Below are 288,358 nucleotides of genomic sequence, written 5' to 3' on the forward strand. Positions count from 1 at the left end.
GAGCATATCATTCCTTTTCTTTGCTAAACAATTAACTGTTAATAGAGGATGTAGAACTGATAGCACTCATTAAAAACATCTGGAGAATTTCGGTATCACTATAACTATTTCCATTTTTTTTCTGTCCAAGTACAAATCAAGATTATGTCCTTTATTTTTGTTTCTTTAATTATTTTCAGCAAGTCTATAATAATTTAAATGAAAACTGTTATACCACATAAATATTTAAATTTGTTTTTTATATTTCAGCAGGAAAAACTAGATTATTAATCTAGTTCAATAAGTAGCAAAATTATATTGACATAGCATCAATCAACTTGGGGAAAATAATACTGTTTTTATTTTTAGAAGTGAGGATGAAGGACTGCTAAATGCTAGCTGTTATCTTTTTCTTCAATACTAACAGAAAATGGCTAATTTTTCACTAACCCTGATTCATAAAAAAAGTTATCATTATTATTTCTGTAGAAAATTACTGAAATCTAATTTAGTAAATATACATATGAGGTAATCTTTTAAATTATACACACTATGGATATAGATATAGATAAATATAGATACAGATTATAGATAGATATACACACATACATATGGTCAGTTCAAAACTGCTTTATATATAATACCAACTGATTTGCTGGTTATATATTATTTTTGCCATGATTATTACAGGTATAGAAAGATACTCATTTCAATAAATGCTTGATATATTCTAAACAATCATAGGAAAATGCTCAAATATAAAAGAGGGATGCAAAAAACATATGTGGGGTAAGTAGTAAAGTTTTAGTTCTGATATCCTGGTGCTTTTTAGTAAAACTCTTAAATTATAATGAGCCTTCGTTATGTTTATTATAAAGAAAAAACTCTACTTCTTATTTTCTATTTAAAAACACTGTTTTGGATTCATTAGCTGCCTGAATTATAATTATTTCAACAATTTCATATATCTCCCTTTGCTTCAACATAATATGTAGAGCTTTTGTGCATTTTTCCAGAAGTCACACTAATTATGGAACTTGACCACATGTATTAATTATACTAGGGACAAACATGCTTTAAATTACTATAAGTTAAAAGAAGTATTTTCAAGCAGTAGCATTCAGTAAGCTACTTCTTTCTATGTGTCATTTCTCAGGGTTATTGTTTATCTTTATTTTTATATCTTTGGTCATAATCAATCAATAAATTTGCTATTTGATTAAACATATTACTTGCCTAACAAAATGAGATTAAGCAAAATAGCTTCTGATTCATTGAGAGACAGATTTTACATATGGAAAATCAATACATAATGACAAACAAGCAATATTATAATATATAAGCAGTTTTGTTGAAATATAATCCACATATCATATACTTCACCCATTTATAATAGATAATCCATTAGTTCCTGTTTGTTTTTAAAACATGCAACCAACACCATGATCAATTCTAGAATATTGTTATTGCTTCAGAAAGAAATTTCGAGACTGACAGTTTTGATACACTGTTATCTTCCTCCATCCCACCCACTTTTTCCTTTCTAAATATTCCCCTTTTCTGGATTTTAAAGAATTATCGGTTCAGACTGAAAAAGATGGCCGACTGCAGAGAGCTGGTGTAGGGTGGAGTAGGGAAGGAGGGGAGCCGATCCAGCAGAGAAACAGGCCAGGAGGCGAGAAACTGTAGGGAGAAGAGCGAGAAGGTCACTGGAGTTCACTAAAGCAAGAAGATCTACACAGCGTGAAGGAACAGCCGCAAAAAGTAGGAAAGAAAATACAGCACGCCGCGAGAAACCTGGTGAGTCACGATCCCAGGCAGGGGGAAGGCGGCAGAGGCTCAACCGCCCCAGGGAAAACAGAGGCGGCTGGAAGGATAGGCGCCCACACCGACAGGGGCACCAGTCCCCTGGAAGGCAGGAGCCCCCAGAGGAGGCTACTGGACTGATCATTGGGTGCATTATCCCTGCAGAAGTGGAGGAAAAGCTGGGGAGATTTCCCAGAGGCTTGCCTACCCGCTGCTCAGCGGCTCTGGGAGAGTGCAGAGGGAACAGGAGCAGCACTGTGGGACTGGGGCTCAGACATCCCCATATCGGCTCCGAGCTGTGGACTGGCTGCGGGAGAGTCAGTGGATCCTGTTGCTGGACTCGCCCTGAGCCCCAGAGGCTGGGCAACGCTCGACAGGGCCTCACGTCCTGGGCAGAGGAGCAGACTAGTGGGGGCACGTCTCACCTAAAGGGCTCTGTGCCTCTCAGAGATCCGCTTCCATCCTTGAGAGAGTGCAGCTGAGGAAGTGGCTTCTTCAGGGCGGAGTCCCCAGCTGGGCTCAGCTAGAGAGGCCAGACCAGAGCGGGCTCAGCTGAACTGGCCAGACAGGTTTTCCCAGCAGGAGCCCACTCGGAAAGACCTGCCTGTGGTGTTGCAGCCCTCGGCGGAGCAGCGCTTCCGAGTTTGGCACTGGGGCCGCGGAGATCTCCAGCCCAGCACAGGCCGGGGTTGGGGATTTTAGGCTCCGAGCAGCAGGAGCCCTTGCTGTGCTAACCTCAAGCCCTGAAGGAGAGTCTCGGCTCAGCACTGAGGCAGAGACCCCCGCTGTATTAGCCTTGTGACCCAAAGCCCAGGCGCGGCTCGGCAGAGTGAATCTGTAGGGCACTGCCTTTGAGAGGGAGCCACAGGGGAAAGGGCCTGGCACTAGGGCTGGCCCACAAAGCCTCCTGACCCAACTCGGGGCTGTGATCTACAGACCCTGAAAGCAGCTGGTGAGTCAGGCAGTAAGCCCTGCTAGGCTCAGCCGGAGACCCCAAACCAGAGCCGGCTCAGCTGAATCACCGCTAAAATCTCAAAACAACAAGAAGTAAAAACACAATGAGGAGAAGTATCAGAAAAAGCAATGACCTAGAGGAAAGATCAAGCACTCCCTCCCAATACAACCAAAAACTAATCCCAATATCTGAGATGCAAGATGAAGACATAGAGGAACTATCAGATAAGGACTTTAAGAAGCTAATGATGAAATTCGTCAGAGAGAGTAAAAAGCGCTGGGAAGAGTCTAAGGCATTCGAAAACCATATCACTGCAGAAATAAATCAAGTCAAAAAGGGAATCCTTGATATAGAGAACAAAATTGAAAGCCTAACCAACAGAATGAACACAGCAGAAGACAGAATATCAGAATTGGAAGACAATCAGAATGAAAGGCAGCAGCTCATCAAACAGTTGGAGACAAATCTAGAGAAAGCCAATAGGTCCATACAGGAAATGAAAGACAACCTCAAAAAATCAAATATTAGAATAATAGGCCTTCCCGAAGGTGTGGAAAAGGAGACAGGCTTGCAACGAGTGCTCAATGAGATAATACAGGAGAACTTCCAGAATACTGGAAATATAAATCTAGCACAAATCCAGGAAGGACAAAGAACCCCCAGTAGATACGACCCAAACAAATCGTCTCCCAGACATGTGGTCCTCAAGCTACCTTCAAGTGAATACAAGGAAACCATTCTAAGACAAGTAAGAAAAAAGGATAAGATTACTTTCAGGGGAAGGGAAATCAGGATCACAGCCGACCTATCAGAAGAAACGCTCCAAGCAAGGAGAGAATGGGGTAAAACCTATCAAATCCTGAAACAAAACAACTGCCAACCAAGAATAATGTACCCAGCAAAGCTCTCATTTATATTTGAGAATGAAATCAAATACTTCAACAGTAAAGAGAAACTCTAAGAATACATCAACACGAAACCAGCTCTGGAAAATCTCCTCAGGAAGGTGCTAAACCCAGAAAGAAAAAATACAAACCAAAATCAAAGATGGCAAATGGGAAGACCTCCCCACTAAAATCCATACAAGAAAAGTCAACCAATCAAAAACTCTAATAGTCGCAAATACACACTTGCACACTTACACTCATGGCAGCCCAAAACCAATTCCTCTCAATATTATCTCTAAACACAAATGGCTTAAACTCACCAATCAAAAGGCATAGATTAACGGAATGGATCATCAAACAGCACCCAACTATATGTTGCCTACAAGAGACACATCTAACCAGAAAATCCTGTAAGAAATTTAAAGTGAAAGGATGGAAAAAGACATTTCATGCCAATGGACGAGAAAAAAAGGCTGGGGTAGCTGTTCTAATCTCAGATGACCTAGACTTCAAGCTGACAGACATCAAAAAGGACAGAGAAGGACATTATATATTGGTGAAGGGACTGATCCATCAAGAAGTAATTACAATCGTGAACATATATGCACCTAATTCCAATGCGCCTAGCTTCGTGAAGCAACTACTTACAGACTTAAGGGGAGACATAGATACACACACAATAATAGTGGGCGATCTTAACACCCCGCTAACAACTATAGACAGATCAACAAAACAAAAACTCAACAAAGAAACAACAGAGCTCGTACAAACATTAGAACAACTGGACTTGGTAGACATTTATAGAATTTTCTATCCTAAGACCACAGATTATACATTTTTTTCAGCAGTACATGGCACCTTCTCCAGGATCGACCACATGATAGGACACAAAGCAAATCTAAATAACTTCAAAAAGATAGAAATCATACCATGTACCCTCTCAGACCACCACGGAATGAAACTGGAAATCAGCAATTCAAAATGCCCAAGGAAATATAGAAACTCTTGGAGGTTGAACAATATGCTATTGAACGAACAATGGGTCAGGGAAGAAATTAAAGATGAGATCAAAAAATTTATGGAAACCAATGAAAACTCTGATACAACATTCCAAAACTTGTGGGACACTGCCAAAGCAGTGCTACGGGGTAAACTCATCGCAATTGGAGCTCATGTCAAGGCCCAAGAGAGGCGCCAAATACAGGAACTAACCACACACCTCCAGGAATTGGAAAAGCAGCAGCAGATGAGCCCCACACACAACAGGAAACAAGAAATCATCAAAACAAGGGAGGAAATCAACCAGATAGAAATAAAAAAAACCATACACAAAATCAACAAATCAAAAAGCTGGTTTTTTGAAAAGATAAACAAAATAGACACCCCGCTGGCCCGACTGACAAAGAAAAAACAAGAGAAAGCAAGAATTAACAGCATCAAAGATGAAAAAGGCAACATAACAACAGACATTACAACCATTAAGAACATAATCAGAAATTACTACAAAGCACTGTACTCCAACAAATCAGAAGACCACCAAGAAATGGAAAAGTTCTTAGACTCACACAACCTGCCAAAACTTAGCCCAGAGGCAACAATCAACCTGAACAAACCCATAAATGAAGCAGAGATTGAATCAGTGATTAAAGACCTCCCAACAAAGAAAAGCCCAGGCCCAGACGGCTTCACTCCAGAATTCTACAAAACATTCCGAACAGAACTAACCCCAATCCTCTACAAACTCTTCAAAACTATAGAAAAGGAAGCAACCCTTCCAAACTCATTCTATGAAGCCAACATTACCTTAATCCCAAAACCGGGCAGAGATCCTACAGAGAAGGAAAACTACAGACCTATCTCTTTGATGAACATTGATGCTAAGATTCTCAACAAAATCCTAGCCAACAGAATTCAAAAACACATCAGACAGATCATTCATCCAGATCAAGTAGGATTCATCCCTGGAATGCAGGGATGGTTCAACATTCGGAAATCCATAAATGTGATACACCACATCCAAAAACTGAAAAACAAGAATCACATGATAGTATCAATAGATGCAGAAAAAGCTTTCGACAAAATCCAGCACAACTTCCTGCTAAAGACCCTAACCAAGGTAGGCATAGATGGAAAAATCCACAACATAATCAAAGCAATATATGCAAAACCCAATGCCAGCATCATACTGAATGGAGAAAAACTGGAACCCTTCCCACTGAGATCTGGAACAAGACAGGGATGTCCGCTTTCTCCGCTGCTATTCAACATAGTTCTAGAGGTACTCGCTGAGGCCATAAGACAAGAAAAAGAAATCAAAGGAATCCAAATGGGAAATGAAGAAGTCAAGCTTTCACTATATGCAGATGACATGATTCTTTATATGGAAGAGCCAAAAGGCTCAACACAGAGACTACTAGAACTTATACGAGAGTTCGGTAGAGTGGCAGGGTACAAAATTAATGAACAAAAATCAACAGCCATAGTGTATGCTAACAGCCCCAAGTTGGAAAAAGATCTAACCAGCAAGATACCATTCAAAGTAACAAAGGAAAGCATGAAGTATCTGGGAATTAACCTAACCAAAAATGTTGGAGACCTATTTGAGGAAAACTACAAACTACTTAAAAAAGAAATTGAACAAGATCTAGAAAGATGGAGTAACATCCCATGCTCCTGGATAGGTAAAATCAATATCATTAAAATGTCTATACTGCCAAAGGCAATATATACATTCAACGCAATCCCAATCAAATTGCCCAAAACATTCTTCACAGATCTGGAAACAATGATTCAAAGGTTCATCTGGAAACACAAAAAACCACGAGTAGCTAGAACCATTCTCAAGAACAGGAAGTTAGCAGGGGGAATCACAGTCCCAGACCTCTGGACATACTATAGGGCAGTGGTTATCAAAACAGCCTGGTACTGGCAAAAAAATAGAGAAGAAGATCAATGGAGCAGAATAGAAACACCAGATGGGAACCCACACAAATACAGCCAAATAATCTTTGACAAAAAGACAAACGACAACCCAGGCAAATGGGAAGGTCTGTTCAATAAATGCTGTTGGGACAACTGGTTGATAGCCTGCAGAAACAAAAAGATAGACCCACATCTCTCACCATATACTAAGATCAAATCCAAATGGATAAAAGATTTAAACCTACATCCAGAAACCTTCAAACTTTTGGAAGAAAATGTTGGAAACACACTGGAACACTTAGGGGTAGGCCCTCACTTCCTAAAAAGGACTCCAAATGCAGTAGAAATCAAGACCAAAATAAACAATTTGGGACCTCATCAAACTAAGAAGCTTCTGTACAGCTAGAGAAACAATCAACAAAGTAAAAAGGCAACCCACAGAATGGGAGAAGATCTTCGCACACGACTTAGGTGATAGAGGGCTGATCTCCAGAATATACAAAGAGCTACAAAACAACCAAAATGTCAAAACAAACAAGCCACTCAAGAAATGGGCACGGGAAATGGGCAAACACTTCACAAAGGAACAAACCCAAATGGCAAATAAACATATGAAAAAATGCTCAAGTTCCCTGGCAATAAGGGAAATCCAAATTAAAACATCAATGAGGTACCACCTAACGCCAGTAAGACTGGCCCACATGAATAAAAGCACCAACAACACTTGTTGGCGAGGTTGCGGGGAAAAGGGAACCCTACTCCACTGCTGGTGGGGCTGCAGGCTGGTACAGCCTCTATGGAAATCAGTATGGAGAACATTCAAACAACTCAAATACAACATACCGTATGACCCAGCAATAGCACTCCTAGGAATATATCCAGAACAATTGTTTTATGAGAAACCAACATGCACTCCTATGTTCATAGCAGCACAATCAGTAATTGCAAAAACATGGAAGCAGCCAAAATGCCCATCAACAGAGGATTGGATAAGAAAGCTATGGTTCATCTACTCCATGGAATACTACTCAGCTATTAAAAAAAACAAAATGCAGTTCTTTGTGGCCAAATGGGCCAAACTGGAAACCATAATGCTAAGGGAAATGAGCCAATCCCAAAAGGTTAAATACCACATGTTTGCCTTAATTTGATATGATGTTATGTATAACAAGTTATGTTATGAATGTTATATGTTGTGTATAAACCAAAATTGAAATGTCAATGAGGTGGTCACAGAAGGTGGATAAGAAATCGCATTTACTTTTACCATATTGGTTACTCATTACTATGTCAATTAATTCCATAATGATGTAAATTTTTGCTGATGGTATGTTGGAGCTTTTAATTGATCGGGATGATACTCTGCTGGCTCTGTCTTCAGACCAGAGAGAGTATACCTAAGAAGCCGTTGAACTTGACTGGACAATAAGATGCTGGACTCTATGTTTGGTATATGCTTGCAATGGGGGAATCTCAACTGAACTTGAACTGTGGTTATGCAACAAGGTGGAGGAATCCACCATGGTGGGAGGGTTTGGGGAGGGGTGGGGAGAATCCCAGTACCTATGAAACTGTGTCACATAATACAATGTAATTAATGAATTTAAAATAAAAAAAATAATAATAATAATAATAAAAAAAGAATTATCGGTTATGCTAACTATAAATATGTGCTTTTGATTTGCATCTCTCCATCTTTCCCTTCCTCAGAGAAAATTGTTTATGAATAATACACTTCATTCTATTACTGAGATTTTGTTTTTAAGAATCTAATATTCCAATTTTAAAGAATAGTTTCTTCTTTTTTAAAATTGGATTTAAGTAATAAATCTATAATCTCAGTCTTAGGATCAATAACACTATCTCTTTCTTAGACTTACAATGAAATATCCTTGAAATTACTTTTCTTTCTTAAGTATTATAACCACAAGTATTTTGATTGTGGGCAAATATTATTTCTCTCATCAGTTGCATATTAACCCAGCTATTAGATTAAAGTATGCTGCTATGGCAAATGATACTGTACATTAGTAGCAAATAGTGTAAGTTGTGTTTGGAAGAAAAATGCAGTTTTTTTTCCTTTTTCTTTTTTCTTTTTCTCCACATGTTACATATTATTATCAATATCATTTTTTAATACAGTTGCATAGGCTCCTGATATTTCCCTTATCCCAGCCCCAATCCATCCCCCTGCCACATAGTTCCTCTATATCATTACTAAAGTATAGTTCTTCATACACAGTCATATGTCCATCATTGTGGGCGTGGACAAGAGCAGAGAATCCAGCATCCTATTGTCAAGATATAGTAAAAAGTTTCATTGTAAGTCCATCTTTGGTCTGGAAGTAGAAATGCATACTACATTGTATCCTCACATCTGTATATGTTTGTCTCCATTTTGTAGCTACTGTACATCCCCTCAAATGAAAAGTCATAATACAAAATCAACAATAGAATGAAAAATAGAAATTTACAATGCCATGAAGTTAAATAACATGTTACTAGATATGACAGTCTCCATTACACAGCTACTATACATCACCTTAAATGGAGAGCCACAAAACAAAATCAACATCAGGAGGAAAAAAAGAAATTAACAACACCATGAAGTTAAATAACATGCTACTAAATGACTAACCTGTAGCTGAAGAAATGAAAATCAAGAACCTTCTTGCAGAAAATGGTGCTAATGTATGATCTATGAGTCATTGAAGAATTTAATCAGAAGAAAATGTTTTGAAAAGATGAAACTAATAGAAAACATCAAAACCCATGCGATATAGTTTCCGCTGATTTTTATTGGTGAAATGTGTCTCGAAAGACACTAGTAAGAGGCCTAATATAAGAGTTATGAGAGTCCCAGAAGGTACAGAAAGAGAAACTGTTTTTACAAATATATTTAATAAAATAATAAAGACAGTTTAAATTGTCTCTAGAATTTCATTAAGTATATCTTAGTTGTCTCAATTGTCTTTTTTCTTTAATTGGGGATGGGTGGTATATATTGCTCACAACAATATTTTGAGAACTAAAAATGTCAATCAAATTTCTATGTTTTGTAAGAGTGTTCACAGACCTGATAGATATATCAATCATTACGGACTGGTGTGACGGCTCAATGGCTAAATCCCTGCCTTGCAAATTCCAGGATCCTGTATGGGAGCAAGTTCCTGTCCAGGCTGCTCCACTTCCTATTCAGCTCCCTGCTTGTAGCCCAGGAAAGCTGTAGAGAATGGGCTAAAACCTTGGGACCCTGCACCCACAAAGTAAACCCCAAAGAAGCTCCTGGCTTCTGTTCAGCTCAGCTCTGACGATTGTAGCTACTTGTCAAGTAAACCAGCAGATGGAAGATCTCTCTGTATCTCCTTCTCTCTGTAAATCTCCCTTTTTCAGAAAAAAATAGGTGTCTATTTTGAAAAAATATATTAACTTTTAAAATCATGTTAATTATATTATAAATGAAAAATTAGAATTATTTAATGCCACTTAAAGCAACATCAAACCAAATCAGTAGAAAGGTTTGTCTGCATACACACATCTCAAGCACCTTATATTATTCCAAAAGAAAAAAAATTGACTTCTTACTGTGAAGAAGGATGTAGGAGGATGTAACATGAATAATGTAAAAATGTCATCCATCAATATACTCATACTAACCATGTGCTCAAGAAAATATTTCCAAAAATTTGTCACTTATTAAAGACTATCATGAAAAATGGTCTGCATCCATATGAAAATGCAGGACAAAAATAACTAATTCACAGAATCATTAACAATTGTGCATTTCCTTTAAGTAAAACTATAGTCAATAAAATATTAAAATGCAGCACATTACAAAATCACGTCACTTCAACACTTTTGTATGCATTGAAGGGTCATCGATACATCAACGTTTTTGTGGAACAGAGTGAATGAATTTTACAATGATGACCCTTTCATGGAATCAATGGGTAAGTTTGAACTTTGAATAGTTAGAAATAACTCTCAATATGCTGAGAGTTGTATAAGAACCTAAAAGTTTGACTACTTATTAAAACTCTGCAAACATCTTAGGTCTGCAAAATATTCCTAGAAAGCTAACCTTTTAAACATTAGTGTTATTATTAGATTGGAGATGATTGCTGTTTCCCTTCAGGCTAGGAACACACTTGGAACAACCTTGCTAACGATTTCACTTCTCTTTCAGATTCTAGAAAATGTAGATATATTTGAGCATGAAATACAAGAAGCTTTAAAATTCTAAAAGGTAACATGTGTCAAAGATTTCAAATTGCAGTAGGAGTTCAAGGAATATGTTAATAATCTAAAATTTTTCTCATTATGAAACTGTTCTTTTCAAGAATTATTAGAAGAAAATATATCCAATGTTGATTTTTAAAATATCTGATATATTTGAAATGTAAGAATGCTCTTCTAATTCAAAATTAAGAAATGCTCTTAATTGCAGTGTCTTGTTCAATTGATATAATTTAGAAAAGAAAAGCATAAACAGGTCATATTTATCTTTGTTTTTATTTTAAACATAATTTAACTTAGGTATAAACCTGAGACTTTTAAATTTACAGAGACTTATTGCCTGAGTGTTACAGGAATACTAATTTGGGGAATATTCATAGATTAATTTGCCAGTATTGAATTCAGTCTTTTTGAAAGCAAATATTCTGTACTGTATGTATGCCAAATTAGCTTGAATAAGCAATATAGAAAATGTAGACTCAAAATAGGTATCAAAACATTCAAGCCAGTTTTACAAAGATAACATTATGATGTAAAATATGACTAATAATAGATAAACTACATAACTTTCAACATGTAATTTGACAAATAAATTCAAAATTATTGTTATTTGCACTTATGCTTATCTTTCTAATTTTTAATGTTCATGATACAGTTCCTTACACCCAAGGGCTTCCCCCTTTTCCATTCCCCTTTTACCTCACTGATTTCTGCCATATTACAACGATAGTATAGGCTTCAACAATAATCACAAGTCCATCATCCTTCTGTTAAGTGTATCCTGACATCATAGATATGGACAAAGGTATAAAGTCCAGCATTCTATGGTCAAGATATATTTGACAGCTTCATTAGGAGTCTGCGTCCACTTGTAGAGTGACCCAGTATCTGTGAAGATACACATACAGATACTAGAGACACTGTACAGTATCTGTACAGATACTCCATCTGTACATGTGTGTGTAACTCTTAAATAAAGCTGTTTAAAATCAATAAATACTGAAATCTAGCAGGGCTATTAAGCAGTTAGAAAAAAGGATAGTAGCCCATGTTGGTGATATTTCTCTCTCTCTCTCTCTTTTTCTGGCAGGTATAAACCTGAAAAGCACAACTAAACAATTCCTTTTGTTTTACTTCTTGTTTCACCACACAAACCATGCAATCTTATTTTGAGTCCCCAAGAAGACATTTTATTCGGAAGAAGCATGTATTTGCTAGCAGATACAAATATTCTGTTGCATAGGGCAGTGTACTTTCTTCTGTGAGCAATTGTCTTATTTTTTCTAAATTTTAAAAACCATTCCTTGGAAGTTTAGCTAAAGAAATTCTTTCAGTCATAGCAAGAGTAAGGTATTATCTCATAATTATCTTTCATTTCAATAAAGTAGTTTGATAAGCCGTATCTAAGGTTTAATATCACCAAAACTAAAATAGTCTTCTGATATTTTAGGTTACTCATGGGAATTAAAAGTGTACTCCATAGAGAAAGCATTAAAATAAATGTTTACTCTCTTCAGAGATCTTAATGCTTTCCAAATTTTTTCAGATATTTTAAACTGATATTTGTTATTAGGAAATGCCACATCTTATAAAGTAACAGAGACAGAAGTACCTGTAATTTTCATTCTTGATTGATCCTGTCAGGAAATTGTCCCAGTGTCCAATTTTGTTAGATGTTTCATGTTGACTTTGTTTCTCATGTTGAGGACCTATTGACTACATTTACTTTTTCAACTCTGTCCATTTTTGCCATTATTTTCTATATAATACTGAAAGCATTACCAAGAGCATTTAGGAAGGAGCAAGGAAGGCTCTCAAGACGGGAAAGGAAGAATTTGAAGTATCTGTTTTTGGTTGACCTGATGTTGCACATTAATATACTGAACATTTCATCTAAAAGCTGTTAGCACTGACAATACAAATCAGGAGAGTTGAAGGGTACAAACGCTCATACAAAAAGAGTAGTTTTGTTTTAATGTACTAATAATGAAGCCATTAAAAGAGAAGTTTAAGAAAAAGAAATCTCATTCAAAACAGTCACAAAGAAAAATCAAATGTTTATTAATAACTTTAGCTAAGTATTGAAAGATATCTACAGAGAAAAATATAAAATATTGATCAAAACAAACTGCTAAAGACATGGAAAATTGAAAAAAATCCTTGCTCACAAATTGGAAGAATTGATATCATTAAAATGTGTTTGCTACCTAAAGTAATCTATGGCTTCAATGTAATCCTTATAAAAACAACAGAAAATTTTGTGAGATTTATTTTTTTGTTGCAAAGTCAGCTTTACAGAGAGAAGGAAAGACACAGAGAGGAAAGATCCGCTGGTTCTCGCCCCCAAATAGCCAGGAGCTTATTCTGTGTCTCCCACATGGGTGCAGCATTCCAAGCCTTTGGGCTGTCCTCTGCTCCTTTCCCAACTCATAAGCAGGCAGCTGGACAGGAAGTGGCAGGCCAGGATATTAACCGTTGCCCATATGGAATCCTAGCACTTATAAGGAGGAGGATTTAATCATTGAGCCATTGTGCTGGGCCAACAAAAAAAATTTTTAAAGAATTAGAAAAACAATTATAAAGCCAAAGTGAATAATAAAATTCCCTGAACAGTCAAAGTGATCCTGAAGGTAAAAGGAAATTAAGCTAGAGGCATCACAAAATCTGATTTCAAAGTAGAATACAGAACTTTGATAATCATATCCACATGTTACTGGCATAAAAATCGACAGATCAATGGAACAAAAAGACCAAAATTAATCCATATATACACAGCCAATTGATTTTTGACAAAATAATCTAGATCATACGTTGAGAAAAAAATTCTCTCTTCAATAAATGGTGCTTGAGAAGAATGAAATTAGATTTCTACCTCTCATTATGCAGGAATTCATCTCAGAATGGGTTAAAGGTGCTAGCATGGTGGCAGAACACAGTAAACATGTGCCTGTGAGGCCAGCATCCCATATAGATCGACAATAAGATCAAGCTATCTTACTACTGGAAATATATCCAAAGGAAAGGAAATCACCATATGAAAGAGTTACCTACATTCCATGTTTATAGCCACTCAAGTCATGGCAGTAAAGCTATGAAATCAACTCAGATGTCTAAAAACTGATGATTAGACAAAGAAAATTAGTGAATGTTGGGTATATACATGATGGGATGTTACTCAGTTATATAAAATAATGAAATTATGACATCTGAAACAAAATGGAGACAGAGATCATTACACCGAGTGAACCAAGCCAGATTAAGAGATAAATAACATGTTTCCTCTTAATTGTGGAAGTTATTATACACAGAGGATATAAGCTGAATGGATGTTCTGTCATTTGGATGTTCTTGCCTTGTATCATATGCAGTTATACATATTATTTTGCTAAATCATACCAAGTATATGACATTAGATTCTTCTTTCGCCAATGTCATGATCATTGTTATAAATCTTTCCCTTTGTAATATTAATACGTTTACAAGAAAAACTGATATATGTGTGGGTATACAGTATGTACAATTGGAATGAATGTGGCCAAATGTTAAAAATTGAGTGCTGGCGCATGTAGCACAATGCTCTGTGGTGGGTGTCAATTTGAATATTGACTGTTCCACACCTTATCCAGCTCCCTGCTTGTGATCTGGGAGAGCATCTGGGATTCATCCTCTATAAAGCTGGTCTCATTTGATCAGTTTACTTTTTAAAATTTTACTTATTTTATTTTTTAAAATATTCATTTATTTTTATGGAAAGTCAGATTTACAAAGAGAAGAAGAGACAGAAATATCTTCCATCTGTTGGATCGCTCCCCCAGTGTCCAAAATGGCTGAGCTTGAGCTGATCCAAAGCCAAGAGCAAGGAGCTTCTTCCACTTAGGCCATCCTCTACTGCTTTCCCAGTACACAAGCAGGGACCTGTATGGGAAGTCAAGAAGCTGGTATGCGAACCAGCACTTGTAAGGGATCACGGTGCATGTAAGGCAAGGATTCAGCCACTATGCTATCACTCTGGGCCCAAAATTTTATATACTGTATAATTTTAGATTATTGTAGATTTTATAATAATATAAATAAGGACGCAAATAAATTTCCACAAAAAATCCAAATGACTTGGGTGATTCTGTTGTTTAATCAATACTAGATTATATAAGCACAATTAATATAATTTTCTAGATACATTCATATGCTGGCACTCATTTATTCACTTAAGAGATACTTTCTTATTCATAATAATTTCTTCATTTATTTTAATCATTTACTCGAGTCATAATACTACCACCACCTAAGCAAATTTCAAGGGAATATAGTGGAAAAGAGTTTCAGAACAAAACATTCTTTAGAATTCTTGTTACTCTGGGTCTTAGCAAATGCATCAGTGATTACATTGTAGTTCCACATCAAATTCATCTTAATGTTCATTACTAAACAAGTATATTGCAAGTATATTTACAAGAACTGATAATACCTTCCCTAATCAGATAATCAAGCCTACTAAATTTTATTTTCTCTTCACTTGCTCATCTACCCCCCCATTTTACTTTCCTATATAAAGTATCCATCACATACTACCTAATCAAATCCATACTCTTTCAAGATGGTGTTTTCTTATTTAATACTTCCTTCAAATTAATTTTTTATTAAATGATCCAATTACCTTTTTGTGTTCATTTTGCTATGTGTTTTCTTTCGGTAAAGCACACGATACCACTGGATTAGGACACAATAAATGTGAAAATGATCCGTATGAACTGAAAAGCCTCCCAGGAACTGATTACCACCTGCTGTTCCAGCAGAATCTATTGTCACTTTCTGGTTTCTCATTTAAACTATGGAAGGAGCTGAAATATTATATTTCACAGGGAATGCTATCAATTTGCTGTTACCGCTGCTTTTCCCATTCTGTCCCACAGGCAAACATGATTTATGTTTTCCAGATGATTTACCCAGATAGCTACTACTTAATTTTTAAATCTCTGCTCTGTACTTTCCTTCCCAGGAAGATGATCTGACTGTATTATATATGATCTGTTATTCTTCATAATATTCTCTAGGATCAATTTATATGAATTTGTCACAATATTTTTAAATACATTGGTGTCTTCTAGAAGATGACATTCCACAAGATCAGGATGCATTTGTCATTCCACTTTTTTACCTGCAGTGTTTTTAGCACCTTGCCTTACACATGGTAGATTTTAAGTGATTTATTATTGAAAGAATATAGGATAGTTTTATAAAATTAATACTGCATAAGTATAATAGTATAATATACTTTATTCACTAATGAGAGTATTATAAATTGAAAAGATTTAGGGAGTGTTCAATAATAATTTCGTATCTTAGCAACCTTGTTAAAAGATTTATTATCAAAGAGACTTAAGACTTCAGTATTTTCTGTCTCCCATTTCATTTCAGCAATGGAACAATGCTAAAATAATGGAGACTAAATTTTAAAAGTTTCTTATTTTGAAAAGATGCTTAAAAACTCAGAAATACCAAACTAATTTATTATAATAAATATTAAAGTTATTATCCACAATTATTTGCATATAGGCAAACCATTGTTTAAAAATTAATTTCAGTATTAAAGTATGCTTCCTTTTTTAATATAAACATATACATATTTTAATTTTAGGAAAATTTTTATATAGGTAAATAATGATGGTATCTTAGATAACTTGTTAAATGTACTTAGTTTTCCATAGTATTGAGGAAAAGTCTGAATTCAGAACAATTATAAAGAAAAAATTGTTCATTAAACAAAATAGTGCACTGCTTTGTGAGACTGTTTTACATAATAAAGATTCTGCAATAAAGATACTTTTCAAGTTTTTCTACAATTTTATGCAAAGATCAGATTTGTTTTGTTAAAAAATCTTATAACAAAATCATTTTTAGACTTATTTCATTTATTTTTAAGCTATACAGATAATCAGAGCATGAACATAGAGAGACAGAAACTTTTGACCTTCTTTTCACTTTCCAAATATCTGCCATGGCTGAGGTTGGGCAAAGCTGAAGCCAAGAGCCAGGCTCTTCATCCAAGTCCACCATGTAGATGCAGGAACTCACACACATCCCAGGTTCAATAGCACCGAACTGAATAGGACATGGAGAAGCTGTGACTTAAACCAGCAAGCAATATAGGCTGCTGCCATAGCAGGGTTAACTGTAGTGCCAAAATGCTGATCACAACAAACATATTGTAAATGACCAGTTTGTAGAAAGAATTCTACATAAAGTGGAGGGACACCATGATGAAGGGTGGACAGTGTAACTGATACAGTAAGAGAATTAGCTTAATTCTCAGTATTCTGTTGATAACATTTAGCAGCCTCTATTTGTGGCTCAAATCTATTAAAATGGATTCATAAATCTTTTTTTCGTCACTTCCTTATTTGAAACCGTGATCTGTTTTGTTTACCTTACTAAACTAAACAGCTGTCTATATATTTAACTTGTGGGAATGATTGGTTAAGTTTTTTTGTTTGTTTTTAAAGATTCATGTACTTTTTATTGGTAAGTCAGATATATGGAACAAAGAGACAGAGAGGAAGATCTTCCATCCATTGATTCACTCCCCAAGTGGCGCAATGGCTGGAGCTGCACTAATCCAAAGCCCGGAGCCTGGAGCCTCTTCCCTCCAGAACAGGTATGCAGGGTCTGAATGCTTTGGGTCGTCCCTTGCTACTTTCCCAGGTCACAAACAGGGAGCTGGATAGAAAGCGAGCCTGCGAGGATTAGAACCGGTGCCCATATAGGATCCAGGTGCACGCAAGGTGAGAAGTTTAACCAATAGGTCACCGCACTGGGGCCTGGTTAAGTTTTAATTTAGAATGTTCAATTAAGCCAAGAGAAGCTTTAGTCAGTTTACCAATAATAGGAAAAATACAATCCTGATATTTCCATAGACCACACAAGGATAATTTAATGACAAGTTCTAGAGGAAGTGATGAAGGTTCAGCACCACTTTGACCTCACAGTTAATCTTTTTAAGATTTCAATTGAAATGGCAAATCCAGTTCCCCATTCAACTTTTTATTGTCTTAATTATTATTACCACAACTTGCAATTGCTTTAATTTTCAGGAAACACACTTCTAATCCTTATGATGACTTTACTGGATTGTATACTCACATCCAACAATATCAAAGCTTACTAGGGCCCAACAGGATGGCCTAGTGACTAGAGTCCTTGCTCTGAACGCACCGGGAACCCATATGAGCACCGGTTCTGGTCCCGGCAGCACTGCTTCCCATGCAGCTCCCTGCTTGTGGCCTGGGAAAGCAGTCGAGGACAGCCCAAAGTCTTGGGAACCTGAACCCATGTGGGAGACCTGAAGGAAGTTCCTGGCTCCTGGCTTCAGATTGGGATAGCACTGGCCCATTGCGGCTCACTTGGGGAGTGAATCATTGGACGGAAGATCTTCCTCTCTGTCTCTCCTCCTTTCTGTATATCTGACTTTTAAATAAAAATATAAATAAATCTTTTAAAAAGTTTACTAGAGTATGAATGATATAAAAATGCTCAAAGATTAGAAAAAACAAAAAAAGTAGACAGTTGAACTTAAAAGTGAGAGAGGCAAAAAATTTTAATTACACAATATGTACATTTCCAAGCTGATGCCAAAGATGTTAATGTTACTCGGCCTTCTTACTTTAGCTCTCATACTATTAATTGCCCTGTATTGGAGCTATTTAGTTCATGCTTTGTTGCATTTCTGAGAATTTGCTAGTGATTTTGCTATTTAAATTGGTTCCCCAGCATAATGCCAAAGGGCAATTTTGTGTTACTTCACAAAAGAAAACTGTTATAGTTTACATGTTTTAAGTAAGCTTCATTCAGGCATGTGTGCTCTTTAATATTAATTCAATGTAAATAAATCAACAGTCTGATACATTCAACAAAAGAAGAGTATTTCCCCTTGACCTGTAGATGCTCTGAGTCATTAAAATAATATCTATAATGTGTGAGGAAGCTAAAAGAAAGATAGGGGTAAAAACCACTAAATCATGACATGATTATTGGTTTAAAAATCATAACTAAAAGGTTAAAAGTCAAATAAATTTGCAGTCACTTTAACTTAGGTCAGGAAAATGTCAAACCCTTTTCAAGTACTGCAGGCTGACTCACACGTTTCAAAAGCAATACTGCATGACAAATGTTGAAATTGCAGGTATGACAGGTTCTGCAGCACAGGAAGCTGTGAACAATTTTTCAAAAATATCTTCTAAGTTTTGAGGGGAGAGCTGTTATGTGAAAGAGTCATGTTTCAGTGTTGTAAGACTGACTTATTTTATAACGATATTAACAAATGAGCCTACATAATGTCATTAGAGTTTTGGAAAACAAAAATATGGAAGCAGGTTCAAAAAGAATCTGATCTTATATTCCTCCTTGGAGTAATAGTTCTATATTTGCAATCTTACATGTCTTTGGTGATTTTGTAGAATTTAACTACCTTGATTAAGAAGCATCAACTGTATGTGCAGAGGGAGATTTAGTTGAGTTAAATACTCATTTGCTTCTATTGGTAGCTTTAAAGTTTTAGTGCTGCTAAAAATTGTCTGGAGCGTTTATTTACATCACAGTTTCTCAGCTCAGACTCTATTCTCAGATATCCTGATTTAATAGATCTGAAAGAAAAATAAGAATTTGTATATTTAGCTTGCAAAATAAGCAATCTAGATGCAGGAACAACACTCCTGAGAAACATCATGTAACCCAAAATGCTACTAGTTTCTGTGTTAAGAACGCTTCTGTTATAAATCAAACACTGGTTTACTTGCCCTAAATCACATACTTTTTTGTAATATAAAAAAATTTTATTGGAATGGATCGATTCTATTGTGTTTATACTGGAGCAGACATTGGTGCAGTGGGCTATGCCACCGTCATCAATGCCTGCATCCCATATGGGCACTTGTACACAACTCAGCTTCTCCACTTCCAACACAGCTCTTCAATAGTGTGGCTTTGGAGGTAGCACAAGAAGGCTTCCATACTTCAGTTGCTACAGCCACATGGGATATGTAGATGAAGTTCCTATGTCCTAGCTTCTGCCTGACCATGCCTGCTGTTTGGGAAGTGAACCAGAAGATGGAAAATGTCTCTGTTTCTCCTCTTTACCTACATAATAAATAAATGCCGCTCAAGGAATATAACCCTTCAGTGAGACTGCAGGTACAGTGTCTAATGATTTCTCGAGCTACATGGTGACCACAGTTGATAATAATGTGTCATATAATTCAAAAATGCTAATGGAATAGAGGTTGAACATTTTCACTACAAAAAATTAGTAGATGGTATATAAATTAGCATATTTTAATTATTTTTAAATGTATATATATATTTCAAAATGCCACATTCTTTTAAAGATTTATTTATTTTTATTTGCAAAGTCAGATATACAGAGAGGAGGAGAGACAGAGAGGAAGATCTTCCATCCTATGATTCACTCCCCAAGTGAATGCAATGGTCGGTGCTGCGCCGATCTGAAGCCAGGAGCAAGGAACCTCCTCCAGGTCTCCCACGCAGGTGCAGGATCCCAAGGCTTTGGGCTGTCCTCTACTGCTTTCCCAGGCCACAAGCAGGGAGCTGGATAGGAAGTGGAGCTGCCGGGCTTAGACTCGGCACCCATATGGGATCCCAGCGCATTCAGGGCAAGGACTTTAGCCACTGGGCCACATCGCCGGGCCCAAAATGCCACATTCTATCCCCAGAATGAGTGTTCTTCAGCAACTTCCTGAAAATCATATTAATGATAAAAATTCTGCATGGCTTTCAATCTTTTCTACCAATATGAACACTGTTTAGTTCCAGTTTCCACAAACTTCCTGAGAACCTCATCTGCAAAATTATTTTTTCATGCTAATTAAATTTTTTTTACGGTTTTATCATTATACAGCTATATTTTCTTCTAATTTTTTATGCAAGAAGCAATTTATCCAAGGGTGGTTGTTCGCTCTCTCTCTCTCTCTCTCTCTCTCTCTCTCTCTATATATATATATATATATATATATATATACACATATATATGCATATAGATATATACACATATGTATATAAATATAACAATATTGGGAAACTCAGAAGAAGCTCCTGATTTCCTGGCTTTGGAACTGCTCAGCTCTGTCCATTGCAGCCACTTGGGTAGTGAACCAACAGATGCAAGATCTTTCTCTTTGTCTCTCCTTCTCTCTGTTAAACTGACTTTTCAATAAAATAAATCTTAAAATAAATAAATAAATATATATATATTTAAATATAACACAGTGTAAATACATATATGAATATAGTACAGTATGCTGCTTTCTTTTCTAGGCTCAGAAGTAAGTAGGTATTTTCCACTGTCGTGTGTTTTGAATATATTTTCACATTTGTTGATTACACTTCTGTAAGGGCTTTCTACCATCTGAGGTTTATATTTGAAGAAAAATGCTAAACCCACAGGAGAGTAAATGACAGTAATCATTAACACGAGGCAAATATAAAGGATATAAATGTGCAAGCTTAGAATTTGCCTGCAATTTATGATTAATGAAGGCAAAAACCCACTGAGAGCTGATTGTGTGCTTCATTTTGTGTGACACCTAAGGGGCTACAGCTTAAGAAAAATAATATTGGAATCCCTCAAATCGCAGTACACGTTCAATTTGTTTTCCTACTTGCATTGATTTTTGATAGTACTTAATAAACTGAATCAGCAGTTATGAAACTCCTGCACTACAGCACATTTTAAGCAATCTGGATAGATTGCTTCATTTCCAAACTTCGCATTGTTTCACCCAGTAAAAGAATGACACTTATTCTTGGATTAGTAATCTTTCTACAGAATAAATAAAAATTGTGTGCCATGTAATTCTTTAGTATTTTTATAAGTCATTATGTAATTCGCTCCTTCTCTCTTCCTTTCTCTATTAAAGCTCTTATTCTCTTGAGTATTTCCCCTGGTTTTATCTATTAATGTTACCACAAAATTTGCTTTACTAAACATCTCAAGATTTCCTTTTCTGTGGTATATCTTCTCAATTACTCATCTAGTCAAAGACGTTTACTAATCAAAAAAAGCCATAACATTTTGAGTATATATTTAAGTTGATTTCCTGCTCTTTTTATATAACAAAATCTCAGGATGTACATACCAAATATTTATCCATAAATTCAAACATTTGGCTATACATTCTCAGATGATGTGCAAAATATTAAATATGCTCACAGGATTAATATCATTTATATTTTTCATCTTTTCAGAATCATTGTGCTAAACATATGTATGCCTTACTGAGCTCATGCATTCCAATAATTTTATTTTAATGATCTAAATGTTCAACTCCTGAACTTGTATGTTCTTGCAATCACATGATTTGACTTACCATTAAAAAAACTAAGAGTAATGCAAAGCACTATATATATTTTACCCAAATTTCTCAAATTTTAATTTTGCACCACTATATAAGTCTGTCATTTCCTCCTCCTCTTCCTTCTTCTACATATTGGGAGAGACAGAGAGGAAGAAGAGAAGGCAAAGGAAGATGATGAAATGATAGTTGTTCCTGTTTCAACTGTCAATGTTCAGTTTAAGTTAAATAATAAGACACTCAGTAAAACCAAATGTGAAGGGTAATTACAACTCCTAAGAAGTATCCCAACTATCTTTTACGTAAGTCACTATAAACTTGTCAAACCAACTTACTGGCTAGTAGGCAGCATGTATTTAGAATAGTAGCCAATTGACACATTCAGAATAAATATTATTAGTGAACAACAATGTGGTGATATCTAACCAATAATAAGTATTATTAATGATAACTTATTGGTGTGGTGATATCTTACTCAGCTGCTAGTGTGTTCCCAGCCTATGTTAGTATTTAATAATATCAGATTTTATATTAAATATAAATTGATATTGAATTTTTTACATTTGATTTAACAATCCATACAATAAATAACCCATTCCATAGGTGTATTTATGTAAAGTTCATGGACAAGAAATAAAAATCTGTGAAAGTCAAAAATCAATAGAGCTGTTAACTTGGAAAAGGTCCCTGGAAATGGAAAAAAGCCATGAAACAGCCTACTCTAACACTTGAGACATTTTATATATTGTTAAATAATATGGAAGAGCAACATATACAGAAACTTACTAATCTGAGTAAATTTAAGACTTGTGTAGACTTCATTGTCTACATATCTTCAAAAAATATATACAAAAATTGAGATCATAAAGAAGATTGTACATCAGTAAATATTTTTTTTACATTGTATAATATTTTCCTTTTTGGTAAAAGTTTAAAACAAATGGCACCAGAAATATTTACTCAAATGTCGTGTGTTCATTTAATATATAACAATTTAAAGGATACTCTGTGCTTCAACTTAGTATTTTAGCTTTTTATTTTTTAAACATTTATTTATTTTTATTTGAAATGTAGATTTTACAGAAAGAGAAAGACACAGAGAGAGAGACAGAGAGAATCAATTTCCTGATACAAATCTCAAATATCTGCTACAGCTTTACCTGGGCTGATCCAAATACAGCAGCCAGGAGCTTCTCCTGGGTCTCACTCTGAGGTTAGGGGCAAAGAACTTGGGACATCTCTCCCTGATTTCTAGCCCAGAAACAAACTGGTTGGGATTCAAACCACAGTCCATTTTAAGTTTAACCTACTATGCCATAGCTATTGCCCCTTAACTTAATATATAATATCAACTTATCTATACCCATAAGCATATAAGATTATCTTAATGAATTATAATTCTAACTTATGCAAAATTTATCATCTTTAAGTTGGTACAAATAGTCTAAGAATTTTTTTGAATGTCATTGACAAAATTATTGCTGGATACTTGATTTAGGTCTTTAAGAATTGCAAAAACTCCTGGTATTGGGATATTATTTTATTTTACATTACTTGTACACTTCATGTGCAGTAAGCCTTTTAATGTGCATTCACACTTTTGCAATAAAAATGCAGTATTATTACCCCAAACAAAACTACAAGTCACAGGGCCAACACCATGGTGCAGCAGCTTAAGCTCCCACTTCTGGCACCAGAGTCCCAAATGGGTATCAGTTCAAGTCACAATAGCTCCAGTTCTCACCCTGTTCCCTGGTAATTGCCTAGAATGGCATTAGAGAAGGGTCCAAACCCCTGGGCTCTTAAACCCATATGTGAGACCTGGAAGAAGCTCCTGGCTCCTACCATTGGACAGGCCCAGCAGGCCCAGCTCTAGCTGCTGTAGCCATTTGAGGAATGAATCAGATGGAAAATCTCTCTCTATGTCTCTCCTTCTCTCTGCAATTCTAGGGTCCAAATTAAAAATAAAATAAATCTTTAAAGAACACAAATCACAATGTGGAGAATTTTTGAGAATAATTTAGGCATCTCTAATTATTTTAAGAATCTTTTGTAGAAAGTAAGCACCATGTTATTCAAATCCTGAAGTGGTCCATTTGAATCATCATGTTACATACTCCTTCTTCAGCAGGCCAGGTATTAGAATAAAGACACTCAGAGAAGAAATTAACACACTATTTTACATTTGAAATTAAAACATATGCATGGTAGAAACTCATGGAAATACTCTTAGAGTACCTACTTTCTTTTTTTTTTTTTAGAGTACCTACATTTTGTTTGCACACACTGATGACAACTGTGCAGTGGCTAGATTTATAAAAGTGGACGTCAGATACCAGTGTAATACAGATAAACTAACATGGAGCAAAGTGTATCAAAAACTTTTACAAAGAAATATTGTTAGCTATTGTCTGCATTCATAGTTTTGGTCAATAAATTTAAAAATCAATTTTTACAAGAAGAAAGAGGAACATGAACAAGGAAGTATATGCTCAACTGAGGATCTCCCCACACTCCAATTTAAACAGCTATTCAGGTACTTAGTGAAAAGATCCACAGAAATCTGTAGCTCTAAAAGGATGCACCTAAGAAAGCAAGAAGAAAACCGAATCCACGGTCATCCCTCACCGAGATCCAAGTAGCAAAGCATGGACAGAGAGCAAGTTCTCACTTCCTTGAAATGGAAATCCATATCAGGCCTTACAAAATAAAAACTAGTGTTTTATAAAAGCTCAAGCAGTTTTTTCCCTGTCACTCATGTGTTAGTCCTAAACTATGCTCCAAAATGTTGGTTTCAACGCTGTTCGGCCTGGTCGTTTTAGGCAGAGCCAGATGACATTGAAACCCAGAGCTGACACAGGTATGGATCAGTTCAAGTGTCTGAGGGGCTTTACAATTAATGAAAAGAGAGCAAAGAGCCATAAGACTGTGGTTTGGGATTTAGTGCTGGGCTTGGCAAAATAGAACATAGCATAATCTGATTGTCCATGTGCCTAAGCAAGTGCCTGGAGCTTGAGCCTCTGGACGTGCACTGGGTCCAGGGCAAGTGTCAAAGCTCCAGAAGAATGAGCCTACATTCATCTTGTATCTAAGATCAAAACAGCAGTTATTATACTGATGAAACAATGATAAGACAACCTAGATATTATTCTGATGATACAATAATACAACCTACATCAATGGACAAGTTCTGGGATACACACTCCACACACGAACTGGATCATAAAGAAATGGAGTTTTTAACAGATATTTAGTGAGACTAAAAATTAGTAACAAATTCACAAATTCTCCCATCAAAAAAAGTTCAAGATGAATTTCTAAGTTCACACTTGGTTAAATTTTAAATCTATAATGTAGTCATGTTTACAATTATGCTTTATGAGATGTTGTATTTAATCTGATTTAAAAATCATAGAATATCATACATTATATCTCAATTGTCCATGCCTGTGAAGCAGCTTGTATCATATTCCACCACCCCCCCACCCCGTGGGTTAATTCCTGTCTGAATTAGTCTATATGCTGTTAAATGTCTTAGTAACTGTGTCTGGGGATGCTTTATCAACAGTTTACAGAGCACAGATACATGAATCAATACCACACTTATTGTTGCACTGCCAAGATGATTATACAATAGCCAAGAAATTCAGTGTCCCTGTGGTTGACTCATACTTTCCTATAATCATCATAACTCTCAAAATTCCCTGCATTTAGCCTTTAAAATCTATGGTCCAACCATTCAAAATCACTATGTACTATAAGATGAAATTAATAACAGTAACCCTTAAAACTGAGAGAACCCTTAAAACTGAGAGAAGTTGAAATAAGAAAAAAAGGAAAAGCCATGCGAAGAATAAAAGGTAGAAAGAAAGAGAAACGAGGGAGAGAGACGGGAGGAATGTGTTTCCTAAGAAATTCTTCCTTGCGACAAAGACCTGGAGAAAGGAAAAAGAGGCTGCTATGCAAGTTCCACAAAACATAAGTTGTCCTCTCTATGTCCCCAAAGGAACACATGTCTGTTGGGAGAACACATACAGTATTGCCTGTGAAGCATTTATGAAAAGCTGCCACAGAGGGAAGTGTTGAGCTTTCAAATTTTACAAAGTGCAATGTCTATTTAATTCCATGCAAAACTCCATTACAGTGCATAATGAGATATTTGAGGAATACATGTATTGAAATATTGCCCATCCTTTTTATGAAATTCAAATTTGACATCAGTTTTATATGTTTCCTGACAACCTTAAGAGTAAGGAGACACATAAAAAAGATAATCTGTCCCTGAAGAAAATGCTGGACTACACAAACAAGTTCAGAAACTGAAGCAGACAGAGCAGGGACACTGAGGTCTACAATGTAGAACAAGAAACACTACAAGTGTATAAGGCTCAGACTTGGTCAAGACAGACTAAGGAACTACAATCCCACAGGAGAGAGGGAAACACTGGGACAGGGTCAGAGCCTGGATCAGAAAATCCCGCAGGAGGTGAGGGACACACTGAGACAGGGTCACAGCCTGGAACAGAAACTCCTTCAGGAGGTGAGGGACACACTGAGACAGGGTCAGAGCCTGGAACAGAAAAAAGCAAACAAACAAAAAGAACTAGTGAAAAAGCATAAAATTCATTAAAGTCTGAAGTTATTTGAATTGTTCCACTGCTAATCCCTTTCTTTTAGTAATGTAAATCTAGTATGCAATATTTTTACAGTGAGGATTGTTATATAAAAAATTTTTAAAAAACCACAAGGTTTTCTGAATTATGTAAATAGGGTGTTCCAATCAAATTTTAAGTATATTTATATATTTTTATTTGAATTCATGATGTTATGTTGTATTCATTGTTTTAATTCCTTACTATTTTTGAGAGTTCATAGAGCAGTTGTTATACCTCTCAGAATTTTTGTGCAACTTTCCTATATTCTAATCAGCATGGATCAGGAATGGATCAAATGCATTTAAAGTAAGGAAGTATTAAATTGAGACAGCTTTCTGGAATTAACTTCATTATAGTTATTCTTTCTCAAAAAGTATCTATTTGTTCCTAGGTGTTTCAGTCTTGTATTATTGCCAAAGTTTCCTCTGATAATTCTGACTGTGCAGCATCACCTCTCTGCAGGGCTCCTGTTAGTCAATTTACCAAAGTTTGGTAAATAGCTTCAGGGAAGAATCCACGGGATAAAATCTACTTATTTTTGTACAATTCTCCTCTCTCTGATATGTAGATCCTATGTGGTTTCTCTCAGCCATCTTGTGCTCCATTCAAACAAATGTTCGTTATTTAGTGAATATATCCTGAAAGTTCTCAGCAGAGATATTCTTTTTCAATCCATATCATAAAAACCAAGAATATTTTTGGTTACAGAAGCTTTTCCTTTTTTCTTTCTTTTTTTAAAGATTTATTTATTTTTATTGCAAAAGTCAGATATACAGAGAGGAGGAGAGACAGAGAGGAAGATCTTCCATCCAGTGATTCTCCCACACAGGTGCAGGATCCCAAGGCTTTGGGCCATCCTCTACTGCTTTCCCAGGCCACAAGCAGGGAGCTGGATGGGAAGCGGGACTGCCAGGATTAGAACCAGCGCCTATTTGGGCTCCTGGTGCTTTCAAGGCGAGGACTTTAGCCACTAGGCCATCGCACCAGGCCCTATGGAAGCTTTTCATACATTGTCTACATTATGTATTCCATGGTGAGAAATTTAGGGGTTTTTTTTCAAATTTATTTTCATAAATGCAATGTTTCTCTATATATCTACAGGTATAAATATATGGCCTAATATAAATAAATGCTTATTCTTTTGCTTGATGGCTTTACATGTAAACTGGAGCAGGAGGAATTAACCAATGAAAGAATAGATTTTTCTTAGAAATAATATGTGTTTTACTTCCAGATATAAAAATGAATATTTTAGATTCCATAAATTTACAAGTCTTTAATATTTACCCATTAAAAGCATATGTGACTTAAATTTAAAGGAAGCACAAATAACACAACCTTACCAATAATTACCTTATTACATTTACTTTTCTCCACCCTTTAATCACATTTATTCAATTGTTACTACAATGGAAATTTCAGCAAAAAAGTTGTTTCCACAGACATATTGATCAAAACACATATAAATAAATGATAGTAACTAAAGCATAAAATAGCATTAAAGATAAATTTGAGCTAAAATTTAAAATAATGACCCTCAGCTTTTGATTATACATTTACTTGAATGTGGATTTATTTCTATATTTATATAATATTCAATTAAGAATTATTTATAAAATGTAGTAACCCAGCTTTTTGGCTGTATCAGGCAAAGGGTCTTAAACCTTATTATGTATAAAAGCACTTACAATTAGTGTAGACACAGTGCATTGACCAATCAGATACGGATAATCCAAAAAGTACTATCTTGTCTTAGTGTGGACAAAGCAATTGGAATTAGGTATGAAGTACAACTCCGACTTACAAAGTTTAAACAGCCACTACTACAAATGAGAATATATTTCAGGTTGGTAAAATAAATTTAAATAGTCTCATAAATAAAACTTAGGAAATATTTTTGTGAATAAAAAAATGAATACTAAAGTATACTAAAACACTTAAGAATACATAAAATCAGATGAATACATAATTCACATTTATTTTTATAATGAGAGCAGTATTAGTGTAAATAGAATAACTTGATTATGCAAAATGAGAAAACTATAATCACATAAGTTTTAAAAAATTTATTTCATAGAATTTTATTACGCATTTACCCAATAAAAAAGTATTAATAAGTTTACATTTAGCTTTACATATTCTTATAATTTCCAAGTAATTAACAAATTACATATTTATGCAATAACTTAAAAGGAGAAATAATTTATTAGTAAATATTGAATTGATAAATCATTGATTATTTAAAACATACATATAGTATAACAATTCAGAAGTATTATTTCAGTAATATTGCCATTCTGTATAATTCCTTTTTGATTCAACATCAGACATTCTTTGGCTATACCTGTATTCATTTTACTACACTGCATTTATTTTACTGTACAAATACTCACTTTTAGCTTCTTATTTTAGTTCCATAGAGGAAATCTAAGTACTATTATGTTTATTGATCTTGATTGCTTTTACTACCATGGTAAAAGAAGAAATTCAACTTCTAAGAAGTAAAATTCACTCTAGATATAAGCACCAAGATTAGTTTCAAGGTGAGAATCCATATTCAACTATGCTTGGGTTAATCTTTTGCTATTAAGAAAAAAATGCAATATTGTTTCAAAATATCTTCTGTCATCTGTCTTTGTTTGAATCCAGACAATAGAATATTTTAGGCTTCTCTGGATCATGAATGCTTTATTACATAATTACACTAGTTGAATTCAAATATGAAATAAATTCATCTACACACAAATGAATTATGAAAGAAGAAATTTGAAAATACTAAGAAGAAAGATGATAAGCAAAAATAGAGGAAAATATTCTTAAGCTTTGGTTTTGTACTTCCATTGTCTAAATCATGTTAAAAAGCTATAGCCAAAAAATCTTTTATAGTGCAAAGAGGTTCAAAATATATGTAAAGGAAAATATCAATACAAGTATATTTTTAAAATGCAATTATATTATTATTATTTTTAAAAACTCAGTTATAAATGGTAATAAGATAGGTAAAATTATTAATGCTCACTGAAATCTGCTATATAATGATAAAACTAAGCTGCCATGGAACAGAAAACAAACATCTATTTCCAGTGTCCACGGAACATACCAAAATAGACATACCCTAAGTCATTTAAACATAACTCAAAATATGCAAACAATGTAACTCAAGAAATCAATAACACAAATAAATCAAACTTTTAAGGAAAAGGTTACCAAACACTACTTATCTAAATTATCCATGGATCAAACAAAAGTTTGATGAAAAACTGTATATAAATGAAAATATAACATATTAATACTAAAAATGATGCAGTTTGTGCTGAAACAAACCAAACTCTGTATAACAAAACAAGTGAAGACAGACTAATGAATTGTTAGAAACATTTGTATGTGATATATAATAAATATGCAAAAACATACAAGAAACTCTAGAATTCAACATCAAAAAACAAAAATAAACTAACTTAAAATGAGCTACAGACCTAAATAAATATTTTTCCAAAGAGGACATGTAAAAAAAGTAGAAAATGAAAATATCAACGTCGCTAACCAACAGGAAAATGGTGATCAAAACCACACTAAGATATCACTCCCACTTATTAAAATAACAGTAAAGATATAACTAAATAAATAATGTCTGGCAAAAAATGTGGAGAATTTAAACTCTTGTACTTTATTAGTGGAGATGTGAAATCATATGTCACTATGGAAAATAGTAAGAGATTTTCTAACAACAACAAAAAATAGCATCTGATATCACAATACCACTGCTTGGTGTACATCTAAAAGAACTAAAAACAGGGACCTGTGTCGTGACATAGCTATTTAAGCCTTAAGCCTTTGTGTCAGCATCATATACAGGTGATGATTCAATTTCCAGCAGCTCCACTTCTGGAATGACTCCCTGCTAATGGCCAAATTCTTGGACCTGTTTACCCATGTAGGTGACCTGGAAGTAACTCCTGGCTCCTGCTTTGAACTGGCCCAGCTCTGGTCACGGGAGTTATTTGGAGAGTAAACCAGCAGGTGGAAAATCTCTCTTTCTCTCTCTCTCTCTCTGGCTCTCCTGTTTCTGTAACTCTCCTTCCAAATAAAAATAAAATAGATTTTAAAAAAACTTTTAAAAATAAAAAATAAAATAATTGTAATAAACTTTTCAAAAAATATTGGCACTTGCTTATTCATTGTAGAATTATTCATAGTAGCCAATATACATAAATAACCCTAATATTCTTGAAATCATAAACAGAAAAACAGACTTTCTAAAAATGTGGTACACATTCATAATATAATGTTATCCAACCTTCTAAAAAGCAGGAACATTTCCCTTTTTAAACAACATAGATAAATCTAGAAGATAATCTGTCCAATGAAATCAGGCAAATTCATAGAAGATAAGAACAGAATGGGGTTGAAGAGAACAGGAAATAGGAACTTGCCATTCAATTGATATTTAGTCAATTAAGAGGGCTATATTCCAGAGGTTGGCTATATGATCTGATACTAATGATTTTATCCATATTGTGCATTTTCAAAGTGTGTTAAAAGATATAATGCTCATGTTAACCCTTCTTATCACACATGCAAAATTAAGACTTGCTTGAATTCGAAGACTAATTAAAGGAACAGAAGTTAAAAGGATAGAAAATAAGCTGCAAAATATCACACGGAAAAATAGTTTTATTATAACTATACTTAGTTTTTCAATTGAAACATAATAATTATACATATATGTGGGGTATAATGTGATAATTTATCTATATAATGCTGATAATAATCAGATCGGTTTTATTACCATTTGTACTATTTCTTTTTAAAATAAAATATGCTAAAAATTCATTGCACATTTTATACAGAAATTGCTTTTATTATTTTGAGTATCAAAGATCAGCTCTGAATAAATAAACTAGCATGTGTATTAATAATACAAGTAAATGATATTAAAACGACTGCTAACAAGTAGCAAAATTAATGAAGAATTAGCATATCTTACGCTGTGTTGTTAAAGTCAATTCATATGTTTGCCACACATTTAATTTTGCTTAAACAAAACCATCTGCGTTGGGAAAATCCAGCAACCTCTCCTAGACACATTCACTATAATATGTACAAGGCAGTCACCTTCATTATTAGGGATTTCAGCAGATCAGTCAAGCTATTTAAGATTTAAGTCTTCAATGTTGCCTTTATCCCCTTATTGCCGAGAAAAGATATATTTATCTGTTCAATAGCAAATTACAATTGAGCAATTCTCGTTGAAGTAAAAATTCCTTTTCCTCAGTGCTGTGTAGAGCAGTATTATTGTCTGGTAATGATGTAAACCACTAACCTAAAAAGGATAAAAGCCAGCTTCTTTTACTAGGAAGATTTAAGTCATGTAAAATGTGTCCTTAATGTCATCGCTGATTTAAAACAAATATGTCAAGTCAGACTTCCTTAGAAGTCTCTAAAAATTTTCTGATTGTTTTCAAAAGATTATTTTCTTGCCAACTGAAAACATTAAATAAATATTTTGCACATTTATTTGTACTCAATATCATGACGCTAGGCATTGTCTTACAAAGGCAAATGCATACTTACAAAGTAGCACATAAAATATTGTGGGAAAATGCCCAGTTCAGATTTTTTAGGAAGGTAGTTGCTTAGAGAAAGCTTTCAGAATTTCATAGGAATAAGTAATGCAGGGGTGAGTAAAAACAAGAGGAAATGTACTTTAATGCAGTTGCAAAAAAGTCTTCAGCTTCTACCAAGGACTGTAAACAATGAATGGCCCTACACGCTGCCCCCAACTTGGAGTAGGCCACACCTTTATGCTCCTGCATCAACTAGTTCTTTTTTTTTTTTTTTAGTTTTTTTTTAATTTATTTATTATTTTTAATTCATTAATTACATTGTATTATGTAACACAGTTTCATAGGTACTTGGATTCTCCCCACCCCTCCCCAAACCCTCCCACCATGGTGGATTCCTCCACCTTGTTGCATAACCACAGTTCAAGTTCAGTTGAGATCCCCCCATTGCAAGCATATATCAAACATAGAGTCCATCGCTTGAGTCCAGGAGTTCTTGGCTGTAGTGCGCTATGCCGATCGGGTGTCCGCACTAAGTTCGGCATCAATATGGTGACCTCCCGGGAGCGGGGGACCACCAGGTTGCCTAAGGAGGGGTGAACCGGCCCAGGTCGGAAACGGAGCAGGTCAAAACTCCCGTGCTGATCAACTAGTTCTTAAAACAAGGTCGTTCTCAAGGATAAGGCAAGGCTTTAGGTGAGTTCAAACGTTTGGCAATGCCTTTAATTGATTCCAGAGAGTGTCAGAACTAAGTAATCAGTTAACTAATGGTCTCTAGCTGAGAAGGATGTTTTTGTTTTTAGTTTCATTTCTTCAAAATATTTTTCTCATGTTAATGTTTTCACAGATCATAGGTCATACACTAGCATCATTTTCTTCAAGACGGTTCTTGTTTTTCTTTTTCTCTTTGGAGACACATTTGTCATTCAGTACCATGTTATTTAAATTCATGGAGCTGTAAATTTATGTTTTTCTTTCTGTTGTTGATTTTGTTTTGTAGCTTTTCATTTACAGCAATATATAGTTACTGTGAAATGGAGACTATCATATTCAGATGTGAGGATTTGTGAGGATACAATACAGTATGCATGTGTACTTCCAAATCAAACATGGTCTGCTAATAAAGCTGTTAAATATCTTGACAATAGGATGCTGGGCTCTCTGCCATTGTCCATGGCCACAATGATGGACTTATGACTGTCTATGGGAAATCAGTGGGGGGAGGAGAGTGATTGGAGAGGGAGAAGGGAAATCCAAGAGCCTACGAAACTATAGCATAAAATGGCAATAATAATAATAATAATAAATAATAATAATATAGAAGATCTTGGGGCTAGTGCTGTGGTTCAGTGAGCTAAACTAACTGTAATCTGACGTGCTGACATCTATATTGTAATAGCAGTAACAGTCCTGAATGCTTTCCTTTCAATTCTGTTCCCACATAAAATCCTGGGAAAGCAGCAGAGGTTGCCCCAGGTGCTTAAGACCCTGCCATGCAAGTGCAAGATTCAGATGGGGTTCCAGAGTCTTTGGATTGCCTGGAACAGTATTAGACATTGCATCACTTCAAGAGTGAACCAGAAAAGGAAAAAGCTCGTGCGCTCGCTCGCTCTCTCTCTCTCTCTTTCTCTCTTTCTCTCTCTGTCCCTCGACTAAATAAAAGTAAATGTTAAAATAAAGTGTAGATCTCTGTTTCGATTCTAAAGAATAAAATATTGAACATTTAAGAGAAAAATGGGTCATTTCAGAAGATCCATATGATTGAGCAAAATATGGGAATTTAGTTTTTTAAGTACACAAATATCTACATCCAAAGTTCAAGAGAATTGTTCTTTTCCAATCAGAGATGATATGCTTAATATGACAGATTTACTCAGACTGACAGTTCAATCTTTATTAGAGCAATATTATAATTGGAATAAACCCTAGATCTTATTTTCAGATCTGTTTGCCATCCTTCACCTGAAGGAGATAAGAGTGTCCTCACAGACTGCACTGAAGCTATACTTTAGTTAAATTTAATTGCTTACCTTCCACATTCAATGTCTTCCTTTGATAAATCAATAAGATTCAGAAAGATTTTTTCTACTTATTATCATGTGACACTGACTATTCTGAATCTCTTAAAAATCTGAGATACTGTGCTTGCTAGTGAATTTCCTTCAATCAATATATCATAGAAATGCTAGTTCATCACTGGTGAAATATTTTAAAATTTCACTGTCACCTTCCATGATCTATTTGTGGAGAACTTTTAACCAAGACATGAAGGGTCATTGCTGCAGTAGGTTGTGACTATGGTGATGCTAAACCCTGGCGATTCCCAGGTACCAAAGGTTCACTGGAAAATTAAGGTACACACTATGTAGCATCATACTCATGAAATCTAGCTGCTGGGGACTTCTGCAGGTGTACGTATGGTCTGATCTGCAAATTTAGAAGCTGCAAAGGGCTTACAATTATTATCATGTCACTTTATAATGCTAGCAAAGACATAAAATGTGAAACTATCCAAAATAATTGCCAGTCTTTTTTTTCATTTGAGACTTTTTTCGATGTTTAATGGTTTTCTAAAGTGTTTATTTATTCAACAGAGTGAAAACAAAACAGACAAATAAGAGGTCTGCTATCCTCTGGCTTACTTCCCAACAACCGGGATGATTAGAGAAAGCAGGGGCCCATTCCTTGCCTCCCACATGTATGGCAGGAAGCAAGTTCTTTGAGCTACCATTGCTTCCTCCCAGGCTCTGCAACAACAGTGAGCTAGAGTCAGTAGTAAGTGAAATATCAAACTGAGACTAATACAGGGTACAAGTGTCTTTATACATGTTTTAACTACTAGGCTAATATCCTTCTCTTAGATTTATAAATATATTTATTTTGTTTAATTTTTTGCTTTTCTGCTTTTTTTTAACTTTATTACTTGGGTGCAGCACATCTATGGCATAAGGTGTTAGGACTCTACCTACAGTGCTGACATCCTTTATACATGCCAATTCAAGTTTTAGCTGTTCCAGTTTCCTGCTAATATCCCTGGAAAAGAAGCACAGAATGGCCCAAATGCATGAGCTCTTAGAATTACATGGGTGACCCAGAAGAAACTCCTGACCCTTGGCTTTGGACTGGCCCAGCTCCAGCTGTTACATCTCTGTGTGTAATTCTCTCAAGTAAATAAAAAATAAATCTTACAAAAAGTAACTCATACTCGTGTCTGTGGCATGTTTACTTTCGTTATTCAAGTGTGTCCCTTTTTATTGCTTATTTTTGGAAAGCAAAAATTGTAGGGTCTTTTGCCCTTTGAATAGGTTATCTTAATTTTAATGTATACCATTTTATCTTTATCAGTTTTTATCTAAAAATAACATTATTGTCCCATTCACATAATGAAGGTATATTCTATTTTCTCAAAAGTTTCATTTGTCGATCTTTCATATTTGAGTCAAACTTATACCATTTCAATTTCTTGTATTACTTATTTTGAAAAGAAAAAATTTTCATTATTGCTTCAAAGTTTTAACCCACATGAAAGTGACTACTGTGAGGTTTCAGAGGCATTATGGTACATCTTATATAGTTCTTGTCTTTATCTTTCTGGAATTTTGTAGAATTTCTTGATATCCTTGTAATGGAAATTACGCCTTTTCTCAAATGACAGTATCAGCCTTTCTCTCACTCTTACTTAGTCTCTGAAGCAACATATTTTTATATATTTCATACAGTTCTAATTTTTCTTTGAGTAGCAAATTTTACCAAAAAAAAACCCACTCCTTTTCTTCCTTGAGAACTGCATTTTTGATTCTTTATAACTTTTTTTTCTTTTTTTTTATTTTATTGTATTGTTGTTGACAAACTTTACATAGTTAATTGCGGTTAAAAAAAAAGGTTCAGGGGGTATAGGGAAGTGGGTAATACTATTATGTCCATATTGTTTCCATCATGTATCTGAGGTAAAGGGGGATATTGAGGGAGAAGCCCCACCCGGTTTCCCGCCCATCCCAAGTCCCGGATGTGGGGCATGCTCTGAGATATTTGCTCAAGTGGTTTTAATAGTTCTCCAGTTATGATTCGCTGCCAGTTTTGCTGGATGAGGTCGTCCACTGATTGATATGGTCCATCATAAAGTCTCCGTTTGCCCCATATTTCACTGCCAACATATAGCTGAGATGAATGATTGACCTGTTCTGTCTTCTGTCTTTTCTTGGTTAGAGTTCTGAGTCCAGCAGTTTGATTGGGGAGATCTCCAGAGAAACCTTGAGGTATTCCCAGACCAGACTCTTGTATGTTCTAGCAAGCACAGGGCCCGGCACAGTCCATCACCCCGATCAGCTGGTGGTTGCAATTGCTGGGTTGGTTCTGTTTTCAGCCCCGACTTCCACTGGAACCAATGGGTGTTGCAGTCCAGTCTGGTTCTGCCCAGCACATACTCGGCCCTTACATCAACCAGTGGGAGCTGAAGCCTAGTCGGGTGACCCACAATAACCCCCACCAAGCCCGCCCCCTACCCTGGTTTGCCAGTATGTGTAGCAGAAGACCAGTCTGTCCCCCATCCCATTGGGATCTTGTACTTGTCAATGGGTATTAAAGCTTAGTTCCATCTAACCAACTCAACCATCCAGCCCTCACGGATGTTGTTGAGTGCCTCTCTGTCTAGCCACCCCAACCCCTGTCCTAGTTTTCATGCCCTCCCACGGGACTAGTGACCCAGGAAGGGGGAACCCACTTTTTCCCTCCCAGGTCTCTCTCAGTCCCAGTTTAGGCACTCTTTAGGTGGTTCTGTAATTTGACTTGACAGAATTAGCCCCCAGTGCCAGCTTCTGCCAGCTGATGCTGCAGCCAAGCCCAAACATCCCTCACCCACTTAATTTATGCTTGCACCAGCAGGAATAATCAGCCCAGCCTGTCTTTTCCCTGCTCTAGTACACATGCGGCGCACAGGTGTTGCAGACTTGCTTAGTCTGTTCTATCCTCATCCCAGTCCATGCTCTCCAGTGGGAGTAGCTGTCCGGCGAGGGGACCAGCCCCTTAATCCCCCTGCCAGCTCTGTCCCTCCCTTCCTGGATCTCACGTGTGCTGGTTGGGTGCTGCAGTCAAATCCAGTACAGGCAACCTCACCCTGGCATTCCATAATGTGTACTGGTTTTGTCGCAACCAAACCCGGCTCAACCCACACTCTGTTCTGGCGTTCGGATTTGCCAGTGGATGACATGAACTGATTCAGCCTGGTCTGCCCCTGACCCATGCAGAATGTGTGCCAGTGGGAAACTTTCCATGGCCTATTCTGGGCTGTTTCCTATCATGCTTCATGCACTTACCTGCAGGGACTGTGTCCTGCCAGAGGAGTTGCCCAGGCTCCTCCATCAGAACCCCTTCCAATGCCAGATTTTGCGCATACCAGGGGGTCCTTGAGCCAACCCTACTCAGTTCACCTCCTGTCCTAGCAGGAACAGTGGCTTTTCCTGGCTGGCTTTCACCCCATTCTGGTTCTTGTTGGATGTTTCAGCCCAGCCATGGCTCGTCCATACCCACATACGGCTCACACATGGCTCAGCAGGGGGTTGAGACCCAGCCTAGTCAGTCCCACATCTACTCTGGTTCTCCATGACACCAGATGGTGTTGGGGTCTGAACTGGCCTGGTGCATCCAATCCCAGCCCACACTAGTGCCTCAGGTGACTGCAACTGTTTCCTAGATAGAACGCAGCCCCCATTCTAGCACACGCACCCTTTGGTGGGAACCTCAACCCTGTTACGGTGTCCAACTAGGGGAACTTGTATTTCCACAGGGTTGGGCCCACACAACCCCATAGAGTCTACCCCCAGACCAAGTTCTCTCGTGTGCTGGATACAGTCTTGAGCCTGCCAAATGTGACCACTCCACCACTCCACCAAACAGTTGGGTAATGGTACCCATCACTGCCAAAGAGGCCCCCATCCATAGTATTGGTGTGGGCTTGTGTGTGATGATTAGTGATGTTCTAGGCAAACAGGCCATTTCTGTATTCTGAATTGGGTTGGTGTATCTGACTAACCGTAATTGTCTCCTGGGTACTTCCCTCCAAACCACCAGGTCTCAGTCCCCACACATGCCTAAAACTTCCATGACCCTGTCACTGGGGATCACCCAAGATTCACTACTCACCTACACTAAAATTGGACTTAGTCCTGGGTGTCCCCAGGCAGCAAACATATCTTAAAAAACCCCAGAGCGGGCCACCGGGCGGCCAGCAGGCAAATTCTGGCACCACATGGTGCACTGGCCGCCCTGGGTGAGGCCGAGGACTCGTTCACTGCCTTGTGGCAGTGTCTTTGGCGTGAGCCCCCAGCATTGGGTCCGACCCAGCAGGGGCACCCCCCACAGCCGCCACACTGTGAGGAGTGGCACTTGCCTCCAAACCCAAGGCCCGAACTCTTTATAACTTTCTAATGAGTAGATAAACAAACACAATTTGAAGGTTAAAAATGAGTGGATTACAGTCATAGCTTTGAGACACCCCAAAATGTTTTCAGTTATGTAATAAGATATTTAGAATCACAGCTTATAAAGAATACTTTCTCAAAAGATTACAATAAACAAAGGTGGATAATTCACTGAAATTAGAGAAAATATTTAGAATTTTCCTCACTAGTCATAGAAATAGTGACAGTGTTCTAAATCTAAGGAGATAGATCAGGTAGAGAAAAAATATTAGCAGTTTAAATGTTGATCCAAATTCAAATAACACTTAATTAGCTATGATAAGTCTGCAGTTTCTTTATTCCTTACTAGGAATAAAATTTGTTTACAGAAAGGGTTTTAAATTGAAACCACTCTTGATGAAATTGTTACCATAGGCACACACAGTAGATAATTATTTATATAAGAATTTTTTGCAATAGCACAATTACACTGACTTTCCCATGTTATGGTCGCCTATGTTAAAATTGCAATGCTAATGTAATGATATTATATATTACACCTTTGTAATTACTGAGAAGTGTCACAATAGGTGGCAAATCTGTCAAAACATTGTAAAATAAAACCAAAAGTAATAAAAACCACAAAATCAAGACCACATATTCCAATCACTAAAAAAAAAAGCTGAGAGTGGAAAGTCTTTTTTTTTTTTTTTCAATGTATCATGACACACCACAGCAGGATTCTTTTCAGGAAATATTGCTAAGCACATCTCAATTGAAGCAGTGAACTTTAATAAGAAGTCAATTTTTACATAAATGTATACGCTGTGATAATCTCAAGTGTATTTATTCAACAGCTGGATCTCGACATTAGAATGAAGGTGACAGGAGCCTAGAGAATTGTATTCCTACAGAGTAAAAAAATCCTATTAACCTTTAATGGCTTATTTCCTTGGGCTTTTGGCTTAAAACTCTGGCATAACCTACTGCTTATTTTGTTCTATTTTATGGAATATACTAACAAAACTTCCATAGAATACAAAATGAAATGTATGTCTTATTGATATTTCTTAGTTTATAAAAGAGAGTGAATGGAAAACAAGGGTGATTTTTAACAGATTAATTTTGAAGTGACAGAACACAAAACAAAAGAAATGCAAAAATATCAATCTCAGATGTGATCAAAAGCGCACATCAGTATACTTGGAGAAGTTCAGTCTGAGTACTGCGGCACTTGCCATACCATTCACAACTATCTTGGCTTGTCTATCTGCATAGTTTTCCTATTACAGCAAGAACAAGGCCTTTCATGACTGACTAATGGTCTATGTTCTTTATTTAATTATTGTCTGACCACGTGGAGCCTCTAGTTATTGAAAAGCAAATGGTGATTGATCGTGATTAGTTTGGTCTTTTTCACGTTGGGTGGCCTATACATCCAAAATATTACAACAATCACTTGGATGAGGAAGCTTTCACAGAAGCCTAGATTTTATCAAATGAGAGTTATCAATAAGGTATGCTAAAAGAAGAAGAGGAATGAAGGAATACCAGAGAATGAGAAGAACTTTTGTGGACACCTTTCCATGAGCACAGGACGAAAGCTGATCAGTGCAAGTGAATCAGATAAGTGACAAACCTGAAGACTGAAGTGTCAGTAGGTGATATCACAGGGTGAACTGCTGAATCATATGCTAAATCCAGGTCAAGTGAAATTAGCAGAACTCACAATCAAGAGAGGGAGCATGGATGATCTGTAATAGAGTGAAATCTTAGCATAGGAGATTAAGGAGCAAGTCTGGCATGATAGCCTAGTGGAGAAATCCTCACCTTACATGCACAGATATCCCATGTGGACACCAGTTCTTATCCCAGCTGCTCCACTTACCATCTAGCTCCCTCCCCATGACCTGGGAAAGCAGTAGAGAATGGCCCAAAGCTTTAGCACTGCCATTCTCTTGTGGGAGACATGAAAGAAGTCCCAGGCTCCTGGCTTCAGATGGGCTCAGCTCCTGCTGTTGCTGCTACTTGGAGAGTGAAACTCTCTGTGTTTCTTTCTCTCTGTAAATCTGCATTTCCAGTAAAAAGGTTTTGTTTTAAAAAAGAGATTTAGGAGTGATTATAAAGTGGTCAACATCTATCTAACATGGTACATGTCTGTTTCATATGCTCACAATTATGAGTCACTATTGCCAGTCTATTATTGTTCTTAGTTTAGATATTAAACATTATCATAAGTATATATGGAGGAATATTTATGGGGACCAAGCCCCAAAGAGGGTTGGGCCACTGCCTGCATTGCTGCCATCCCAAATAAGTATGGGTCAGGCCCTAGTAACTCCGTTTCTTATCCAGCCTCATGCTAATGAGCTTGGAAGGGCAGTGGAGCATAGTCCAAGTTCTGGAACCTCTGTCTTTCATGTGGGAGACTAAAGGAAACTTCTCATTCCTGTCTTCAGTCTAACACAGTACTGACCATTGTGGCCATTTGGGAAGTGAGTCAGCAGATGGAAGATGTCTCTCTGTCAATCCCTCTGTCTTTCTCTCTGTAACTCCGATTTTCAAATAATTTAAATCATTTTAAAATAAACACATATGTGAATATAAGACTCAGGACTGTCTAGTTTCAGGCACACTCAAAGTGTCCTGGAATCTACATTCTGAGAATAAAGAGGAGTGAAAGGTGTGACTGTGTAAAGAAAGCAAGACTGCTATTCTATTGGGGGAGCCTAAGTGGAATGAGACAGAACTTCATTCATTAAAGTAGAATGACATAATATAATAAAAACCAGACCAGTACATTATGAATGAAGGAAGTATTATATCAGACTCTGAAAATGGGGAAGTATGATCATGCAACCAAACGTAAGAGTTATTAGAGAGAATAATCCTGAAACCTTGCAAGACATACAGGCTATCAATCTTGCTCACTTTTTGAGTAAAGCAAATACCATTACTATTTTGACATTGAGAAAGAAAAAATACTGATTTGTAAGAACACACATGTACTTGGGAGACATTCTATTAAGTGATACAAGCAAGTACAGAAAAAGAAATATCACATGATACCACTTATAACTAGGATTATAAAAAAGCTATCTCATAGAAGTAGAGAACAATTGTGGATTCAAAGGAGAGGAAGAGGGTAGAAGAGACAAGGGTCAAGCATTAGAACTGGCGTCCATATGGGATCCCGGCACGTTCAGGGAAGGACTTTAGCCACTAGGCCATCACACTGGGCCCAGAATTGTATGTTCTTATATCAGCCCTATCAGACTAAGAGTTTTCTGTTGTGTATTTACATGTCATTATGATTTCTTCTCATGATAATTTTTATGGTGCCATCAGTAACAATACTTTCTTCTTAAAAACAAAACAAAACAAAACAAAACAAAAAACAAATCAGGGACCCTGCATGGTGGCCTAGTGGCTGAAGTCCTTGCCTTGAATGTGCTGTGATCCCATATGGGCACACCAATTCTAATCTCAGCAGCCCCGCTTCTCATCCAGCTCCCTGCTTGTGGCCTGGGAAAGCATTGAGGACAGCCAAAAGCCTTGGGACCCTGACCCATGTGGGAGACCCAGAAGCTCCTGGCTTCGGATCAGATCAGTTCTGGCTGTTGCAGTCACTTGGGGAGCAAATCATCTGATAGATCTTCCTCTCTGTCTCTACACCCGTATATATATCTGACTTTACAATTAAAGCAAACAAACAAACAAACAAACAAACAAACAAAAACTTGGAAAAAATCAGTAACAATACTTTCTTCTATTAAAAAAAAAAAAAGATTGAGCCCAGAGTGGTAGTCCAGTGGATAAAATCCCCTGCTTGCATGCACTGGGATCCCATATGGGCACTGGTTCATATGCCGGCACTCTACTTCCCATCTAGCTCCCTGTTTGTGGTCTAAGAAAGCAGTAGAGGATGGCCCAAAGCCTTGGGACATGGCACCTATCTTAGAGACCTGGAAGAAGCTCTTGGGTCCTGCCTTCAGATTGGCTCAGTTTTTGCCATTGTGGTCAACTGGGGATGGAAACAGGGAACAGAAGATCTTTCTCCATCTCTCCTTCTCTCTGTAAATCTGACTTTCCAATAAAAATAAATAAATTAATAATAATAAAGAGTTATATATTTTACTTCATTTTACTTCAAAAGTCAGAGTTACAGAGAGAAAGAAAGACTTGGAGAAATCTTCCATCCTCTGGTTCACTCCCCAAAGGCTGCAACAGCCAGAGCTTTGCCAGTCTAGAGCTGGGAGCTAGGAGCTTCTTGATGGACCCAGACTTGGGCCATTCTCCACTGCCTTCCCAAGCTACAAGTAGGGAGCTGGTTAAAAAGTACAGCAGCCAGGACACAAATCTGCATTCATATGAGTTGCCAGGATGCTGGTGGGAGTAATTCACTTATTACACACCAACATGTCGGTCATAATGCTTTCTGTAAATTTTTTCCTATATTAAAGTTTTGTTAACAGAAGCAATAAAATTTAGTTACTAGAAATAGTAATGTTTTCACATTTTAGCAGGATTTTCCTGATTTTTCTTTTTTCATTCATTATACTTAGTTTTGTGTCATTTTGGTGTATATGAACCTCATGTAAACTGCAAAAATTAGATTTCTTTTTGAGTTTTGCTTGGTTTTCTTCATATCAAACTTTTTTATTTGATTTCAAAATATTTCTTTCATTCTGTATGGTTGATCTTCTCCACTTTTCTCCTGTAAAGATAGTTTTACCTCATATTTCTATAGATTCGGTAATCTACCTTTAATTTTGACTTACAGAATTTGATTACCATATTCCAATATTCATAAATTAATGCTTATATCATTATTCTTTTTTATTTTATTGCATTTCATTTTATGACATCGTTTCATAGGCTCTGAGGTCCCCCCAACCCCTCCCCTTGCCATCCCTCCATAGTGGATTACTCCACCTTGTTGCAGTATTACAGTTCAAATCCAGTCTTGTTTCTTTCATTGCAAGCATATATCATGCATAGAGTCCAGCATCTTATTGTCCAAATCAATTCAGCAGTTTCTTGGGGAGACCATGTCTGGTCTAAAGGCAGAGCTGGCAGAATATCGTTCTGACCAATTCATATCATTATTCTTACATGACACTATTCAATTAAAAATATAAATTCTGGGCCTGGCATGATAGCGTAGCAACTAAAGTCCTCAACTTGAACTTGCCAGGATCCCATATGGGTGCCAGTTCTAATCCCGGCAGCCCGGCTTCCTATACAGCTCCCTGCTTGTGGCATGAGAAAGCAGTCGAGGATGGCCCAAAGCCTTGGTACCCTGACCCGTGTGGGAGACTCAGAAGAAGCTCCTGGCTCCTGGCTTCGGATTGGCTCAGTTCCAGCTGTTGCAACTGCTTGGAGAGTGAACCATCGATGGAAGATGTTCCCTTCTGTCTCTCCTCCTCTCTGCAAATTTGCCTTTCCAATAAAAATAAATTTTTGAAATATAGGTATATATAAATTATAGTTTCTTCCTGCCTACCTGCCCTACAATTTTCAGATACTGTATTCTACAATTTGAATCCATTCTTTTCAAACAACCCTGATTTGTTCTAGTTATTGCTACAATGTGGTCACTCCATGTTTAGACTTAATGTCAGTTTTACTGTAATCTTGTATCAACTCCTTCCTGATAGTGTCCACATTTTTGTTCTGAAGTTTAGGATTCCATAGTGTTTTCCAGTTCAACTTTTACTATTTTTGTGTCTAAAAATGTTTTGTTTCACCTTCAATCTTTGATTTGGTTTATCTCTGCACAGACTGTGAGATTTCTTCAGTCATATATTTTGAGTGATGGAAAGTTTGCTGTAATTTTAAGTGTCATACCTTTAAAAGTACTCTTTTTCCTCTAGCAATTGCTTATGTTTTTTATTTATTCTGCATTCTGCAGTGGTGTTACAGTGTGGGAAGCTATAAAAATACTTGTTTGCTGCTTGAAACTGTAGGTTCTATGTATTGGAGGTCACATCCTCAACTATGCAAATACTTAAAAATATTAATTCCATGAGTACTGGATGCTTCCTTTATTCCCTTCCCTAAATCTGCCACTTTTTCTACTTTATTCTAGATTATTCTGGCTCTTCTTGCTTTAGCATCATGGTTTTTAGATCATCTGAGTTATTTATTTTCTTCCTCCATTTCATATTTCTTTCCTGCCTACTTGTCTTGTTTCCTTCTTTTATTCCTACCCAAGCCCTCAATTAATAGCCCAATAAATCCTTGCACAATAAATTCTAACATATGAATTATTTCATTAGCAATGCTAGTCAACCACCAATTAAACAATAAGATTTATCTATCTTTAATTCTCAGAAGTTATTTTCAATATACAGGTAGCTTTCTTTCATATTTTCTTTCTTTTAAATCTGAATTTTACTCTAAGCATTCATTCATATGTGTGAATAATATGCTTCATCTTCTCAGAAAATGTATGTTCTCATGCTATTTTCTGTACATTCATGTTTATTGGAAAGCCACTTAATTTACATTAGGAATTTCTTAAAAGAAAATTTTTTGCATAACCAAATAAACAATAGTACATTTTCTTGTGGGGGGATCCAGTTCATTTCACTGGTCATGAAATGAACTGATGATAAATTTTTAAAAAACATCCTGATACATGATTATTGCAAACTTCTATCTCAGCTGGCTTTTTATTTTTTTACAACTGATTGCTTTCTATCATACCATCCATTCACATAGTTCATGTGTTTTTTAATATCTTTGTTGCAATGTCCTTTGCGGAACAGACTTAATTCCCATTCTGTAAATGATTCAGTAGCATGTTATTTAACTTCATGATGTTTTTAATTTCTTTTTTTGCTTCCTGTTGTTGATTTTGTTTTGTGGCTTTTCATTTAAAGGGATGTATAGTAACTGAGTAATGGAGACTATCTAACAGCATGTTATTTAGCTTTCATGGCATTATAAATTTCCAGTTTTCTTCCTGTTGTTGCTTTTGTATTGTGGTTTTGCATTTACGGGGATGTATAGTAACTGTGTAATGGAGACTATCATATCCAGATGTGAGGATATAATGCAGTATGCACCTCTACTTCCAGACAAAGATGGACTCCTAATGAAACTGTTTACTATATCTTGACAATAGGCTGCTGGACTTTCATCCATTGTCCATGCTTGCAATAATGAACATATGACTGTGTATGAAGAACTATACTATAGTAATGATATAGGGGAACTCAGTGAGGGAGGAGAAATTGGAGAGGGGATAAGGGAAATCCCAGGGCCTATGGAAATGTGTCATAAAATGATTATAATACAAAGAGGTAAAATAAAAAATTAAAAATAAAAACAAAAAGCCTTAATGCCTATAATTTTTTTCAAAAATTTCACAGAATACATGATAATACACACTATGAAAGAATATTTAAAATATGAGGAAATATTAAGAAAAGGATCATAAAAGTGAAACAAAAGTTTATATAGGAAGTATTAGAAAATTCCTCACAGCCTGAAGAAATACATACTCAGGGTAAAGGGTTATCTGGCTGACACACAGATAAAAAAAAATTATGTTGACCTTAGAATTGTAATCTCACATAGGTTAAAAATCAATTGTGTCCATGGAACAAAGTTTGAAGGTTCACATATTCATGATATGTAACTTTTATTATGAGATTATATTTAATTGTACTACATAAAAACAAATATCAAAGTGGTAAGTGAAAAATAAGGAATTTAGAACAGCGTTATAACTGGCATTAAATGTGTACAGTATAAGTTTGTTTGGTTCCCTTGAGTGCAACACAATTATTCTCTGTCATTTTCTGCTTCATGGTGAAATGCTTCAGGCAGTATTAATCTAAGCTCCACTATTTGTACATTCCTTAATCAACATAACAAGTCAAGAATGGAGGGTAGTGTGGTGTGATGGGTAAAGCTGCAGCATTAGACAATGCTCATTTGGTCCCTGATTACTTTGCTTCCATATAACTTCTGGCTGATGCATCTCTGGAGGCTGCCGGTGATGGTGCTGGTGCTGGGCCTCCTGTCCATGAAAATGGCAGCCCTGAATGGAATGCCGGACTTCTAGCTTCAGTCTGTCCCCTCCCGGCTCTTGTGGGTATTGGGGGAATGAGCCAACATACGGGAGTGCATCCCTCTCTGTTGTGTCCCACTTTCCAAATAGATGAAAAATATGAGTAAATAAGCATTAAAATGAATAAAAACACAAAATCTACCCAACAAATGAATTCCAGTAATATAGCAATGAAGGTTAAAGGGCTTATAAATCTCTTCAAATGATTTTAGACTTATTATGTTAATAATACATAGCTTTTAGTTAAAAGTAAGCACACACGTATACTCAAAATAGGACCTAGAATAATTTGTCAATATAGTCATCATAGTTTTCTTTGATTTTTATTGTACTTTGTCATAAAGAGGAGAGTAATTGCAATTGTGGCTTTTCTTGGCATTTCCTTATCCAAGCATATCAAAATCAGAATATACAATTTTCTTTTTTCATTATCTCACGGGACAAGTGGCTGACAGTTTGGGGATCTGTGCAGTATTTTCTGCTAAATTTCATGATTGCAGCTAGTTTGACATAGTAAAGATTGTCACACTAGCATGCTGACAAACTGACAAACCCTGCTTCAGCTCTTACAACTATTTAGTCAGCATCAAGTCTAACATTTGTCTACCATCAAATATGTACCACAGGATGGCATACCACTCATTATTGATATTTGAGAAATCACTAGGATGATTCAGAGAAATGTTGCATGCAATGGGCTAGTGACTGTAACTTATGATTTGGTTAATACTTTTTAAAAATCTGTGATTTTCCAATTAGGCAGTGTGTGTGTAGCAAAAGGCACTTTGTCACAGTATTTCTCATTCCGTACTACTTTTCTGTTTTATTGGACTTCACTTAGCTCCCTTATAACTTTAAATATGTTTCTTCTGTAATTTCACATGAAAATATAATGAAAATTATACAAAATTCAGGTATAATACTTAGATGAAAAACATTAATTTTAAAATCACACATTTATTTAATACCAACAATTTAATCTATATAATTGGAGTAAAAATAATGAGGCAGTTAAATTTTCAAAATTTAGATATGATACATCCAAATCACCTAGCAAATTCTTAATAGTACTACTTTTTTGAAAAATTGACATTGTATTTTTGTGCTTTACAGAAAAATGGAAAAACTTAATGATTATAAACTTATAATAACTTCAAGAAAAAAACCTTTTGCCTTAACATGTTCAATTTTTATGAGCAATGTAAAATGGCAACAAAAAAAAAATCACCTTGACCTGCCACCAGCACAAACCTGCTGCTAAAAACAGAGAAGAAAGCCTTATTTGATCATTTATCCACATATAAGTATTCTTCAGATCTGAATTAATTTTATTAAATTTTAACATCAGAATTATCTTTGACAGTTTTGTGTCCAAAACTAAATTTCAGTTGAATTACAATGCTGTAGCCAAACATTGTTTAGCTGCAAGTTTTGTGGATAAAATTGTTAGCTTTATTTTGAAAATTTCAACTTGGTCTTTAAAAGATAAATTAAAAATTGGGAAGGATTAGGAAACAAAAAGCAAAACCCTCTAGTAAAATAACAGATGGATATTAAAGCATAGATGGATATCAAGGATAAAACTGAAAAAAATTAAATGTTCAGAATAATAGAAGATTTTCTCAGAATATTTTCATCTCTGTGAAAGTGCCATTTTAATATGTTGTTATGTAATTTGATGACTTATTTGCCTTTCCTTTTTTATAGCTATTTTTGTTATTCACATGTTCTTGAAGAATAGATTGTACTATGCTAACTGTAGGAACTAAATTCTCTTGAAGTCATTACGTCGCTTTCCAAGAAATTATAAGGTAATACATATATTAACATAAGAAAAAATGTAATGTTTCTGTCTTCAAGTTGATTGCAATCTAGTAGAAACATAATTATTTTTTGATTCTGTTCTTCATATTTGGCTAACAGCATCATTACAAATTCTCAGCATTTGCCAGATTCTATCTCAGTTCTTTTTTTTTTTTAAGGTTTATTTATTTTTAACTGAATTGCAGATTTAGAGAGAGAGAGATGGAGACAAAGTCTTCCATCCACTAGCTCACTCCCCAAGCAGCCACTACAGCTGGAGCTGAGCTCATCCAAAACCAGGAACTAGGAACTAGGAGCTTGTTCTGAATCTCCCTCACAGATGCAAAATCCCAAGGCTTTGGCCATTCTCTGCTGCTTTTCCAGGCCATAAGCACGGAGCAGCCCAGACATGAAATTAGCCCATATGAGATGCTGGAGCTTACAGGGGGGAAATTAGCCATTTGAGCCACCACCCTGTGCACCCCATCCCCATTTCAGTACTTTTAAACTGCGTAATCTCCAGGTTACATTTAAACCAGCAAAGACCTTTAAAATATATGTTCAGTAATATGATAGATGACTAATACAATTATTTAACACAGATTTTTTTTCCCTTTTGTAACAGCTGAATCATTCTGACCAACAGTTTTTAGACAGTCCACAAAAGAAATATCATTTGTCATAAGCAGTTAGAATTCAACAGAAAAAAGTTAAAGCTAAAAGAATGAAGCTGATTCTGTACGCTTAGTTATAGTGACAACACTTTCTTATTAAATATAGTTAATTGAGGCCATAATGGTGGCTGACAGGCTAATCCTTTACCTATAAGCACTGGCACACCATATGAGTGCTAGTTCATATTCCAGCTGCTCCACTTCCCATCCAGCTCCCTGTTTGTGGCCTGGGAAGGCAACAGAGGATGCCACAAGACCCAGGCTCCTGCACTCACATGGAAGACCTGGAGGAAATGCCTGCCTCCTGGCTTCAGATCACACAATTCTGGCTGCTGCAGCCATTTAGGGAGTGAACCAATGGATGGGAGATCTTTCTGTCTCTTGTGCTCTCAGTAAAACTGCTTTTCCAACAAAAGTAAATCATTACAATTTCAATAGCTAATTAACTAGATCTATCAGCTTCATTTCACATCTAGAAGGAAAACAGGTAAAATGCACTAGGAAAAGCCTGCTTTTCCATATATATTCATTTCTTTATGATCACTTGGAAAGACAAAATTTTCCCAGCCCAATTTCAGAATATCCATACACATTTTAAAAATATTTGGTAAACGTAATATGAGAAATAAATTGATAAGTCATTTTTGAGTCTTTACAATATTTCATTTTTTACAGATTTCTCTCACATTTTTGAGTGCCTAGTTTCTTTCTACTAAAATGTGTCAATGACATGTGCCAATTTGTCTATGTTCTATTTGTGCTGATCCTGGTCAACTTGGAACTTGAAACGGAAATACCTATTCATACATTGCATTCTTATATTCTCCAACCAGTATACCATTCCTTGCTTAAATCACATACAACTATAACAGACCTGTATAATTGGGCTACACTGAGAAATTTCAACACAAGTATACAATGTGTGCTGATGAAATTAAGGTAATCAACATTTCTCCCCATTTAACATTATTTTATGATTGGAGACTTGGAACATCTATTATTTCATGAATTGTGCTGTAAATTATTGTAAACTGTATCCTCCTCATTATGCTCTAAATCATGAGAAATGCATCCTATTGATCTGACATGGTATCCGTTACCCAACTCCCTCCATCCCCCTAACCCTTTCAGGCTTTAGCAACTACCATGCTGTGTTCAGATTGATTTTTTTCTTTTTTTTTCTAGTTTCCACATGTAAAGAACATGTTGTATTTGCCTTCATTTTACATACATGATGTCCCACAGTTCCATACATTTAACTGAAAAAGATTTTATTCTTTTTGATGATGCAATATTATTCATATCTATGACATATTCTTTACCCATCCAGGTGATATTGGACACTGATTCCATATATTGTCTATTTTATATAGTTCTGTAATATAAATATGGTAAATTAGATGCCTTTTTGATTTCATATTTTTGAGTACACATCCAGTAGTGGGACTGGTGAACTAAATGAGAGTTATATTTCTAGATTTTAATAAATATTCATAATATTTTTCTTATTTCCTGATTAAGCATCTGCTGTTAGCCTAATGCATTTTCTTATGTATATAGATATTTCTTTCTTACTGTGTTTAACATTGTGCCCCTGTCCTAATTACAATATGCCTTGTTTCTTCTGATGATAACATTTTCTCATATACTAAGATATTTTCTGCTTTTTTAAAGATTTATTTTATTTTTATTGGAAAGTCAGATATACAGAGAGGAGGAGAGACAGAGAGGAAGATCTTCAGTCCACTGATTTACTCCCCAAGTGGCTGCAATAGCCGGAGCTGTACCGATCAAAAGCCAGGAGCCTGGAGCTTCTGGGTCTCCCGCGTAGGTGCTGGGTCCCAAGGCTTTGAGCCATCCTTGACTGCTTTCCCAGGCTACAAACAGGGAGCTGTATGGGACAAGAACTGGTGCCAATATGGGATCCTGGTGTGTGCAAGGTGAGGACTTTAGCTGCTAGGTTACCATGCCAGACTTGATATTTTCTGCTTTTACTGCTCATGTTTCAGTTCTTAGATCTTATATACTCTCTTTTTTAGATTTAGTTATTATTACTTTAGTTGTAAATCAGAGTTACAGAGAGGAGAGACAGAAAGAAGTTTCATCTACTGATTCACTCCCCAAGTTGTCATAATGACTAAAGTTAAGCCAGGACAATGCTAAGAGCCAAAAGCTTCATCTGGTCTCCCACCAACATGACAAGAGCCTAAATATGAGAGTCATCTTCCAGTTTCTTTCCTAGGCTATTTAGCAGGGAGCTGGATCAGACAAGAAGCAGCCCAGACTCAAATCAGTGCCCATATGGGATGTAGGTGTCATAGGCAGTAGTTTTACCCATTATACCCATACAATCTTTTACATCCTTCTTTGAAGAAGTCTTCTCTGAACACAAACTTAACAAACATGGATGCATTTAGTTATTTATCCTTAGTGTTTAATGACATTTTTATATACATTGGTTTTTATATCCATAGTTTACATTAAACTGAAGATCCTACATTCTGATAAGAACAAGATCTGATTCTTACATATGTACATAGAATAGCCTACAGAAAATAAGTATAAATTTGTTATTGATAAGACCTGATTAACAATACTCTTCAGTAAATGATTTGCATGTAAGAGAGGACACTTAATATGTCTATAAACATTATTTTTCCCGAAATTACTTGATATAATTATCGCTGCATGTGTGGCCTGTTTTCTCTCCACTTCGCACCACTCATAATCATGCCCTCCTCAGATTTTGAAGTCAACAGATATCAAATAATTTTTTGACACTATGACAAATCACCACCTGAGTTAGACCTATACAATAGTCATGCACATATGTTTTAATTGATAAATACAAAAGATACTACACTGTTATCCCACCCTGTTTTTGAGAACAAAAACAATCTTGGTAATTTGCTCTGGCAACTGGGTTTTTACTGTATAGTTTCATAACTCAAATTTAAAATAATATGTATCATTTTAATTCAATCTTTCAATAATGTTAAATAAAACAGTGCTTTGTTTTCAAAAGAACTTAAAATATTGAAAGGACTACATTACCTATCCTTTTTAAAAAGTTATTTGAAAAACACAGAGCATGAGAGAGAGCTTACATTCCCTGGTTCACCCTCCAAATACCTACAACAGCCAGGATGGTCCAGCTCAAAGCTGGGAACTAGGGACTCAATCTGCATCTAATTGAGTGACAGGGACCCAAGGACTTGAGCCACAACTTGCTGCCTCCTTAGATGTGTATTAGCAGGATAATGGGAATTAGGAATGGAGCCAAGATCCTAAAATCAGCACCTCCAAATGGGATGAGGATGTTCCAAGCAGCATCTTAACAGCTGCTCTCAGCATCTGCTCCATGTTTTTTAAACCTTTAAAATCTGTTTGAAATGTGAAGAGGTAGAAAGTGACATAGACAATCTCTATCGTTAAATATATTAGGTAGTAATATTTTTATATAGAGCTCAAACAATTATTAACTTTGATGGGAATGGAAAACATTCTCTTAAACAAAATCTGTTTTCCTTGCATAATTATCTCCTAGAGTCATGATAAGCAAATTTGTATCTTTATTCCTTGGCAATTCTTCAAAAAAAGCTATTCTACACTATAGTCGCAAATAGTTTATATTAATTAATCTTGATTACTCAGGAATATACATATATATGTATGCATATATATAAATATATACAGGTTGATAAACAATACAATGATACAATTTATTATTGTAAATCAACAAAATTAAATAAAGCATTATTTCAGATTTTTTTATTACTGCCATACTGAATTTTAAAACATTTTTTTAGTTTTGAGTCTGTAAAACATTATGTGAATGCTCTTGATATTTAAACTTTTTGAACAAATGGCTTTAACTTTTGATTTGTTTTGATAAGTCAAATATCTTCAGAAAATACTTTGCTACTTTACCCAACTGAAACCTTAGAATCAAATTTTTATTTTCTTTACCTTTAGAGCCTTATTCTCCTGGGACCTAAGTAGTCATTTTATAAACTGATCACTACTATGGGTTTTAAACAGATGTCTCCTTTTATTTTAATATTAAACTCATTTGTAAATGTATCTGTATTAAAGTCCCATATAAGAAGCTTTGCATTCTTCTGTTTTCTACACAGTGCTAAGTAACTGGCATATAGAGAACAAGTAGTTTCAACTTCATAAGTAGCTGGTTAGCCAAACTTAGAATTAAAAAGGTCACTATAATCCATACAAAATAGCAGCTTTGATTCCAATCATTTTTGCCTTATACTAGCTTTGTATGAAACAAAAGGAAATATGATTTCTCATTATAAGGTTATTACCAAAGTCTGTATGCAGTACAATCATCAAGGTATTTTTGTTTCTTGGTGAATACAAATGAGTGATTTTTCAAGTACATATTCTCACTATGGTCTTAAGATTTTATGAACTTATGGATAGTCATGGAAACTAGACATTTTTCTCCATGTTTCTTCTATTCCACAACTAGAAACAAAGGCAGTATATTTGCATACCTTGGTCCCCATTTATGCTGCTCATGTCCTTTTTCTATCTGCTATATTATTGTAGTTATAAGTTAAATTAAAGCTTTTCTACACCTCATAAGGAAATAAATTAGTAAGTACCTACTCACAAGTTCATAGAGGTAGACAGTTGAATTTAATTTCATATTTATCTGATTTTAGGAAGAAAATTAATATGCATGTAGAGGGAAAGATCATTTCGGTATATAGGGTAGAGATCTTCTGAGATGAAACAGACTATTCATACTTTTACACTGAGAAAAGTAATAAAAACATGTCATATCCTCTAACTGCATATTGAATTCTTTATTTGGATTCACCAAGGATGAAGAGAAAAGTTGGCTAATGCATTCTTCACTCTACCAGATCAGTTCTTTGAGAATAGCTGCTAATTAGAGAGGAAATGTTGTGATGTGATAGATATATCCTTAGAAAAATTTTTTCATTGAGTATGGGTTAAAGGTAGTGAATACTAACAATTTAGACTTTACCAAAGGAGAAATTAATGGTATTTGTAAACCATTCTGAAAGTACAGTATGAAGAGAATCATAGAGAATCTGCTTTGGGTTTTTCCAAAAATTAGTATTTTTTGTATTTTTATCTGCTTGAAACCATATAAAAACAAGCAAACACACAAACAACAACAACAACAAAAAGATAGGCAGAGAAACAGAGAAAGAAAGATCCCCATCTATTGGTTCAATCTCCTAATACCTGAAACAGCAGAGCTGGGCCATGCTGAAGCCAGGAGGAGTTCTCACATGGAAAGCATGGACCCAAGGACTTAAATCACCACCAGAACAACAGTAGCAACAAATTGGATCAGAAGCTGAATAGCAAGGATTTGAACCACCATTCTGATACTGGATGCCGACTTCCCAAACTTGCTTAATCTGATATGCTACAACACTAAATCAAAAAATCTACTTTGTAAGTTGAGAAATGTTCCAACTAGGACTAGACTCCATTAATGTCAGTAACAACAACTGAAGAGGAAGTTAAGTCACAATTCAGTTGTGACTCTTAATTCAAAGTAACTTTGGATTTTGTGAATATATAGCAATAGTAATTAATAGAACATTATTAATTTGAGAGAGTTGTCACCTTTTGGGAATTGTTTTTCAACCAAGAGATCTAGATGTAATGATAATGGTTTTGAAGTCTTGAAATAAAAAAGAACAGTGACCACCTAGATACTGGGGAAACACACACACATACACACACAATAGAGTACACCTAATATTATCCCCACTTCATAGCTTAACAAAATTCCCAGGCTATAGAGTGATAAAGAGAAACCAAGGATTAAAACATAGGAACTAGTTACAAATTCACATGTGCAATTACTTGTAGTCTGATAAATTTTTTGTTTCCTTTCTTCTAAGATTTTGATGCTTAAAATTTGATCAAAATTAATATTCTGGGTAATTATAATAGTAAAAAAATCTGCTCTAGAAATCTTTTCATAAACAAATTACAAAAATTTAAACAAACGGTCATTCATTTTTAAAAACTCCAAATCACTTAAAAGTATTATAAGTCTACATTTATCAAACATTATACCAGGCTTTATAGAAACAATGGTGGATACATTTCCCTGCTTTTTAGAAATCAGTATCTTAGAAAAAATAGGATATTACAATTGGTTATATAATGTGAGAGATGATTTGACAAAGTAAGGGAAAGTGTTTCATGCAAATACACAGTATTCTGCAAAGTATGTAAAGATGATGTCCTTGTTTTTCATCAAACACATTTTGAATGACATTTAGGAACAATTCACTGAGAAATTCTCTGCAGCACAGGAATGATGGCAGGTAAGGGGAAAAATGGAGCTTCTCTGACTAAGTTGATGTTTTGACTGTAATAACAGAGGTTACTGGCACATGACAATTGGAGGGATTACTGGAGCAACATATTTTGGGATTATGCAAACTGACCAGGAAGAAATAAGTAATGTTTTAAATGACAAAGATGGCATTCTCATGTCAAAAAGTCATATTGAAAATTTGGAAAACTTAGTAAGAAACTAAAGATGGAATGCATTAAGTCTTTATTACATTAATTCAAGTAACAGATGGTTAATTCTTGAACTAAAATAGCATTCTTGAAAGTGAAGAGCTCATGAAATAGAAGCATATTTTGAGAAAAAAATAATCTTTGTTGTCTACAAATCAATGTTTATCAGAGAAAGTTAATTTAATGTTAGCTTATAGCAAACAGCAAGACATTAGAGCTGATGCTAAAAAAGAAAACAAAGAAGTAAGAAATCAGAATAAATGATAATGCAGCTATCCCTCTGTGAGTTTCACACGGATCCAACCAACAGGAGATCAAAAGCTTTTAGGACAGAAAAAAATTGTATCTGCAGTCAAAATGAACAGAATGTGTTGTTACTATTGCTAAACAACACAGTACAACTATTTACAAAGAATTTACATTGCCTTATCCAATGTCAAGTATTTACATGCAGAAGAGAGAGAGAGAAATAGGGACAATAATGTTATTTTTAAAGCAGTTAAACATAATTTTTTGAAATATTTAAGGGACCTACTCATTATACAGTGCTACTTGCTAGACATGCTTTTTCAACAACTCAGTGGGAGAATTACTCAGTTTCTATGAAAACTTTCAGTAAGTAACCTATGCATAGAAATGTTAATCATACCTACATTTAAAAATAACATTCACTTTCACCTCTTGATAAATTATAATAAAAATTTTGTTTTTCTTCCTACAGACATAGCATGAAATGACATGTTTCAAGACAGTGGACAGCTGACAACAAAGGTTGTTAATAATAGATTCATTAAAAATAATTTTTAAAAACCCTACTATTTCCTCAGACTGGTCCTTGAGAATAATATCTGGCAGTAAAACACTGTGAGTAACCCAGAAGAAGCCAAGCATGCTGTCAATATATAAGAAGAAGAAATGAGGCAACAAGATGTCATAAATTCATGAAACAGAATCTTGGAAAAGTTTTGGAGATATGAAATGAATCCTGTTTAATATTTAGGAGAATTATAAGTTGTATATAATAAAAAAAAATAAGAGGCAGAGGGAATTGTTAACTTCAAAGATTAGAGATAGCCTTGTCAAGCACTGCAACAGATATGCAGTGTCTGTTAAAATTGGGTCAGCTAGACAACTACATATGTGTCAGGGATTTTGATCTAGTACACCAAAGTATACTGCCTCAAAAATGAACAGTAATTAACCTTACATTGAATACTGCACCAATCCCCCATTAAAAACCCAAATCTTTTCCAAGTAAGTAACCCCATGCCAGAAAGATACAGAGTATCAGTAAGAATGCAAAAATACATAGCTTCCATTCAGGTAAAAGACAATACCTGGCATTCAGTTTAAATTATTAAGCACTCAAAGCATAAAACACTACTAGTAGTCCTATAAAGCTCCTGATACTGTCCCTGAATGACATAGAAGTTAGAATCAGCAGTCAAATTAATTAAAATATCTATTTTAACTGAATACCATATGCTAAAAGTATGAAATAAGGGTACAGAATTTATTTTGAGCAACAATTTTATAATTGTAGTATACAAGTATACAAATATAGAAAAAAGAAAGTAAAACTTACCGATATGGGCCTAGCACAATGGTTCAATTTGCTAATTTCTCCCCCTTTCAAGTACCAAGATCCTGTTTGGGCACCATTTCGTGTCCCAGATGTTCCACTTACCTTCCAGCTCCCTGCATGTGGCCTGGGGAGTCCTTGGGACAATGCACATGTGCGAGACCCAAAGGAAGCTCCTGGCTTAAGCTCAGCTCAGCTCAGCTCTGGCCATTATGGCCACTTGGAGAGTGATTCAGCAAACACAAGATCTTTCTCTCGGTCTCTCCTGTCTGTAAATTTGCCTTTCCAATAAAAATAAATAAATCATTTAAAAATATATTAGATTTAAATACAGTTACAAAAAAACTAAGAAGTTGCCAAAAAAAAAAAAAAAAAAAAAAAAGATGGGGGAATTTAGTGACCTTAGTCTGGACAATACATTTTTTATGTGACTTGCAATGGACAAATAAAAGAAGCATAAATAATATTAAGACATCAAACTGAAATGCTTTTACAGAACAAAGGAAAAAATTACCCAAGTTACAGAGAGACCAGATGAAAAAGAGAGAGAGAAATGTCTTCCATCCACTGGGTCACTCCCCAAATTTCTGCAGTAACCAGGTCTTGACCATGCCAAATTATTGCTTCCTGAGTCGATCTGAAGCAAGAAGCCAGGAGCTTCCTCCAGGTCTCCCATGCAGGTGCAGAGTCCCAAGTATTTAGGTTGCTCTCCATTGCTTTCCCAGCCCACAAGCAGGGAGCTGGATGGGAAGTGGGACTGTCAGGACAAGAACTAGCCACAACATGGCATCCTGGTGCGTACAAGGTGAGGACTTCAGCCACTGGGCTACCACGGCCAGGCCCAGTAGCCAGGACTTAAAAACCATCCAATATTTGATTTAGGTTTTCCAAGCAGCTGATCAACTCAGTGCCACATCTATCTGTGATATATTTTTCTTTCAAAGCAGCTATGCTATATTAAATCCTCACCAGCAGTATATGAGAGTTTCGATTTCTTTGTTTCTCTTAAAGCTTATTATTTGTCATTTTAATGACAACCATTTGGATAAGTATGAAGTAGTATTTCATCATGTTTATTTCAATTATCTAATCAATTTGCTAGCTATTTTTGCTTCTTATATAGCTGATGAATTAAGTAAATTAAATCTTTTTTATATCTTATTTATATCTTATGGAAAATTATTTAAAAGTAAGAGTCACATTCTGCACTCATTAGAACAATGACAATTGCTCTTTACACACATTGTATTCTCAGTACAAATACAGGTAAAATGAGAAATGCACACCTGCCACACAGGCAGATCTACTTGTCTGAGTATAGTGGCATCATGGCAAGTAAAACTTCTCTTATGCCAAATAATTCTAAATACTAGGTTAGATGGTTAATGGCTAATAGTCCTGCCTGATATAAAATTAGAGCACTCTTAGATTTAAATGTTTACCCTTGTATTTTCAATCCCATGATGAATACAATATTCCTATAAACACAGTCTAGCTTTATCTGATAGGCCGTCTTCCATCTACGGGTCACACTCCAGTAGAAACAAATGTGATTATACAGATGTGTTATATCATTTAACTTTCGACCAGAGGACAAATGTAAAACAGCTCAATTTTTTAAAAATTCTCATCAGCCATTTATAGTTACATTTATCTGAAAATAGGTGGCATTGTAGTCAAGCAAAACTTCCAGCATTTTGTATTAACTTGCAGAAATTTTATCATTAGAAAATGTAACCATAAATTCCGTATGATATTTATCACTGAACTATCACATACTCAAGTATCACTTTATCTCAATAAAACTGACTCCATCTTCTAACTATGTGACCACGTCCCCTGGAAAGAAGCACTTATTAAGTATTCAGTGGGTTTTCTTTGTCCAGGTAGAAACTACATGAACTGATTCTTTGAATAAACCCTGAAACTTGTGTTCTCAGTATTACTTTGCTTTCAACAACTTTGTTTGCTAATAGCTATACAAAAATCTTCCTGTCTATGAGATGTCTGCCACAATTAAGTAGAAACTTGCAGGATTTCATTTTGTAAGAATAAAAAGAAACCAATGGTAGCACTTACATGAAAAGTCCACATATTTAAAGATTTTCACATCATCCTATGGACCATCTTTACATTAAAAACTACATGGAGTATCTTTATATAAAATATTTTAATTCTTACAGAATAAAAATAATAAATTATAGCATATAATGTACAAATGAGTTAAAACTAAAAATACATATTTGTATCACAAAAGAGCCCAAGAAAGTATGTTTACTGGTTATATCTCCTATAACTAATATATAAAACATTGTACATATCTTAAAAAGATACTATTTTAAGGGATATAGAATATGCACCTCCATTAAAAGGTAATACCTCATGGCATCCCTCAATATTTCAGTGATATAAGTACAAATAATACAGGAAAAAAAAGAAAAAAATTTAAACAATATAGAAAAAATTCAATCTCTTCAGATAAAATAAGGCTTACAGAATCTTTTTTAGGCAACAACAACACCTTGACCATAATCAACATAAGCATAAAAAGTCTGTAACAGGTGAGATAACCCAGGAACGTCTGGACTTGATGAATGACAGGATAGTGAGTTCCTTAGGCTTACTTATTGGCTCCCATATATCCTGTTAGGATTTTGCAAGACCCAATACCTGCAACACAGCAGTTACAAGTTACACCCCTGGATGGTAATACAGAATAACTTTCCAAACATACAGTAGGCAAATACTGTTTCATCACAAAGAACATTAATGTTAGAGAAAACAAAATTAATAAAAGCTAAAAATGTTGATAGCTATAGGTCCTGTAACACATAAATAACTTCAGTTCAGATACATTTTATACATACATGCATATATACATTCAGTTTCAAAAAAATAGGTTCATATGAAAAATTGGCTTAAAACACTGAACACAAGAGTCAAGAAAGAATATAACTAAGTTACTAATAAACATATAATAGTTATAAACACATATTTATCATAGTACTTAGAAAAATATAAACTGAAATCTTTTTGAGTGTATTACTTATTATCATTTTATGATACAGTTGCATAGGCTCATGTCATTTCCCTTATCCCAGCCCCAATTCCCCCCACAACCTAGTTCTTCTATATCATTACTAAAGTATATTTCTACATACACAGTCATATGTCCACCATTGCGGGCATGGACAATGGCAGAGAGTCCAGCATCCTATTGTCAAGATATAGTAAACAGTTTCATTGCAGGTCCGTCTTTGTCTGGAATTAGAAATGCATACTACATTGTATCTTCACATCTGGATATGTTAGTCTCCATTTCACAGCTACTGTACATCCCCTCAAATGAAAAGTCATAATACAAAATCAACAATAGAAAGAAAAATAGAAATTTACAATGCCATGAAGTTAAATAACATGTTACCAGATATGACAGTCACCATTACACAGCTACTATACATCACCTTAAATGAAGAGCCACAAAACAAAATCAACATCAGGAAGAAAAAAAGAAATTAACGATTCCATGAAGTTAAATAACATGCTACTAAATGACTAACGTGTAACTGAAGAAATGAAAATCAAGAACCTTCTTGAAGAACATGATGCTACTGTATGATCTATGAGTCATTGAATGATTTAATCTGAAGGAAGTGTTTTGGCGACAAGAAACTAACCAAAAACATCAAATCCCATGCGATATAGTTTCCACTAATTTTTGTTGGTGTAATATGTCTCTTCCAGACAACAAACAGATGGGTTTTGCTTTCTAATCCAGTCTACTAATCTATGACATTTGATTGAGCTTAAGCCATTTACATTCAGAGTTTAATATACATAGATGTTACTTTGGTCCTGTCATTTTAGGACTGGATTGTTCATTAGTTTATTCTTCTGTTGTCATTTTACCGGGATGTTCTTCACATTTGCCTTTGGTTTTGGTAGGTGCTATTCCTCTTATCTCTCAAAAGAACATCTTGAAGTATAATTTGTAGAGCAGGTATGGACGAGGCAAATTCTTTTAACTTTTCTTTACTGTGGAAGAATTTCATTTCATTTTCAAAGACAAAAGAAAGCTTTGCTAGATATGATATCCTAGGCTGACAATTTTTTTCTTTTAGAATCTGGAATGTGTCACTCCATTCTCTTCTTGCCTGTAGAGTTTCCTGTGAGAGATCTCCTGTGAGCTTAATTGGCATTCCTTTATATGTCAATTGATTTTTTTCACGTGCACATTTAAGGATCTTTTCCTTATGTTCAACTGAAGAGAGCTTGAAGATCGTGTGTCTTGGTGAAGATCACTTTTGATCAAGCCTGTTGGGAGTTCTGTGCCCCTCCTGGAACTTGTTTCCCAATTCTTTCTCTAGATTAGGGAAATTTTCCCTTATTATTTCATTAAATACATTTTTTTTAAAGATTTATCTATTTTATTACAAAGCCAGATATACAGAGAGGAGGAGAGACAGAGAGGAAGATCTTCCTTCTGTCCGATGATTCACTCCCCAAGTGAGCCGCAACGGACCGATGCTGCGCCGATCCGATGCCGGGAACCAGGAACCTCTTCCAGGTCTCCCACGCGGGTGCAGGGTCCCAAAGCATTGGGCCGTCCTCCACTGCCTTCCCAGGCCACAAGCAGGGAGCTGGATGGGAAGTGGAGCTGCCGGGATAAGAACCGGCACCCATATGGGATCCCGGGGCGTTCAAGGCGAGGACTCTAGCCGCTAGGCCACGCCGCCGGGCCCCATTAAATACATTTTTAAACTCAGCTTCTCTTTCTGCATCTTCTGGGATTCCCATAACTCTTATATTTGGCCTTTTAATAGTGTCTTTCAATTCCTGAATACTTGTTTTGGCCTGATCCAGCTCTGCTTCCAGCTTTTTGTTTGCTTCTCCCTGGTGACAGGAAATATCTGCCAATTCTGAGATTCTTTCTTCTGCTTGCTTCATTCTATTTTGGAGACTCTCCACTGTACTTTTAATTTGCTCAACTGTGTTGTTAATTTTTTTTATTTTAATCTATTTTTTTTAAAGATTTATTTATTTTATTACAAAGTCAGATATACAGAGAGGAGGACAGACAGAGGGGAAGATCTTCCATCCGATGATTCACTCCCCAAGTGAGCCGCAAGGACTGGTGCGCGCCGATCTGAAGCCGGGAACCAGGAACCTCTTCCGGGTCTCCCACACGGGTGCAGGGTCCCAAAGCATTGGGCCGTCCTTGACTGCTTTCCCAGGCCACAAGCAGAGAGCTGGACGGGAAGTGGAGCTACCGGGGTTAGAACCAGCGCCCATATGGGATCCCGGGGCTTTCAAGGCGAGGACTTTAGCTGCTAGGCCACCATGCAGGGCCCTTTGTTGTTAATTTCTGATGTATCAACCTTGATTTGCTTTATTGCAGCTATAGTTTGTGTAGCATATTCCTTAAATTCTTTGAAGTCTTGTATGTGCTTCTCATTGTTGATCAGAAACTTTAAAATGAGTTTTCTGAAATCTGTATGCCCCATTTTCTCAATGTCTTCCTCAGTTAACTCTGAGGTTGGCATAGGGTTTTGCTCCATTGCAGGGGAATTTTCAGTAATATTCATTGTGCCTTTGTCTCTTCTTTTGCTCTTGGTCATTGTACTTCTGGTTAGCAGAGTCTTCTCCTTGAGGCAGGTTTCAAAGCTGTGTCACCCACAGGTCTACTGTTTTATTTTTACTTATTGCAGTTGGTACACAACTCTTTGCTTGCAGCCAATTGTGCCACTCCCTCCACCGAGTTCCAGGTCTAGGTTCTTATGTTAGATTTCCACAAAGAACTCGGAAGTCCCAACTCCTGGCTCACCACTCTCCACCTCCTGTTATACTGTGCTGAGGCTGCACTGTTGTCTCTGTGACCTTTCTCCCATTTTCCAGTTGGAACAGGTCCCAGGATTAGGGATACACCAAGTGTACTCTATAGCAAGGTTGTTGGTGGCACTGATCTTGCCAGAACCTGTTGGATGTTAGGTCTGGGTGCCACACGAACCTATTTTGACCTGTACGATGTCACAATCAGCATTATTTTCCTGCGGGACCAGTGCAATCCATGGAACTCAGTGAGTTCTCGTGAGCTCAGCACATGCGTAATTCAATGTTGTCCCCTGCAGTCCTAAAGCTATTGCCACAGTGTACAAAATGGCGCCTGACGTACCACCTCTTGAGTTCTTGATCTGCTGGCCATCAGATCTGAGTGCTACCCAGACCTGTCCAGGGTGGAACCTGTAGAATGCCTCGTTGTTGCAGTTCACTGAGTCATAAATGAGTTCACTCCCAGCTCAGTGTATGACAAGTCCTTTCCTTGCCTTTGCCTCCTTATGCAAAATGGCGCCCAATTCGGCTCTACGGGGCTAAGTGTGCTGTGAAATTCACCCTGTTTTCATACTGCCCGTCTGGAATCTGCTGCTCTCTCTCTCTGCTCCTGGTAAAATCAAATGGACCAGTAGGATACTTCTTTGTCTGGGTTCAGCTCCCAAGCTCCCAGCGAAAGTCCCTTTCCATCTGGTTGCTGGTGGAGTTCAGATCACCATTTGCTGAATACCACTGGAGTATCAGTCACTGCAACACCACACCATTGTGTCCGCTGCTTTCTTGTGTCTGACAGTCTGTAGGTACCCCTCTGCTGGTGTTCTGTCCTCTCCTATTTCCTGGAATGTGTCCTCTCTGCTTCATCCTGATTAAATGTTTCTCCATCTGTTTAAACGTGTCCTTACCCTATTCTGTCATCTTGATTCTCCCAGAAAAATATAAACTGAAATCTAATGGAATACAAGTATGCATCCACCAGATGGAGTGCCTCAGTGTTATCCAGTTGAAAGTACTTTGTTTGAACTATAAATATGAAAATTAGAACATTGTGTTTTAGATGTTTGAATCAATTTTGGCAGGTTTATACCTTAAAAATGTGATTTAATTTCTTCTGAAATAAGTTGAGATCAATATTTAGTATATGAATTTAAAGTGTTCACACTTGCATAAAGCTACAGATATTTAATTGTAAAAAGAAAAAGATACTGAAGGAAGGCAATGACCCAGTCCCTCTTTGCCCAGGCCTGATCCACTCCTGGGTGGTGTGAAGGCCTGTTGTGGTATCCTGCAAAGAAGCATAAGTTTTGAGTGAAGAACTGATCAGTCAGGGTCCCAGGACACAAAAAAGCATTATCGATAGCCTCATATTTTCAAAAACTAAAAGGCAAAGGAAAGTCGTGGGTCCAACACACACAGTACTGGATTAGCAGTTAAAACAGCAGTTATGAATCATTGAATAGCTAGTACATGGATGAATTCTGAAAGAACATTTTCTGATAGTTTTAAATGACAATTTTATTTTGGGTTCAATATTCAGTAGAAGTTGACTCTAAAAAACATGAGTGTTTTTCCCTAAATGAATTTCCACTAAGTATCTGTAGCTTTCAATTAGTACTATGATCTCAAATAACACAAAATTGATGTTATATATGTATTAAACTGAACTAAAAGTACCAATTGCCAACAGCTCTCCCAGAAACATTTTTTAATGAAGGATGCCTATATAATTAAATTTCACAGTCAAGGAAAGGGCTTTTAAAATGCTTTTATTAGTGTGATAACTATACATTTTCAAATGGAATATAGTATCAACCTTTGTAATAACATTTCAGTTTTTCCAACTCAGAACAGCATTGTCAAATTACAGTTAATGACCCATTTTGAATCCCTCAAATTACAGTGAATGATGTGAGTTAATGTGCTCCATTAGCTTTTTAACAATTCTTGAATAGTTTTTCTAAGCTTTTTTAGAAAGAAAACACATTTCAATCGCATCAAAAGTTATATTCAACTGCAACTTTTCCAGCTCTAGAGAATAGTTTTTCTTATTGTATTTCTTTAATAGCAGATTTAAAATCATAGAGAAATCAGTATCTATAAACATACCACAATTTAATTCAGTCAGGTAAATTACTTTTCAAAAATCTAAGTATCAAATTTTGGAAACAAAACATATGATAGAAATATTGATTTCAAATTGATTTTTACCTCTTAAAATTCTACTACACATAAATGGCATTTTGACATAAGACAGCATTTCCCTGTTATAGTGATTCCTATTTCAGATGAGTGAATCTTTATCTTCCTAACATCATGAAACTTGACAGAATTATGCACTCATAAGTATTTATCTACATGTATGGGAAACACAGTAAAGGTTAGGAGTTGAATATACTGTGCTTAACTAACAGAAAGCTCTTCATTGAAAATTTATTCCTTAAAGTACAATAACAGCTCTGTAGCCATATAAATTTTAAAATTTCTACAGCAAAATGTCTGCATGTGTTTACAAAATGCAACCAGGTGCAGCATGGATCCTTGTGTAAAAATTTTAGCTTACATCAAATATTTATATCATCCCATATACAACTTTAAGTCACAAAATCAGCAAATAATAATAATAATAGCAATAACCACTGCAGATCAATTCAGATTATACTATAGAATTCTCTCTTCATTTTCACATGCTTATTGTCTGCAATTGCCAAGGACTTAACTAGACATCTAAGTGAAATGATAACAGAGTGAAATACTTTTTGAGGTTTGTCAGTGGAATTTATACATGATGATTTACTAGATATAGTTTCTTTTTGTGAATATAAACTGAAACATTTCTACATTAACCAAGTAGAAAGTTTCTTAAATGATTAAAAAGGTTGATGTACAGAGAATATATGGGTATTGAATAACACTGTATTAAAGACACTAAAGCACCTGAATATTGCATCAAACATATCTAGAAATTCTACATAAAGCCTGAAAAATCTTTCTTTAGTTTGAATTCATTATCCAAAAAAGAGACTATCAAGCTTCAAAAAATAGAAGTCTCAGGGGATCTGAGATTTAGAGATTGTTTAGTTCACATAGACCCATGTCACTACATTTTGTGCCCACAAAGGGCAGAGGATTTAGAAAGGTTAAAATAAACCAGGATCATCAGCTCTCCATAAACATTGAGAAACAAGTGGACAGAGAGAATGTGTAGACAACCCTAAGCTACTCTATATATCCTCTGGGTCACAAAACTAATATCTTAAAAAAGAGGTCATTAGTTGGACTTAGCACAATAATGCCAGGGTCCCATATGGGTACCAGTTCATGTCGTGAGCGTTTTTGGCTTACGGTAAAAGAGCCAGGCTGCAGGAATTAGCTGGCATAATAACATAACAAATCTAAGAAGTAGAACTTTTTAAAATAACTAACACCAGCCATTGAGGCCACTTGGTGAGTTTTTCAGCAGATGGACGATCTTTCATTTCATTTCTTCTGCTCTCTCTGCAAATCTACTTTTCCAATGAAAATAAATAAACCATATATACTCCTACAAGACTCATAAAGTAACACAAACATACAATGGAGATGCATTCCATCTCTCAACTCAGATCTTCACAGTTTCTCCCAGGCACAATTTCACTGAGGAGGAATTCACAAATCAAATTTAGAAACAAGGTAATTAGAGTACGCCCGAGGCAATTGATAGCATAAGTCTACTCTAAGGTTTTTGTTACACTAATCATTGAACAATATGACAGGAATGACTAGGTGAAAATTTTAAGTAAAATTAGCTACAAGAAACACTTCCAATCAATGGAAAGTAAGAAATTGTGAAAATGAACAAACATTTACTAAAATTAAACATTTAATAATTTATTTATAAAGAATATTCATTTTAAAGACAGAGTTAGAAGGAACAAGAGATTGATCTTCTATCTGCTGGTTCACTCCCCAAATGGCTGCAAAGGCCAGGCAAGATTGAGCCAAGCAGTAGCCAAGAGCCAGGATTTTCATCAGATTTCCCAGGGAGGTAGGAAGGACCTGAGCACACAAGCCAGTTTTTGCTGCTTTTTCCAAGCATTAGTAGTGAATTGGCCCAGATGCAGAGCAGCTGGGACAGGCATTGGAACCCATATGGAATGATAGCATTGCAGAAGGAAGCTTTATCCACTATACCACAACAGCAGGCTCAAAAGTAAATAATTTAGATAGAAACTAGATCACACAAGAATTTTTAAAATTATGTTTGAATATATTTCATATTGCTTTAAAAATAAAGTACAGAAGAAACACACAAAAATATGTTAAGAAAAATGGATATTAGAATGATTAAATGCAAAAGCATAGATGTCAAAAGAAACAATCACAAAAATCATAGATCTAAGTGGTCTTTTTATAGGACACAAAATCAGGTAGCTTCCATGTTATAAAACAGAACTACTGCCATTAGGCAATAGTAGAATAAGAGGTATTATAACATAAAAGCAAATGAACAGAAATAAAGGCTGGTTGGCTATTATCAGACTGATTTGTTGTAATTGTTAAAATAAAAGTGGCATTCTTACTATGATCAGTCAAAGTAGATTGGAATCTTCTATTTTCAGAAGGGTTTTTTTAGGAATCTATTTTCTTTCTACAAATTTCCATTTAATTTTGTTAATCCATTTATGATTTTAACAGGAGTGACTCAAATTTGATTTAATCAGATGCTCTAGGGACTAATGCAAGAGGTTAAGTTCAAAATAAACACCTATTGGGCCCGGCGGCGGCGTGGCCTAGCGACTAAAGTCCTCGCCTTGAAAGCCCCGGGATCCCATATGGGCGCCGGTTCTAATCCCGGCAGCTCCACTTCCCATCCAGCTCCCTGCTTGTGGCCTGGGAAAGCAGTTGAGGACGGCCCAATGCATTGGGACACTGCACCCGTGTGGGAGACGTGGAGGAGGTTCCAGGTTCCCAGCTTTGGATCGGCGCGCATCAGCCCGTTGCAGCTCACTTGGGGAGTGAATCATCGGACAGAAGGAAGATCTTCCTCTCTGTCTCTCCTCCTCTGTGTATATCTGGCTGTAATAAAATGAATAAATCTTTAAAAAAAATTAAAAAAAAATAAACACCTATGATTTTTCAGGAATACCCTAGCATATCATCTACCATGGAGACTGCTCCATGAACTTATCAACAGAATGTGCATTCTTCAGATGAAATGTCATGTAACTAACAAGTAAATCTGTTTATTCAGTAATAGATTTGGTGATTCCCCCCCCCCCTTTGTCTGATATGCCAATTGTTGACCCAGGAGTAAGGAAATACTCCCATTATTTTGATACCATAATCTGTACATAATTAATTAACTGTCTATTAACAGATTTGTCATTAAGTATATCTGTTATTAGGATAGCAACTCCAGCTCAGTATTATTAGTTATATCTATATTTTTGTGAAATATTTTTATATCCTTCGATTGTTGGTCTGTGCATAGTATTGTTAGTAATGTGTTTTGGACAGCACTTTTATGAGCATTATTAAAATATATTCAGCAGGTCTACAACTTTTTTTTTAAAGATTTATTTATTTTATTACAAAGTCAGATATACAGGGAGGAGGAGAGACAGAGAGGAAGATCTTCTGTCCGATGATTCACTCCCCAAGTGAGCCGCAACGGGCCGATGCACGCCGATCCGAAGCCAGGAACCAGGAACCTCTTCCGGGTCTCCCACGCGGGTGCAGGGTCCCAATGCATTGGGCCGTCCTCAACTGCTTTCCCAGGCCACAAGCAGGGAGCTGGAGGGGAAGTGGAGCTGCCGGGATTAGAACCGGCACCCCAGCGGCCGGAGCGCAGCGATGCTGAAGTCAGAGGAACTTGTGTCTTCAAGCTCGTCTGGCAGCGATTCTGACAGTGAAGGGGACAAAAAGTTAAAGAGCAAAAAGCAAGTCGCTCAGGAAAAGCCTGTGAAGAAGCAGAAGACGGGCGAGACCTCCGAGTCCTGTCCTCTCCCAAACAGAGCAGCAGCAGCAGAGACGACAACATGTTCCAGATTGGGAAAATGAGGTACGTCAGTGTTTGAGACTTTAAGGGGAAAGTTCTGATTGATATTCAAGAATACTGCATGGATTCAGAAGGTGAAATGAAGCCAGGAAGAAAAGGCATTTCTCTAAATCCAGAGCAGTGGAGCCAGCTGAAGGAACAGATTTCTGACATTGATGATGCAGTAAGGAAACTGTAAAATCCGAGCCACATGACACCTATGATGTCCTAGTTGTTTTAACCTGTCTTTTTACATTGGCTTTTGTTTTCTGAACGTTGTTTTCCAAGCTATTGTATATTTGGATCGCAGAACAATTTTTAAAATGAATACTCTTTTATGTGCATTATTAAAAATGTTCTGAGTGAAGCTAATTGTCAACTTTATTGAGGAGGATTGCTTTGCGCCCACCTAGTGTAAAATAAAAATCAAGTAATTACAATCTAAGCTGTGGTGGCCTTTCTTGCTCAGACAACTTGGTACCATTTATGGCTAAATGTAACAGTTTTATGGGCCTTCTAGTTTTATCTCAGCTTTTACATGAACAGGATTTGTACTGTATTGAGTTTTTAAACTTTGACTTTATGAAATCTGTAATTGATCTTTTCCAATCAGATGTCTAAATTTGTTTTGGCGTTCTAATCCAAAGATATTTCAATTTTCATTTTTCTCCCTTTTCTGTTTTTTTCTTCTAGTAACTTATTCTCTTCTTGTTCAATTTTTATTGTACTCTTTTAAGTCCTTAACTATATTTTACTGATTGGAAATTCAGTAAAACTATCAAAATGTTATCTCAGTAAGATAATTAATACCATACACGAGGACTGCAGTTACTAAATCTGCTGTATTGAAGAGCAGGTCCAGTTGGGCAGCGTGGCTGGTATGAGAACTCCAAGCCAGTGAGTATCTATTACTGGTCATAGTGCCGTTGTAGTAGTTAGCTTTCTGTCAAGTCTGCGGAAAACGAAGACTTCGATGTTGGGTTTGCTTTTGCCTAGTTAATATATTCACAATGGGACGATGTCTATAAAATCAGATACTGTTAAACTACACTGGGGTTTAAAAAAGAAACTGCGGAAGCTGACTGCCCTAACATTCTGTTTTGTAACACTTAGTATCTATTATGTGTATGTAGCTGGTATCAGAGTAGATAATGTGCTTAGTTTTTAGGGGAAAGAGCATTCAGAATGTGTATTTGACCTTTTGTTTCAGCCGATTTGATTATTTTACGGTTCATCTGTTGGACAGTGACGTTCTATCCTTGATGCTCCTGAGTTTTAGCAGACAGGTTTAAGTGGTTTTCATTTAGCCATATTGATGATTCAGATGGAGGCACAGACTTCAGGAATAAATGGGGCCTGGTGTGCCTTAAGAGATGTTTGTAGAGGTGACGGTAACTCGGAACGGAAGACCGTGGTGGTGAAGAGGGATGCGTTCTCCTCGAACAGAGAGGTATTTGTGATTTTGAGATGTTGATAACATTGATGGAACAATTCTAGATAGAACAGTAAAATTTAAGTAAACATTTAAGATGCCAGACCATTAGGGTAGCAGATCTCAGGTGGTTACTGCCACTGATGAAGGGCAGCCGTGGCAGGATTGAGCTGTTCTGCCTCCAGCTCCGAGTCCTTGGTCTACAACGTTTTGTGGAAGTATTACTAAGGATTTCAGTTTGAAACTAGCTTCCTGGCCACCCAAAATACTCTTTTTGGTGGTAGCTGTTTTTTTCAAATACTTGGATAAACCTTTTAATGTATCCAGCAGTAACCTTCATAGGTAAAAACTGGCAAAAATAATCTTTTAGAAGTTTAGCTTTCATCAAGTAATAGGTACCAAAGTGTTCAAAATGTTGTACATATTTTAGATGAATGATTCTTGGTAGACATTATCCCTTAGTTTGGGAATATGTGTGTGTCCTTAAACTGAACTGGAAGATTTATAAATGAACTCTCTTTTGGCACACAGAATGGGTAGATAAAACACAGAATTTTCTGATATGGATGAAGAGAGAATGATGGCTAAATTACCTAGGATTCTGTGAATTTAGAGGACTATGCATTTTGAAACGATCCGCTAATGACAGATGGTGCTGAAATCTATTTCCTAGGCTTTTTCTAGCCATTTAGCATTATATTAATAAAATCTTCATAGAAGGAGTATTTCTCTGGCACAGTTGCGTAAGCTAACTGCAAAGTTCATGCACCATCGGACATGCAGCATAATAAAATTCACAGTCTATACGAGAGGGTGAAAATTAGGTTAAAAGAAGAGACTAACTTGTGCTTTGATTTTTCTGTTTAAACTGAAATGTCCCAGGAAGCAGCGTGTCCTCTGGCCTGGGCTTCCCTCCTTGTGCCGGCAGGACGGGTTCAGTGCAGGTCGGCTCGCAGCACCTGCCCTGAGTGTGTCCTCAGCTGGGACTTCCCTACTGTCTTAGAGCGTGAGTGGCATTTTACCTAAAGAACAACGAAACTGTCATCGGACTCTTCCTTTGCTGTATAAATGCCTGAGGACTCTTGAAGGATTCACTTACCTCATTGGTTAGTCAGAAGATGTGCTGATAGTCCTATTCTACATAAAATGGTTGGAAATAAAACAAAAAGGAAAAATAAAAGAAAGTGCATTGTCCTGGCTTAGCTGCTGATGAGAAAAGAAAGGTGAGGATTAATTACAACAGTTGGACATTTTTAAAAGTACTGATACTTAGGTCTCTTTGTGATTTACTCTTTATGGAAATAATAGAGCTTTTTTGTGTGTGTTTTTCAAGATAAACTCCAGGATAAACATGCACACAGTCACAGATGTGTCGCTCTGTTGTTGTGGAATGCCTGTATATTTTGTTGGTACATCTTCCATGGAGATGTTATTGACTAGTACTCAACCTGTGAATATTTTAAATGTTGAAATAAAAATTAGAAACGTGAAAAAAAAAAAAAAAGAACCAGCACCCATATGGGATCCCGGGCCGTTGAAGGCAAGTACTTTAGCCGCTAGGCCACGCCACCGGGCCCGGTCTACAACTTTTAATTGAAGAACTTATCCTATTTACATTCAAGGTTATTACTAATAAGTAACAACTTGCCATGACATTTTTCTATAAATATCCCTTTTATTAATTTTGGAACTCCTCTATATTGCTACTAGGAGATTTTGTGCCTTTAAATTCTTTCATAATATCAAAAATCTTTCTTTGTTTCTTGGTGTAGAACATACTTAAGTGTATTTCATCAGACTGGCTGAATAGTGACAAATTATTTCATGTTTTTTGTTTCTTTTGTTCTAAGGTCTTTATTTCAACTTCATTTGTAAATGACAGCTCTGCTAGCTTATGCATTTTAGCTTGGCAGTTCTTGTTTTGGGCTATTATTGCGCTGAATAAGTTTTTAAATGATCCTACTTTTTCACTCATTCAAGAATGCCCAAGATTTCAATATTAGGTGATTTCATAGTGTGCATAAATATTGAACACTGTTAGATTTTCTTCTTCTTCTTCTTGTCAAACTAAAGTATTTCAAAAGATTTGTCTTCTAACTCATAAATTCTTTCTACCTCACTGGGTCTGTGGAAGGCTTCGCATTGTATTTTTTAACATACTGAATTCTTCATTTGTATTATTTCAGTTTGATTCTCTTTCATATCTCTATCTACTCCAGAATATCCCATTTACATCATGTAACTTTTTCTAATTTTTCACTGTGTTTTGAGTAATCTCACCATCATTCTTTTGGATTCTTTTTCCAGCATTTCATCAATATCTTCATCTTCATGGTTAAATACTAAGGTATTATTCTGTGCCTTTTGGTAATCACACTGCCTTCCATGCTTATGGTTCTTGTATTTCCACATTTATTTTTATGTATCTGGAAAAGCATTTGGTGGTATCTCTGATGAAGGTTTTGTATGGGAATGTGCCTCTTTGGCTTAGTAGAATGCCTGTATGCACAGTGGGTTCAGGAATTCTGGCCAATGATTGTTGGGGAACTAAAACACAATAGCCATGGTGGGGAACAGAAGTGGAGGAGCAGAAACCAAGACATGAAGTAGCATCCCTAACCAAATCCAACAGCACATCAAAAATATCCGTGTCAACTAAGTGGGATTTATCCCACGGAGAAGGGATGGATCAACACATGCAAATCAATAAATGAAAAGCCACAATACAAAATCAACAACAGGAAGAAAAAATAAATTAAAAACATTATGAAGTTAAATAACATGCTACTGAATAACAAATGACTAACATATCACTGAATAAATGAAAAAGAAAGTCAAGAACCTTCTTGAAGAAAATGATGCTGCTCTATGATCTATGAGTCAGTGATGAATTTAATAAATGTTTTGAAGAGATTGACTAAAAAAAAATTAAAATCCATGAGATTTAGTTTCCACTGATTTTTGTTGGTGAAATGTGTCTACTGTAGACAACAAAGAGATGGGTTTTGTTTTGTTTTGTTTTGTTTTGCTTTGTTTTAATCCAGTCTACTAATCTATGACATTAGACAGATGACTTTAAGTCATTTACATTCAGGGTTAATATGAATAGGTGGTAATTTGGTACTGTCATCTTAGCTAAGGGTTGTTCATTGGTTTAGTCTTCTGTTATTTTAATGGGATGTTCTTTACATTTGCTTTTGGTTTTGATGGATGCAATTTCTTTTCTCTGTCAAGAAAACATCTTTAAGTATACTCTGTAGGGCAGATTTGGGAGAGGCATATTCTTTTAACTTTTCTTTACTGTGGAAGAATTTCATTTCATTTTCAAAGAAAAAGGAGAGCTTTCCTGGGTACATTATCCTCGGACAACAATTTTTTTTTTTTTTTTTTTTTTTTTGCTTTCAGAATCTGGAATGTGTCATTCCATTTTCTTCTGACCTATAGAGTTTCCTGTGAGAGGTCTCCTGTGAATTTAATTAGCATTCCTTTATATGTCAATTGATTTTTATGTGTGTGCACATTTAAGGATCTTTTCCTTATATTTGATTGAAGGGAGCTTGGTTATCATGCATTGAAGATAGCTTTGGTCAACCCTGTTTTGAGTTCTGTGCCCCTCTTGTATTCTGTTTCCCAATTCTCTCTAGATTGGAGAAATTTTTCCTTATTATTTCATTAAGTACATTTTAAACCCAGCTTTTCTTTCTGCACCTTGTGGGATACCCATAACTCTTTTATTTGGCCTCTTAATAGTGTTTCAATTCTTGAATACTAATTTTTAGCTTGACCCAGCTCTGCATCCAGCTTTTGGTTTGTTTCCCACTGGTAACTGGTGACAAGGAATATCTTCCAATTCTGAGATTCTTTTTTCTGCTTCCCTCATTCTATTTTGGAGACTCTCCACTGTACTTTTAGTTTACTTCACTGTATTCTTCATTTCTGATATATCAAAGTTCATCTGACTCATTTCCAGTGTAAAATATTCCTAAATTCCTTTAACTTCTTTATTATGTGCTTCTCATTTATGATAAGAAGTTTTATAACAAGTGTTTTGAATCCTCATTTTCTCAATGTCTTCCTCAGTTAACTCTGAGGTTGACAAAGAGTTTTGCTCCTGTGCAAGGGAGTCTTTAATATTAATAATTTAATATTAATATCAAGCATTAATATTCATTGTTCCTCTGTCTCTTCTTTTGCTCTTGGTCATTGTACTTCTGGTTAGCAGAGTTTTCTCCTTGAGGTGGGTTTCTAAGTTATGTCACCCACAGATGTACAATTTGACTCTACTCATTGTGGTTAGTACACGTCTCCTTGTTTACAGTCACTTGTGCCACTCCCTCCAGTGAGTTCCAAGACTGGGTTCTTATGTTAGACTTCCACCATGGTCTCCATAATCCCAGTTCCTGGCTCATCACTCTCCACGTCTTTTGATACTGTGTTGAGGCTGCAGCATTGCCCATACAATCTTTCCCCACTTCCAGTTTGAGCAGTTTCCAGGATTAGGGATATACAAGGTATCCTGTATAGCAAGGTTGTTGGTGGTGCTGATTTTCCCAGAACACATGGACCTATTTTAACACATACAATGTCAAAATTGGTATTATTTTCCCTATGGGACCAGTGCAATGTACAGAGCTCAGTGAGTTTGTTCCCAGCTCAGCACATTTGTAGCTCACTGTTGTCCCTGCAGTTAAAGCCTTTGCCACATTGTTAAAAATTGTGCCTGATGTGCCACTACTTGAGTTCTTGATCTACTGGCCCTCAGGTCTGAGGGCTACCCTGACCTGTCTTGGGTAGAACCTGTAGGATGCATATGCTGTTGCAGTTTGCTGCACCAGAAATTAGTTTAATCCCAGCTCAGTGCATTATCCTGTCCCACAGCCTTTGCCTCCTTAAACAAAATTGTACCTGACAGAGCTCTAAGAAGCGGACTGGACTATGAAATCTACCCTGTTCCTGGACCTGCCGCTTTATCTTTGCTCCTGGTCCAATCAAAAAGACCAGCAGAATGGACAGTTCTTTGTCTCGGTTCACCTTCTGAGCTCCCAGTGAATGCCCCTTCCCACTTGTTGTTGGTGGAGTTCTGGCTGCTGGTGCAAATCAGACTGCCCTCCCTGAAATCCACTGCAGTATCAGTTACTGCAACACCACACCACTGTGTCCATTGCTTTCTCATGTTTGTCAGTCTCCAGGTGCCCCTCTGCTGCTGTTCTGTTTTCTCCTATTTTCTGAAATGTGCCCTCTCTGCTTTACACTGGCTGATGTTTCTCCATTTCTTTAAACATGTCCTTACCCTATTCTGTCATCTGGGTTCTCCAAATATTTGGTTTATTTTATCCATTGGTTTCTCACTGAAGGTGTTTTTAGGATGCCCAGTATATTTTTTTTCTCATTCATGTACAAAAATGAGACTCATTTCTTGTGGTAATAAATAACAGTTAGAAAGTATTAATGAAATAGTTACTGAAGCATTATGATAAAATAATGCAGTTACATAAACTAACACTATTTGTATTTATGCAAATGTATATATACATATTGAATTCTCTTGCCAAATGTTAAAAATCCAATTGTGTATTAGAAACTCACTTTATCTGATGAACTAAAGAGAGAGGATATGATTAACTGTTCATTCTGACAGAACTTATAAATCCAGGCAGATTAGAATAAACAATTACTTAATATAATATAAAAATATTGAACAGTATTTGTGCCACAGTAATGCTTGGAAAAAATCCAACATACTCAGTATTTTTTAATCATAGAAAATAAAACTGGGCCCGGCGGTGTGGCCTAGCGGCTAAAGTCCTCGCCTTGAAAGCCCCAGGATCCCATATGGGCGCCGGTTCTAATCCTGGCAGCTCCACTTCCCATCCAGCTCCCTGCTTGTGGCCTGGGAAAGCAGTCGAGGACGGCCCAATGTATTGGGACCCTGCACCCGTGTGGGAGACCTGGAAGAGGTTCCTGGTTCCCGGCTTCGGATCGGCACACTGGCCCATTGCGGCTCACTTGGGGAGTGAAACAACGGATGGAAGATCTTCCTCTCTGTCTCTCCTCCTCTCTGTATATACAGCTTTCCAATAATAATAAAATCTTTAAAAAAAAAGAAAAAGAAAATAAAACTAAGTGGTTAGTATGAAGTGAAGCTTGGGAATTAGACTGTCGAATGATACACTCAGAATATTAGAATCTGGATAATGCCCCATGTCGGGGAATCTCAAATTGGTGGGAGGCTGGATTGAGCTTCTCCCTTTATCTCAAAGTTTGCCCCAGATACAGGAGAAAAAAGAGGAGAGATAGAGAGAATGTGGAAACAATAGTCTTACCACTTTCCTGTCACCTTTAACCCTTTACACCCTAATCAACTCTGTAAAGATTACCAAAATAAAATAACAAAAAAAGAACATTAGAATCTTGTTGTTTTTGGAAAGCATGCAAATTATGCAAATCAAGAAATACAAACAAGATATTGCTTATGTCATTTTCTTTACAAAAATTTCTTAATTTAACATAGGGAATAGAGTATTTCAATAAAGTGCATATAAATTATAAAAACACATACATCTGTTAGATCTCAACACATTTTTTTAAAGATCAGGTGAAGATAGCAAACAAAAATTTGCAGCTGATTAAGCCTGGAGGCCATATTATTGTAGAGCAAGAAGTTGAAGAACAAGGAAAAAATATATAAGGTAATTAACACAGAGCAATAATTTGGAGATTAATTACAAACTAATTTAAGGAAGATGCTTCCAAGTGTATTACAAGTCATCCAATTAGGCCTTCCACTATAGGATTTGTTCTGAATTATCCCAAATATGACATAATTCATGATACTTGGTTACTAAAAATCATATTATAGCACCTCTCCATTCATGGTTCAAATATCATTGCAGTTTTCCACCACTTTAAGTCATTCAGACAATGCATTTTGCATTCTGCTATCTCCCAAGATCCAGTCCACATACAGCCACTGCTGTAATTACTTTCATATGTTCAAAAACCCAAAAGAATTCTACAAAATCACCAGGACTTTTTCTGACAAGAGTATGAGGTTGACAAAGGGTTGCAAATATTAATGTTATGTTATGTTATGTTATGTTATGTTATGTTATGTTATATGTTATTTGGAGCTTTTTGTCATTTACTAAGCCTGAACTGATAGGATGGCGGGATGAAGAAGAAGGAAGTGGAATTAGATGAGGCAATCTTTCTATATTACAAGGATGGGCAAAGAAACAATGTCAACTGGTAGAGAACCAAAAAAAAAAAAAATTTAGATATTGCTCATTTTCAAGGACTCATACTTTCTCAGCCAAGCAATATTCTGTTTTCTGCCTCAAAATAGTGGCCTATGGCAGTCATGTCATCACAATGGCCATAAATAAACAATAAATCACCTCTTACTTTTTCCATAAACATTTAATGAGAAATGAAAACATTCACTCTAACCTGATACACAATGATATTGTTGAACTCTCCAATAACCCAAAGAAATAAATGTCCATCACAAATTCTCCCATCATTGCAGAACTAGACCTGTTGTATATATTTCTAAAGGTCACAGGGTCAATAATACATTCAGAACAGAAAACATTGTGTCATTTCTCAGTTTTGCTTTCCTAGTAAAGTATTTTTTGAGGGCTACAAGAAACAATTTGGACTTCAGCCATGAGGCCAAAGAGATCAAAAAGCTTTTTTCCCCTGAGTTATATAAGTGCATTGGCATTTGTTTGTTTGCTTTAAAATGGAGCTCATCCTACAAGAGACAGTTCCAGTAAAATAATATCAGTAAGTCATAATATAGCTAGGAAAGTAAGGACTAATTAGCTTGCAGAAGTAAAGCCAAAGCCTTGAGAAAATATATTTAAAGTCCATAATTACTTATTACTTTCATATTTGTCTCACGCCATAATTAAATGGCCAAACTAGATTTTATGAAGCTATTTTTTTTTATTCATTGATTACATTGTATTATGTGATACAGTTTCGTTGGAACTGGGAATCACCCCACCCCTCCCCCCTGCATCCCCCCATGTGGAATATTCCACCTTGTTGCATATCCACTGATCAAGTACAGTTGAGATTCCTTCTTTGCAAGCATAAACTAAACATAGAGTCCAACATCTTATAGTCCAGTCTAGTTCCTCAGCTTCCTGGGGAGACCCTGTCTGGTCCGAGGGCAGAACCATCAGATTATCAACCCGATCAATTAAAGGCTCCAACATACCCTCAGCAACAATTAACTTCATTGTGTAACTAATAGTTATAGTATTGAGTAACCAATATGTTAAAAACAATTGCAATTTCTTAACCATCTTCTGTGATCACCTCATTGTTAATTCAGTTTTAGTTTATACACAACATATAACATAATATACATAAAATAACATGTTTTACATAACATCATATCATCTTAAATTAAGGCAAACATGTGGTATCTGACCTTTTGGGATTGGCTCATTTCCCTTAGCATTATGGTTTCCAGTTTGGCCCATTTGGCCACAAAGAACTGCATTTTGTTTTTTTTAATAGCTGAGTAGTATTCCAAGGAGTAGATGAACCATAGCTTTCTTATCCAGTCTTCTGCTGATGGGCATTTTGGTTGCTTCCATGTTTTTGCAATTATTTTTAAAGCACCATGGAAAGCAGCATGGGAAGAACAGGATTTTTAAATCACAGTTTTATAATATTCCCTATGTTGCTGCATGTAACAGAAATAACACTTGGGGAAGATTTAAAAACTTGGTCTATTATCCCCAATCACTTTTAAAATACACACAAAATCAACAATGTAGGAACTAAGGATTAGCTTCTAAGCTATTTGTTGATTTTACAGATACTTATTGAAGGAGATTGCATACCAGGCACAGTTCTCAGTGATGAAAGGTAACAATGAGAGTAAATAAAGCTCCATCCTCTTTTGCTCATGGAGAAAAGAGGAATAATTAATAAACACACAGAAAAGTCAGAGGGTGATAGGGCAAATGTAAAACTATAATGAATGTGAATCAAGTAACCGGAATGTAAGTTGAATTCAAAGAAACTGTCAATAATAAAAATATGTAGCATAATTGTGTCAAATCGACAGTTGATGAAACTGAAATACAAACAGAATAAAAATTTCAAGCAGTCTTTGAAGACACTGCTCTGTATCTTACTTGTTACTCATTTCCAAAATCAGTTTTTTCTTGAAAAAAAAAAAAAACAGTTTAGCTGCAAACTGTTGCAATTATCTCTACATCTGGTTTGAAGTTAAAGCTGTTGATAGTGGCCCATATAAAAAGTAAAATTAAAAATGGTTACCCATCTTTTACAGCTTGTAGTTGTCTATGCAAAATGTTGCATTGTAAAACAGTCCAAGTTATAAGAAAGAATACAGTTATCTCTCATTAGTTTTTTTTTTTTTATTATCACTAAAGGTACCTTATTTCAGGATGGTAAAAGGAACATGAGCCAAATATAATAAAACAGCACACTAAAGTATTGTTTTCCTTCTTCAACAAAGAAGGCATGAGTGGACCTCATTAACTAAAGGCTGTTTTCAATCACCAGAGCAAACAGTTTCTGGAACAAACTGAAGCCAATATATGCCCCCACCCTGTGCTTCAATTAACCTTAATCACCTACTCTGTGGAATATCAACAGTCACCTGGCTTCTTAGATGTTTTATACAAATGGAAGACAGTCTCATTGCCTTCTTTTCTTTATTAAATATTTTTACAAAACATAGCTTATAGAAATGAGAAAAGCATTTTTTTGTTTTTGCTTTTTTTATTTTTTATTTGCACTGCATTATGTGACACAGTTTTATAGGTACTGGGATTCCCCCCACCCCTCCCCAAACACTCCCTCCTTGGTGGATTCCTCCACCTTGTTGTATTACCACAGTTCAAGATCAGTTGAGATTGTTTCATTGCAAGCATATACCAAGCATAGAGTCCAGCATCTTATTGTCCAGACAAATTCAACAGCTTGTTGGGGAGACCATCTCTGGTCTGAAGGTAGAGCCGGCTAAGTATCATCCCCATCAATTAAAAGCCCCGACAAAACATCAGCAACAATTTATAATGTTATGGAATTAATTGACATAGAATTGACTAACCAACATGTTAAAAAAAATGCAAGTTCTTTACCACATCCTGTGACACCTTTGTTGACATTTCAATTTTAATTTATACACAACCGGGTTCTATACACCTTAAAATGGCTATAGATTACTATTCAGCTGTCTCGTGTCTATTTTCATTATATTATTTAGCATTATATAGCGTTGAAGCATAATTTTGCTGAACTTGGCTTTTTTTTTCTTCTCCTTTTTTCCGGGTAGTCTAGACTGGCTTATAACTCTAACAAGACATATGTCAACATTTTAGGTACAGAACAGTTTTAGGAGGGGCGTGCAGAGAAATCCTCAATACCCTAGTGAGGAGTAACCAATCTTTGTGTCTCACCTAGTAAGGTATAAGTGAATCCACACTGACCGTTTCCTGTCTGATTCTAAGCTTTCCTTGTTGTTCTCTATTCTAAAGTTTTGTTGGTTTGTTTCTTTGTTTTGAGGGGTTTCTGGAGCGATCCTGATGGTCACTGCAAGAGAGGGTGGGGACCCAAGGTTGGAACCAAGCGAGGACCAGAGAAAGCTCCTCTCCCGAGTCCCAAAGGAAATTTACTGTTCTTCTGTTTCTGCGGACTGCTCAGGGCTCCTGGCTGTTGTTCTGATGCCTTTGGATCCTGCGAGGAAGGATTTGGACTTCTTTCATCCCATGTGGTGGATCTAAGAGGGAGTGGATGACCTCAGAGTTCTTGGCCTCCGAAGGCACTCCAACGCCTTGTGGTCTCCTTGGCAGTTGGGATGTAGTCTCTGGTGCTCATACTGATGGTCCTTGGTGAGAATCCGTGAGTCTTCAGGGTTGGGATACAAGCCTCCTCCTGTCCACCTGCTCCGCTCTGGGGTGCCCCCCTACTCTGTGCATATGACCTCCCGTTAAAAGGTTGTCAGGACCACTCTTAATTCCCCTTATATGTCTTTGTAATTTAACTATTGTCTAATGCTGATTCGAATATGTTGTCTATGAGTTACCAGCTATGATCCTGGTAAGTTATATTTCGCGTCTTCCTTACACATTCTAGGGAGATGAAAGATATCTCTGCTCTCCCTCCCCACTATGGGATAACACAGGGTATTAAAAGTATATTAGGCTTTACAGTTCTTTGAAAGTAGATCATAAGCAGTCTGACTTACATTGATTGTTGGTTCATTGGTTACTTCACAATATCTTATTGCATGTGAGATAGGCTGTTTGAGGTTCATTTACTCCATGAAATACTACTCGGCTATTAAAAAAAAAAAATGCAGTTCTTTGTGGCCAAATGGGCCCAACTGTAAACCATAATGCTAAGGGAAATGAGCCAATCCCAAAAGGTTAGATACCACATGTCTGCCTTAATTTAAGATGATATGATGTCAATATGAGAAAAGCAATGTAACCATTTAAATATAAAGAATTTCAAAGGCTTTATGGATAAATAGTGATGTTTGAAATAATTCTAAGCTTGTATGCACTATATACACATATGTATTTCATTACTCACATAACAGGTATTACAAAGTATTGAAAAAGTTCTAATAGAAATGATGTATAAAAGCATGCAGATAGGCAATTCTACATAAAAGCCAAATTTACCAAAAAAAAAAAAGCATCCAAATATTAACAGTGTTAAAGAAGCAATCCATCCTGATTATATCTTCTATCACTTTCTACTTGAAATTTATGGAAGTAATTAATGGAAAACAGAAAAAATAACTAATAAAATTAAAATAAATAATATGTTCTTATTTGTTTATTTGAAAGGAAGAACAGTTAAACAAAGAGAGAGAGAGACAGAGGGCTTCTTTCAGCCACTGTTCACCCTCCTCCAGATGGCTTCAACAGCCAGCCAGGTTGAAACTAGGAGCTAAGAACTTCTTCCTGGTCTCCAACAAGAATAAGGTGGGCATTGCTCAATTGCCTTCGCTGGCACATTAGCAGAATGCTAAATAAGAAGCACAGCAGCCCTTATGCAAACCAGCACTCCAGTACAGGTTTCCTGTGTTACAATAGGTGGTCTATCCTGCTTTGACATAATGCCAGTCCCCTCCTCCAAGCAAGTTAAAGTCAAAAACAGATTCAACAGGCTTAAGTTCATTCATATGAGACCTTGCTTTTTTTCTAAAGATAGACTTAAACTCGGGGTAGACATAGCATGCCTAGCTTGTACAGAAATTGAAGACAGCATACACCTGAGGAGAGCTTTATTTTAATTCAACTTGGTTTTCAAAAAAGTTAAAACAGGAAAACACACACACACACCAATCCATACTGACTTACTCAGGTAGACTAACTGAAGAGTATCCAATTATATGTACACAATAGAAACAAAACAAAACAAAAAATACAGTGCTGGAATTTTCACTATTTGTTTACTGTAGACATTATGTTATAAGACCTTTCAAACACCAAATAGAGTGAGACAAACAAAACATAGGTTCTGGGTAGGACCTTCACACTTCATAAATAAATTACTTTGCTTGGACTACTAATCTGAATTAGTCTTTTTCTTGAAAAGGTTTTTTTTCTTTCTCATTTTGTGATCTGTTTTCAGACAAATTAAGAAACCACACAAGCACATTAGATGTAGCTACTATCCCCATAGCAAGTAGGAGGGTTTTTGTTGCTGTTGTTATTGTTGGTTTTGTTTGTTTTTTAGGAAACCAACTTTCCCCATCTTATCTGCTTTTATCAATAGCTGCTTTCATGAAGTCTTGAAAATGGCACTTCAGAGCATTTCTGCTGAATTCAAGGTTACTGTGCTCTCCTGGAATGTACAACCCCACCAAGTACAGCCCAGAAAGCACAGCTGAATCATTCCTGCTTGCCTAAATGATTTGGCTTTCTGCCCTTGGCAAAAATGTTGAGTTCTTCAAATAAAAATAAAATTTATTTCTAGTTCTTCAGCAAGAATTCTTTTCAAGCATAAATAAAAAGTATCTACATTATGGCACAACTGGCTCCTGAAATAAAAGTAAGCAAAATTTGTCTACTGTTGTAATATCATTTGATTTTCACAAAAATATTCTATCAATGTACACTAGTTGAACACTAACTTATTTTGCACATATTTTCATAACCATATGAACAAGATTGATTAAATCAAATGTTTTCATTCAGGCAAAAGAGTTAACAATCTAGAGATGGTAGAATCAATGTTTAAAAACCATCTCATAAACCAAAATAAAATGTCCTTTGTTGTTAATCACACTGCCTATCAGTAAAACTGGGGGTTTTGACAATTTCTTCAATATAATATAAATACTGACACCCCTCCTAAAGTCTAATTCTATTAGGTAGGTCTTTTAAATACACCGAGTTATACTGAGCCTATTAAGTCTCCCCTTTGCCTATAACAGGAATATTAGGGCCTTCATTGGTGTAGTGTAGTTGTTGCTCTTTAAGCACCTGTTAGACTCAGGGTATTATTTTAGCTTCAAAAGTTTGGGTTTCTATGGTGATGTAGTCTGGACTCCAGTGGGACAACAGATGCATGAAGAATTTCTGAGGAATTTGATTAATGCCAAGGTAAAGGTCTTCAGAAAGGACTACAGCAAAAGAAACTAACGCTCTCTGTACATGTCTCCAAATTTTTTAAGGGAAATGTCTTCTCATGATCATCTCTGGTTCCAATGTTGTAATTATATTTCTGTATTTGGCACCTCTCAGATAATGTTTTTTAAATGACACACACAGGTAATCAACACTTTTCTAGATGTAATTATACAATATAACTAAAGGTTAACCTTGAATGTGAAGCAATATAACCGAGTAAAGAAAAGCAAAGATACTTCATAGCAAAATGAACAATAAATATTGTAATTCATTGTCCTTAAAAATTCTTCATTTACTATTCTATACCATACTAAGTATAATTCACTGTACTTTACTTTTTTATTTTTCATTTTTTAAAATCATGCTTATTCTGCCAGCAGTCTGTCTTTTTGATGTATATTTGAACGTGGCGTTAGTTAGGGCCCTTGCTAGAAACACTGACGACAGCTCTGGTAGCAGGTAGGCAAAATTGCCTATTTTTCCTCCTTTGATAAACTGATTTTCAATTTTATGCTTTTGTTGTGTTGCTAACTTTCTTCCCTTTTTGGTGTTCAGAATCAAGCATGTTTCCATGGCTTTGTTTATCCTCCATGCAAACTCCTGTGGGTTAGTTAACTCCAGATACCAAAACAACACAACTGGGTGACTTCATCAACAGAAATTTATTTTCTCCCAATTTTGGACGCTGGAAGTCCAAGTTCAATGTGCCAACTGGTTTTTTCTTCTGCTGAGCCTTCTTTTGGAGTTGCAGACAAATGCAATCTTATTGTGTCCTCACAGGTTTTTCTCTGAAATGCACTCCTTTTGTTCTTGCTCTTTTCATAAGTCCATCAGATTAACAGAACTCATGACCTCACTTAAATTTAATTATTTGGTGAACACACTATCTGTAAATAAAAGTCACATTGAAAGTGAGTTTTATGACCTACAAATTTGGGGATACAAAATTTAGTATGCAGCATCTACTGAATCACATCTGTGAGAACATAACAATTTTTAAATTTGTTATATTTTGCTCTGCTTCCAGAAGCAAAATTTTGAAACACATGTGCTCCTCCACTTGTAAGGGCACTGCTCTCTGATAAACTCATAACAGATTGAAAATATCATGAAGTCAAAATCACAGTTAAAAGAACATAGTCTGGAAAAACAGTATGGTGTAAATTACCAATGATTTCCCATTATGAACACATGAAACACTATAGCTGAACTGCAAGACACCTTAAAAAAAAAGATGGAAATTTAAAACTGTGAGTGTCGTTTATTCTAAGTATACATATGATTGAGCAATCATACATTTTTAAGTCATTGTTGCTTTGATTTTGACTATTCACATATCTTTAACTTCTCCCTTCTGAAGACTTACCTAGTACTTTCTTGCCTCTAATTATTTATAAAAAAAATTTTTGTATAAGAATGTAAGTCAAAAATTATTTTCAGTTTTCAATTTTTTCACACTCTGTCGATATACTCTATTTTTTGTCCATAATGTTTATTTTTAATACTTTTCCATTCACTTAAATTATCTATCTTAAATGCCTTTTGTTGTTTATTTGATCTCACAAATGTCTTCCTTGATTGGGTGACTAAGAGCAAAAGATTATTGAGCCTTGTATGTAAATATTTTCATTACTAACTACTAAATAATAAAGTATAAAGGCTAATAATTCTAAGTTACATGTGTTATTCAGTGTGTTTTCTAGTGTGTTGAGCACTATGTTCATTGAACTATTTTGCTCTATGCCTCATGGAACCATATAAATAGCTGGCACTTGCTTAAATAAGTTATCCATAACTGCCCATTTGCTTATGACTCATATCTTTTATATATTAACCATTTCACAAGGAAAAGTGCAAGTGATAAGTAGTTAATCATGTGGGAAATAATAATAATACAATTTAATATTTTGCTTGTTGCTCTTGTATTTGAGCAGATACTAATCAAAATTTGACAACTTGGGCCCGGCGCGACAGCATAACGGTTGAAGTCTTCACCTTGAACGTGCCAGGATACCATATGGGTGCCAGTTCTAATCCTGGTGGCTCCACTTCCCATCCAGCTCCCTGCTTGTGGCCTGGGAAAGCAGATGAGAATGGCTCAAAGCTTTGGAACCTGCACTCGCATGGGAGACCTGGAAGAGACTCCTGGCTTCAGAGTGGCTCAGCCCCAGCCGTTGTGGCTGCCTGGGGAGTGAACCATCAGAGGAAATATCCTCCTCTCTGTCTCTTCTCCTCTCTGCATATCTGCCTTTCCAATCAAAATAAATAAATCTTAAAAAATTTTGATAACTTAAACACAAGTCAGACATCTCCATTTTTCCTAGACTCATGAACTTTCTCCCATCCTTGACCTTAAGCACTCAACTTTGGAGAAATGCTCTTTTAAAAGCATCTAGTGAGACTATATATATATATATATATATAATTTTTATTTCTTGATCATGCCAGTTGCTTATGCTATTCTCTCATTTTGAGTTCTTTATAACCTCGTTTATATGTCTCCATATAAAGAAAGGAAACTCATTTTTCCTTCAGCAAATGGATCTATAACCTTCTAGAATTAAAACTTTCCTATTTAACTCTGAGCTTGTTGTTGACATGCTAAAACAGCTTAATACTGGTTTCTTCCTTGAGAAACATGTTTAAATTCATAAAGAAAAGTGGAATCAAAACAGCTTTAATAAATATCTTAAATCTTCAATGAAAAATAGGAGGAATTTTGGAGGTGAATCTGCTTTCTAGTTGACAAATAAATCTACTAAATAGTTCATTTTAACTGTTACTGAATACCTGCATTAAGAAAAATATTTTATGCTTGCAAATATTTTAGATCTTCATATTCCACTCTATGTTTAACTCTGTGAAATCTTAGCCTATTTTCTAAGAGAAGAAAAGAAAATCCACAAAGGAATGATATGATTTGTGCAAGACAACACAACTAGCAATAATAGACAATTGTCATTTGAATGAAAGTTTCATGAAACCCCACCCACAACCCCCAAATTCAATGTTTTTACAAGCAGCAGCTGCGGCCCAAAATGTGTATATTGTTTTGTGTAAAGGGTAAAGGAGATTATTTTGTATAATATTAAACATATTTTTAAAAAGTTTGAATCATGCCTGGCACAGTAGCCTGGTGCCTAAAGTCCTTGCCTTGAACTCGCTGGGATCCCACGTGAGCACTGGCTCTAATCCTTGCTGCCCCACTTCCCATCCAGCTCCTGCTTGTGCCCTGGGAAAGCAGTCTAGGACAGCCCAAAGTCTTGAGACACTGCACCCATGTGGGAGACCCAGAGGAGGCTCCAGGCTTTTGGCTTCACATTCAGCACAGTTCCAGCCATTGTGGCCACTTGGGAGTGAATCCACGCATGGAAGATCTTCTCTTCCTCTTTGTAAATTTGACTTTCCAATCAAAAAAAAAAAAAATCAACCTTAAAAAAAAAAAAAAAACTTGAATCAGCAAGCCCAGTGAAAGTTATCTTTATAAGCAAACAAAAAAAGTACGAACAAGGAAATTTTCCACTCACACAAAAGACGAACTTGCAGATTTTTGTAACTTTTCCTACTCATTATTGATATTTACAAGCACTGAATATCATAATTTAAGAACATGAAGTATTTTAGATGTTTGCCATGTAATTACTTCTCTCTTGCTTGAGAAGAACTAAGCTCTTAACATGCCAGTTCTTAAAAAATTAAAGTGCTTTAGAAATCAGTACAGGTTATGTTTGATTATGACTCAAACTAATGTGTACAGGTAATTTTGTTTGTTTTCTTTTAGTTGAATGTGTAGCTACACAGGCTTCAGAGTCCAAGTCTTGTATTCCACATGCTTTTGCTAACTCTCAATCTACACAGATTGGAGAAACTGTCTCCTGAAATACAGCACCAAGGAATTTATTATCTACTCCAAATAATCTCCACCTCCAAATTAAAGAAGGACTCCCACTGAAACTGCCATCTCTACCTCCAAATCAAAGAGGGACTCTCAATGAAACTGTTACATGTATCTTGGCAATAGGATGATGGACTCTCTACATTGTCCCTACCTACAATGTCAGAATAAGCTTAAAGAGCAGAATGAAACACTTTGGAATGATACACTATTTGTGAAGGACTATACTATTGTAATTACACAGGGAAAATCAGTGGGGGGAGAGTCTTAGAAAGGGAGGAAGGGGATTTTCAGAGCCGGTGGAACTGTACCATAACATAATTTTAAGAAAAATGTTAAGATAATAGCCAACTACTGTAAACAGAACTCTACCCACACCCACACCCACAAAGGCTGAGTGGGAAGCCCAAGGAGGCTCTGTTTATGTGCTCAAGCAACCTCATTGAGATAATGACAGAAACAACAAGTAAGGACCAGGATTTTTACCTGCCTGCCAGTAATGAGATTTCTTTTTCCCCTTCTCTCCCCTACTCCGCCACTGTCAGTGAAGATCACACAAAAAGCAGGAAAGCAAAATGTAACACAGAAAAAAATAATAAAATAGGTGTGAAAAATCTATATGTAATATTTATTCTGAGGAAATGTGATTTGTGAAGTTTCAAGGGTGAAGGTGCAAGTATTTTCTTTGATCACAGATTACAATAAATTTCTTTGACTACACATTATGCATCTCTAGAAGCAATACAATTGGTGTCTATATGTTCATCTATTCCGCATTTTATTGTATTGCATTCACATTTTAAATTATTTCAACATTGATGTTTTGTTTTTAAATTTTTACTTCATTATTATTATTATTATTATCATCATCATCATTTTATGATATAATTCTATAGGCCCTGGGATTTCCCTTATTGCTTCTGCAAGCCCCATCATCCCCCCACTGAGTTTCCCTGTATTATACTATAGTATACAATAGTTCTCCCTCCAGCAAGTTCCAAGACTGGGTTCTTATGTTAGACTTTCACCATGGTCTCCATAGTCCCAGTTCCTGGTTCACCACTCTCCACGTGCTGTGATACTGTACTGAGGCTGCACCATTGTCCTTACAACCTCTCTCCCACTTCCAGTTTGAGCAGCTCCAAGGATTAGGGGGACACAAGGTGTCCTATATAGCTAGGTTGTTGGTGGTGCTGATCTTGCCAGAACCTGTTAGCTGTTAGGTCTGAGGGTCACAAGGACCTTTTTTGGCCTGTATGATGCCAAATTCAGTATTAGTTTCCCTGTGGGACCAAACTAATGCTTTGTTTAACTTCCTTAACTTAATGCACATTTTGGAAACATTTTTAATAATGAAACTAGAGTTTTATTTCATTAAATATTTTAAAAATTTTACTAAGTACATTCCAAGGTAATAAAAATTGCTTCACTTGCTAATGCCTCCATACCACAGGAGGAAAAGACATAACATTTATTCTTTAGAAGCTTTTTTCTCTAAGGGAAAAATAAGATCTGAACAAATAAGCATACAATCTCTTGTAAAATAGTTAAATATATTAATATGTTATATTGAAAATAAGATAAAGAAAGAGTACTAAATTAGTAGTGAGGTAACTTGGAGATATTTTAGTTAAAATAGTTAAGAATCATGTCTTGAAACAATCAATAAATATAGATCAGCTGCACAAATGTTACAGTTGAAAGAACAATGGAAAGAATATTGAGTGCGTAGGGAAATCAATTAATCTCAGACACTATTTTGGTAAGAATAATACTACTATTAAGAATCACTTCAGAGGGGCCAGCATTGTTGTATAACCCCATGCCACATTGTGGCATGCCATTGCTGGTGATCTGGCATCTGACATGGGTACCACTTCAAACACCAACTTCTTTAGTTGCAATCCAGGTGCAAGCTAATGTGCCTGAAAAAGCAGGAGAAGATGGCCTAAATGCTTGGACTCTACAACCATATGGGAGCTCCTGGATTTGACCTCCTCTATGAAGCTCCCTCGTTGAAGCATTTGCAGCATTTGACCTGCTGCATCCATCTGAGTGAAACAGCAGATACAAGATGTTTTCCTCTCTGACTCTTTCTCTCCTTCCCTTTGTGATTGCCTTTCAAATAAAAAATAAAAATAACCTTTAAAGAGAGAAATAGAGTGAGAGAGAGAGACTTATCAGAAAGAAAAGGAACAATGGGTGAAAGGTAATGTAATGTACTGAATCCAAGCTGTCAGGCTCCTGGGACAGACATGCAAAAGAAAAATATGATGTAGCCATCAAAATCATTTTTCCAACAGAGGTGCAGAAATATTGCAGATGCAACTCATGAGTTAATATCTGATTCCTGAAAACTCTGAGCAGGAGAAGAGGAGTAAAATTATATATTATTGTATTACTTTTACTTAAATTATTGTACTTTCATTATATTTAAGGAATTAAATCAATTGTAGATACAATCTAGTAAAAAATAGGAGTAACTTCTTGAATTTAAGTGATAGAGCTCCTAATGCTTAATGCTATAATGTTTCTTCACATAATGAATCTTTAATAATTTTCAGATGAGTATTGGTGGGCCAAAAAGCATTAAGATCTGGATAACGTGAATTCTCACAGAACTGTTAGAGGCATCGCTATAAATACAGAAATAACATGAATACGCCTAAACAACAATGGAAATTTAAGAGTGTTGAGCCAAAATAACCAGCATTTAACATATTTAATATACTAAATGTGTCAGTTTCATAAGTAATGAGAAATCTGACATTCAAACTCAAATTAACAATTGGATTTACCCAAGAGCTACCTAACTGCAGCCCCCAAAACTGTTCATCATTCTACCTTGTGACATGAAATTTTCAGCTGTACATGTCATTTAAAAGCATGTAATTAATTTGTAGCCACAATTCACTGCTATTTGCATGGAGGCTACAATACATAATACAGGACTGGAATCATCTTCAACTTTCCAGGTTCAATATGTCTTAGTAGCTAATATGGCTTCTCAGGATAAAAGATATAGAAAAAATAAAAATTAAGAGCTTCTTATTAAGTTATTAAGAATTCCAAGAGCCTCTTCTTTGAAAGTACCAGCTCAGAATGGCACACAGAGTTTCTATTTATACTTCATAGACGGAAACAATGGCATTGGCACTCCTACTTCAGGGAGATTAGAAGTGTGTTCTAGTTCTGTTCCCACAAAGCGAAGGGAGAAGATTGTTGATACAACACAAACATTACCTGCTTCATTTGGTAGATTACATTCCACTTAAACCAGCCTTCACTGCGTAACATGCATTTCATTTAGTGATTCACCCCTACAAGATACCCTCAGTCTAAAACTGTTTCCTCTGAGATACTCATAACCTTAAATTTTAAATTTGTGACTTTATTTCAATGTAGCGTCCTCAAGCACTGGTAATACATTTGATGCTGGTTATTTAATTACTATGCCTCCTTTAACAAATCTTGAGAAAACGAACCATGTGTGTTTTAACTCACTGTTTCACCTACTCTTTTTTTTTTTTTCACAGAATATCCAACAAATCTTCCAGTTAATTTGAACTAGGACTTGGCAGAATCTAACTTACCACATTAATCTTTCAATAATTTATATAGTTTAAGCCTTTATTATTTCACTGTTTTGTGTCTCAATATTAGGCTCCCCCATATAAGTGTCAGCCAGTCTACACATTAATTTAATCACATTTTACTATGGACTCTTGTACAAAAGAAATTCTATAATTTTGTCATGAAGCAAAGACTCTCATTTTGTGCTATTATCACCAGGAATTCAAAATGATAGAAAACATAAAAATTAAAATATCAATCTCTTTGAGACAGAAAAAGTATAATATAATAGAGACATGAGGGTTTGAAGATACAGCAAAAATTCTTAAAAGTCTTCAGACTAGCAAAATAACATGAGATCACAAATTTCTGACAAAGCAATACCTTTTACTTCAAATTATCTTTCAATAGAAAGTAATTGCCTCTAATCTTTAGAAATATTAGCTCTTCATAGTTTAATCTCTGTACCATGTTGATACTATACTACCCAGGCCCTTTGAATATCTTATTTGTCAGTTAATTCATTTCTTACAGCAGAAATAGCTACAATGTATACATAAAAGCTATAATGTGTTGGCAAGGGTAAGCTGCTCTCCCTTTTCACCTTCTCAAAATCACAATATAAGAGGTTGTGCTACTGAGATATATCTTAACTTACCAACTGTGCAGATAATGGCATAGGTACATAGCAGATGGTGGAGCAATAAGTTACAAACAGTTTTGTATCAAGTCATCCTGTAGAGCAGAACAGCATATTATAATGTCTTCATTTAGCTTTTCAATATCCCTGACTATAGGAATCCTTAACATGTCTGGATATCTCCTTTAGTGGAGCAGATGAAAAAAAAAAATTCCACATCTACTTTCTACAATATTCACCTCGAATGGAGATTTGAGAAAGCAATAGCAAAGCTCAGAAAAGATTGAAAAGATTGATAATACCATCAAAAGACAACTCCAGAAACTATCCCAGGAAACTCATATTCTCTGGATCTATCCCTTGCCCAGAGCATTATTGAATTTGGGGACTATCCTCTCAAAGTTAAAATTCAGTTCTTTTGAAATGTTGCACCATCATTCACTCATCACTAATGATCTATTAATGTACAAAGACTTCTTACATGATAAGATATATCACAGCACCTTTCAACTTCCAACAGGCTATTCAAGACATCAAGAGACAAAACATTGGGGATTAGAAAGCCACCAACCTAATTATACTCCAGGAGACTCAGTGCTGTCAAGTCCCTTCCAACTTACTCTCCCTCTTTAGAGGAAGGTTGGGAGGGACTCTATACTGTGATTCTTTATTTTCTCACTGTTAAAAAAATATCTGTACTGGATTCTGGGCCTGGTGGCGTGACCTAGCAGCTAAAGTCCTCGCCTTGAACGACCCAGGATCCCATATGGGCACTGGTTCTAATCCAGGCAGCTCCACTTCCCATCCAGCTCCCTGCTTGTAGCCTGGGAAAGCAGTTGAGGACATCCCAATGCTTTGGGACACTGCACCCGCGTGGGAGACCTGATGGAGGTTCCTGGTTCCCGGCATCGGATAGGCGCAGCACCGGCCCGTTTCGGCTCACTTGGGGAGTGAATCATCGGACGGAAGATCTTCCTCTCTGTCTCTCTGTATATCTGACTTTGTAATAAAAATAATAAATAAATCTTAAAATAAAATAAAATAAAATATCTGTACTGGATTCCTAGATCCACCATTCCCTAGTAAAGATCTCACATTTTAAGCCAACATTAAATTCAATTGAAACATGACTTCAACAACTACAAGTAAAATGAATACTACTGGTAAGTGATCAAAGGCTCAATTCCTCCTTAGAAAACATAATTAAATTTGTTGTGAACACTCCTGCGCAGGTACCATCTTTCAATCCCATCATCCTTCAATCTCATCATCAAACTACAGTTATTTTGGAAACAAGCTTTCTGCTTAGAGTGCTGGTCATTTTCATCTTATTGTTCACCTGCTTACCTCCACTAAGAATGAAGTGCCATGGTTAGATTTTACTTGGCCTTAACCCTTTGACTATATGCAACATAGTGAGGACTTAAACATATTCCTTTTACTGGCATGTTCATGACAATCTTCTCTTAATTTCTTGTATGCTTATTTATTTTCATCTACAGGCTATCCAACTCCAGATGGTCCTACAACTGAAACTACCAAGTAGTCTCTCCTGAGTACCCCAGGTGAGATCCCTGGAACAGAAATCCTGGCTTGTATTTCCAACCTGCTGGTCCTCTACAGCCTGAAGTACACAGAGTGACTATAATTCCTTCTCTTAAATGGCTATCAGAGCAAACTCACCAGAGGGGCAATGGATGGAGAAATAGATCCCCAATTTGACAGATGAGACCAGTGTGCCACACCCCTTACCATCTGGAGGTAAACCTTCATGGATGTGAGAAAAGATAAACAACTGACTTCTGAGAACCAAGTTGATGTTTTGTGCTGGTCCTTGTAATCAGTTTTTCATTGCTGCTCAACTGATCTAAGTAGCAATAATTTTATGCATCATTAGGGATAGTTTCATGTGTTTTTTGTTGTCTCTGCTGCATATGAATTGAAACTTTCACCTAATTACCCAATCAAAAGACCCTGTCTTGGACCAATCACAGGAACTCCCCAGTACAGCCTATTTAAAAACCCAGACAACCAAAAGCTGCCTTCCTCAGGGATTTTGTTCAGAACAACTGGAACTGTGTCCTTCCACGTGTGATTTCTCTGCTTTCCTTCCATGCACTACTTGTACTTTATGCACTCCCTTCATTCTTCACAGAAAAAAAAGTACTCAGTGGGGAAAAAATAAATTGTAATACACAGACACCTGCAATTTTAACATATAATCTACTACAGCTTAATACCAAGGAGGAAATAAGAATAAAAAGCAAGAATATTTAAATAGAGCAATAAAAGCAGAGAATGTCAACCCGTTAATTAAAAAAAAATAGATAAGGGTAGCAAAAGAAAGGTAATCTTTTAGAAGGCATATTTTGAAAACAATGAAAAACATAAAATAACAATCAGGAAACTCATAGTAGTAATAATAAACAAGAGAAGAGCATTAGTATTGAAAATCTTGGTCTAATTAGCATGAAGGAATATGAACAGGGCAAGAAGAAGAAGTATACATTATTTTTAAGACACAAGAATATTTTACATAGTTTATCAAAATCTGAAATTTAAAGTAATCTTCACTTTTTTTAATATTTAAATCATGCATGGTGGTGGTGGAAATGAAATAGGCATTGTGAAAAGGTTAACACAAGGTTTAGTCACAGCAGAATATGAGTGTTGTAGTTCTGAGAGATGCAAGTTGAAGAAAGCGAGTCTTGGAAACTATTCCAACATTATCAAAGTCTAGTTATAATTTATGTATTCTATGACCATCAGTATGCATTATCATTCTACAATGAATGTGCATTCTCTGGGCCTGAAAATACAGTTTTTAAGCAAAAGGCAGTGAATTTCTCACAAAGTAGACTTTACTTTCTTTAAAACATGAGTACTTAAAGCATCATCAATGACAGGAAAAGTATTTTCTCTAAAAAGATGCTCTGAAAAGCAGAGTACTGATTCATTAGAAAAAAATCTGGGAACGAATAAAGAACAAAGAATTGCTCAGGATAGCTCCAGACAGCTAAGATGAAGCCTACTCTATGTAAAATTGAACTAGCACCTACTATTGATGGCCTTTCCCAGCCATTCCTGAAACAACTCATTAGGCATTCCTGTTGAATTCTCTACAGGAATTTCAGGGGCAATTAGTTAGCTGGTGAATAGTGAAATGTACTACCGGTATCATTGTTATTTAGTGACCTTAACAAGTTATAATCCCACTGCATATATATGGAATTACATTTTTATTACTATATCACAGCATTTCATTGTATTTCAGTTAAATTTTAATTTTTTTAACTTTTTAATTATTATCATTTTATGATACAGTTCCATAGGCCCTGAGATTTCCCTTATCCCCTCCTCCCCTCTCTGAGATCCCCAACATCATCACTACAGAACAGTTGTTCACACACAGTCATATGTCCACCATTGCAGGCATGGATGATGGCAGAGAGTCCAGCATCCTATTATTAAGATATAGTAAACTGTTTCATTGGGAATCCATCTTTATTCTGGAATTAGAGATGCACACTTCATTGTATCCTCACATCTGGATATGATAGTCTCCATTACACAGTTACTATGCATCCCTTTAAATGAAAAGTCACAGTACAAAATCAAAATCAACATCAGAAAGGGCCCGGTGCAATAGTCTAGTGGCTAAAACCTCGCCTCACCTTGCATGCACTGAGATTCTATATAGGCATCGGCTCATGTCCCAGCTGCTACATTCCCCACACAGTTCGCTGCCTGTGACCTGGGAAAGCAATGGAGGATGGCCCAAAGCCTTGGGAACCTGCTCCTGGCTGCTGGCTTAGATTGGCTTAGTGTCAACATTGCAGCCAACCACAGGATGACAGATCCTTCTTTCTGTTTCTCCTTCTCTCAGTAATTCTGACTTTTCAATAAGAAAATAATTTTTTAAATTACAATAAATAAATTGCAAACAAATATAACGATATTAACTAATTTAACCCTTGATTTTTATTTAGACATATTCATATGTATTTTTAATTCTTTATTTCTGGAAACCAATTCCTAAATTTCGTTTTTAAGCTCTGAGTGAGATGTTCCTTTTTTTTTTTTTTCTGGGCTCCCAATAGACTTTCTTTTCTTTTCTTTTTTTTTTTTTTTTACTTTTTTTTTTATTAATTACATTGCATTATGTGACACAGTTTTATAGGCACTGGGATTCCCCCCACCCATCCCCAAACCCTCCCTCCTTGGTGGATTCCTCCACCTTGTTGCATAACCACAGTTCAAGTTCAGTTGAGATTGTTTCATTGCAAGTATATACTAAGCATAAATGAGTCCAGCATCTTATTGTCCAGATAAGTTCAACAGCTTGTTGGGGAGACCATCTCTGGTCTGAAGGTAGAGCCAGCAGAGTATCTATAGCCATTTTAAGATGTATAGAACTCGGTTGTATAGAAATTAAAATTGAAATGTCAATGAAGTAGTCACAGGATGTGGTTAATAACTTGCATTTTTTAACATATTGGTTACTCAATACTATGTCAATTAATTCCATAACGTTATAAATTGTTGCTGATGTTATGTTGGGGCTTTTGATTGAGTGAGATATTCCTAATGTAGCTGTCCAATTTTCTATCATATCCTCAAGACTGCTTTATTTTCATAAATATTTTATGAAATGTATTTTGTGAAATTATTTTATTTTTAAAGGTATGAAAATCATTCATTAGTAAGGCAATATGCTAACAATATTTTAAAATTTGAAAATGAAAATATTTTAAAGTAATTATTTGTTGATTTTAAAATTTAGGGACATTCTCTAATCATGACACCACATAAATAATGTATTATTGGAAAACATAATTGCCATATGAAAATAATAAATGCTAGAAGAAAATGGATTTTTAAAGCTTTGAAAACTCCTTTTCTATCTAAACTCATGAAAATAGCTAAGTTCCCTACTTCTGTATTCAATGTTTGGCAAATTAATTGTTTTATTTGACATATATGACCAAAATCCAGCTTCAGACAGATATCAAGATAAAATGAGTTATTTCAATAGTTTACGGATTATGGATATATTCTATGATACAACTGCAAAACTTAACAAATGGTGATTTCTTGAAAAATACTTGCAACACAGATCTTAAACTGTATTAAATTACACATTGCATTGCTTTTTCTTACACTTAGAAGGATCTTTCACTTAAATTTCTATATTATTTTGTGACATTATATATTAAGCACTATGAAAATATGTGCTCAATTATACAAAAATCTTGTCTTAGTATATTTTACTATGTAATACCCAAATGGGTAAAGTATTATTTGAAGGTCATTGAAGTAAATAGAATTGTAATGTGAAGTGACAAACAACTGATCATAAAGAGATAGTTGTTCAGGTGTTAAAAAATGTGGTTTCAAGGAAACAATCATATCGAGAGAATTGTCCACTTAGGTTCATAAGTTGTGAAAAACTCATGACAAAATACCATATTGATTTTGGTACTGGCTTTCCATCTCTCAGACTCATGTATGTGGCTGTTGACTTGGGAATATCACTTTAAAGATGGTCCCAAAATAACATGAAGGAACTAGAAGGTGCATGGTAAGATTTATTGACTAGTGATTAAGCATGAACTAATGATTAATCACTAATAAAATAATTAGAATGCTGAATGAATCAATCCATTAAAAAGCAAGAAAAATCTTCTTTCGGTACTTAAAAGTAGAATACTATTTTTAATTCATAAAATAGAACAAAAGTTCCAATGTATTTTAAAAGAAAATAAATCTTTGGTCAAGTTAGCAGTGAGTCGAATAGTAGTTTTACAACAGCCTTCTTTTATGTAAATAACTATTAGCTAAACAGTTACATGTGCATTTCCACTATCTGAAATTACTGGTTTTATTATTATAATAATTACTATTCTTTTCTCTGATACGGTTTTGTAGATATAGAGATTACTCGCCTTCTTTCCTCCCTATTTTCCCTTCCATTTTTCCTCATATTATCACAGTAATATAGTCTTTTGCTAACAGAAGTTTATTATTCTGCTATTGCAATGTATTATAGCATTGTAGGAAAAGACTAGAAAATCTAGTATCATGCTGTCAAGGTATATTTAACTGTTTCCTTAGAAGTCCTCTTTTTATTTGGATTAGAAATACATGTTCTGCATAAGGCAATACATATTCACTTATTGTTATGCTAGTCTTCATTTCTTTATCATGAGCGTGTTTAACATGAATACAGATGCTAGTTTTATTGTCTATGGTGCTACATACTAAACACACACACAAAGATATATGTATATATATCTATATATATATATATACTTTTGCATACATACACTTTTAATATATAATTTACTTATTAATCAGCCTAACTGAATCATTATGTTTTAACACAGCTTAGGTAATGTATTAGAACATTTTTATCTGTAGTTCTCTGATTTTTCTCAAACCATGCACTTCAGTGGTTCAAATTGCTGAATTAGCAGATTGTGATGAAGTTCAAACTATATTTCCATAGAAAAAAAAGAACCACAAAGAACACATTTGCATAACACTACAGCATTAGCTAATCATTAATAATAAACACTAAAATTTTCTGAATAAAAAATTGTATTAATTTCTCCATATGTTTCAATTTTTTGAAACAAACACTACTCAAATAGTAAAAAAAAAAAAAAAAACTAAGCATCAGTAAGAAAATGGTTACCTCAGTGTGACTGAACTTGACATATGTTTATGATATAATCTGCACGAATACTTGATTATACTGACAAGTAGAATACTATAAAAACTGAGGATACAAACAGAATTTTCAAAGTCAACATGCATTATTATACAACCCATTTACTCCACTTTTCTGTGCTAGTTCTATAACATGACAGTTCATTCCTGGAGGGATGACACTTTGTGTGAAATCAGTGTTGTCTAAGCAGTCACAAACAATTTAACTTTCTCCATATTGCTTTTACTGTTGCTACAAAAAAATCGAAATGTAATCCCCAGAAGAATTTTAACTGCCATATTAGGATATACAAAAGTAATTTTCTAACAGGAAGGAACATAAAAATGATGTCTCAGTTTCATTCAGCTTGTGACATACTACACAAAGAAAAAAACTTCAAAGTAATCTTTGGATTCTTTCACTATTACCCAATGAGTTGCAACACTCAAATGTCTACAGTGACCTTATGGACATTTTTGTGCCAATTATTTATCATTAAATATGAATGTACAAATTGTTATGTGCTTATCCAGTGAAATGTGAATATTTTGAGAATTTTTTATGCTTTAGTTTTTAACATGTTAAATATAATTCATAGTTGCAATTATAAAAATGATAGTTTATTCCTATCTCCCTTCTCCCTTTCATGTTCTCTCCCTCTTTCTTTTTTAGTTTTTGTGACAATGTACTTTAATTTTATATGACAGTAATGGTTATCCAGTAAAAAGCAAAATAGACTAGTTTAGTGATCATTTTACCCATATATGATAAATTTTAAAATAATCACATAAAAACAAACTTAGAGTAGTATGACATCCTTAAACATAGGTTTTGAACTATTGGTTTGGAAACTATTTGTTTCATACAAAGGCATGAAATAAAGTTTTATAAAATTATATTTGCAACAATACTGATACACATAGACGTATTTTCTTTTTTCTTTTTGTCTTTTAGTGTTTTTTCTTTCTTAAATTTTCAAAATTTTGGTCCCACATGTAAGGTAGGGCATGTGGTATTTGTTTTTCTGGATACAGCTTATTTCACTCAACATGATGTCCTAAGGGGCTAGTACAGCTAGTTTAGCTACTGCCTCCAATGCCAGCATCCCATGTTGGTACCAGTGCCAGTCCCAGAGGCTCTACTTATGATCCACCTTTTGCTGCTGTGCCTGGGAAAGCAACCGAGGATGGCTCAATCCTTGGGCCAGTGCTCCACATGGGAGACTTGAGGAAGTTTCTGGCTGCAACCTTCAGCCAGTGACCGAATTGTCATCCTCTTTGGAGAGTCAACCAGGGATGGAGGATTGCAAGTTTACCTTGCAGGTTCCTGAGGAAGAGATGTGACTGAAAAGAAATGGGGGACAGTGCTCTCTTAGGTAACTGACAAAGTTTATTTCCAGCATTCCAGTTTATATACATTCGGCAAAGCAACACTTAAACATAATTTAGCTCAGACATCAGTTACAATTATCAGGTTTGGTTTACAATTCATGTAACATGTGTGTAAGCAGGGAGTTCCAGGAGAGCTAACAAGGAACCAGGATCAAAGCACCATTGGTGTGAGATGCTGATAAGGAGCACTACTTTAATCTAGGATAAGTTAATTAAACACAAATGTTTGTAATATATCATGGAAGCATGAAAAAAGGCTTCACTGGGGACAAGAGTGCACTCTGGGTAAGTGGCTCTCCACCTCCTCTTTCTTGGGAGCCTCTTTTCAACAGGATCCCACAGGCCTCTGCTGTCCCAGCTGCCCCACTGGATGTATTCCAACAGAGGATATCTCAGTCTCTTCTCTCTGTAACTCTGTCAAGCAAATTTTAAAATCTTTTTCTTTTAAGTTACATCCTCTGGTTGCATTCATTTTGATGCAAATGGTACAATGTTATGGTTTTCTATTATTTGCATATACCAAATTTATTTCCATTCATCCAATAAGCAGCATCTTGGCTGAGTCCAGATTTTGAATACTGTACTGCTATAAGCATGATGATGCAGGCGCCTCTTTGATAAAATTTGTTCATGTCTTTTGGGTATATACCCAAGTAGTGAAACTGCTAGATCATATGGCAAGTCTATTGTTTCTAGATTTTAAGAAATCGCCATACAGTTTTAGGTTGCACTAATATACATGCCCACCAACAGTCTAAAGCTGTTTCCATTCTCCAGATCCTCACCAGCATTTGTTATTCTCTTGGCTGCTCTACATGCTGCTGCCCTTGCTCATTTTCTTTCACATTGTGTTGTCAGCCCGTTCTCATGTGTGCACCTGTAACTCGGTATTGTTCCTTGCACACTTCATGGCACCAGCCATTTGTGTGTTTGTCCCTCTGGTGCTCCTTCACCTCCTCATGCAGGTCGTGTTCTCACATGTCTGCATATGATCTGGCATTGTCCCTTGCCAACAAAGCAGTGAAAAAAACCCACCCCATAGTACCTGCTGCTGTCCAGGCATTTCCCTGCTCAAATATCCTCTAAGAGTGGGCACAATGACTGCTCCGAACTAGTGGGCAAATCATTCACTTTGGCCCACTGCTGGAGTAGGTGGTTTAGGATTCCCATGCCAACAAGGTTATAGCCACCAAGCACCACACACCGACTGTTGACCATTAGCAAAACTATAAAGACATACAGGGCAGATCAAGAGTGGTCCTGACAACCTCTTAACAGGAGGTCATATGCCCAGAGTGGGGGAAGGGGCCAAGAGTGGAGCACGCGGACAGGAGGAGGCTTGTATCCCAACCCTGGAGACTCCCAGATCCCCACCAAGGACTATCAGGACAGGCACCAAGGGCTATATCCCAACTGCCAAGGAGACCACTGGAATTGGACTGCCCTTGTAGGTCAAGAACTCTGAAGTCATCCACTCCCTTTCAGATCTCCCACATGGGATGGAAGAAGCCCAAATCCTACCCTGCAGGAGCCAATATCATCGGGAAAACAGCTGGGAACCCTGAGCAGTTCGCAGAAACAGAGCAGTACACTTCCTTCGGGAATCAAGAGAGGAGCTTTTTCTGGTCCTTACTTAGTTCCAAGTTTCGATCCCCATTGCCAGTGGGCCCTCACTGGCAATGACCATCAGGGCTGCTCGAGAGCCCCAACCCCCAAAATTAGATTAGATAGACAGAGAACAACAAGGAAAACTTAGTACCAAACAGGAAATGGTCAGCCTGGACTTACATATACCTTACAAGGTAGGATACAAAGATTAGTTATTCCTCACTAAGGTATTGAAGATTTCTCTACACACCCCTCCTAAAACTGTTCTGCTTCTCAACTGTTCACATATGTCTTGTTAGAGTTATAAGCCAACATGGAGTATTCCAAAATCCACCAAGTTCAGTAAACATTATGCTTCAACACTATAAACTAATAAATACAAAAATGAAAATAGATATGAGACAGCTGAATAGTACCCTATATCCATTTTAAGGTGTATAGAAGCCGGTTGTGTATAAACTAAAATTGAAATATCAATGAAGTAGTCACAGGAAGTGGTTAAGAACTTGCATTTCATTTAACTCCATAAGGTTGTAAACAGTTGTTGATGTTATGTTGTGGCTTTTCATTGGATGGGATGATATTCCACCAGCTCTGTTTTCAGACCAGAGATGGTCTCCCCAAGAAACTGTTGAATTTATCTGGACAATAAGATGCTGGATACTATGCAAAGTACATGCTTGCAATGAAAGAATTATGACTGGATTTGAACAGTAATACTGCAACTAGGTGGAGGAATCCACCATGGGGGGAGGGCATGGGAAGGGGTTGGGAGAATCCCAGAGCCTATGAAACTGTGTCATAAAATCAAGTGTAATTTTAAAAAAGAAATTATTCATTGTCATTTTTATACATACTTTATGTGTTTATTACAGGCCTGTGCATATATTTATGATTATGTGTGCAGTTTGTATCATGACAGTGCTAGTAATGGTTAAACATTAATGTGTGTAACATCAAGTTTAGTACGTTAAGTTTAGCTCTTGAGTCTGTCATAGGCCCTTCCATAAGCAATGCTGAATAGAAAAAGTAATATCGAGTATGAAAAAGGAAGATATACTTTGCATAAATTTGTAATTTTGTTAAGAACTGGAAATCCCATTTTTAATTTCATGATGAATTCAAGCAATACATTCTCTCAATCAAAACAGAAATTCCTAAATTTAACTTTTGGCTACCTTTACTTCTAATTACCAGGGATTCCCTCTAGGTTTAGAACACATGACTCATTGGAATAAAAACAAATGCAGGTAAGCCATTCTCTTTTCAATTTTTTTATCTGTTTAAAAGCTGTTTTATGGCCATCTGATATAATATGAATCTCTTCTATTTATCCTGTTTGTCCAAACATTTTAGCATCTGATTTCAATAGAACAATTTCCTTGTTTTGATTATCAGTGGTTGCAAACAATTGATAAAAGCTGAATTCAAGCAATTATAGCAATAATTTAACTAACCATGTCTGAAATACTAAAATTATGTTTGATTATCTATATATGGACAAGAGACACAATCACCAACAAAATTTGTCTACTTTAATGTCCACTACATGTATTTGTAATATTTTGTTCATCTATATACAATAAATTTTTATGGATTACACACAAAAAATGGAATATCTACTTGGGATCCACAAAAGAATGGGAAAAATTCCTCAAGCCATTATAATATATTTTGATTATTCACTATAAAATAGACTTTATGACATTTTCAAGCTTATTAAGAATGATCAAATACTAACTAGAGATTGGAAAAACTTGTATTATCCTTTAAAGTTTCAGAATAAACATATTTTCCTATTCCATTCCTTTACATTTTCTACCCAATTACAGCTACTTTCTATCTGTACGTGACTTATTTCCTCTTATATAAAATACATTTTTATGACCTATTTAATTTATAAACTATTGTAAGTACTCATTCATATTCCCTCTAATCCCTGTTCCATTGGGAGCAAAGAGCTCCATGTGGTACCCATATTCTACTATCTATCCTATCACGCAGGTGAACAAATATCATTGTCTGGCACCACAGATAGCACTTTAATGAACACTCTCAATTGACAACATATCCAGTTGTACATGGAGAATGTGACAGTACATTGGAGCCTGCAGAAGATACCTGGGACCATAACAGAGGACAACAGACAAAACAACTTGACCACCTCCCTACCCAAACATTGGCAGTGCATATCTGGGCAGAGACTCTAAGGTGGACTAACTATGTCAGCTAATGGATTCTGGAGAGATACTGTCATGCTTGGAGTGGCGAGATTGACAGCAATTCAGAATTGCTCAGCTATTAAAACCATTTAACCAGGAGCCTCAGAGCATACCCCACAAGAGACCCTGGAATGGCTGGGAGGCTAGGTGTGGCTATTCCCCTTATTTCTCCCCTCCAGATACAGAAAGGAAAAAAGAGTGTGGAAACAATGGTCTCACCCACTTTGTTCTAGCCCTTGACCCTTCACACCCTAATCACTACATAAAAATCACCAAAAATAAAATTTTAAAAAATTAATTTAAAAAAGAAATAATGTACACAAACTATTATGAAATCTTGGAAGAAAAAAAAGTCTCAGCATTAAAACTTTTCTGTCCTACATTACTGTTGCTAAATTTCGAATGAGTCAGAATTACTTCATTATGTAGAATAAAAACTGTAATCTACAAATAAAACTGACATTTGATGATTTGATTACCATTTACAACCTTTGACCATAATTTTGAGGAACAATGGTCCTTTATTTTTTTCTATTTGCTATTTGTTGAGCTCTTTACGTGTCCAAGTATCAAACCTGTGGTTATGAAAGAAAGCCACTGTAAAAGTTAAAATAAAAAGGGGGGGGATGGAGGAGGGTTGGGGGGGAACATGGGCAAAAGGAAGCTTAGGGTGAGAATTCACACTTCGCTCCTAAATCTGTTTAGCAATGCACATGAACTTCGATCATTTTATATAAACAAAAGTTTTAGAAAAGATTGATCTTTTCATCCAAAATACAGCACTACTTAAGAGAAACATTTCTTTTCTGTACTCATTGAAATGTATCTACACAATAAATAATACATTTACCACTATGTAGCTAATTACAGTCATTCAAATGCTTTGTTTAAAGAATGAAAAAGATTCACTTTATTAAAAAATTGCTTGTTAGTTATTCCTTATGTTCCTCCTTATGTTATTTTAGGAATTACCCAAATTATGTCAAATAACACAGTTGTCAATTTTCTTTGGTTGATATTTTTATAAACTGGGCAGATGCAAACTAGTTGTATTAAACACAAGTTTAAGTCTTGAATTTAAAATCCTTTTTTTAAAGATTTTATTATTATTGGAAAGCCAGATATACAAAAAGCAGGAGAGACAGAGAGGAAGATCTTCCATCCGATGTTACACTCCCCAAGTGAGCCGCAACGGGCCGATGCTGTGCCGATCCAAAGCCGGGAACCTGGAATCTAATCTCTTCCAGGTCTCCCACATGGGTGCAGCGTCGCAAAGCCTTGGGCCGTCCTCTCCTGCTTTCCCAGGCCACAAGCAGAGAGCTGGATGGGAAGTGGAGCTGCCGGAATTAGAACCAGCGCCCACATGGGATCCCGGGGCTTTCAAGGCGAGGACTTTAGCCGCTAGGCCACGCCGCTGGGCCCCTAAAATCATTTTTAAAACATAGTAATACCATGAACTTGATTTGTAACCATCCATGCATCAGAATACATAATTGAAATAATGTTGAACTTCCTCCAAAATCTGGTCATATCAAAGAAACCAGTATTACCTTTCCCTATTCTTCTTTTTTTTTTTTTTTAAGATTTTATTTTATTTTTATTACAAAGTCAGATATACTGAGAGGAGGAGAGATAGAGAGGAAGTGGAGCTGCCGGGATTAGAACCAGCAGCCATATGGGATCAAGGCGAGGACCTTAGCCGCTAGGCCACGCTGCCGAGCCCCTTTCCCTATTATTCTAAGTTAATGATTAATAAGAAATTAATATTTAAGTATGAAATCACACATATTTTCAACCTGTGGATTTTCCATATTCATTTTTCTTTTCAATGGTATTTCATTTTTTCAGACAAAATTTAGATCAATCAAAATACAGAAAAATGTCCTATTCTATCTAGAATGGGGAATTTCTTTCTTCCAAGGACCATTTGGATATTTACAATATTTCTTATGGCCCAACCAAATTATCAATTTAAAAATTAGTCTGCTATAGATTTACTGAATGCCAAGTCCCACCTGTGATTGCCTTTGCAGGGCCAGACCAAATGATGTTGCAGGCCTTATTTTTGGATTACATTTCTTCCATACCAAAAAAAAAGCTGAGTTTGGTTTTATCTTTCTGAACAAATGATGTTTAAAGTGTAAAAAAAAAATTATAGATAGAAGAGCATCGATGATGACTTGAATTTTTGAATTGCCCTTGTTTCTGGGACTAGACACAGCTAACATCTCCCAGCCAATCTTAGTCACACCAAAGTAACCTGGACATATTAATATCAGATGAAATAACATGATTCTATTCTAGATCAGTTATGTTAAACTGTCTTTGAAAGAAAAAAGCTTTTATTTTACTTGACAGACAGTGAATTCTGTTTTTTACAAAACTGTTTGCAGAGGCAGAGAAACAGAGACAAATAGAACATTTCTATCATTTGGTTGATTCCCCAGATGCCTGCAAAAACCCTAGTTAGAACAAAGTCCAAAGACATAAATGTTGAGTAGGTGGAGATAATATCTGTGACCATTAATAAACCACATATTATGACAGAGTTTTTGTGCTCTTTGAATACTAAACTCTATAAGTTAGAGGAAAGTATGTGATATTAGTCTTTGTCTGGTTTACATAATTTCTCATGTTGATCTTCAGTTCCACCCATTTTGTTGCAAATATCAGGAATTCATTCCATTTATGGTTGGATAATATTCCATCATGTATATATATATCACATATCCCATATCCAATCATTAGTTTATGGGGCATCCAGGTTAACCCATACATTTGATACTGTCAATTGGACTATAATAAATAAGAGTTAAAGTTTCTGATTCATATGCTAACTTTATTTCCTTTGGATCTGTTACCAGAAGTGAAGTAGCTGCAACATATGATAGATTTCACAGGAGTTAATATTTTCAAAAAATATTCATATTGTCTAAAGCAAGTTAACTATTCAGCACAATCTCCATCAAAATTTCAAAGACATTCCTCAAAGAACGACAACCAAAAAATTCCTAAAATCCATATGGGAACACCAAAGATCCCAAAAAACTAAAGTAATCCTTGTTACCATTTAAGTGAATAAAACATCGTTTAGGAAAGTGGTTTGATTATCAGTTGCCTGACTGAACATAAAAAGGTATTTAGACTTTGAATCTGATTTTGATAGTTTATTCATTTATAATAATCATCACATTTTTTATACCCATAGTGGCAGACTAATACAAGGACTCTGGTTCTCACTGAAATTATCTGTCAGTGTGAGATTATTCAAACTGGTTGAAATCAGAATTTGGGTGTTGACAATTCATCCTTTGGTACTCTCCTATATTAAAGAAGGAAATTTGCTTTTTTTAATTTCTGGGAACATGAATTGTTCTAATAAATGCTTAGGGCACATCTGGCATAATGCATATAAAATGGCAAGTCATTAGACAAACTTCACAGAGTCACAATGGAGCATGTGTCAATGTGTGAACATGAGAACTGTACCCAGGGGAAGGTGGACACATATTTGTCCTGCTGCTTTAATTTGTCTGTATATGGGCCCAGCGTGTCAGCCTAGTGGGTGGAGTACTAACCTTGCACACACTGGGGTCCTGTTCAAGTGCTGGTTCTGGTCCCAGCGGTCCTGCTTCCTATCAAGCTCCCTGATTGTGGCCTAGGGGGACAGCCGAGGACACCTCAAAGCCTTGGGACCCTGCACGCATGTGGCAGACCAGGAATGGGCTCCAGGCTTTGGATGGGTGCAGCTATGGCCCTTACAGCCACATGGGGAGTGGGTCAGCGGACGGAGGATTTTCCTCTCTGTATATTTGACGTTCAAATAAAAATAAAATAAATCTTAACAAAAAAATTTGTACACGATTTGCTAAGTAAACAAAAGAATATGGTAAGCTGTCCTGAGTATGTCAAGGTTGTAATTAGGCACTCCTATTATTTCAACCTGCCACCACTGTGGGAGCTACATATTCAACAAAGTTGACTACTCCACCAAACTGAATACTTGAGAGAAGCCAGAAATAATTCTGGATTATGATGATATACATTGCAGGTGCTGGAGTTGAAGAATACACAAAGATGAGAACAAACAAACATCAGAAAGGGCATAAAGTATGTATAGAACACAAATTTAAGATTTCCTGTGCTAAAATATACTACAAGTAATCAGTACAAAATATTACTGTGATTGTATGACAGTAATAAAAAATTCATATAATGGGAAATAAATTTAAAGTAGTAAAATGGTAACAGATGAAAGAATACAATTTGCCAAAGCACAAAACATTTGAAGCAGTAATGAAGTTATGACATAAGCCTATTTTCTAAACACCTTTCCACCAAAATATACTGCCTGTCTGCATCATCACAACACGATCTCTACATCACTCAAATATTCCAGATGAATATGTTTTTACAAGTTTATTTGAACCATAAATGCACAATGATTTGTTAAATTACTTGATGGAGTAAATCATCATCATCATCATCACCACCACCACCATCTACAATCAGTTACATAATAAGGCATATTATCATTTTCCTGTAACAATACTATTTCTATTAAAAACACTTCTGGTGGGGCTGCTGCAAGCTGCTACCTGCAGTGCCTACATTCCATACGAGAATGGGTTCCAGTCTTGGATTCTCCATTTCTGATCCAGATGCTGCTCAGGCACTTAGAACAGCTTTGGAAAATCACTCAGGAACCTGGGTCTCTGTCCCCCCCATGGGCAATCTGGAAGAAGTTCCTGGCTTCTAGAATCGCCTTGGTTCAATCCCAGCAATTACATCACTTAGAGAGAAAAACCTTTGCCATCTCTCTCTGGAACCCTGCTTTCAAATAAATAAGTCTTTTAAAAGATTTTTTGTTTGTTTTTAGCTTCTTAAAAAACTGGGTATATGATATTAATCATGTCAAAGAACATTATGTCTCTTCTGCTCTTCACATTACTTCTATAGATTTTGGAACATGTCAAGTGTTTATATCTTGATCTTTCCCTTTGTGCTACTTCCTACTTCAAATATCTGTCAATTCTTGACCAGCACTTTATAAACATCAGTGAATGGTTGTGTTGGTTAGTACCGTTTGTCTTTTCATTGTTTGGGAATGATGGAATATTGTAAACCACTCAGTCTTCTCTGCATCACTGTGATGGTAGAATTATTTCTTTATATGGGCTTATTATTATGGGACATTTTCTGTTTTTTTAAGTTTTATAAGTTTTTATTGGAAAGACAGATTTGCTGAAAGAAGAGCCAGAGAGGGGGAAAAAAATTGTCCACTTCCCTAATGGCCACAACGGCCAGAGCTGAACTGATTCAAACTCAGAAGGTAAAAGCTACTTCCAAAGTATCCCACATAGGCACAGAGTCCCAAGGATTTGGGATGTCCTCCACTGCTAACCTAGGCCATAAGAAGGGAGCTGGATGGAAAGTGGAGCAGCCGGGACATGAACCAGTGCCATATGGAATCCTGGCCATTGCAAGGTGAGAATTTAGCCATTGAGTCGCTGTGCTGGGTCCAGATTTATTATTTTGTCACTAGTATTTTAATATATTTTATGTACATCAATTCTCATACTTTTGCATTTTGTGAAGAGGTATGTATCAATTTATATACTCTGTCACCTTGAACTGTATGTTCATTTGCTTTCTCTGTCAGTTTTGCTTTGATTATACATTTTTTTAAATTCATTTAATTCTGTAGCTATAGTTTTTGTTAATTTTCTTGTAATTTTTAAATTAGGAACTTTTTTTACACTCCAGTAAGTTTCATTAATGTGTTACCTTTTCATCGAGTAACATGACACAGTGCAAAAGAAATGAACAGTAATTATGGACATCACTTTGCGACTTACCTAGCTCCATTTGGAAGAGGGATTATGTTAGAATTCTGAAGAATATTGCACAAATGAAAAAAGGATAGACCAAAACAGGATAAGCTGGGTGTTAGACAGATTACATTATAATTAAGTATAGTTAAAGTATTATTGGACATCAGAATCATATTGTTATACCAATTGCATGGATTATCGTTGGTATTGTTAAATATTTTGGACATACAGTTTGAAAAATTATTTCACTGCAGAAAACTTCAGAGTTAAGAAATTATGGCATTCATCTTAGTTTCATCTGTGATTTGATTTAGCTATTATTATCTTGCTACCATATTTCCATTCCTGGTTTTTAGCCAAAAGAAGAGCCACATAAGATTTTTTTTTCTTACAGTACTAATCTGAAGTTTTGTTTTCTGCTATTTTTCAATTTAAAAGTATAATATACCTATTACATGGGCTTTTTTTTTTTACCTTTTCCCAATACTATTGCTTTTAAGTTCTTCTTAAGTCTTACTTATAAAACACATTAGTGGGTAGGTTTTGAAAAACCAACCAACCCAGTAGCCACCTGGGATGCCTGCATCCTTTGTCAGAGTACCTGTGTTCAAGTTTGGACTTCACTGTGAATCCTAGTTTACTGTTAACCAACACACATATTGCAGCTTGCAACAGCTCAAAAGCTGGTCCCTGACCACTCAGTACAGAAACCTAGATAGACTTGCTAGCATCTAGTTTTGATATAGTCCATCCATGGCTCTTGTCAGCATTTGAGAACTGATCTTGCTAACAATCCTGACTCTCCGTCTCTCCTTCAGATAAATTTTGAAAATGAAAAAATGAAAAATGAATATTTAATTTTGTGATACATAAAAATGACATGTTATAATTAGGCTGGTTTTTACTTTAAGCTTTATTTTATTTCTATTGGAAAGTCAGAAATACAGAAAGGAGGAGAGTCAGAGAAGAAGATCTTCTGTCTGCTGAATCACTCCTCAAGTGGCCACAATGGCCGGAGCTCGGCTAATCTGAAGCCAGGAACCAGGAACGTCCTCCAGGTCTCCCACACGGGTGCAGGGTCCCAAGGTCTTGGGCTGTCCTCGACTGTTTTTCAGCCCACAAACAGGGAGCTGGATGGGAAGTGGGATTGCTGAGATTAGAACTGGCTCCCATATGGGATCCTGGCATGTGCAAGGTGAGGAATTTAGCCACTAGGCTACTGTGTAGGGTCCTACTTTTTGTTGTTTGGTTTGTTTTGTTTTGTTTTGTTTTGTTTTGTTTTGTTTTAAGGCAAAGTTACAAAGAGGAGAGGCAGAGAGTTAAAGATTCTTCCATTTGCCAGTTCACTCTGCAAATATTCACTATGGCAGGTGCTGAGTCAGGCCAAAGCAAGGACCAGGGACTTCTGGGTCTCCCATGTGAGTGCACGGGCTCAAGTAACCTGGCCATTGTATGCAGCTTTCCCAGGAGTATTAGCAGGGAGCTGGAACACAAGCTTACCAGCAGGACTCAAACCAGGGTCCATTTAGGATGTTTAACCTGCTATGCCCAATGTTAACCCTTATAATTTGGTCTTTAAAACCTGACTGGGAAATTTTGTCCTCCCTAATTAGGCATCTTCAAACAGACATATAATGAATGCTACAAATGGACTTGCATCTTGATACAGTCTTCTGTTTTGAAATCTTGTTTTTATATATTTTATGAGTCATCTCTCATTTCTGAAAAATTTGAATTATCTTTAAACTTTAAAATATTTAAAAAGAATTCCATTTTTTTTACATTTTTAGGCCTACTGGAAAATGAAATATGCTAATATGCAGTATCATAAATGACACAAAAGTCTATTGTTAGGTCCCATGGACAATCCCCAACTGCTTCATAGAGTTTAATTAGTTTGTCTGAAATATTCATTATTGATGAATAACAAAATAATTTAGCCTATTTAACTTATTTTTTGTAAAAGTAAAAACATCATTTTCATATTGCTTATAGTCAACAACATAAAAATATTTAATTTCTTCTTCAATTTTTTTTATAATTAAAGCACAAGCATATCTTTTTTATTTTTATTACAAAATCAGGTATACAGAGAGGAGGAGAGACAGAGAGGAAGATCTTCCATCCAATGATTTACTCCCCAAGTGAGCACAACAGCCAGTGCTGTGCCAATCCAAAGCCAGGAGCCAGGAACTTCCTCCAGGTCTGCCATGCGGGTACAGTGTCGCAAAGCCTTGGGCCATCCTGAACTGCTTTTCCAGGCCACAACCAGGGAGCTGGATGGGAAGAGGAGCTGCTGGGATTAGAACTGGTACCCATATGAGATCCTGGTGTGTTGAAGGCGAGGACTTTAGCCGCTAAGCCACCACGCTGGGCCCTTCTTCAAAAGTTTTTAAGGTACTTCATTACTGACGTATAACAGACATTATACAGCTCCTACTTCTGAGTTACTTTCCATGATTTCACCCATCAATAGGCATCATTTTCACTTAAAATCTTCCACTTTTCTTCTTTTCATTGCTGTTAATGTTATGCCACCATCTTTTCCTACTTTTCAACTCTCTGAGGTTTGTTTCATTATTTTTCCTTAAATAATATGACTCAGTGTATTATCCAGCAATATATATATTTTCATTCCATATTACTTCAACCCATGATTAAAATATATGAACTATAAACAGTGTCTTTCCTGATCATAATTATAAGACTTAACAAAATGGATCCATTATGTTTGTATTTATATATCTTGTGTATATTTCCACTTTTTCTTTTACTCTTGCACATTTTTATGTTGGTGCATTAATGATACAATTATTTTTATGAAGGTTGCTGTGTCTTTTATGAAAGTAGCAAACATTAGTAAATGGTAACCATGCTCCTATATTGGTTAAACATATTTTCAGACTTGCCAAGTTGAATTCATTTTATTGTTAAAACTAAGTGAATATTTATTTACAAATATATCATAGTGTTAGAATTGTCACTATAAGTTCGGTGGTTTTCAGAATAAATACCCTTGTAACATCACATTCAATAGCAATTCAGACAGAAGGAGAAATGTCATATATTCTCAACAGAATTATTCATGGAAACCATGTTCAAAATGTATAAAAGTAAAATACCAGTAGCTAACCTAAGCAGAATAATGATAAGGCAATTAGGTAAAAATAAAAAAGGAGCTGTGATTTAGAAGCTTGTGACAATTCCCAGATCTGATACAAAAACAAATGAGTTGTTTACTTTGTGACAGAAATAAAAAGTATCTCTTTGAATGCATAGCCATCAAATAGACATGAGATGTACAACGTCCTTCGTAAGGCTAATAGGGACCTAAAGTCTGCTTCACGCCTTTAATTACCAAAGTTCAAAAATAAATCTAAGAAAGTATCTAAATGATTTGCATGTTATTTAACCACAGGAGAAGGGATTCCAAAACCTTTGAGAAAGACACTAAAATAATGATATTTGAGATTTTTGAGCATATAAACAAAAGGTACCAGACAACAACACATATTATAAAATAACAAAAAGGTGATCACATCCATAGATTTACAGAAAGTTTTAGAAAAAATATAAAAAACTCAATATAGTTTACAGCTAACTACAATATTTCTAAGGGGAACTTTTCTACCCTAAATATATTTACAAAATATCTACAAAAACCTACAACAAACATCATACTTCATGTTGAGAAATTTGATGCTTCCATTAAGCTCAGAAATCACATAACTACTGCACTTAATATCATAAATACTATAAGTTTAAGTAAAATAAAATATTATTACAATAAAACAAGAAAATCAGGAAAAATGGACTGCAAAATAGTAAGAAAAATAGTCAGGCAAGAAAGAAAAGAAACTTTTTTCACATGATTATTCATTACAAAGTCCTAAAGAATTAACAGAAAAACTCTTAGAACTAATTAACAATTGTAGGAAGTTTTTATATGGGAAATTCAATTGCTTTATTCCATACCAAAGGAAAAACAATTTGCATTTGAAACTAGAAGTTTAATAGCACTTACATTAGGATCCGTAAAGGAAATGCTTAACACAGAAATCCTAAACAACCTTGTGTTTGCTGATGCTGTTTGAAATTTCTTATCAAAGCCACACTCTGTGAAAGAAATAATTGAGGGCCTGGAATTAATCAGAATTAAATATTCTGCACTGTGAAGGACACTGTCAAAAGAATGAAAAATCACACTACAATATTTCAGAAGATGATAAAATATTTTTAAAATAGGGGCCAGAGCAATAGTTCAACTATCCAATTCTCCACCTTCAAGTACCAGCATCCCTTACGGGCAAAGATTCTTATTCCTGCTGCTCTGCTTCCTATCTGCTTCCTATTCCAACTCCCTGTTTGTGGCCTGGGAAAGCAATGGAAGATGGCCTAATGCCTAGGGACCCTGCACCCATTTGGAAAACCCAGATGCAGCCCCTGGCTCCTGGATTCTGATCAGCTCAGTCCCAGCACTGTGGTCATTAGAGTAGTGAAACAGCTACCCTAGATGGAAGATCTTCCTCTCTGTCTTCCCTTTCTCTAAATCTTCCTTTCCAACAAAAAATAAATCTTTAAAAATACATATATATTTAACAAAAATAAAGATCTTAAAAAATTTGGTAGCCACATGCATAGGGTGACACTTAACAAAAGGACAAATAACCTTATTAAAGTATGGGCAAAACATTTAACAAGCAACTAAATACTTCATCAAATATACATGAAATATATATATATAATTTCAACTAGATACATTTATATACAATATATATTTATTTTATATTTATAGATTTTATAAATGTATATATACAAATATATGTCATATGTCAATAGTCAAATATATATTAGACATGTATATGTCAAATAAGTACATGAATAGATGCTCTACATCATATGTGATTAGGAAACTGAAACATGAAATATATTGAGATTCCACTGCACAACCAATAGAATTACTAGATTTCAAATACTGACAATAGTAAATGCTGATGAAGACATGAACAATAGGAAGTCACTCATTGCCATTAGAAATGTAATCTGATACACCATCTTTGGAGACTTTCAGCAGCCTTTTACATAAAATAAAATAAACTCTTAACACATCATCTGCCAGTTGTGTTCCTTGGTCTTTATTCAAACTGGTTGAAAATGTATAAAATTGTGAGAATCATTGCAAAAATGCTTGTAGCAGCTTTACTGATGATTGGCAAAATACAGAAGTAAGTAAAATGTCCTTTTATAGGTGAATAGGTAAACAAACTGTAGTACATTCACTTAATAGGGTAATACTTGGAGATAAAATGAAATGGACTATAAAGCTAAGGGAAAAAGTGAAGAATCTAAACTCACACTGCTATGTGAAACAAGTTGACATGAAAAACTGTGTACTTGCATCTGCATGGTATTTTAGAAAAAGCAGTTACAACTATAATGAGGAAAAATAAGTATTTCTAGGCATTTATGGGTTTCAAGCGGAGAAAAAATTAAACACATCACAGGGATTTTGGTGCATCAAATCAATTTTGCATGAGATTACATCTATAAATACATGTTCTTATATATTTATCACAACGCTTAAAAGTACAGAGTGAGCCCTAGTGTGTGTTGACTTCAGTATAATATATCAACATTGGCTAGTCTATTTGATCAAATGCAACATAGTAATGAAATATGCTAATAACAGATGAAATTGGGATGAAGAGGAGAATGAGAGTGTAGGAGTTTAAATGTTCTGTTCTTTGATACATACAACTTTCAGGAAAATTACAAAATAAATATAGATAATCAAGTACACACATAATCTCTCACAGATGAATGGTATAATGGAGAAGAGCATACTCGTAAAGTTAGATTTCAGTACGCATCTCTACCCCCAAGTGAAAGAAGGACTCCCACTTTGAAACATGTAAATGTATCTGTACAGCATCATATGAGCTTTTCTAACTTTACTTGTACCTACCACATCATAATATCACTGTGATAATTCAGAGAATAATAGTGAGGGGGGAAGGGAGGAACCCCTATACCTACAAAACTGTACTGTGTAAATAATAAACACATTTTAAATTATAACTAGTAAAAGATTGTTCAAAACTTTTTAAAAAATCTGTACTTTCCGCTTAATTGTTTTGCAAACCTAAAACTATCAGAAAAATAAAGCTTATGGTTCAAATGGGTAAAGAAATTTAATGCAAAATTATCCCAAAGAAACAAAACGCAAGAGCATATGAAAAATCACCATTAGGTATTTGGCCAGTTTGATAATACAAGAGACTAACGAGAAATCAAAAACTCCGTTCAATACTATTGGCAATATGTAATGAAATACAGTTCATAGAAAACACCCTGACAGTTCCCCACAAGTGAGGATTATCATTTGATTTAGCAATTTCATTTCAGTTACACCTCATAAAGAACAGAAAACATAGAAAGTCACTGGTATTTTTATGCTCATAGTAGTATTATAATTAATAGAGTATACATGCACAAGACTAAAATATCCATTAACAGTGAATGGATAAATGAATTACATATACACATGTATGGATTATTATACAGACATAAAAAGTAATAAAACACTAATGCTTGCTACCACATAGAGGAGCAGTGATATTTTTATGCCAAATGAGAGAAGCTAAACACAAAAAGTCTAATATTGCATAATAACCTTTGAAACAGTCATTGACGAGCCAACAAAAGGATGGAGAAAGAAAGTGGTATCTATGGGAATGTTTTGAGGACAACAAAAAATGCTACAATATTTCAGGTGTTGAACACTAGTAACTTTGTGCTATAAACCACTGAATTGTTTTCTTATTATGGATAAACCACATGTTTTTAAAAATTGTATCAATAAAGTAGTTTAATCTTAATGTTAGGAAAATTAGCACTCATCCAAATAAACAGTATGATTAAACCACAAGTAAGATTTAAATGAGTCAATAGAAAACCAAAGTGAAAAGATGAATGTAGAAGACAAAGATATCTAAAAAAAACTATTATGAATTTGCTTTAAGGATTAAATGCAAATATAAACATAACAAAATGGAATTAGAAGAGAAAATAAAAAAACCCAAATGTTTCTCCGAGACTGAGGCCATAATGTATGAAATACAGTAATGCAAAACCTTTACTTTTCTAAAAGCATATTAGGCATTCCAAAATAAATGATCTGTACTCTTAGAGAAACAGCAATGTGAAACACCGAGAGAAAGAGTGAAGATTAAGAAAAAGTTCCTTGTTAACAGACTGAACAATAGTAAACAGTCTGTTGTACATTTAATAAAGCTAAAAATGTTGAAAGTTATTTATAACAAATGAGAAAAAGAAACCCAGCAGACAATATTACCTCATTTTAAATGCATACAAAAATATTTAAATAAAAATTTCCATCTAGAATTCAAAACCAAAGAAAATAGCCTTAAAAACCGAAAGCAAGATAAATTTCCATTAAAAATTTTGAAGAATTTATAGCCAACAGATATCAGATGCAGGCAGAAAGAAGATGACACTACTTGAAATCTGAATCTACAAAAAGGAATTGTCACCAAATAGTTACAGAAAAATATAAAAGAAGTTTCTCAGTTTGTAATTTCATTAAAAGATAATTGAGAGTTAACAGAAAACTAATGGTCATTGTGAGTTTTATAATGTGCCAGACACCAGCTCCAGCCGAGTTTGAAGCTTGGGAAGGGTGCGTGGAGTCAGGAATAAGGAAAGACAGGGACGCTGTCACTTGGTTCCCCCTCACAACAGCTCAAGAAGCTGTCCTTTCTTATTTTCTCAGACACATCACAAGCTTCTACACAGACAACTAATTGTTCTATTTTTACTCCAAGATTAAGGGGGGGACACACAGGCATTTGGTCATTCTGTCTGCACTTCAGGGCTAAGCAGGTGCCCCTAAAGATAATTATACAGAATACTGTATTCATATGCTTCAAAGAAAGCCATTATTTGTTTTTCAGTAATAGCCATGGAGCAACAGCAAGGACTCCAAGGCCAAATCACATGCTAATCAGTAATACATTCCTACCACATTTCTATTTCTACAATTTACCCATCATTTAATGGGAAAAATATGTCACAAGGAAAAAAACATAAAAATCCAAGACAAAAGTTTCAAATGTTAAATTCCCCCTACAACTATAGTCTGTACAACCTCATAAACAATCAATAATTAAAAGCATATTTCTTTAATAAAAGCATCCTTAATTCCTCTAGTTAAAAATTATGAAAGTGGTTCCAAAGAAATTGCAAAGACAGGCTAACCTTTACGATCACAGTAACTATATTTACTGCCATAGCAGTTTCAGCTCTTACTCCCATCACTTGGATTAATATTTAGGATATTTATCATGCCCTTTCCCAGAAGGTATGCCACATGTCTGGGCCAGATTCTGAGGCAATGGTTAAGCACCCAATAAGGTAGGTATCCAGAAATGGCATGGGCTTAATTGTGCTCCTGTGTGTAAACTGTTAAAGGCCTACTCACCAAGACATTATCAGCGACATTAACTCTCAACCTCACATCAGTTGCAAAATCATCTCACAGGGACAAACAACAATGACTCAATTGATTACAGAATTCTTATTGGGGTGCTTGAGAGTCCATGCAAACAAGGAGTGAAACTGCGTCAAGGTGGTCAGAGAGACATCTACTGGCCCCTGCCAAACAGCTGGAAGCTCCCCCGGCCCTGCCAAACAGGAGGAGCTGTTCTCTTCACACCTTTGTGTCACCCACAACTACTGCACGGACCCCAGCAATAATGTATGTAATAAAAGCATGATAACAGGGCCCGGCAGCGTGGCCTAGCGGCTAAAGTCCTCGCCTTGAAAGCCCCGGGATCCCATATGGGCGCCGGTTCTAATCCCAGAAGCTCCACTTCCCATCCAGCTCCCTGCTTGTGGCCTGGGAAAGCAGTTGAGGACGGCCCAATGCATTGGGACACTGCACCCGCGTGGGAAACCCGGAAGAGGTTCCAGGTTCCCGGCTTCGGATCGGCGCGCATCGGCCCGTTGCGGCTCACTTGGGGAGTGAATCATCGGACGGAAGATCTTCCTCTCTGTCTCTCCTCTGTATATATCTGGCTGTAATAAAATGAATAAATCTTTAAAAAAAAAAAAAAAGCATGATAACAGAAAGAGGAAAAAGAAATGGAAATATTCCCTTACATGGTTGCTGAAATATATATTCATTAATTTAAAAGTACTTGTAGGAAGATTATGTCAAGATAATGATACATTTTTATATGCTCTAGATCTGCAAATTTATATAGGCAGAACACTAAAAACTTTGAAAACTTGAAGAAGACAAATAATGTTGACACAGATCAGTCAGACACTGAATCCCAGCCCCTACTGACACTTTCTGTCCCTCCTCTCACCCTTAATGTTGTCTCTTTCAGGAGGTGTCTGATTGTTTCAATTCAAATATCACTACCTGTTTATTTTGGTTTACACTGGCCTTCATTAATGCTACCATTTCTCGAGGGTTTAAGATTCAGGTTCTTAAATTTCTTCATTAAATAAATATGATTTTGCTTACATTGCATGACCTTATTTAGAGTATATCCAATGCCCATATATTTTAATCCAATCTTCAAACATTCTTTTATTTTTTAGGTTTATGTTTCTTTCTTTTTGGTATGTATACCATAGTCCCCTAGATACAAGAGATAAATTTAGAAGTTGTTTCTGAGATATTAAATTGCTTTCTATTTATTCCTTTTTTATTTTGCTTCTTTTTATTATCATTAGCATTTTATTATATATTTCTATAGGCCCTGGGATTTCCCTTATCCCCTCCTGAAGTCCTTCCCCCCTCACTGGGTTCCCCTATATACTATAGTATAGTTCTTCATAAACAGTCATATGTCCACCACTGTGGGCATGAACGATGCAGAATCCAGCATGCTATTGTCAAGATATAGAACACAGTTTCATTGGAAGTCCATCTTTGGTCTGGAAGAAGAAATGTACACTGCACTGTATCCTCACATCTGGATATGATAGCCTGCTTTACACAGTTACTATATAGCCCCTTAAATAAAAAGTTACAATACAAAATCAACAACAGGAATAAAAACAGAAATTTACAATGCCATGAAGTTAAATGACATGCTACTAGATATGATAGCCTGCACCACATAGTTACTACACATCTCCCTAAATGAAAAGCCACAAAACAATATCAACAGGATGAAAAAAAGAAATTAACAACACCATGAAGTTAAATAATATGCTACTGAATGACTAATGTGTCACTGAAGAAATGAAAAAGAAAATCAACCTTCTTGAAGAAAATGATGCTACTGTATGATCTATGAGTCACTGAAGAATTTAATGAGATGAAAGCATTTTGAAGACATGAAACTAACAAAAAAATCAAATCCATGAAATATAGTTTATTCTTATCATTCCTTTTTGTTCTATTTTTCTGTTTTGTTCTGTTTTTCTTTCTTAGACTTACATCATTGCCTCTCTGAATTGCTGGAATTCTGGAATTCCGGCTTTGTTTTCTGCATGTTGGTGTATTAATCTCTGAAGTTATTCATTCTATTTGTGTGAATATAGGAATTACATTCATCTACACACTAAAAAAGAGACTTAAAAGCAGCATAATTAAGCAATATAAAAATCCTTGTTGTAACTAACGTAATGCAGTGGGATTTGAAATGCCTGCGTCACATATTGAGACTTGTCTTAAAACAGGCATCTCGGCTTCTGATTCTGCAGTGGAAGATGGCTGAAGCACTTCGACCCCTGCAACCCGTGTGAGAGTCCAGATGGGGTTACTGGCTCCTGACTCCCGTCCAGCCTAGCTCTTTTAAATATTGTGGCCATTTGAGCAGTATATGAAAGATCTCTTTTTTCTCTTTCTCCTGTGTCTCCTTTCATAGCCTATCACTCAGCCTTTCAAATAAACAAAGATAAATCTTCCAGGGGGGGAAGAAATATCTTCTTTTAGTATGTAAGCTTGTGTGACTTTTTTTAAAATGTATGATATAAAAGCTGTTTTGCTTTTCAACCTGCTCTCTTCATTCCAGGAAGAAAGAAAAGGAAAGAGCGAAGCAAAGTGCTGGAGACATGCTTCACAAAAAGCATTCCCAGAAGCCCACTTGTACTGTCATTTTACATAACACTGTTTCCCGCCACTGTAGTCCATGGCCACATTAACTGAAGGACAGGCTGCGGTGGTAAGAGCATTCAAATGGACGCATAGCTTCTCTCAACAACATTGTTAACAAAGGGAGGACACCGGATATCAGGATGCAACCAGCACAGTCTGTACTCAGAACAAAAATTCCTTCCCAAATGCCTTTCTGGTTCCTCAGTACAATTAAAATAATGGCATCTCCTCTTACATGTCGACAGCTTATGTTTTCAAAGGTATTCAGAGCAACCAATTCCGTATAGGTTACTATTCACTTTGCAGTCTATAAAAGTCCACCAATGTGCAACTCTCTTCTACCTGAGGACATGCATATGGTAAATATTCCCAAAAGATTCTTGTTCTAGAAACCTCTACTTGATATAAACCAAAATTCAAATAAACCATGTACAAAGATATTTTTCCCTTTAGATCATCTAACTAGTCCAGTAATCTCTTTATTTCAACAACTTTCATACTGTTCAGACAAACAACATGGCTGAAAAGAAGAAATATGATTTAGATAAAAGAACCGTGAGCAACAAATACTACATCACTGCAATGATCTAAGTATTGTGCTGGGCCCAAACACTTGCTTCTGTCTAAGGTTAACTGTTATACCAAATCTTTCCTTATGTTTCTGATTAATGAAATATTGAATTTTGAGTGCTCAAATATGAAATAAAATAATATACTTATGGTGGTCTTAAGAATTCATGTCAGAATATATTATATCTATTTAAAGTGAATGATAAAATACAATTAGAAGAGAGACTGGGGGATAAAGGGTGTGTAACATAAGAAGAATATTTAAAATAATTTTCAACTGTAAAATAGTAATTGCAGAGTTACAAATTTTTCATGTGTACATAATATGACACCAAGAATAAATATGCCTTGAATTTTTTATCTAGGTTAATATTTCATGAAGCTTTGTTTAATATGGTTATCAGGATGGGTTTCAAAAGTCAATTTTTACTCTTTTAATTTCCAAATCAAATGACACACCTCTAGAACTTTGAAGCTATATACAATATTCAACTTAAAAAATTAATGAACATTACTTACATCACGACTATCTTACAGATATAATTTCATCATGTTCTTTCAAATCACTATTGTTAAAAATATTATTGTTTTCAAATTTTATTACATTGAAAATTGCTTAACATAGCATCAGACAGAAAAAGGTCATTTTTTATTTGCAACATGTATTTCCCATAGCTGTAATAAACCCGTTGAATAGCATAGCATGTCAATCACTTGGAATTAATATTAGTTTGTCTTGTGATCTCACTTTAATTTGTAGTATTATTTTTGTTTTTCCCATAAAAATTCTCTTTTTCCTTAAGTGACACTAATCTTTGCAGGCAGATAATCCAGATGTATAAACTATTATTGCACAAGAATACAATGCAGACACATACAACCTATGGACTGTATAAAAGAACAAAATGAATGTCTGCTTTAAAATATGAAATGTGTGTTTATATGACAGTCTTAAATCCTTTCAAGTTAATCAAAATGAAAGAACAAATATGTTTGGATAAGTAAAAACTGCATTAATAGTGATATACTGAAGAACTGGGCTGGGATAAAACTGAGTCAATGTTAGTTCAGTAGACGGCACGCCCAGATGCAGATGAGGGATATGGCAGTCCATTGGGGCCTGCAACAAACATCTGGTACCATAGCGGAGGATGGAGGGAAGAACAAATTGGACAACTGTCCCAACCAAGCATTGACAGCAAGTATCTTGGTGAATGGAGACTCAGAGTGGACTATCTCAGCCAATGGACCTTGGAAGGATTTCCTCTTCTTTGGAGCAATGAAATTAACAGCATTTCAGAACTATCAAAACCATCTGAGCAGTACTCATGGAGCATGCTCCACACCAAGGACCCTGGGATGGCATCAGATGGCCATCCCCCATCCCCGGGTACTGATGTTGTAGGAATGCTGGATGTGGCTTCTCCCCTTCTCTCCCTTCTCCACTCAGATACAGGAAGAAGAAAAAGAAAAATGGAAACAATGGTCTCATCCACTTTCCCCCATTCCTTAACCTTTCACATTTAATCAGTGGTCAACATTGGCTTGCATTTTTCTCAACTACGTAAATGTAATCAAAAATTATTTTTTTAATGTAAAAAAAAGTCAATGTTAGCATGAGTATGAAACAGCGAAGAAAGGCAATATATCATTTTTAGGGGAAATAATCTATCAAAGCAAAAGCTGTATCTTAAATCCAGAGTTATACACTGTTCTTGTTTCAATTCATTATGAAAGACTCAATGTGATTTAGATATTTCCTTGAAACAAGTTAATGGAGTAGAAAACAAGATTGTATTAAAGTTTTTGCCTTTTGATTATCTTAGAAACTCAGATTTTATTTTTCATCAGTGTTTATCCAATGGATTAATGATGCTGTTCTTTTTTTTTAAGATTTAATTATTTTTATTGAAAGGCATATATATACAGAGAGGAGGAGAGACAAAGAGGAAGATCTTCCGTCCAATAGTTCACTCCCCAAGTGACCACAATGGCTAGAGCTGAGCCAATCCAAAGCTGGGAGCCAGGAGCTCTTCCGGGTCTCCCACATGGGTGCAGGGTCCCAAGGCTTTGGGCCGTCCCCAGCTGCTTTCCCAGGCCAAAAACAGGGAGCTGGATGGGAGCTGGGGCCACCGGGGTTGGAACCGGCAACCATATGGGATCCCGGGCATGCAAGGCGAGGACTTACACCACTATGCTATCGTGCCGGGCCCAGAATCCCTAATGATTCTGTTCTAAAATTCAATGGAAGCTTTTGATTAATGAATTAAAAAGTATCCTTAAAAATAAGTAAATCTATGTAGCTGTATGTCTAAATTATGTGCTCCTTCATTAACTAAATCTGAAAATCGAAATATCAGCATTATAAATACTTGAAATATATTTATTTGAAAGTGGTTCCACACTCAGAATATTCAGGAGCCATTTCTACTGTCTCTTATTGCAAAAAGTTATTATTATACTCTATATTATTTAATTGTTGCTTAAAAATTTAGCTCTGAAGAGAAAATTTAGAAAATTCATGTTGGGTATCTCAGAAAATTGAGTTCTTTAAAACAACAAAATTTTAAAAATATGATTCTTCAGATATAAAGACTTTAACCATTACTGCTCAAACTGCAAAAATATTTGTTCTCTCTAAGTCTCAGGAGCTACTTTGAAAAAAAATGATTTATTTTTCAGTATTAAACAATTTGTTCTCTGAAAATCCTTTCCTAACATATCCTATCTCATGTATAATTAGACCCCTCCATCAAGTTCCACAGGAAGGTTACAATGATGACTATAAATGGTGAGATCTAAATGTAATCTTACTGATCTAATTAGTCTCCGATATTTTCAACATACATATGTTTGTATATGGGTATATATCCCAGATTAATACAGAATTTTTATTTAGAGGACACAAAGAAATTAGAATCTTCTGTATTTGACAACCTAGAATGCAATATTAATTTCAAAAATTCAATTTCCCATGAAAACAATTACTTGCTGCCTTTGTTTGACTAGCTGGTTAACTTATAGCATGCATTACATTGGTTGAATGTATATACTACACCAATCAAGATATGACCTCAAATTTATCATGTTTACGAGTATGCCATATGAACTCTCAAGCATAATTACATAATATATATGAAGATCTGTGCTCTTACACCCGCAAAAGTACCTTATTCATTCTCTACAGTATAAAAAGATAGATTTTGGTTCTGAATTATATAAGGTCACCTTTCTACAAAGTATATAGTGCTTCCTTGTGTTTAAAAGTGCTGATAGACGTTAATTAGCCCTTGAAAATAGTAAGCATTTGTTGAAAATAGTAAGCCTTTACTTGAAAACGGCAAGCAATATGTTCATATTGTTGTGTTTGTTTCCACTACTATTCATGCCTTCTCATCTTCCAAAATTTGTAAATGGATTCATAGCATTCTTGAAGAACTCTTCTTTCACTCTCCTCCGTAGATTGGGAATAATAGTAGCGGCTGATATAATAAAAAATTCAATGGGAGTAATAGGGTTCTAAGTAGCAGGGCTCATCTGGAATTACCAAATTACTAGACATAACTACTATACAGATACAGCAATCAGGAGATAGACAGCAGTGATCAGAAAAATTGAAAATGGGGATCTGAGAATTCAATTTCGGTTCTCATCCGGCTGGCAAACAACCAGTTACTTGAGATATTACTGCTACCTTCAAGGATATGCATTAGCAAGAAGATAGGGTCAGGGTTCAGAATCCAGAATCAAACCCAGGTACTCTGATAGAGGTGCAAGCACATTAACTGCTGTGTCAAATGCCCACCTTTTTTTTTTTTTTTTTTTTGCCTGCCGAATCCTGGCAGAAGTTGAAGTATGCAATTTATTTCCAACCAGGGACATTGTTAGAGTAGTAGCTACATATTAAGATATTTACTGTAATGAATTGAATTATGATATTCTGGGGCTGACTAGGTAAGTCTAAAACACGCAAGGCATCCTTTGAAGGCATCCTTTGAAGGAAGTTTGGTGAGCATAACATTAAAAAAACATAATAGATCATACACATTTAAGTTACCACGTGGAAATGGGCTAATTTATTAAAACAAAACATCAAATTTACACCATAAATTAAAACTCATTAACTTTATGGATGTCTAAAAAAAAGAGATTCAGAATGATTTAAAATAAAAAGATACATTACAGTACGACGAACACTTGCAAACATTAATACAGTACTAGTGAGCTCTTTATACTGGACAAGGTAAAACCAGGTAAGGTAAAAAAAGAAATAGCTTTTGTTGTTTTATTTTCTGAGAAACATCTCTGAGAGTTCTTTAATTTGTCCTTTCTTTACCTTTAAATCATGCTAAGAAAAATACCTTTGGCATGTTTCATAATTAGGTAAGAAAATTTGACAAGAAAAATACCAAATACAAATTCCCATTAACCAGTTTTTTGAAATATTACTGTGATCCACTTTCATCATTAAAATAAATAACCAGCTGACCGAATATGAAAAAGGCGTCGTAATATTTTGGTGCTTGCTTGGAATTGTAAAAAAACAGCTATATTACCAAGTACAGAAACAGTTGACAATTATTCAATATTAACAGAAGTCAAATTTATCTTAACTCAATATCTTAAGGAGTAAAACCTAAAAGAGTATATAAGCACATTAGAAAGCTCTTTATTTAGGGCCCAGTGTAGTAGCCTAGCAGTTAAAGTCCTCACCTTAACTGCGCCAGGATCCCATGGGGTACTGGTTCTAATCCAGGCAGCCCTGCTTCCATCAATCTCCCTGCTTGTGGCCTGGGAAAGCAGTTGAGGATGGACCAAAGTCTTGGGACCCTGCACCTGCATGGGAGACCCGGAAGAGGCTCTGGGCTCCTGGCATCAGATTGGCTCAGCCCCAGCCATTGGGGCTGCTTGGAGAGTGAATTATCTACGGGTCTTCCTCTCTGTCTCTCCTCCTCTCTGTAAATCTGCCTTTCCAATAAAAATAAATAAATTAAAAAAAAAAAAAGGAAAGATCTTTATTTAAATGACTGTTCAGGGTTTTATGGTTTTTTTCATGAATTTTGTTCCTTTAAATTGATAACAACCACATCTCTATAGTGATTGTGCTTAATATGACAATCTTCTTTTTCTTTTAATGGACTTTGGAGTGGGCTTTGCGGTCAACAGTTTAAACTGCCACTTAGGACACCCAGATTCCATGTCAGGGATCCAGTCCTGTCTACTTCCAATCCAGCTTCCTGCTAATGTGTATCCTGGGGTTTGGGGGAAGATACTAAGTAGATCAAGCACTTGGGTCCATAACTCCCAGGCGTATAACCTGGATTGAATTTGGGACTCCTGACAGGAGTCTGGCACATTTTAACTGTTGAGAGCATATAGAAGATGACACAGAAAATAGATGACTTCTTGTTTTTGTTGTAATGCCTTTGAGATAATAGGGGACATTTTAAGATAAATCTGCATTTAATGCCAATTTCAATTTAATACATAGGACAGACCGAAATTACACACTTGAGTAGCTAGAATCATAGTCTGAAACTGCATGATTTGGTGGAGAATTGATAGAAAGTTTGAGTTTCAACCTTAAATCTCCAATTAACCTAATTTGTGATTATAGAAGATGATTTGATTTTTGTTAAATCTCTTTATTTTATAAAATGAATGTGTTCAAGTAATATTCAATAGTAATTTATGTTCTAACACTTTAGAGTATTTTTACTTTTTAGAATTTTTTATTGAAATTAAGACGTCATGACATATCAATTTATGCCACTTTCAAACCTTCATTCCTTAAATACACCTATTTCATATGAAATAGTTACATAAGCAAATGTGAGGAGTAATATTTTTGCTAAGTCTGAAAATATTCTTGACTGTTGCTTCATTTTCTAATTTGAAAACATTCTTAATCCGCTGAGTTAAAACCATAAATGACTAATAACTTGTCACCCTCCATTTAATCAAATAAGCATGTTTTTATGTAGATTAGAAATTCCTATACCTTAATCTGTGAATATTGAGCATCGGTATGCGAAGGCTGATAACTACAATTAAAATTCTCTGTTGTAGTCAAACAAAATACACAACAAGAATATAGCCACAAGTTTATAATATACACATACATTAAATACATGAATGAAGAAAAGAGGGCAATAATGAGTCATACGATATTTTTTTTACTATTTCACAACTCATGGTCCTAATAATGGGTAGGAAAAATAGTAATTCTGTAGCTGAAATCATGGAATATTATCTAAAGAGGAAAATGTTAGAATAATGAATGCACAGAGATGGAGGAAGGAGGCAAAGAACACAAAGTAAAAGAGGGACAAGGGAGGGAGGGAGAGATGGGGAAAGGAAGGGACGAAAGAATGCGGAAAAAGGGGAAAGGAATGGATGGAGGGAGAAAGGAAGGAAGGGAGGGAGGGGTAAGAGAAGGAAAAGGAAGGGAAGTGAAGGGATGGGAAGAAACCTAGAAGCACTCTTGAAGTAAATATTGGCAATGATCATTTAAATAGTAACTAGGGGGGAAATACCTGGCTTCTTGGTATACTGAAGAGTTATATACTAACTATATCAAGCCCTTCAATTTAATAGTAATTTGGGGGTAATTTTCTAGTTATTAAAGAATTCATTGAATCACAAAGACAAAAATATTCCCTGGGGATATTTATTTTGTTTTTATGAGAGAGACGAAACAACTACAACCATACTAAAATTTAAATTCAGTTAACATGAGGGCTGAATGCCTACGAAGATTCGCATGCTCAAGACTTCATCAAGTAAGATGGGTGGTTGTTAACTAAGAGATTAAAAATCTTGGATTATCAACACTACTATTTGGATCACAATTTGTCCATAAAGTGTTCATTATTTTTATGGGGGCTGGTCTCACAAGCATATGCTCATAGCACTTCATAATAATTTTCAAAGTTCTAGATAGATGGCATGGGTTCAGAATAAACCATATTATTTTTACCAAGAGTAATTGCAACTAACCAATCTTACCAATTTGTAGATGGTTCAATTACCAAATTTCCAACCAAAGGAGAATCCTGCAAGCAGGACTGCTTAAAAGACAGACATCTTGGGGACTACTGTATTAAATCTTTTGGCAATAATCCAGGTGACCAGTGAGAAATTAGTTTCAACTTCTGGTACAATTTTATTCTAAGTATTTAAGTCACACATACTGGGATTAGTGCATTTGGCATTGATCTTTCTGAGCATACAAGAAATAAAAATGTGTGCACTGACCTTGATAAGTACCTTGGTCATTTTTGGTAATCACCTATGATCCTTTTACACATCACATAAATTTACATAATTTGGAAAATAATTAAAAACTATCTGGGGACTTTCTTAAATATGGCAGAGTAAAAGTTTCTTTACCATCAGGGATGGAAGAGGGAAATCTCAATTATCTCTGAAACCAGATACATAGATACAGATACTAAGGGGGGCAAGAACACAAATTTGGGTTTTATTTCTTTGCAAAAATAGAGAATCCCCCACCATGGATTTCTTAATTCTGCATTTCAAAAGACACTTCTAATTTGCCCCTAGTCCAGTTTCTGCATTTCTTTGCCCCAGAGGAGTAAGACATACCAACTTTAAAATACCCTTAAAAAGCTAGTCAGTCCTACCCCACTTCTCCATTTTCATGTCTACCCCTAAGAACACCAACCCCAACCCTGTCCTGGCAGCCCCAATTCTGCCGCCATGGCAGGAGATGTTTCACTTCCTGTTTCCCCTCTCTACCACCACCACCCTGCTCCCATTCCAATCCTGTTGGAACAAAACGACTTCCTAATGTCTCATTGAGTCTGGTATTTCAGGTCACAGTAAACTAATTGTGAAAAGAGCACTTGGCTGCAGGAATCAGCTGTGCATAAGAAGCTAAGTACTTCAAGAAGTTTAGTGCATTTAAAACCTAAAACAACCTGTGAAAATGGCCTATCCAGTGCAGAAAGAGAATAACAGCAGGCACTTACCTTCACGTGTCCATTTGCGAGAGAATAAATTAGTACCGCTGGTTCAGGGAAGAATGATGAACCTGTGAGGAAATAAAAACCATTATTGAGCTAAAAATACCCCTTAATCCAGGAGTTTATATGAAAAGATTCATATTATAGAATTTTTGTAACACACACACAAAAAATAAGCATTCATAAATACAACACTATTTAAGCTAAATGTGATTATTGCTGCAGTAGAAATCACATGTGTGTGTGGCTAAAAGCTAGATGAAGACCCAGAGTGTTAGTTATTTAAAACAATGGTAGAGTTCTAGTTCTAGTTCATATGTTATTTCGCGCAGCTAATTCTCGCAACCTGGTTCTTTACCGTGAGCTGAAAACACCAGACGCAAGGAGGTATCTTAGGAGGTTTATTCCAATGGGGCAAGAATGGGGGTGGGGGTGGTGGAGAGGGGAGGAGGAAAAGGGGAAGAGGAGGGGGGGAAAGGAAGCCGGAAGGAGAAGAGAGAGAAGAGAGAGCTGCTGGAGAGGCGGGGAGGAAAAGGGAAAGGGAAGGGAGCCTGGAAGGAGAAGAGAGAGCTGCACCTGGGGCCTTTTTGTCTGCAAGGTGTGGGGGGTGGGGATTGGGAGGGATTGAGGGCAGGCCCCAGGGGATTGGTGCCTGCAGGTGAATGCCTAGGGATGATTGGTGAGTGGGCAGGGCTGGGGAAGGGGCTGGAATTCTCAGGTGGAATGCCAGGTTACATCTGATTAGTGGATGGCTGGACCAGCACGAATTTCGTGAGCTGTGAGGAAGAGGAAATGGCACCGGGTCCAGGGTGGGATATTCAAATAACTCCTTACACAGAGTGTTCATAGTACATTAACTTCTAGATACAGTGCTTAGTGAAATTTTAGCATTTAGAACTCTGAACATGAATACATGAGTGCTTTATTGTATTTTTTATTTGAAAATCAAAGAGACAGAAATCCTTCATTCTTGGTTCACTCAACAAATATGAGAACTAGTAGGAATTGTTGATGGAATTCAGTCAAGCATTAGATGACAATGGAAGAGACCCAGCTACTTGAATAATCACCTACTGCCTCCCAGAATATGCATAGGAGAAAGCTGGAATTGGAAGGAAAACCATGATTCCAATCCACACACTCAGAAATAAAATACAATGTCCTAAGTGGTGTCTTTGGCTACTAGGACATGCAAATGCCCACGAATATGTGAATAACCAGTGTTATTTGCTTGTGAGGGAGCCTAGGAGTAGAAATTGCACAAGCTTTCTCCATCCTGCAGCTCCTCACCAGCATATACAGTCTAAATAGATCAAGACTGACAGCCAGGACAATAAAAAATGGCAACATTAAGGCTAGCTCTCCTGAAACATTTCCAGGAAGTGTCCATAGCCTCAGGTTCTCGGAAAGACCTTGGATTATCAGAAAGTTCCAGAAATCTGAGAGAACTTATGCAAGAAACTGTCTCATTCCAGGATGAGATATTGCTTTTATTTTATAGCTCATGCAGTAAGCTGATTGTCTCAAATTGATTTCTGCACCTGAGATTTTAAAGACCGATTTCCCTGGTTCAGTTGTTCGCTGCTAGGCAGGATGTGGCTCTTATTTATTGGTTGTTTTAAAGTGCATGATACTTAAAATGATTGGGTGTCTGTGTTTCAAGCCTTTACAGTTGACTGGATAATTTGCATTGTGCACTGATGTAAGCTTGGTTGATTGAATGATTTATATCATGTGCCAGTGCTCTTTTAGTTGCTTGGATGATCATTGCTTAAAATCCTCTGAACACAGCTGATTGGAGCTGTTCCCCTCTTTCATTTTCTGTGGTACAAAATAGTCTACCAGTTAGCACCAGCTGGTGAATAAAGACTCCTGAGATTTTTTTTTTAAAGATTTATTTTATTACAAAGTCAGATATACAGAGAGGAGGAGAGACAGAGAGGAAGATCTTCCATCCAATGATTCACTCCCCAAGTGAGCCGCAACAGGCCGGTGCACGCCGGTCCGAAGCCAGGAACCTGGAACCTCTTCCAGGTCTCCCACAAGGGTGCAGGGTCCCAAGGCATTGGGCCGTCCTCTCCTGCTTTCCCAGGCCACAAGCAGGGAGCTGGATGGGAAGTGGAGCTGCCTGGATTAGAACTGGCACCCATATGGGATCCCGGGGCTTTCAAGGCGAGGACTTTAGCCGCTAGGCCACGATGCCGGGCCCCAACTCCTGAGATTTTTAAGAGTCTGCCTCCGACTCATTTTTTGGGATAGATGTGATCAGCTCCCAGCAGGATTTGAACTTCATTGTATCAAATGTTTGCCAAGATATAATATTTAGGTTTTGACAGAAACAAGGTAGAAAAGGCTTCATTAAGGTCAGGTCAGGGTACAATACCAGCCAGTCCACATGAGGGCCAGGACTGGGGGTTCACGGGGCTGGGCTAGACTGTAACCCCCATCAACATAAGCTGGAACTGGGGGTGGGCCTGGTCTGGCAAGGCTACAGCACCCACTGGCAAATTCCAAGGTGAGGGGGCTGTGCCCAGACTGGGCCGCAGCACCCAACCAGCACATGTGAAACACGGGGAGTTGTGGGGAAGGCCCCAGTGAGGGGGGCTGCAAAGCCAACCTGCTGAACCACTACTCCCCCTGAGCATGAGAGCTGGGATGGGGGCAGACCAGGCTGGGCAGGGCCACATCCGATGACCTACATGTGAGCTGGAACAGGGAAAAGCCAGGTTGGGCTGACTGTACCTTCTGCTACATGCAAAAGCCAGTGTCGGTATGGCCTGCTTGAAGTTTGCTAAGGCATCAGCTGGCAGATGCTGGCACAGGGGCCAAATTCTATCAGACATAGACATGGATTAGACAGATGGTGGCACCTGCTGGCACCAGTGTGGACTGGATAGGGGGCTGAGACGAACTGGGCTTCAATACCCATCAACATGTATGAGAGCTGAATAGGATGTGGACAGATGGGACCAGTCCGGCGTGCATACTGGCAAGCACAGGAACCAGGGCGGGGCGGGCCTGGTGGGAGTTTTTGTGGGTCGCTCCGACTAGACCACAGCTCCCACTGGTTTACGTGAAGGCCGGATATAGGGTGGGCAGGATCAGGCTGGGCTCCAACACCCACTGGGTTTTCTAAAACACAGGGCTGAAAACAGAACTGATCCAGCAATTACAATTACCAGTGTGAATATAGGCTGATTTGGGTGACAGACTGTACCGGACCCTGGACTGGCAAACACACACAAGAATCAGGTCTGGGATGGCCTTAGATGAGGTTTCTTGGGCAATTCCCTACCAACTGAATTGCTGGACTCAGAATCCTAACCATGGAGAGAATTGCAACTTCCAGGGCTGACTGTGGGAGAGGAGGTGTCAGAACAGGGCCACTTCAGTGGCTCAGATGGAGCAGAGGACAGCATATCCAAATGTACGTGGAGGATATGGCAGTACATTGGAGCCTCCAGAGGACACCTGGTACCATGGCAAAGGATGGAGGACAAAACAAATTGGTCAACTACCCCAGCCAAGCATTGGTAGTGAAGATCTGGGCAGACGGAGACGCTAAGTTGGACTATAGCAGCCAGTGGATTCGGGAGAGATTTCATCGTGATTGGAGTGGCAGGATCACCAGCAATTCAGGACTGTTGAACTATCAAAACCTCTTGAGAAATTCATGGTGTTGTATATTTCTACTTTTCTTCCTGTTGTTGATTTTGTGTTGTGGCTTTTCATTTAAGAGGGATGTGTGGTGACTGTAATGGAGACTATCATGTCCAGATGTGAGGAGGCAGTGCAGTGTGTATCTCTACTTCCAGATCAAAGATGGACTACTAATGAAACCATTAGCTGTGTCTTGACAATAGGAAGCTGGACTTTATGCCATTGTTCATGCTCGCAATGATGAACATGTGACCGTTTATGAAGAGTTATGCTATAGTAATAATATAGGGGAATTCGGTGGGGGAGAGGGTGTTTGGGGAGGGGGCAGGGGGAAATCCTAGGGCCTACGGAACTGTATCATAGAATGATGATAATAATTTACAAAGTTAAATTAAAATTTAAAAATTTCAAAATAATAAAACTATATGTTCTGAAAAAATAAAAAAAAAGACTGCTCCTCCTGAACAAATCAATCAACTACCCCTGCCAAGAGTCGGCAGTGAATACCTTGACATACAGAGCCTCTTAGGTGGACTATGTCAGCCAATGCAATCTGGAGAGATTTCATCGCAATTGGAGTGTCGAGACTGACAGCAATACAGAACGGTTGAACTATCAAAACCACTTAAGCAGGACCCTCTGAGCATGCCCCACATCAGGGACCCTGGGATGGTTGGGAGGCTGGGTGTGGCTACTCCCGGTATCTTTCCCCTCCCTCCAAATACAGGAAGGAATAAAGAGAATGTGGAAACAATGATATCACCCACTTTCCTTTAGCCCTTGACCCTTTGCACCCTAATCAGATATGTAAAAATTATCAAAAATAAAATTTATACAGCTAAGAAAAAAGATCGCTCCTCCTGCCAATGGCTAAAAGCATAATCATTATATTTGCTCTTTGGAGATAATATATTAAAGACATAAACATATCCCTACAGTACTCTCAGAGGTTTGGTCTCTTTTCTACCATACCCTCCCCTTTCTTGGACACTACTTTTTATTTTTCTAAGATTTGTTTATTTTTATTAGAAAGGCAGATTTATAGAGAGAAATATCTCCCATCTTCTCATTCACTGCCAAAGCAGCCACAACGGCCAGCTGGAGCTGAGCCAATCCAACCACAGGAGACAGGAGCTTCTTCTGGGTTTCCTGCACAAGTGTATGGTCCCACGGCTTTGTGCCAACCTCTACTGCTTTCCCAGGCCACAAGCAAGGAGCTGGATGGAAATGGAGCAATCTAGACACAAACCAGTGCCCATATGGGAACTCGGTGGTTGCAAGGCAAGGATTTAAACACTAGGCTGTTGTGCTAGGCCCTCATTTCTTAAATAAAGCTTCATTTCTTTTACCCTCATCACTGTGTCTAATTTTCTACATTGTTACTGACACCAGGACACGAGCTCAGACTCATCTCACCAGGTTTCCTACAAGACTTCCAGTTGAAATGCATAGGGTGTACCTACACAGGCATTTAACCTTCCCAATAAAATATTCACGCCAAATGTCACTAGAGAATCTCAAATCAACTACTAGAAAAATGAAGCTTGACAAGTGATACCACAGAAATAAATATAACTGGGAATTTAAAATAGCATACAGGGTAAGGCTAACAGGACTTGAAAATTTTGTTTAGTAGCAAGTATTATTAATTTCAAGACTATATGTAGTAAGTGCAACATCCAGGGCAGGTCCATTAGGAAGGCTGTGGCCACTTCTCTGATGAATTGCAACTCCCACTGGTGAGTATGAGAACCAGGACTGGAGGTGGGACTTGCTGGACAGGCAGTGGCACCCACAGGTATGAGTGTGGGCTGGAGGGTGGGTTGGTTGAGTTGAGCTGGGTTTCAATGCCCAATGATGTTTATGAGAACTGAATGGGATTGGGACAGACTGGACCAGTCCACTGCATATGTTGGCAGGCATAGGAACCAGTGCTAGGGGTAGGTTCAGTGGGGGTTATTGGGGGTGGCTCTGGCTGGGCTTAGCTCCCTCTGTGTTACATGAGGGCAAAGTGTGTGGTGGGCAGGGCTGGGCTGGGGTGCAGAAGAAGGAAGGCAAAGCAAATTGATCAACTACTCCAGTGAAACTTGACAGCACAATTCTGGGCAAATGGAGACTCTGAAGTGGACTATGTCAGCCAATTGACCTTGGGAGGATTTCCTCATCCTTGGAGCAGCAACATCAACAGCATCTCAGAACTATCAAAACCACTTGAGCAGGACCCTCGGAATATGCTCCACGAGGACTCTGGGATGACACTGGGCACTGGGGAGACTGGGCGTGGTGTCTCTGATTGTAACCTCCCCTCCCCCAGATACCAGAAGACTGTTGTGTATACAATAATCTTGTCCCACTTTCCCCTGATCTTTGACCCTTCCCACCTTGATCAACTATGTAAACAACATCATAAGTACAATTTTTAAAAAATCTCCCCCCTCAAAAAAAAAATACATGTGGTAGAGACACATAGGTAAAACAGCTAGCTACTGAATTTCTGCAAATCTGTCAAAGTGCATTAAAATACTATTGCCCAATTAAATAGATAAGGTATTATAGAGGTGCTCAGACATTTATTTTCACTTATATAGAATCTGTCACTTTAAGAAGCATTTAGTTTTCAATGTTAAGAGTTACGCAGATTAATCATTATAACATTTTCTAAGCAGCCACTGACAATAAATTCATATTTTCCAGTTTGCTAACTCTGATTTCAAACAATTAAGCACATCTTCTTAGAAGCAACCAATCTTAAAAAGCCTCTTCGCTCACAAAAATCTTTAGTGTTGTTTTGCATCGGGATTTTTAATTAACATGCTAAGTGGATTAGTTTAGACTACTTGTTTTCTTTCCCAAGAGTATCTTCAGTAAGGGGAGATAATGTTTTGCAGGACTATAGTTTAACTTTTTCCTTCCCAGATGAATAGATGAATTCTACAGACATGTTGCTCAAATGTATTTATATTAGAATTGAAGGAAGGTAAGAGTCTTGTGGTGCAGCTCAGTGCTAGTTTTGTTTCTCATTTTGTAATTTCACTGGGAAGCAACAAGTGATGATCCAAGTGCTCGGGCCCCTGTCGTCCAGGTGGGAGACCAGACTGGAGTTCAGGGCTCCTGGCTTAGGCTTCGTCCTGTCCTGGTTGTTGCAGGTATCTGGAAAATGGACCAGGAAATTGAAGATTCTCTCTCTTTCTCTTTCTCTCTCTCCCTCCCTCCCTCTTTCTTTTTTCCACTCCCTCTTGCTCTTTCAAGTACATGAAAATAAATAAACAGTAAAATCCACCTGTATCCACAATGTAGCCTCTAACTGAAATCCAGTTAGCATATCACCTTCATTAGGACAGGTTTGTGTGTCTCTTTCTTATCCAGTTTATCTCTCAAGTATTTAGATTTAATTTTATAATCATTGCTACCTGTCAGGTTGGGCATAGCAGAAGTGACTCCACTACCTCTTAGAAGTCAAGCTGACACTCCTATCCAGGAATGTTTGTGATGCAAAATTACCTGGTATGGACCGGTCTTTGCATAAAGATCAACCCCCACCTTGATGAGTAGCCCAGGCATCACTTTACAAGCAGGCACACCTCTGCACCCTAACATCTCTACCCTGCCCTGTTCAGACCCAAGATATATAAGATATACACCCTGGACAGACATTTACTTCACAGGGTCACTCTGATGTGTGGAAGCGGTCCCAGGTTGTCTCCCACCGAGGAGCAGTCCATCAGACTTTCTCACCTAATAAAATCCTTTGCCTGAATTAAAAGCCTCTCTCACTCTCAATCACCTCCAAACCGAACACTACCTCTCCGGGTTTAAAGCCTGTCAGCAGCCCTGAGGTCACCAAGGCTGAGGCAATGGTGTTCTTCAGTCCCTAAGAACCAAGGGAGACAAGGTGGTGAGGAATGTCTGCTCTATAAGCACAGGTTACAGGTTTTAAAAGATAAGAAAGGGGAGGCCAGGAAGCCATCTTCCAGCAAGACCCTCTCCCCCCACTGTCATTGTCTATATGACGCGTTTATTTCCCTTGACCTTCCGTTCACGTCCCACATGTATTCATTCCCTTTGACCTTCAAGCCATGTTGGAGGTCACACTTCATGTGTAGACCTGAAAACTGTGCCTTAGGCCTTGGGCAGGTAAGCTCTAAGCACAGCAGAGGCCTGGGACGACTGCCCACAACTACATACTTCTAAGAATTAGCCTTAAAACTTTTCAGACATTCTGCTCTTTAAAATACCATGTCAGTTCCCAAAGTTCCTCAGCTTCAGTCCCTTCTATCAAATGTAATTTTGTTACATTATAATTTGATAGGTAACTTTGCTAGCATTTTATATGCATTCTATACACAGTCTACCCTTACAGCTGTTAAAAGAATTACTGCCATGGAAAGGTAGTATTGTTGTGGGGTGTGAGACAGATCAAGTCAAACAAATCTAGGATGCATGAAGAAGTCTTTCTTAACCTAGTTTGGTAAAAACAGGGCCCATTAAAAATTAGCAAATGACAACTCCAGTGGCAATCCAGTTTGAATTGAAACCCTGAGAGGAACAAATGGTCATTACCGTGAAACCCTTCCATTAAACTGAAGACCTATATTTCAGCTTCCCCAGCAATATAAATTATCCTGAAAGACACGAGGCAAACAACCTGGACACACTTAGAAACCTGAAAACATTCACCTTTTCCTGGATTCCCTGCCCACACTCCATCACTGTTACGTTGTCTCACCTCTCCTGGAACCCTTGCAAGTACACAAATTAGAAATACAAAGCATGTTAGCATTAACATCTTCACTGTCCCACCCAAGAAGTGAATAGAGGGTGAGGAACACAAACAGGAACCACAATCAGGGGCTACTTGTTCTGAGTCTGTCCACTGGAAACCAGAGAGCAAGAAGTTAATTGGGGAGGCCAAGAGTCACAGTGCCATGCGACAGAAGCATGCGACCAAGAGAGAAAGCCCCTAACTATCATGGACCTTTATGGGGTCTTGTGAGGGATGTGGTTATGCAAGAGTGCAGTACTGCTCCCTCCCAGGTTCCAGGTGATAGTAATATTAGGTGGACATTACAGGCAGACAGAAGAAATCAACTAGGGGTGTGTGTGTGTGTAGGAAGGATGGTAGCTTCCAAACTTGTGACTCTAAACTAACTGTTTAGGACACAACAATATTAAGATTATTTCTGACATACATTTTTCTGATAATTTCAATGATTTTAGACTGTCAGATTAAGTTATCAAATGTCCACAATATAAATTTAAAAAGACAACAGAGAATAATTTCTAATAAAAGCTTACCATTTATCTCTGAGTTTTAAACATGGTTAGCAAAAAGATGAGATTATTATTAGGTCAATCTACTAAATAATAATAAAATGGACCATTATAAGGAAAGTTAGCTTGCTTATTTTAATATCTCTTAATGATAGAAAATATCTCACAGATGAAAGTCAAAATAATAAAATGATTTAACACTCAAGAAATTACAAAAGCAAGTGTAGTTAAAAAATGAATTGGAGGACTTCAGAATTAGAGTGAATTCATTATGCATTAATCAAATACAATATTTTTCTTTTGTAAAATTATAATAATAATAATAATTATTATTTAATTGGAAAGGCAGATACACAGAAAGCAAGAGATATAGAAAGATCTCCCATCCACTGATTCAGTCCCCAAGTGGCTGCAACAGCCAGAGAGCCCATTCAAAGACAGGATCCAGGGTCTTCTTCCAAGCCTCCCATGTGATGCAGGGGCCCACGTCCTTGGGCCGTCCTCCAAAGCTTTCCCAGGCCCCAAGCAGGGAATTGGATGGCAAGTGGAGCAGCAGGTAGGACATGATCTGCTGCTCATATGAAATCCTGGCATGTGCAAGGCAATTTAACCACTAGGCTATCGCATCAGGCCCAATATTTTACTTTTAAAGAATAAAATTCCAATGACTCAAAACTAAAACTGTTTTCATTTTTCTCCTTAAAATTAACTCATTTTAATGAAATGCAGTAATAGTGATATCTGTGATGAATACTTCTATGTGTCAACCTCACTAGACCACTGTGCCCAGCTTTTGGGTCAAACATTGCTCTGGATTTTTTAAAGGGTGTTTGAGGCGTGAGATTAACATTTTAGCCAGTGGATTTAGAGTAAAATAAATTTCCCTCCGTATTATGGGTAGATCCCACTCAGTCTGTCACAAGCCTTACTAAAACAATGATTAAGTTCTCCAAAGCAAGAAAGAATTTTGGTGGCAGACTGTTATTGTAATTGAAGCCCAATTCTTCCCAAATGTATTTTATCTGACTTTGAATTCATCACATCTCCACAATTATACTTTGCAAACTGTAACAGAGAGGGGGAGTGGACAGGGATACCGGGGAGGAGAATGAAGGAGAGAAAACCTTGACTTTCTATATCTGCAGCATTATGACAAGCTCGAAATCCTGAAGAGTTAGAACTTTGTTTTTCATCTAAGTATAAGAAAGTGGTACCAAGGGGCCTAGCGGCATGGTGGCCTAGCGGCTAAAAGTCCTCGCCTTGAAAGCCCTGGGATCCCATATGGGCGCCAGTTCTAATCCCGGCAGCTCCACTTCCCATCCAGCTCCCTGCTTGTGGCCTGGGAAAACAGGAGAGGACGGCCCAAAGCTTTGGGACCCTGCACCCATGTGGGAGACCTGGAAGAGGTTCCTGGTTCCCAGCTTCGGATCGGCACAGCACCGGCCCGTTGCGGCTCACTTGGGGAGTGAAACATCGGATGGAAGATCTTCCTCTCTGTCTCTCCTCCTCTCTGTATATCCGGCTTTCCAATAATAAAAAAAGAAAAAAAAAGTGGTGCCAAAAAAAAGTGATAAAAAAATTGAATCTTCTGATGATACTTAACATTTATAAAATGATAAATCAAAACACAGGAGAGTTAAAGTCTGGCTAACCTGGGTAGAAAATAATTTACAGAGAACTTGTGAGAAAGTTCAGAGAATATGGAAGGTTCCACGTGCAAATTTCAGAATACGGCACAGGAACAGGACCTAGGAGAGAAAATGAAGCCACAGATGAAGGTGGATACAAACTGTTGCTGTTTGTGTTTTGACCTTTTTTAAAGGTTTATTTATTTTTATTTCAAAGTCAGATATACACAGAGGAGGAGAGACAGAGAGCTTCAGCTCATGATCTTTTACTGTACAAGAATCCCTGTGTTGCTTTCTTTTCTGTGTATCAAGTCATATGCCCTGGAATTGTTGTGCTGGATTTTTATATCCTCAGAAAATCATCCAGTCTGAAGTCGGTGCTAAGGCATAAAGGTGGTTTATTCAGGTTAGCCTAGGTCTCCCAGCCACCTCCCCCAGCCCAGCAGGTCTGGGCCAGGGAGGGGCAGCTGCAGCCAAGGCTGCAGCAAGATCAGCAGGGCAGAAAAAGAGCAGGAAGGCAAAAGGGGCCGAGGTTGAACAGCACAAGGTTCTTATGCATTTCAGGCAATTCCATACAATTATACAGTCTTGATTGGTCAGTTTTAACTGTTAACTTTCAAAAAGAGTAAGTTGACAGGCTTCTATTGGTGGGCTTGAAGCAAGCAACTCCAAAAGGTTCAAACTGATGGGCTGTAGGGTGAAGCTTATCAAACACCAGGGACCTCCTTCCTGTGGAGTGGTCTGCCTATGTGACCTGCCAGGTGTCCTGCTGGGTGTCACATAGACAGACTATCAGGCCCAGAGTTCACATAGCCCCGAGCCAAGCCATAAGGCAGACATCACAAAGGCAGAGAACACTTAGGATCTTCGGAATATGTGTGTCTTCTTTCGCTCAGTTAAAAATTGGTTTGCATGCCTACTGAGATTCATATATGCAGATTTTCCCTAAATTTAAGAAAGATGATTATTAGCCCCAGAATGAAAAAAGTCTACTCTAATGGCTACAAAACAAATTGAGTTCCCTGAGAACTTCCTCTCAAGAAAGAATAGCAAGGAGTGGATGTTCCCTCTTGAAATCCTCCTTTAATCCATTGGAAAAAATCACACAAAATGTTGAAAACAGAGATCAATACATCAGGTGTCAAGGGGAAAAGGCACAATAATATCTTGGAATCAATGAACAAGAGGGGATGAAACATGCTTTTGTTTCAGCTTGGCAACTTGAGACTCCTTCGACCACAGCCTAACAAAGACTCCTGATGCAGCCCATCCAGTGCTACGAGTTCAGTAGACAGGGTCTGGGGCCCAAGTGGATAGATGTGGCTAGTGTGGATGTGACAGAGAAGCAGGGAGAGACAGGAGGGAAATAAGAATTCCCAGATGCACATGGTTGAGAATTCCCTATTTGTCACACATTATATGAGGAAACTCCTGGATGCCACAAAAAGAATTACTCAGAGAGTGCTAGACCTTCAGCAAGACGTGAAAGCAGTCTGTTCCCACTAGCCAAACTGGAAAAGCTCTGATGAGGCACTGCACAGACATCAGGTCTTCCCATGGAATGCAGCAATAATTAGCCCCACACTGAAGACTGTTTAGGTCCTCTGTAGTAAGTCTTCAAGGCAAATCTCACCAGAAGACAAATCCCTCCTAACTGTTCAAGGAGCTGAGGCCAGATCCAGCTCGCAGGCTTCCAACCTGCTGAGGAAAGCTGCAAACATCCCAGGGACAAGCTTTCCTCTCTGCCTCTCCTGAACCTCAGAACAACAGAAACATCAAGGAAGGCTGAGCATTTTTTTTAACTTTTTAAAAATGTGTTATTTCTCTCCGCATTATTTAGGAAAGCTGACTTTTTTTTTTTTAATTCACAGTTCCTGGAATTAATAAAGGCAATATCTAAGAAGCCTTCCCTGAGACATAACTGTAGATTATGTTACAGTTGATTTGAACTCCAGGAACTTTTTCTATCAAACATAAAGTATGAGGCCAATATACAAGATGATAACACAATTTACTTCAGCAAAGTTTTACTGAAGTCCAGCACTCAGCTAACGGAAACTTCTAAAAAGTTTATTGAAAAGAAAAGAAGGAAGAGTCCACAGAAAGCAGCTGTAGATGTTTTACTCAGTAAGGAAAAAAGTAGTTGAAACGAAAAGATCTTGGAGGGTTTACCCCCTTAGGACCCTTTAAACAAATGCTATCTTGCTGGAAGCTCAACCTGCCTTCTTACTTACCATGCTCCCATTTGGCTGGTCAGTCTCTGTTCCCAGGTGTCCCCACACCCACTTTGTTTAGCTTGTATTTTGAAGGTCCTGGGCTTGCATCCCTTTATCTCACTAATTTTAGACTCCAGATTTATGTATTTTAAGTTCCCCACTTACTATTTGCAAAACACATCTCCTAAGTGCTGGCCTTTGTATTGCTTATTGATCAGAGACCATTCTGCTCACTGTGTAGCTCTCTCGCTTAGTCCTGACCTGTTTATTGATTTTAACTTGACCATGGTTGTTTTCTCTTACCCATACGAATAAAATGTTAAATTTCAAGCCTGAGGGCTGGCTCGACAGCCTAGTGGCTAAAGTCCTCACCTTGCACTCGCCAGGATCCATATAGGTACTGGTTCTTGCCCGGCAACCCTGCTTTCCATCTAGCTCCCTGCTTGTGGTTGGGAAAACAGTCGAGGATGCTCGAAGCCTTGGGACCCTGCACCCGCCTGGGGACCCAGAGGAGGTCCCTGGCTCCTGGCTTCGGATCAGCGCAGCAGTTCCAGCTGTTGCGGCCGCTTGGGGAGTGAGTGAATCAGTGAATAGAAGATCTTGCTCTCTGTCTCTCTTCCTCTCTGTATATCTGACTTTCTAATAAAAATAAATAAATCTTAAAAAAATTTAAGCCTGATTCCATCATTGAATAGCATTTTTTTGTAGTCTTACATAAATAAGTATATCCTAATAATATGAGAGGGACCAACACAGTGACGTAGCAGGTTAATCTGTGCTGGTGAAGTCAGCATCCAATTTGTGTGCTGGTTTGAACTCTGCCTGCTCCACTCCAATCTGGCTCACTGCTGATAGCAAAAGAAGGCAATGGAAACTCCTTGGGCACTTGGATCGTGTGAAGGATCCATAGCAAGCTCCAGGTTCTATGCTTCGGACCAGCCCAGCTTTGGCCCTGCAACTGGGGAGTGAATCAATGGATAAGAATACATCTCTCTCTGCCTTTCCTTCCCTCTGTAATTCTGACTTTAAAAAAATAAAAGATTCTTTTAAAGAGGGGGAGAGGGTAGGAAAAACATGAATCACAGGGCCCAAAAATGATCTTTGACAGATTTTTGCAGTAAGATTCCCTAATGATGGAAACCTTACGACAGCCATACTCTTCAGTAGTTCCTTCCATGCTGAATCTTAGATTATCTATGCAAATTGCTTACTCTCTCTAGGGGCTAAAAACCCTGAGACAACTGTATAAAAAAGTATAGTCTAATGTCCTGTAGAATAATAGACTGTATGCAAACAGTCTATATAAGTCATTCCAGTCTTCTTGGCTTAGACCCCAGGCTTGTGGGTGAAGCCATCACTGATGGCCCAACCTTAAATATGGCCACCCCAATTAAAATTAGCATCTGCCTATAAAGAGACTTGTGAGACTAAATCGTAATTTAAAGTAATTACCTTCTGAGTATGTTTTGTTAGTACCAAAGGAGAATATCGCAGTCTTTGAAAGACCCAGAAATTAATAAAATCTCAGCCATACACTTTCCCATAACCTATGCAACAAAATCCTCTCTATATGAGCATAATAAATCCCATTCTTCCCAATCTTTTCATTTCCATTTGCTTTCCTTATATAGAGAGCTCACCTATGTCATATTTTTTTAAGGAGAGAGAGAAATTCATGCACTTTTTCTGACTTACCTGCACCTCCAGAATCTAGGCTTTTCGTGAACCCTGCTTCCCTTCCCATGGAAGCTATGATCTCCAACTCCTTTCTTTTAAAGTATATGAGATAAAGAGCCCCAAATTTGGACAATTCTGCCTATTTGGTATCACCCAAATCCATTCTCTATTTGACAAAACTCATGAAGTCTCCCTGGCCTTCAGTCTCATCCTTATAAATCCAGCTTCCACACTAGTTGCAAACTGTTTCTCTAAAATGTGAAGATTTCTGGTAGGAATGAGTCCTAGAGCTCCATGGCATGGAGGGATATACTTCACAACAAAACAGACTGCACGACCCTTCAAAATTTGTACGGAAAATAGAAAATTTTCTTTTGGTGCAAAAACATTCAAAATCCATGAATATATCTTCCAAAGTTTGTGAAAAAAATGCACTTTATGAGAAAAAGTACACAGATTTCAAGTATTTCCATTACATAACTCTACTTCCATGAACATTTCACAATATCTGCATATATTTTAGGAAGAACTGAAAGATAGGAGTTGCAATGCTCCAAACAATAATTGATAAATAATAAGAAATGAAAAGGAAATACTAATTACCTAGATTTGTATCTGAGTATTGAAATTTCACACTCTACCTAAAAAATATGTATAGCTATTAGATAAAAATAAAACTTAAGGCTAAAAATAAGTCAATGAGGCTACCATTTTTTGCTGGGGAGAGGGAAAATTATTAACAAGTCTGTTAGAAGGACTAAGGGTTTTAAAGGATATTTAATATGGTATCTGAAGATAGCAAATTATTAAGTGGGTATTAATAAAAGCAGAAATGCCATCAGGCAGCAATGAACCAAATAATCGACGAAGTCCAAATTCCTGACCGTCTCTGCTGCCCAAGAACTCATCATTGCAACAGCTTTGTAAAAGCAGAGGCCTTACTTAACCATCTCAGTGCTTAATTCACACCTAACCCAGAGGAGTCCATCACTTCACAAACTTTAAATAATGCAAAAGAGAAGATGGAGTGAAACAAGATAAAGTTGAAAGGAGGAGACAAAAGAGAATTAGGAAGAAATGAGGAAGACCAGCAGAGGAAGGAGGTAGGAAAGCAAAGTGCCCTGTTGTGAAAAGAAGTTGTGGGAGCCTAAATTTAATCATCAGATCTGTAAGACGGAATATACGGGAAAGCCAGGCCTTGGAACCCCTAGCGGACATCTGTTAAACAGAAACACAGCTCTCTGGTGGCCAGGAGAAATGCGCCAGCAACCCATCAAGGTGGCCTGACAGGTTCGGTTCTGAAGACAACGTGCTTTCTGTGGTCCTCTTAGACCAGGCCACGGGACTCCCTTTTCCAGTACCACGGGCTTTGGAGGCACCGGCAGCCAACGGCCGGCAAGCGAGCAGCCCTCGAGGGCGTGAGGCCCTGCAGGCCGTGGCAGTTCGAAGCCTAGAACGCGGCGGGGGTGGGGCTTGGCGGACACCCAGCACTGGTCATTCCCGGTCCGGTCGGGACGGACGGAGGACCGGGGAGGGGTGTGAGGGACAGCGAGGGGGAGGGTGGGGGAGGGACCTGGGGGCTAAGGCCGGGACCAGCCATGGAGCTGTACCTCAGCGCCTGCTCCAAGGCCGCCAACGTCACCGCCGCCAAGACAGCCGCCAGCAGCCTGGCCGCAGACAGTCAGCAGTGTGGAGATGTGAGTGGCCGCTGGGCTGGCGGCGTCCTCGTCCTGTGCGAGGGGCCCAGGGCCTGCAGGGGCGCGGGCAGGGCCCACCGCAGACGCCGGAGCTGCCCGCCAACCGTCCAGCTTGGGGCGCCCTCTAGGCTCGCGCTGCGGTGCTAGCTCCGGCCGTGCTTGGCCGCCACTCGCTGAGGCAGGGCCTGAGGAGAGCTGGCGACCTGGGAGTTGGAGTCCTACAGGATGTCCGCCGGGGCGAGCCGCTTCTACTCTGCTGGTTGTATGGTTGGTTAGTCGGTTACTTGCTTTGGGGTGGGAACAAAAGATGACACAACTGTCCTGTTGCATCCCACAGGGTACACACAAAACCCACTTTCCCGGAGTGGGAGCGGCGCAGCTGCTGGATCTGCCGCTTGGGGTCAAGCTGCCTGTGATCCCTGGAAGTGACACTGTGTTCTTTACTACCAATATAAGTGAAAAGGTAAACCAAGTTCTAATTGTCTTACATTAGGTTTCTTTATCCTTTTTTACTTGGTCTGAAATCCAGAGGCTATGACATAATGTGTCTATAAGTGAATTTGTGTTATTATCGGCAGGGAAAAAAAAATAACCAAACCCATTGGGAAGGATGTGTAAAAAGAAATTACCTCTGATGTGATGTGATAGCAGAATCATGGACCAAAGTCCAGATTCTTGATCTCAGTTTAGCACCTGTTGAAGCATATCAACATTTTTGAATCATAAACCGCATATACCTATTTAATAACTTTTGATTTACTTACAAATATTTTTGAGAAGTGAACCGCTATCATTGTTGAATGGTAATTTACTTTTGCCTTAATTTTAACCATTAGCAGCTGGGACTAAACTCGGTTTGCAAAATACTTTTTATTGTTTTGTTTTGAAAAAATTCTATTTAATTTTATAAGGGTTTATGTGGTGAGTACTTTAATTTCACCTAAAATGAAGGAGGTTTCACATGTGTAAGGATTTAACCTTTCCTGGAAGACTTTTCTTCAAAGCCAGCCTCAGACCCCAGGTCGATGCCTTTTGACTCTTCTATGCATGCCATGCCCCAGGCACCTGTGTCCACCTTTCCCCAAATCCTGGCACACTCTTTCTTCTCCCTAATCTATGAATCTGAGCTAATCTAATCTTTGTTTAAAATTCACATTGTCTCTGATTTGTGTGGTCTTACTTAACACTTGGTCACAACTGTTTGGAATTTAATTCTCCACAAACTTTTCATGTTTTTCACATTTAACGATATCCTTATCCCAAGACCTTGTCTAAGTAGGGAATGTTGAAGGATGTGTAGTATAATTTGCTCAATGGATACTTTCATCAATATTTTAAAAAGTTAAGTAAAAAATTCTAAATGACCTGCACAGTTCTACTGTTTATGATGTCATCGGGGATAAGAAGACCAAGTTTGATACTGGCCTCGTGTTTCAGTGAATTCACAATGTTATAACAAGGTACCATGGAATGAGTGGCTTTAAAATGTCGAAATCTGGTTTACATTTAGTCTGAAGGCTTGAAGTATGAGATACAGGTCTCAGCATGACGAAATTTTAGTGAGGGCCTTCTGCTGGCTTCTCATTGTAACCTCTCATAAAGGAAAAAAGCACTAGAGGGTTCTGAGACTTCTTGCAAGATCGTTAGTGCCATTCATTAGGGTCTACTCCCATGATCTGTCTCTGAAGGCCCTACCTCCTAATACAATCACCTGAGAGACCACAGCTGAAACATAAAAACTTTGACGAGGTACAATCACTCTACAACTAGTAAACATGATTTCTTAAAGTTTTTTTTTCTAAACTAGATATATTTGAAATATACATATTTGAAAACCAATCTACTCTATAGAATAAACTCACTAAAAACATGTCAACCTCACAAAATTTGAGCCACATTTCACAAACTTGCTTTGCCAATGTGTGTTTGAAATTTATTACATTGCTAGTGATATAATTCATCCCTAGGGTATACATTTCACTGTGTTTTTTCTCTTCTTCAAATATATTATATATTATGATTTTCTTTAATGACTTGTTTTTTTCTTTTTTTTTTAAAGATTTATTCATTTTTACTAGAAAGTCAGATATACAGAGAGGGGGAGAGACAGAGAGGAAGATCTTCCATCTGATGATTCACTCCCCAAGTGACCAGGTGTGCAAGTCAAGGACTTTAGCCATTATGCTATTGTGCTGGGACCTGACTATTATTTCTTAATGATAAATGTTTGGAGAGGTAAATGTGATTGCTCTGATTTGAATATTATCCAAAGCATCCATGTATTGAGACTTCACATGGTATCTCATAAATATATACATGTTTTTAAATCTGTTAAAACTAAGTAATGGGCCTTGGGTGGTAGCCTAGTGGCTAAAGTCCTCACCTTGTAGGCACCAGGATCCCATATGGGCACCAATTCTAATCCCGGCAGCCCCGCTTCCCATCCAGCTCTCTGCTTGTGGCCTGGGAAAGGAGGGGCACTCGAGAATGGCCCAAAGCCTTGAGACCCTACACCTGTGTGGCAGACCCTTTAGAAGCTCTGGGCTCCTGGCTTTGGATTGGCTCAGCTCTAGCCATTATAAATTCATAACAAAAATGTCTTTGGTCATGTTTTAATTAATAAATGAGATTAAATAACTCAGCTCTTTTTTTAAAAATTATTTTATAATGCAGTTCTGTAGGCTCTGGGACTTCCCTTCCTCCTACCTCAAATCCCCTCCCTCCCACTTATACATATTATACATATTATTACAATAGTATAATCCTTTATAAACACTCATAAATCTGACATTCTACTATTTAAGTGTATCCTAACATTATAGGTATGGACAATGGCAGAAAATCCAGCACCCTATTGTCAAGGTATATTTATCAGTTTCGTTGGGAGTCGATCTTCGATTTGAGAGATGCACACGGCATTGCATCCTCAGCTCTGGTTATGATAGTTTCTATTACACCTCCATAAATGAAAAGCCACAAAACAGAATCAACAACAGGAAGAAAAATAGGAAATCCACAACATGAAGTTAAATAACATGCTACTGAATAACCAATATTTTGCTGAAAAAATAAAAAAGAAAATAAAAGCCCTCTTGAAGAAAGCATTGCCACTGTATGCCCTGTGTGTGTCACTAATGAAATTAACAAGAAAAAACTTCTTTGAAGAAATGAAAATAAAAACAAAAATATTAGAACCCATGAGATGTAGCAAAAACAATACTCTAGGGATCCTTTATTTATATCTCCCCTCCATTGTACCTTGAGTTTTGTAGCGAAATGATCTGTCAGGTGTAGTCTTGATGGCAGTTTTCTGCTCTTTATATGTGGTTCACGATACTGTTGGCATAGACAATGGTATCAAACTTAAAATTCTGCTGTCTAGGTATATTTAGAATTTCATTGAGGGATCTACTTTTATTCAGTTGTAGAGATGCATTCTGTTGATTTTCTTTAGTCCCTGGTACTATGGTCCCCATTGCAGTCTTTGTGAGCTTACAAGTGTATGCTTCTTTACCTGAATTCTTGTTTTGCATGCTCAATGGAAGTTATCTTACATCAGAGCGAACATATGATATTTGTCCTTTTGCGATTGGCTCATTTCACTGATAATAACTAAGCTATTTTTTTAAGGTTTGTAAAAACATGACTATTTTAATTTTTCTTCTTTTTATATCAAAGACTGTTACATAAGATTCCATGAGATCTTTTATCTATGCATATGTATGTATGTGTGTGTATTTATATTCTATAAAGAACATACATTCTTTAAAGTTGTTGCCCTAATGTGTTGAACTATATAATGTTAAAATTTGAATTTTCTTGTGGCGGTATTTTGGGTATGTTGGATTTTGTTAACTAAGGATTCCAAGTAAAATGGTTTTAACTCAAAATCTTTAACATCTAAGTTTTATTTGTTTTTGTTGTTTTCACAAATTGTAGTGCTAGATTTTGTTTCCTTCAATTTCACACAACTGAAATAAAATAATATCCTTTCATCTTTTCACTGTGATGCATTGAGCTGAGAGAAGGGAAAGGGAAGAAGAGAATCCTAACTTCAGTTTTATAACTTAATCCAAATTATATTTTATTCCCTGTTATTCTTTGCTTCCTATCTGTTTTTGAGCCAGGGACTGATTGGGATCAGAAGAGGAACCAATAGAATGAATTTAGCTCTTCAGAATAATTAACGTAGATGGAGGAATAAGTGGAAGGGAAATGTAATTAAACTTGCTCAACTTAAATCTGTTTGTGGATTTTTTTTGCACATTCCTTTCTTATGTTTTATTTTTGATAAGCATTTTAGTCATTTCAGTAGATTTTAAAAGAAATATATTTATTTTACATTTATAATATTTTTGAATCTGCAGCTTTTTCGACCTTCTTATGGTTTTAACCTGACTGATCCTTATTGCCGATTATTGGAAAACCAATATAAAAGTCTGCATGATCCACATTTAAGAGCATACTATAAACGCAAAGATATCTTAAGAAGATTGAAGAAAGGTGGCTACATCACCAGCAATAATAAAGTGAGTTATTATTTTAAAGCAACGGAAATCTTCAAAACTATATACATAGATTTACTTCTGTACATCACTTGTGGGCCTGCCTCATTTTTAACTTGTTTGTGAGAAATTACTTAAAGGAAGTGACTAACAATGATCACTTCCATAAATTTCTCAGTATTTTAGTCAGAAGAAATCAGAAAACAGTCATTTCTAAATGATATTACTGCATCCTCCTTCTCTTTAATATTTGAAGGTTATTGAAAAGTAATTTGAACAGGTAAAGGTATATTAATTTTCCATTGCTTCATGGTCCTCTTTGCCTATCTTTAATGTTGCTGTGTACTTGACAATGAGTATAATGAGTATGTTCCATCCACTTTTTTTAAAAGCTTGAGATCATATAGAGATCTAGTAAAATTTTATTCTGTAGGAATTCAGTAGAAAATTCTAAGGTAGAATATCATCAAATTTACAATCACAATTAGAACTAATAGGAATTAGTACATGAATAACTCCATATGTTTATACATAAATTTGTGCAATGCTATATAATATTAAGTAATGTTTATGAACAGAAAAAAATTTATTAACAAATACAGATATATGTTACAAAGTTGTTAGCAATATATTATTCTTTACTCTAAAATTGTATCAAATGGCATTTTTTTACTGCTTCTCCTCTGTAAAGTAGTTGCTATTATTTTTAAATATTCATGTTTTTGTTTTTAGATTGTGTGTACATTGAGGGAATTGAATAAGTACAGACAATATCTTACCAGTTTAAAATTAGACTTTGAAAGAAACTACATTAGAGAACAAGTAAGTTAAATATTTAATTTTTTCTTTACATATAGTTTGGAATAAGAAGTTTCTAGAGTGACAACAGTATTCTTAAACAGGCACCAGAACAGCTTGAACACTATGAATATTTGTTGTGCCCTACAAGTGATTCAACAATCAGGAACATGCTGTGCTTGTACTCACACACATGCATTTATATTCATGCAGAAAAAAAAAATCTTAGAGTTGAATTGGAATGACCGAAGAGAATGGTTATAGGCAGTGACTTTCTTTCAGTTTTGAACTCAACTTTGTAGTGTATGTGAGCGAATTTATTTAAAGAATATTTTATTTTGTTTTTATTTGAATGGAAGAGCCAACAGAGAGAGGGAGAAAGACACAGCCAGCCAGAGAGCTATCTTCTGTCATGGTTTAAGTCTCAGTTGACCACAACAGCCAGCTGTGGGCCAGGATGAAGCCAGTAGCTAGAAACACCATTGTAATTACCCATAAAGATAGCAAAAGCTCAAGTAGTTGGGCCATCTTTTCCTGCTTCCACAGTCACCTAGCAGAAAAGTCAATTGGACATGCACTGTGACATAGAATACTGGAATTTAAGGGGGACTTAACCCACTGTGCTACTACACTGGTCCTGAATTTTTGTTTTAGAATAGAATGGTGAGCCAAACTTTAAAAAGGTGTGTGTGTGTTTGTGTTTGTGTGTGTGCGTGCTTACATATGCACTTTATGGTAGTATAAACACAAAAATACTTCCTTATATTTTAATAATTGAGGGTTTTTTGCCACATATCTTCTCTGTGCCTATTTTTTTGTACTTCCTCCAGATTTTCATTTTTTAAAGAATGGATATACAATTAAAATTAAATACCTCTTATCTAAAAAATGATAAATATCATTTGAAATTACCTCCCCAGGTCTCTAGTGAATACAAAACAAACTTAAATGCAGTACAACAGAATTAATGTAAAATATGGTAATTCTAGTGGTATTTATTTCTAGGGAATGTAAAATACATACATATATTTATAATTCATACTTTTTAAAACAGAAAATGCTTGCAAAGCAGCTACACAGGCTACAGGAAACTCCAATCCCTGGATGTTCTGGTGTTACACACTTCCAAAATTGGTTCTTACAAGGAGGCACCCAATCTGTTAAGGACCGGGAGCGTTTAATAAGGCACAGGTAAAATTTACATTATTGCATATTTTACATATCTGTTGTGGAGTGTAACTGTAAGAATCTTGGAAAAAATTGGATGCAAGACACTTTTTAAAGTAGTGGGCAGTATCCCTCAGTTTGAAGAGAAAGGAAGGGAGTAATAGGAGGAAGTACAGGAATTGGGAATCTTGGTGCCAGGCCTGTGAGGGGGAATTTCTACTGAGATGTCAGCATTGTTGATTTATTCATTTATTTGTTGGTTGGTTTATGTAAAAAAATAAATCAGTGAGAGGGAGAGAGAGAGAGAGAGAGAGAGAACAGATTGAGAGAGATCATCCATCTTCTAGTTCACTCCTTAAATGGTTGAAATACCCAGACTGTGATGTGGTTAACTAGGGTTTAAAGATCCCTATTACTCTTGCCTGTTACATGGATAAGTATTCTAAGTATAGACACAGATATTACAAAGTGATGAAGTTTATTGAAAAGGTGAGGTAAACCACTCAACATTTCTACCCAAACCTGAGTTAACTGTTTAATATGCTTAGGTGTAACAGAGTCACTGGGTTGAAGACTTAAGAGTTGTTTTGGTGAATCTAATAGTCAGGCCTGATATTTAGTGAGATGCCTTCTGTTAATCATTGATGTCCTTTAATTTCTAAAACTCCTTGTACCTGGTTTGGAGTTTGAACTTCAGGTAGTTGATCTGAAGTCATCTTGGTAGCTTCCTCCTGCACCAGGAGTTCTGCAATGGCAACGGCTCTTAAGCACATGGGCCACCCTGCAGCCTATGCATTAGGTTGCTTAGAAAAATAGCCACTGGTCATGGAAGTAGATCCAATTTTTGAGTCAGTACGCCCTCTTTTTACTCTGTTATAAACAAAGTGAATGAGTTTTTCAGGTTATGGATCCCTACGACCAGAGCTTCTGTTAATAGCACTTTAGTCCTTTGGAAAAGACGTTTGTAAAGTAAATTTATCTTTAAAGACTCATAAAATGGTTTGGATATTTATGCAAATCCTGGAATCCATATTCTAAAAAGTCCTGCCATTCCCAGAAATGTTCTTAGGCATCTTTTCCATCCTTGTTGACCCTATATATATTGTAGCTTCCTCTCTCTTGAGTGAAAGACTGCACTTGGAGTCAGAATGAAACCTAGAAAATTTACCTCTTGTTTAGAAATCTGAGCTTTTGTTGGGGGAACTCTGCATCCTCATTTCTTAGATTCTGGTTTCAGGTGATATCGAGCCCATCCTTTAGGTAAGGGTTTAGTATAAAAGGATGGATTGCAATAACTGCCTCATTAGTACCTTTGAAATTCTGAATCAGCCTGTATTCTCCATTTGGTTCTAACACAAGCATGATTGGAGTAGTATTGGGAAACTGACATGGAATCAAGATCCAGGTCTGAGAAACCTACCTGTGTCTAGGGTTGAAGTCCCTATCTAGCTTCTGGTTCTACTGGATATTGATGTTGATGCAGAAATTCAGTCTTATTTTTTAAGCAGGTGTAAATTATCCAAATATTCCCTGATCCCAAATTTGTTTATCTTTTATTTCAGTAGCAATATTGTCTAAACTCGCATCAGCCTTAATACTTACTAACATCATAACAAATAACTTACATTTAGAAAAAAATTAACTATAAGAAAGCACCTTAGGTTGATAATAAATGTCTTCTAAATAACAGAGAGTTAGATGTTCAGACATAACTGTGACTAATGAAAGATAACAATATCCTCTACTTAACTATAAAACAAAATAAACCTGTGAGAGCTAGGTTTACCATTTATTCTAATGCTGTGAGAACATAGGTCCTGCATGGGGTGTTAGTACACAGTGACTCCTGTTGTTAATTTAACAAAGTAGGACTCTTGTATATGACATCAGTGATCACCATAGGCTCTTGATATCAGGAGGTCTAGGCCTTGGAAGCCTTTTGAATCCATAAACTCCATGGGTTTTTAGACAAGAGCACGAGCCAAGTGAAAGTTCTTTCCTCCTCTTTGAGGTCTGCTTTTTGGTACTGGAGATGGACCACAGAGATCCTTCATAGAGAGACACTCTTCACACCAATGCCCTGGTGTTCTTCCCTAGAGCTGGTCTTCTAATGAGCTTGTAAATGAGATTGGCTACATTGTGCCATCTCCAGAACCGAGGAGAGTGGAGGTATCTTTTGAGGAAGAGATCACTAGACAAACAGGCGGGCAGAAAGAATTACATAAGGTGATGGTGGAGTTCTGCTTACCTGCCTTATCCCGTATTACGGCCAAGGCAGAGCCATGAGCCAGGAACATCTTCCAGGTTTCCCATTATGGGTGCAGCAGCCCAAGGACTTGGGCTGACTTTGGCTGTTTTCCCACGTGCATTAGCAGGGCAGTGGGTCAGAAGTGGAGCATCTGGGCATCAGACTGGTACACATATGTGATACTAGCATTGCAGGCAGTATAACCTGATAATCCACAATTCTGGATCCTGAAATCTTTGTTAGGAAAGGGAGAGTATTTCTGGTACATGAATAATCAGTATCAACAATTTTAAAGATTGGCAACAATAAAAGAAGTCATTAAAATTTTAAAAATTAAAATTTAATATGACTTTATTTCATGCCACTGCAAGTATACTTTGTCTCTAAAAATCTGTGAGCTTATTCAAACACTACCAAATGTTTGCCATTCCATTGCCAAGTCCACTTTTTAGATAGCGATGGGATATTGCAGTTGTTTCCTTCTCTACTTGTGAAAGGTTGTACTCCATTGTATAACTTTCACGTTCCACGGTCTTATTTCACAATACTGCCATAAGGTAGTGATACACCAGAAAGCAAGAAAATAGATGGGAGATTATTTTAATAATATAGAGGAAATCGGTGGGGGGAGGAGAACTGGGAATGGTGGGAAGGGAAATCCCTGAGTCTGTGGAACTGTATCATAATAAAAATAAAAATGAAATTTATGGATCCAGCGTGGTAGCCTCGCAGCTAACCTCCTTGCTTTGTACACCCGGGATCCCATATGGATGCCGGTTCTAATTGTGGCAGTCCCGCTTCTTGTTCAGCTCCCTGATGTGTGGCCTGGGAGGGCAGTCGAAGATGGCCCAAAGCCTTGCGTCCCTATCCCCACGTGGGGGACCCTGAGGAACCTCCTGGCTCCTGGCTTTGGATTGGTGCAGCATCTCTGGCTGTTGCGGCCGCTTGGGGAGTGAATTAGTGGATGCAAGATCTTCCTTTGTCTCTCCTCCTCTCTGTATATCTATCTGACTTTCTAATAAAGTAAATTTGAAAAATAAACAAGCAGAACTAAAACAAATATTTTTTAAAAACTGGAATTTATAAGGGACTCAGTACTTCTTTTTTTTTCCTAGAAAAATCCAAATGTACAGGTTATTTTTGTCATTTTTAAAACCATTGCTTCAGTTATTTTAGCCTTCTCTTTAAATTCATACAGAATTATTAATAATATTCAAAATTATTTCAATCAGTATTTTCCTTGTTTTGCCATTGTGTCCATGCGCTAACTGATATTCAGACGGTAGAAAGACTTTAAAATGAGTAAATAGTTATGAATCAGATTGACTCAAAGTCCATGAGCATCATTGCACAAATTTCTGTAGAAAATTTTCTGAGAAAAACTGCAGTATTTCTCTTAATTGAGAAGAGAAACTATAAGCAAGACAATAGTTTGAGATGATCACAGCAGTTGATGCCATAATGAAGGAAATGCCCAGTTCATTTTCAGTAACATTTGCACTTTTGCTTAGATACTTGGATATGATAAGTCGGGAATTAGAACAACGTGAACGCACAGCAGAAGAACAGCGCCTACTGCGCATGGATAGAGAAGAAAGACAACAGCGGGAACACACCAGAAGGAAGCTGAACCTCCGCAGAAAAATTGAAGAGGTGCGAGGAAATTAAATGTGAAATAGAGAAATAATTTAACTGTATATTATACTGTTTGAAGTCATTGTGGCTGTAAATAATTTTCCATTAAACATGATCCCATGTGTAACATATGTAATTTGCTTGTTCAGATTGTTACATAAACTAAGGAGGCAGATGCTGTATACTACTACAGATACCACATATGATATGTATAGTCCAAGGTATACAATTGAGAAATTTACCAAACACTGATTAACTCAATTATAAACTTCAGTGTAGAAAAGAAAGTTTTATTTGGCCCCAGTAAAAAGTAATCATACCTGTATTCCTAACAGGAGTTCAATAACAAAAGATCATCTTTTTAATTTTTTTCAAATTTTCTGTTAAGCCACTATATGGCTTTCATTTATTGATCTCATTTCTGTGAGACGCTTGTCTAATGTGTCTGCTATACTCACAAAATACTAAAATATAATGGAAGCAATAATAATTACAGTAACATTGTGCTGTTTAGGAATGGAAGACAAAAGAGATGCTGCTTCTGACACGAATCGAAGAAGATGTCAAAAGGGAACAGAGAATAGAAGAACAACGACGAAAAAACAGAGAAGAGAGTGACAGAAAGGTAGAGTGAACTTTGTCCCTTAACTCTGGGCAGTTTGAAGAGAAGTTTTGGCGAGGTTGCTTTTTCAAAGTAAAAACCACTCCTGAGGTGACTGTGTACTATCTATTCTAAATGATATATTCATTATATAAACCAAATTCTGAACACACTAACTGCATTTTTCCATGACATAATAATTAATAACTGTGTGGTTGTTTCATACAACTACTTTGGGATTTATCGTCACACCATATGCTGCAATTCCTTTAAAAATCAAATAATTTAAGTGTTTTTTAGAGTTCAGCAGAATTCCACACTTCTTAATAGTTTGAGGGAATTATTTTCCTCTGATAAATTTAGCAGAGTATTGTTAGGTCCTGTACTTTCCTTTGACAGGAGAATTTTAATTATTGCTTCAGACTGGCTATTTGTTTGGGGGTTCATTTAGATTTTTATCTTCTTGATTTGATCTTAACTAGGCTCTCTCTCACTTCATTTTCTTCATTTCTTCTTTTTCTCTTCACACACACACATCCAATAATGTATGTTATTTCAGAGTTTTCCAACTTAATAAATATCTATTTGTTCATAGTAGTCCCTTGTTATTCTTTTATTGATAGATAATACCAAACTCCTGTCTACTTGCTGCTTGCTTACTGATTGTGTTAATTGTTTGTTGTTCCTTTCTGCTTCTATTAATATTTATTTTTATGGTCTTTTAAAAAACATCTGTTTATATTTATTGGAAATGTAGATTTACAGAGAGATGGAGAGAAAGAAAGATCTTCTGTCACTGGTTCACTCTTCAGTTAGCTGCAACGGTTGGAGCTGAGCTGATCTGAAGCCGGAAGCCAGGAACCTCCCATATGGATGCAGAGTTCCAAGGCTTTGGGCCATCCTCCAGTATTTTTCCCAGGCCATAAGCAGAGAGCCAGATGGAAAGTAGAGCAGCCAGAACACAAACCGTGCCAATATAGGATCTTGGGGTAGAGCAAGATGGAGAATTAGTCATTTGAGCCATCACACCAGGTCCTATTTTCATTTTCAAAACTGTTTCTCATGATAAAACAAGTAGACTCTCCCTTTCAGGATTTTTCTCTGTTGGTTTTGTTCTGCTATGTATTTTTGAACTTTTATGTCTCCTTCTAATGCAGAACTCTCTTTAGGATTTCTTGTGGAGTTGGTATAGCAAATGATCAATTTCCTCAGTTTTTGTTTGTGCAAGAAATACTATAGTACTTTTGTTTGGAAGGTTCTAGTTTTGTGGATCTTGAATATATTGTGTCATCTTTTATGCCATGTAGGGTTTTGTTGAGAATTATGTAGATAATCTAATAGGTTTTCCTTTATATAAAATGTGATGCTTTTCACTAAAGATTCTTTCTTGTCATGGACTTCTGACAATTTAATCATAATTTGCCCTGGAGAAGGTCTTATTTGATTGACTCTAGTTAAAATTCTTTAAGTTTCCTGTTTATGGATGCCCATCTCTGTTTCAAGACTTGCAGAGTTTGTAGCTATTATTTTGATAAATACATTAATATTTTATATTCACATGTTCAGCATGGCTTTTCTTTCTCCTAAGTATTCTTGTAATATGAATCTGTGTTCCATTAATGTTATCCTGTATATCTCTTATGCTTTCTTCATAATTTTTGATTACATCATCTTTATTTTTGTCTGATGGGTAATTTGGAAAGTTTTAAGAAAAGAAACTTCTATTTGGTTTATTCTGTTGCTTGAGCTTTCACTATCGCCTTTTGTTTTATTGACTGAAGTTTTCAGCTCTGAGATGTGTGCTTGATTCTTTTAAATATAATCTCTACCTGTTTGTTGTATTCTCATTCACATCATGCATTATTTCCCTAATTTCTTATTTCCGTAATCTCTTTCAACTATCTATATTCTCTTGCATCTCATTAAATTCCTTAAGATGACTATTTTCTTTTTGCTATGTGTTAGGCATTCCATAATGTCTTTAAATCACAATGTATATTTGGAAAAGTGTCATGTCCTTTTGGCAGTGCTATGCTTCCTGGCTTTTTCCTTTTTTGTACATCCCTACACTGATGTCTGAACATCTGACTTAATAGTTTCTTCTGTATGCAGCAGCCTTTGCTGGAAGAAAAATTTGTTTATGTGATAAGTGAGATTTCATTTGAGTGTTAACTTTGGCTTTAGTTGCAAGTGATCCCGGAAGTGTAACTTTCAAGTGATTTCTTCCAATGTGATAGATGTCAGTTGTATCTTTAAGTGCCACAATTCTCTAGTCTGAAGCAGTTAGTGTGAGAAATAGTGACTCTGAAGGGGGTGTGGACTCAAAAATGGTATATGTCGTCAGGTCCTATATTATTGGGTTTCAATTGCAATAGAATTTATGTTTGCATTAGTTAAATCCTATGGTCCATGGGACACAGAGAGGATTATCCCCTTGACCCCACAAAGCAAACCTGATGGTGGTAGCTTGTAGCAACAATCCTTGTGAGAGTGGAGCTGTGAAACATGTCTAGAATCATCCCCAGATAATTTTGTGTGGCTGTGGATGATGGCAGGGCATTTTTTGTTTTTGTTTTTGTTTCTAGCAAAAACCCTAGTCAAAGCATTGAAAGATTTTGAAGAATACCTTGCCACAGTCAGGTTTGGAGACTATGCACTGGTATCCATTGGTGTGAAACAGAATGGAGATAGAACCTACCTCAGGGTGTTACTGAAACTTAGAAAGTCAAGTCACAATTTCAGAGGTACATGATGCAATGGAGATTTTTCCCTGGTCACACAAAGATGATGCTGAGCATTTTTCACTGGTAGGCATGTGTCTGAAGCACTGGGATGCAGGTAGTGTTTTCTCTAGGTTTTATCAGGGAGGCTGTAAGTAATCCTGTGTGATACAGCTCTAGTGTTCCCATCTCAGAGACACAGGCAGGAGTCATAGGGTGTATTTCCTACGTCCCACAGGTTGGTCACATGTTATGCTGGTGATTATGCACTGGTCTATGTAAACATGAATCAGACATATAAATAAGGGGTCATACAAGTATAGATGAGTACAATTATCCCTGGGGCTTACAACACTGGCATATAGTGTGATGCTTACTCAGTCCCAAAGCTGGTGGATTGGAGGTTAAGGGGATTTTGTACTAGTAGTATGTGCACAAACAGGGTGAAAGAGTAGCATTTTGGCTCTAGCTCTGGGGGTTTTAGTAATCACAGGGCTGAGTGAAATACCCTAGACAATTTAGCAGTATCTGTACCATAATATCTTGTATCAGAGACTTTGTGGGTGGAGAGAGGCAATCTACTTTCTAGTCTGGAATTAAATTCAGTGAAGTTTGTATGTTTCTCCTCTAGTTAAGGTTGTCTGCAATGAAGGTGAATCACAGAGCATTGCACTTGTCCTTTCCCAACAATATGCAGTCTCTCTCTCTCCTGCTATATAATTCTGCCTTTCAAATGAATAAATAAAATCTTAAAGTATATGTGCATACATGTAATAGTATGTGATTTAGAATATAAATAAAGAAGAAAGCATATGTATTCAAGCAAACAGGGTTGTTTTGATACATACAGAATGTTTTCTGTGATTATTTATTGTTTCAGATAAGCAATAAATGCATGGTATTGTACCTTACAAGTTGATTTGTAAATTGCATCTTCATTTAATAAAATTCTATTACCAATTACACTTGTTCATAAATGTGAGTCTAAATTCCCAAATTCCAGTCTTAGGAAATTTACAAACTGATGTGTAAGTCTAAGATTTATGTATTTTGGTTTATATTGATGTAAATGCTTATACAGCCATTTTTTTAAATTATTGAAAATTGAGGTATACAGTGTATTTTTCATTTCATTGGTTATATAGTTGCATGTTCCTTTTATTACTATGTAAGATTCATTGTTCATGTGGCAGGCCAGGCCCTTCCAACATATTGTAAATGTTAATTTCTAATATTCAAATTTTCAGTGCTTTTTAATAATAGTTCTCAGTTTGATCTCTTTTTATGCACCCAGAAAACTCTGAAAATATCTTGGTTTTCTAATAGTAGCTAGATTTCTCCCTGGTTTTTGCCTGGTATCAATTTCTATTCAAGGAGTCCTGGTCAGTTTTTTAAGGATACAATGCTGTTCTGCTGTGTTGTCTATTTTTGGTAGGGAAACTACTCCGCTTAACATTTTCTTTCTGTGATACATTATCTGTTTCTTTCTAAAAGCTTGTATAATTTTTTTATCATTACTTTTGAGAAATTGCAATCCTATGTGCCTTGCTGAAATTCTTTTTGTTTTCCCATTCCTTTCATTGTGCTTTTGAGCTTCCTGAGCCTTTGAGTTTATGATTAACTTGAAATATGGAGCGTTTTAGTATTATTGTTATTATCAACTGTTTCTTTTATGTCTCTCATTTCTGCAGATATTAGGTTGCTTTATATGTCCTTGAAATTCTTCTTGTGTTTTTTCCTTTCAGTGTTTAGTTTGTTTCTTTAGCTGAATTCATATTAGTAAATTTCTGCAGTATCTACTGTTATTAGTTTATCTATTCATTATTGATCTTCAGATAATGGAATATCATATTTGATCATTTTTATATCTACCTTGTCTCTTGCTTACTTTATTAACATTCAGAATGCAATTGTGTTAATGATAATAATACCTTGTGCTTAATTTGTGTCATTCACAGGTTGATTGTAAGTTGGTTGAGTTACTTTTTATTTTTAGATCACATTTTCTTATTTGTTTACATACCTGTTGTTATTTTATTGGATGCCAGATGTTATGAATTTTGTTTCGTGTATCAGATATTTTAAAACTTCTATACATGTTCATTACCTTTATTCTTAAATGTTGGTGATTTACTTGGAAGCAGTTTGATCATGTGGATCCCTTTTAATATTTGTAGGAATCAGAGCCTTATTTTATATGACACTGTTACTCCCACCCCTGAGCTAAGACTCATATTTGCACTGTAATGCTTTGCAACTCCTGCTGTTTTTGTAAGGTGATTGATGAGAATAGACATGCTTTCCATTTCCAGACAGGTACTTTCCATTTCCAAACAGGTACTTTCCATTTCTAGACAGGTACTTTCCATTTCTAGACAGGTACTTTCCATTTCTAGACAGGTACTAAGCACTGTTCTCTTTAATCCTCTAGAATGGTTCTTTCCATAGCCTTAGACATTTTCCTTACATGTATGTGTTCATCTATCTTCTTGTTAAGTATTTTATAGAAGCTTAAAAGGACCTCTGAAATTCCTCCTCTATAAAGTTATCTCTTTTCTGATATATCACATTTCAACTCAGAGATTCACAAGGAGATTCAGATTTAATTTATTATTATGCCTAATATAGTAGACAGAAGTGACCTTTTTTATTAAGTTCTCAGCAACTTTCTAATTAAAGTTTGAGAAATTACTTAAACTAAATAGGGTATTAAAAGAGACCTTATATGCGCAAAAACTGAAACTACATCCCTAAAAGTATGAAGTGAGATAACTTACATCTGACTGTTAAATGTATTATTTATTGTTTATAACAAAAGGACATTTATCCCATTGCAGTTTTGCATTCATTGTAACTTCACAAGTCATACACACACACACACAACATATCATTGTTCATTCTTGGTATGCTATCATACTGTGAATTTTTTTTTATTTATTAATAACCTACTGATGTTAACCAATGTATCTCCTTTAATAATTTAGAAGCAAGCCCTTCTCGAAAGAAAAATGGCTTATCATTTACAAAAAATGCAAGATACTGGTTTTAAAGAAGATGATGTGGGAAAAAGTGTATATGATTATAGAGGACAAGATGGACCACTTGGTGAATGTAAGAATACTGAAGAATAATGTAGCTAAGTAGGAAATTGTTATTTATGTAGAATTCTCTTTATAGTATTCTGAGTGCTTAAACTGGCTACCTAGTGTGTGCAAATGTTATTTCTAGCCTTTTCTGCATTGCATCCCAGGTTCAAAATTAGATATTTATGTAAAGATTATAACGGATTAAATAATCGTATTAGGTTACAGACAAGACTGCTTACCTTGAGGTTCTAATCAAATTTGCTATACATAAAATAATGTATCTTTTATAGTGAAACCATAAATATGTACATATAATTAAATTGCTGTTATATACCAACTTGAGGCTTTACATATGGTGTGAAACTGTCAGAAAAGGTAGTATCGCGGATGGACAGTTGAGGAGAGGTGAGTTCACTTGTTGAACCACCCAAATGCCATTTCAGAGTACCTGAACTCAAAGCCCTGGCACCACTCCAAGTGCAGCATCTTGTCAATACGCACTGCTAGGAGGCAGCAGGTAATAGGTCAGGTAGTTGAAACCCTTCCACCGTCATGGGAGACCTGGCTCCCCACTTCGATCATGGCCTGTTATTTGGAAAGTGAATCAAGAAACTAGAACCCCCTCCCTTTCCCTCTCTCCTACCCAAAATCAATACATTTTTAAAAATAATATTGTGAAATTATTTTCGTACTTAGTCTAATTAGCATGTTCTTTATCTTAGTTGCCTTTGTATGTGATGAGAAAGCTTTAGATTTAATCTGTTAGCAATTTCAAGTGTGCAAGAAATTATTGTTAACTATAGTTACCATGCTATACGTTAGATTCCCAGAGCTTCCTCACTCCATAATTGAAAATGTGTACCCTTTGACCAGCATATTTGTATTCTTCTGCTCTCTTGACTTTCTTTATACATTATTCTACATTTTGCCTTTCAAAACAGGTGTTGTATAGCTCAAATATATATTCCTTTTATTTATCATTTAATCCTAAATAAATGCAGAAAAACTGAAACATTATTCCTTCATTAAAAAACCCTGGATAATTCTAAAATGAGTACTTTCAAAATATCATTGCCATTACTTTAAATTATAACCTTAAAAATACAAAGTACTTTTAGGGCACCCATTATCAAATAAGTGCAATGACATCCATGATAATCATTTGTTGTCATCAATTAATATTAAGTGGTTAATATTAATATTAACTAAGTCTGTTAAAAGACATTTTCCTGTTAGTTTTTCAGTAACCATAAAATTGTTATGTGAATCCATTAAATCTATTAATTGTTTGGTAACATTGTCATATTCCACTAAATGGAAGACCTCTGTGGGTTATGGCATGAGGAATAGAGTGCAAGAGTAAGCAGCAAAGTAAAAAAGACACTCACACACACACACACAGACATTAGAAGAAAAAAATGAAGTAATCTGTGAATTGGAAGGCAACACTCCCCCAATTCATAACTCTAAAGAGCGGCCTTTGAGCCACATGCGCACTGAGAACCTTTTGCCCGGCTGAAGTTAGAAACACACACTTTAATTGCTCTATCATAAAGGATATGCTGAAGTCTGAGGCACATCCAAGAGCTGGGACAATGCCTGCTTGCTGATGAATCTGCAGCTCAGTAGCTGTGCTATTGTGCACTGCTTCAGAGAGGAAATGACATGTTCCATTTGACCATAATGCAGTTTTTTTTTCAGCCAGAAGAAAATTCTGTGTCCAGTTTATCTTTTGACTGAAGAGATAATGTTTTAGGAATAATCGCTTTTCCCTCTATTTCACATCTCTATCCTGTTTCATTTCTTCCCCGATTCCTATTGGTAGATGAATATATAGCTTTACTTTCTCTGGGACATTGAAGAATAGGTCATTTTGGGGTAATTTTGTTATTGCCATGATTAAAATAAATGTCCCATATCTTTAAGCATCTCCAAAGAAGAAAAAGAAAAGTTCTGATGATAAAAAGTTACTGTATCCTGTTGATGACCAGAAAATGTATAAAGAAGCACAAGGTAATTGAATATTATGATAAGAAATAGTAAATAGTAATTTCAAGAAAGCTTGAATTTGATGATGACCTAAATGCAGATCTAAAACCTTGAATTTGATGATGACCTAAATGCATGATCTAAAATCCAGATAAATGTTCTCATCTCTCACCAGATAACCATCATTAGTGGTGTTTACCAAAATTATATAGCCTTTGTTCTTTTACATTTGTTTTTAATTAACAAATTATTATTTTCAAGGTTTTTTTCACATAATGTCAATTTAGAAAATGAAGTTACTATTTTTTTTCTTTTTTTAAAGATTTATTTTATTTATTTATTTTTTATTACAAAGTCAGATATACAGAGAGGAGGAGAGACAGAGAGGAAGATCTTCCGTCCAGTGATGATTCACTCCCCAAGTGAGCCGCAAGAGCCGGTGCGCGCCAATCCAAAGCCGGGAACCAGGAACCTCTTCCGGGTCTCCCACATGGGTACAGGGTCCCAATGCATTGGGATGTCCTCTCCTGCTTTCCCAGGCCACAAGCAGGGAGCTGGATGGGAAGTGGAGCTACCAGGATTAGAACCGGCGGCCATGTAGGATCCCGGGGCTTTCAAGGCGAGGACTTTAGCTGCTAGGCCACACCGCCGGGCCCCTATTATTTTTTTTTTTTTAGCTTTAAAGATTTACTTATTTTTATTGGAAAGTCAGATATACAGAGAGGAGGAGAGAGAGAGAGACAGGAAGATCTTCCTTCCACAAGAGCCGGAGCTGAGCCAATCCGAAGCCAGGAGCTAGGCGTCTCTGGGTCTCCCACGTGGGTGCAGGAAACCAAGGTTTTGGGCTGTCCTCGACTGCTTTCCCAGGCCACAAGCAGGGAGCTGCATAGAAAGCAAGGCCACTGAGATTAGGAACCGGTGCCCGCATGGGATCCTGGTGCGTGCAAGGCAAGGACTTTAGCCACTGGGCTAATAAATGGGTACTGGGCCCATTATTATTATTTATTAAAAGAGTACATAATACCTAACAAATTACAAAATAACTTTCTAAGACTCAAATGAATTTAGAAAATGCTGAAATGGGTGAGAAATTAAGTCCATTAACTCCAAAGCCACTGTAAATCCCCCACAACTGCACCTTTCCAGGATGAAGTCAGAGCCCAGAAATACGCACATCCTCTCTTTGATATAGTCTTTGTATTATTCTGTGTTCTCGCCACTAGGAAAAAAAATTTCAGTGTATATAATTTGGTTTTTACAACTGCATTAACTTTAACATCACTAGCATAATCACATGTGGAACAGTTTCCACATTCCAAAAACTACCTTCATGCTATCCATTTCAGATACACACTCTGTCTTTGTGCACATAGCTATTCTCAGATTCAGTTCATTGTATTTGGGGAGATGTGATTTAAATGGAACCATGAAGTGCTTAATGACTTTTTCAAAATGACATTTTTCCCCATTAAGCACAATGCCTTTAAAATTCACCCAAATTTACACACTTACCATAGATGGTTATTTTTGTTTCTGAGTGCTATTCTGTTAAATTATGCACTAGAGTCTATCTCGTTGGCAGTTGACGAATATTTAGATTTTTCCTATGTTTTGGTGATTTTCAATAGAATAACCAGAAGCATTTATATGCAGCTTTCTGTGCGAATTAGGGATCCATTTGTTATATTAGTGAATGCTTAAGTTTATGAAGAACTATCCAACTATTTTCTAGATTGGCTATGACATTTTGCACTTCCATCAGTAACACATGAGGGATCCATTTGCTGTACGTCATTGCTCCTATTTTTTCTTATCAATATAATTGCTTTTAACCATTCTTATAAATTTAGATTTGTGTTATAAAGTGATAGCACCCATTAATCAATAGCTATTAAACACCCTTTTTCCATCCCATGCTTTTCCCTATTCTTTCCAACCTCTTGTAATCACTATTCTAATCTCAGCTGTCCAACTTGTTTTCTCACGGGAGAGATGCTGCTGAAGGCATCATATTTTGTCTTCCTCTCATGAAATTTCATCATTGCATGTTTGAGTAATTACCTGTACACTCTGCTGTGCTGGCTTATATCCTCTTTTTCTTGATCCATCAGGCATATCACTTTCAATTTTTCTTGAAGGTTCAGATTTTTGTTTCATTATATTGTCTTGTTTCTCTTTTATGTTTATTGATCTTTTATTATTTCATTTTAAAAATACTTTAAATAATACATATAAAAAAGATTTCAACGAGCACACAGATTTAAGTTTTATGACATTTTGTATATACCATTCATATGTACACATTATATGCAGACCCATACATACTATTTTCCAAAGTAGGTGTGAATATGTTATATCATGTAATGTGAATTTTAAGATATAAAAATAAATGAGGAAGAAAGCATATATTGTTATGTGAGAGATATAATTTTGTTAAGAAAACATTCATAGATGTATGTACACCAAACAATATGGTATCCAGTCACTTTTATGTTACTGTATATTAACCACCACATCATAGAAAATGTATGATTTTGGGCCCGGCGGCATGGCCTAGCGGCTAAAGTCCTCGCCTTGAATGCCCCGGGATCCCATATGGGCGCCGGTTCTAATCCCGGCAGCTCCACTTCCCATCCAGCTCCCTGCTTGTGGCCTGGGAAAGCAGTTGAGGACGGCCCAATGCATTTGGACACTGCACCCGCGTGGGAGACCCGAAAGAGGTTCCAGGTTCCCGGCTTTGGATTGGCGCGCACCGGCTGTTGCGGCTCACTTGGGGAGTGAATCATCGGACGGAAGATCTTCCTCTCTGTCTCTCCTCCTGTCTGTATATCTGGCTGTAATAAAATGAATAAATCTTTAAAAAAAAAAAAAGAAAATGTATGATTTTATCTTTGTTTCTGGGTTGTTTCATAGCATATAATGATACGCTTTCATCCACTTATTGGAATTACCAATATTGCCTCTGATTTCATGACATAATAATAATCCATTATGTAATTATATGCATTTTTATTCATTTATCGATTGATGGATATTTAGGTTGATTCCATGTTTTTATTATTATAAATAGGATATAATAAATTTGGGATATGCCTGTTTCTTTCAAATGCTGATTTTATCTTTGATATATATTTTGTATGATATGAGGAATCTCTACACTGTTTTGCATAATGAATGTGATAATTTGCATTCTTATCAATAGTGTATTAAGAGTTTTCTTTAAATTTATCTGTAGACCTTTTCATAATAGCCATTTCAACTGGAATGAGATTTTGCCTCATCAAGGCTTTATTTGCATTTCCCTAATGACTAAGGATGTTGAACTTTTTTCCATGTGTTTGTTAATCTTTTTCCCTTCTTATTTAATAAGTTGGTTTTTTAATGGTTGAATTTGTTGAACTGTTTATATACCTTATGGAGTTAATCATTCATCAGATGTATAGTTTGCAAATATTTTCTTTTACTCTGTCAGTTCTCTCTTCTGTTGATTATTTGCCTTTTTGCAAAAGTTTTTAATTTGGAAAATAATCATACTTGTTTGTTTTTGCTTTTATTGCCTTTGCTTTTAGGTTCTTAGCTAAGATAATGATTGCATATGTCAATGTATGAAGGTGTTTTTTAGGTTTTTCTTTAGTAATTTCACATCTTATATTTAGAACTTTGATCCATTTTGACTTAATTTTAGTACAGTGTAAGACACAGGAGTCTTGTTTCAAATTCTGCATGCAGAAATCCAGTTTTTCTCTAGTAATGATTTGAGCAACTCTTTGTGAGGAACAAGTTGTATTTAAATGGATGGATTTATTTCTGGGGTGTTTAGATTGTTTAATTGATCTGTGTTTCTTAATTTATATGATTCATTAACTCTGTACTGTGCCTTGAAATCTTGTATTGTGATACCATCTGCTTTGTTTTCCTTGTTCAAGATTCCTTGGGTTATTTGGAAACCTTTGGGTTTCCATATGAGTTAGGTGTTTTTTTTTTTCTAATTCTATGAAGAATGTTATTGATATTTTGATAGAAATTGCACTGAATTTGTAAATTATTTTGGGTAGTATGGTTATTTTGTTAATAATTCTTCCAATCCATGAACAAACAAATAATAAAAAAAAGACCTTTCCTTATTTTTGTGTCTTCTTAAATTTATTTCTTTAGTATTATGCAGTTCACATTGCACAGGTCATTGCAAATTTATCTCATCAGTTTTTTTAGCCACTGTGAATGCGCTTGCTTGTATAAATTTATTATCAGCAAGATTGTAGTTGGTTATTATTTCATTTTTTTATGCCATTAAGAGTTGGCAAGAATATAAAGGAAATTAAATTCCAATACACTGCTGAATGGTGTGAGAAGTACACTTTGGAAAACAGTTTGGTATTTCTTAAATATTAAATGTTTACCCACCATAAGACCAAGTTATTCTACTACAGGTTCCTCACCCAGTAAAAATGAAGCATTATGTCCACAAAGCATAAAAGATTTTCATGAAAATTATTAGCAGTGTATTATAAAAGTTCAGCACTGAATACCGCCCAAATGTCCATCAGCAGAGGATATAAAATATTGTGAAATATACATGTAATAAAAGCAAACTATTGAACCATTTAGTAATATTCTGCTGACTGAAGATGGGTACAGATGTAGTACTTGATTCCATTCAAGTAAAATTCTATCAAATGCAAATGAACCTCAAGTGGAGCGTATAGATCAATATATTGGGGAGAATGGGAATTTAAAAAATGAATGGATTACAAAGTTGCATGGGATAATCTTTGAAGAAATCAAATTTTTATTCTTGATTGGTGAGATGATTTCAGTTTTAAATATATTTCAAAATTAATTAAATAACTAAATCTAAGTGAGCAGATGGTACTGTATTTCAATACACTTAAGTCTGAAAGTCATATTTTCTCTTCCATTTACTTTTAGGGCAGGCATCAAATACTGCTTATTCTCAAAGTAATACAAAGGATATCTTAAAAAAATCAGCTTCACTTGTTGTTCCACCAGATGTACAGGACGATACAGAAAAAAAGGTATGAAATATGTTTCACAGTTTTGACAGAGTTTTTTTTGTCTCTATTTCACTTTGGATTCTGTATACTTTCTCGTTCCTCGTTCACTGGAATGTTGCTGCCTAATGAGGCATTTTGCCAGAAATCAACCCAACAGATATTTAACAGTTATAATTATAGCAGTAGTTATTGTTTATTGACCACATACTGTTGATTCAAGTTGTAAGTCAACAAGAAAGTTGGTGACATTGAAGATAAAAGTCTATGCATAACTTGATACTCATAGAGACTCATTATCTTGTGGGGCAACAGACACAGAAAAACGTTATTACAATAACATGAATTTGAAATCATAAATTTTATTTTGATCCTAAGAAGTATTTTTGGTGCTCATTCTGTAGGATTAGATTGGCTATGAATGTGTTAGACTGAATTTCTCTGAGAGATGAATGACTCAAAACTTTTTAGAACTAGCCTTTGAGTGTGTCAAAATGCCTTTATATAAGCTACGGAATTCTGGAAACTTGGTTTTAGTCTGGTACATCTGATTTTCTGTGAAATGTATCCTAAATTGTCAGTGTTTATTGCTCCCTGAGACAACTTTTGTCAGTGTGTTAGTAGGGAGCATCTGTACTCATTTGATTTATTGATAGTATAAAACACAAATACTAACAAGTGTTTTTCTCTTTAATGTTGTACTGTCTAGCTAACTAAAAAATCAAGTGTTTTTGATATTAGAGGTAAGAAAATGGAAAATATTTGTTTCTATTTTGTTGTTAAATACCTCAGTAGATGTTTTTACCATATAAAAATTTTAATATGCTTATTAAAGCATATATAAATAAAGTATGATGTAAAATGTGTTACTAATTTAGCAGTTAAAGTATTATATATCTCGGTGGTTGTTCATAGCAAATTCCTTTTCAGATTTGCCAAGTCAGTGTCCCTAATGTAAATGTTCATACTGATGACTAGAGTAAGCTACTGACATGCTATAATTCAGAAGGTTGAAATACAGAAAACTATACCCAGAATTTTTCTCATATTTAGTTGCTGTCAATTCCTCACAACCAGTTCATCTGGGTTTACATTTCCCCTTAAAAGAAATGGGATCATTACTTTAGATTTTTGTTAGATTTGATGTTAGATTTAATGTTAGTACTAAAAGCACTCACATGTACTCCTGTATACACAAAATGAGATATTTCCATCCATTGACAAATGATACCCTCACATTCAATACAAAACTAAACCATCTTCCTATTTTAACTCAGGCACAAATCTTGAGTTGTCTGAGTCTTCCCTTTTCAGGTATTTTTGTGCCCAAAACTTGTCACTTTCTCCTCATCGTTTTATCCAACCCTGTATCTCTGTTCCTTATTTCTATTTTTCTTTCAATGATAGATTCCTCTGAATATTTTAGATTTTAAATTTCTTCTACCTCTTTTATAAAAAACCTCTAGATATTTTTCTTCTGTGAGATCAGTCTTTCTGATATTTAGTGTTATGTCCATATGCAAGAGGTGGGTGTTGTCTCATTGCATACTGAATAAAATGCAAGCAGCTAATTCTGACAGTGGGCTATGGTTAGTGTCAGCTTAGCCTGGCATAAGAAATTAAATATATTAGAATGAGAAGCTAAGAAATTTGGACTCACTCTTGAAGGCAGTGGTGAACCACTGAAAATTTGTAGGCAGTAGACTTCTAAGGAGTTACATTATTAATAGATATACTTCTGTAATTCAAACTCTAATTGTGGTGATTCCAATAATTGTGGTAACTTTAAAAGGGAATGTTCTATTGGATTTATTAATATCATCCCTAATCAAACAATATGAGATTCTCATAATTAAATACTTTTCTTCTTTTCTTAGGAGCTATATACACATCAGCTCAAGAATCAACCATGTCAGCTCAACCATCACCCACAAAAATTTTTCCCAGATCTTCACAGTCCTTTTTGGATCCTCAGAAAAGCGAGGTATATAATATTTCTCTTATTTCAAATGCAAACAGAACAAATAAATCACAACCTTGTGGTCTTAATGGGAAAACAAGAATGCCATTTGTAACTAATGATATACAGCAACTATATTCTTTGAAATTAGTAGTTTCAATAACTAAAAGTTTAATGCCCTTAGAATTGTCTACCTAAACACATCATAAAATGTTAATTCATTATATATACTTACATTGTTTAGAGAAAGTAAGAAATAGTACTTTGATTTTCCTTATTTTACCTAAAGATTTATTTATTAATTTGCAAGGCAGAGTTACAAACAGAGGGGGAGAATAGGAAAGAGAGAGAGAAAGATCTTACATCTTCTGGTTTAATCTCCAAATAGCCACAACAGCCAGAGATGGGCCAGGCAGGAATCAGGAGTCAAAACCTTCCTTTCAGTCTCCCACCTGTGTGGCATGGATCAAAGCATTTGAGCATCCTCTGCTGATTTCCCAGTCACATTTGCAGGTAACCAGATCAAATCTGAAACAGCGAGTACACAAATCAGTGACCATATGGATGCAGCATGGCAGGCAGTGTTTTCCAGCCCCTGATTTTTCTTATGCTAACTCAATACTTTTTAACCAGTGATTAGTTAGCTGCCATTTGCAAGCTATTAGAAAAGATTCAAGATTCAGCCTGTGAACACAAAATGTGTGTTCACTGTTGCGCAGAGAAAAAGAGGAAAGAGAGGAAAAGACAGAGAGAGCTTGTATCACCAAGTTCACTTCCCAAATGTGCACAATGTCCATTACTGGGTCAGTCTGAAGATGGGAGCCTCGTGGTTCCAGATCTTCCATGTGAGTGTAGGGGCCCAGTGTCTTAGGTTGTACTTTACTGCTTCTCCAGGACATAAACACAGAGCTGGATCAAAAGCAGCTGTTACATGAACAAGTGCCCATAATGGATGCCAGTTCCCCAAAGGATTAGCCTGATGGGCCACCATACCAACCCTGCTTTTCTGTTTTGTTTTTAGGAATCAAATCCACAATTTGATCCTTTGTTACCATACTGGCAGTCCCATTCACTGTGCTAAGAAGTCAAGGTGGTTTGAAAAAAAAAATAGACTCGAAATTTAAAAAAAAAAATTCCCAAATGAATTCTTCATGACTAGGGTAGAATGTCATAATTTCCATATCTGTAAAGCATAATAATTGCCAGAGTATGCATACCTCCTAAAATGCAGCAAGTTTGCTAAACTACACTGCATATAATTCAGTTTTGTTATAAACAAATATTTTTAGGTGAGCTATTTATTATTTGAAGGGTAGTGACAAAGAAAGAAGAGGAACATAAGAGATTGGATCTGCAGGTTCACTCCTCAGGTGTCATCAGTGTGTCCACAGTTGGGTGCAGGGCTTCAGAACTTGGGGCACCTTCTACTGCTTTCCTAGAAGTATCAGCAGGCAAACAAATCAGAAGTGAAGCAGTGTCCATATTGAATGCTTATGTTACAGGTAACAGCTTAGCTGTTGTGCTACAGTACTGGCCCCATAAATAAATATTTAACAGACATATATTGAGCTTACTGAGCTGTTTTACTACATTGATAGCCATCTTAACTATGCTAAAAGTAAATATGTGTGTGTGTGTATGCACTGACCCTTTTTTAAAAATTAAAAAAAGAGATTTATGTATTTTTATTGGAAAGACAGGTTTACAGAGAGAAAGTAAGACAAAGATCCTCCAACCACTGGCTCATTCGCTAAATGACCACAATGACCAGAGATGAGCTGATCTGAAGCTAGGAGCCAGGAAGAACTTCTGGGTCTCCCAAATGGGTACAGGGTCCCAGGGGTTTGGGTCATGCTCTACTGCTTTCTTAGGCCACAAACAGGGAGCTAGATGGGAAGTAGAGCAGCCAAGACACAAACCAATGTCCACATAGGAGCCCAGTGCTTAGAAGGGCAATATTAGCCAGTTGAGACACTGAGATGGGCTCAGTATTCTCTCTTTTTTTTTTTTTTTATCTTAGGAGGTTTATTTCAACGGGGCAGGAACGGGAACGGGTAGAGGTGGTGAAAACCAGGAGAAAAAGGGGAGAGCAAAGAAAAGCAAGAGAGAGAGAAGAGAGAGAGAGAAGAGAGGGAGAAGAGAGGGGTAAGAGCGGGGTAAGAGGGGGAGGGATAAGAGCCGGGATAAGAGAGCGGCTCAGTATTCTCTTGAAGCAGTCATTTTGCCCAACATATTTCAAAGACCATGCCCTCAATTTTTAAAAGAAACATGGAAAAATTATTTTAAAATATGTCCAGAAGAATGTTCAGGAATTTCTTCAAGCTCAAACTGTGCCTTTTCCCCTAATTTACCAACATTGTATTTTTTATGTTAGTAATTCTTAAATGTGAGTATAATTATATATCAATCTGGAAGTTTTACTGGACCATCAGATACTGTAATGGACACACACAGATGTGTTAGGAACTTTTGAATACTATACATTAAATAACTTGCTACCAATATAATGAAATGTATTTATTTTGAATTTACAAGAGAAATTTTCAAATTCTAAAATTTTTATCTTCTAAATATGAAAGTAATCATTGTATCTAATACTTGGGAACAAATTGTTAATCTGTTTGTTTTGTTGTGAAATATGTAGAAAGATACGAATGTTGACTGGAATCAAAGAACAGCTAAGAGATCAAGCCACTTCTGTGAACCAGGTAAGGGTCTGTAGCAGTTATAGAAGGAATCATGTCATCTATGTTTAAACAGAGATTTATTTATTTTTATTTAAAAGGCAAATTTTACAGAGAGAGAGACTGAGAGAGAGTCTTCTATCTACTGGTTCACTCCCCAAATAGTCACAAATGGCCAGAGTTGAGCTGAATCAAAGCTGAGAGCCAGGAGTTTCTTGTAGATCTCCCACATGGGTACAGGATCCCAAGGACTTGGGATATCCTCCATTGCTTTCCCAGGCAATAAGCAGAGCGCTGGATCCAAAAAAAAAAAAAAAAAAAAAAAAGGAGCAACCATGATGTATATTGGCACTCATATGGGATGCCAGTGACACAAGGCAGAGAAGTAATGCCAGAGTCACTGCGCCAGCTCCTGAAATCACAATGTGTTGAATGATTGTTAAAACTGATATTTATTCAGCTCCTTTAAGCTTGATATAGTGATAAATTTGAACATTCTAAAAAGAGAAACCCTGATTTTATTCATATAGACTTTTTATTATACTTAATGGAGGTAGCCATTGCTATAATCATAGCCCAGTATGATAAGTAAGTAAAATAGTAGGAGTGGGGGTGGATGTTCAACCCAGTAGTTAAGATACATGTGTTTGAGGAAAGAGTTGCAGCAGAGTGAGCCTGGAAGAGCTTTGGGTGTTGTGGTTGTGTCTTTTTAGACACTTGGATTTTGTATACAAGTATCAGACTTAGATTTCTGGCTCTGCTAAAACAGACTTCGGGAGACACAGAAATGGTTCAAATGCTTAGTGGCCTGTGATTCTCCTGAGAGACCTAGGTTGGATTTTCTGCACCTGGATCTGGTTCCAACCCACTTCCTGCCGTTGAGAGCATTTGAGAACTGAACAAGTAGATGAGTGCTCTGTTTCTCTTACATCAAAAACTGTAACAATTAGATATGTATAAAAATCAAAAGACCGAAGAATACAATGTCTACACCAAACAAGGGTCATAAAATTTCTCAAGAGACCACATCTGAGATACGAAAGATGCTAAGAAATTTTTGTTGTTAAGTCAACACTAATGTTGAAAAACACAGAATTTTGCTGTTTAGGTTTGTGCTGATTATGTTCTGCTTTTTAAAAAAAAAATTTGCTATTTTTGTTGCAAAGTCAGATAGATATACATAGAGGAGGAGAAACAGAGAGCAAGATCTTCTGTCCTCTGATTCATTCCTCAAGTGGCCGCAGCAGCCCGAGCTTAGCTGATCCAAAGCCAGGAGCCAGGAGCCTTTTGCAGGTCTCCCATGTGAGTGAAAGGTCCCAGGGCTTTGGGCTGCTCTGGACTTCTTTCCCAGGCCACAAGCAGGCAGCTGAATGGGAAGGAAGCAGGGCTTCCAGGATTAGACCCGGTTCCCATATGGGATCCCAGTGTGCGCAAAGCAGGTACTTTATCCGCTAGGCTATTGTGCCGGGCTCTATGTTTTGCTTTTAAAGCAGTTTCTTTTCTTTTTAAGATTCACGATCTTGAGGTATAGTAGACTATTAAAAGTTGTGTGCATTTTAGGCATAAAAATCTATTTTATGTGTGTATGAATTAGGAAAAAAATCACTGTGTTCAAACTAATTGGCGTATCTATCACCCCACCAAGTTATCATGTTTGTGTGTGTGTGATGGGAAAATTTAAGCAATTTAGAATAATTCAAGGTACAGGAGAGTTCATATGTAAATAATGTGCCATTTCATATTAGGGATTTATGCATTCATGGATAATGGTATCCTCTGTTATCCTGAAGTGAATCTTCCACAAATAAACAAGGATAACTCTACTTAACATGAGTTTGTCTTCAACAAACACTGATTGTTTTAAAACACTGGTTATTATAAACAGTACCACAATAAACATGGAAGTGTGGATAACTTTTAAACATATTCATTTCCATCCACTCCCCAGCAAACAGGGATCTTTCTATCTTTCTTTCTCTTTGTAAGTCTGCCTTTTCAATAAAAGTATTTTTTTTAAAAAAGAAAACAAACTGATATCAGTTCCTTTGAATGTATACAGTTTGGAATTGGTGTATTGGAAGGTAGCCCTATTTTAATCATTATAGTACCTCCATCCTCTTTTCTGTAATAATTGCAGTGATTTACAAGACAACCAACAGTGCTCAACAGCTCCCTTTTCTTCACAACCTAAAACATTTTGTTTCCGATAACGTCTTGCCAATAGGTGTGATACCATATCATGATGTGATTTGTATATGCATTTTTCTGTTGATGTAGAATATTAAGCACCTTTTCCATATCCCTTTTTGTTACTTATATGTCTCTTTTTGAGAATTTTTACATTATTCAATGTCATAGTTTAAACTGAACAATTTTTTCTTATATGAAATTGTATGTACGTATGCTGGATATTGACACTTTATTATATGATTTGCTCATATTTTCTATGATTCTGTAAGTTGACTATTCACGTGTTTAATATTTGTTTTGCTATACAAAAGCCTCTTAGTTTGATAAATGCACATTTTTCTTTCATTGCTTATGAAAAGATGCTTTGGTGCCTATGACGTATATCATACACAAAAAATATGTGCTGATTGTATTAATGCTAAGTCATGTTTCTGTTTTGCTTAAATTATATTTAAGTCTACACTGCAATTTTATTTGTTTCTTATACGATATAATGGTCCAAGTTGATTTTATGTTTAGATATCCAGTTTCTCTTCTTCATTGTGTTCTCTTGGCACACCTTTCATTGATTAGTTCTTTATGTGTGCATTTCTTATTTTCATGAGAATTCTTCTCCCTTGGTCTGTATGTCTTTATTTCAGTGCTATATTATTGTGGTGTCTGTAGTTTTGTATTTTGAAATTTAAGAGTATGGTGCTACCTAATTGTTTTTCTTGATCTAAGGTTCCTTTAGCTATTTGGATTCGTCTGTAGTTCCATGTGAATTTTGGCCTCCTTTTTATTTATTTTATTGGAGGACATTGAGATTCTGTATGCAATCACACTGGGAATTTGTAGATTGCTTTGAATCATTGTAACCTCTTTTTATTATTTTCTGAAAATGTACCTAGTTGAAACTATATCTTCTTTGATTTGACTCTTGGAAAATAAACATTCTGGTGTTAGAGAAAAATTTTAAATTGTGTATTTAATTACCAAGTTTAGTAAATTAGAACTACGTATAATAAGAGTGAGACATTCTGGAGTTCCATTGCACAATAAGCTGAGTGTACATAGTGCTAATATACTGCATATTTCTTTACTTAAAAAAAACCTAGTAGGTAGCATTTTAGTATTTTCACTATGAAGAAATGCTAAATGTTTGAGATTTATTTAAACTGATAGAACATGACACATGTATATATGTAAGGGAATTCACATTATCCTACAATAATACAAATTTTAAGTTTGTTGATATTTTAACAGGAGAAAGATTTATAATAGTTGAATTTTTTATGTCTCAATCTTCTTATCAAAATTTTCTCATGCAATTATTCAATTTATCAAAATGTGTAAATTTCTTGGCAAAAAGTTATTACATATCCTATCCATATAGATCAGGTTATTGAAAAGTAATGTATATAGCATAGTGTCTAAGGGAGTATATCTGCTCCCATACCTGACTTTTTACTCTGCATTCCAACATTAAAATTCATACTAGTTTGGTCAATATACTTAAAATCTTTGCTCTCCAGTTTTCTCAGTGATAAGAATGGGAGTGATAGCAGCAATGCTATCATCATTATGCCAGTTCAGTTAGTTGATGTTGTTAAAGTGCTTTGGGCTGGTGTTGTTGCCCAATGCTGTGCTGCTTACTACTCCAGCATGCCAGTTCAGTGTACCAGGAAATCCTGGCTACACCACTGCTATTCCAACTTCCTGCCAACATGCTTAGGATAGCAGAGGAAGACAGCTGAAGTAGTTTGGCTGTGCCACCCACATGGAAAACCAGCAATGGAATCTCTGGCTCTTGACTTCATCATGGCCCAGATTTGGCCATTGACATCTGGAGAGTGACTCAGTCAATAGAAAGTCTTCCTATTTCCGTCACTTTGCCTTTCAAAAGAAAAAAAGGAAAAGAAAAACCCACAAAGAAATAAATATTTAAAAATATATATTCATAATATTCTTAAAACAGTGAACTTACATTGGTTATGACTGTGTATAACAACTAAAAATGTACCCAAAATTTAACAAGTAATATTTTAATTCTTTTGTGAGTGTATCTAATTTTCAATTTCGTATTTCATTTTTCAAAGATTTATTTATTTCACTGGAAAGGCAGATTTACAGGGAGAATGAGAGACAGAGAGATCTTTCACCCACTGTTTTCACTTTCCAAGTAGCCACAATGACCAGAGCTGAGGCAATCAGAAGCCAGGTACTCCATCCAGGTCTTCCACACGGGTGCAGGATCCAAGGCTTTGGATCATCCATCCTTTTCTGCCTTCCCAGGCCACAAATAGGGACCTGGATGGGAAATGGAGCAACCTGGGTATAAACCACTATCTATATGGGATCTTGGTGCTTGCAAGGGAGGGATGAGTCAATTGAACCATCAGGCCCATTGTGATTCATTTTTTGGTACTCATGAGTTAGCTGTGTTGTTTTCTAGTTTAGTTTTTGTTTGTTCCTTTTTTTTTTTTAAGATTCTACAGTATCCAATTTTCAGTTTTCTTGGTTTTGTTATTTTATTTCTAATTTTATTGTTGGTTGGACTGAAAGTCTACCAGCCTTTTGAAATACCTGGAGAATCATGGCTAAGCACATGTGATTAATGTCAAAACACATACATAATTAAAAGAAATGAATATTTTTAATTTGGCATTATATGTATTTTTTAAAAAAATGCCCATTTAATCAAAATGAAAGTTATATATTTATATTTTCCTACTTGTTCTTGAAAATACCAGAAATAATTGATCAACTCTTCCACATTTTTTCCCATTCTTATAACATTTGATTCAAGTTACTAGGCATATCCAAATTTTACCATCATGATATTTCATCTGGTGAATTGATGAATGATCTCTTGCAATGATCTCTTTCTGTAAAGTTTTCTTTCACCTTAGTAAAATGTGCCAAATTTTTGTAGATATGTCAATCTTAGGGTCATTACATGTTTAAATGAATCTTATGAATGTTATAACTGAATTTTGCTTCATATTTACTTAGTTTTAGAATTTCCAACTTTGAACTTGATTTGCAAGCACATTAGTAACACATCTTTGGAAAAATTGTGTCTTCATTATTTCTTCTTACACTTCATACTTTTCTATGATCAATCACACTTTTTTAATGAAGTACTCCATTTTTTTATTTCTATGTGGATAATTTTCCTTTAAACAATTACTCTAGGCATTTTATAATATCTTACTTATTTAGTATCATTACATGCAGCAGTTCTGGGGAAAATTTAGCTATTGCATCTTCCTATATTCTTTCTTCATGTTCTTTATTATCTTACCCTGAAGTTCCATCTCTATGTGACAATTCAAGTTTGTCATTTTTATCTTTTATTGACTATCATACTTTCAGTGTTCTTTGCCACATTTGTGTTGATTTCTTTAATTCTGTACACTTGAATCAGTGCATTACCAATGTTTTGGTAAGTTATTATTTATACTATCATTAGCATAGTATAGTTAGTAACTTCTTTAATTATATAAATTAAGCACTATATATAAAATATAATTATTGAATAGTTATTTTTGAATTAATAAGAGACAAGTTATTATTTTTTGGTAAGTTTTTGTTCCATGTCTGTGCTAGCAAACATGTTGTTTATAAAACGGGGCTTGAAAAAGTTCAAAGAAGATTGAATAGTATTAAAAAAAAAAGCATAAAGAGCCCAGCACAATAGCCTAGTGGTTAAATCCTGGCCTTGCAATCGCTGGGATCCCATATGGGTGCTGGTTCATGTGCAGGCTGCTCCACTTCCAATCCAGCTCCATGCTTGTGGCCTGAGAAAACAGTCGAGGATGGCCCAAAGGCTTGGGACCCTGCACCCATGTTGGAGACATGGAAGATGCTCTTGGCTCCTGGTTTTGAATTGGTTCAGCTGTTGTGGCCACTTGAGTAGTACACCAGTATTGAAGATCTTTCTCTCTGTAAATCTGACTTTCCTATAAAAAGAAGTAAAACTTTAAAAGAAAAAAAAACTCATGAATATCAATAATGTCTGCATCATACTAAAATTAATTTTTAATCTTATTTCCCATGATCTTTTCAAAGTACCCTCCTATATTTCAAGAGTTAAAGTACACTGGTTTCATACTTTGTATCTGGTCATTCAAATTTAATTGATCAATTCAATTATGTAATTTTAATGTATTTTTTTATACCAGCTATAGTGGCTTGTTTATATTCGTGTGTGTGTGGGTGTAATACAGTAATTATTATTGTTGCTGTTTCTTAACTCATTATGATAGCAAAGTGTGGTTGGAATTTTTTTAATATTTGTGTAGGTTGTGTTCTACTACAGAAAATTAATATTTTCTGTTACCAGGCAGCTACAAAAACTGTAAACACTGGCTCAATTATTTTTCTTAAATGAAGTTCTCACTTGGAATTTTACAGACAACACACAGTTGGTGGATTTGATAGTTAAAGATATTTAAAAGTCTGTGGTTATTTAAGAGATGTGTGTATGTTTTTTTCCTCCACTATGCACAGCTAAAAGACTGGACAATTTATTTCTCTTCTGCATCTGTGTCATGGCTGTCTTTTAGTAACTCTTCCAATAAGGATGAATTCACAGAGTTCCTAGGTCAGGCATTAGCCTCAACATGTGTTTACCACTCAAAATTATGTTCCCATCATGTTTTGTTATATATATATTTAATCTTCAATAAGTTCTCTTATTTGTCAGAAAGATTAGCTATTTTTAAGAACATATTATTAAATTTCTACAAACCTGTTAATGTTACAACAACCTTTTTAGATAGCCATTTCCATAGAATATTTCTGGAAATCATAGAAGATGGTGTTTTGTTTTGTTTTTTAAATAATAGGGAAATAATCAGGGAAAGAATGTGGCATAGCTACTAAGGGGCTGTATAAGATACCTGTCATTGAGTCAGACTTCCACTTCCTCTTCTTTTTTTTAAATTTCATTTCATTTTATGACACAGTTTCATAGGCTCTGGAATTCCCCCAACGCCTCCCCATATCCTCTCCCCATGGTGGATTCCTCCACCTTGTTGCAATATTACAGTTCAAATCCAGTCATGATTCCTTCATTGCAAGCATGTACCTACCATGCATAGTATCCAGCATCTTGTTGTCCAGATAAATTCAACAGTTTCTTGGGGAGATCATCTCTGGTCTGAAAGCAGAGCTGGCAGAATATCATCCCATCCAATGAAAAGCCACAACATAACATCAACAATAATTTACAACACTACAGAGTTAATTGACATGGTATTGAGTGACCAGTATGTTAGAAAATACAAGTTCTTAACCACCTCCTGTGACTACTTCATTGACATTTCAATTTTAGTTTACACACAAGCGGCTGCTATACACCTTAAAATGGCTATAGGATACTATTCAGCTGTCTCATGTCTATTTTCGTTTTTGTATTTAGTAGTTTATAGTGTTGAAGCATAATTTTTACTGAACTTGGTGGATTTTAGGATAGTACAAACTGGCTTATAACTCTAACACGGCATATGTCAACAGTTGAGGTACAGAACAGTTTTAGGAGGGGTGTGCACAGAAATCTTCAATACCCCAGTGAGGAATAACTAATCTTTGTGTCCTACCTGGTAAGGTATATGTGAGTGCAAGCTGACTGTTTCCTGTCTGGTTCTAAGCTTTCCTTATTGGTTTCTGTCTATCTAATTTGGGGGGGGGGGTAGTTGGGGCTCCGGGACGACCGTGACGGTCATTGCCAGTGAGGGTGGGGATCCAAAGTTGGAACTAAGCAAGGACCAGAGAAAACTCCTCTCCCGAGTCCCAGAGGAAGTTTATTGTTCTTCTGTTTGAGGTCTTTTCGGGGCACCCAGCTGTTGTTCCAATGACATTAGATCCTGTGAGGAAGGATCTGGGCTTCTTTCATCCCATGTGCGAGATCCAAAAGGGAGTGGATGACCTCAGAGTTCTTGGCCTATGAAGGCAGTCCATTTCCCTGTGGTCTCCTTGGCAATTGGGATATAGCCCTTGGTGCCTGAACTGATAGTCCTTGGTGGGGATCCAGGAGTCTCCAGGGTTGGGATACAAGCCTCCTCATGTCCTCCTGCTCTGCTCTGGGCTCCCCCCTCCACCCGCTCTGTGCATATGACTACCTGTTAAGAGGTTGTCAGTATCACTCTTGATTCCCCCTGTATGTCTTTATAGTTTTGCTAATGTCTAATGCTGATTTGAGTCTGTTATCTATAAGTTACCTGTTATATTCTTGATAGGTTATACTTAGCGTCTTCCTCGCACATTCTGAGGAGGTCGAAGATTTCTCTGCTCTCCCGCCCCATTACGGAATAACATAGGGCATTAAAAGTGTATTAGGCTTTTTTTTTTTAAGATTTTTATTATTATTGGAAAGCCGGATATACAGACAGGAGGAGAGACAGAGGGGAAGATCTTCCATCCGATGTTTCACTCCCCAAGTGAGCCGCAACGGGCTGGTGCGCGCCGATCCGAAGCCGGGAACCAGGAACCTCTTCCAGGTCTCCCACACGGGTGCAGGGTCCCAATGCATTGGGCCGTCCTTGACTGCTTTCCCAGGCCACAAGCAGGGAGCTGGATGGGAAGTGGAGCTGCCGGGATTAGAACCGGCGCCCATATGGGATCCCAGGGCATTCAAGGCGAGGACTTTAGCCGCTAGGCCATGCCGCCGGGCCCAAGTGTATTAGGTTTTACAGTTCTGTGATGTAGATCATTAGCAGTCAGAATTACATTGACTAGCCCTTTGGGATTGGCTCATTTCCCTTAGCATAATGGTTCCCAGTTGGGCCCATTTGGCCACAAAGAACTGCATTTTTTTTTTAATAGCTGAGTAGTATTCTATGGAGTAAATGAATCATCGCTTTCTTATCCAGTCTTCTGTTGATGGGCATTTCGGTTGCTTCCAAGTTTTTGCAATTATTGATTGTGCTGCTATGAACATAGGGGTGCATGTTGGTTTCTTGTGTAACAAGTCTTTTGGATATATGCCTAGAAGTGCTATTGCTGGATCATATGGCATGCAGATTTTCAGTTGTTTGAGTGTTCCCCATACTGATTTCCATACAGGCTGTACCAACCTGCAGCCCCACCAGCAGTGGAGCAGGGTTCCCTTTTCCCCACATCCTTGCCAGCAAATGTTGTTGGTGGTTTTCTGTATGTGAGCCATTCTTGCTGGCATGAGGTGGTACCTCATTGATGTCTTAAATTGGATTTCCCTTATTGCCAGGGAACTTGAGCATTGTTTTCACGTTTGTTTGCCGTTTGGGTTTGTTCCTTTGTGAAATGTCTGCCCATTTCCCGTGCCCATTTCTTGAGTGGTTTGTTTGTTTTGGTGTTTTGGTTGTTCTGGAGATCTTTGTATATTCTGGAGATTAGCCCCCTATCACCTATGTAGTATGCAAAGATCTTCTCCCTTCTGTGGGTTGCTTTCTTACTTTGTTAATTGTTTCCTTTCCAAGGCATACTCTTAGAGGCAGCAGATGATGAATGAGCTAGTAGGGTGCCTAACATCCAGGTAGAGAACCCCTTTGTGTTCTAGGTTCCGTACTTTGATCTGAAACAGTGTCATCACCTGTTGAAATTGTTTGGAGAAGGATCCAGAGGATGGTAGACTTGTGTTGCTCTGCCTTTCAGGAAAATATAATGATTTTTTTAAAAGTAGTGTTAACTTAATACTTAATTTCTCAGATTATTGCAGCCTAATCTCACTTCCTTCCTTGAGAAAACAGTTCTATATAAATAACTCAATAGAGTTCATAGAGTTAACGTATTTTCTGTGCATCATTGTTGTCTATTGATAACATATTTTGACACTGAGAAACAACTGATCAAGTCTGATTTTGAATTGACTGTACTTATTAGCATTATTTATCTAAGAAGAGAATTCTAGTTTTAATTCTTTTGTTAATTTTTTATGATTAGCAGGAAGTAATCCACTGGACTAGCAGAGTTGTTTTGCCTAAAATCTCTGAATTCCTTCATTATCCAGAATCTTATCCAAACCAGCATTGCAGTCTTACTATATATAAAAATGTTAAATAATTCTTAAGTGCAAATAGATAAATGCAGGCATATCATTTAATAAGTACTAAAGAAATACATGGATCTATTAATGTCATCTAAAAATGCAATTGAATACTATGCTAAGTGCTGAATATACAGTGACAAGATCATATCATAGGGATAGAAAAGTGTTAGTAAACATGAAAGTACAGTGAAGAATAATGAAGTTGTATAATGAAGAGCATGTTAAGGTACTTTTGGAATACTAGAGAAGGAAGCTAATCTTTTTAGGTACATTTCAAAGAATGCTTTCCAGAGGATTTCATGCAAGCTGAATGAGATTTAAAAAGTAAGAAGTTAAAGGAGACCAAGGAAAGAGGTTCAAAAGAAAATCGTTAGAAAGCATAAATGGCAGGAAAACAAAATATTTAGGGAATAGCATTATACTGGGTCTAAGCCACAGAATACATATGACACACCAGCTACAGAAGACTTTGGGTAGCTAGACAAGGACATAAGATCTTGTAGTACATTTTATGGTATACTTGAGGTTTTAGATTCCACTATGGAGAGTTCCCAAAATTAATTAAGTATACAGCAATTCAGTAAGAGTGATGTCCTTCTAAATTTAAAAAATTTCACAAGTTGCTGATGACAGATACAAGTCATAATTTTCTTTTTCTGACAATTAGGACCTCAGACTCGTGATACAGCTGCAAGTATTTTTCCTAATCCAGTGTACTCAAACACGTAAGTATTTTTAAAAGTTAATGATTAGTCATAAATTGATACTTTAATGATTGTAAAGAGTGTTGTTCACAAGAAAATGATTAAGTGAAATCCTCATTTATTGAAATTCTACTTGAAATTATTGAAACTTTACCACTTATAGTCCACTTATTTGCCACTTATAAGTCCAAATTTTAAACAAAATGTGTCTCCTTTGACTTGCCGCCCTTCGGCACTCACCATGTTGCAGGATCTCCATAGTACTTCCCAGGATTTCCCACAATGCCCTCCCTTTCCCAGGTACCTTTCCAGGATCTGATTTTGCCCTTTTGCCTAACTACTCTTTAAAAATTATTCCTTATGCCTTTTGAGATTATTATCAACTTCTGTGGAGCATAATATAGCTTATCAACCAATGATGATGGGCACATAAATCATTTCCCATCTAAAAGTTACTTACATTCAATCCAAACTAATAACCCCTACTTATACGAATCAGAAAAATCCCTAAAGGAGGTGTTGTTTAACCCCAGGTGCTTTTCATTCATCACTTCTTTGTTATCATTGTTTCCATTGATACTTACAGTAGTTTTTTCAGTTTGAGGAAGAAATTTTAATTTTAGTTTTTAACTGTGATTTGTAGATACAATTCTTTCAATTTTTTTTTCTTTTTAATATTGAATAGGGTGGAAAGGGCCAGGTATGGAGGAAGGTGACTGGAACAAATATATCAGTGTCTTTTTTTTTCTCCTGTGTCCAGGGGAGTAGCAAGTACTCCCCTGTCAAACTACATCAACACCTGGGGATGGGGACAATAATTCTAGACATCAATGTGGGGAGGAGCGATCCAGGGACATTACTTGAGTGGTACTGATAGTTCTAGAAGTTGTTGGTTTCATTGCTCCAGGATTGAGAAAATCTTTCCAAGGTCTGTTGCTTAACAAAGTTCACCTTAGTGCATCCACAGACCCAGGGACTTGCTACAAACATTGACCAAGAGAGTTGCTCAACTGTTCTGCTTACCACCCTCTGTTGAGACAGTTAATATCCTCTGCTGACCCTGATGAACTGGCCATCATGTGCCCCACGTGCACTTGGGCACAATGTCCACTGCATAGGCATCAACAACTAAGGAGGCTCAGTCCTAGTACATGCACCCCAAGATCAGACCACAGCTTATTTCTGTGCATGCCAGCCTCTGCTGCAGCCTAGCCCTGCCCATCTCACATCCCATCTGGCCATTGTGCAAACTCATGGGTGCTGTGGCTCAGCTCAGCCCAGCCCACCTACGACCTGGCTCACACATATGCTAATGGGTGCTGCTTCTGCAGCCCAGCCTGATCTTCTTTTGGAGCACAAGGCATAGCAGTTGCACCATTCCACAAGCTTAACATGGAATTTGCTGTTAGTTTTCATCCTGAAGAGCGATTCGATTAACAATATTCGAAGTCTCATCACTCTCTATGGTGTAAATCTGTTGTTTCCTTCCTTCATCTAGTTGTTTTGTCATCGAAGATTCTGATCCCAAAAGATATCATTTTGTGCATCTGGATCATTAGCACTTAAGGTAGATGGCAAATCCGTTTGCAGCATTCTCGTTGGTGTCTTATATCTTTTTGTGAGGTCACTTATATAGCACCAACTGACTTCTGGATGCTGCTCTTGTGGCCTCACTGGTCAGGTAGGGTCCTCTCCTACCATGCATTGCCTGCAGCCATGGGCCAACCTCAGCCGCCTTCACCTGGGCTGGATCACCAAGCTGCATTCTTCAACCACTGCTGCTGTCCCCAGGTTTTCCTTCGCTGACTCATTGCCTACAATCTCCCTCCACTAGTCACTTTCACATTTTGTCACAGAAGTAAAAACCATGGTCCAGCAAACGGAGCTCCATGCCAAAGGCCGGCGCCATTTTGTTTGACATTAACTGTCATGTTTATGCAAATACAAAGTCAATTGGGTTCCATATTGACAAAAAGTACTAATCTAAAACACACTATTACTTTCAATAACAACTTCTAGGCTAAAATTCATGAAATGTTTATTTTCTGCTAGTACTTAGCATATAATATTCACTCTTGATTTTTCTCAAAGTAGGATTTATGCATTGGAGGAAAAACAGTTCAACAGTGCTAAGTACGTCCTAGAAAAAATGAAAGCAACATACTAATATTCCCTTAAGAATGTAGGAAATAGTTAAAGAAATAGCTCATGCTGGAAAAAAAGATTGAAAATAGGATTGTAGTTTCAGTCTTTGAGTTATGTTACAATTCTTTATGCTTTTATTTCATTAGTGTGTGAATATAAATCTAAAACACAGGATAGAAAATGTCACATAAAATATCTAAGTCAGTGTTGAAAGTACCTAGAAATGCATGACGTTAATACATCATTATTGAATAACCATTATATGTCTTTTTCCTCCTCTGGTAAATGAGGAAACGATGGTGGAACTATGGGATTTAATATGATAATTAAAGTTATCAGAAGGATCCGATCAGATATCTTATTACACCTATCATGCTTTTCAACAGAGAGAAGGGACATGCACCCTCCCTCCCAATCCTGTTTTCTTTTCCCAATGAAGCACAGATGTTAAGGGTAAGAGTCCCAAGTACTACAACCAGATGGATAAATTGTACAATTTACTCCTCTGGGTACTGGAACATATTCTAAATCCAGGCATCAATACCTGTGAAGGAGATTAAATAGGAAGAAAGATTGATCAAAAAATTAAAATATATTTTTCCATTTGAATATCTACCAAAAAACCCATATGTAGAAGAAACTGATTCAGTGACTAAAAATTTTGGATAAACTTTCATAAAGCCTTGAAATAACAGAGAGCAATCTTTCTGACTTTACAGGCAGCAGAATCTCCTGCAAAATTGCTTGCATGAAAAAGTAAGTATCCTAAAAATACATATTCATGATACTTTTGGTATATCTTAAAGAAGAAAAATACCTTGAGAATCAGATGACTTTGAATTATTTCTTAATATTTGCATTTCTTGCTGTTTAATTTTAATGATGCTTACATAGTTGATCTAGATGGGAGGGACTGAGGGTTAGGAGAAAGTGGGTAAGACCACTGTTTCCAACTTTTCCTTTTCTTCCGCCTGCATCTGGGGGAAGGAGGGAGATAGGGAGAGAAGCCACACCCAACTTCCCACCACCCCAATACTAAGGGATGGGGAATGTTTACCTGATATCAACCCAAGGTGCCCAATATGGAGTATGTTCTAAAGGTTCTGCTTACATGATTTCGATAGGTATATCTTGCTTGTATTCCTTTTCTCTTTTCCAGTTTAAATCCAGATAATTTTTAGGTTTTCTTTTTTTACAAAGAGTTTGTCTAAAAAAATGTTGATGCTTCAAGGAGGGGTCTCAGGAATGGCACAGAATGGGGGAACCATAAAAGGATCTAGCTATTGTAAAAACTTCACCATGCACCACAAATCCATTCTGTACACAAAAGCCATTGATCAACAGGGTGGTGGGTATTCCTGAAAAGACTAATAACAGGCCAAGATGTATGAATCTTTCTCTAATGTTTTTTATGGAAAGTAACATAGTGACTTAGTAAGATCACAGAATGAAGTACCTAGTCACCTATGAGCTGGGCTTATAGACTCAACTCTGAATCCAGGCAGACCAGTCAGGATGCTGCAAAGTCTGCAAACAGCACATACTCTGACACATTATTTCACATGGATGGATGGACATGTGCTTAACTTATGCATATGGATTAAATACAAACATCTTGACTAAAGAAAACATTTCTCTGATCAGTATTATAATATAAAGTAGTTGAAATACAACGTTCTATTTTTCATTATTTCACTATGCAGAACAATTTAGGAATATCTGTCTTTCATATATTGAAGTTGAAAAGTCTTCCTATCACACCAGGGCTAAGAGTAATTATACACACACACACACACACACACACACACACACACACACACACACACACACACATATATATATATTCCAAACAACTATATATGTGTATATATATATTATATAATTATAGATGTATATTATATTGTTATGTAATCATAATACAATATATAATTATATGTATATATAATATATAAAATAGAATCCAAACAACTATATATGTATATATACATATATAATATATATTGGATTCTATTTTATATATTTTGATTAACTAAGGATAGTTATCTTCTCTGTTAAAAGTTTTATTCTTAGACATTTAAATGATATTCATGTAAAACAAATACATATTTTATTCCAAAATATTTTTCAAACCTTTAATTATTGTTTGTATAATAAGCAAAAAATATATATCTGGAGTTTAGGAGATTTGAGTTGAATTAAATGGTCTTCTCTCAAATTGGGTCAAGAAATGAGTGTGCTACATAGGGGTTAATCATGTTCTTTTACCATGTTTCCTTTGTTTACCTTGATATTCTACCTATGTAGCATTTGATATAAAAATGCAAATGTCAACATCCACCTCCAGGACAGGAAGTAATACTTTGCATGATTTTCTTTTCACCATACTCTTCTCAGGTAACTTCTGAAGAGCTGTATAGTATAATTCAGAATATAATGACCTGGGTTGTGGCTACAGTGACCAGCATATTATACCCAGCAATTACAAAGTATGAAGAAAGGTTACAAAATATTACATACCCTGTTTCTGATGATTCAGTCCTCTCTTCGGATAGTTCAAGCTTCTGCAGCACCTGCAGTGAAGAGTTTGCCTATGGAAACTACACATCTACAACAACTAAAACATTTCAGACAGAGCCTTGCACATTTGAAGTTGACATGTCAGCAAGGAGACCAACCACAGCTTTCAAACCTCCTTCTGCGCATGTGGAAAGAAGAGTTGTAGGGACAACATACCACAGGGCAGGACCATCTTTAACATCTGAACTCAACTGTAACAAACCCAACTTGATATATTTATGCCCAAAGCTCAGAAGTTGTAAATCTGATAGTCACCTTCTACTTTCGTTTGAAACAAGTACAAAAACGTCTAAAGATGCTACCACTGAAACAGACAGCTTAGTGAGCCCATTGTTTAGTGATTATAAAACAAAAGCTGTAAATGAGGTGAAGAACTTGAAGAACGTTTTTGTTGACTTTAAATGCCACTTGAAGGGGGAAACTGAATTGATTTTAGGAAGCATTTTTCAAGAAATAATGTCTGATTTAACCCAAGCCATTCCATCTCTTTCTTCTGTTACTGCTGAAGTTTTTGTTGACCAAAATGAGTCTGATAAAGAAGACTTACTTTCTAATGTTGATATCTGCTCAGTAGCTTCTGACATTGTAGAAAGTATGCTTGAGAAGCTAGAGTTTGCAGTTGAAAAAAAGTATGTTGAGATATTTTCACAAGAAGATTTGTCTATCAACATTTCACCAGTATTAACAGATAATGGGGAATATTTTATGTCATCAAATGGAAAGCCATCGGAAGCTTCTCTGCCTTGTACTTTGGAACCCATGAATGACATTGCAGAAGATATGGTGCAAGCCATTTTAGAAAAGCTGATGTGCCTCACATATAGCAAGCAAAATGAAATTACTCATTTTCAAGATACAAATGAACTTTCCAATCAGCAAAGTAAGAGAGATTCACCATATATGATGTGCCAGCCAGATAGCAGCAATAAATGTAGTGCCCGACTTGACACGGCTAATTTAATTCTGAAAGAAGAAGTACAAGGTTTAATGTCACATGTTTTTTCTCAGTCATCTTTGGTGGGTCATATAAAGGAAGCAGTCAGTGTTATACTAGGTTATGTCCAAGCTGAACTCAATAATGAGCGGCTAATTGCATCTGAAGACACAGTTGCACTCCTTCAGATACTTGATGATATCTTCTCTAAGCTCCATGAAGAACCAGTACAAGCTGATGATCAAAAAAGTAAACAACCTAAGGAGAGGAATGCTGACATTGAAGAAAAATACAGACTTGCTGGCACTAGATTATCAAATAGTCCCAGGTCTAGGTCATTTCCACCTGTTAATGTTCCAGGCATGGTAGTTTATTCTGAGGATGATAATGAAGAAATAAACAAAATTGTGAATACTGTTCTTGATTCATCTGTCAGAGATGAAAAAGAAAAATCTCAAGAAAATACTTCTGATCATTGGTTTACAAAGGGAAACACTTATTTTGAAAACAAAAATGGCACTAGATTGTCCAGTAAACCACCTTCTCAAAGCAAAGCTGCATTGCATGACTGGGGATTAAAGACCGAGCTACCACCTCTTATTAATGAAAGCATTTTAAAGAAAAAATGCTTGCATAAAGACACTTCCATTTTCAGCCAAGAACAAAAGCAGCAAATACAAATGGCTTCAGAAACCATAGTTAAAGATATTTTAGCAGAAATGTTCAAGGACACATCTTGCATTCCTCCTGGACACGTAGGCTGCAAAAGTAGCAAAGACACTTCAGTTCTTGTTTCAGAAAAACCTCAGGAATCATCACATCAGGAACATATGGACCAGATGTTCTCTGTGTCAGAAATTAGTTCACTGTCTCAAGAAATAACAGATACAGTGATAAATATACTTCATAAAGCATCACACCATATTAACAATACTGCTAAATACTCTGTTTCATCATCAGCTCTTCAGACTCATGTGGATAATTTTGATACTTCCCACACAGTCAAAGACATGCCAAATAAAAAACCATTAAAAATATGGTTTGACAGTGACAAGAAAATGAAATATTTATCTTCAATCAATGTAGATCCTGTAAGACCTTCTTGGCTGAATTCTGAAGAAAGTGATCCTAAACCTGTAGATGACATTATACATAAAATCATTAATACAGTTTTTAAAAGGCTGAAGGCATTTATTTGCCCCAAATTGCGAATCAGGTCAAAGCCTTTACTTGTTAAGCACTCTTCATTACAGTCTCATCTTAGCACTTACACAGCAAAAGTAGTACACATTGTTTTACGTGCTATCCAGAATGAATTGGAACACAACAAAAAAGTCTTATGTATTACGAAGACAGACCATGCCAGAATCCTTCCAAGTAAAGGATTTTTTGTTAATGCTGAAAAGAAGTTTGGATCTCTCGTCATAAATCCTAGTGATGATGTTATGGGGAGCCCATTATTAACTTTAATTTGTGAGATTTTATTAAGTGGAAATGAAAGACAAGGAAATGTTTTACTCCCTTCAGGAAAAGCAAGGTCTGAAGCCTCAGATGAATGTGATAATGCTGATAAGCAACACATTTTTTCAACTAGTCAGAATTCATTTCGCAAATCTTTGGCCAAGCCATGTACTTTGCACAGTGTCAGTGACACAAAAGATCTCAAAAAGAAAGTCAAATTGCAAGTGTTAGATAGAATTGGAGAGACAGTGCATGAAATGATAGGCAAACTCACACGAGCCCACCCTCACTGTCAGCCATGTGGTAGTCAGCAAACTACAGAGAAGACAAACAGTGATCAGGAAATGACTACTTCAATGCAATCTAACGTAAAGCTCATTTCCAAAACAATTTTGGAATATGTCCTTGCAAAATTATGTGATTTTGACTTGGATACCAGTTTGGGAAATTCTGAATTTAAACCTGTCTCAGAGTCTCTTAATATTGACAGTTTATCATTTGAATCGATTATTGAACAGGTGACCAAATGCACCAGCATAATTTCAAGAATGATCCAGGGGGATAATAACGAGGTAACTAAAATCAAGGAACAAACTGCTTCTCCCATGTTTTCCAAAGTGGGGAGCACAGAAGAAACACAGACAAACAAATTGAAAGTTATAGCATCAGATATTCTTAATACGGTTTTTGCTAAACTAGAAGGATTTGCAAATGGAAATTTAGAAACTCTGGGTGTTATTAAAGATAAAAATAAAAACAGCAGTAATATGGATTGGAAATGTGAAAGTCATAGTGTTTTCACAGATACACATGAAGAACCATTGCATTCCATTCTATACATGCAAGCCAAGAAGGTCTCAAGTACTATTTTGAAGGCAATTCAAACAGAATTAAATATGAACCCTTCAGGATTGAAGACAAGTGTAAAAACCTCACCACCTGAGACACAAATGCTTAAGAATATAGTCAATTTAATTTCAGATGCAGTCTCCTCAGATATATTTAGTGAAACTGAACCTGCGGAAGAGGACATTAAAACTTACCAATACAAGCCATCTTATGGAAATCTTCCTGGAGGAGCTGAATCAGATTCACTTCCAGATGATGATACACAAACAATGAACGAATTCATCAGAGAGAGCACATTAGTCAGAGAAGAAACTAACTTCCATGCTCTTAAGCGATGGATTCTACAAAGAACCTTAAACAAAATGGAAGTGAAGCTTAAGGAAGCATGTAAATCTCCAGTTGCTCCCATTATTAAAAATATCTTGAATGAAATTTTTCAAACTGCTTTTACCAATCAATTAAATGTGCAAGGCATGCCTCACAATGTTTTTGAGCCAACTGCTCATACATCTGTTCAATTTGTAGATAGCACAATACATCCTTTAGTGTCTGACACAGATGTTACCATAGTGGCAAATGATGTGGTTAAGACTGTTTTTCATAAACTTCATTCAGCTGTAATGACAGAAACAAATGTGAGAGAAAACAGGTATAAAACCATTACGTTTTCAGCAAATGTCTCATTTCAAAAGCACGCCTATGGAGGAAACTCTTCTGTTACTTTGTTGGACAGAAACCCATGTACCCTTCAAACAAGATTCAGTGTTGACAAACAAATTAAAATGAGTATAACTGAAGACATTATACAGGAAATATTGACAATTTTGGAAACTTTTGCTACTTCCAAAATAGAATCTCTGTTTTCTCCCCAACTCAGCACCATAGCTCCAGTAGCTTTATCTAGTCAGCAAAGTAAGAGTACATTTAGCAAATCATTATCATCTGAAGACTCACACTATGATGAACAACTTTCCTGTGGCTCAGTGGATCATATTAAATCAGGAAAGACCAACTCATTGTGCCAATTACCTATGTCAAAATTAAATACATATGCAACAGAAGTGGCTAGAAAGATTTTACAAGGAATCAAACATGAGTTAGATAGAGAAAGGGAAAGTCCTTCCTTAACACATAATGTTGTGGCTCCAGAAAGTATTGCAAGTCAGGTTGTTAACTCCATGTTGACTATTGTGTCATGTAAAAGCAAATATAACAAAAACAATTCTAACAAACAGAATGATTCAGATCAGCAAGGAAGTATTTTTAAAACCCTGTTCAATAAGCCTGAATATCAAAAAACACTACAGACTCAAATTCAAGATGCTGTTCAAGACATAATAAATGACATTTATGAAAAAACACTGTATTATAATATCTCATTTCCTGCATCTACTATGAAATATGGCATGACTGATGAACATTTGGAAACAAATTCTGAAATGTTCATTGAAGATGCAAAGATTATTCCTAAGTTTTCACTTCCTAAGTCAGATGTCATTTTGCTAGCTAATGATATTGTCAATATTATTCTTCATAATCTTAGTTCTGCTGTTATGCTTCGTATGAATGCAATACTTGCTACTTCTGCAAGATCGCATGTGACCACTTACGATACATTTCCAAAAAATGAATTGGAAAGAGAACATATTCCACATTCACAAAATCAGAAATCAGCTTATGCTGATGATAACCAGACAACTGAAGTGGAGAATGAAGAAACCAAAAAATTTCTCAACCCATATGAGGAAAATGCTAACACCATTACTAAGACTATTTCCAGTAGGTTAGAAGCCTTTATGGCAGAAACAATGGATTCAATAATGACTCTTGCTTTCCAGAATAAGATAAGATCAATTGTCATCCCAGAATTGGAAATTCACAAACAAGATGGTTGCAGTTTGGATGAATCAAGACAAGTGGAATCTGATGTAAATGTACTGAAAGTATCAACTGAACCTGATCTCAGTCAACAGCTTACACATTCTGCTTTTGCTAGTTACAGAGAAAAGAATGGATATACAATTAATTTATCACAAACGAGTCTTATAGAAGGTGCAGAGTTCATTGCCAGTACTACTTTGAAACTTATTAAAAATGACATAGACTTAGAATTCCAAAAAATGCATCAATACTCTAACAATATTTCCTTCCAGGAAACCATCATTGTGAGTGAAATTGTCAACAGTATCTTAAAGATTTTGTATGGTAACAGGTCTGCAAGTAATATATTGCTGGGAGACAAAGAGAAAGAAAAAAACACCAAGTTATCTCTGTTAACAGAGTATCCATTAGAACAGAAACAAATAACATTAGTAAAAGAAAGCCAGAGAATTCTTTTGGAAGACCTATTTATGAAAAAGAGAGAATTGAAACAAAAAGAAAAAACTGAATTGCTTAGTGCAGTGGAAGAAATTCTGAAAAAGTTAGATCAAAGAGTAATACAAGTTATAGGTGATTTACTGCCATTTAATGAAATCCCCTGTTTTAATTCTAAAATTGAGACAGATATAACACATAAAAACCGTTTCCATAGTGAAGCAAAGGACATCCTTGAGAGTGTTTTAGAGAAAATATACTCTTTAGTTGTGACATTATTAAGTGAAAATACTAAAAGAGGACAAACAGAAACATCCGAGAGCAGTGATACCTCGAAACTATCTTCTTTCAGAGAAACAAAGCAATCAGGGAAGGCAAGTAACTCTCCCAGGTATGTGGTAACACCAGTTTATCCTTCAGCAGAGAACCAAAGGCTTTCTGTGTTTGGAAACACTTTTTGGCAATATTCGCCATTACAAGTAGGGAAAGATTTAGTACAAATGGTTCTCAATAAAATCACAAAGTTTTTGTTCCTGCATCTAGAAGAGAGTTTATCCTCTGAAGATGGTTTGGATGAGTTGCAACTTCCAAGATTACGTAATTCTAAAATCAGCTCTAAGGGCAGCCCAAAGCCAAGTTTGAAAATGGGTTTAAAACCAAGGACAAAAATTACTTCATTGCCAAAATGTAGAACTAAGCAAAACCTTGGACCTAGTGGTAGTAAAGTCAAAAGCAAGAACAGGTTAAGTCCTGGAGAGAAGATCCCCAAAGGCAACTGGTCCAGTGTTGCCGTTGATCAGCCATACAGTGTATCGATAGCAGATGCCAAAAATTTACTCAAAGCAAAACTGCCCACTTCAGAACTAAAAATATATGCCAAGGATATTATCATCAGTATTCTGGAAAAAATTGTGAAAGAGTTTGAAAAAGTGAAACAGACTAAAGGAATGGAAAATATAGCAGCTTTACAATCTGATCATATTCTGGAAGCGAGTAAAATAGTGAGCACAGTTTTGCAGGAACTATATGCTTCAGATAACCACAATTTGAGTCGTTCAACCAAATTGTCATATTTGGATCGTCTCAAACCTTCCCAGGGGATCCCGAGTGCAGGGTCACTTGCCGAACAACAGTCTTGTTTTTATTTGGAAAATGTTTCTTCACAGCTAGAACAGATTTTTCCTAAAGATGGCATATTTAAGCAGATGTTTGACAAATGGCAAACAGAATCAAATGACAAGGAAAGTGACAAATACAAGCTATTGATGATAGCTGAAAATATTTTGACTGAAATTTCAATAAAGGCAAAAGATTTAGAGTATTCTCTTTCACTTTTAAATTTGCCACATTTTGAAGATCGTGAGAGTATGTTCTATACTCATTATAATGGAGTTTCTTCTAGAGCTGAGGATGCCAAAGCACAAATTAATATGTTTGGAAGGGAAATTGTTGAAATGCTATTTGAAAAACTGCAGTTGTGTTTTTTGTCCCAGATGCCTAGTATGGATAGTAAAGAAACTCTACCAAATAGGAAAGAGCACATTACTGCTACCAGTCAGCACAGCTTTCCAGCCAAACACATGCTCAGCAACTTACCAGAGTATAATATGAAGACAAAAGATCAAATGTCTATGGACTCTAGCAACCAAATTGTTCAAGAGATTGTACAAAGGGTTTTAGATATTTTAGAGTCATTTGTAGACTTGCAATTTAAGCATATCTCTAAATATGAGTTCTCTGAAATAGTGAAAATGCCAATAGAAACCCTTTTTCCTGTCCACCAGCGATTATTAAGTAAAAAGATGTTGCCAAAATTACAACCATTAAAAAGGTCTTCTGCTGAATCCATGTCAAACACTCCTATTTCCAAAGAAAACATTCAGAATACCCTGCTAGAGGTTCATTCATTCCATTCAGAATTGCTTACATATGCTGTTGCTATTGTCAGTGACATGCTGGATACAGTTAAGAACAAGCTAGACAAAGAAATAAGCCAAATGGAACCATCTTCCAGTAGCGTTTTGAAAGAGAACACTGTAGCAAGTGAGATCATTGGCACGCTGATGGATCAGTGTGCTCATTTCCATGAATCTCTGATCAAAAACTTTCCAAAGGAAAGTCTGTTTCAAGGGTCAGAAAAAACTTACGTTGTCAATCACACAGAGTTAGCAACTAATATGAAAATGTCCAAATCAAAGACAAAAGAAACCAGTTTGGGAAATAATCCCCCACAAAGGAGAATCCCAGGCCACTTGCTTCCTTCAGAGGAAAATGTAAAACACAAATACAAGGTTCCATCAGATCTAATCTCCCATGCCAATTCTTCTGTGGAAAGCAAATATCAAAGCTCAAAGCCAGCAGAAAGGCCACATTCGAAAATTATGTCATCATGCTTCAGAAATAAAATACAAAGCCCAAGGCCAAAAAAAATCAAATTTAGCCATTTTGATGAAGTGGTGAAGAAAAATAGTTCATTCTCAGAAGATAGTGTCTTAAAAAGACTATCAAGGAAAGCAAATGACTCCACAGAAGCAGCATTTAAGCAGGTCATGTCATTCATAGAAGGGGGAAAAGGTGAAAATCCCAGAGTATTTTATTATGAGACTCCAAAACCATTGGTTGAGTCAAATCAAATTCAGACAACAGTTTCTCCACTCAAAATATGTTTAGCTGCAGAAAATATTGTTAATACTGTGTTGTCAAATTATGACTTTCCAAGCCAATTGCACCCCAATGGAAGCATGGAAACAATTAAACCATTTTTCATATCAAAGCAAAGTCCTTTGACTGAAATATCTGGTGGACAAAAGAATGAAGAGACAAGTCTACTTAGAATTTGGAGTAAAAGAATAAATTTTATGCTTAAAAAAGAAAACAAAAATCCTGAATCCAGCACAGATTTTCCTTTATTGCAAAAATGGCAAAATAGCCAGTACACAACGAAAATAGAGACCCTAAAAGAAATTGAAGCCATTTCTTTTGCTGATCATGAACTAGGTCCTAATGAAATTCATTTGGTAGCAAGACATGTCACCACATCAGTCATCACACACTTCAAAAACTTTAAAACTAGAGGTAAGTGATAGATGACTTACTTAGAGAAGTAACTGCAATTATAGATAAATAGTAAAACAAACAAAAAACCAAGAAACAGATTTGCTGTTTTCCCTGAAAATAGCTTTGTAGAAATAACAATTTAATCGCTTTTAAATCTGACAAGACAGTAAAAATAAAAAGGTAAACTGTAAAAGATTTGCATAACTTGAAAGTGAAAATGAGATAATCTTAGAACGGGATTCTGGTTGACCACATGAGGCATGGATTCCAAAGAAATGTTAATGTTCTTACACCTGACTTATTTATGATTATATGGCATATACAGCCAATCTGTAGTTATTCAACTACTTTTTAAAATGCATGCTTGAATCCATGGAAATTATTATTCACAGGTAATGACAACAGTAGAATTAACAACCTGTTTGCATTTCAGTATTCTGACTTGATTCCCTTTTAGTTATACAATGCCAACCTAACTTAAATATGCAACACTTGCTGTTTGTATTCTATTTCTAAGAAAATGTCTCTATGCACACACATTTGGTTATATGTTATTTTGTATCAAAATTGCTTTGGCAGTTAGTGAAGTTTTATCTAATAATACTATAAGAACCTTAGGTTGAATCAATAGTTACCAGTATTTAGTTGCTGTAATATTAATCCAGATCCATTCCTTGCCCATCATTCACATAGGCGATATAGTAACAACACTACCCATCTGCAATAGGTAATTATTTGCTATCCTTAAAATCAGTAGTTTCTCAAATTGACTACTGTGAATCATCAACTAATTATAACATCACAAGTAGAATTCATCAAGCATGACCTCATTAAAATTAGAACAGCAGGAGAATCTCTGTGTTTTCAGCCTATTTGTTTTGTTTCTAATGATTTACATATTTTTATTGGAAAGTAAAATTTAGAGAGAAGGAGAGATAGAACGATCTTCCATCCACTGGTTCACTTTCCAAGTGGCTGCAATAGCCTGAGCTACACTGATCCAAACTCAGGAGCCAGGACCTTCTTTCGGGTCTCCCTCATGGGTGCAGGGTTCTAACGCTTTGGGCCATCCTTGACTGCTTTTTCAGGCCATAACAGGATACTGGAAGGGAAGTGGAGTAGCCGGGACATGAACTAGTACCCAGATTGGATCTTTGCGCATACAAGGAAAGAACTTTAGCCACTAGGCTACCATGCAGGGCCTCCCAGCTTATTTGTAATTATCTTTTTCTGTCAACAATGTTGTATATATTTTGGCATTTCCAGGGCTTTCCTTCATTGGAGATGATAGGATGTTCTAGGCTTTCTTGTTTCTTAGGAATCCTTAACCAAAACATTTAACTTAGCATTTTAAGTTCTTTGGGGGTATTTTTTCTCACCTTTTGGCCTAAAGTTAAGATTTTATAAGCAGAAAATAAGTTTTTGAGGAACATTTAATTGCTTTCTTCACTAGATTTTTATTTTAATATGTGGAAATGCACTAAAAGCAGAAACACATAAGTAAATAATAATTATTATATTGAATTTTACAAATTTCCCTTAATGAATGCTAAAAATTATCTTTTTTAAGTTTCCACAGAGGAGATGGTGTCTATTGTTTCTACACTGTCAATGAAAAAATATGAACAGAAACAGCCTCTGAGAAGCATATATCATCATTCTTCAATTTATCAATTTTGTGAACATCTCACCAAGTCAGTAATTTACCATTTAGCTTCCAGCATTTCTGGTGACACTAAAAAGTATAAAGAGAAAGAGAAAATATGGGAAATGCAAGATGCAGCATTCAACAAGATGATTTCAATTCATTCTCACATATTTGGAAGCAGGTCAATTTCTATTGGAGAACTTGCTTTAAGCATTTCTGAAATAGTTATTGAAATCCTTTTTAATGGTAACATTATAGAAGCTGACATTGCACAACAAGTTATTTCCATAAAAACAAAATATATTTACTGTTCAGGAGTAGCTTCTGCTGATTTTGATAATCTTTTTCAAGATCTCTTAATAGGAGTGATTCATGTTCTATCCAAAGAAATAGGAATAAATCATCACTTTGAAAGCAGTGGAACAAACCAATCACTTTCCTCACTTAGAAGCAATAGTATGTCTATTTGCAGCAAAACAAATACGGTAGAAAGACTGATAGACTCCATAGATTCTGAATCATCAACCCACCAAGTTGATCAGCTCATTCAAAAAAATAAATTAAATTATCTTGCACAAAAGTTAGACCACCTAGCTGGTAGTCTAACAACTCAAGAATCCAAAGAAGTAGTCAGTAAAGTTTTTGATATTGTTTTAGATTTATTTATGCCAGATGAATGCCCAGATGGAGCTGTGGACCCTGGTGAATTAGCACAAGCATTTTGCTCTTCCCCACATAATCAAAGCAATCAAAGTGACATCCAAAGTAGAGGTAACCTGGGACTATCTCCAAAGTTAGTCTTTCTTCTCAATGTTGTCTGTGAGAAACTTATTAGAACACTTTTGGAAAAATGCACTAGCACTGTTTTTCTTGATAGTGGTTCTTCTTCTGATGAAACATCAACAAAGGAAAATCAGCTTTCAAGAATACTTCAAAGTTTAGAAGATGGTGAATTTGATTTTTTTAAGGAAAAAAATTGTGAGCAATTTCAACAAGATTCCATGTTAGATCTTTCAGAAAATCTGACAGAAATGGATCAAAATACGTTGTCATCAGACACCATGCTTACTGCTATTTCCCATAGATTGGTTAAATCCTTGATGGAGAAACTATCCCAAAGCCTACAACAAGCTTCTGAAAGTCCACCTTTTAAAAACAAGCTGTTGAACTGTAGAACAAGAGAAACACAGTATAGTTTCACAAAATTACCAAAAACAGAATTAACAGATTTAGGACAAGGACAAAGCAATAGTTCTTTGGGATTCATGAGTGATGATGGTAATTACTTGACTAAATCCCTGGAAAATCCCATTTCAATTTGTTCCAAAGCAAAAGATCCATTGAGCAAGCAATACACAGTCAAATCTTCTTTTCTTAAAAGGCAAGAGGCAAAGGAAATGAAGGCAATTGGGTTTACCAACAGGCTACACCGAAGAGATACGAACATTGGTGTCTTTTCAGCCACATTTTTGGAGGAAATAATTTCAGAATTGTTTTTTAATCTGTCTACCACTTTGTGGAGCAAATACAAAAGTATCACTGAGGCTCAGCTCAATGAAACAAATGCATTATTCATCAACATTATAGTGAGTGAGTTAAATAATGCACAAGTTACTGTTCTACGGAATGCTGAAGAAAAGCTTTGTTTCCCACCTGTGCAAAAAGAAACTGTTAAGAAGATTGTTGACTCCATTTATCATGATGTTCTACACCAATATGAATTGAAAGTAACCTGTGGTAACAATACAATGTATGACAATACCTCAGTAGTAGAACAAATAACTAATGACATATTATTAGAGATTTTAGATTACCAGTTGCCATCCAATTTCAGTGCAAAGCTCCCATTTCACTCATATTACTCTCTCAGAGCAGACATTATACTGCAGAAACTTCAAAACAATCTAAGAAAGTTTATTTGCCAGCCTAAGTCTTCAACAACATATAGCACTATGTTATCACAGTCATTTTTAGAAGATGCCATCAAGAGACTTTTATTTCAGCTCTTTCCTGCCCCCAGTAAGGCTTTCTCCATGGGAAAAAATTATTTAATGAGTTCAGATTTTAATGAAATGTCCAGATGCATAATAAACAAGGTTATATCAGCCATTTCAAAACATAAAATTGGGTTTACTATATGTGATAATCAGTATCTGTGCCAAGGAAAAAACCTTGAAACAATGGTCAATTCAATTTACAGTAATATTTTGCAAATTTCTGAATCTCTTGACTCAATACAGAGAGGCATTATCAGCCGAACCCCAGCTGTGGTGGACAGAATTACCAGTTTTATTATCCAAGAGATCATTGACAATCATCTTCAGCAGTTTTTGGGTGGAGAGATTTTACCCCGTCCAGGATCTCCACTGGATTCTGTATCTGACATGGTTAAAGAGATTCTCAGTGAAGCCATAGAGTCACACAGACCCCAGCAGCACCCACACTTTAATACTCACCCGGATACAATTGTAAGAAATATTGTTACCAGACTTTTATCAAAAATTTTCAGCCCAAAGCATAGCACTGAAGTTGAGTTAGACGAAATGACACAGAAAATAGTTAACTTAATAAGTAACCATCTGGACAAGAATAAAAGTCACGCTTTGCGTAACTACAGAGAGCAGTGTTTCCCCTCTATCGATACAGATACTGTGGATGAACTTGTCACCTCAGTTTATGGAAATGTTTTAAAGCAGCTTGGCTTAGATACTGACACCGAAAAAGAGCTTAAAGATGGTGAAGTCTTTGTGGAAAATATTGCCAATTTGATTGTAGCAAATATTTCAGATTCCCTTCTTCAACCATTCTTTTCTGGGGATTTGTCAGCTTCTTCCTATCCCATCCGAATGGCAGACACTATTGTTCATGATGTCATTAGTAACATTAGCAAGCCTACCAAACTAAACCAGACTTTATCATCATATAATACCTTGCTGCCATACACATTTTTAGAAGACATGATCAGAGTGCTACTGTGTAGGCTGTTTCCTTGTGCATCTAACATGGTTTTAAACAGAGAATCTCCAAAAGATGCATCGGAAGTGAATTTCAATGAAATTGCTTCTAACCTTATCAGTGATATTAGAATGAAAATTTGCCAGCATGAAATTCGATTTTCAAAAGATGAAGAAGAAACCAAGTTTGCTTATTCAGAAGATGATGTACAGCATCTTGTTAATTCAGTACTTAACAATATTTCACAAAACTCTGGCTCTCAAGAGTTAGCTGAACAAAATATTACAAGCAGTAATGATGCTCTTATTGATAGAATTGCAGGTTTTATCATTAAATATGTCTGTCAAAAACATCTTCATCCATTTTTGGATGGAAAATCGTTATCTTCTTCATCATACACAAATTTTGATGATGAGCAAATGCAATTATTTTATGTTAGTGCTTACTCCTCAGAATTTTTAGAAGACATTGTCTGTGGAGTCTTAAGTAAAATATTCCACAGGGTAATAGGCATTGTACAAACAAAATTAGAAAGACACTCTGAAGATGAACTGTTTGATAAAGCTGAAGAACTTATTCACTTGATAATAGACGAATTCTCAAAATCCAAAATTAGCATTATAGATAGTGCTGAAGGACGACTGTATTTACCTCAAGTAGAGAAAGATGTAGTAAAAAAAATTATTGACACAGTGTACAGCAAAGTTTTACAAGAATATGAAATGAGAACAATGCCTGGTGAAGATTTTCTATATGACACAATAACATTGGCTGCAAAGATAACTAAAGTCATCCTGGCTGAAATTTTTGACTTCCAAATTCATCCTGATATTATTGAAAATCTGCCTAGCAAGTCATATTCCAAACTCAACGCAAATGTTTTGATTAAGAGAGTTCAGCATGATATTAGTAAATCACTATTGCGAGGAAAGTCTTCTACAATATATACTACCATGTTACCACATACTCATTTGGAAAAAATAGTCACTCAGCTTATATCCCAGATGAGTCCATTTGACTCTAGTTTAGAAGATTTAGATGCTTGTCAATCAGACTTAAACAATACTGTTATAAAATTGATAAACGAAATCATGTCAATAATTTCAAAGCATGCAATATGTATTATAAAACATGGTAATGAAAAACAAAACATGTTTTCAGAAAAAGATATGCAGTCCATGATTGATTCCATTTCTGCTGATCTTTCTTACTCAAACTTGTACCAGTCTCTTACAAAAGATAAAAAAGGCAAAAGTAACATACCTGTTTCAAAGATAGCAAGCCTTATAATAAAAGAAATTTTTAACCATCATCTCCAGTCATTTTTAACTGGAGATAAAACTCTCCTTTCAGCTCCGGTTGATAGAACTTATAAACAGAAAGAACTAGATCCTAAACATAGAAAATTATCTCTCATTGTGAACTCCGCTGTCTTTTTTGAAGAAGTAATTTCTGAACTTTTGTGCAAAATCCTTTATGCATTCACAAATAATGTCTCAGCTGCTGAAAACCTAGATAGAGCAAAAGCCAGAATTACTGACATCGTTACTGCTTTAGTCAAATCAATTGTTCTGGAGTTTACCACATCAGAGATTTTGGTTGCAGACAGCATTGATGAAAATTTACATTTTTCAGAAGGATACAAAGAAATGGTTCAAAACACAGTAAACATAATTTATGAAAAAATATTAGATGAATATAAATCTCTGATTCAAGTATATAGGGTTATTCAAAGTGATACTGATTCCTTTGGAAAGAAAATATATAACTTGCTACTGGAAGAAATTTACGATTATCAGGTACAGTCATTAGTTTCAGGAGAATTACTGTCTGCTTCCTACTCTTCACTTCGAGCTGATAATATCATTAGAAATGTGCTCAACATCATCATGAAAGATAGCTATGCCTTGCCGTCATGCATTACAGTGCTGCCTCATTCTCTATTAGAAGATATGGTTTACAAACTTTTAGTGCATATCTTCCCTTCATCCAATACAGAACATGAACTTAAAGAGGAAGAGGTTTTATCAGATTATGAGTCAGTGGATGCAGCTTCAAAATTGACTGATGAAATTATAAAAGAAATTTCTGAACATGAGATCCGACTCGCCACAGCAGAGGAGAATGCAGAAAGCATACAATTAGAAGCAATTGAAAATTTTGCTGATTCCATATGTAATAATATTTTGAAAAACTCTGAATTTCAAGCTGAAGTACATAGAGACACAGACAAAAAACAAGGCTCATTTCTCAGTAAAATAGCCAGTTTCATTCTGAAGGCAATAATGGATCATCATTTAAAACCATTTTTACATGATGAGGAATCATCTTCCAGTGACTTACCTGACCATGTAACTGTACTTGCTAAATCTGGTAAAGAAAAGGCACAGCCTGCTCTATATTCAGCTACATTTTTGGAAGATGTAATTGTTAACCTTGTGCACAAATTTTGTGCTGTCCCAGCTGTCATTGAAGATCCCAAGAAAAAAGAAAGGTCAGAACCTGATATTGTGGGCTTGGCTATAAAGTTTGCAAACTCTTTGATAGGGGAATTTACAAAGAATGAAATTAAAATTTTACCTCATGCTGAGGACATATTTCCTTTTCCACCAATTGATAAAGAAGCAGTTGATAAAATATCCAATTTTGTATATGATCAGTTCATTGGAAAATATTCATCTGATGTGATACCTAAAAATGATAACAATAACTTTGTTGTGGAAGTGATTGCCACTTTAGCCCAGAAGGCAATATCTGCATTTAAGATTCAACCACTTTTTTCAGGAGATTGGTCTTCCACTTTCTTTTCATTTCTAAATCCAGAAAACATCACCCAAAGGGTTCAAAAAATACCACCAAAAACTACTCAAATAACTAGGTGCTTAAGTTGGAACCAACTTATTCTGCCAGAAAAATCATCAAAACATAGTTCTGTAAGCTCAGATCACAAAACCACAATGGACACTCTGGAAGTAAACAGAATGAATAAAACAAAAAGTGTCAAAACGAAGAATACATCCATGAAAAAAATTGATATCAAAAAACCAGTACCTAACACTGTAACTGCCATTTTGAAAGCCAATACGATTAACTTGAGATCAAAGTCAGCTGAATGTGTGGCAAACAAAAAAGGGGAAGGTGAAAATAGATTGAGAATTTCTATGCAAAAGCGCAGTGACCATACATCAAAAATTATTCCAACTATCAATATGAAACATAAAGATATTGAAGAGTCAGAGTTGAATGAGATACGTAAAAGAAGTGGAATTGAGACAAGCATATCATCTCCAAAAGCTGAGAAGGCGTTAGAGGATGAATCACACAGACATATTTTAGCTTCATCTGTTGATACAGAATGTAAGAAGGAAGTGCTTGAGCCAGATACTGAAATAGAAATTGAAAAAAAGATCGAGAGTACAGGAGAAAGTTCATTTAAAAAAGATGACAAGCCATTTCATTTATTTTGTTTGAAATCCAAGCAAAGAGATATAGGGACTATCACAGATAAAACTTTGGAAAAAACCCAAAGGTCACACAATGAGAAGAGGAGAGACTCTTCAGCTCAAATAGATATGGATGAGGAACAACATTCAGATGAGGAATATGTTGAAAACATCACAGAAAATATATATGACAATGTTTTTGAAATACCTTCTCAAGAATCAGCCCATTTTTCAAAATACAGACACAGCAAGACCTCCCAGGGTGATAAAATATTGAATGTAATAAAGGACATTAGCAAAGACTCCACACCATCACTTACAACAAAAGATTTATTGGCCTCCGTTAACAAAAATGTCCCTTCCAGAAGGAAAGAAAAGGAACAGAAAGAGAGAGAGAAGGAGAGACGAACTGAAAGGAAAAAAGAGAAAGAAATGGAAAAAGAAAAAGATACAGAGAAAGAAAAAAAGAGAGAGACCAAGAAACAGATACCAAGAGAGAGAGAGATCAACAGTGAATCTAGTGAACCAGATCATCCTCCGGACTTAGCAAACAGTAAACCTAAGGTCTTTCCAGCTACATTTTTAGAAGATGTTGTCATTGAAATGGTTAACAAACTGGTATTTTCCTCCTCACCAGAAACACAAACATGTGATAAATATTCAAACCTACATGATGATGATGATAATCAAACTGAACTCTATGACACAGCTATGAAACTTATTGATTCACTTTTAAAAGAGTTTTCAGATTCTCACATTAAGGTATTTAGGCCAGATATGAAAAATCAGTTTCTCCCACCTGCACATGAAATCTCTTCAGGTCCTAAAGTACCTTCCAGTTACAAAGAATCAAGTAGAGATGAAGCATTACCCAGCATCAAAACTAAACCTGTGGAAAAAGTGCCACATATGCATAAACAGCTTTCTTCAGCTAAAGCGCCTTTGCTCAATGAAATGCTCTCAATCGATAAAACAATGGTCAATAAAGTTGTTCATTCATCTATTTGCAACATTTTGAAGGAATATAGATCTCAAGACTCTATCTGTAAGAATATAAATTCTAATGGGGAAAATTTAGCCAAAAAGCTGACTAGTGCAGTAATAAATGAAATTTTTCAGCACCAGCTTAATGTGATTTCTTGTGATGTTCCAGTTTCAGAATGCCGGCCTCTAGAATCAAGAGATGTTTATAAAAAAGTCCAAAAGGTGACCCAAACAGCCAGTAAGGAATGTCAAACGTCATCACCATATACCATAATGTTGCCCTATAAATTTTTAGATGATGTGATTTCTGCTCTGTTATCCAAAATTTTCTCAACAATATCCAATTCCAGCCCCAAAATAAAAGCTGCTGAGGGCAATTCATTCATGGAACTGGATTTCCTTCAAATGAAGTTAGTAAGTATAGTTGCAATGGGGATCTCTAAAAATGAAGACATGACTATTCAATATGTAGAATCCTTACATTCCAACGATGATGAAATCATTCAGTTAGTAGTTCAGTCTATATATGATAATCTTTTGCCACTGTTTGGGTCACAAGAGATTATACAAAATTGTGTAGCCAGTGGATGCAGAATCCTTTCAGAAACTATAGCTGACTTAGTTATAAAAGAAATAACTGGCAATCAACTGCAGAGGTATTTTTGTGGAGAGCTAAGTCCATATCAATATACAGATGTTGATAGTATTGTTGAAAATATTCTTAAAGATATTATCCAACCTACTGATATCCCACCACTGCAACCACCAAATGCTCATAAAATGTCTTACACCATTATGGAAGAAGTTACTGTAAAATTTTTATCAAAGATTTTAGCAGTGCTTCCAAATGTTCAGAAAGAAAAAACAAAACCTCTAGAAACTGAAATGCAGAGAATAATCTCAAAAATCTTAAATTCAGTACAAGAATTTATCTCCAAAAGTAAGATTAAACTAGTACTGCCAGCCAATGAATCACCTACTGTATCTCTAGCTGAAAATGCAGGCATTGAAAAAATAGTTAATTCTGTTTGTACCAACATTTTAAAGCACTCTGGTTCTTATACTTCTATACTTAAAGACTTACTGGGTAACAGCAAGGTTCTCTCTGATATAATAGGGTTTTTAATGGTGAAAGAAATTTCCAATTCTGAATTTCAACCTCAAGGAGAGGAAGAAGTATCAAATACAGAATTAGCTCTGGAAGCTGTCAAAATTATGGAAAAAGTAATCAAAATTACTGATGAATTTAAATTCCAAGACAAAGCTTCATCTCAAACATTTTCTGTGTTAGACGGCAAATTTTTAGAGGAAATACTGGCCTTGTTGTCGGCTAAACTAGTAAGGCCACCAAATGCTTCAAGCAAAGACACAAGCAACGTATCACAGCCTGAATTAAATAAAATTGCCTCTCAATTGACAAAATCTGTAACTGCTGAAATTTCCAAAAGCAATATTAGTCTTGTAGCTGCTAATACTGAAAACACCCTTTCAAATGCAGAAAATACAGAAATGGTTTCCCAGGTTGTTAATTCTGTTTACAGTAATGTCTTGCAATATTCTGGAACCAACAAAGAAATTAATGACATAAAAGATACAAAAATATTACTCCCTGACAAAGTGGCTAGTTTAATTATTGAAGAGGTTTTAAATTCCCCATTAAGTACAGGTAACACAAAAAGTGCAGAATCTGATCTATTTGGAGATCTAGACCTTAAAAGAATAGTTGAAAAGGCACAAGAACATGTTATTAAAGTGACGCCTGACTCAGACAGAGAAGAGTCAGATCATGATTCATATGAAGAGGAATTTCCAATTAAAATAATTCCACATGTTGGTAGAAAGCCAATCAAAGTAGATCCAAATATTATTTCAGAACACTTAGCTGTCATTTCTGTAAAAACACAACCACTTGAGAAAATTAAGATGGAGTGCCTAAGAAGAACTGGACATAGCATTGCAGAACTGAGAAAAGCATCACTAAGTGGGAGAAGTTACTGCTCCTTAGACTCCTGTGCTTTAGGAAACAGAAAAAAAGAAAGGCGCATCTCGCTGAATATGATAGGACGTCTGGATGTAAAACCATTGGAGGTAAGTGCAAAGGCAATGACAGAAAATTTTATTATTCTGTGATTTCCTTTTTCAAATAGAAAGAATGCATTTTTACTGCTCCTTCTCATACCAATGGGTGAACTGATTGCATTGGGTCACTGATTCAATCACACAGTTTACTTGTATTTTGCATATCAATTTCAGAGTTTCTGGTTAAGGTCCCTAGGTAATCTTCCTAAGAAATAAATTTGAGCTATACTTCTTTGGGAATATAAAGGCATGTCCCTACCAGTCACACCAGATTTCTGGAATTATTGTGGTATGAAAAAAGAATTTTCTGATCTCTTTCACTTTCCATTGGATATTTAAAGGAATCCAAAGGGTCATTTAATAGAGTGTCAGAATCAATACCCATCTAAGATACTTTAAACCATCCAATTTAAGACTCCAGAGTACTTCTGTTTCTTTTAGCGAATTCAAATATTGAGATTATCATGCTCTGGGGTGCCTTGAGTCTAATTGATCCAGAGTTTTGGGAACAGATGTTCATCTCTTTCATATATGCTCATCATTATAGTAGCATTAAACTTAGCGGTTTTCATTCACAATGGTACTTTAAGTAAAATGCACTCAGGTAAGTGATTGTTTAATGGATTAAAACATTATCTCAAATCACCCTTTATCTACTTGCGGAATTATCTGTGACAAGTATTACCACTACTTACCAGCTCGGCTTACTTATGTCACTTGTAACTCACAAAAATTATTAAGAGTACTTAATCCATAGTAGATGCTTGTTTTTTTAATGAAAGGAAAAGTCATACTGTTTAAAAAATGATGCACTTATAGAAATTTCAATGTGGGAACAATGTTATGGATCAACTGACTAGTCCTCTGCCTACAAGTGCTGGCATCTCATAATGGGTGCTGGTTCATTTCCCAGCTGCTCCACTTCCCATCCAGCTCTCTGCTTGTAGGCCGGGAAAGCAATGGAGGAAGGCCCAAGTCCTTGGGACCCTGAAACCACATGAGAGTTTTAAAAGAAACTCCTGGTTTCTGATCGGTTCAGGTCTGACCGTTGTAGCCAAATAGGGATAGAAAAATTCTGCCCAGTTATATTTGCAATTTCTTTAACAATGAAAATAGAAATTGAAATTCAACTAGGGAGGTCAGAGGAAATGAATAGATAAAAAATTAAGAAAAATACCTTGAAAAGATCTGTAGTGCAAAAGGATAAGAAGTAAAAATCCAAAGAATAATTTATCTACTCATAATCTTTACAAATTAAGGTAGGCAATATCTTCCCTTCTTTTTATTATAGACCTGTATATAATTATACATGTTTATGATATGTAACCAAGGATTTAAAAAAACAAATGGACATATCTTCTGGCACAAAAATTTCCGGATAAACAACTAAAATAAAAGTTAATTCAGCTATTTTGCAATAAAAAATTAAGAAAAAAATGTTTAGACCTTCCTCTTCTTTTTGGTGTAAGATAGGATAACATGAATTCAGTTTAAATAAAATGATAGATGGCAATAAATATTCATGTTTTCATCTATTTAAAATATTACATAAATATACTAATAAGTGACATTTGAAGATACTACTTAAATTGAAACTAAAATTGTAATTCAATAACTATATAATAAGAATACTACAGGAAAAGTGATTAAAGTATTTGCTTTTTGTTTTTTTTTAAACATTCCATTTATTTATTTTAATTGGAAAGGCAGATATGTAGAGAGAAGGGGAGAGAGAGAGAAAAATCTTGTGCCTTCTGGTTCACTCCCAAAGTGGCTGCCATAGCTGGAGCTGAGTCAACCAGAAGTGAGAAGCCAGGAGTTTATTCTGGGTCTCCCACACAGGTGCAGGGGCTCTAGTCAAGGCTTTGGACCATTCTTTACTGCTTTCCCAGGCCACAAGCATGGGGCTGGATGGGAAGTGGAGCATTTGGCAAAAATTTGGCCACTAGGCTACTGCGCTGGGCCCAGAAGCATTTGTTTTTAATATTTGCTGTTCCTTTTGTTTCAGCCTGTTTGCAGAAATTCATTTCAGAGTATAAGAAAGCCTGATATCACCAAGGTAGAGCTATTGAAAGATGTCCACTGCAGAAGAGATCTTATTACTCGTTTAGTAGCTCACGATATTGAGCATGGAGATTCAGAAACTAACTTAGAAGAAACCATTTCCGATGAAGTTGAGATTGTTTTAGGAGAAGTTGTTGGACAACAAGAATGCACACATGAACTATGTGAACTTCAACTCAAAGACGCCATGAAGCCAACAACAAGCAAAGCTGTTACTCCAAAGAATGCAGTAAGCGCAGGCAGCCTGAAAAGGTTTTTAGCACTCAGCAAATGCTGTCATCCTACATACAGTGCAAATATAGAAAATACTGAAGCCATCTCAAATCTGAGAATAGAATCTAATGAGAGGCAAGTTAAAAAAGCTACTGGTAACCTTGACATGGCCACAACAAAAATCTTGACTGAAACAAACGCTCCTAGGGAGAAAAAATTACAAAGTAAGGTAAGTGAGAAATGTGACTATTAGTGACAAAGTCAGACTCAAAACTCTTGTTCAAGAATACTCCTTGATTAGGCAGGAAATACTAAAATGTATTCATTCAGCTCCTCAGCCTGGTGATACATCTAGTAGAAAGTATAAAACCCAATCAAAGGGAAGGCAGAGAATGGAAAGACATTTAGGTTAACTAGAAATGCAAAAGAAAAACAAAAAGGAAATTAGTTAAGAGAAATGCAAACTAATACTGGGAAAAAGTTGATTCACTCCTTCTTGTATGCTGGCTAGCAAGTTCTCATTGTAAATGTTTATGTGAAAAACCTCGCATCAGTGGGAAAGCACTTGAAGGCTAGCTAACATTGCAGGAAGAAAGAAAAAAATGCATATAAAATTAGATTGTCTCGATTTGACTCCAGGGCAAGATAATAGCCAATTTTTTCCTTAAACATATTTAGCCAACTTAAGAATTTCACTAATGTACCAAAATACGTTAAACTTCATCCTTAAAATCATCTATTAAACATTGTACTTATGGTAAACAGTTTTGGGGGCTGCTTTTAGAACTTCACATGATTATCTGGTCCTCAGTGATTTTTTAAGTTTATCCTTGTCCAAAATTTTGTATCATACATATGGTTTTGTTGAATACATAATTTAGAATTACTAATAAATCAGGTTCTCTTGATTATCCATTTGATGCTAAAAGAAAGACATAATTTTACTTAAAAGTACAAATGACGTACCAACAAATATATTTGAATTTGTGTTAGCATGATTGATCCTGGCATGCTTCTGAGTTGATGAGGGTTGTATCTCTGTCATTCGCTTATATCTCAACAAAACATGATTTTATTTTTTTCTTAAGTGAGGAATGGAAAACCATATTCCTCAATTCTTTTAAGTGAATACTTAAAATTTGTTTTAAAGTTCAATATTATAATTTAGCACATAAGTACTGAGCTATTTAAAAATTTGCATATGCCCATAGATGAGAAAGTACATATCATACTTTATTTCATGGAATACATGGTTTACATTTTTCTTTCCAGAAGGAAGAAAGGCTTATTGTTCCTGAACCACCACATTTCTTACTACATAGAATTATGAGTTCTTCTTCCTACAACCAGGACGATCTCATTTCAACTATCAGGTATATGAAAATAAGTTAATACTGATAGAGAAATCTGACATGACGATAAGGCTTATGGGACGGATGGTGCCTATGGTAAAACTACATTGAGCAAATGTTAAACTTCAATCTTCCCTCATTTTTTATTGTTGTCTCCCTTGCCTCCACACCGTAGATAATTTCTAAGCCTCTGATTATTAAGTTTCACCATTTCTAGTTTCCTGGCCTATTCATCATTGTTTTAGGCCTTCTTCCTAGTGCATCAGTATCTTAGATCAATATTTTTAACTTGAGGGATAGGCGTTGAATTAATGATATGATGTGCATTACTAACACAAAACAATTCCAGCTTGACCCTGTTAAGAGAGATGGCTTTTTACTATATAGCTATCTGATCTGTGGGCAAGTAGCCAAATTTTTTCTTAGACATATTTTAGTCAACTTTATAAAACTTTACAAATGTTTCAAAATATTTTAACTGTCACCCTTACAATTATCTATTAAAAATTGTTATGGTAAACAAGAAGAATACAAAGAAAAGAGGGAGAAATTTAGGTTGGAATACAGAGATGAATTATAGAAATAAATAGAGGTTGACATGAGCTTTCCAAGATGAATAACAGTATATGAGAGGAAACAGAATAAATTCTGATGACTGGAAGATCAGTGTATGGACTGTGTATTTAATTCAGATATCTCTCTCTTGATTGTATCAATGAAATAAGAAGGGAGTATAGAAAATGCTCAAAAATATACATTTAGATAAGTTCCAGGCCCTTATTTTCTCATGGGGGAATAAGACTGAAAACTGATTATAAACTATCAAAATATTTACCTTATTTTTATATTATAATCATATAAAATGTCTACAAAGCAATCAAATATATATACAGGAACAAAAGGAACATTCAATAAGAAGCTACGTTTAAAATGATAAACCATTCTTCATATATTTCCTCATTCTTATTCAGCTTCTCCCAGCATACCACAGCACATTTAAGTGCAATAAGCTCAAGTCCCAAATTCTTTCCCCGGGGTGGGAAAGTAGAATAGAACTTGTTTTTAGTATTTTGAATAGAAGGAAGGAAGGAGAGAAGGAGAAATAGATGGAGAGAGGTATAGAGAAGCGATGGAAAAAGGAACTCAGGCAAGAAGGAAAGAAGGAAGGAAAGAGAAAAAAGAAAATTGAAGGAAAATAGAAAAGGAGAGAATGGGAGAGAAGAAGGAAGGGAAAATAACACATATGAAATAACACATATCAAATAATACATATCAAAATAACACGAGAATTAATGGAATAAGTGTTACCAGCAGTGGTACTGCAGAAACCAGTTATGAATATTTCCCAAACTCTTTGTCTCATGACCAAAAAAATACATTTTTTTAATTCTTTAACTCAAATTACATATTTAATTAATATTGAAAATGCAGGACATGTTCCCCCAAAATAAAGCTGAAGCTCGACTCTAAGGAAAAGAGCAAACATCAGGGGACTATAATAGCCTAAAGAATGTTATAAATTGGAAGTGTCTCACTTTCTGATTTTAAACCTTACTTCTAAGCCATACAAACCAAAACAATGTAATTTTGACACAAAGTCAGAATTAAACCACAGCAGAAGTGAATTAGAATTTGTATGTAAACTCGTGTAGTTTTGAATTTTCAACACAGGTATGAAGATAATTTAACAAGAAAAGGATAGCATTTTCAACTAAATAGATATTCACATGCAGAAAAATGTGGATCTTCACACCAAATACAAAAATTCACTCAAAATATATCAGATGTATCTGCTAAAACTTTGTAATTCTTGCGCCAAGCACAGTCCCTGCTAAAGTCCTTACCTTGCATGCACCAGGATCCCATATGGGCGCTTGTTCTAATCCCGGCAGCCCCGCTTCTTAGCCAGCTCTCTGCTTGTGCCCTGGGAAAGCAGTCAAGGATGGCCCAATGCTTTGGGACCCTGCACCCGCGTGAGAGACCCAGAAGAGGCTCTGGGCTCATGGCGCAGCTCCGGCCACTGCATTCACTTGAAAGTGAATCAATGGACAGAAGAACTTCCTCACTGCCTTTCTTCCTCTCTGTATACCCGACTTTACAATGAAAATAAATAAAAATCCTTTAATAAAACCTTTGCAATTCTTAAAACATGAAAGCTTCATGAAAGTGAATTTGGTAATTTTTTTAATATATCAAAAATACAGGCAAGAAGATATAAATGAGATAAACTGAACATGGTTCAGTAGTTGAAATACTGCTTGGAACTACTGTATCCCATATGGGAGAACCCGGGACTGGATTCAGGAATGACTCCTGATTCCAACTTTCTGGATTGCATACCTGGGAGATAGTAGGTGATGCCCTATAATTGTATTTGCCACTTGCATGGGTGACCCAGGTGTGGTTCCAGGTTCCTGGCTTCAGTCTAAGCCCCAGTTACTGTACGTATTTTCAGAGTGCATTAGTTGATAGGAACTCTCTCTTTCTCTCTCATTTCTTTCTCTGTCTTCTATCAAATATAATAAAATTCTAACAATTTTTATAAATTAAAGATTTTTGTATTTCAAAGGCCATTGTCAACAGGCTAAGACATCAACGAAAGAACTAGAGAAAATATTTTCAAATCATCTATCTGAAAATGAATTAATATCCAGAATACATGAAAAGCTCCAGTAACTATAACCAAAAAAAAAAGTCAGCCCAATATGTGTACAATATATGGATAGCTAGTTCTTCGAGGAAGGTGTACAAATTGGTAATAAGTACATAAAAAATGTTCACTAGTCATTAAAGAAATGGAAATCAAAGTTAAAATGAAGCTATAGCAATAACTTATAGGATATGTAAAAAAGAAAAGAGCCAAAAAGGAAGAAAGAGGAAGGAGGAAAGGAAGAGAGGAAGGAAATAAGCACTAATAGTAATTATAGCAATGGGAATCTGGTAGGAATATAAAATGTTGCACACAGTATGAAAAACATTATTCAGTTTTCTCTAAAAATTAAAAATATAATTAGCATATGATACAATATTTTAATTCTGAGTATATGTCTAAGAACAGCAAAGCCAGGGACTAGAACAAATATTTGTATACTCATGTGTATAATATTATTCACAATAGACAAATAATGAAAGTAATCAGGCATCTGTTGACAGATGAATGAATAAACAAAATATGTTATGCATATTCTATAGTTCAGAGTTCACATGCTGTAGTGTGAACATTCAAGATCTTACATTATGCTAATTTGGGTATTAGACACAGAAGAATAGCCCATGTGTAATGCTAGAATAGTCACATTCATAGAATCAGGAAGGGTACTAGGTTCTAGGAGTAAAGGGAAGGGGCAGTCAAAGGAAAGAGGATTGAAAGAAAAGGGTATTAGTGTTTAATGGTTATGAAGTCATAATTAAGTAAGATGTAAAAAGGGAAGGGGATGGATAGTGATGACAGTTGTATGAAAATGTGGATGTTCTTAAACCATAGGATAATTCATCTAAGAATAGTGAAGGTGATGATTTTTATACAATTTTCATCATAGCTTTAAAGTGTAAAAAATTAGTTCAGGAATCATCTTAATTCCATTTGAAATTTCAGAAACATACTATCAGGTTTCCTTCCAAATAGATCAGCTGTTACTTTGCTTAACCAATAATTTCTTCATTTATCGAATGCACTGAAAATTATGTCCTCTTTATTTTGTTTTAGTGAGACTGAACAATACAGCTCAGATCCCAGTGCTTCGGTATTAGAAGGTTGGACTCTTTTTTCTTTATTTAAATTAGAGCGTATTCAAAAGAAAACTTTGTCAACAGTTTGTTTTTCTTGTTAATTTGAAGTTGCTTTTTTTCTCCTGTGAGCTTCTCTGCTTTGAAATGTGATCCAATGTTATATTATTCAGGTGTGATATGAATCCAGACACTGTATTATCTAAATTACTGTTAAAAGTCCATTAATTTGAAGTCAAACACATGAGGTATTATTATGCATACACATTTTCTCTGCTCCTGTAAGACTTCTGTGAGGCTCTATGTTTATGATAATCCATGTTTGGGCCAGAGCTCAAGCCATTTGGGTTTGATCTTTTTTTCTTGTTGTTTGTTTGTTTTGGGAAATTAAAACTCCTTCAATGAGGGAGAACATGTTTTCTGCCACATGCTATTTGGATATTTATAACATCATTCAGAGGCTATACAAAATTATCAACTTTAAAAAAATAAGAAAAAAAGAAAGCTGTAAGTTTGATTAATTTAGTGATTTTTGAGGCCTGCCTGCAAGCTCCTTAGCAGGCAGTGTTCCCTACTTCTGCGTGTCTAAATTTATCCCTAGCGAGACATATAAAAAAGCTCTAAAAGTTAAATTCATTTGCTCATATTAAAACCCAGCTACAGAGGGCCAACCTCCCTTCCTCTCTCATTTCCTTCACCTTTATCCTCCCCTCCCTTCCTCACATCCCCCTCTTTATTCTCCTTTCCTTCCATTTAAGAAAATCTACTCTGGTGCTGATCTCTTAGAATGTCAGCTGTTTCAACTAGTCTGTCTTTTGACCTCAGAGTATAAATCTAGCCATGATAGCATGTATAAGAGGAATCATTCTGTATTTACTATAAAATGGCCTTGACTATAAATCACAGCTTTATCATGACTATTTCAAGCATTCAATCCATGCAAGGAACATATTCCCTCAACTTAGAAGACATTTTAAGATAACTCACAAACAATAGTAAGTCAGTCAGAATTTTCATAAACATACAACCAGTAGGAGTCACAGTAATCACTGATACAATCTCCAGGTTATGGAATCATACACTGTTGCACAGCTGACTATCAGCCTCCTCATTCTATAGATAAACTTAAGCTGAGACTGAATCAATGACTAGTCCAGTGTTATTCTGCTTGAAAATAATCTAGTTTGGATCTCAGGTCTCCCTTAATTCAGCTTTTTTGCCGTGATAATGCTTAGTGTCCTGACCTGCAGGACATGACGCTCAAATCCTGAGGGTGGACTGGGAATGCTGGGCTGGTAGCCCCGGGCTGCTGGTCCAAGAAACACGGACGCTCATAGTTGTTGGAAAAAAGTGCCTCTCTCTTTATTTTTACTCCTCATATATATACCTTCTTCTCTAGGGGAGGGGGAGAAAGGGAGGGGCTTCCTGGGAGTAATTATCTTCATTGAAGCAGGGAAGGAACTAATCATCTATATTGAAACAGGGGAGGAACTAATTATTTGAACAGGAACAAGGGTAGAGGTTCTGTTCTGCTGGCTCTACACAGGATGTTTTGGCCTAATATCCTGCTTGCTGTGGTCCTGCTTGCTGTGGCCCTGCTTGCCCAAGGCAGGCTTTGCAATGCAACAGGCTGTCAGGTAGGCCAAGACTAAGGTCCATAAGTCTGTGGCTCCTAACACGTAGTTCTCATATCCTTTAGTATACTATAAATGCTCAATTATTCATTCATTTGAAGATCTATAGACTATCTTCTTTAAGTTACAAGGTTCTATATGTGACTGACAGTCATTCTTCCCATGGGGATTACATGTTAACGTGAGGATTACATGTTAACTTGGAGTTGGAAGAGAAATATGAGAACAAACTCTCAAGTCATTATAGTGGCAACACCTGGAGATCCCTTTAGCTCCCATAACTTCTCTAACCCTCTCCTTGTTTCTTTATGGTTCACTCCACCCCAGCCCAACTGAACTTCTAACTCTTCAAGTATTCCAGACATTTAGGGCCTTTCTAGTTGCTGATCCCTCCTTTCCATTCTCAACTGCATCCCCTTAACCAAATTGTAGATGACATATAGTAGATGGAGGCATTCAGTGAGAGAAGAGACTATGGGAGGAACTAAGAGAATAGGGGAGAGAGTACAAATACTGTTTGGTTATGTTGAGATTGAAGTATCCTTTAGGCACTCGAGATGAAGCATTACCTAAGTAATCAGATGGTTAGGCTTGGAGTTCAGTCAAAAGGTCAATGCTGGATTTCTAGATGCACACAAAGTGCAATAAAATCTCAAATTATTTAATTATGATAGTTTGGGATCTTTGATTTGTCTGTGCCACTTTAGCAACCCAACTTGAAGTTTTCCTGCTGGTTTAATCTAGAAATGGAAAAAGGTGTCATTTGTAAATACAGAATAGTAGTAAATATGTACTCAGTCTGTAAAAGCAAAAAAAATTTTTTTGCAATGTAATGTAGATGGTTAAATCTTAGGAAAATTATTAACCAAAATTATCATCTTACTGATATTTTTCAGATAATTCAATCACTCGCTTTCCTATTTGAGTTCCTCAGTGTGTTACTATTACTTATTTTCTAGAACATTTACTAGTCAAATGGATGATTTGGAAAGTGAATGCTTGTAATAGCTCCTGTGGAATGCATGTGTCCAAAATGGTTTTAGCAACATATCTCACTATTTTCCCTTGTAAAACAGAGAAGACAGTCCATACACATGACACATATGAAAAAATCAAGGTTCAGAGATATTACAATCAATTTATCAATGTTTATATAGTTCCAAGCAGGTAAACTATGACTCAAATGCAGATTAGAGCTGGAATCACTTCTATGGCCATACCACCCTGAATGCACCCGATCTCGTCTGATCTCGGAAGCTAAGCAGGGTTGGCCCTGGTTAGTACTTGGATGGGAGAGTTGGAATCCCTTAGGAATTATCTATTAAGTAGCCTCTCATTTTCAGGTAAATGGATTCTTGGAGTCGGAATGGCTGCACCTATGCAGTTAATTTGTATGTAATATAACTAGCAACATATATAACCAGGTTTCCCTACCTAATCACCTTCATCTTTCATAAGGGTTAACATATGCTTAAAAGTTTTACTTAATTTCAGCCTTGTTCTCATTGTATGCATTTTAAAAAGCAATTATTTCTTCTATGTGGCTAAATTACATGATTGTTCAAAGAAAAAAAATTCACATATGTATTTGACCTCGGAAAAAAATACTTTCATTTTTCCACCCCCACAGAAAGCTATCAGGAGCGAACGCCAGAGCATGCAAGCAGTGTTAAGGTAAATACTTTTCAGCAGTCTCTAATTGGTGTATGTAGGAGTCCAGTTTAAAACTGCATAATTTGCAAAGTCCAGTCAGGGACTACTGTGTGCTACTGTATTACATTGAAGAATTTCAGGATTTTTTTTCACAATTGCTTCAGATCCAAATCTCTTCTACTAACAGTCTTGTTCCTGGTACCTGAAATCCCCTAATGAAAATTCTCAACTTATGGTTCAGTATGTATTCTGTCTTGAAATATGCAAAGTAAAGTATTGCTTCTCCACAATGCCCACATATGGTTTCATTCTTAAGCCCTTGTTACTCTTATTTTGGAGAAAATCCTAGAAGGGCTGAGTCTCTTGTCAAGGCAGTAGACCCAAGAGAGGGAGCCAGGGGCTATAAACTTCAAAGACTGAGGAAAGTGACTTTCAACAAGTGAATGCTGATCCCATGTACCTAGAAAATCACTCATTAGTGTTATAAAATGCTCTCTTGCATCTCTGTGAGCCCAGGAAAGTTTCTCTCCCTTAATCCTTCTCAGAAAGTTACAAATAAAGAATGACTCTTCAGAGCCTGTTTGGGTCTACTACATTGTTTCCACCTACATTTAACAATGTCCATCAATTATCCAGTCATTTCCCATAGAAGTGAGCCTCAAACAGCAAGAGGGAGACAGAGGGTGAGATCTTCCATCCGCGACGGCCACAGTGGCCAGAGCAGTGCTGATCTGAAGCCAAGCACGAGGAGCTCCTTTGGGGTCTTCCCTGGGAGTTCAGTGCCTGAGTTCTTGGTCCATTCTCTTTCCCAGGTACATTAGCAGGGTGCAGGATCCACAGTGGAGCATACAGGTCCCACCACTTTACCCACTATACCACAATGCCAGTCCCCATTTTCTATGCACAAAGAACAGACAGTATCTATTTTAAATTTTGAGAAAAAGAATGAAAGGCCAACTCTATGACAACCAAGATTTTGAGTTTTAAAAAACTGAATGTTGTCATTATAACACTACAACCCTGCTCCGTAAAAATAGGCAAATAGACGCCAACTGAAAATAAGACAAAACCACCAGAAAACATTTAAGTGCATCTACTCTCCAGGGTACATAGTAGCATCTGCCCCTGAATTTGGATTTGGGATTTTCAGCTGTAATTCTCCTATCTATATTAGTGTCCTCCTATGTTAGTGATAAACATATATATATATATATATATATATATATATATATATATATATATTCATATTTTCATATATATATATATACACATATGAAAGTAAGATTACAGAGAGAGGAGGAGAAAGAGAAAAAGCTGTCTTCCACCCACAGGTTCACTCCCAGATGGACGCAACAAGTCAGGGTTGAGCCAGGCTGAAGCCAGGAGCCAGGAGCTTCACTTAGATCTCCCACATGGATAGCAAGGCCACAAATACTTGGGCCATCTTCACTGCTTTACTCAAACCATCGGCAGGAAGCTGGATCAGAAGTGGAGCAACTAGGCCTCTAACCAGTACTCACTTGGGAGTTTTTTGTTTGTGGTTTTGTTTTTTTCTCTCTCTCAGAAGATCAGAGTTCCCTGCCTCCATGGATTCCAATGAATATAGTGTGGGCTTCTAGTACTCACACTTTTAAATAATTTTTTTCTGTCATGAAACTCTTGTACCTGTTGCTTTTAGGAACTTACACCATGGCATATAAGGCTAAACTTCTGTGGTGGCTAAATTAGTAGGCTAATGCTCCACTTCTGATTCAGTTCTCTGCTTACAGCTTGAGAAAACAGCAGAGGATGGCCCAAATGCTTGGGACCCAAACCCGCATGTAGACCCGAAGGAAGCTCCTGGCTCCTGGCTTTAGATCTACTCAGCTCTGGCCATTGCAGCCGTTTGGGGAGTGAACCTTGCTCAGTCTCTGCTTCTCTGTATAACTCCTCCTTTCAAATAAAAATAAATCTTAAAAAATTGTTGCTTTTTACATGATCTTGTATTACATAAAGTTAGACTTTATTTCAATGAATATTCACTTTTCAAATTGATAACATTATAGAATAGCTAAAAAATAGATCACCTTTTTCAGGCTATTTTATGTCTTTCTAGTACAACTTGTGCTTTTACAGGCAAAGAAATAATAAAGTCTGCAAAGTAAAGCCAGTGTCTAAACCTCGTCTCCTTCCAGGACTTCTAGGTCAACACATTCACTTTATTGCACTGGTTCTAACAATAGAGAGTATTTCCATAAAAGAAAACAAACATTGTGAGGCTTTCATCCTTTTTTTCCTTTTCCCCTAACATCTTATCTGTTCTTTTCTAAAGACTGTGAGCTTTTTCTAATTTAGCCAAAGTAGAAAGGGGACAATAAGAGGTGATAATTTCATGAGTTAATATGACCGACTGAACTTTTTCCACAATTTTGCAATAAAGATCTCAATTCATGACTAATCCTATTAATTATGATGGGAAAAATATAAAATACCATTTATAAAGACGTTTTAGTAGCTGTGTGTATCTTTTGAAGATTCCTAGGTATAACCAGTGTTTAGTGTCTAATCGAAGTATCTGAACTTGCTTTGGCAGTTTATCACCATCTTTGAAGGATCCAATGATGCTGCTGGTAGTGCGTATTCCTCAAAGGAAACCATTGCAGGTACCAAGCATACTATTGTTTTAACTAGTATTATATACAACTAAATACTATAATAATAATAAATAGTATTATTAACAACTAGTATTATAACAATTTAATTATTTTGAGTTCAAAATTATTGCTTAGTGGCCCTCCCCATGTACATAGCGCTTTCCTTATAGCATGGTACTAAAATTTTTATTAATTAACCTTTACACCACTTATATATAAAAATCACCTTTCAGTTTACTGTGCAGTTCTCATTAAAAGTAAGAATAATTAAGGGGAAAAAAACAGCATTCTATTCTTCAAGATCACATATCATCCCCACCTTGCCAGGCCCCAAGCCCCACACCCACTGGTAGTAAGCTGCAAAGCTGTGATTCTCACCCTGTTTTCAAAAGCTTAAGGCATTCTGCATCATCCTAGCTTGCATCTCCACATGGTGAGAGGAGCAGAGTAAGCAGTCCAAAGCAGAGCAGTCAGTTGAGCAGGAGTCTGTGATTACTGGAGATACTTTGTCCCCTGACAGAGGGGGCTGCTACCCACCATCAGTCACTGGCATTCTAGATTGCTGTCAGGGTCTTCCAGTGCCAATCTTGCCAGTTTGTAAAAGAAAATGAATACAAATATTTGATATGAAAATGTGTGACTTTGTAATAGCCTCTGTAGTAATTATGAAAGTGTTTTTTAGTCCCATGTATACTTGTGCATCTTTTTAAAATGCAACTATAAAATATCAGAAGCATACATACATCCTCGTTTCTGTTTTTATACATCAAATAGCGATCCTGCTAAAGTGAAGTATGATCTTCCATAAGAGTCCTTAGTACTGGGATAACCATCCAGAACACAACCGAATCCTTACTGAGACTCTGGTTATCTATATTACCTGATGTCAGATGAAATAAAAAAGTGGCTTTCTGTCAGTCAACCAGATTTATCCAAAGTGGCTGACAAATTACAGTACTTTTAATATACTTTCATTTTTACCTAAGAATTATTTTTCTTAATTTTAATGTAATTTTTAATGTTGTTTACATAGTTGAGAGGCATGCATGCCCATGTGGGCCTCTGACTAGGGCGGGGTGGGTACGGTATGGAGGAAGGTGGGTAGGACACATGTTGCAGTCCTTTTAGTAGAGGGTAGCTATTGCTGTCAAACGACATCAACATCTGGGGATGGAAGATGGTAATTTGGTGACACATAGAGGTCTCAATGTGCGGAAAACGTTCTGAGGGTATTACTTGAGTGGTTTCCATAACCCTGAGATGTTGTTAGTTTCATTGATCCAGGGTTGAGAAAAATCTTTCCAAGGTATGTGGATTGACAAAGTTCAGCTTAGTGCAGGCACAGATTCAGAAATATGCAGCAAAGTTCATCAGAAGAATTGTTCAACCTATCGTGCCTTCTATTCACTAAGAAGGCAGTAACGTCCCCTGCTGGCCTAGATGAGTTGGTTGTCATATCCTCCATGTGCAACTGGACATGCTGTCCACTGCACAGGCATCAGCAACTAAGGAAGCCAGTCCCGATACATTCACACCAAGGTTGGACTACACAGTCTGTGATTCTCCCTGTGGTCAGGGTCTGAGTCCAGTATTCTAATCAGGGAGTCCCCCAAGAAACCTTACCTGGGATGACCTCGGATTTGACACTTGTTTGTGCCAACCAGTACAGAGTCAGGTTCAGTCTGTCATCTATACCAGCCAGTTCACATACCCATAGATGTAGCTTCCTGTAGCTTACCAGTCCCATATGTCAGGCAAACTGACTAGTGGTATGGCCCAGTCCTGCCAGTCCTCCACAGACTAGTTCTCGGGCATATCAGCAGATGCCACAGCCCAGTTGAGATGACCTCCAATAACCTCCACCAGGCCAACCCCAGACCCAATTTTTGTGTGTGCCAGCCTCTGTTGCAGCCTAGCCTGGTCCAACCCACATCCCTTCTGGCTCTCATGCACACCCATGGGTGCTAAGGCTTCGCTCATCCTGACTTACACCCTAGAACTGACCCTTGCATATCCTGACAAGTGCTGCTGCCTTTACAGCCTGGTCCACCCTCAGTCCTGGTTCTTGTGTACACCAGTGATAGGAACATACCAGCAGGGGAGTGCCTATAATTCCCCCACAAAGCATGTTCCTAGTCCCAGATCTTACACCTACCAGGGATTACTGCAGTCCAATCTGACATGAATCATACTCAGTTCAGGCACATGCCAGCTAGTGCTATGGCCTAGCTTGACTAGCATTCACTCATTCCGAGTTTTGTGCACAGCAACAGGTGCAGCAGCCAGCCCAGCCAGGCCCACCCAGAGTCCTAGCTCTCTTACTCACTACTGAAAACAGCAGCCTAACCTAGCAAAGGAATCTGAGGAGTTCCCCTAACAGGCCAGTTCCCAGCCCTGGGTTGTGGACATGTCATGAAGTGCCACAGCCCAATCTGAGATGGCCCTCCTCTAATCTCAGCATTTACACGCAGATGCTACAGCTTGGCTTAGCCCAGCTTACCACCAGTCCCAGGTGTAACCAGTGAGTACAGCAGTCTAGCCCAACCTGGGCCACCCACAGCTCTCATGTGAATTAGAGGGTGTTTTGGTCCAACTCAGCCTGGCCTGCACCCTGTCCTGGCTGACAATCATGTCAGTGTGTGCTGTGGACTAACACTGCCCAACCCATCCCTAGAACTGGCTCACACATGTACCAGTAAGTGCTGCAGCACAGCCGGGCCTAGCCTGCTCCTAGCCCAGGCTCTTGTACTCACCAGTAGGAGCTGTGCCTAGCAGGGGAGTTTCCCTAAGTTCCCGTACCAGACCCACTCCTAACCCTGGATCCCTGTGCCATTGGGTGCTTTATCCAGACTGACAGGGTTGGCCATCAGTCTTGGGACTCACCAGTGAGTACTATGGCCCAACCTGATGGCCTAACCCATTCTGGATCTCACATATAGGTGCTAAAGCCTAACCCAGATGAGCCCACCCTCAGACCCAGCTGTAATTAAGCAGGTTCCATAGCCTAACCTTGCCTGTCCCACACCCATTCTGGCACTTGAGAGTGCCAATGAGTGCAGAAGCTGAACCCAATTTTGACCTGCACCTAGACCCAATACATAGGCATGCCAATGTTTGCTGCATCCGTGCTCAGCCTGATCTTTCCACAACCCTGGCTCTCACACTCACCAGTAGGAGCTGCAGCCCAACAAGGGAGTCCCCAGAGTTACCCCTACTAGGCCTATTCCCAGTCCCAGTTCTTGCATGTCCTGGTAGGTGCATAGACTCTGCGTGGCATGGCCCCCCCACAGTCTTAGCTCTCATTAGTGGGTGCTGTAACCAGCCCAACTACACCCAAATCCTTTCCTGCCGCTTGTGCTTGCCAGTGGGTGCTAAGGCCTGGCCCAACCTGGCCAGTCTCCAGACTTGGCTCACACAAATGCTGACAATTGTTTCAGCCTTGCCAGGTCAGACCCACCCCCAGTCTTGGCTCCCATGATCCTGAGGGAACTATGGCCTAGTAGAGGATTTCCCCAAATTTCCTTACCAGGCCTCCTCCCTGGATCTCACATGTGCCAGAAGGGGAACCTGCCTGCTTGAAATGGTCAGCCCTCAATCCCAATCTTTGCATGGGCTGGCAGGTGCTACAGCCTGGCCTCATCCAGGCTTCTCCCAGTTCTAGCTCCTGCAAGTGTCAGGCAGGTTGAGTTTTGTGGTCCAGCCTGGCTCGACCCATTACTACCCACATCTCTGCATAAATTGGCAGGTGCTACAGTCCTTCAGAGGCAAGCCACAATTCCCCTACAGAAAGTGCTTCCAGATTCAGTTCTCTTGTGTTCTGGTAGGTGCTGTGCCCAGCCAGATGTGGTCCATTCCATGCTGCAACACTCATGGGTGGGTACTGTGGCTTAGCCCAGCCAGACTTGTCCACCAGCACTAGCTTTTGCAAGAGACAGGTCTTCTAGGTGGGCAGGTACCCTAGCATGACCCAGACACACCTTCTTGTTTCCCCCTTCTAAATCATTGCATCTCAGCTCCTCTACCCACCTGCAAGTGCAATGGCCTGGTCTATAGAAGAAAACAGAAATTATTCCTTCCCTATCAGATACCCTCATATACTCCCATTCTAGTACATCCCCAGATTCTTTTCTCTGGGCAATCTGTAGCCCTCTACCACCTGGGGACCAGAGTGGCATGTTTAGACCCAGAATTCCTCATTTCCCCACTTATCTTTAAAACAAGAACAAAATAAGGAACAATGCTTCCATTCTAGCATAGTTAACACAAATTTGGAATTAATCAGGTCGAAAATGCTTGCCAGCTATTGGCTACTTTTGTCCTAACAGTGTAACACTTGCCTAGGTACAAAGCAACCTAGGCACTTGCCTACAGCTGGGTTACATCAGAATTCTGAGAAAAATATTCTCACTGGGTAGCACTGAAAGTTACCTTCCCTTTAGCTCATCATGTATTATGCAAATTTTCTAATGGAAAATTAAAAGCTGAACTTAGCACCCTGCCTACAGAATCCTTAAAGTGAGATAGGCATAAGAATGGCATGTGAGCCAGAAACCTAGACATTACTACCTAGACATGACCTCCTTAGGCAGGTCATGTGACCTCACCAAGCTTCAGGGTATAAAAATAAAGATATCATTCTCCTCGCTTCCTTCACAGGAGTTTTCTGGATCAAGTAGAATGAATTTTATGCATGTTCTTAAAATCCTACAGTCTATTTTATAAATATCAATTACTGAATTCTAAGTCATCACTGCCCCAGTGTAACTGCCTAAAATGTCTACTAAGTATCCATACTACCTTTTTGTTACAGACTCTCCCAAAGCCAGTATTTCCAAACAAGGATCTAATATGCTTGCCAAGGTATCCTCTGCTCTTTCAAAAGTGTTTTCCCGACCTAATAATGATACTTCAAAATCATCCTCACCATCTAACCAGAACAAGCAATGAAGTTTCTATTCCTGCAATAAGTATGCTTGATTCCTTTAGAAATAAAGTATTTTTAAAGCATAATATGGTCTCCTGCTATTTATAATACTGAAAGTAACATCAATAAAAAATGTAAAGGCTATCTTGTAAAATGATAGCTAAATAAATGATTTTGAGCATCACTTCAGTATAAGAAGATGTTAAACACTGGTATTACCTGCATGTTGGGGGGAATAAATGACTGAAAACACAAATAGTAAACCTGGTAATTCAGCAGGCATTACAAAGTAAGCATAGACTTGTTTTTTAAAGATTTGTTTACTTTATTTGAAATAGTTACACAGATAAAGGGAGAGACAGATCTTTTATCTGCTGGTTCACTCCCCAAATGTCTCTAACAGCTGGAGGTGAACCAGTCCAAAGCCAGGAGCCAGGAGTCTCTTCTGAATCTCCTTTGTGCATTAAGGGACCCTGGAACTTCAGTTGTCCTCCACTGCTTTCCCAGGTCATTAACAGGGAACTAGATCAGAAGTGGGACAGCTGGGAATAGGACCAATGTCAATATAGGGTGAGAGCCTTGCTTCGCCATCACATTGGCACACTGGATTTTTTTTTTTTTTTTTGACAGTCAGATATACAAAGAGGAGGAGAGACTGAGGAAGATCTTCTAACCTCTGATTCCTTCCCAAATCAGCTGCAATGGCTGCAGCTGAGCCCATCTGAAACCAGGATCCCGGAACCTCTTCCTGTCTTCCACGTGGGTGCAAGACCCAAAGGCTTTGGGCCATCCTTGACTGCTTTCCCAGGCCACAAGCAGGGAGCTGGATGGGAAGTGGGAGTGCCAGAATCAGAACCGGCGCCCATATGGGATCCCAGCGCTTGCGAACCGAGGACTTTAGCTGCTAGGCTATTGCTGAGCCCTTCAGCATGGATTTTTTTTTAATTTTCTTTTTTTTTATTTTTTTATTAATTATTTTGCATTATGTGACAGTTTCATAGGCTCTGGGAATCCCCCCACCCCTCCCCCTCCCCTCCCCCCTGGTGGATTCCTCCACCTTGATGCAGTATTACAGTTCAAATTCAATCAAGATTCTTTCCTTGCAAACATATACCAAGCATAGAGTCCAGCTACTTATTGTCCAGATGGGTTGAACAGTTTCTTGGGGAGACCATTTCTGGTCTGAAGTTAGAGCTGGTAGAATATCATCACAGTCAATTAAGAGTCCCAATATAACATCAACAGCAATTTGCAATATTATAGAATTGACATGGTTTTGAGTAACCAGTATGTTTAAAAAAAAAAAAAAGTCCTAACCACAACCTATGATTAGCTCATTGACATTTCAATTCTAGTCTATATACAGGACCGGCTGCTATATACCTTAAAATGGCCATAAGGTACCATTCAGCTGTCTCGTGTCTATTTCACTTTAGTATTTAGCCATTTGTTGTGTTGAAGTATAATTTTGCTGATCTTGGCAGATTTTAGGATAATCTAGACTGGCTTATAACTCTAACAAGACATTTGTTGACAATTAAGGTGCAGAACATTTTTTTGGGGGGGGGTGTGCAGGAAAATCCTCAACACCATGGTGAGGAGTAACTAATCTTTGTGTCCCACCCAGCGAGGCATGAGCCAATCCACGCCAGCTCTTTCCTGTCAGATTTCAAGCTCTACTTTCTGTTGTTTGTCTATTTATTTTAGGTTTTTTAACTTTTCAGAGTGTTATCACCAAGATGTTAGCAAGTTAACTTGAAAAGCAAATGAAAATCTAACACCAATTTTAAAACAATTTCACTGGCATATTTACGTGCTTAAATAAAAACACACTAAATTCTGGCATATTAGCACAAATTAAGCCAATGCTAGGTACAATTGTATTCCATTGAAGATGTGTGCCTCCAAGTCTCATCCACATTCCTAATAATGTGCACCTGGAGATGCAGCAGATGACGGCTCAAGTCCTTGGGTCCTTGCTATCGAACTTGGAGATCTGGATGGCATCTTTTGTTCCTTGCTTTGTCTTAGTACACCTCTGGTTGCCGTGGGATTTTTGAGAATGAACCAGCAGATGAAGATATCCCCCCATCCCCTCTCGGACACTATGTCTTCAAAGAAATAAAGTTAAATACACTTTTAAGAGTTGTATACCAGAAAGGGGCTGAATGGTAGAATAACAGGCTAATCACCCACCTTTAACACCAGCATCTCTTATGCACACCTGTCCCAGTTGCTCCATTTATGATCCAGCTCCGCGCTTATGATCCAGGAGAGCAGTGCAAGATAGCTCAAGTCCTTGGGCTCCTGCATACACATAGCAGACCCATAAAGATGCTCCAGGCTCCTGGTTTCTGATTGGTTCAGCTCCGAGTCATTGCCACCATTTGGGGAGTAAGCAGATGGAAGATCTCTTTCTGTCTCTCCATAAGTCTGCCCTTCAAATAAAAATAATTTTTAAAATAAGTGTATACCAGACAAAGCACATCAATTTTCCCTAACTTCAGGAAAGCACAATCAGTTTTTAAGTAATCTCCAAGGCAAAAATACACAACTATAAATAAATCATTATTTGGAACTAAATAACTGTAGATAAAATGTTATATATACCAAAAATAGCCTCTGTGACAAAAACAAGCTAATTTTTCAGATAAAAATCTTTGTAAATAAATCAATAGCACATTGGTAAAATTTCACATGCATTGATACATCAAGACTCCATTAGTAAAAGCATAAGAAGTAATAGGAAATACTTAACAAGGAGCCTAGTCAGCACAGCAACGAAATACATTTTTATAAATCAGTTAAGCTTGCTGCTTTGTGATAACTTCAACTTCCAACTTCAATGTAAATGCCTCTGTAATATAAGGATACAATTACACATTCAAAATATCAGTCAGCAAGGAATGTCCTTTAGCATCATTATCTACACAAAGGTTGACTCAAGGATTTTAGAAAAATTTAACCTACACTCTTCTACCTAAAATGTTCTTGTTACTAGCCAGGATCGAGGCGAAATGAGAGTTAATTTCGTTTCACAAAATTGAATCTCTTTTAGTGAACTTAATCAGGGAGGTTATGGCAAAACTCTGGAAAAAATTAATTATTGCATACTTTAATTTTATATGTAAATGATAGTGGTGCTAGTCAATAGTTATTTTCTTTCTTTCTTACTGCTATAAAATCTGAGTACTACTTTTTGTCAATTACATAACTTTTCAATTGCTATAAGCTTAGGGGAATTTTCTCTGACATTTGCTGTGAGTAACTTGGAAAGCTCTTGGAGATAAAATTTAAAAAATGTGTAGAAGCTTCCCATTTCTGGGCATCCCTGACATTTTATCTTTTAGGCTTATGCATACTAATCTGCCATCATTCTGTCAATTACAGTTCAGGTTTCCAATGCTGGCACTAGTCCCCATGAACTTTTTATTTATATGAAAGTGAGACCAGGAACTACCAATCACTTATTTAATCACTAAATACTTGTAACATCGATGTCTGGTCAGAACAAAGCCAGGAGACAGGAATTCCATCTGAATCTCCCTGTGGGTGGCAAAGCCCCAAGGATATGGGCTATCCTCCATTGCCTTCCCAGGTCCATGGATAGGGAACTGAGCTGGCAGCAGATCAGCTGGGACTTGGTGGGCTCACAAATACAGCTTTTCTCACTCTGCCAGGATGCTGGCCCCTTTGGTTCTGGATTTCTGCCCTGGTAAGATTGATTCTCTGTATTTGCCTCTTGTCTTTCCAATTTGAGGACAGCTGTTTACTACATAAGCTCATTTATGAAATCTAAGAGCTTTAGTTTTAGTTTATTCAAATTCTATTCATTGTTGGAAAGAGATGGCAGCATCTAAACTGCTTAAATGACAAACCACGAATGACAAATTCTCTTAAAAGAATTTTTGTTCTCTTTTGAGACAATTTTTTTTTAACTCATGTGCTGTCAAGAAATTTTTATGTAATTGCCTAGTGTTTTAGAGGTTTCCAGCTATGTTTCTGTTAATTTTAATTACATAATGGTCTATGGGAATATTTCATGAAATTTGTGTTAATTTGAACTAGGTAATTTATATTTAATAAGTCAGAAAGCAGTCTATCTTGTTAAAATTCTGTGTAAGGCTGAGAAGAATATCATTCATCTCTTGCTACAGGAGATGCTCCACAGATGTCAGTTACACCTGTTTAACTCACGGTGCTATTCAGTACCAATGTGTCCACGCTGATTTGCTGCCAGTAGCTCTAAACTGCTGATAGACAGGTGGAAGGTCTCCAACGCTATTAATAAACTCATTATGTTTTCTTTGCAGTCCATGATTTTTGACCTCACATATTGTGATGTACTGCAGGCACAACATAAACAGTTGTATATTCTTGAGAAATGTTTATTAGTATGTAATTTTTCCCACGAAAATTTACCTTCTTTGAAGTCTGCAACATCTGTAATGTATACGCTTACTTAACTTCTTGTTATCCACCCCTTTCTTCTTATCTAATACTTAAAAAGTATTTCTATAGACTTTCATGTCATTCTAATTTTTATCCCCTCTCACACTTTTAGTCTTTTTTCCTAAAGATTAGTTCATTTGAAATTCAGAATTACAGAGAGAGAAGCCATTAGCCAGCTCACACAGCAGATATTTGCAAAAGCCAGGGCTGAGCCAGGCCAGTGGGAGGAGCCAGCAGTGATTAGGACAGTGTCTACTGCTTTTCCCAGGCAATAAGAAAGGGGCTGGATCACAAGTGGAGCTCTTGGGACACAAACAGGTGACCATATGCAATGGCTGTCATTGGTGGCAGCTTTACCTGCAAAGCCACAATGCAGGCTCCATGACTGCTTTTATTTTTATGCTTAGATGCTGCTATTTAATGTAATAATATAGTTATGTTAGTATCTCTCATATTTAATGTTTTGCATTTATAGTCTGTTATTTACCTCATTTTTGTATTCAGTGATTTTTGTGTATATTCCCTGGTTTCAACTGAGTAGAGCAGCTTATGTGATTCATTTTTTTTCTCCTTAGTTTGACAACTATTCTTTTTCCTTTTACTGATTCCCCTTAACAATCGACAACTAACTTACATTCCATTTTATTTCTAGAAACACTAAAACATTTCATAAATGGTAGAAGAATCTTATAATTACTAGTTACTTCTAATTCTCTCCCATGATTGCTACCATTCATTGCACATATTCATATACAATAACAATATATTTTTGCTGCCAGTATTTGCCAGAAAATGATTATTTTCTCTTGCAGTGATATTTGCAATAGATAAGACATACTAATAAGTTAATATCTATCAATAGGTGATATATTTCCTGCTGATTTATTTTATTTATCCCTCTCTCCAAACACACACACACACATTTTATTTTAAGGAATCTGAGAGCTGGAAAGTTAAAAAAATTGCCAAAGAATACTGCAGTCTGCAAATTTCATCAGGAGTTAATGTAGCAATATTGAGTCCAAACATCTTGTAAGGTGAGAACTACTTTGTCTTCAGTGGACCTTGGCCTTTTTTTTTCTGAGATATTCAACTGGTAAAATCTATTTGTCTCTCTTGCTCTTTCTTGCTTCTCTCACTTGCTCTCAAACTATGCATATTAATCTGTTTTCATAAAGTCTAATGATTTCAATGATAATCATCATATCTAAAATACCTTCACAGCAGCTGGTATTTTACCAAGTCATTGAGAACCTATGATTTTATACAGTGTGAGATAAGGATCTCACATAATTAATTTTCATGTAAACATCCAGCTTATCAAAAAATATTGGAGTCAACAAGAAGACATAACAAACCAATCCTTCACCTACATTGCCAATATTCCATATGGACACCAGTTGAGTCCTGTTTGCGACCTGGGAAATCAGCAGAGGATGGCCCAAGTCCTAGGACGTCTGCACCCATTTGGAAGAACCAGAAGAAAACTTCCTGCTTTCAGATTGGCTCAGCTCCCGCCATTGTAGCTGTTTGTGGAATGGAACACCTCTCTCTATTATAAAAACAACAACAACGAAAATAAAAAGAAAAAAACTTGCCTTTCAAATAAAAGCTATTACATAAAATCTTTAAAAAAAATTTTTTTAAGTGGGTAATACCATTGTTTCCACACTAATATCATTTTCTTTCCCCCTGTATCTGGGGTCAGGGGAGAAACAAAGGGAAAAGCCCCACCCAGCCTCCCACCCATCCCAGGTCCCCGATGTGAGACAAGCTCCGAGGGTCCTGCTCAGCAGTTTTGATAGTTCAACAGGTCTGAATTGCTGGCAATATCGCCGTTCCAAGCATGATGAAACCTATTCAGAATCCACTGGCTGACATAGTCTCTTCATGTTTGGGGTTCTGAGATCAGCAGTTCAGTTGGAGGGATCTCCAAAGAAACTTCATCTGAGATGATCTCAAACCTGATTCTTGTGTGAATTTGCCAGTACAGCGTCTGGCACCTTCCATCGCCCCAATCAGCTTATGCACATGCTGGTCGTTGCAATTGCTGGGTCAGTTCTGTTTCCAGCCCTGTCACCCACTTGAACCAATGGGTGTCTTTGTTGACTTGCCCAAACAGTGAACAGAGAATAAGGAATATGGACACACATGGGTCATGTTCAGGGAAAGTGAGCTGGGAAGGAAAAGGGTATGGGAGAGAGATTGCTACCTCTGTTGTTGGAGTCCGTCTCTGTAGGAAATAAGAGAGCGATTTGGGTACAAGAGAGGCCAAGAGCCTGAGCACATGAGAGATGAAGAAAGCTGAAGTGTGAGCGATGAAACGTTTGATCCAGACTGAGAGAGCAGGAGAGACTGAGAGAGACAGAAACAGAACGCCCTCCCCAGCACTGGCTTAAGGGGCTTTGGAGGTGAGTGGTCACATGCCAATGCAGTGCTGCCCTGGCTCAGGTTCGAGGTAATGATGGGTGAGCATATTTTGATTTACAGGTAGGCAGAAGAGATGACATAGGCGGGAGAAGTGTGTGACACTGGATTAACTGCCTGCCTAGACCATATCATCACCAAATTTGTTTTGTGACCTCTGTACCTCAAATAGCAATGGATGGTTAACATTCTATTCTTATAGGCCTATAGGCTATATTTTGCAAAATTAAAAAAATTTGGCCTAAATCTGAAAGAAATGGATAATGTTTCACAGTAACACTGTTTGGTTTCAGTACTATCTCTGGCTTATGTCACTGTTCCCCAGCTAAAGTTGTATATAAGAAGAAATATATTCAGTCTTTTATGCCACTAAATCAAAACTGAGTCAACACAGAGAAATTCAGGAAAATTATCTTCATACAACTGCCTACTGCTTCACACAATCAAATAAATCTTTGAAAAATAATCTGCATTTGGCCCAGTGCGGTTACCTAGCCGCTAAAGTCCTTGCCTTGCATGTAGCGGGATCCCATATGGGCATCGGTTCTAAACCTGGCAGCCCGCCTCCCATTCTGCCATGCTTGTGGCCTGGGAAAGCAGGTGAGGACGATCCAAAGCCTTGGGGCCCTGCACCCACTTGGGAGACCTGGAAAAAACTCCGGGCTTCTGGCTTCAGATAGGTGCAGCACCGGCCGTTGCAGTCAACTTGGAGAGTGAATCATCGGATAGATCTTCCTCTCTGTCTCTCCTCCTCTCTGTATATCTGACTTTGCAATAAAAATAAATAAATCTTAAAAAAAAAAAGAATAAATTGTTAATGTGCATTGTGCCTGTGGCTGCTGGACAGTAAAGGTTATACTTATCATTGTTGGTGTGACAGACAGATGGACTAACATCCCTGTTAGAATGAGAAATAGGGAAATCTTTTTAAAACTGTACAAGTTGCTTGCATATGTCCAGGTGCTTTCAGTAAGATTAAAGTGCCATTCTATTGCCCCTTTCTGAATTCTTGTTTTCATAATCAGAAAGGAAAGAAGCTATCTATCACACCTTTCTGATGGCTTTTTGTTTTATCACAAGAAAGCTAGACAAGATTACAATCCTGGCCTTCTTGTTGATTGTTAGCTGTCATTCTGCTCAAATGAATTGTGTTTAAAATAACATCGCCTTCATCGTTTGGGGTGGGAGGGTCCCTGTCTTGGAGTTCCCTCCTGATGCTGCAGCAGGTTTCTACCTTTAGAAAATCTCACTTTGCTCATTAAAGTTATTCACATTAAAATTCTTTCATGTGAGACAAGAACTGAGGTTACCTCCATCCTTTGGGTTAATTTATCAGTAACATTAGTTATTGAAAATTATAAAAAATGTGATTTGGCAATGAAGACATAATATAATTGTGATCTGTGTACTGAATATGACGAACTGTCTCTCAGACTTCTCTTCAACAAGAATATAATTTAAAATGGTAGCTATGCTGGTCTCATGTATGTTTCTTAAGCCATGTAGATAAAAATTCTAAATACAAATGTAGTGCTTTTTTTGGAGGGGAGGTAAAAGGAATGTTTGTTTCAAGAAGCCAGCCTCATGGAGAAAAAGAGATTTATGGATATAAAATTTGCTTTTTCTGCCCAACAAGATAGCAAGAGGGAACAATAAGTCTATTCAATGGACAATTATGCTCATATTCATATTTTTTATTATGAAGGAAAACAGTTCTTATGGGGAAATCCAGGGCACCAACCAGATGCAGGCCTCTTGACACACAGGCCCAGCTTCAATTCAGTGGAGGCTCATTCTGTGACAGCTACATGGCCTATTAGTTTGTCATAATCACCTCTTTGTTGGAATGAGAAAAAGAGTCTCTTTAAAAGCTGATTATTTCCTTTATTGTACAGAAGCTTCTTAGTTTGATATAGTCCCATTTATTTATTTTGGCTTTGATTGCCTTTGCTTTTGGGAACTTTTTTACAGAAGTCTTTAACAATGCCCATATCTTATAGAGTGTTTTCTATATTTTTCTCTGAGAGTTTGGTGGTCTCTGGATGCAGATTTAGGTTCTTGATCCATTTAGAGATGATTTTTTTATAAAGTGAAATGTGGGTTCTTTCTTTTTACTCTGCAGTCTGCTATACAGTTGTTCAACAGCAATTGTTGAAGAGACCAACCTTTTTTCTTGGATCCTGTTTACCTCTTTTTTCAAAAATTAGTTTGCTGTACATGTTGGCTCTCTTGTGGGGTTTCTATTCTGTTCCATTGATTTTCTCTTTTTGTACCAATACTGAACGGTTTTGATTACTACTGCCTTATAGTATATCCTGAGATCTGGAATTGTATTCTTCAAGACAGCGTTGGCTATTCATGTTCTCTTGTGTTTCCAGATGAATTTTTGTATCATCTTTTCTATTTCTAAGAATATTGTTGGGATTTTGGTTAGGATTGCATTGAATCTGTATATTACTTTTGATAATATGGGTATTTTGTGGATACAGATTCTACTCATTCAGAAACATGATAAATTTTTCCACCTTTAATATTGTTGCAGGGTGCAAGAGAGATCATATTAGACAAGTCTAGGATGTACTATAGGGTCTTTATTAACCAAGCTTGGCAATGACAGTGCCAATTACTCTAGGAACCACCACTATGTTTGGAGTCACACTTTCCTAATTTATAGCTGCAGGTACTAGGCAACCTTTCATCTGATGATACAGAAATTAGCAAATGAAAAATCACAGTGGCAATCCAGTCTGAATCAAACCCTGAGGAAGAAATGGCTATTACCAATGAAGTTCATCAGACTGAAGACCTGTGCTGCAGCTTCCCCAGAAAAATTATCCTATGAGACACACAGCAAATAATGTGGACACACTTACAAAGCAGAAAATCCACCTCTTTCTGCATTCTCTGTCCACATTCCATTAATCCTAGGCTTCGCCTTTCCTGGAACCCTTTGAAGTACACAAACTAGAAATACAAAACTTGTTAGCATTTGCATCTTCACTAACTCATCCAAGCAGTGAACAGAAGGTGAGTAATACAGACAACCATGGGCCATGTTCAGGGTCTGCATCTGTCCTTGGAGTCTCTGTGAGGGATGGAAGAGAGCAAACAGGTAATGGGACTGGAGTGCTAGAGTAACAGAAGCACTCAACAGAGAGAGAAGGAGAGAGAGAGAGCCCCTCCCATCACGGGTCTTTAAGGGGGCTTAAGAGGGGAGTGATATCAAACAAGGCAATACTGTATTCCCCTAAGGTTCCAGTGATGATAGCTGAGTGTCACCTGACTCATAGTAGGGCCAAAAGTGGGGAATGTGTGGCTTCCATATTCACAACCCTGGACTAGCTGCCTAAGACCCTAACAGTATCTTCTATTTCTTTCTTTTTCTTTTTCAGTGTTTGGTAAATCATTTAGGTCTTCCATGTCTTTAGTTAGGTTTATTCCATGGTATTTGACTCTCTTCTCCACTATTTTGAAAAGGACTGTTCTTACAAGTTCTTTCTCAACCATGGAGTTGTTTGTGTATACTATGGCTATTGATTCATATTCACTGATGGCTTTTTGTTTGAGCAGCAGCAAGCTAGAAACAATTGCAATTGTAGCCTTATGATGGGCCATGTCCCTGCCTTCTTGTTGGTTGTTAGCCACGGTTCTGCTTTCCCAAATTGTGCTTAAAAGACATTACTTTCAATAGTTTCTTGGGTCTTTCCTTTATTGGATCCTCACCACCCTCCACCCGCTCAATGCTGAGCAGGAGGTCTCTATCTTTAACATGTTTAATATAGCTTGGTTTTTGTTTCCCCAAATGTAGAATCTTGTCAACTGTAAACAGGGATAATTTTAATTTATCCTTTACAATTTGAATCCCTTTGATTATCTTGTGCCTCTGGATAAAACTTCTACCCTGGAACACGAGAAACATCTTTAAGTTTATTTTGTTTAACTATTACATTATATTTTTTATCTACCAACTATATCTTCCCTTTCTTCATGACAATCATGCCTTTCTTTTTAAAAACATTACATTTACTGCAAAGGACCATAAAGGGTAAATCTATGTTATTTCAGGTTTTGAATCATTCCTTTCTGTTGACCATATGATGTACATATTTTCTGGTTATTTACTTTTAAATTTTTTTATGATTACCTGAGATTATGTACTTTAGTAACTGACTTATGTTATACTTTTAAATAGCCTTAGACTCTTTCACTGCACAATTATTTAAAATCAGTTTGTTCTATTTTATGATTGCTTTTGAATCTTGTTAAGTAAATATACAGCCACTTTAGTACAGAGTGAATACAACTTGTTCTAAGACAATATATTTTTGGGAGTAGAGAGGTTTCTTTTCTATCCTTTTTGTGTTACAAAACTCTTACACTTCAGCCAGGTCTACAAGAAAATATTCTTGGGCCCAGCAGCGTGGCCTAGTGGCTAAAGTCCTCGCCTTGAACGCCCCGGGATCCCATATGGGCACCAGTTCTAATCCCAGCAGCTCCACTTCCCATCCAGCTCCCTGCTTGTGGCCTGGGAAAGCAGTCGAAGACGGTCCAAAGCTTTGGGACCCTGCACCCGCGTAGGAGACCTGGAAGAGGTTCCTGGTTCCTGGCTTTGGATTGGCACAGCACCAGCGGTTGCGCTCACTTGGGGAGTGAATCATCGGACGGATGATCTTCCTCTCTGTCTCTCCTCCTCTCTGTGTATCTGACTTTGTAATAAAATAAAAATCTTTTAAAAAAAAGAAAAAAAGAAATTATTCTTTATGTGAGAAATCCAGGAATTGTGTTAGCTGATTTTTTTCCAAGGGTCCTTTTCCTGGCCTTCAATAGTTCCTTCCCTTACATGTACAGATCTGCACAGATCAGTGCACAATCAGCCAAGAATTCCAGTTAACCTCTCTGAAGATCATTAGAATTTTGTGTCTTTCCCAGTTCCTTGGAATCCTAGTACTCAAAATTCCAATATTTGTTTCCTCTATTAAGTGATTCCTATATCTGTTCCCTGAGTTAAGTAATGTTTCAGGAACCGGCACTGTGAAGCTGCAATTTGTGGAACAGCATCGCATATGGGTGACAGTGTGAGTCCTAGCTGCGCCATATCTAATGTAACTCCCTTTTAACTCAGCTGGGAAAACAGCAAAGGATGCCTCAAGTCCTTCACCTGCAACCAAGTGCAAAATCCAAAGGAAGCTCCTGGTTCCCAGCCCAGCTTCAGCCATCACAGCCACCTGGGGAGTGAATGAAACCATGAAGTTTCTCTCTCTCTCTCTCTCTCTCTCTCTCTCTCTCTCCTCCGCGCTCTCTCTTCTCTCTTGCTCTATCTCTCTCTTTATTTACCCTTCTCTTTGTAACTCAGCCTTTCAAATAAACAAATAATCTTAAAAATAATGATGTGTTAACACTTTACATTCCATTTCTTGTACCATAATAAGATTGTTTTTATATCACAATTTTGGAGAACTCATAAAACTTAGGTTATTTTTATTTTCTCAAAAAGACATAGGCTGAAATTGCATTTTAAAATTTTTGAAAACAATTATTTAATATATTCTTGTATGATTTTTTTATATTCTTTGCATGTTCTAAGTCATAGAAAACAGCTAAGAGAGTTTGATCAAATAGACACAAAGAGAAATGGACATGAGTTTTGCATTGACTTGCAAAGTGCATCTTAGACAAATCATGTATTGATGTTCAAAAATTTCATATTATCAGGAAAAATTGTACTAGGTATCTTCAAATCCCCTACTGTTAATATGTACTAGACATATAATCAAATATAATTCAACAAGTATAAACTTTTTAGGTGACTACATAAAGAATTATAAAATTTATAAGCTTCATTTTTCTGAAAAGTTTTAAATGTGGGTATATTGCTTTTAATTTTAAAAGTTTCAAAATAATATTGCAACACAATTAGATTAAATGACTGTCACCAATATATCTTTTTAAAATTATCTAGTCATTTACTGAAAATTATATTTCTAAATTGCTGATAATTTTAAACTGAACAAACTTTGTAATGTATGTCTATGATTTCTCTTTGTAATGTAAGGAAAAATAAAGCAGCTGCATTGTTCAGCTGTGACAAAGTGTTTAAATAAATGGCGTAAACATCATTAGCAATGAATAAATACTTCTTTATCATAATGACCATTTCTATTTAAAACAAAAAAATGTAGTTAGTATGCAGCTGGCATGGCTAAAATAAGCATTTACTGAGGAATTAGTTTGGCATTATGTCAGCTATATTATTGAGACGATCATACTAAGATTCCCATGGAAAATGTTCATAAGCTGTCCTCTGAAATTCACTTTCAAGAAAGCAATAGTTTATTTTTCTTAGGTCACTGACACCAATGCCTTCTACTTCTCATTGTAGGAAGACATTCCATAATATATTTAATGAAAAAAAGGAATGTATTAAATCTGTAAGATTGACACAAAAACAATAATTATACTGCAATGCAAAAACTGCTATTTTTCTAAAGCATTTAAAGATTATAAAAAGAGCATGCAACAGCATGTAGCTCTCAGGTAGTTCAGAAGTGTATGCACACGCTTTCACATACAGACAAATCTGACTGCCAATGATCACAAGTGGGACAGCTATAACAAAAGTGTCTTCAGAATTTAATAGATTTCCTAGCAATCACTAAATCATATACTATCTATAGTCAAGCTATGTTTTGCAATATTGTGGTACACTGGCGAAATCACACAACTATCCAATAATGATGCATCAACTCCCAATCTGGAATCATATTCCCACACTGAAATTAGCATAGAAAATATATAGCATCATCTGTTTATACATTCAGGCATGTAATGTGAATTTACATACTCCAATGTCCAAGGACTAGCATTTTGTTCATATTTTGATCTAGTTACTTGATTCTACTCATATGCCATCATACAGTTGCATTACCATGCATTTTTATGTATTAATATGTTTAATAGTCATGTATGATAGCAAACAATTTATTATCCAACTGAGATGACAAATTTAACTTCAAATGGCAAATAATAACCTAATGCAATATTTCTAATCAGTAATCTTTCTGTTTGTTAGCCTGGGAAATGAGGAAACTGCACAGAACAGCAGTCAGAATTTGATCATTTATAATCATAAAGTTTTCATTTTTATTCCAACGAATATTCCATATCACTTGATCTATTACAATGGATTGAATGAGACCTTACATTAATTAAAACACAAATGTAAGACCACTCAGGGTTTTTTGCTTTATACAGCAAATTTCATTTATTGGTATATAAATTTATATATTATTTGTAAATTTATATTTGGTTTATTAGACTAAGTGGTTTTTGCTTTCTCCTGTGTAGGTAGGTCTCACACAATCCATTGAAGGACTGAAAGAATAAGAGGAAGAACTGATTTGAACTGGGCCAGTGATCTCCCTCTTGCCTTCAGACTGTAATTCAGAATATGACGTACATTGCTAGGCTTCAGACTTGACTGTAACAATATTGTACACTCAGATGCACATATGTATGTCCACTGTTTATTTCAAAGTAATACATGTCCCAAATCAAGAAACAATGTAAATAAGAAGAAAATAAATGCAAAGCAAGTAGAAAGAAGGAAATAACAAACGTTAGATGAGAAATCAATTAGGTCAAGTCTCTGTCTGCAATATCAGCGTCCTATATTCATGTAGATTTGTGTCCTGGCTACTCTACCTCCCATTCAGCTTCCTACTAATGGTTTCAGAAAAGCACTGAAAGATGGCCCAAGTGCTTGGGTGCCCTGTTACACACGTGGTGGATGTAGAGGAGGATCATGGCTTTTTCCAGGGCCAGACCTGAGCACTGCAGCCATCTACACAGTGAGAGAGTGGATGGGAAATCTGTCTCACTATCTGGGTCTCTGACTTTCAAATAAACAAATCTTAAGAAACAACAACAACAAAAAAAATCAAGGAAATTGAGAACAAAAAAAGCAATGGTAAAGTAAATGAAACGAAAGGAAAACCTAAAGATTACTAACATCATACACTAATTCAGAATGTCATATAGACTCTATGCAGAAAAAAAAAAGATGCAAATATGATCAGACACATATATTTGATCACATAGATAAAATACATCAATTCTTCAAAACCTACTAATGGCTAAAATTCACTGACCATGAAACATGTAATTTGAAACAGATAAATTGAATAGCCCTAAACTTATTAAGAAAATTGAGTTTATAATTTTATATATCTTCAGAGAATTCTAATCACAACCGATTTCATTGAAGAATTCCAACAATTGTCAATAGGAGAATTAGCACTGGTTTTGTATAAGAGCTTCCAGAAAACTGAATACAGGATGGTTTTCAACCCCTTCTACTAAAATATAGCTATTCTCATATGCAAATTACAGATCAATAACCTTCATGAATTTAGACAGAAAATTTGTTAACAAATAACTGCCAAGTGGAATTTAGCCAAATATAAAAATGATTATACATCACAACCAGGTCATTTTTATTTCAGGGATGCAAAGGATAGCTTGGTAATCAAAAATCAATTCATATAAAATTATATTAGCAAGCCACAGAAGAACAGTCACATCATCAAATCCATTTATGTAAAACTTTAACAAGTTTTTTTCCCATTACATGAAAACTCTCATAAAATTAGGTGTACAGTGCAACCTCTACAATTTGATAAAGAATGGGAATGAAAATTTAAAACCATACTGAAAAAAATGAAATAAAACTCACCCTTTAAAAATTTCTCAAACTTAACAGTTCTCTTATGATTCGGAAAAAAGCAAAGCTATCTGCTCTCAGTGCTGGCAACCAAATGTTGTCAAATGGTGGACTGTACAATTTGTCAGAGTCAATTTATTTTGACAATGATGTCAAGGATTCTTGACAATTTGTAGAGATAAATGACCATTTCCCTGTCTAAACACCATATACATAAAAGCCAGTAGAAAATTAAGTACGTACCTCTATGTACAACATTAAACTATAGAATTTTTATAATAAAACATATGATGTTGCAAAAACTCTGCAGCAACAAGATGGGAAGGGAGGTTTACCAGAGCTCCAGAGATGAACCCAAAACACTGCCCGTCCTGCTGCTCTGTTTGATTTGACGAGAAATAGAGACAGAGAGGCAGGTCCCAGACAGGTGGTGTTGGAACAGGGTGGGTTTAACAGCCCAGTAGGCCTCCTTTAGACTTATTGGGCACCATTTGTTTAAGGAGGCAAGCGCTACGGGCAGGACTGCGCATGCACTGAGCTGGGAGTGAACTCATTTCTGGCTCAGTGAACTACAACAATGAGGCATCCTACAGGTTTCACTCAACACAAGTCAGGGCAGCCCTTAGACCTGATGGTCAGCAGATCAAGAACTCTAGTAATGGCACTTCAGGAGCCATTTTGTACACTGTACAAAAACGTTAGGACTGCGAGGGACAATAGTGAACTGCGCCTGTGCTGAGCTTGCAAGAACTCACTGAGTTCCATGAATGGCACTGGTCCCACAGAAAAATAATACCGACTGTGGCACTGTACGGGTAAAAATAGGTCTGTGTGGCAGAATCAGCACCCCCAATAATCTTGCTATATAGGACACCTGGTATCTCTGTGACCCTGGGACCTGCTCCAACTGAAAGTGGGAGAAAAGTTGTACAGACAACAGAACAGCCTCAGAATGGTAGCACAGGAGATGGAGACTAGTGAGCCAAGAGCTGGAGCTACGGAGACCACGGTAGAAATCTGACAATAAGAACCCAAACCTGGAACTCGCTGGAAGGAGTGGCACAAGTGACTGCAAACAAAGAGCCATATACCAACTGCAATAAATAAAATCAAACTGTAGACCAGTGGGTGACACAGCTTAGAAACCTGCCCCAAGGAGAAGAATCCGATAACCACAAGTACAATGACCAAGAGCAGAAAAGAAACAGAGTCACAATGAATATTACTGAAGACACCCCTGCAAAGGAACAAAACTCTTTGCCAACTTCAGAATTCACTGAGGAAGACACTGAGAAAATGGCAGATACAGAATTCAAAACACTTCTTATGAAGCTCTGATCAACAACAAGTAGCACGTAAAACAGGCATTCAAGGGATTCAAACAATATGTCGCACTGGAAATGAATCAAATGAAAGCTGATGTATCAGAAATGAAGAATACAATGGAGCAAATTAAAAGTACAGTGGAGAGTCTCCAAAATAGAATGAAGCAAGCAGAAGAAAGAATCTCAAAATTAGAAGATATTTCCTGTCAGCAGGGGAAACAAACAAAAAGCCGGAAACAGAGCTGGATCAGGCCAAAAAAAAGTATTCAAGAATTGAAAGACACAATTAAGAGGCCAAATCTAAGAGTTATGAGAGTCCCAGAAGGTGCAGAAAGAGATGCTGAGTTTGCAAATGTATTTAATGAAATAATAAAGGAAAATTTCCCTAATCTAGAGAAAGAATAGGGAAACAACATCCAGGAGGGGCACAGAACTCAAAACAGGCTTGACCAAAAGCGATCTTCACCAAGACATATGATAGTCAAGCTCTCTTCAATTGAACATAAGGAAAAGATCCTGAAATGTGCACATGAAAACAATCAACTGATACGTAAAAGAATGCCAATTAAACTCACAGGAGACCTCCTCTCACAGAAAACTCTACAGGTCAGAAGAGAATGGAGCGACATACACCAGATTCTAAAAGTAAAAACTTGTCGGCCCAGGATAACATACCCGGCAAAACTTTCCTTTGTCTTTGAAAATGAAGTTAAATTCTTCCACAGTAAAGAAAAGTTAAAAGAATTTGCCTCTTCCAAACCTGCCCTACAAATGATACTTATACATGGTCTCTTGACAGAGAAAAAAAATAGCACCCACCAAATCTATTTGTTGCCAACAAAGATCAGCAGAAACTGTATCTCATGGATTTTGATTTTTTTTGTTTCATTTTTCAAAACACATTCTTTGTCATTAGATTCTTCAATGACTCATAGATCATACAGTAGCATCATTTTCTTCAAAAAGTTCTTGATTTTCTTTTTCATTTCTTCAGCAACACATTAGTCATTCAGGAGCATGTTATTTAGCTTCATGGTCTTATTAATTTCTTTCTTTTCTTCTTGTTGCTGATTTTGTTTTGTGGCTTTTCAGTCAAGGGAATGTATAGCAACTGTGTAATGGAGACTATCATATCCAGATGTGAAGATACAATGCACTATGCATTGTGGGGAGCCATGCAGTTGGGTCGGATGGCATGGGTTTGTGATGAGCACTGCTTCTTGGTTAGCAAGGCTACGAGGAGTTTCTGGCAGCGAGGCAAGGCCCGGCGGAACGTCTCTGGTCACCTCATTGCTGCCTCAGCCCATTGTATGGACACTCAATCACCTCTCTGATGTTTCATAGAATTTTCCTGAGGGTGTTGTTGTTGCTTTTCTGCTAATGTGAAGTGATTCCTGTAACTGGTAGACACTTCAAATTGATCAATCATGTTAGGATAAAAACATCTTTAGCGATGTAAGGCTAAGACACACAGCTAAAGTATACAATGGTACAATTGAGCCCACTATGTTTCCAAATATCCTGTTATGTGCCCACTTTTGTCCTGGAATTTGCCCTAGTATAAGTAATGTTTTCCTTAAGAAATGGCTTGATAATATCTTGCAACTGATGGCAATCATGGAGGTACCAAGAGTTTGTTTACCATGCGCCTCGAACTGTTACAACACATGATATGACGCATTTTAGTTTCTCACCACAGAAAGCAAAAGTATATGGGGCATCTTCTAAAGGGAAACAAATGTGAACCCCCTCAAAATGGCTTAAAATGTCAATCTTATATTAGCACTTATGTTTAGGGAAAGAAAACAGTTTATATAGATAAAAGGAAGTTTTTTGTAAAGGCCCTCTGTAGATTGGCTGAGCAGCCTTGATCCCTTTCACTGCCCTTTAACAAAAGATCAAAACACAATTGAATCAGCACTAGGTGAAGGTGACGGTAATTAATGCATGACGTGATTATAAGATTTAGCAAAGAACCTATGTTATATGCTTGTATAAGATCCTTTTATTTAGAATCTTTTAATTCTGTATTCTTAATATTTTAATCAATATTAGTTTGTGTTTAGTAAAAATTGATTTTGAGTATAAAATTAATTTTGAGTATAAGTAAACTACTTCTCACTATGTAACTGCATGTGCTGCCAACCGTGGAATTCCTGGCTTCAGCCAGGTCACTGCAGATTTCAATGAGTAATGGCTTGCCAAAATATTTTCTTTAAAGTAAATAATATGTTAGGATTGTTTTTTGCATTTTCTTAACCATGATGTAAAAATGAAACAATTGGATATTGTGCAAAAGTTTGTGATGATTTGTGTATAAAAAAAGAAGACAACTTTTCTGAGTTGTCCATTATGAGCATCAAGCCATAGTGGTCCGTGTCTTATCTCTTCTTCTTATCATCTCGCTGATCCACGCATCCTTTGCAAGCTCTCAGTCAGCCGGAGCACGTCTCCAGCAATGCATTTCTACTTCCAGATCAAAGATGGACTCCCAATGAAATTGTTTACTGTATTTTGTCAATAGGATGCTGGACTCAGCCCACATTGATGGACATTGTCCATGCCCACAGTGATAGACATATGACTATATGTATATGAAGAACTATATTATACCAATGATATAGGGGAACTCAGTGAGGGAGGAGGGGGGTTGGTTTGCGGAGGGGATAGGGAAATCCCACAATCTATAGAATTGTATCATGAAATGATGATAAAAAGAGATTAATTTAAAAAAAATCTTACACGATGATCAGCTTCTGTGACAGCAAGTATGAGACCCAGACCATCGCTCCGTGGACCCCATGCCTTGAGTGGCCCCTTTACTCAAATGATGCCCCATTTTAGTACGAAGTAGCTAGAAGATGGCTTCATCCTTTGCCCCTACAGAAACAATTGTAGGATCCCAAGAGGGGGATCTAAGACCATCCAAACTTGCTAAAATCTTGGCTACACCAAGTGGGTAGCACAAGAATTGCCCAGCCATTTCCTAACGGATTGAGATATCAGTTTACCAATGGGGAATATCTTCCCCACATGTCCTGTCCAGGCAAGGAGGGATCAGAGAATACACATAATCCCAGTAGCCTTCCAAAAATTTTTGGTTTCTCTCCCTCTTTCATTTCAAGAGGCACCCCATCTCCCAGCCTTCTCCCAGGATGTGTTTTCCCCTTCCCTCTTTTTTCCATGTTCACCTGGTCACTTTGCAAATAAAACTTCTGTGTCTGCAACTGTGGGGGAGGGGGGCAGAGGAAAGGAGGCCCATTTAGCCCACACTGAAAAGTCCACAATCAAAGATCCCCAAATGTTTGGCCTCTGGTGAGAAGCAGAAAAAGAAATAGCCATGTGCCTGAGGGACCAAGGTCACCTGGTGGCCTCACTTTCTATCAACTTGCTTTTCAGGGAAATGTTTCCTTCAGGAGTCTAATGTTGGTCCCTTTTACTGGTGGCTCATCAATGACCTAATCACTCACGTTCTGCTGGGTCCCATCTCAAAGGTTTCACATCCATCAATGCATGTTCAGGACCTTGCTTCCAGCACATGAATCTTTGGAGGAAAACCCAGTTCAAACAGTGGCTCTGTGTGCATTTTCTGTCAAAGCTGCCACCACCTCCAACCACCTCATGCTGAGCAACCAAATAATAGAAAATGATTTTCACATCACTGTGGAGGCTAAGCTTCTAAGATCAGTGTGGTATTAGGGCTATTTTGTCTGAGGCCTCTTTATGGCAACCTGATAGATGGCTGTGCTTTCCTTTGTGTTCCAAAGTTTTTCTCTCTATGTGTCTAGATCCTAATCTCTTCTTATAAAGACACCTGTCATACTGCCATAACATCTACTTCAATGATTCCCTTAACCTTTATTACCTCTATAAAGAAACATTCTCCAAATACACTCAAAATAGGAGATATTATGAATAAGAGTTTCAACACATGAATGATGGGGTTGAGGGATACATAATTCAATCTGTAACAACGTAACACTTACAGTAAGAGGTGAGAGAGACAAACACCTTCCCTAATATTTTATCCCCCCACACATCTTATCCTGTCCTAAAACGGCATTGGCAATGTGTAGTGCAAGGAGGAGGAGTCATCTTGTGACTGAGATCCATTAGAACAAAGAACACAAACCTGTCTCTTTGCAGGACTCAGGTGACCAGGAAGAAGACAAGGGTGAATTTCCTCAAGTGGAATATACTGAGTGGAGGTAACTATATTAGTCAGGGTGTTTCCTGAAAACACCTGGAAAGTGCCTCAGCCACATTCTCCAGGTAACGAGGCCTCCTGAGCTCCAAATTTGTATGGCTTGCCCAATGATGAGGGCAGAGTCCTGATGTAAGACTCTGTATATTTAGACTACCATAAGTGAGTGTTCATGAATATAATGTGCAAGCAATTTCTTAATTATTAGGACTATGCATCTAAAAGCATTCACATTCAATTTGGCAGAGTATACATAAGTGAATGGTAAAGACCACTTCAATGATAATAAGCAAAGAATATTCAGAACTTCCTGTAATAGCAAACCAGTCAGCCAACTCCCTTGAACTTAGCTATCTGTGGTGTGAATCAGCAGTTGGAATATACCTCTCTTCCCCTCTCTCTTGCTCTCTGTTCCTCCCTCTCTACTCGATCTCTCTCTAGCTCTGCAACTCCAACTTTCAAATAAATTAATCTTAAAATATGGAAAGAGAAAATTTAAATATCCATGAAGCAAGCCAGCTAGAACCAAAACCATCTTGTATAATTGTGTATAGAAAAATATTTAGCTTTTGATGGTTACTTCGAAATTGGAAGCAGGGGTAAAAACTGGGGAAGCTGTCAGTTACTGATCACATTCTTGCTGTTTGGGCCCATGACTTCTGCAGGTGTTCAACTGCCTAAACTGGTTTCTCCAGGTAGTGCGGTTTAGTTTCTTGGGAGGGTTGCTATTTTACATGTGGTCTGGATCTTGTCTATGTGTTTATTCAGTTTCTCAGAGACACAGAAGTAAATGTCATGATGGAATTATGCTATCAGTGTCTGACTAAAACCCAAGTAATTTATATTCTTCTGCATCTTTCTAGAAATAATCTTATACATAAAGTACAAGCTAGAAGTATACCAAATATAATTACAAGTAAAATCATATTGTAAAGTAGAAAAAATGTTCAGAAAGCATAAAGTTATGTGCAATAAGTGTGAATGTGCCACGAAAACATTGAGTAAGAGAACTTCAAAACCTGAGATTCTCCAGAGGACAAGAAATAGCAATGCAATTTAGGCATGATATATGTCAAACAGATTAGAAACCCAAATGACAAATGATAATTAGTATGTTTTTTAAAAAAGCATGACCGTGGCCTAGTGGCTAAGGTCCTCGCCTTGATCCCATATGGCTGCTAGTTCTAATCCCGGCAGCTCCACTTCCTCTCTATCCCTCCTCCTCTCAGTATATCTGACTTTGTAATAAAAATAAAATAAATCTTCAAAAAAAAAAAAAGCATGACCTGTGATAGCATTTTAACTAGAGGGAACATATTCTACACAGCATGACTGGAGAATAAATAAAAGTTTCAGTTATTTCTCAGGTTAATAAAAAGTTCATTTGTATTGTTCTATTGAAAACAAAAATGCAGAAAACAAAATTTTGAGGAAAAGATAGTAATGTTTTACTTTAAATACTAAAATATATTTCTCATAGCGTGGAAGTTTGATAAGATGATTAGCAAACTGTCTTTGAAATGAGATTGTTCACAGTAACATTCTATCTTTGCCACTTAAAGGTTGTGAGTTACTCTTTGTAACATGGACATCTTGCTGTGATTATGTACTATTCACTATGACTCCTAGTACCTAGGTATCAAGATACAAAATACTTCATTGACACTAGAGTACCAAATGACATAGTTCTTGGTTTTATACAAGTTGTACTCTGGAGTAATAGAGATGAATGATTGTGCAGAAAATTTCGCTCTATGTAGGATATTGCTAGAAGAAATCTTCATTAGAGAAATCTTGGAGACAAGACATTAAAGGAGTGAGGGGAAAGACACTTGGAGAGTTAGAAAATGCTACAGTTTGATTTATTGTTTAATTGGGAATTAAACATTGAAAATTCACGTGGGGGGTGTTCAAATCATCAGAGTGGGAACTCTCACAAATTAATTCATATAGGTGAGTAAGGGACTTGGAATTGTATCTATGAGAAAATTTATTAAACTCCCTGTGATTCAATATTTTCATCATTAAATTAGAATTAAAAACACAAAATCCATCTATTTGTTGCCTACAGGAGACATATCTCACCAACAAAGATCAACAGAAACTCTATCTCATGGATTTTGATTTTTTTTGTTTCATCTCTTCAAAACACATTCTTTGTCATTAGATTCTTCAATGACTCATAGATCATACAGTAGCATCATTTTCTTCAAAAAGTTCTTGATTTTCTTTTTTGTTTCATCAGCGACACATTAGTCATTCAGGAGCATGTTATTTAACTTCATGGTGTTGTTAATTTCTTTTTTCTTCCTGTTGTTGGTTTTGTTTTGTGGCTTTTCATTTAAGGGGATGTATAATAACTGTGTAATGGAGACTACTATATCCAGATGTGAAGATACAATGCACTATGCATTTCTACTTCCAGACAAAGATGGACTCCTAATAAAACTGCTTACTCTATCTTGACAATAGGATGCTGGATTCTGCCACTGTTCATGCTCGCAATGATGGACATATGACTATGTAAAGAACTATACTATAGTAGTGATATAGGGGAACTCAGTGAGGGAGGAGGGGGTTGGAGAAGAGGTAAGAAAAATCCCAGGGCCTATGGAACTGTATCATGAAATAATACTAATAAGAAGATGTAAAATAAAAAAACTAATTAAAGCACATAATAAAGATACAATAACGTGAAAAGCAAAAAAAAAAAAAGCATGGATATTTTGCCTAGCAATAGTCAAGCAACTTATTGACATTTCATCCCTTATGTGCCTGGGTTTAAAACCTGGCTCCAGCTCCAGTTCCAGCTTCCTGCTAAAGTGTACCCCTGGAGGCAGCAAGTGACAGCTGAAGAATTTGGGTTCCTGACATTCACGTGGGATACCCAAACTGAGTTCCTGTCTCCCACCTCCGTGCTGGTCCTGTACCAACTTTTGTAGGTTTATGGGGAGTGAACCAAGAGACGGCAGCATGTTCTCCCTATCTCTTTTTCTCCTCTGATTCTTAAAAATAGGACAAAAGCAATAAAAACACTCTTTTAGCTAAAGCAACATTCAAGTATTAAGAAACAGTCACAAATGTCCCTGCATTCTTTCTTGTCATTTTTTAAAAAATATGTAATCAATGCTTAGTAAAAAATAAAATATACTTAAGTCTATGGCACCGTATAGCATTTTTATGCACGTATAAATTGTCTAGTGAAATGATCAGGATAAACTTGTCATTTTCCTTTTTGCTAACATTTACTATTTCTTTGTAAACATTCAAATTTTCTCTAATAGCTCTTTTGAAATACATAATTTTTGTAATCCACCATTATCCTACTATGCTGTAAAATATTAGTAGCTATTCTTCCTAACAAGTTATAACCCTATACTTGTTAACCATCCTCTTTCTACCCACTCCCCCTTTTCTCAGCCTCTGGTATCCACTATTATATTCCACTTTAATTTTTAATTAAATAGATAATGCATGTTTTGGGGGTACAATATAATATTTCATGCATACACATAATAGTATAAACTAACCAAACCAAGTAATTAACATGTTCATTTCTTTACCATTTCTTTATTATGTCTTGGTTCTATAGATCCTTTTTTTCATTTTTGTGGTATGCAATGCATTATTACACGCTATAAGCATTACATTGTGCTGTAGAAAACAAGAATGTATTACTTCTACCTCACTTTATTTTGATTCCCATTTTTCAGTATCCCTCAACGTATGTTGAAATTCTTGAGTTTGGCTGCTGCCAGGCTTTTAAACTAACGGGTCCCAGCCTAGGCGACGAAATAAACAACATAGCGCCAATACACAGAGCCCATTCACGTCTCAGTTTGAAACAGGGACTTTAAAGTTAACATGTGATTTGACATGTTCAGTTCAGAGTCAGTTGAATAATCACAACACCCCCCAAAAACCCCCCAAAACACATGAACTCATATTTACATGTACACCTATCAGTAAAACTAGAATGTACTTAAGTATTTCTGGAACAATTATTACTAAAAAACAACATTGTCATATTACATATTCTTTAAGTACAAGTCTAACTTAATAAATAATATGAGAATATTTATAACATTTGAGTTGCTTCATTCCATGCTGCAGAATACATTATTCACATAAGAAATTCTTGTAGGTTACCAGCTTATGGAGTATTTGTTCTGTTTTGTCACAAATACATCATTTCTTGTGTGATGATTTGCTAGAAATTCTTTAGGAATCAAAATAAAAACAATAATCCTGCAATGGTTTGCCACAAAAAAGGAAACATTTCCCAACATTTTTATCAGAGTTTGCTCTGAAACTTACAACAAAGTTTTCATTAAGCCATGAAGACAGAAACACTAGATGTGGAAATCCGCTGACTTCTAGCACTTTAGCTGTATATTCATCAGTAATGAACTTTGCAAAATGAAGCCAAAAAAATCCAATCTTAATAGCTGACACTTTTCTTAAAACGTAATCTCCTGCTAGTCAACTTACAAAGAAAGAATATTTTTGTGGTACTGAATATGTAAGAATGTAAAATCCCAAAACATTAAAATAAATAAAATTCAGAAATTAATATGAAAATGCAACATATTTAAATTCACTTTAATGTTAACAAAGAAATATTCTCCCATTCATCCACAGGCTCAAATTCTGTTTCCAGTATGAATTCATAATTAGAATAGCCATAGTTCAAATATAGTTTATGTTTCTACCAAGAAAGTGAGTAGTTTGTATAATTGAATCATAAATTGTATCCATTATACCTGGACTTTACATCTTTATCCTTCAAAAGAATTCTAACATCCTTAATTGTATCCTGTAGTATTTTATAAAATAATTTTGTTTTATAGATTTATTACACAATTATTTCAGAACAACATGAGGACACAGAGACAATCACATTCAATTAATAAGCCTATTTTTCTTTGCCACATTATGTAGAAAATGATGTGTTCATATTTTATCTAACTATTGGATACTATATTAATATAACTGAAATAAAAAAACTCACAGCAAACCATAACAAAGACACTTAATTTTGAGCTTTTGGTAAACACAGAGATTTACTCCTGGGTTCTTATCAGGGAAGGCCTTCGTGCCAACTTGGAGGGGGGAATTAGTAGATAGTCTCCAGCTCTTGGCTTTGTCAATGCCTCCTGAGCTGCAGAGAGCTGGCCTCAGATCAAGGTCCTCCACAGGCAACCTGGGTCCCCAGCTGGAGGGAGGTGAGGAGCACGGATACAAGAGGGCCTGATCCCTTTGACTCCTTTGATGAGCATGTTATTCTGAGATTGTCCACTAGGTGGACCAAGGCTTTTCTTGAGAGACTGCATTATGTTTAAATCTCCTTTTAAACAAACCCAATTCAAATAGAACCAGCATCAATCAGTACCTCAGAAATGTGCAGGTTATTAGATTAATCTCAGACTGATTGGATCAGATAATCTGGGAATAGATATTTGCAATTTCTGTCTCAACAGTACTCTGAGTTGTTCTGATGGATGCTCAAGTTTGAAACACATTGTTATATTCAGTATTTCCATTCTCATTATAAAAATCTTTGCAGCCCAACTTTTTCTCAGAACATAAAACCACCTGGATCTATCAGTGTCTACTTGAATCAAGACTTTAAAAAATCAATCTGGAAATAAATGATTTCTAAGAGCTCACAGAACTGTCAGTGTAGTTACATCTTTAATAACCCGAAAATATAACAGCAGCCTGTTAAGAAACATTTACCTTAACTGCTTCTGGTGATTCTTTTGCCAACGGAAATTTATGTCCCCTAGTAGTCATTGGAGAAGAGTAAAAGGCTGGAGCTCAGAATTTCCAACTCCTTGGTCTGGTAACCGCTCTGTGATTAGGACAGCTAGGGGCAGAATCCAGTTTCCCTGAACCATGTGTAACAGCCCAGAAATATACATGCAGGAGTTAGGCATTCAGAAGCACGAAGTCGCACACAGCCGGGCCATGTACTCAGCACAGCCACAGCTCCTGGGAGCATCAACTGCAGGACGGCCCCTTCTCCAGCACAAGGAGTACCAACTCTGCCCTTTGCTTTACCTACTCAAGGGGTCGTGGGAACTCTGTACAGCTGTCACTCTCTAGTTTCCTCATTATCCATTTAATCCACTTTGAAACAACACCAATTACAACAATTAAATCTTCCTCAATCTGTTTTTTGGCAGCACACTGAGTAATATACAAGTTTTCTCTGAAAAAAGGGTGGAATGTTCTTTGTTGTACAACAAGATTCTTTAGTGTATAGTCATAAAAATTATAAAGACAGAATGAAAAAAAATGTGGCAATGTAAGAACATAAGTACATTTCTACAAAAATCCTACATTAGAAGTCAATTTTTTCAACAAAGGAGCTGCATAGAACTAAGAACTTCTGTACAATAAAAGAAACAACAAAATGAAGAAGCAGCCAACAGAATGAGAGAAAATCTTTACACATTACACAAGGGGACTAATATCCAGGATTTACAAAAAGATTCAGAAACTTAACAACAACAAAATTGACAACTCTGTCATGAAATGGGCAAAGGAAATGAGCATGCATTTTTCACAAGTACAAATTCAAATTGCTGATAGACATATGACAAAAATGCTCAGGCCCCCAGCTGTCAGGGAAGCACAAATAAACACACATAACTCCAGTAAGATTGGCCTCCATTAGGAACTCTACTAACAGTAACTGCAGGCATGGATGTGGGAATGTGGGAAGCAAGGTACCTTACTTCACTGTTGATAGCAGTGTAGCCTAGTACAACCACTGTGGAAGTCAGTATGGAGAGTGCTGTGAGAACTGAAAATCAATCTACCTTGTTACTCAGCTACCCCACTTCTGGGAATATATCCAAAGGAAATGAAATCTGCATAAAGCAGATATGCATTATTTGACCTATAGTCCTAGATTTGTAGCACCATAATCTACAATAGCAAAGATATGGAAACAACCCAGATGCTCATCAAAAGAGGAATGGATAAAGAAACTGTGGTACAGCTACTATGAGGAATACTGCTCAACCATTTAAAAAAAAAAAAAAAGACATTCTACTATTTGAAACAAAATGGCCCTAAGTAAGCCAATCCCAGAAGGACAAATATCAGATGCGTTCTCTGATATAAGCAACCTTTATGCAAAACACAAGATAAACAGACATAGAGGTAAACATGTATATACATATATTCATCTAGAGGAACTGTATAATGGAGACCAGCATACAGAAAAGTAAAGATACAGTGCATTATGCATACCTACTCAAAAATCAAAGATGGACTCCCAATGAAACTGTTAGATACATCTTGACAGAACACTGAATTTCCTATTATCTATACCTACAATGTCATGATAGATTTAAGTAGCAGAATGATAGACTTGTGAGTATTGCTGAAGGACCATACAATTGTAATAACACAGGGGAAAACAGCTGTGGTGGGGTCAGATGGAGAGGGTGGGAGGGAAAATCCCTGAGTCTATGGAACTATAATCATGAAAAATAAAAACATTATTTAAAAAAGAAATCAGTTTTTAAAATCTACTTTAAAAATTAACAGTGATTTTTTTTTAAGCAGTGATCTTTAAGAAAACTATGTAAGTACAAAAATGTCATGTATTTCACAATGAAGATTTAGCAGTGATATTTTCCACCCTACCCACCCTCCTGCTTATGTTCCTCACACACCCTCCATCTTTTTTATTATTGTTTATTATTACTGTCTTTATTTTTCTAATTATATACATTCAATTTGTTCCACAATCACAAGCTTAACACTTTATTGGGAGAAGGAATTCAACAAGTAACAAGCAGAAAAAAAAGTCAGTGTTATGCAAGAGTATAAATAAAGGCTGCAAAAAATAATCAAATATCAAACTGTCACTTTCACTTGTATACATAGGATTTCATTCTCTTCTCTGGAGAACAGTTTTCCACAGGGTATATATGCCACAGTTTTTATCCAGTCATCAGTTGATAAACATCTAAGCTAATTCCATATCTTAACTATCATGATTTCAGCTGCTGTAAACATAGGAGGACAGATAACTCCCTTTCTTTAAGTAAATTTCCAGCAATAGGATGATTGAGTCATATTGTCGATCTATTTTTGAGTTTCTGAGGAATCTCCATACTAACTCCAGAATAATAGCACTACCTTAAAGTCCCACCAACAGTGGATCAGAGTATCTGTTCCATCACATCCCCACCAGAATTTATTGTTTTTGTATTATAACGATTCGAATCAGGATGAGAAGAAAACTCACTGTAGTTTTATTTGCATTTACCTGATGGCTAGTGATCCTGAGCATTTTTTTTCATGTCTGTTGACCATTTGATTTTCAGTCTTTGAAAAATGCCTATGAAGTTCATGACCTTTCTTCATCTCTTAACTAACTTTATTGTTGTTGTTTTTTAACACAGGCTAGAAGTATGACATTGTATCTTCTGTATCTAATAAAATTGGTTAAATCTTAAAAGTTACATTGTGGTAATTATATTTCCATTAAAGTTGGGCATTTTTCCCACTTAAGACATAATTTAAAATATTTTGTAAAAACCTTAAGTTTAGGCACAATATTCAAATCAATAGCAACTTGTGTGCAAGTTCAAATCATACAAAATTTTTTTCAATAATCAGCCTTGAAAACACTTAAAATCACCAAAACTACCTCCAACTCCCCATGATCCCCACCTGCTGTTATGTAAGTGCTTGCATACTAATACTCTACCCTTCAATAGAGGTGAGACTTATTGACTTTTGCTGAAATGAACAAAGCTGAAGTTAAGGGATGTTACTTTCGAAATCAGATCATAAAACAACCCTGGTCTTGTCTTTAGCTGTCTCTCTTCTGCTGTGTCCCGGAATGCTCAGTTTGAAGCAAATGAGCAAGCATGGCATCAGACGACATGCCACGAAGGGTTCACATCACAACATCTGGACTCAGACCTCTAAGGCACAGCAAGAACATGAGAATAAGCTTGGAAGATAACCCTGCCTTGGTGGAAACCCCAAATGATTGTAGTCACCACTGAAACTTCGATGTTGCCAAGCAAACATAAGTAGCATAGCGGCTCCCAATATTTCAACATTCAGAGTCTGAGATAATAAATGTTCTCTGTTTTCAGCCACTAAGTATTGGAGTAATTATTAAACAGGAAGAGATTATTTACATGGATTTTGTGTGTGAAGATGGGTGTTTCTAATATAAAATCCTTCAATATGAAAATGGCTTTGAATTTGAGCAGTGAACCTTGAGGAGAGTAGTAACAAAAACTGAAAGCCTTGATCTCACTGTGTGCAATTCTGAATTTCGAGTATGTCACCAGTGAGCCTTACATGGAAGTGAAAAGACTTTAGAAACCAGAATAAGCTTATTATTTACCATCAGAAACATGATACAAATTTAAGTAGATTGCATGAAAAATAGAAAACGTGTCTAATGTGCTTACATATGCTTAAGGAGGTAAATAAGAAAAATAAATGTAAAAGACTTTTTTCTTTAAATATTTATTTATTTTTATTGGAAAGTCGGAAAATCTTGCATGCACTGACTGACTCCCCAAGTGGCCGCAGTGGCCAGAGCTGAGCCCATCTGAAGCCAGGAGCCTGGAGCTTCTATTGAGTCTTCCACACGGGTGCAAAATCCCAAGGCTTTGGACCGTGCTTAACTGCTTTTCCAGGCCACAAGCTGGGAGCTAGAAGGGAACTGGAGCAGCCAGGATTAGAACCGGCACCCATATGGGATCCTGGCACAGGCAATGCAAGGACTTTAGCCACTAGGCTATCGCTCCAGGTCCCCCCAAAGGACTTTCTTACAAGCTTTTTATGTCAGTATATACAGCTGAGTATAGATTGGTTCCACTAAATAGAGAGCTCAGAAACAAACCTACATTTATATAACAATGCAATTCTAACAACAGTGATAAAGAAATTCAGTAAGGAAATGATCTTTTTTTAGAAACACAAAAATATTTGGTTAATTAGATAACTGAAAAATAGATCGACACATGCACACACAGAAATACAGTAATTTTTAAAGGATATTTAGTCATTGATTTTGAAAGTCAGAGTTAAAAAAGAGTTAGAGAGTTAACAAAGAGTGAGAGAGAATTTCCCATCCAATGGTTTGTGTCCCAGATGACCACAAAGGCTTGCGTAGCCAGAGCCTGGAGCCAAGAACATTATCCAGGACATTCAGAGTGGCAGGAACATAACCATTACAGCCATCTTCTATACAATTTTCCCAGGCCGTTAGTGAAATGGGTAGGAAGTTCAGCAGCTAGGTCATGAACAAACACCCATATGGGATGCTAGTGTTTATACTGGCAGATTTACCCGCTATTCCACAACGTTGGCCCTTTGAAATGAGCTACTATATATCCTTCAATTTTATCCTTTGTGAAACTGTCTTGCATTTTGAGGTCCTTCACATTTCATCCTAAATTTTTTAACCAGTTTGTCAATTATTAAGAAATTTTGGTGGAATCTAGTGCTTGCAATTTTTGTAGGGTTTTTTTATGAGACATTAATAATTTACGGAAGAAAATATGTTTTAAAGCTGGCTTTTCTAGGAAAACATACATGATGATACGATGATATGAATATGAAGAAATATTTTGCCCATCTCTTTTTCAGTTTATTAGTTCTCTGATTAAAATAAACCCTGAAGTAGTTCTTAACTGTAAGAAATATAATATTGCCTACCTCCTTTTTCATATTTATCTAAATGTCTATCATTAAAATATCTCCCACCCTAGAATACAGGTGAAAATTAAAATATTGGTGCAAATTAATAAGAGTCACAATAACAAACAAGACACAGACACTTCTTAACATTTCTATCTTCATCAATGCGATAGCAACACATTTTGTTTTTATATTACGATTTTCACTATAAAGATAATTAGCACTCTTACTCTCATACACAATACTTAATGAACTTGGTCACACAGTTCTCAAGGGAGAAAAACATATAGGTCTACATAATTAAAAGACAAGTTTCCTTTAACAGTTTTTCCCTGTAACAGACTTCAATTACGGAATAACACTTTCATCATACACATCAAAAATTTTAAAACTTGCAGATTTAAGTAAGCAGACTATCATAAAAAGTTGTAACAGACCTGTCATCTCTTTTGGCCCACTATTATCAATACATAGCTTTAATCCCTGGACATTTTTGATCCTTAATTGGCTGCAATCACCATGGAAAATGAAGATGGAGCCCATGTGGAGTGAGAAAGGACTCAGAAATACGCCAGTCCTGCACTGATCTTAGCTTCCCAGAAAACAGAGAGGAGCCAGTATTCACAGGTAAGTTAGTCTCTCTAGATGATAAACCTGCAAAAGTCAATAAGTAATTATCTTTTGTATTTGTGGAATTACTAGACTGACTCATTTCTCTGAAACTCCAACTACTTTTTATTCAAACATTGGCTTCACAGCTGCCATTTTTAGCTAAATCATCATTAAGTTCCTGAGGAGCCTTTTCTGGCATTTTTGATGCTCTTTCTGTGCTCATGTATGATGAAGACCCTTTAAAATCAGAATGGAAATCCCCCAAGGAAATTCAGAGACGTACAACCAACCTATCTTTCACAAAGATTTTTTTTAAAGATTTATTCATTCACAAAAAGAAGAGAATGTGAAGTTCCCATGTGTTGCAAGAATATTCATATCCATTCAATGGCATCATTTTATAATTTAAGGGTTGCCAGATTAAGCTTCTAATTCTAAGCATAAACCTACATATTTGTGACACTTCTGATGAGAAATAGTAAACATACACATCAAACTACTTCTTATTAATTAAAATGCAGTGCCGATCAAAACAGAATTAAATGAGGATATGGGAATGTAGACCCATTTCTTTTCCTTTTGACTCAGCTCCTCATTCTATACTATGAGGCTGCTCTAATGAGCTCTGCAGATGGGCATCTAGTAAGTACATGAGAGGAGATGTGGGAGATCACTGCTGGATCTCTGCCTGCCTAGCCCATGCGGGAGGGCGTAGGCACATGGCACACTGTGTCCCCATGGGAACCCCTGACAGGAGCCTTGGCTAACCGAGACCCCAACATGGCCTGTTCACTGGGCATGCAGCAGAAACAAAGGGCTGCATCGCAGTCTCTCTTCTCTGTCTCTTTAACGAACTGTCCTAGGACTTCCTTGGTAAACAGCTCTAAAAAGTCAAATGTTATATTCATTCCGCTTTTCAGCAGGTAACAAGCTTGCCCTGAGACATAGCTTCCTGTGCTTCCTGACCTTTAACTTCATTGGAGGGTCCAGAGAGACGTACCTACTAGCCTGTTGCAGTGTAATTGTTGGGTGGAAGTGCCTTAAGGACACCCTTCTGCCTGCCCCTTTTCTTACCCTATATAAGTTTGTGACGGCTCTCAAATAACTGGACATCCCTCACCACTAGTTTGACTCTAGTGTTTCTGCTTCAGAAGCACACTGTCACCTCACTCCCAGTGGTCTCGGGACCTGCTGGACAGAAGATCCGCAAAGGAGTCAGTATCCTGTTCTCATAGTGTGGTAGATTTAGAGAAAATACGCTCTAACAGACATAAACCATCTGAAGCCATTAAAAGTAAAACAATTTGGAACTGTCACAGGAAACAGATTAAATATAGTTCAGAAATCAGTGTAAATCTAGAGTTTTCATCACAAGTAAATATGAAAATAACAAAATATAATTGATTATTTGGGTAAAGTTGGAACACTTTATTTGAAAGTAGATTTTTATCATTAACACTCATATAACAGATGAAACTGAGTCCCATGGTGATTAAATAACTAAATATGATCAGTAAAATTATAATATTTAAGATAAAGTTATAATTTTACAAAGTGGCAAGCATTTTTAAGAAGCTAAAACAATATAAACTGTTAAGTTAAAAATTTAATAAATATGACTACAAAGTAGAATGATAGATGTATATTCATTTTGCTACTATAATTAATTAAAAATAATATCTTTAGCTAATGTAAATTATCAAGTTATTAAATAATGAATAAGCTAAAATCTAAATCTATCATTGGGAATGAAAAAAGTAAGCAAGATAATACTTCTGTTTTCATCAGCAGGAAGTTGACATCTAAATTAAAAATAATTATAATTTTAAACAGAATTAAAATGAAGTCCTAAAATAATTACAAATTAGCAGTGGGTTTTTTTGAAGTATATATTTTATTTATTTATTTTAAAGACTTCTTTCTTTTTATTGCAAAGTCAGATATACAAAGAGGAGAGACAGAGAGGAAGATCTTCCATCCGATGATTCACTCCCCAAGTGAGCGCAACGGCCGGTGCTGCACTGATCTAAAGCCAGGAGCCAGGAACTTCCTCCAGGTTTCCCAAGCGGGTGCAGGGTCCCAATGCATTGGGCTGTCTTGGATTGCTTTCCCAGGCCACAAACAGGAACTGGATGGGAAGTGGGTCTCCCGGGATTAGAACCAGCCCCCACATGGGATCCTGGCGCATTCAAAGCTAGGACTTTAGCCACTAGGCCACCATGCTTGGCCTGAAGTATTTGTTTTAAAATACAGCTTTTAGAGAATTATTAATAAAAAATAAGTTCCATAATTTTTACATTGGTTTTCTGTTAGTATACAACCAATTAGTAAAGCATGATTTGTTTGGAAAGCATCTTTGAAATATCTATTCACTTTCAGTGAACGTTAACCTAGAGCAAAACACATTTGCTAAATATTTTCCATAGCATTTTGGCTAACAAACCACCTGGTGTTTTAACATTGTTAAGAGTACACAGGCTTTTCTTCCCATGATTGCACTAAATAAATTTCTATGTTAGCTATGTCTCATAGGGACCACCCCTGAGAAAATTCATTTAATATATTATAAAAGGTTTAGTCTTCTCTTTAATTGAAATTTTACTGCCAACAAATGCAACAAATTAACTATTACATTCCAGAAAAACCATTAACTACCATGCTAGAACTTAATTAAATATTTCATAATCTGTGGCAACAATGTACACTCTTTTCCCTTGACTAGTGATAAAAATTGAATGGCATGAATTTCAGTAATATTTATTGTTTTCTATCCAGGAAATGTAATATTTAAAGATGCATTCATTTTAGTTTATTTGTAATAATCTAAATGTGAAATCAAGCTCATAGCCAGGTAATGTTGCTACATGTATTCAATGTCATATTTAAATATGAATTGCTACTGTGGTCAGTGACTAAAATTCTCCAAAAAAATACAATGTCACACATAGTATATGGTTCAACAAGTACCTGCTTCTATGCCACTGTTCTTTCTCATAAAGCAAAGATAACATATATACATGCAGAGAGTACTCTGATAATTTCCTATCTCTAGACTCTACCACCAACTTCTTGTTCTGTGATAATGCTACTTGCTTATTTTTTCTAAAGTCCCTGAATCGTTTTGTCCTTTAAAGATCTGTCAAGTCTCCCCTGCCTTTAGGAAGACCATGTGAATTTGTTGCTTACTGAATATCTTTCACCATTTTGCCTAAGAATTTTTTTTGTGTGATTTTACTATACTTTATTTCTTTTTTCTTTTATTATTATTATTATTTTTTAATAATCTTACTTAGTTGATTAGGGAACAAAGTGTCAAGGGCTACAGGGTGAAAGTGGGTAATACCATTGTTTCCACACCAATATCATTTTTCCCTGTATCTGGGGTCAGGGAAAAAAACAAAGGGAAAAGCCCCACCCAATCTCCCACCCATCCCAGATCCCCAACGGGAGGCGCGCTCTGAGGGTCCTGCTCGTACAGTTTTGATAGTTCATCAGTTCTGGATTGCTGCCAATCTCTCAGTTTCAATCACAATGAATCCTATTCAGAACCCACTGGCTGACAGTCTCTTCATGGTTGGGGTTCTAAGATCAGCAGTTCAGTTGGAGGGATCTCCAAAGAAACTTCATCTGAGATGATCCCAGGCCTGATTCTTGTGTGAGTTTGCTAGTACAGAGTCCGACACCGTCCGTCACACCAATCAGCTTATGCTCATGCTGGTTGTTGGGATTGCTGGGTTCATTCTGTTTCCAGTCCTGTCTTCCTCGTGAACCAACAGTTGTGACACATACTAGTACACAATAAGGAATACCAAGGTGAGATGAGCCGTACTAGATGTGGTTGCAGCGCCCAAACAGCACATGTGATAATCAGGGGGAGGAGGCAAAGCTGACAGGGGAATGTGGGCTCCCCTGCTGGACAACTACTTCCATTGGAAAGCGTGAGTCGGGATGGGGGCAGATCAGAATAGGCAGGGCTGTTACACCTGTGGACCTCATGTGGGCTAGATAAGGGAAGGGCCACGGTGGGCTGACTGTTTCGACTGGTGCAAGCAAAAACCAGAGTGGGTGAGGGTTGGTTGGGCTAGCTACAGTACTAGCTGGCAGAGGCTGGCACTTGGAGCTAATTCTGTCAAGTCAAATGCCTAAGAATTTTACAGCTTTATTGGCCATTCGTGTCTTCAAAAAGGATCTGCATGTCCACTGTCTGTCTGTTATGTACTTTATTCCTAATTCATTCGAATCATTGGATGCCTACTTTGTAAAAAGCACTAATTTAGAACATTCAGTTGTCCATGTTAGGCCCTAATATTTATTTTCTATGTTCTTGCCTCTTAAAATGCATTTTAAACACAGACACCAATACACCTTAAAAAAGTGGGAAGGTTTGGACATGGAGAGATGGCTCAATGGCTAAATCCTCATCTTACTTGCATCGGGATCCCGTACGCACATTGTTTCGTGTCTCATCTGCTCCAGTTCCCATCCAGCTCTGTTTGTGGCCTGGGAAAGCAGTGGAGGATAGCCCAAGTCCTTGGGACCCTGTACCTGTATGGGAGACTAAGAATAGCCTCCTAGCTTTGGATCAGCTCAGCTCTGGCCACTGTGGGCACTTGGGGAGTGAACCAGCAGATGGAAGATATTTCTCTCTGTGTCTCCTCTCTGTAAATCTGCCTTTCCAATAAAAATAACTAAATTGTAAAAAAAAAAAAAAGAAGAAGAAGAAGAAGAAGACAGCAAGCAGTGGCCCCCTCCTATGACACTAGAGAAAAAAAAAAATTTAAACCCATCCTATTCAGAGACCCACATGGGTGTGGATCCCTCTCAACTATGTAAAGAACATTAAAAACAAAAAGTAACTAACTAAATAAAGAATAAATTGCCAATGGCAGGTGTTTTGCTTGGTGATTAAAATACGAATTATGACTACCATTTCCCATATCAGAGGATGTGGGTTCAATGCCAGCTTTCAGTCTGTGCGGACTCTAAAGCTATGGTTAAAGCCAAAATAACTGTGTCCTTGAGTTTCCGGCTCCCAGTATTTGCGGTAGTCACCCCAGGCATTGCAGGTTTTTAAGAAGAATCAACAGTTTCAAGATCCCTGTCTCTATCTCTTTTTCTGTTTTTGTGCCTTTAAAACAAATATTTATTTTTTAAAGTCTAAACATTATTTTAAAAATTAAATTTTATAGATATAATTCTATAGAAATACAAATTTCATGATCTTTTAGGATATTAAGCAATTATAAAGGTTTTATTTTATTATATATTTCACATGGTTTAAAATTGAACTGGAAATGGAAATTAAAGAATTGTCTATATGACACAAGTTCTTTTTTCTGTAATAAAGTACTGGATTCATTGAAATTTCAAAATACATCAAATTCTACTTTATGCAACTGTGACCTATGTTGGGGAGACAGTAAACATTCACTGTGGAATAAATTGCAAAGACTTATAATCCTAATTACACAGATGATATTCACTAATACGTATAATTTAAACAGTTTATCTAACATTGCTAATCCAACTTTTCTGAGTATACTGAAATAAAACCCTGTCCATTATTGGATCCAAATAATTAGGATACACATCTTCATTTCCTTGTCAGTGTAAAAATGCAACTAAAAATAGTAATAGTGTTTAGCTTCATGACAGAAAGGGGAATTAACTGCTATAAAATTTCAAGTAAATAACTGATTATGTAAAAAAAAACAAGCTCCTTTTAAAAAAGCTGAATGTATGTAGGTTGTATGTATATTATCATTTTGGAAACACCTGGTTGTGATATTTATATGTCACTCTAGTAAAGCCTTTAATCACAAATATTTCTTTAGCTAAATATTTCATTTATCTACAAGCAAAAATGCCTTGTGATGGGTATTGCTTAAGCAGAAGTTGTGAAGTTGTCTGAATATAATTACAGCCAAATTCCTGACCCTGGCTTAATTACCAGTCTTACAGCAGTAGGCAGAGAGGAAGGACCGAGAGAAGCAGCGTCAGCGTTGCCTCAGAACTAATTGCAAATTTTCTTGCCCTTACTGAATTGGAAATTCTGATACATGCTTTTGGGCACACACTAGGTATTCCTGAGAAGTGTTTGAAAATCTCCACTCTAGATATGCTGCTTGTCACATTAGTTGGCATATCTCACTTAAAAGGAGGAGCCTCCATCTTCAAAGTGAATACTGGCAAACTCAATTCCTGTTATATTTTGAACTTCTCCTCTCCCCTCCCCTCTCTCTCTATGTCTCCCTCCTCTCTCTCTCTCCTTCTCTCTCTTCTCCGAGGAAGAATTTTAAAATTATTCTAAAGACTCAGCAACACACAAAGAGAGAGAGAGAGAGAGAGAGAGAGAGAGAGAGAGAGAGCGCTATCATCTACTGTTTAACCCCTCAAATGTCTGTAACATCCAGGACTAGGCACAATGAAGCCAGGAGCCAGGAATTCCATCTTCCACTTAGGTGGAAGGATTATAGGTACTTGGGTCACAATCCAGTGTTTCTTTGATGCTCAGCAGGAAGCTGGATGGAAGAGCACGATCCAAGCAACAACTTGTCTGGATGTGCCACAGCCTTCACCCCGATTACAGTTTCTTATAGTGTGCTTCTTATTAGTCTTAACTATTTGCTATTTACTCCAGTTTAGACTGGAGTAAAATGACCTCCAGGTATTAATTCCACACTAACTCTGAATCTTGGACCCTGGAATTCTGGATTGTATTGTTAGACTATGTAGAAAATGTGCTGTGAAAATGGGAAATTTTACTGTAGAAAAATGAGTTATTAAAGAATCATGTTCTCCAAGTTCTTGTGAAAATTCTGTTAGTCAGTATACAAAAGGTGCCACTGTCTATGTTCTGCGAAAAAATTGTTTATTTATATGACAGACAATGCTACAGAAAGGAAAGACAGTGAGAGAGATTGGCATGAAACAAAAAAGCTCAAGAAATTTCTTTAGTGATGTGATCCTGAGGCATTGCTTCGGATCTTGTTATGTACTAGCGAAACTGGGAAGCAGCAAGTGCTGAGTTCTGCTCCCTCCATCCACATGGCAGAGGGTGGGTTCTGTGTTCTTGGCTGGAGCTGGACTAGCCCCAGCTGATGGCAAGCATTTGAGGTAGCAAACAAGCGGCTGGAAGAGCTCTTTTCTTGTACTCTCTGTCAACAAATAAATCACTTCTAAAACATGATTTAAATGGATGTTTGATAAATAATATTAAAAGAATGGCAGAAATTGTTTAGGTAGAGAAGATAATGGAGATAATGACTTTTGGCCAAAAAAATTGATGGTACATTCAAAGAAAGGAAAAAGTGTGCATGATTGGCACAGGGAAAGAGATTGTAATGAAAAATATGATAAACTTTTGACATTTTTCTTCAAATTTCTCTACTGTCTTAATCTACTTTTTGAGATTTTTCTTTCCTTTTTCCCTACTATCTTGCTCTTCTAATCTTCCTTTTCTTCTACAAATTGAAAATGCTTAAAATCCAGGAGGCAACTATAGATCAATTTCATATACTATACTATACTATACATACTAAATAATTACTGATTTGTATCTTCTGTTTGTTTTACATCGAATAATTCAGCTATAAACATTTGGTTTTACATTAGAAAATTCAAACCTAAATATTTTGGTCTCTACCATCTTTATTCAAAAATTCTGATTCTCAAAATGTGACAAGAATATTTTTGTAGTTAATTTTGTATTTTATAAGTAGTGAGTACATTTTTGTAAAGATTAAGTGGATTTAATATTTATTTCTGAATAATCACATTTTTATTCTATTATCCACACTGAAATCAAAGAGAATGTGTAGTTTTTCCCATTATCTCTCCCCTTCCCCAAAATACAGGAAAGAAAAAAAGAGAATGTGAAAATAATGGTCTCACTCACTTTCCTGTATCCCTTGACCCTTATTACCCTAATTAACTATGCAAAAATCACAAAAAAATAGATTAAGAGAAAAAAATAAATGAGTAACTACTACATAGAAAACATTTTAAGAATGATTGCTAGGAAGTGCCTAAATTATATATAAATGTATTTATAAATTCCTTGCAAAATGAAGAATTGTGTAAATGAAGCTGACACAAGAGCAGCCAAACAGCAAAGTTTTAAGTTCAAGAAACACAGGCATACTATAGGAGAGGCCTGAAGAATCTCCACAGAATTCTTGTTATCCTTTTGTCATAGCAAGAAAAGAATAAAGTTCAGCATTCACATAACCATCTGAGACTCAGTTTGCAAAACATAAATCTAGATTAGAGAAGTGGCAGAGTAGAGATTGAAAAGGAAGTAGTTCTTTTGTTACCCAAGTCAGCTTGCTTGCTTACTAATTAATAATTCCCACTCAGAAACACTGTGATAGCAATAAAAACTCCACTTTAATAAGGGGGAAACTGACATTTTACAGTAGATAAGACAATAATGGAAGAGAAATAAGCAAATGTAGTAAAACAAAAAATATATATCCTTCTAAAATACAGCCCAATGGAAATGTTCAGAAAATCTATGTAATTCTATCCAGTGTTGCCCTCAAGTTTTGACCTGAAAATACTTCTAAAAACTTTCCAGTGGCCCTGGTGTAGTGGCTCAGTGACTAGGTCCTCACCTCGCAAGCACCAGGATCCATATGGGCACTGCTTCCAGTCCTGGCTACTCTAGTTCCCATCCAGCTCCTTTTCTATGGCTGGGGAAGGCAGCAAATGGCCCAAAGCTAAGGGCCCCTGCACCTACGTGGAAGACCATAAAAAATCTCCTGACTCCTGGCTTCAGATCAGATCAGCTCCAGCCACTGGGGCCACGTGGGGAGTGCACCAGCAGATGGAAGATCTTTCTCTCTGATTTATATATATATATGAAATGTATTTATGTATGGTGTATATATGTGTATAATGTATATATGCTGCATGTATATATGATGTATGTGTATACTATATATATACATTTATTTATTTACTTATTATTGGAAAAGCAGATTTTTCCAACAATAAATAAATATTTATGAAATATATTTATAAAACGAAATAATTCAGATGCCTGTCAACATATTGTGAAACATATGCAAAGGATATTCAAAAATTTCATGGAGGTATTGAATTATTAAAAAGCTATACATGAATTTCAAAATCTTTTTTGTGCCAAAACCAATTTATTCTTTTATAGCAAAATCACATATACAGAAAGGAGGACAGAGAGGAAGATCTTCCATCCGATGATGCACTCCCTAAGTGACCCCAATGGCCAGAGCTGTGCCAATCCAAAGCCAGGAGCCAGGAACCTCCTCCAGGTCTCCCACTTGGGTGTAGAGTCTCAAGGCTTTGGGCCACAAGCAGGGAGTTGGATGGGAAGTGGATGCCGGGATTAGAACCTGTGCCCATATGGGATCCCAGCACGTTCAAGGAGAGGACTTAAGCCGTTCGGCCACCATGCAGGGCCCCAATATCCTATTTTTTTCAGATATTTTGTACAGCATGGTAAATATAATTGTGGCCAACAGTGAGTACTGTACATTTCACTGTTTTTAGAAGAGTATATCAAATGCTCTTGTCTTGGAAGATATCAAAAGTTGTAAGTAGTGGATGGTTTAATTAGCTTAATTTGGTTAAAATGCTTTATGAGAAAAATCATAACTCCACTTTGTAATATGCAAATATATATATAATTTTCAACATACAATAAAATGTGATTTGAAAGATACCTGCTCAGATGAGACTTAAATGGATCACAAAACTTACAGCATAGTGCTCAAAATGTCCGTCAATAAAAAATTTGTCATCACACTAAAACAAGGAAGATATTAAGTTGATTGTGAAAAGAGAATCAAAAGATGCCAAGAATATTCAAAATCATTAAATATGCTTTGATTTATATAATATTACTAACAATATCTTTCAATTAAAAATATTCAATAAATTCTTATAAAGTTATCAGGATTAAGATAAGGCTACTGTCACACTGTTAGAATTGCCTGATAACAATTTTTAGAAACTACAATAAAAATTCTTCAAGGAGTCATTTAAAGCACACTGAAACACAGGGCAAGATAGAAAGCATGGGCAAACATACAATATTTTTTATAATTTGAAACTAAAAATGTGATAACCAAAATATAATTAGATGTGCTCAAATGAGAGGAAAGAAATAAAACAGCAAATAGAATTTGATCAACTCATACATTACGAAAAACACATGAAAAACAAAACAGAGCCTCAAATGATGTAGAATATGAACAAAGACTTAACGTTGCTGTCATTACTAACTGACCAAGAAAGGAAAAAAAGGATTGAGCTACAAACAGTCAGAAAAGCTAATGACTAAACAATTCCAAACTCTGACAATGAAAAACACATAAACCTACAATTACAAAAAACACACAGGACAAACACAAAGAAATCTGTCAGGGCACCTCACACTAGTGTAGGATACAAGATAATATAAAATTTTAATTTATACCAGCAAAGAACACATGGAAACCAAAACACAATCCAATGCACACCACTCATAAAAAATAAGATGCTCTGGTTTTAATTTAATAAGCAAGCAAGTATAAGTTAAAAGCTTGAAAACTGAAGTTGTTGAAAATTAAGAGAAAACTCCAAGTGAATATGGAGAAATATTCTAGGTAAAGGGATTGGAAGACAAGATAGAAAAGATCTCTTAGTTTTCTACAAATTTGCATACACATTGGAAGGGAAAAATATTTACAATAGCTAAAACAATTCTTAAAAGGCAAAGGAGGAAAAACTTCACTGATTTCAAATCTCATTTACACTATAATCAATATCGCATGATACTGACATAGGGACAGACAGATCTATGGAGCAGAATAGAGAACCCAAAAATAGTTCTACAGAAGTATAGGTACATCATTTTTTGACAAAAGTGCATAAGAAATTTGAGAGTTCAATGAAAATTTTTTTCCAGCAAAGTATTCTGGGACAATTTGATGTCCTAAGCAAAAAAGCAAAATGGCATCAAAATGCTTATCATATCTACAACTCTCAGATGCACTACTGTACATACTACTGGAAGAAAAATGAAACTGTCCTCATAACAAAATTATCCCAATGTTTTTAGTGGCTTTGTTCATTTAAAAGCTAAAATGTTGAAATAACAAAATGTCCCTACAGAAGTAAACAGTTAGTTGCAAACATTCGTACCAAGGAATGCTAGTCAGCCGTATAAAGAGCAACTATTGCTACACTTACCTAGATTACTCTCATTAAAGTCAGGCAGGTGGGGGAAAAGCAGGTTTTTCAAAGTTATACACACAATGATTTCATTTATACTACATTCTTGAAATATAGTTTTTAGAGTTGTTTAATGGTTTCCATAGATTAGCGTGGTAGAAAGGGAAGCAATGTTAAAGACGTAGGCTAAGGGAGATTTTTGAGGTTACCAAATATCTCCATATCTCAATTCTAGTGAGTTATTTAAGTCTACCCGCTTGATAAAATGTCAGAACTCTATCTAAACATTGAATCAATGTCAACTTTCTGGCTTTGCGATTGTACTAACAAAGTGTGGCATGGCATGAGGGGGAAAACTCACTGAATAGTACATGGGGCTTTTCTGTACTAATCTTTCTTCGTAACTTTCTTTGTATATTATATGCATACAATGTATATATGTATATATACATATGTGTGTAAATATATATTATATACATTTTTTATTTGACCTAGTGTTGTTCAAGGTTCTGTTTTTTTCTGGTCTTGTTGATGGGAGTACACTGCTCCCATAAATAGAGGTTACAGAATGGATATCAACAACAGCTTATCACAGCATACTCATAACAGTTGCATATAGTGCCCATCTATTTTATAAGGTCAGACATACTATTTGAAGAATCTGTATTATGATAGCACTGGCTATAAAATTTTTATTTGTTGTACTTATTTGCATGATATATTCCCAAGAGAGAAATTATGATATGAATCTATTTTATTAAGGAAACTTGAAATTAATATTAGCACAGTAGTAGTAAAATTATTCATTTTGTACAATTTTTAGAAACATTAATTTTCATATGAATATGTAATCAGTTTTGCAAACTACAAGGTTCACAGTGACACAATGCTAAAAATAAGCTAAAATTATAGATTGAAATAGGGACAGATAATCCTTTTCTGAGGCTGGATCATGTCAAATTCACACCATAATTATGTCTTCTCAATTATTCCTTAATTTTACATAGAGATCCTTTTAGGTTAACTGTTTACATTTTTAAATAGTTTTTGTCCTTCAAACATGTTCATCTTGAACATTTTCTATCTAAATTAAAATTTTTAAACACAGCAAATGATGCTCATACTTCATAAATTCTTCTGCACATAATGTCTTAATCCATTCTGTATTTACAAGTTTCCTTTCATTCTTTTTGGCTTTTATCATAAACACATAGGAAAACAGAGCATATCTGGGCTTAAATATACACACACAGGATCTAAAATTTAAATAATTCCATGAAATTTAAGTTATGAAAAAGGTGGACAGAAATGGTGTGATGAATTTTCATACCTTACTCATGAAGACTATTTCAATAATCCTACATATTCCCTCTCTATCAGCCAAAAGTGGAAGGTCTTCTAGAAGACTAAACCCAAAGGGCAGAAGTTATCACTAAACCATCACATACAAAATCACAGGAAAGGTCAACTGTGGAACCCCTATCACTATATATAGAAGTGCTTTCTTCCTTTTTTTTTTTTTTTTAATTTTTTACAATACAGTTCCATAGGGGAGGAGAAAGGACTTTCTTAAGATAGCAACTACGTTGCAGTATGCATCTCTATTCCAAAATAAAAGGAGGACTCCCAATGAAGCAGTTAAATATACCTTGACAGAACCATAATAGATTTTCTATCCTTGCTATACCTATAATGCAGAATGTTGAAATTGTCACTGTTACTAAAGGACTATACTACTGTAATAAGAAATTATTACTGTAATAAGAAATTATTACTACTGTAATAATAAGAAATGGTTCGAGAAAGTCCTACACCTGCAAAACTTGCCCATGGAAAATAATAATAATTTTAAAATAGCAACTTGCTATTGCTAAAATTTCTTTCTAAGTAAAAACAGGCTTTCCAATCTTGACACCAATTTATATATGAATAATAAAATTTTTATATAGTTTTTCAATAGTAAATACAAAATATAAAAATAGTAATTAATACTTTTCTTTCTTTAGTGTTTAAGCTAGCATCTGTAGATTACCTAGGGGATATAAAGATAGATAGATGGATAGATAGAAATTAACAACATCAAATTTTCAAGATTTTACAAAGTTAGTTAAAAATTTTATATGAGTTCCAGAAAATTAAATTCATTCAGTGAAAAATGTTCTGTTCTGATAAAATGGTGTAATTTAAAAGCTAATTTCTGGAGCAGAAAGAAAATAAGTACAAAATAAGAATGCTAAGTATTTTAATGACCTATTCTCTTACATATTATGTAATAAGTTACCAGGGTTGCTCAAGCACACCACCACGTGGTTCCTGCTGCAGGTGTGTGGACCCCTGTGGATCTTCACAATCCCGGTGTTGGGTCTTGGCTGCTGGGTCTTAATGCTCACTGAGGCAAATGAGTGTGAGCTTTCCTTGCATTTCACCCTGAGATTCATGAAGATGATCCAGACCCACACTCTGTTCTCAGTCCCCTGCCTCCTGCCCCCTGCCCCAGGGATCCAGCATCTCACTCTGAGTTGGCTCTGTTGTCTGGCTGAGTCTTTAGGGTAGAAGCCCTCTGGGTGTGGGATGCATACAATTTTCCTTCCCTGAGTCCCACCCTTGGCCAGATGACCCTTCAGCAGAGAACTCTGCAATAGCTGGCTATAACAGAAGTGAGAACTCCGAAATAGCTGGCTACACAGCAGTGCTTCTGCCCTGATCTGAAATGCAGTCCATCATCTATCCAGTAGCCTTTGAACTTCTACTCAGCCTTGCCTCCCCTCTCCAGAGTTTTGTTCTTTGGCTTTTTGCCTTGCACTGTCTCTTTGGGAGACTCCCACGAGGAGTTCCTCTTGTGCTGGCTCCAAATTCACCTATTCTTTGTGGGTTGGGGTTCCCTCCCGTAACTCGCTTGGGCTCACTTTCCTCCTGGGCTGTTGGCTGAAATCTCATGCAATTTCAACAGCCGTTCCTTGTGCAGCTCCACTTTTCTCTGGCGGCCTCCAAGAAGCTTTTGTCACCCACTCAGGTGATTTTCTTTTCCCAGCTCCGCATCCCATCTGACCTTGTCTCTTCGCACTCTTTGCACTCTTGGCTTTACATTCTCACCCTGACTCCAAAGAAGTGATTTCCAAAGTCAATGACATATATTCTTATGTTCTTAATTTACAGTGTCTAAGATGATTTTCAAGATGCTGCCTTTGAAATGTCTTTGTATAAACAAGCCTGTGTGTACTTCATAGCTTTCATTTTGTAGCAAATGTGCTGGGATGGAAATATCTTTATGCCATTGCAAAAATATTTAAAATATTTTCTAAATGATTTCTTAAATATGTTACTGTATTTATTTTCTTAATATAAAGCATTTTGCTCAAATCCTAGGGGTTTTTAAGTGCAATAAATCATTAATGATTGTATAGAAGTCATGTCTTTAATTTGCCCTTTCTTTGTATACTTTACAATTTTAATAAAAAAAATATATTAGGCATTAAAATGTTTTAAGTTTCTTGGGCTTCTGTAATCCATTTCCTTATTTGACAACAATTAAATGGAGTCATACGGTACTTATTACACATAGAACTCTTTGGAACATTTGTAAGATAATGTTCATTCATTCCAGTGGTATTAAAGGATTAAAGAATCCTCATTTTGAAATATATGGTTTTGCTTTTTTGTTTGCTTTTGCTGTATGAGAGATTGTAACATTGTTTCCATCTTCATCAAAATAGTGTTGGCAGTATTTTATTTATTCATTACTTTTAAGTTTGATTTGGAGTGAATGTGCAGGTGTATGTAATATAAAAAAAGCAATATTTTGGGTGTCCACATACTCTCATACACAAGCACACATACATTAGCTAACCTAAGAGTTCCTGGAACATTGTTTCCCATTTCTCTTTCAAGTATTAGCAGTAGAAAAGCAACAGTGCAGACTGCCTTTTATCTACTCTAGTGGAGCACAAACTTAGGATGAAAGATTCCACATGTAAGAAGTAACTATGATCAAAACAGAGTATGGGTATGTGTGTGCTGTATGTTATCTTTCTCTATAAACTCTCTGAACTCTTTTCATAAACTGCTGATGAAGTGATCTAGATGGATTCATGAAAGGTAAACAATATAGAGGCAAAAAATTGAAATGATATAAAAGCTGAAACAACATTTCCAAGGAACCCAGATGCTCTTGCGACTGTTCATGGTTTCAGGTGTCAATGGTTTATGCTGTTAGATTCATTTAAATAATATACAGCTAAAAGTATGATTTCTGATATTAACTGCATATTGGATCTTTAAAAAAAAAGCACACAAGGCAATAAACACTCACCTCTGATTTAACTCATTTCTATGCAGTCTAGACAAAATGTCTTAAATTTTGGGCCCAGCGCAATGGCTAAATGGCTAAATCCTCATGTCATCGGTGCTGGATTCTATGTGGGCACAACTCAGGTCTTGGCTGCTGCACTTCCCCTCCAGCTCCATGCTTGTGCCAAGGGATAGCAGTGAAGAATGGCCAAAGGCCTTGGGTCCCTGCATCCAAGGGGGAGATCTAGAGGAAGCGCGTGGCCCCTGGCTTAGGTTCAGCTGAGCTTTGGCCATTGTGACCATGTGAAGATTAGATCAGCAGATGGAGGATCTTTCTTTCTGTCTCACCTACTCTCTGTAAAATCTGATCTGCCTTTCCAGTAAAAATAAATCAATTTTTCTTTTAAAAGGTTTTAAAATCTGATATTTAGAAGCATCCCAGAGAACTCCGGATATATTGAATATTACAATCCATTAAGCAAGAAAAATACCTTTACAATAAATTTCCTTTCCCTTGAATCTTATCACCTAAGGCATGAACATTTTCAGATAGTGTTACACTTGACAAATATGAGATTATGTTTTAATTTATGTTATAGTAAAAGAAAATAACTAATTGTGTCTTTCTTGCTATTTTCTGGTGAATAAATATTTTGTTGGAACCTCACTTTGCACATTATTTATTATCCATGTCCATACTACTAAAGCATGGTTGAAAATAGCAAAATGGGGCCCAGTGTGGTAGCTAAAGTCCGCACCTTATGTGCACCAGGATCCCATATTGGTACCTGTTCTAATCCTGACTGCTCCATTTCCCATCCAGCTTCTGACCTGAGGCCTGGCAGGGCAGTGGAAGACAGCCCCAAGCTTTGGGACCCTGCACCGGCGTGGGAGTACAGGTTGAAGCTCCTGGCTACTGGCTTTGGATCCGCGTAGCTCTGGACATTGCAGCCACTTGGGAATGAACCAGAGAGCAAAAGATTTTTCTCACTTCTCTTGTGTATCTGCTTTTCCAATAAAAATATTTTTTTATAAAAAAAGAAAATGGTAAAATGAATTTTCAACCCTTACTGAAGGGTTTTGCTTATTAATTCTGATTTTTGCACTGTTGCCTCTAATCTGCCACTTCTCTCATTATTGCCCAAGAGTAATATATCGAACATGTAGGAGGAAAAGAGTTAACAATGTAGGACTAAAAGTAAGAGCAGGGAAAGAAGGAATATAATGCAATACAGAAATTCAGGTATTGTCTTAATATAGGAACTGGTAGGACTTTAACTAGAAGAACAAGAAAAGCCAAAGTAGATTTGTTACCTCTTGACACATTATAAATTGCTTCAAATTTTGTCAGTCCCCAACAGCAAAAATACATTATTTTGCACAGTTACTGAGTATCAGCAATCTGGACATAACGTAATTAGTTCATTCTCTTGTTTTTTTTTCCTGTACTCTTAAACTTTAGAAGCAATATATCATTATTTTCCTATAATTATATTGGTTACACAGATAATCAACTGTACAATGGTAGCATACAGGGGGAAATTATACCAAAGTGTCAATGCCAGAAGGTAGAAGATGATACACAAGATCAATAACATGAAGTGCTGGCTTTTTTTCTTTTTTAAAGTAACTAAACTTGATAAACTATCGCCCCAACCAATAAAAAATCAAATGGTAAGGAGGGGTGGGAGAAGGCCTTGATCAAGAAAATCAGAGATTAAACAGCAGATGATACAATGCATATCACAGAAATTAAAAAGTATTATTAACAGTTATCAGCAGTTACTTTACACAGCTCCATGTAAAAAAAATATAAAATCTAGACAAAATGGATAAATTTCTGGACACATGCAATCCACCAAAACTGAGTCCTGAGACATAGAAAGCCTAGATAGAACAAGTAACCAAAAGAGAAATTGAATAAGTAATAAAGACCCTCTCAACACTGAAAAACCTGGGACCGGATAGCTCCACAGCTGAATTCCAACAAACTTTTAAAAACTTAATTCCAATTCTTCTTCAACTACTCAAAACAATTAAAACGGAGGGAAACCTCTCAAATTTCTTACATGAAGCCAGCATCACTTTAATCCCAAAGTCTGGTAAAGATTCGCACAAAAAGAATTACAGACCAATATCCCTGATGAACACAGATGCAAAATCCTCAATAATACTAGTTAATCAAATCCATTGAAATAATTATTCACCCAAACCAAGACTTTATTTTTTCTACTTGTCAAGGAACTGATGAATCAGTAACAGTATAGACTGCACTATTTTCAGATAACGTTTTGTTTATAAGTACATCAAAAATTCAAAAGATTTACCTTAATTTCCTTTAATTAATCTTTGGCATTGACAATGTATGTAACTTGGAAATAAAAATTAAGCCCTAACCTAGGTTATACATTTTGGTATAATAAAATTATACTTCTATTACTTAGTAAATTAAGTAGCTTGATCAGGCTTCAGGTTACTGTAGAGCAAAACCTGTTTTTTGTTGTTGTTGTTGTTCTTGCTCGTTTTTTTTACGTTAGATTACTAGTTGTTTTTTTTTTCTTTTTTAATGATTTTTACATAATTGATTTGGGTGATAAGGTCAAGGGATACAGGAAAGTGGGTGAGATCACCATTTCTACATTCTCTTTTTTCCCTCCCTATACCTGGGGGAAGGGGAAAAAAGGAGAGAAGCCACACCCAGCCTCCCAAATGCCTCTGCACCCTGAGTCCAGCCACCTGATACCACCCCAGCGTCCCTGATGTAGGACAGGTCTGAGAGTCCTGCTCAAAAGGATTCGATAGTTCAACAGTTCTGAACTATTGCCAATCTCACCACTCCAAGCATGGTGATATCTCTCCAAAATCCACTGGTTGAATCTCTATTTGCCCAAATATTCACTGCCAACACTTGGCTGGATTAGTTGATCAATTTGTTCTGTCTTCTGTCCTCTGCCATGGTACCAGGTGTTCTCTGCAGACTCCAAAGAACTGCCATATCCTCCATGTGCACCTGGATATGCTGTCCACTACTCTGTCTAAGCCACTGAGGAGGCCCAACTATGACACATGCACTCCACGGTCAGACCATGGAACCTGCAATTCTCTCCATGGTTGGGGTTCTAAGTCTAGCAATTCAGTTAGGAGAATCCCCAAATAAACTTCATCTGAGGTGATCCCAGACCCGAGTTTTGTGTATGCCTGCCAAAACAGGGTTTGACACTGTCTGTCACCCCTATCAGCTTATGTGCACTCTGGTGGTTGAAATTGCTGGGTCAGTTCTGCCTCCAGCCCTGTCTTCTATGCAGTCTAATGGATATTGGAGCCCAGCTCGATCCTGACCACCACACACTTGGCATTCACATACACCAGTTGGAGCTGCAGCCTAGTCGGAGCAACCCACAATAGCTCCCACCAGGCCCAACCCTGCCCTGGTTCCCGTGCTTGCCAGTATGTACAGCAGACTGACTCCGTCAAATTTATCAAGTCATAGTCACAGATTTGAGATTTTGAAGGGTTTTGTTAGTTTATACCAGAAACTTAAGCATTCACTACCATACAACGAGAATGAAAATATTAGTCACTACAGAAAGGTCTGAGCCTGTGAAAGTTTTTGCCATAAATGATTTTATGAAAGTATATATATAAAATGACCTATAAAAGTTAATTTCCATTAAGTTAATTTCCACTAATCTCAGGATTAATCTTCGATTAGCTTACACTCTTTACCAGGATGCATCCTGGGAAATCACCTGGATTCCATTCAATTTCCTCCTTTTCATGTGGTAGATAATAGCAATAATTTCTCTACTTGATGTTCAAGACCAGTTGCCAGAACCAATCCCCTATCCATGTTGTGCTTTTTTTTTAATTTTCAAAATTCACACAGTAGCATAAATAATTTGCATGACCAAGTGGAAATATCACTGTTAAGTTCAATGGAGTCAATTTTGTGGTTACTGAAAAATATCCTCTTTTGGGTATTCAGGTTCTAAACTTAAATAAAGCAGGGAATAATGTTTTCCAACTTATAGGGTGAAGTGTTTATGTTCATATCACAATGTACATACCTTCTGTTGGGTATGTCTATGAGGTACGAAACTGACCTTTGCTACTAGATCATATGTTCTTTCTAAAGAAAAAACTATATAAATATTTACGGCTATCTGACATCACATACTTTATCCTGCACTTTGTGCTTTGGAATTAAATTTTCAAAAATACATCTCTGCATATCAAAAGTCCAAGTAATTCTGGATGATGGAATTCACAATACAGCTAATGAATCACCGCTGTAGATGCACGATAACTCAGATCCTTCACAATATAGTTAAGTTCCTTCAAAGGTACATATTGCATAAACCATATTGTAATTCTACCAATAAAAGTATTTGGATGGTTTATGCTTTTATGTTGAAAAAACATTAATTGCTGATCCGGGCACAATGGTTCAGGGGCTAACTCTTTGCCTTGACCAGCACTGGAGTCCCCTATCGGCACAGATTCTTGTCCTGGCTGATCCAGTTCCCGTCCAACTCTCAACCTGTAGCCTAGGAAAGCAGTGGAGGATGTCCCAAAGCTTTGGGACCCACATGCATCCACATGGAGTAACCAGAGGAAGCTCCTGGCTCTTTACTTTGGACTGGCTCAGCTCTGGCCATTGAGGTCACTTGGGGAGTGAATCAACAGATGGAAGATCTTTCTCTGTATCTCTGTTTCTTTATATATTTCTGATTTGCCTTTCCAATAAAAATAAGCAATTTTTTTCAAATAAAAAATAAAAAGAAATAATTTTAATTGTCAATTTGTTTACCTGCTGTTGCATCCTTGCATTTTCTTTCTTTCTTAATTCTTGATCATTGCAATCATTTCGAAAATTAATCATTTCATCAAACTTTTAATATTGTCATAAAATGGCCATATTTTTAACACTCATTATTTTATCTTATTGTGGCATATTTAATAATCTTTTGTTATGAACAATTTTTAAACTTTTTATTTTTCCCTATTCCATAGCTTTTGGGGCTAGCATTTACGATCTAATGCTAGCAGTTGAGACACCAATTAGTGCAGCCAAATCAGATATCAAAATAACTTGGTTCAATGCCTTTGTGTTAGAAGTTAGAAGTCAGTGTGTACCTCTGATTTACATGAGGTAACGCCATTGCTCCGGTTATGCTGAAAACTGACTGCTGTGTGCAGAAGCCTTTGATACTTCTGAAACTGTTGGATGATACTTGATAACGGCATGCACAGATTGGATTTTAGTTGCTTGTTGGTGACAGTTACTACTGGTACATGCAGTATACAAAAAGTACCTGTCTTCCTCCGGTCTTTGAATCTTTCATCTATACCTTTTGACTGGCAAAAGCTCCGACAGGAAATAACGTGATAAATGAGCCTGTGAAATGTGATTTGCAAGCTTCCAACACTCATGAAGAAGAGAGTATAGAGATGCCAATGTAGAATGGAGAGCAACAGAAACTAGGTGTTACAGTCCACCCTTTTCAAAACTTAACATCAATACATATACATAGTTTTTAAACTTAATATCTTACTCACCAATAAATAATAACAGTATTTTTCTGTCTAGCAGAAGGATCAGTAAAGATTATACAACTGGACATAATTTCTTCCACTTACCAAAACAGGAGAAGCACATTTGAATAAGTCAATTTATTCAACTCCAGGTGATATTAAATTATTTTTGGTTCTTCTGAATCTTCTGAGTATTCTAGAGCATAAGAATTATTTTAAATTCACCTACTTACAATGTAATGTTGAAATATTAATACAGTTGAAGCATAATATATATTGAAATGCATATAAAATAAGCATATACAGATGTCTACTAAAATCCTTTTCAAAATTAGGTATAAATAATACATATTTACAGTTTACATGAAATATTAGGGGTTTCTTTTCATTTGAACAGCACTCTACTGATGGAGTGTCCGATCTTCATCAAGTAATTCATGGCTCAGTCTTAAGTGGCCTTATTTCTCTCCAACATATGTTGATTTTCAAATCAAAGCAAAACATATATGTTCATGTGAAACACATAACTTGATCAAGTAGGTGTTCAAAAATTGAACATGCCTGTGAAAATAGCACCCAGATAAGAATGAAAATTAACCTTCAGTAAGGAAGCTCTTCCATAATCCCTTTCATTCACTAGCTTCACCTCTGAGAACCAGTTTGAGACTACGAACTTCAAAGACACTGGTCTGGGCAAGGGATTTATTGATCAGATCTCAAAAGCACAAGAGACTAAAATAAAAACAGAAAAATGAGAACTTATCAAACAAAAGAACTCTGGACAGCAAAAGAAACAACCAACAGGATGAAGAGACAACCTAAGGAACACACAAAAATCTTTTTAAACTGTACGACTAGCAAGGTGTTAATATCCAGAATATATAAGGAACTCACACAACTAAATTGGATATGAAAACAAATAATAAAATTTGAAAGTAGGAAGTAGATCTAAAGACATTTCCCAAAGGGAGACATTTGATTGGCCAACAGGTATGTGAAAAAAAATTCTACCACTAATCATTAGGAGCATTCAAATCAAAACTAAAATGAGATATTGTCTCATTCCAACTAGACTGGCTATTACAGAAAACACAAAATATAATGTGTGCTGGTGAGGATGTAGAAAAATGGGAACCGCTGTTCAGTGTTGATGGGAATATAAATAATAACAGCCATGTGGGAAACAATGAGACCCCGTAAGAAACCAGTTATAGTACGATCCAGGGATCTCAGTGGAAAATATATATTCAAGAGAAATCAGGGTTTCAGGGTAGCTGCTATAGTAAAGTGGGCTAATACATTGCTTCTTGCATTACACTCCATTCCAGGATGCCAGTTTCAGGTCTGACTATTCCACTTTCAATTCAGCACCCTACTGATTCACCTGGAATGCAGCAGATGACATTGACATCTGGTCTGTAGTAAAAGTTCTATTGTAGTGCAGAAAGCTAATCTGTAACTTGAGATTGCTTTCTTTAAGTACTAAACCCAAAATAATGGCACTCCCTTGGAGAAAATTATAAATTAACACAACTTCCAAAGACATAAGAGGATGTGGCATACGGATGCCATTTCTTTTTCACTGAATTTATATGTCTGTCTCTAACAAAAACCAGATTGATTCAAAAGGATCACAATGCAAACTTATTCAAGAACTGTTCTCAAAGGCAGACGATTTCCAAATTGTAGTTTTGGTTTGAGCCTATTAACGCAGCACAAGTCATGATGGATTGGAACAGTGAAGGATGGGGTTCTGTGTTACCTCCCCAGATCAGAAATGTGTACCAGCCAGCAGAGGTGTCAGCAGATGCAGAGCAGTAGAGAAAAGAGACTATGTATAAACTCAAGGCTCAGGAACCACAAAAAATAATCAGGCTTAAGTTGCTTTAAAAAATCTTCTGTTTATAAATTTTGCTCCAGAGACAAGAATAACAAAGTCGTTCCTCTTCCTTTAAGGGATAAGAAAAATATATGGATCTTAACAGTACAAAAGGGGCCTGGGGTGGATGCCTCAGTTATCTTGCTGAGAATCATGATATTACTTGCTCCTACTGCTAGGACAGTTGCCTTTTTGTGGCTCACATCTTAGCGCCTATTCAGGAATCTCCTTTGGCCAAGTGTCTGTTCTTTTACCAATGATATGCCCTATCTTCAGAAGCATCTCACATCCAATGAGTCGCCCATGAGTGAATACAAATTCTGGTCAAGATTCCTAAGGTTCCGATGGGATTGGCTGTGTACTTTAAAGCAACAACCAAAAAATTCAACTCTCTCAGCCCAAACTTGCTTTCTGTACTCTATATCAGCAATAATTCTTCCATAAATCTAACCAGCAAAATTGGGAATACAAAGTTCCATCTCAGGCTTTATTTCCCAGGAAAATGACCGAACATTAAAAAACGAGAAAACACTATATTTGACATTTTGCATATATAGTAACAATGTAAAGAAAAAAATAATTTGGTTCTGCTTTATTTATTGAAAGCTAAAGAATGTGATTACTAATGTTTCCAGTTCATCCTTTATATGGTTAAAAAAGTTTTGTTTAAAGATTTTAAAAATGAAGTGTATTACTAAGTATTTTTCTTCTGACATTAGAAAAACTTCTGAGCTTATGTAAATTTAAATTATTTTTCATGTTTTCTAAGTGAAGTAAAATAGTTTACTGCTTCCATTTAGAAAACAGCACTGGCTTTAAAATCAAAATGATAAATGAGGAAAACAAGATGACGTTTTCAATTTTCTATTGCTAATTCAAAATGTTTATAAATGTTTACTTATTAAAACAATTACAATACAAAGAAATAAATGATCTTCATTTTCATCAATATCCTATTTTCTTTATAGATGTGACTAGTTCGGAATTTGTCATTTTCAAAATCGTCTTATCTATAGGTATTACATATGTCATTGTAATGCAAAGGGAACATAGTATGTTAACGATTTGTTTTCATGCAGCATGTAAATCACTCGTTTCAATGTAATTAACATTATATTCAGAATAAACAAATGCTTACATTCAGAAGATGGAAGGAAACCAAGAATTTCTTTTTCATCTTTAATGTACTTCATGACAAAGAAAAATTAAAATTGAATACAACCCACAAAGGTTTCACTGGTTATTTTTCTAAGAGAAAAAAAATCAGCTTCATGTCATATTTAACCTACAGTGGAATTTTCCAAAAGTGTAATTTTTAATTAATTAAAATATTTGTGTACTTCAAAGTGAGAGTTAGATAGGGATGGTAGGGGAGAGAGAGAGAGAGAGAGAGAGAGAGAGAGAGAGAGAGAGAGAGAAATCTTCCATTTATTGGTTTACTTCCTAGATAAGTGTAACAGCCAGAGTTGGCCAGGCTACAGTCAGGAGCCAGGATGATCATTTGCTGACTAACTGCCCAAATGACCATGACAGCTGGGACTAGATCAGGAAGTAGCCTGCATCTAAGAATTCTGAGGCTCCAACGTGCTGGCACTTGAGGCATCTTCTGCTACTTTCGAAGGCACATTAGCAAAGAGCCAGATCAAAGGATGGGAGGTGGAGGAGCCAGTACTCAAACCTGCTTTCTTATGGGATGCCCAGAGTTACAAGCTGTGCCTTAACCCACTATGGTATAACATCAAACTCAATAATAATAATAATAATAATTGCTTACAATATTATCCGCTTTTGTTTATTCTTTGCTTTCATAGCTTCAGAAAGTAACAGCAAAGTAGCTCAGTATTCTACCTGCAAAGTATCTACTCTGGAATTTCCAAGTCATTAGCTTTCAAATTCTACTTTCTTGATTAGCAGTTCTACTTTCTTGATTAATGGTTTTTAAAATTAAAGAATTTAAAGTGTTATTTATGCAAAAAATAAGAAATTCACATATAAAATCATAATTCCTGGCTTTGGCTCAGCTTGCTCCTGTTGTTGCAGCCATTTGGACAGTGAATCAACAGATTGAAGACCTATCACTCCTCTCTCCTTCTCTCTCTGAAGACCTGCCTTTCAAATAAAAATAAATAAGCCTTTAAAAATAAAAAAGTTCAAAGGTTCCCAGCACAAAGAAATAATATTCAAACTGTATACTTTAATTCTCCTGAATTGATCATTATTCATTTTGTATATGTGCTGAATTATCAGTTTATCCCATCAATAGCCTCAGCTACATGTAAAATTTTTCCCAAAGCTCTAATTAATGATAAATGGAAGCCTTCAGCTCTCCATCCCTGAATGCTGTTTCATGATACTATATTCCAATGTGTATATTATAATAGCCTACCAAGGGGTGACAGTGGTCTTGCTTAATTTACTTGGATACCTATCTGGAGATTTGTGCTTGTATTTTTTTTTCTTCATTCTATTGGGTTAAAAGTCCTGACTCCCAGTGAGGTCTTGCTTCTATCACAGGACATAACAAGATCATCATTAAGCTTTAGGTAACAACTGCTGTGGATCATTTTGGCTTCTTTATGCCAAGAGGACCAGCAGGGAATCATCATCTAAGTTGACAACTTGGATGATTAAAAAGAGATGGGCTATTATTACATATTGGTGGCAAGAGACCTAATACACCCATTTCTCCATTAGCATATTTCTTAGCACTCTCCATCTTATATGGTTTTCCTCCCCAAAAAGGTGACAGGGATCTGGACCTTAAGCTCATCAAGGAGAGTCAGGGTCACCCCAACTTGTAAGTCACCTAAATTAAACTAGGTTCTTGCTGTTTTAGAAATTTGTAAGTCATAGCTTAGGGGGGTAGTGAACACTGCAGATGTTGGCCATAGTTCAGCTCTTCCACAGGCATACTTCATTTAAACTCCCTTCATAGTAAAAAAAAAAAAAAAAGGAAGAAGAAGAAGAAGAAAAGGAAGGAAGGGATGGAAGGAAGGAAGGGAAGGAAGGGAAGGGGAAAGGAGAGGAGAGGAGAGGGAGAAGGAGAGGAGAGAAGAGAAGAGAAAAGAAGTCCTAATGGGCTTAATTTGATATGCAAAGCAAGTGTATTTCAATGGCATAAAATAAATGCACTCAGAACCTGGAAACAGAGGATGTTCACCTAAAATGTAGAGAAGAATGGATCTATCTTATAAAGGAACAACAAGGCAGAACTCAAGCTAGCAGAGAAGCCTCTTGTGGGCCACTTTCAATATTCCCAGTCCTTGGCTCCAGTCTTTTTCTAAGGTCTGGTCACATTCACTTTTACTTTCTATAGGAGATCCTTGTATCCTTTGATAAGATAATGTAAAATTTTTTAAGATTTATTTTATGCTCATGAAATATAGAGTCACAAGGAGGGGAAAAGAGAAAGAGAGAGATGGGGCAGAGCAGAGGCAGCAAGAGAGAGAAAATATCTTCTTTCCATTGTTTCACTCCCCAAATGACCACAGAGCCAGGCTACAGCAAAGCCAGGAGCCAAGAGCTTCTTCCAGGTTTCCCGGGGGGAAGGGAGAGGAGGTGCAGGGGATCTAGCAATTGGCCCATGTTCTGCTGCTTATCTCAAGCACAGTAAGGATCTGGATGAGTGGGGTAGCTGGAACTCTAGCCAGAGCCTATGTAAGATGACTACATTACAGTCAGTGGCTTATTCTACTACGCCAAAGAAGCAGCCCCAACATAAAGGTTCTTGGAGGATTTAGTCCCACTTTAATCTGCAAATAGTTTTCAAAATAAGATGACAAATCCACACCCTGGGAGATTTAGCATGAAAACCAATGGAAATCACTAGAGATGCTTTCCTATGTCATATTTTTTGAAGTGTTACAGATCATGTTGATGTTCAGCTAGGACTGAAAATCACTAAGCTATATTATGTATGCAGGAAAATCTTAAAAAGAGGACAATGAGAACTCTGAATATATAGAATTTCATTAGTTATTGGACACATTAAAATAAAACTTAAGTGTGCTTTCTAAAAAACGTGTCAAGTCTTCTAGCAAACTCTGTACAATTACTGGATTCAAAATGAGGGAAATAGAAAAGTGGAATTACAGCAAGCTTTTTCTCCTGGAAAAGTACATTTATCTCAGTCTCAAAGTACTTATCAGCACTATATATTAGAGAATTTTAGGCTTTTTGTAATACAAAAATTACAGTCATTCATATAAGACAACATAATTTGAGGTTAAATGATTCATAATGTTTAAATCATGCAAATAAATTATAACTTAACACTCACATCTTGAAATACTAAGATCATAAAACTGAAACTTTTATTTGATTTATTGCCAGATGAATCTACCCCATGTTAATGCTGTGTATCTGCTCTGGGCTATTCTTCTTCAAATTATGTGCTATTCATCATTTTGACATTACTAAAGTAACAAAAACTTCTATTGATAAAGATAATGCATTTTAAATGTGATTGATGATACTATTTATATTTCCATGCATTTTGGAAGAGTCATACAATTCTGGATATCTAAATAGCATACTGGCCAACATACATTTGATTTTAGAGATAAAATACAAATGATTTTTCCATCACAGTGACTTATTTATTTTTTTTGGTGGGGGATAGAAATGTACACAGAATTGTTATTTACATGCTTAGAACCATGAAGGGTTCTGAAACTCTAAACTACCTATTTCTGTCAATGCCTTTTTTCACATATTCATCTACATAGAGGGTTTAAAAACAATTCACAGATGATGTGCAATATTTTAAAATTCCATGTTTCCATAGAATTTTAAAGTACTCCAGTAATGTTTTGTATAGTATAAAAAACACATTTCTTCTAGTTCGTAAGAAAAACAGATATAAACTAAATCTATAACTACTGACCTACTATTAGCGTGGGGGCCAGGAAGCAGAAACGTATATTCTAGACAATGAATTGGCACCCATTTCAAGGGTTGGTCTCTCACCCATATAAGCATTGGCAGAAATGTAGTG

General features: G+C 36.5%; 1 protein-coding gene, 1 long non-coding RNA gene and 1 pseudogene across 3 annotated transcripts; 2 read left to right on the top strand and 1 right to left on the bottom strand.

Annotated features, from left to right (window-relative positions):
* Positions 1 to 69,102: 69,102 nt before the first annotated feature.
* LOC131480312 (activated RNA polymerase II transcriptional coactivator p15-like) lies at positions 69,103 to 70,075 on the top strand (annotated as a pseudogene).
* A 13,370-nt stretch (positions 70,076 to 83,445) lies between these two features.
* Positions 83,446 to 146,281, bottom strand: LOC131480383 (uncharacterized). Of its 2 annotated transcripts, none has more exons than XR_009245474.1 (3): positions 145,991 to 146,281; positions 129,935 to 129,996; positions 83,446 to 83,766 (listed from the first exon to the last, which is right to left on the bottom strand). It is a non-coding gene; the product is annotated as an uncharacterized LOC131480383 (long non-coding RNA). The 2 variants fall into 2 exon arrangements; XR_009245475.1 differs by having other exon boundaries at positions 145,954 to 146,281.
* On the top strand, positions 145,951 to 228,120 carry FSIP2 (fibrous sheath interacting protein 2). The gene is made up of 23 exons (XM_058664702.1): positions 145,951 to 146,077; positions 146,415 to 146,540; positions 150,445 to 150,606; positions 151,315 to 151,404; positions 152,435 to 152,571; positions 156,307 to 156,448; positions 156,945 to 157,055; positions 162,736 to 162,862; positions 164,764 to 164,850; positions 169,756 to 169,862; positions 170,548 to 170,581; positions 171,716 to 171,822; positions 174,443 to 174,506; positions 185,351 to 185,408; positions 188,252 to 188,288; positions 189,927 to 198,744; positions 200,297 to 209,844; positions 211,844 to 212,341; positions 213,385 to 213,485; positions 217,171 to 217,217; positions 220,455 to 220,498; positions 223,050 to 223,119; positions 227,921 to 228,120. Exons 1-23 carry the CDS (start codon positions 145,979 to 145,981, stop codon positions 228,055 to 228,057), a joined length of 20,751 nt encoding a protein of 6,916 aa, XP_058520685.1. The 5' UTR covers positions 145,951 to 145,978; the 3' UTR covers positions 228,058 to 228,120.
* Positions 228,121 to 288,358: the final 60,238 nt, after the last annotated feature.

Source organism: Ochotona princeps, chromosome 5 (assembly GCF_030435755.1).
Source record: "Ochotona princeps isolate mOchPri1 chromosome 5, mOchPri1.hap1, whole genome shotgun sequence".
Lineage (NCBI taxonomy): Eukaryota > Metazoa > Chordata > Mammalia > Lagomorpha > Ochotonidae > Ochotona > Ochotona princeps.

Coding starts and splice junctions, on each gene's coding strand:
- FSIP2 (XM_058664702.1), top strand. CDS start 145,979: ATGGAGCTGTACCTCAGCGCCTGCTCCAAGGCCGCCAACGTCACCGCC. Junction 157,056..162,735: donor GAGAAGAGAGTGACAGAAAG/GTAGAGTGAACT, acceptor TTAATAATTTAG/AAGCAAGCCCTTCTCGAAAG. Junction 223,120..227,920: donor CTCAAAGGAAACCATTGCAG/GTACCAAGCATA, acceptor TTTTTGTTACAG/ACTCTCCCAAAGCCAGTATT.